General features: G+C 41.7%; 3 protein-coding genes across 4 annotated transcripts; 2 read left to right on the forward strand and 1 right to left on the reverse strand.

The window, feature by feature from the left end:
• The first annotated feature begins 32,048 nt into the window (after window positions 1-32,048).
• On the forward strand, window positions 32,049-156,125 carry LOC117483634 (caskin-2-like). The gene is made up of 23 exons (XM_034132011.1): window positions 32,049-32,131; window positions 37,225-37,685; window positions 113,935-113,986; window positions 115,228-115,325; window positions 120,976-121,121; window positions 121,925-122,020; window positions 126,206-126,339; window positions 128,279-128,387; window positions 128,906-129,014; window positions 136,812-136,906; window positions 138,281-138,398; window positions 139,666-139,788; window positions 142,633-142,713; window positions 143,437-143,564; window positions 143,719-143,800; window positions 146,494-146,570; window positions 146,776-146,886; window positions 148,813-148,914; window positions 149,018-149,156; window positions 150,200-151,868; window positions 152,156-152,503; window positions 153,885-154,031; window positions 154,680-156,125. Exons 2-23 carry the CDS (start codon window positions 37,592-37,594, stop codon window positions 154,780-154,782), a joined length of 4,161 nt encoding a protein of 1,386 aa, XP_033987902.1. The 5' UTR covers window positions 32,049-32,131; window positions 37,225-37,591; the 3' UTR covers window positions 154,783-156,125.
• LOC117483620 (Na(+)/H(+) exchange regulatory cofactor NHE-RF1-like) lies at window positions 155,753-182,650 on the reverse strand. Of its 2 annotated transcripts, none has more exons than XM_034131997.1 (6): window positions 181,962-182,650; window positions 162,907-163,074; window positions 158,457-158,610; window positions 158,271-158,314; window positions 157,345-157,452; window positions 155,753-156,446 (listed from the first exon to the last, which is right to left on the reverse strand). In XM_034131997.1, the coding sequence occupies exons 1-6, from the start codon at window positions 182,430-182,432 to the stop codon at window positions 156,303-156,305; spliced, it is 1,089 nt and encodes a 362-aa protein (XP_033987888.1). In that variant the 5' UTR covers window positions 182,433-182,650; the 3' UTR covers window positions 155,753-156,302. The 2 variants fall into 2 exon arrangements, with proteins under 2 accessions (XP_033987888.1, XP_033987889.1); XM_034131998.1 differs by having other exon boundaries at window positions 157,345-157,449; window positions 181,962-182,649.
• Window positions 182,651-281,003: 98,353 nt separating this feature from the next.
• On the forward strand, window positions 281,004-284,036 carry LOC117483635 (protein FAM133-like). The gene is made up of 3 exons (XM_034132012.1): window positions 281,004-281,127; window positions 282,281-282,430; window positions 283,756-284,036. Exons 2-3 carry the CDS (start codon window positions 282,301-282,303, stop codon window positions 284,034-284,036), a joined length of 411 nt encoding a protein of 136 aa, XP_033987903.1. The 5' UTR covers window positions 281,004-281,127; window positions 282,281-282,300.
• Window positions 284,037-288,358: the final 4,322 nt, after the last annotated feature.

The raw sequence follows: 288,358 nt of genomic DNA on the forward strand, positions 1-288,358 counted from the left end.
TGAACTCCGTCTGTAGCCACACTCGCAGCTGAATGAGGCTCCCTCCTGTCAGATGGAGGGAGTAAATACAGCAGCAAGCTTTGGGACAAACTCCCCTCTCTCCGGCAGAAACAGGAAATGACGCAACTGTATGTAACAACGGTTTCAAATCAGCATCTCTTAGACAAAAAATGTAAATTAATAACTCAAATAAAACTCCAAACATCTTTCATTGTGTTACTTTTTTGTAAAGCTCTTTTAGTTTTAAACCTGATGTTTATAAGCTTCTTAGTTTTTGCAACAGTCTGTAAATATACACAACTTTATAATAAAATGCACACATTTACCTTTTTCTAGACTAAACACAGGTATGATCCTAAGTTAAAAAAATATGAGGTTATCATGAGGTTGTTAACATCGCAATTTATCAGTGGATGTTTGCTGGAACTACTTGTAAACAGCGTGTTTCCTGACGGACACACACAGCGTGACTCCGGTCAGGTAGAGACCGGTCTCCAGTCAGCACCGATGCAGACTCGCTGTTTGAGGGTTTGATAGCTGAAGTAAAAAGATATGATTCTACACTGTATTTTAGTGAACATGTATTGTTTGAACTGTTTTAGGTAATCACAAACGGGTTTTGATAAGTCACTTAGAATAGGAATGTTATTCTTACTTTCAAACTCACTGATCCAGAGATTCTGTGTTCCAACACACCAACATCGCTTCTTATCATCCCTAAAAGCCAGATGCTGTTTTTGAGTCGTTAAAGACATCGTTAAATAGGTGGAGAGAAGTTTAAATGTCTGAAAAGGGATACTTTATGGGGGAAACCCCGTGGGAAGGGAATGTGAGGTAGATAAGGTGGAGATGAACGTTGACTTTTGACCTGGTGAAATTTAGGATTTCACTCTCTGTTCAGACCTCTGATTGAACCCGGCCAGAAGCGAATCCAGCCAGTCAGGACACTTGGGGGAGGTGGTCAGCTTAAACAGCTCCTCCCCAGGGGTTCTCTAATTCGCTTGGGAGAAAAATGGGAAGGAAGAGTCGACAAATCTCCGCCCCAAAGATAGATATGAATACTGATGTTTTTGAGTGTGAAGTCGCTTTTTTGGTTTGGTGAGTGGCAGGTCCTGATAACTGTGTCCGCATCGCATCACAAACTTGAAGTCACTTTCATCTCGTTTGATGAGTTGGCGGGTCCCGACGCATTTATCTGCATCGCATCACAAACCTGAAAGTCCGGAGTGCTCGAGTACTCTGTATAACTTGTATATGTGTTTGGTTTCCTACCAGTAAACTCAGATAATTGTTATAACTTTTGATTCCGGTGTTTTCAATTCCTTTCTTAATTTAATAGAGATCCAGCCTCATCCAACGAACGGCGCGGAGAAGGGGGCTATTCAGCCACCAGAAAAGTGTTCTACTCCAACAAGTGGTGACCCCGACGTGATGTGCTGATCTCTAGAAGGGAACACCGATAGCCAGGGGACAGAATCCAGTCCAGGGGGAGGACACAGAGATACTGGTGACAACTAAACAAATGGCCATATACAAAAGGTGAGCAGACGCCTGTTTTGACTATCGAAAATCTGTGATTGATTATACTAAAAATTTAGAGTTGTCAGCAGCGTTCTCAGTGTTCTTAGTCACGGTGGGAAATACAATACATATTACAAGTTGGGGATATTGGGGAAGTGCTTAGAGAAGGGTATTCAGTCCTGGACCTAGAGCAAAAATAGTGTTTGAGAGAGGCGGGTAGGTCAGTCCCAGCCCTTCACTCACTAAATATGAAGACTGTAAGGCTGTAAAAGAAGTATAGGTTAAATTCCCCGTAAGTCAAAATAACATTGATTAATACGGTTGCTTTACAGTGCTTTAATTAAAGACTACGGAGGTGTAAAAAACAGAAGGGTTAAATTCCCCGCAGATCATGATAAGATTGATTAATGCGGTTACCTTTCGTGGTGCTTTAAATGTATAACATTTCTGTAATTGTTATATGGTGGGTGATAGAGGAGGAGAGAGACGCGACCTCCAACTAATTATTTGGAACGACCGAATCTCATCACAAAACTGTTGTGGGGATAATCAGGCTCATTAAACGTGACGATAAAGAGATTTTGTTGACTGAGTTTTAACTCTTGACCTGAAGCCGCAATCACCGTGAGGGGATTGTAGAAGTTTGCTTCTGGAAGTCACGCTATCTGTTGAAATAAACATCGCACAATAAAAATTTGCCTGACTGTGATATGATAAGGTATGAAAAGCTCTGTGTGATTTTTTTTTAAGTCAAATCTGTGTAATACTTGAGAGAAAAATCCAGTAAAAAGAACTGTGGGTAAAGCATTGCAGAAGACATAGAGACAGAGAGCAACAAGAAGGTGGTATAATGTCTGAGACCCTACCTCCACCCTACGGAGATAATAGCTCACAAATGCCACTTATGAGTATCCCATCTAATACTCCTAAAAGAAAACACATTGTTAGACCTGATATTCAGGGAAAAGGAATGTTGGAAATAATAATGGCAGATATTGAAAATCTTAAACTGGATCAACCAACCATGTTAGTGAACCCTACTAATATGGAGCTAAAACATGTAGAAAGAGAATTAGGTCCTAGCATGCAAGCACAGAGCGATAATATGATAAGGACTATTAAACTGACCCCTTTTTGGAAATGGGATTTTCCGTTACACAACAGAAGACTCAATTCAGGCCTTAAAGAACGCTTTACAAACAAGTCAGGGAGAGTTTAATGTGTTGCTATGTTGCTCATGTGGGAGCTTACACTTTTGGGAAGAGATCTCCCCCTTTCTCTGCTCCTGAGGTGCTGCAGACTCAAGGCAGCATACAGGGTCAAAGACAGGCATGACCTCTGGAGAGGAAGAAAATCTAGATCTGAACAGACCACAGAGCCCATTAAAAGGTTTTATGGCCTCAACACGGAGAGGAAGATCTGGAGATTGTAAGGAACTCTCCCTAACTACCCACCCCCACCCGATCACGAGGGCAAGAGTGTGCCTCTCACCAATAAACAAATCATCTCTTAACCAAGTTAGATTTCAGATAGCCATAGCTCCAGTTGTTAAGAAAAGAGGGAGATTCAAGAAGTTATCTATAAATTGCCCAGTATATTAAATAAATACAAACGAACACGTATCAATATAAGTCAGATAATGTAGACGAGGTCAATCATGGAAGAAGGCTGACATTTAATGCCTGATATATAAGTAATAGTAATAATAAATATATAGCTGATATTAAATAGCTGATGTATAAGGCTCGATGTTTCTGAAAATAAGAACACCGTTAACGGCGTTCTATTTCAGAAAAAGGGGGAAAAGGATAGGATACACATCAGACAATATGTATGTGAGATTATTACGTCTTTAGGAGACATTTATCAATTTAAAATACTAGTTTTGGTATTTTTTGTTTTGTTTTGTTTGTTGCGTTTAAGAGAAATTGATACATTTAAAATAATCTAGCTTTGGTTATTTTTGTTTTATTTTTATTTTTTATTTTTTATTTTTTATTCTTATTTTTTGTTTATTATTTTCTGCATAGTCTCTTGTCCACACTCCAGTCTAGTTGGTGCCGCCAATAAACACTAAAGAAGTAGAAAAGATGATTTCAAAACCATATTTCCAGCAACTTAAGGGCTTGGTATGAGACTTCTCCACACAGGCTGCTGACGTCAAAAGGGGGACCCGAGAAACACAAGGCCAACACAGCAGATTACGTCTGGTTGGAGGGGACCTCCCATGCCGTCCGCCTAGATTGAAAGGGAGACAACTGGTACCACTGGAGCCAGTGTGCGGTCGGGAAAAACACCTGCGAGGACCCTAGACGACATCAGAACAGATCTGGCTCTCGTCAAGGCAGTCGACCCAGGAGGCGCCATCAGCGGGCCGGAGGAGGATCGGGAGGACATCTCTCCAACAGTCGACCCGGAAGCCGCCATCAGCGGGCCGGAGGAGGAGGATCGGGACATCTCTCCAGCATCGACCCGGAGGCCGCCATCAGCGGGCCGGGGGAGAACAATCAGGCCACATCTCTCTAGCAGGCACCCCAGAAGCCGCCGTCAGCGGGCTGGGGGGACGAAGACATGGCAAACCAAGACGGCACAGGGAACTCCATTTCCCGCTGAAACAGGTTGATATAGCCGGTGTGGAACTTTGTCTGAACAATCCATTTTTTGGAGGAACTTTCAACTTTATTTTTATATCCCATAAAAAGGGATTTGTATTTTTTATTCTACAGAACTATGTGTTACCAAAAGAGGGAAAAGTTTGATAATGTCTTTTCTAATTTCTGTGGCTACTTTTATTGCCATTTTAGTGACATGTGGTTGTTGTTGTTGTGTGCCTTGTATCTGCTCATTGTATGTTAGACTCATCAGTTCCACCATTGAGGGAAGAGTAAAGATGACTCAGCTGACAAGGACTTTGCTTTTTAGACATATTTTATTCTCCCTCCACTGTCATAATAAGTTGTTGTTGTGGACTGTTCCTGAAGGTTTAAAGTGCTCTATATCCCAACTTCTGATGGGTTTATATAAATGTTGGGACAGACACAGTAAGAAGAAAATTGACAGTGGTAATGTTTCAAATGCTATATGTTGATCTCGTGAGGTGAGATCAAAAGAGGGATTGAAGTAAAAAGATATGATTCTACACTGTATTTTAGTGAACATGTATTGTTTGAACTGTTTTAGGTAATCACAAACGGGTTTTGATAAGTCACTTAGAATAGGAATGTTATTCTTACTTTCAAACTCACTGATCCAGAGATTCTGTGTTCCAACACACCAACATCGCTTCTTATCATCTCTAAAAGCCAGATGCTGTTTTTGAGTCGTTAAAGACATCGTTAAATAGGTGGAGAGAAGTTTAAATGTCTGAAAAGGGATACTTTATGGGGGAAACCCCGTGGGAAGGGAATGTGAGGTAGATAAGGTGGAGATGAACGTTGACTTTTGACCTGGTGAAATTTAGGATTTCACTCTCTGTTCAGACCTCTGATTGAACCCGGCCAGAAGCGAATCCAGTCAGTCAGGACACTTGGGGGAGGTGGTCAGCTTAACCTGTTCCACTCTGAGCCTGTTTTTCAGGTCTCAGGCTCGAAAATGACATTCCCAGAACAAATGACCATATCTTCCCTTCTAAAAGGGTTAAATTAATAATCTTTTTTCTCAAAGTAATGATAAACCTGTGAGTTGGATGTAGAAGTGTCAGAATCAATATAAATGTTTTTTATTTTAAAGAAAATTCAGATTTTACATAGTAAAAAACTGTAAATTATAGCGTCCGTCCAAAAATTATTTTTTACAGATAGTGAAAACTACCCTTGGATGATGGGTTAGTAGACTAAAAGCTTTAGGAATCCAAAGTACAACATATAATAAGTACCCTGTATCAAGATTGATGCAAAACAAGTGAAATTTGACCTTTTTAGAGAGATTTAGCCAAAAACTGGGCCATCTGGGGTCATTTGGGTGGATTTGACCTATCTCTGGCCCCCCTTGCTCGATCTGGTTGGTTGACATACCCTTGTGACCGTTAGAGCCAATAGAATCGAAGGAGGAGGCTCCCACCCAGACAGGTTGTAAAGAAAAAATGTGGCCGCTTCGCGTGTGGAAAGCGAAACTAAACTGGAGGAATGTCTCCTTCTGGAGTTTGGAAACTAAAACGCAGTTGTATTGCTTATGGATTATCAGAAATAATTTCAAAGAAGGCACAGACACATAGGATGAACCTATGGATTAACTGCAGCATCGTTTTTTTTATCGTTTTAATGCCATTGAAGACCACTTTTGACCAAGGTAAGCCATATTTACATGTTTAGCTTCTTAGCTCCACATGTGATGATGTACGCTTTCGTTGATAGCGTCGCGAATGTTTATCACTGAGTGTTGAGGTGGGCACCGGTAGATTCAGTGTCTCCAGGACACCAAAAAAGAGTGTTTGGTTGTGCATCTAGGATAAGTAATAAGGGAGTTATGAGTGAGTTTAAGTGCCTTTGTCGGTCCCGTTTTTTCGATCGAGGCTAATTCAGAGGCTGAGTGCTAGCATTGTGGGTTTTTTTTGAAAAAAAAAATTAAAAAGATCAGTTAGCTGAGTTTCTTCCCGTTACATGGATATAACACATTCATAGTTTTATTCAATATTAAGATTCCTTAGACGTTGTTTCCTGCAAATGACGCGTTTATCCGCCCGGTACCGGGGGGAAGGTGTGAAACAGGTTAAACAGCTCCTCCCCAGGGGTTCTCTAATTCGCTTGGGAGAAAAATGGGAAGGAAGAGTCGACAAATCTCCGCCCCAAAGATAGATATGAATACTGATGTTTTTGAGTGTGAAGTCGCTTTTTTGGTTTGGTGAGTGGCAGGTCCTGATAACTGTGTCCGCATCGCATCACAAACTTGAAGTCACTTTCATCTCGTTTGATGAGTTGGCGGGTCCCGACGCATTTATCCGCATCGCATCACAAACCTGAAAGTCCGGAGTGCTCGAGTACTCTGTATAACTTGTATATGTGTTTGGTTTCCTACCAGTAAACTCAGATAATTGTTATCACTTTTGATTCCGGTGTTTTCAATTCCTTTCTTAATTTAATAGAGATCCAGCCTCATCCAACGAACGGCGCGGAGAGGGGGGCTATTCAGCCACCAGAAAAGTGTTCTACTCCAACATAGCCCACTCCCCCTCCACCCGCTCCACACTCGTTGGTTTGGAACAGCACTTAAAGGCCCCTACACACCAGGCCGATATCGGCCGTCTTGCGTTGTTGGGCGAAAACGGGTTCCTTGTCGCCCAAAGTCAATTTGGTGTGTCCCGAACCCTCGGCCGTGACACGCCTTATTTGGCCTTTCACGATCGACACCCGGCCGATTCAACATGTTGAATCGGCCGGGTGTCTGACACAAGCTATCGGGCCAAGAAACCACTCTGATCAGCTGTTCAGCTAGCAAATGCAGAAGCGAAACGGAAGTGAGGGACGTAAACAAACGATTTAAAGCACAGGACAGCAGCTAAACACCAGCAGGTGATACTTAAAGACATCAAACATAGCCCTTAAATGTCCTCTCTTACCTCCCACACATAGCAGGGACATCTCTGATATCGGCGGGAGCGTCCCCGGCTGTCCTCTGCTGAGACCTCCGTGATTTGTTTGGTCAAGTCCGGTTTTTCATCTCATCGTAAATTTAGCAAGAAGTGGCCATTACTACATTGCTGACTCAATAAACTACACACCCGCCAGAACACTGCGATCATCAGATGCAGGTCTATTAACTGTGATTTTATAGTATGTCTGCACTTTATGTGCTCATTTCATCATGCATGTATTTTTATATTCTAAAACATGTTTCGAACGGCACCCGCTATTTGTTTGTATATCAGTCTGTTCTTCTTCTCTGTCTTCCGGTTGTTGCCTATTTTGAATGACGAATACACACTACCGCCGCCTGCTGGTAAGGAGAGTTATTGCCACTCACGCATGCGCAGTTCGTACGTGCTCGGCTGTAGTAAAGCGGTGTATTTCAGTGCGACACACGGCCAATACGCAGGAGAACTCGCCGATGGATCTGTCGGTGTCGGATGTCGGCGAGTTCTCTGGTGACTGCCTGGTGTGTCAGGGCCTTAATGTGGCGGACCCTCCGCGCGAACGCGCAAACGGAGGGGTAGTGTGTAGGGGTAGGGTGTAGGAGGCGGTTTGGGATTGGGCCGAATAGTCCATGGTTGCGGTCGAATAATCCAAAAATCAGCTCCTAAATTCTAACCCTATCGTCTATTCCTTGACCTCTGAGTGAAACGTCATGGGGTTAAGGGATAGTGGATAGGATAATTCAAAAGGACGGTACTTTAGAGAATCCGACTGCACTTTCACTATCCGACGTGTTTATGATGCGCCAGCGGAGGTCATAAATGTGCTTCTGCTGCTGTGGGGAAACTATGGAAACTACAGTTTTCTATACAGCGGACTACAACATGGATGTTTAATAAGAACGAGGGACTACTGTAAACTCATCTAGAGACTCTGCACCGTGCTCTGATGCTGTTGTTTTATGCTTTATGAACGGGGACAACAGAGAAACATATTCTTCATGACCAAAGTTGGAATTGAAATAAAAAAGGAAAGTGAAACTTATGCTCGTCACCCTCTCCCTCCGGTCCACATTAATACAAATGATCCCAATACGTATGATTGTATGAAAAGATCTTAAAATCAATACAAATGTATTTATTATAAACGTTAGTCCTTAACATCTATCACTGTGTATATCACCATTCAAACATATTTTAAAAGTTGAACAAACCCCACACAGCTCAGTAAAGACTGTGAAATGTTGACTTTATTTGATCATTTCAGTAAAAACTAACGTTCATATTTCTCTTTTTGATTATAATACTGATGAACGTTCAAAACAAAGCACTTTGGCAACTTACCACATACGTTTAAAATGCTTAAAGGTGGGGTAGGTAAGTTTGAGAAACCGGCTCGAGATCGCTAGAATTTGAAAATACACAACCGGAGAAAATCTGCCACTTCCTTATAGAGCCCCTCCTCCAACACACACGAATGCGCACATGACCAATGAGGGCACGAGATAAGTTTGTGCACAGATGGAAGGCTGACAGGCAGGTAGGCCATCCAGTTATTTTAGCCGGGCCGGCTAAAATGATTGGTCGTACTTTTTACAGTATTACGGCTTCCACAGATGACTTTTTTTTTTTTTAATGGATTTGTTGTCAAAGCACTTGAGATATTCATTGCTATCGGGATGTTAAAGGAGAGGTGTCATGCTTTTCCGGTTATTACCCGTCCCCTTGTGTGTTATGAAGGTTTTTATGTAAACGGTGTGCAGAGTCAAAACCCTCAAAGTACACCCTGTAGCGAGTAAAACTCTAACACAGAAAATACCTCCCCAAAACGCCTCGTTGGAGATACTGTACGTCACTGTCCATTTGATTCTTCCGGGTACGGCATGATGTCATGCGGTACCCGGAACAAAATGGACCAATCCGGAAGAGCTATGGCCACACCCAGCGGCGCTGGCCGCACCCTCTGCTGGTTCAGTTCACAATCGATCCAGTCATGCCAATGCCAAGGACCTGTTTCCTGAAATGTGAGGAGAAATCTGAGCTGTTTGTCCTACCGACGGAAGAACTGAAATTTCTTTTTAACACTGTTCCTTCAGAGGTTCAAAGGAACAGTGTGCGCGGCATTTCACAGACGAAAGCTTCCAAAACATTGCCCAGTTTGAGGCCGGATATGCACAGCATTTGAAACTGAAGGACGATGCTATTCCTAGTTTGTTTGGACCGTTTTGAGCAGGGGAAAATTCGGGTACACAACCTGTAAGTTTGCATTGTTATTTGTGTATTTATCATACAAGACTGTTTAAATGTGTAAACGTGTGTCGGACTGCTAAGCCATTGACACAGTGCTAACTGCTAACTAAGTTGCTAGCGTTTCCATATATCAACTCTAATATCAGCAGATGGCCTTACATACATGTATCTCATAGCAGGAGAATGTCTGCATTCACACACAAAATACTCATAGACAGTATACTCCGGGTGATTTACCGTACGGTCAGTACATTATAGTTGCCGTTCCTCCGAGCTACCGTTCATATCGTGTTTGCTACCAAGGTAAACAACAAAGCTAGGTTAGCATATTAGCTGGCAAGCTTACTGTGTTGATTAGATAGATGGATTAGATAGATCCACACTCCTACCACAACTACTACTAACGAATCTAAAACAACTAAGTTTCTCTAATATTTTGTGATTTGCATTTGATTTCGTCCAGCCAGATCCTGGCGGAAAATACATCACGGGGACGGGACTACCACACTGAGGCCTCGTCCTAAAAAGCCCCGGCTGCGTTAGGCAAGATGCCGACAACGGGGAGGAATGGATGATATACTGTGTATATATGTATATTTATGTTTATTTTGTACATTTCTAAAAATAAAGTTTAATGGAAATACTTAGTAGGCCTATCCTTTCTTCCCTGAATTATTTGCTCCTATAACATATCATTCATATATAGCAAACCATGATTTGATTTCTCATCAAACAGTACTAGTTTATTACAGGTAAAAATAACTTACTCTTCTATAACAACAGTTGTAGGTTAGCAGTTCGGTTAGTTAGCGTATAAAATATACGGCTGTACCGACGCCATTATAAGACTGATGTTCCGCTCAGATCGAGCCGAAAAAAGCACTGTTAGACATGGGCGGAGCCTCTCTGGTGGTTGACTAATCAGAACAGAGTGGCCGAGCTGACCAATCGGAGCACACTAGGCTCACAGGGAGGGGGGGGGCAAGAGCTCCAACGAGCCGTTTAGTGGAGAGAGTGAATACTGCTGAATACACATACTTTACAGAGATGCTGTATGCGAAACCAATGTGAGTTTGGAAAATTGCACAGTATAAATCTATTTTAGTATACCTCAACAATGTAATTATGATCAGTGGAAATAGCCATGACAGAGAGCATTCCTTCCTTCCTTTAAGAGCATTCCATGGAATATAACAAAAAGTGTATCTCGAGCCGGTTTCTCAAACTTACCTACCCCACCTTTAATAAGCACCGTAACTTTCATGATATCAAATTGTCGTTCATAATCGGTTGTTTCCGTGAACGGCCGACTTGTGTGGTGGCAAATGCCGCGGCCGCAAGGCATTGTGGGGCAGCATTTTCTCCTCTCCTTTCGGTTAGGGAGGTCCAGTGGTTCCTAAGCTAAATGAGGTTATAAAGGAAGTTCGAAACCTCCTTTCCTTTCATTTAGAGAATTCGAACGGCACTTATCATGGCTGCCACTGAGGGACTTCCGGGTCATTTCACTCCATTAGGAAGGTTCCTAAGCTAAATGGACTATTCGACCGCAACCCATGGTTGCAGTTGAATAGCTTGACAGCTGGTCGATTTCAACAGAGGAAAACCGACAACTGGAAGATGAGTGGAAAAGCATCACATAAATGTGCTCACAGCTCTGTGGGAATTATTATGTGCAATTCATTTCTTAAGGTTATACTAACAATTTAAGTCATGTTTAATAATCTTGAACGTCACTAAAACATAGCTATTAAGAAAGCTATTTCATAAATGGCTAGATCTTGATAAATAACAATTATTTGTATTGTTTTGTGTTAAGATATTCAGGAGTTAAATTATTTAAAATTCAGTCCTGAATGTGGGTTTGTGGTAAATGTGGGGATCTACAGGACACACATTTTCAGAGTAAAGGCTTTCACATTACTATAATTATATTTTTATTTAAACATTTAACACAAAAGCAGGACCAACCATCATACATTGAATTCCTTGACTAACAAGAGAAAGATTCATTCATTTAAATAACTATTTAACAACAAATGGGCCGGTTCTAAAGGGTTATTCAGTTAAGCCCGATGAGAGGGGATACAGCTGTGCACATGTCATCATTAACAGACGTCGTTTAAAAGTGACGTTTGAGTGAACGAGGACATCCCAATTAATACCTGAGGACTCCTCTGTCCTCGCGTCTCCTCCTCGTGTCTCTCGCTCGCATCTTACGGAGGCGGAGCTAAGACGCAAGGAAGGGACGCGAGTGAGGGAAAGGAGGAGTCGAGGAGGGGTATTGAGATGAGGCTACTGTGTTTTTCCTCCCTGTCGTTAGTTTCCCTGGTGTGTCTGATTGTCTGATTGTGTTCACCTGTTGCCCTTGTGTTTCTCCTTCCCTGCCCGGCTGTTTCTCGTCTTGTGATTACCCCTCCCTGTATTTAGTCTTGTCTTTTCCTGTGTTTTCTCGTTGGTTCATTGTTTGTTTTTCCTGTCTTCCTCCATGTCAGTCACAGTCAGTTTTTCGGGTATGTTTCTTCCTTGTGCTACCGTTATGTTCATGTCATGTTTTTTGTTATCGGCTTTTGAATAAAGCTCGCTTTTTGTTTATAGACCTTTTAACTTTTTTTGTAGTCTGCATTTGGGTCCTACCTTTTTCCGCGATCTAAACAGTGATCTTAACAGAATGAACCGACCAAATATGGACCCAGCGGATATTGAAGATTTTGAGTTCGATCTGTTCGATCTAGACTTTTCCCTTCAATGTTATTTTGCCGAGTGGAGTGGAACCTCGTCAAGAAGGGACAAAGAGGCTATCCTCAAAAAGACACAAATGGAGGTGTCTAATGGCTCGTTTCCACTACACGGCCTCGCTCGGCCTCGCTTGGCCGCGCTTGGCCTCGTTAGGACCAGCTCACTTTATGGCGCGTTTCCATTACAGTTTAGGAACTGGGGTAGTATCTATAGTAACGCAGTGTAGGCGGAGCGACGCTGCTTAAAACTGACGTGACGTCATCTTCAATGCGACACAACACACAACAATGGAGGATGTGGAGATGTGGAAGTGATCGTTTGCTTGTTTCTTGCTGTGTGGTTTATTATCACAAGAAATAGGCAAGAGTTGTTTCGAAAGAGGCGACTTGTAGCAAGACGAGGTATAGAAGAAGCTGACGCGAGAGTTCGGGCAGTCCTACGCCGCAGAGACTACAGGACGACTCGAATCACTACTACTAACTACAATGCTACTTGGTAAGCTAACGTTTGCTAACTAGCAATGTGTTTAGGCTCACGCTCCCTATACGACCAAAGTATTTCAAGTATTTAATTCATTTTAGCTACCACTTTTACGTATTAAAATATGTATGCTTTTGTTTGTGTATTTCAGAAGTTACGTCGCCGCCTTAGACCATGTGTTTGGATGCTCGACCGAGCTACCGAGTGGTGGAATGTGATTGTTCCATCTTTCACACACACTCAGTGGGTGGAGAACTTCAGGATGTCTGAGGAAACCTACGTCTACCAGGGGTAGCAGTGGCACAAGGTGCAGAGGAGGGCAGGGACATACGAGAGGGTCTGATGCGCTACCTGAATAGCTAGAATGTATAAAGTAATACCTAAATATTCATTGTATTGTATTGAACATAAATAAATCTTTTTTTTTTTCACATACATGTGTTTGTCAAATTATTTAAACCAAAAAAATGTTATCAGAATTGACTATTTAGTAAATATTTGAATTTCAAGCACCAGTACTTACTGCCCCATAATAATAATAACAATCTAATAAATTAAGCAAATATCAAAGCAAACTATAAACATAAATACAAAAGTGTAAAACACAGCAGAACTATATTCATAAATGCAAGTGTAAAAAATTGTTAACATGGATGGAGGCTAAAGTATCCACAGCATAAAATAATATGATTATGATGGTTTGTCTGAAAGACACAGACAAATGCCCAAAACAAATGACTACAACTTAACTTCTAAAAGGGTTATATGAATAATTTCTTTTATCAAAGCAAGGTTACATATGTGAGTTGGATGTAGAAGTGTCAGAATCAATATAAATGTTTTTTATTTTAAAGAAAATTCAGATTTTACATAGTAAAAAACTGTAAATTATAGTGTCTGTCCAAAAATTATTTTTTACAGATAGTGAAAACTACCTTTGGATGATGGGTTAGTAGACTAAAAGCTTTAGGAATCCAAAGTACAACATATAAGTACCCTGTATCAAGATTGATGCAAAACAAGTGACATTTGATCTTTTTAGAGAGGTTTAGCCAAAACCACCCCACCTCTGAGGTGATTTGGGTGAAAATGGTTTTCTTTCTATATCTCTGGCCCCCCTTGCTCGATTTTGATGGTTGACACCAAGCGGCAAACTCTAGGGAAGAGCCGGGACGCCAATACGGAAGTGCCACAAACTGCAGTTCATATATTGTCCGATAGGCGATGACTGCAGAAAGGAGCAATTTCCATAGACCCCAATGTTAAAATGCCCAATTTCACAGCAGAAAAAAAACGTTTCTAGCCCTGGCTCCAATACATTTTATTATGTATATAGTTAGATTCCACCTTCGTGATTATGAATCTGTGAGTGAATTGTTTTCTAACGCGACCCTTTTATTTATATTAGGTCTTAAAGTTTTTGCATAAATTAGGGCGTGGTCACTTTGATGGACAGGTACGTGCCTCACTGTCAGCTAACAGCAATTTGTCCACTCTGCTAGGCTACAACGTTAGTTAGTTGTAGTTGCTGTACTTGACCCTTTAGCCGTGTTCGTGGTGATTGTGCCTTTTAGGGAATATTGTTACAAATACCAGACAATTAAAATGTCGTGCTGTGCGCTTGAATGTACTAACAGACCTTCCAAGAAGTCTACTCTCAGCTTTTTTCGGTGAGTAAAATGATAATATTATACATGTTAATCCCGTTAGCAGGTGTTTGTGTGCTTGTTAGCTTAGCTTGTTATGTAGCTTATTATGTAGCTTATTAGCCAGCTAAGGACGTAACCCTTTATACATGTGTATATATATATACAGTTTAGTTTATGATTCAGCCTTTTATAGTATATGGCTGTGACGCCCATAATGCTAAACGGGAGCAAATGTTAAAAGGGGACCCAATTATCCCAGTGGTGGCCGCCGGAGTCCACGCCGGCCGAAGCTAACGGAGCCGCAGGGGGCTAGCTCGCTAGCGCGTCCCGGCTGCTCCGTTAGCTTCGGCCGGCGGCGGAGTCCGGCATTATAACTGGAGATCAAGGAATGCAGCGAAACGCAGACTTGGTTCGCCTGCAGCCCGCTGTAGTATTAGCTAAATAAATTATGTTGAACAAGGCTTATTAAGCTGAACATCGCCACAATTGTTCTGCTATGTATCGGTACTTATTTTATTTTATTAACGTGTGAATGACAAGCATTAAAAATAACAACAAATAGCTCATTATCTTGCAGATTGTCTCGTTTGATTATGAATGTAACGTTTATATAGTGGAACTACACTGTTTTATCAAAACCAAAGTGCCACGCAGTAACTTGGTATGCATGTATTTCAGCAGGAAATGTGCAACCTAGATGACATTTACCAACACAGACTATATAGAAATATTTGTAAAAGTTGTTCATGTGTTATTAAGTGAATATGGCATTAACCCTCCTGTTGTCTTCGGGTCAAATCTGACCGATTGACTACTTTCATCAATCATAACTTTTTTGTTTTACATTCGATTGCATTAAGGATTTATGATATCCTTCACAGTAGACATTTGAACATATAAAATTGCTGATCACCACTTTCATTAAATTTTGGATGATTTAGTCAACTTTGTAACACCTCCCTCCCTGTCCTCCATCTTAGTTTAGCTGTTTAGCTGTCTGTCTCTCACACACACACACACACACACACACACACACACACACACACACACACACACACACACACACACACACACACACACACACACACACACACACACACACAAGATGTGTTCCCCCCCATTATGTGCCCATCCCCCCCTGACCTACACCTTGTCGTGGTGAGTGGGCTTTAAACTAAGACGGGTCATACTGAATAGTCTGTGCACACATTTTTAACATGTGATCTTTCTTTCATGTAGGACGCTTGAGGGAAGTTGCAACGCCTCGGCCAATGTGATGTCTTCCCCACGTGAAAGAGATTGAAGGCATAATTTATAACTTGAGACAATTTTCCAAAAATTATGACTTTTATTGGCTTAGGTAGTAATGGATTACATCCAACACGAATCAAGATCGTATAGAAAAAAAGGAAAGTGTAATCCTTAGTTACATAGGAAAAGAGGTAATCGGATTAGTTTGACTTTTTTTAATAATAGGGAAACTCAGGATTACAATCTTATTCAAAACCTGAAAAGAGCATATAGTGTTTGTTGTAAAATGATCAGATGTTCTCTCTTCTCTGGAAGCGGTACTGTTCTGTAGGCTAATACTTTAATTGTGAATCTATACACCTACTGCCTGAATCAGCTTTATGTATATTATACATTTAAGTAAAAAAATCATATTAATATTTCTTCTCTCCTGTGTTTATTTGCATTGCATTTGATATTGAGGTAATCCAAAAGAAAAATAAAGTTATCAGGTTACAGTACATTACTTTTATATCTTGATACTCACATTAAGTTACTGGTTGCGTTTTTGGCAAGTAGCCCTCCCAACCCTGTACATAAGTTATATCATTTTAATTACTGATACAGTTGTTGCACATCTTTAATTTATTTTCTAGTGTACTTAAGTCGTACATTTTCAATGTGAAATAGATCGGATTAAATATAGAGTAAAAGCACAATCTTAAATTATACATTTATAATTTTCCTATGCTTATTGTTAATGTAGTGGTGTTATAAACAAAATGTTGTCGTAAAGGAAATTAAGATGTTTTTTATTTGTTGACAACAGATTTAAAGTTGATGCTCACAACATGTGGGAACATTTATTGAGAAAAATGTTTCTATTGTAAAACAAATAATTATCTGCATACTGAACAATTTAGAAACTCTCTAAAAGGTATTATTTTCTGTGATGTTACGACCCTGTAGGGATTGTGGGTATTGCATTTCATAATTACATTCTATGGTATGCTTATGACATATTTGATGCCAAAATACATGGGATTAGGGGAGACCTTCTTGGTGTTTGCATTGTCACTGATAAATGACAAGGTAGTATTCATTGTCAAGATTTTGTGTTTTTTAAACTTGGGACTCTTTTCAGACTGCTACGGCTTGGGAAAAGATTTGAGCCTTAATGTGTAATGTTTTCTGTATTGTATGGTTAGCTTATCCTTTCATTTGATAGTCAGATTTGGATGTGATAGCTAACATTTTCAGTAAGCAGTAGACAAAAGAAGTGAAAATATGAATGTGATTTATTTTAAATATTTACAGAATTATTTTAACAAATAAAATAACAAAAAACATAATAACAAATTAAAAAAAAGTTTGACAGACAGCCATGCCCAGCATGGGCCTGGAGAGCTACAGAGTCCATTGGGGGGGAAGAGGGGGGGGTGGGATGTGGGGAAGAGGAAGAGCAGCCATGTTAACAGTGTTATGGCTACAGATGTAATATCTAACTCAACATTAGCCATGACAGTCTGGGCTTAGCAAGGGCCTTAGAAAACATACTCTAAAGGCCAAATCCAAAAACAGTGATACTGACATTTTAGCAGTTCACAGTCTTTGGAGATGGTCTTTCAGGCAATTGGCTAGTGACTTTAAAAAAATATCATTTCCCCTAGGGGTGAAATGAACTCTATCTCGCAAAAAAAGCCCAGGACTGTCATGTCTAATGTTGGAGTGGTCAACAATGGCACCATTTAGGCTATGAACAAAAGTAGCCATAACACTGTTAACAAACTTCCGGGCCTTGTCAATTTTGACAGGATTTGCACCAGCCCTCCATCGGCACCTCTGGTTGATCTGGGAGAGCATGATCTTCATGCCAGGGTGCCGATGGTGAAGCTGGTGCAGGTCCTCCTTCATCTGATTCACCAAGTGAACACTGGGCACATCCCCCAAGTCGTTGCCGCCACAGTGGATGAGGAGGACATCCGGGGCTGCTCTTCCTCGCAGGGAGTTGGAAAAGAAGGGGAGGAGACCTCTCCAGCGCAGTCCACCCAACCGAACCAGCAGGCGCGAAGGTCGAGGCCAAGGTTGCTGCCGATGGTCTCTGTAGCTCTCTGGGCTCCACGCCGGACATAGCTGTCTCCGATTATCCATACAGTCACTATGGGAGGAAAATAAATGAGAGTAACAAATGCTTCAGATAATGAGGAATATCAAATTAAGTATAAAGGGTTGCTCATGTTGTTCCTTTGACAATAACATACAACATAACATATGAAATCACACCTGACGTATATATATATATATATATATATATATATATATGCATATGCCTGATTATGCCTGTGCTGTATGTCATTCATTCTCAACATAGATAAAAGTACAATAAGCATTCTTCAGGTGTAGGTAGATTCTCTATTCGGACATTATAGCCTATATGTGCGACTGTCGGTCCGATGTTGTAAAATAAAAAAAAAAAAAAAAAATCTCAAAATATTTTTAAATTTTTTATTCTCAAAATTACGGGCCAAATATTATTGCTGGCGGGCCAACAATGGCCCGCGGGCCGCCTGTTGCCGACCCATGGGCCCTAGATGATGCCATCTTTCTGTGTGATCGCTGTTGGGTGCAATTATTTATCAACAAGCAATAAGATAAGTCAAAGAAGTACTTTATTTAACACAATTTGGGAAGTGTTTTCTTGCAGCAGCATAAAAAAGGCATGGCATTGCACCAATCTGTGCTGTTGATGTGGAGGATGTCGATGCAGAGGACGTTGTTCGGAACTGTTCCTCCTCGCTAGTCCCAATGTAATCATCTAGAACAGAAACATGACTTGTAAATTCCACAAACTACTGCAGCACAATACTATAAATATCAACAACAACTATAGAAAAGACAAACTGAACGTAAACAATGGCACATATGGTGTTAGCAAACAATAGCTCTAGCTAATGCTATCTGCCTTAGCTAGCTAGCTAGCCTTCGGGGCTCCATAAACAACCCAGTCTCACGGCATTTTGTGTTATTAGTCACGAAATTAATTTAATCTATTGATTCGTGTTCACCAACACAATTTTCACCTTTTTTTCGTGTCACACAGAACGATTTTAAATGCAATGTATTTCTATTGGTAGTATGTTTCGTGCCTGCAACACGTCTTTTTGTCCGGTCGGGTCTTGGAAGACCAGAAGCTGTGTGGTTCATAAAAACATGTTCTTACTCAATATCTTACCCTAAGCCTAACCCTATCCCTTTTATTTTAAATTGTATAATGTCTGAGTTTTTTTGCCGTCAGTGAGGAAAAGAAATGGCTCAGAGCCTCAGAATACTGAAATCTGTATTTTATGTCATCTTTTTTTCCTTCTAATTTGTTATTATTTGGTGCAGGCACGAAACATACTACCAATATAAATACATTGCTTCTAAAATCGTTCTGTGTCAGAATACTTAAATCTGTATTTTTTTAAATGTCTTTTTCCTTCTAATTTGTTATTATTTACATTGCTTTTAAAATCGTTCTGTGTGACACGAAAAAAATGGCGAAATCGTGTTGGTGAACACGAATCAATAGATTAATTTCGTGACTATAACACGAAATGCCGTGAGACTGTGTTGCCATAAAAGCATGGGTTGTCGAACATAAATGTAAGGATAAAATAGACTTATTTGTTAGAAGTGAGCTTTAGAACAGATAGGGACACAAAGCTTTTGTTAGAAATTAAAATCAATGTTTTATGGCATGATTTAGTCTAAAACATACCGTCAGTTTAAAAGCAGTCAGATGAAGAACTCATTACTTTTAGTATTGTGTTCACACCTTAAAAGGTGTGAAACGAGGGATTGTTAGAAATTAAAATCAATGTTAAACAGCATAATTCAGTCTAAAATATATCGTCAGTTTAAAGCTGTTTTATTGTGGAAAAACCCGGAAGTTCTCAGGAAATCAATGCCAAGCTTTTATTCTGAAGGTCCTTTGTCCGGTTAGCAAGTGACTAAATGTTGCGTTTTCTGAATGTAAAGTGAAAGTGACTTGGAGTGTTATATACCAAAAACGAACGGACTTTAACACTACATCGATAGACGTTAAGATATTACTACTGCTGAATATTAAATGAAGGTACAGTTGATCATGGAGTGTTTACACATTACGTGAGTAGCTATGACGTCAGAGGGAGCTACCGTAAATGAGAACGGTGTCGTAAAAGTGTTTCTAGGACTTCTAAACTAACGATTACAGCTGTTTATAAGGTATTAAATAGAAAGTCATGACAGAGATAAGGAGGAGAGAATGCTTAAGGAAATAGGCAGAGAATACCAATGTCGAAATCATCTGTGCTCTCGCGATATCGAACCCACAAGATGAGAAGGGCGGTCCCGCTATCTTCACAGCGGGGGACAACGAGACGTGGATAAAAACAGCGGACAGAGGACCGCTCGGCCCTTTCCTTCGCTGCAGCCTCCCTCAAGACAACACCGGCTTTGTCTCTCCATTACCCATGCTTGTTCTATAACCACGTTACTTAATTAAACTACCCATTTGAACCTTTTCAGAGACTCCATTAGTCTCGTTATTTTAAACTCCTCTCCTGGGCGCGAGAACATCGAATACTTCAATACTTTCAAGCAAATAACAGAGCGTTAGCAAAAACTTACCATGCAGACTCCAGTAACGCCGTTGCAGAGTCCAGTGTGTGTAGAGACCTCCTGAAAGACTTTGATATTGCGAGTTGTCCCGTCGAGCTCCCGCTGGATCTAATCATGTGCAATATAATGCATACCTGCCAACCCTACCGATTTGGGCGGTAGTCTACCGCTTTTGACATGTTTCTACCGCCTACCGATTTAGCTGACTCTCCCTACCGATTTTCAATCTTCCCAAACTACAAATAAAAATGACACTACATAGACACTGGACTCGACTTTTGGCGGACACCGTTTGCAGCGTGTCTGTGATCCCATCATACAAACAGTCCTCTGTGTTTCAGTCGATCGCGAGATGTGTCTAAAAATAGAACAACAATATTCTGTTTTATCGTTAATGTCCTATAACATAATCTTCCTGTGCCAGAATAATGCACTTGAACGCATCAAAGCTTTGTGATTGGCGTGACCCCATGTATCGGGGCGTGGCTGGTAGTCAGTGGGCACTAGTTTTGCTGTGCAGTCCGCACACACAAGACCACAATTATGGCAGAAGCAAAAGAGCCCCAAATATATAATTTTCACTCCGAGTGGGAGGATGATTATTTTTGTATCTATTCCAATTCAAAGTCCATCTGTCTCTCATCTGCAATGCGAGCGTGGCTTTATCGAAGAAGGGTAATTTAGGAGCGGCATTTCAAAACAGTGCACAAACGCTACGAGACGGAATTCCCTCCTAATTCTGTCCTACGCTCCCAAAAGGTGAGGGACCTGAAAGGACAGCTAAATGCACAGCAGTCCATTTTCACCAGGCCCAACAACAAGAGCAAGGCTGCTACCATAGCATCTTATCGTGTCAGTCACGTTCTTACGAAACACATGAAGTCTTTCAAAGACGGCGAAGTTGTGAAAGAAGCATTCCTGGAGGCTGCCGACGCGCTTTTTGGGGACAGTACAAATAACAGTAGCATTTCAACAGGTTTTTGATATAATAAAAACTCAAGTTAGATACCGTTATTAATCAGCTGTAAGTTTTAGTTTGTTTGAACTTATTCATTATAATTATTGTACAAAATGGTATAAGAATGCAAACTTTAAGATCTGTTCTGTTTAAATTGATTATAGTCTATTATCAATTCAGGTTAAGAAACTAGTGTTGCTTGCATCCTATTTTAAAGGCATTTCTTTTTATACTCTACTAAAATGCAACAAAAAAAGGGTTTGATTCTATTAATTTTGTCTTTTTTATTGCACTTTGGCAGCAGATTCCTGTGTAGCTTCAGATCTGAGTTGTCTTATTAGTAAAACTAATTTATACTTTTGTAGCAACACTATTTTTATATAATGGCAAAGAAAGGGTTCAGAGTCTTTTCTTTTTTTCCTGTGTCATATGTGGCAGCACTGTTCAATGTTTCTTGAAAACATGACCCACTGTAGTATGTGACGTGTGTATAAACTCCAACTCTGTATCAACAACACTGTTGTGTAACTTCAGTTAAATACTTTTATGTGTGTAGATTAGAAAGAGGTAAGATAAAGGATCTGCAGTATTTTATGAAGTATTAATCGTACAAAGGTCAGTTTTATACAAGTAGAAGTGTGTATTTACCTGGTAGTAGGCTGTCAGTAATGGCTACGCCTCTCTATTTGGACTGGTAGATCTCGGCAGACTGGCAACTTTAAAAGTAGCTCTCGGTTCAAAAAAGGTTGGGCACCCCTGATCTACACTGTCAAGGTTCAAGGTTCTTTATTGTCAAACTAACATAGCTACAGAGTAATTATGTTGTTGAAAATCTTATGTCACAGGCTTCTCCAACAATGCAACTGAAAGAGGACCAGAAACACATTAAAAATATAATAAAATGTGGAGACTTTGGGATATTTATCTCCCATTCTTTTACTTTTCGGGCATTTTACAGACCAAACATGTCGTTGATGTCACTGTTTACCAAACTACCACTTTTTCTGAAAAATACATAAAATGATGCAATATATGTTAAATACATGGTTTATACATGTAATTACTGGGGTTCCATTTCTTCTGATTACCTAATTTGGGCGTGCACATTTGCCGCACGCAAACCTACCTCTTTTGGATTTGGAAAGGTTGGCATGTATGTATAATGGAGGAACGTCGTCACTTCCTCGACCGACCATGGTGTGCTTTTCTTTGCCATTGTTGTAGCTCCTCTGTTAACAAAAATGCTGTTTGTAAAATGCTTGCAAGCATCGCTATATATATGCGACGCTAGGGATTATCTCGCGCGCCGATTGTGACGATTCTCTCCGACCAATCAGCAGCCGAGAGTGTTGACGTCACACACTCAGCCCGGTTGTCTCTGGCCCTAGAACCACGATTTTATGAGGCCAGAAAAACTGTGAATTAGGACCCGCCGGCCGGTACTAGGCCAAGTGGAAACGCAACCAAAAACGGGCCGCTGACGTCACAGCCCTCTTAAACCGTGCTCCGCGCTGTAGTGGAGACGCGCCATAACATGCCATGGTTGAGAAGCTCGTTGCCTGAATCGAGTTTTCTCACGCAGCCCTGAGTGACAGTCTCCATTTTCTGACCCTTTTTTGGGATCCCGCCTGGCGTTTAGAGGTCCACGGAGCCTCCAAAAGACCTCTAAAAAACGTAAGGTCAGGAAGCCAGCTCGTACTCAGGTACCGGTCCCAGCAGCCATGGTTAGTGCCGGCCCCAGCAGCCATGGTCCCTGCTCCAGAACCGGACCTTACAGCCATGTTTCCGTGCTCCAGTGCCGGCCCCACACAGTCATGGTACCGTGCTCCAGTACCATCCCACATAGCCATGGTTCCGTGTTCCGGTTCCGTGCCTAGCAGCATGGTCCCTGCTCCAGAACCGGCCCACACAGCCATGTTTCCTGCTCCAGAACCGGCCCACGCAGCCATGTTTCGGCTCCAGAAGCGACCAATACAGCCATGGTCCCTGCTTCAGAACCAGACTTTACAGCCATGTTTCCGGCTCCAGAACCGGTCCACACAGCCATGATCCAGGCTTCAGTTCCGGTCCCCACAGCCATGGTTCCTGCTCCAGAACCGGCCCATACAGCCATAGTCCCTGCTCCAGAACTGGCCCATACAGCCATGTTTCCGGCTCCATAACCGGGCCACACAGCCATGATCCAGGTTTCAGTTCCGGTCCCCACAGCCATGGTTCCAGCTCCAGAACCGGCCCATACAGCCATGGTTCCGGCTCCAGAACCGGCCCATACAGTCATGGTCCAGGCCTCTGTTCCGGTCCCAGCAGCCATGATCCCAGCTCCAGTTCCAGCCATGGTTCCGGCTCAAGTACCGGACCCAGCAGCCATGGTCCCGACTCCGGCTCCTCGTCACCTGTTGGCTCTCCGGCCGACGCCAGCTCCTCGTGTCCTGTCGACGCCAGCTTCCCGTGTCCTGTCGGTGTACGGACCGACTCAAGTCCTCTCTCAAGTCACCTCTCGAGTCTCCTCTCGAGTCTCCTCTCGAGTTCATTCTCAAGTGTCCTCTCGAGTTCCCTCTCAAGTCACCTCTCAAGTCTCCTCTCGAGTCCCCTTTCAAGTCACCTCTCGAGTTCCCTCTCAAGTCCCTACCCAATGTCCTGGTCCGTTGGAGGTTCCGCTGGGGGTCCTGCCAACTCCATGTCCTGTCCCGTTGGGGGTCCCGCCGACTACTCTTCTGCCGGGGGTCCTGCCAACCCTATGTCCTGTGCCGTTGGAGGCCCCGCCGACTACTCTTCTGCCGGGGGTCCTGCCAACCCGATGTCCTGTGCCGTTGGAGGCCCCGCCGACTACTGTTCTGCCGGGGGTCCTGCCAACCCTATGTCCTGTGCCGTTGGAAGTCCAGCCGACTCCTGTTTCGCCGGGGGTCCTGCCAACTCCATGTCCTGTGTCGTTGGGGGTTCCGCTGAGGGTCCTGCCAACTCCATGTCCTGTTTCGTTGGGGGTTCTGCCGGATTTCCTGCCAACACCTGACCCTGTCCTGTTGGGGGTCCCGCCGACACCTGCTCCGCCGGGTTTCCTGCCAACACCATATCCTGTCCTGTTGGGAGTTCCGCCGACACCTGCTCCGCCGGATTTCCTGCCAACACCGTGTCCTGTCATGTTGGAGGTCCCGTCGACACCAGCTCTTGCTCCGTCCGGGGTCCCACTGACACCAGCCCATGTTCCGTCCAGAGTTCCGTCTACGCCTGTCCCGCCAGGGGTCCCACCAGCTCCTGCTTTCGATCCCAGTGCTCCGGCGATCCAGCTGACACTGGAGGGGTCCCATTGCGGCGTACGTCGGCCTCCGGAGCTATCCCGTCGCCGCCTTCTTGACCGACTTTGTGCCCGGCCTCCTGAGTTCCCCAGCGGCCTTCACCCTCGAGCCTGGCCTCCTGAGTTCTCCAGCCGTGGTCTTCGCCCTCGAGCTCGGCCCCCTGACCTTTCCAGCCGCTGCCTTTGCCCTCATGCCCGGCCCCCTGAGTTTGCCCGCTGTGGCCTTCGCCCCACCATGAACTCTGCCTTGCCCCCGGGCCGTCCGCCCGAGACCACCTCATGTTCCTCTGCCTTGCCTCTGGGCTGTCTACCCAGACCCGTCCTCCACCCACCCTTTTCGAAGTTTGGACTTTGTTATTTGGACGTCTAGAATTCGTCCCTTGAGGGGGGGGTTCTGTCACGATCTTGGTGTTATGTCACAGTTTTAGTTTTGTGTGTCTGGTAATGGGTTTTGTTTTGCTGTTCTTTTCTCCCTGTTTCATGTTTTCCTCCTTGTTTCTTGTCTGGTCCTTCTCCCTGTGTTTTTCCTCCCTGTCGTTAGTTTCCCTGGTGTGTCTGATTGTGTTCACCTGTTGCCCTTGTGTTTCTCCTTCCCTGCCCGGCTGTGTCTCGTCTCGTGATTACCCCTCCCTGTATTTAGTCTTGTCTTTTCCTGTGAGTTCTTGACGGTTCATTGTTTGTTTTTCCTGTCTTCCTCCATGTCATGCACGGTCAGTTTTTCGGGTATGTTTCTTCATGTTTTTTGTTATCGGCTTTTGAATAAAGCTCGCTTTTTGTTTATAGACCTTTTTACCTTTTTTTGTAGTCTGCATTTGGGTCCTGCCTTTTTCCGCGATCTAAACAGTGATCTTAACACCGGATTCTCTAAGCACCGCAGTCTCTTTTCCTAAATCCCTCAGAATTCTCCTATCCACTATTCCTTAACCTTGTGACGTTTCACACAGAGGTCAAGGAATAGTGGATAGGAAAAGACGATAGGAGCTGATTTTTGGACAATTCGACTGCAACCCCAGTGTTTCCTAAACTAAAGGATGTTATAAAGGAAGTTTCAAACCTCCTTTCCTATCATCTAGAGCAGGGGTGTCAAACTAAAATACACAGTGGGCCAACATTTTAAAATCGGTACTAGTCGAGGGCCGGACTGGTTCAATGTTTATTGCAAAAGTTATTGAAATGAACTTATTACACATATTAAACCTGGAACTAACAAAGCTTAAATTATTGCCTATAAAAACAACATTAAATAATCAGTTTCATTCATTTCTTATAGCTCTATCTGCAACTTTTCCGGATTCGTTGCAAATTGTAGGCCCATCTCCCAGCTACCTTTTTTATCTAAAGCCCTGGAGCGAGTAGTCTACGCCCAGCTGCAGTCTTTCTTAACCACGCATGGAATCCATGAAAAATGTCAGTCTGGCTTCAAACCTATGCACAGTACTGAAACAGCCCTTTTAAGAGTTTTTAATGATCTGCTCCTAGCCGCTGACTCAGGTAGCCCAGCTGTCTTGGTGCTGTTAGACCTGACAGCTGCCTTTGACACTGTGGACCATAGCATCCTGTTGTCACAGCTTGGACAGTCCGCACGCATCACAGGCTCTGCCCTTGCATGGTTCAGGTCCTACCTGACAGACCGTAGCTTCTCAGTGCAGCTAGGTGCCTTCTCCTCTGCCAAAGCCCCTCTTACCTGTGGGGTTCCCCAAGGCTCTATCCTGGGCCCCATCCTCTTTTTACTGTACATACTGCCCCTAGCTTCAATTCTCACTAAACACAATATTCCCTTCCACTGCTGTGGACCGACGATGTACAGATCTATCTGCCTCTCAAAGCAAATGTCAAACACTCACTACAGCAGTGGATGGACTGCTTGATAGAGATCAAATCCTGGCTGAGCCAACATTTCTTTAACCTCAACGAGAGCAAGACTGAGGTCATCTTTTTTGGACCCCAACCTCCAGCCTCTCCGGTTGATATTCTGGGCTCTTTCAATGAAAACATCCTCCCCTCTGTCATGAACCTTGGAGTGACCTTCACTAGCACTTTTAAATTCGACTGTATATAATGGCTATTTTGCACATCCCTTTCAAGATTTCAAGATTTTCGAAGGTTTATTGACATATCATATACACAACTATGGTGTAGTTATCATGGATGTATAATAAGAACTGGATACAGCGTGGGAGGCGGGGCCTCATTCATTAGAGTTGCTCATTGGCGCATGAAGATAAAATGGCCCAACTTTTGAAAGAGCGAAACGTCACAGATTACCCGTCATGCCTGAGAAGTACCCGTATGTGCGCTCATAGAGCATGCGCAACTTTAACCATGCCCCCCAAAAGGCTCGTTCACATCATGGATGTATAATAAGAACTGGATATAGCGTGGGAGGCGTGGCCTCATTAATTCCTATGAGAGCTGCTCATTGGCGCATGAAGATAAAATGGCCCAACTTTTGAAAGAGCGAAACGTCACAGATTACCCGTCATGCCTTACGGGCCGTCTCCACGGCAGCGTTAAAAAATCTTGAAACGCTTCTGCCCATTCACTTTGAATGGGGTGACGTCACTTTTTTTCGCTTTCGCCGAAATGCATTGTGGGCAGGCGAGCGGAGATTCTCAGGATTTTCAAGATCCAAAGTTGAACAATGTTCAACTTTTGAAGCTGAGGAGGAAGCGTCAGCCAATCAAATCCTGTGTACGCAAATCTGACAGTTCAAGCTCTAGCCAATCAAACGGCGTGTATGCTGGGAGAGACAGACCGCAGGTCATTTCCTCATATTCCAAAACATGGAGGAGAAATTAGCAGTAGCGAATCAATCACCCGGTGCTTTATGACCAGACCTACCGGCAGTGGCGGCCGGTCCATAGGGGCGCTAGGGGCGCCGCCCCACCTCTTCCCATATTGAAAAAAATAAAAATAAATAATAATTAAAATTAAAATAAAAAAAAAAAAATATGTTTAAAAACATATATATGTTTTTATTTTTATTTTTAATGAACAAGGTAAATATTATATAATTGGTATCAGTAAAATGTATAATCTACAATAAAATCTCGTTTAAAATTGTGTTACGATGTCTAAAGTTACTGATAAATCACATGTTTCCTGCCTGGCCTTGCCCATGCACCTTCTCTCGTCTGGGCGCTAAGAGAGGAGCCTTCAACCAGTGCAGCAGCAGCCACCAGCAGCTGACTGTTGCTATCTGTAACGTGTAAACTATGCCGCGAAAATATAATTTCAGCCAATCAGCGTCGTCAAAGATGACGGTCACCGGGCGCCAATGTCAGCGCCCAGTGCAGTCTGTGAGTAGTTTGGACAGTGACTCGTATCCGGTTGACGCAGTAGTTGATGAGGATGGCTTCGTGTGCAGGTGGAGTCTCCGGACCTCGGTCCGCGCCTAATTCTGTTCAAGAGCTAATCTCCAATCCTTTCGAAAGGAGAAGTTTGGCAGATAAATTGTTGCTTAAAGACCTTGCACCGGACCAACCCGATTTGAATATATCGCAGCAATCTCGTGAAAAAGACAACATTTATACACGAGGCTTCACAAGTAGCTGGTACACAAGAAAGGCTTGGCTAGCTGGATGCAAACAGGTAAATGCTGTCTTTTGTTTCCCATGCTTGGATATCACTTTATATGTAGAGAGGAGGTTTCCCATGGTTGTTAGAAGTTTATTAATAAGTGGGCATTTATCACAGAAGTGATTGTTCTGTCTCCACGTTTGTTGCATTGTCTGTGATGTATTTTCCAACGGTTATAGCTCCTGTTCTGTCCCAGCAACACTACACGGTTTGCAGCTCCACCACATTTTTGGTTTATCTTCGGTGTCGCTTAAAATCTGCTTCCCATCGGACTAAAACCTCCACGTAATCTGAAGACAGATACTTGAAGTTATTTAAACCTTTTGCAAACTTTATGTTCTTTCTTGCTCTAGCCTTGCCAGTTACATTGTACATAACACATATATTATCATTATGCTAACTGGTTGTTCGTGTTAGACGATGTAGCTTTTTCATTTCTGAGTTATTGCTATATGTAAATAAGCCTGTTTGTAAATAATCCTCAGAGAAACAAAGAAAAAACACAATTTATGACATTTTGTGCTGTGGTTATTTTTTTTAAATTGCATTTATTCACAGTTCAGTTTGAAATGCTGTAGTGACTTGTATTGAACCACTTAAATATTTATAATTAATGCTACTGAAAAGATGCTATTAATTTTATATCTCACATGCAGTTCACTGTAAAGCTACTTGGTGAAGGTGTTTTAAGAAAGAAAAAAACAGACCAGTTCTGAGAACACAAATTCCTGGTAAAGTAGTAGATGTTCAGGTTGATAAATAATATTTTCCACACTGAAGATTATGGAGGTATTGATCAGTCTTCTCATATTTTTAAGCCTCGATTTCTCCTTTCCCCCCCCCTCTAACATCACCAGAAGTCATCATTTAAGGGGTCATTTCTCGGACCCCCCGGGTAGGTCACTTACGGTACGTCAAGAGCCCCACCAAAAAAAAAGACCACCGGCCGCCACTGCCTACCGGGATATAAACCGGAGGAGCCAGGCATGGAGGGAGGTGGCAGAGACAGTGGTATGTTTTCGCCTGTTTTGGGGAGTTTATATCCAGTTTACTTCGGGCTTTTTGGCTTCATATGTCGCGGGCGGGAGATTCATGTGATTGGTTGATCGCAAAAAAATCCCCAAGCCTCAGATACGCCCACCTCCAAGATTTTTTTAACGCTGCCGTGGAGACGGCCCGTTAGAAGTACCCGTATGTGCGCTCATAGAGCATGCGCAACTTTAAACACGCCCCCCAAAAGGTTAGTTCACATCAAGCACGTCACACGTGTACACGTAACATTTCATCATTCATGTATTTTTATATTCTAAAACATGTTTTCGATGGACGAGAGTGAAAATGGAACGCACACGCTATTTGCTGTTTGTTTATATCACAGTCTGTTCTTCTTCTCTTTCTTCCGGTTGTTGCCTAGTTTTAATGACGAATACACACTACCACCGCCTGCTGGTAAGGAGAGTTATTGCCACTCACGCATGCGCAGTTCGTATGTGCTCGGCTGAAGTCTTTGCGGTGTGTTCCAGTGCGACACATGGCCAAGACGCAGGAGAACTCGTCGATGGAACTGTCGGTGTCGGTGTCGGTGAGTTCTCTGGTGACTGCCTGGTGTGTCAGGGCCTTAACACTCACCGAAACATTGTACAGCCGGTCCCGCACGCTGGCTCTTACGGAACCGACTAACTCCCCTTTTGTGTAATAGCAGCTCTCAACATGCGTGTAAGGATTTCCACCTCATTTAATACTTTTCACCTCATTCTGGTGTTGGTGACGTGTATTGAGATGTAGTTCATTGAGCGGTTTCACACACAAATAAGTGTTACTTCACAGTTTTACGACAAATTGTGACTTTTTTGACGTGGAAATTATTTTTTAAGATGGACAAACATCATATGTGTAATTCATGGCACAATTCAAACGGGATCGAAAGATAACGTTTCTCTCGCCATTGACTTCAATACATAATTTTTCCGAAATAAGGTCCCATGGAGTTCCACCGGAAAGGGAGGGACTTCGGCTCTCTCTAGGCCAATTTCCAATCACAGTCATAGCGCCCCCTTGTGACCGCAGGAAGTTGCTGTTGCTAGACTTTGGCTTACAGCTCTCAGCAGGTTAATCAGATCACCTTCATATTTGTCCAGCTGAATATCGAGATATTCACCTCGCCAGACGCTGAGGCTTGTGCGGTGTCGTAGAACGCTGTTGCCATGGCTACGCATTGTTCGCTATCAACAGGAAGTACTTATTTTGGGCTAAGCGATGCATGTACATGCACGAAACTTGGCAAACACATTAACAGGGATGATCTTAGTTAACTGATATGGTTGTTGTGTTTTGGTGTGGCAGGTGGCGCTATAGCGCCCCCTAAAATCGTGTGTTTGGTCTGGAAAATCTGATTCCCATGTAGGGAAATGTAATGAGGAAATCAGATCGACAATGCCGCAAAACGACCTTTGACAGAACAAGAAGAAACACCACCAGACGCAAATGGGTTAAGTGGAGGTTTTCAACAAAGAACTGAGAGTGGAGTCTACGCTGCAGGCTCAGGTGATGTTAGGATGGAGGGGGGCAAACCAATGAGGAGAGAGAGAACAAAGGTTTGGAGTCAGTCTAAGTTAACAGTGGAGACGCAGTAGATACTATCAGAATTATTCTAATCCCTGAGAAAAGTTTTGAAAAACTGCAGTGATGTCATTGTCTTGGAATTAGATGACTAATGTCACTCACAAGAAGAAATAGACTCCAAACCAAAATGTGCACATTTGTATTCAGAATGACAGCAATATGGTCCCACTATTAAAAATATTAGAAATAAGATGGCCAAAAAAAAACGAGTTTGGGGGGAAATTATCTTTTGTTTTTATTTTATTATTATTTCTATATCTTACTTTTTTGTACTTTATTTGTATTATTTGTGTTGTTTTTGTTTCTATGTGTACCTGTGTACTCCTGATGTCAACGTGTTGTGTTTGTATAATGTATAATGTTCATATATTTTATATTATTTAATCAATCTAATAAATAAAAAGTAGATGTCTAGTGTCATCACCAGCAGGGGTCGCCAGCACACAGCCCAGGGTCTCCGCTGGGTCTCAGGTAACTGGATGATGCAGGGGAACCACATTTTTCTCAAAACGAAATCATTTATTGACTTACTTTAAACAATAACTTTTTAGTCAATAATATTGTTATTCTATGAACATTTTAAATTCATAAATCCAAATGTATAAAGAAAACCCCACATTGTATGTATTTCACAAAAACATATATTTTTAAAATAAATGATGAGGCACAAGCCACAGTTTAATTTCACCTGTTGAATTGGCTCTTAGTGCTGTCATTAGAAATTATGTACGAAACAGTTACACGTCAGTCACTGTTATTATCACCAAGACAGATACATTCAGAATCAGATACATTTACTTTTAGCCTTCATTTGAGTCCCTTCAGGAAAACTATAATAATGTCCCAGTGTGGGTTGGTTGGAGTAATAAGAAGAACTTCTGGTGTTCACCAGACTGTTTGTATCTTTTTCCTGTTTTTGGGATTCCTAAATTAGAATATTCTGCATGTGTGATCCATGGATATGCAGCCTAGATTCGACAGGCACATAATAATAATAATAATAATAAAGCTTTATTTATATAGCACTTTTCAAAATGACAAGTCCTTTACAAAATGACACATCACAAGTTAAAAACAAACAAGACATTCCCCTCAGATTATTTGTTAAGAACTTTAAAAAGTACATGCAGCAAAATATAAAATGTGATCAGATAGACACAAGGAGGTAAAATGTATGATAATGAAAATAAAATAAAAATAAATAATGGTTTCTCTCTGACAGATAAGACACAAGACAACTGAGTATAGATGTTTGTTTTGCTTTCAAAATAAAAACATGTCTTGCTGAAGTAGTTTCGGAAATAAACAGGTACTTTTTGTAGGTTGTAACACTTGCAAATACTCAGTGGCAAAATTATATTCAAACCAGTAAATAGACAGATGATTCAAGTTTCATTTATTATTATTATTATGTTAAATGAGAGCTTTACTTTGAAAGTGACTACCGGAAGCTGTAAACATTGAGTGTTTTGACTTGACACGCGGGCTCCGTCTCGTGCTTTCAGCGCTTTGCCTTCAGTGAGTCTGTGGTGTGTGTGTGTGTGTGTGTGTATGTGCGTGTGTGTGTGTGTGTCGTCTGCTGCCACCTGCACTGTCCACAACAGGTGAGAACACTGCTTCCTTTCCTTTATAAACGTCTTTGTTTGGAAGAAACGGAAACTACCTCGGTTAAACAAACTGTTATAGTTAAGAAATATAAAATACTGTGTGTGTCGGGGGAGAGAACAGCCTGACAGTGAGACTGACAAGTCAGCGAACGAGGAGAGGTTCGATGTACGGAGGATTTATACTGAGTACCATTAGCAGCGGACACAGGATAATGAACGAGTCCGACCACAGAGGCTGAGCGTCGGGTTTAAGCGCTCTCTGCAGCCGGAAATGCTGCCCGATTCTCCCGCTGATCCACCCGCGGATCCACCGGTTTACGGTACTCCCAACACTTCAGCGCCAAAATGTATGATACCAATAGGTGGGAGATGTACTCAGATATTTTAACTAAGCAAAAGTACCAGAGTGTAGTAATACTTTTTTACAAGTCAAAGTCCTGCATTCAAAATATAACTCAAGTAAAAGTAGAAAAGTGTTAGCATCAAAATATAGCCTAGTTAAAGTAGCAAAAGTACAAGTAGGCTAGTCATTGTGCAGATTGGTCTATTTCAGAATAATATATATGATATGTTTTATAATTATTGATCATTAAAGTGTTCTCAAAGCTGGTAAAGGTGCAGCTAGTTTGAATGACTTTGTATACTGCAGGGTAGCTTGCGAATTTACTCCAGGTGGAACTAAAGTCTGATTTAACACTTGATTATATTTCACATTAGGCATACATTGCACCCCCAGTTGAATGTTATGCCCTCCACACCCTCTATTAAAAAAAAAGAAGGGAGCAAAAAATACAAATAACAAATTGTGTCAGGTGCGCGTGACCTGCTCCGCTGCGCGTGCGTCATTTCGAAAGTGCTTCCACAGCAGTGACACACATCTGTGGATAATCATGTACGAAAATGGTTAAAACAACCATCACTAAACGCCAGCACCATTGCATCTACTGCAGACAATAGCAACAGGTCAGATGGGGATGTTAAGGCCGCAACACACCCACCTGAGACCAAAGAACGCGTACCGAAGGCGTCCCGACTTTTACGTCAGCTACGTCGCCTGCGTCGGCTACGCCGCCCACCTACCAACACACCGCAAATACTTCAGTCGACGAGTGGCAATAACTGTCCTTACCAGCAGGCAGCGGTAGTGTGAACAGCCAATGAGAGTGATTGCTTGGGCCGACTTTCTCTGACCTCCCGCGGCCGTTGAATCGGCCGCGGGAGGTCGCGGGAGGTGTGAAAAGGTGCCGTAAAGAGACGACGGTGTGGGACACACCAACCTGAGTAGGGCGCCGCGAATGCCGACTGCCTCTGACGGCCTCTGACCATGGATGTATAATAAGAACTGGATACAGCGTGGGAGGCGGGGCCTCATTAATTCCTATGAGAGTTGCTCATTCGCGCATGATGATAAAATGGCCCAACTTTTGAGAGAGCGAAACGTCACAGATTACCCGGCATGCCTGAGAAGTACCCGTATGTGCGCTCATAGCGCATGCGCAACTTTAACCATGCCCCCCAAAATGCTCGTTCACATCAAGCACGTCAATTTGCGTACACGTAACAGCACCGCACGTTCATGACAGCATGGTAATGGTTTGTTATTATGATAGATTTGATATTAACGAGGCGGCAGTTAGCAGCTAGCGGTTAGCTAGTAATTATGCTAATTTACACATCAATCGTTATGTACTTTTATATTACGCTGTAACAGGATCTAGTGATATCCAAGCAACAGAGCTTCATTTAGCATGAAATAATTACTGCACTGTATATATATATATATATATGTGTATATATATACAGTGCAATAAGCTTTTTAGTGCAATAAGAAGCTACAGGGACGTTAATCTACGTCGGTAATATTAACTTTATTTAATACAACATTTACGGTACAAGATTTAATCATACAGCCCATGTAGTATAATATTTTACAAATGATGAATTACAGCAAACATGTGCAATATATCCATTATTACAGCTCCGTGGGCTGGCAGTAAGGCGATATGGGTCCGTTCTTATTGTGCATCCATGGGTAAAGATAAACGCATGTACTAGTGCTGAACATGAACGTGCCGGGCGGCGCGGTCCCGTGGGTTAGATGCGCGTTCATAATGCAGAGGGAAATAACTCTCAGAATAACGTTATTAGCACATTTTTACAACTTGAGGAACGAATGTTTTTAATAAGGGCTATACAAGTGTTCATACTGGGTAGTTTATTTAGTTTAAAAAAAATTATCCAACGATTTACAGACCACTCTTTCCCCATGTAAGTCAATGGGAAAAAGTGTTTCCGGGCCTGGCAACCAAAAGGAAGTGTAGTACCGCCGTTTGGCCAGCACGAATATTTTCATCTGAGTCCGGCGCACTTCCTGGGGGCTTGCCTCTGACTCCCAAAATCGGGTTGGTGTGTAGCCAGCTTTACGTTACCTGCCGTCGTGGACACTAGCTTACTCCCGCCCGACTCGCCGCCCCCGGAGCAGCAGTCTTCGGCCCAATCCCAAACCACGCCCTACACCCTACCCCTACGCACTCCCCCTCCGTGACGGAGTGAAGTCCGTGGAGTGACACATGAGGCTCCCTCCTGTCAGATGGAGGGAGTAAATACAGCGGCAAGCTTTGGGACAAACTCCCCTCTCTCCGGCAGAAACAGGAAATGCCGTAACTGTATGTAACAACGGTTTCAAATCAACTTCTCTTTGACAAAACATTAAAATTAATAACTAAAATAAAACTCCAAACATCTTTAATTGTGTTTCTTTTTTGTAAAGCTCTTTTAGTTTTAAACCTGATGTTTATAAGCTTCTTAGTTTTTGCAACAGTCTGTAAATATACACAACTTTATAATAAAATGCACACAAATTTACCTTTTTTCTAGACTAAACACAGGTATGATCCTAAGTTAAAACATATGAGGTTATCATGAGGTTGTTAACATCGCAGTTTATCAGTGGATGTTTGCTGGAACTACTTGTAAACAGCGTGTTTCCTGACGGACACACACAGCGTTGAGACCGGTCAGGTAGAGACCGGTCTCCAGTCAGCACCGATGCAGACGCGCTGTTTGATGGCTTGATAGCCCACTCCCCCTCCACACCGCTCCACAGTCGTTGGTTTGGAACAGCACTTAATGTGGCGGTTTTGGGATTGGGCCTTAGTCGCCCCAAACAACGCTGGCCCTCTGCGGCCCGCAGGTGCCAAGGAGACCTCGGCAAAACAGAGCCTGCCCAGGTATATCTAAACAAGTACCCAACTCGCCTGTACAGTGGGGTAAGGTGTCATTTTGCAGCTAAATAGACAATGGCTAGAATATTCATGTAAAAATAGTGCCATATTCTGCCATGCCTGTAGAAATGTTGGGTCAAATAATGCATACAATAGCACAGATGCCTTCACCACGAATGGCTACAAAAATATTTCATATCCCAAGCTTATCAACAAGCTACAGTAATGTTGCAGCTGATATGTTCTCACAAAGTCAACCTCACATGATGATGTGATACCAGTTTTCAAGCACAGTAAATATTCTCTTCCCAGAGCATGGGACCAAGGTGATGATGTACATGGTTTTAATAATACTTTTGCCTTTCAATGTTTGCCATTTCAAACCATAAGCTGGTTCAAATAATATTTACCTTGATTTACAATATGTTCTCATTTGTTTTATCAGTACAGCTTTGAAGCTTTTGTGCTTTTCTTTGCCATAGTCCACTTTGGACTATATTAAATATTTCAGGATTGCACTTTTAACCCACTTGAAATGTTCTCACTTGCTTGGTTTCAAAACATAACAAATGCCATAATCTGTTCATTGGGGACCATAACATCAATGCTATTTTTCATTGCTGTTGCTGGCCGCTATTGCTCACGTAAACATACTACTGCTGCACCCCCTGTAATCTCAGATGCACCCCAAGTCATTTTGTCCTGATGTAGGCCTACCTAAAAAGTGTATTGAAGTACAGTAACTGAGTGAATGTACTTAGTTACTTAAAGGTGGGGTAGGTAAGTTTGAGAAACCGGCTCGAGATACACTTTTTGTTATATTTCATGGAATGCTCTTAACATCCCGATAGCAATGAATATCTTAAGTGCTTTGACAAAAAATCCATAAAAAAATATCATCTGTGGAAGCCGTAGTACTGTAAAAAGCACGACCAATCATTTTAGCCGGCCCGGCTAAAATAACTGGATGGCCAACCTGCCTGTCAGCCTTCCATTTGTTCACACATTTATCTCGTGCCCTCATTGGTCATGTGCGCGTTCGTGTGTGTTGGAGGAGGGGCTCTGTAAGGAAGCGGCAGATTTTTTCCGGCTGTGTATTTTCAAATTCTAGCGATCTCGAGCCGGTTTCTCCAAAATTACCTACCCCACCTTTAACACCACTGATAATACTTTATCCGAGCGCAACTTTTATGAAGCACATTCAGAACATATGAAATGTAAAACATGTCAGACATGGGATTGACCTCCTCCTCTGTTCATTCACAGCCTTTGGGACTCCCTGTTTACATTCTGGCTGCTGTCAGTGCAGGGACCTGTGCTTTACTGCCAACGTGCCGTTTAGATCATGTGTCAGTGCAAAGCCATGCATTGACATTCACTTCTCGGCTACACTTTTGATCACATAGTCAATAGGAGCAACATAACTATCTGTCTAACAGCTTACAAAGGCTGGTAGAAAAGGTAGTCTACTCAGGATTTTGATCTGCTGAGAGTACCCTTGGCATAACAATGTTTTGATAGCATTCATCTATCACTTCAGGTATTTTCCATGAATTGTTTGTAATTTCCTGTGTGCAGCCATACAAAAACATTGCCTTATTGAAAAAGTCTGACATTTACAAAGTTATAATTTAAATCTCTTGTTTTTGATCAAATAACAAGAAAAGTACACATTTGAAGCAAAAATGTAGTGCCGCCAGGGTGGCCAATAACAAAGTATTAAGGTGTGATAAACCAGTCCTCAGCCGTATGGTGAAAAAACAGCAGGGTCATAGAAATGGTAGGGATACAAAGAGGCTATAATTTTCATGAAAAATATGTTTTAAATGGTCGTAGACTCAAAGGGATTCTTGTCTGTCTTTCTAGGATTCTCTCTGCAGTGTCATGGCATGTTGGGCTGCTGATGCCTTCAGGTTAACAGGGACAGACTTTGAGCACACACTCAGTCCTGCAGGCGAGTAAACTTCTACAAGTCCTCCTGTAACTCCAGATCTAAGTTCACCACCATCAGAGAGAATGGAGCCAGACCCGGACCACGCTAGGAAAGTGATCTCCTGGAATAGTCCACCTTCCTCTCTCTAGATGCTGCTAAGCCCTCTATGGATTCAGCAGCTACCTGTTCGCTCACTTACAAATGTTTGCTGAGATAGTTCTATTGAAGGAACATTGAAGACAAAAAGCCACCTGGGCTGAGGACTGTGAGCACTCTGTGTCTGTGGTCAGGGCTTCAGTCATGGGGAAGGAACAGGACCTGCTGCTGGCTGTGAAGACTGGAGATCTTTTGCTGGCACACAAACTTCTCTCCAAAGTCAAGTGCAGCAAAACAAGTAAGTACACAGCTTACTGTATGTATACAATAGCCGCGTTCACACCGGAGTACTTTTCCCCGTACTTTTCACGTTTAGTTCCGTTAGTACCCCTTATGTCGCGTTCACACCAAAAAGAGTACTTCAAGCCGGGAACTTTTACCCCCATTTTTAGTGCCTGCTGAGAGATGGTACTTTCCTGGGGGAAAAAAGTGCCCCAGTTCTGATTGGCTGGGCGAATTGCAAACCACACCCCATAAAAAATTGAAATCATTTTATTATCCTCGCATTAGCATTAGCATTCGCCCAGCACACAAACGCAGAGAGACTAACGTATGGCAACACAAAATAAAGCATGGGAGCGGTGGAGATGAGGAGGTGTCGGCGTTCTGGCGATTTACTCGGAAGGCTTCAGTCGAAGCTGCTGGGAGTCCCAGCAGCTTCTACTGAAGCCAGTCCCCAACTCCGGGGACTTCCGGCCGGTGACTCCGGGTGGCAGTATACGCCGTGAAGTGGTTTGCGGCCTGCCAGTAAACCCAAAGCAGAAGAAGACGAAGTGACGTCAGCGGCTCATTTGCGTAATCTTCCCTCAGGGAACTTATTCCGGTGTGAACGCGATCTGTACTAAGTGCCGGCACTAAGTACAGCAAAGTACTTGGTGTGAACGCGGCTAATAGCTTTTGTATTAGTTTATTTATATTTTGTATTAGCTCATAATCTGAATATGTAAAGTAATGAGTAACTAATTGTTTAATTAATGTAGTGGAGTCAAAAGTACAATATTGGTTTCCAAAATGTAGTGGAGTAGAAGTAGCATAACATCTAAATACCCCAAAATCATACTTAAGTACAGTACTTGAGTAAATGTACTTCACTACATTAACCTCGGGTCGTTTCCAATATGAAATAGAACTAAGTAAGAAGAGGCACAGGAGTGGGGGATGTCACTTCTTAACCAAGTGCAGATTGTTTGCGAACCATAAGTTCAGGTTCAGCTGTGGACAAGTGGAGTTAAACTGCGGCACAGCACTGGATATTCTCCTGAACACAGACCCCCGCAGCTCCTCGCTCCCTGGGATGTGGTGGGCTTTCTTCTGCTTTCAGATGTTCTTATCTGCATAGATTCCAAGTCAAGCAACAAGCAAGCTCTTTACAGAAACATTGTTGCACATGACGCGTCCTCCCTTATCCAGCCTGGGGGAAGTTAAGGCCATCATGCTGTGAAGTTGAAGTCTTTCTTTGTGGCGTTATCTGCTCTGAGCTTTCATCAGTATGGCTGCCTGCTCAGTGACAAACTCTGGGAACAAAGCTGTGCTGTCAGGAAAAAGCCTGCAACACACACACACACACACACACACACACATACACATACACATACACATACACATACACATACACATACACACACACACACAGAGCCACTGCTGCTTGGCAGAGAATATTAAAACAAATATTGTACGCTTTTGTACTGCTCTGTGCTACTGTTCATGAACAAACAATGGCTGCCAAGAGATGTTCTAGTGCGGTACTAAATGGAATAAATAAATGTAGAGAAAAATGTTTAAATATTTATACAAATAAATACAGGTTAGATTGTTCAATCCACAAATGGGAGAACAAATTCAGAAATATAATGGGAATTTGTTTGTATCTGTACAATCAAGCGGTGTGTTTATCAAAAAGACCACAGTTCACCTGCTTAGTTAGCTTTATTGAGCTAAATAAAGTTGGACCCTCATCCGGCAAACACGGCAGCTGACAGGACAGTCGTTGTAACACAAAATCAAAAGAATATTAAATGTACTGGACACAATTTGAAGCAAATCCTCTGCAGGTCAGGTGCTTTTTAAGCTGTGTTGGTGTCAAGCTGACATGCTAGACATTCCCAAACCTCCAGCCTAAGCCTTGGGCCGGGGTGCAGATGGAGGAAGGAGAACCTGAACATGGATTGAACTCTTTAACTGGAGGGAGTGGCAGGGGGACTTGGGGGTCATGTGGTGGACACCAGAGGTGGGACCAAGTCATTGTTTTGCAAGTCACAAGTAAGTCTCAAGTCTTTGCACTCAAGTCACAAGTAAGTCTCAAGTCTTTGCACTCAAGTCACAAGTAAGTCTCAAGTCTTTGCGCTCAAGTCACAAGTAAGTCTCAAGTCTTTGCACTCAAGTCACAAGTAAGTCTCAAGTCTTTGCGCTCAAGTCCGCGTCAAGTCTCAAGTCAGGATGGGCAAGTTCAAGTCCTAAACTTTTAAAAAACAAGTCTTAAACAAGTCATTATGTGCTTTTCACCAAATGTAATGACATTCATCAACAGAATAATACTTACTAATCAAACTGCTCTTTGTTAGTCACATTAATAATGTAATAATCAATTTTCTCTCTGCTGGTAAAGTAACGTGTTTTTTAAAAATATTTTAAGAGGGATATGTAAGGTAAGGCTACCGTGACGGTTTGATTCAGAAAGAGTTTAATTTATAAAATCCCTGATGTTAAGGTGACCAGAATGTTTATTTCCACTGTGTACAACATCTTAGGCACCGTTTACACGAGGAGAAAACTGCTTGTATCTGCATAGTTTCGCGTGCGTATAGCCCTATTATTTACACGAGGCCGATAGAAACTGACCCCACAAACGATAACGGGTCCCAAGGTGGATAGATTTGCAAACGAAACGCTCTGGGGGGTCAACCGAGTCCGTGTAATCACCTCTATACAAATATTTCCTGAAAAAATAGCGAAAAAAAAAAAAAAATAGCACCTCTCCTGCTCACTGCTGTAGCAACCATCAAAAATAGCTGTGTTAATTAAACGCACAAGGGGTTCTTGAATGAAATAATATTATAAAAGGCAAACCAGAATTGTTAACGCCCAATATACTCCTTAAACAAAATAAACAGAGTCAGATTTCATGCATTGATCCATTATATTGACAAAGGTGCATCTCACCCGGTGTTTGTAGAGAATATCTCTCTTTCTGAGCCGTCCTCTCGATGCAATATCCACAGAGACGTGCTTCTTGGTTTCTTTCAGTTAACTTCCCCGTTGCATTTATCCATATGCTGAGGAAATTACTATATCCCGCTGAATACCAGCAATCACCACACACACTGACTTCCTCCTGTCAGTAGCTACTGCTAGTGCTACTGCTACTGACCATGCTACAGATATTAGTGCAAAAATATACAGCTCCTCTACCACAACCATCAGCAACAACAGATTCGGTTTCTTTCAGTTTCTTTCAGTTTCAGTTTCAGTTTCAGGGCTTAAACAGAAGGGTAGCCATGGCAACATTGCTGCGGGGCTGCTCCAGGCTGCTCTTCTTCGCGGCTTTTGGTGTATTTTGGCGGAAGTTACAGCGCCACTTACAGTCCCAGCATATGTACTACAGCGTTTCCAGCGGCATCGTTTAAACAGACACGTTAAATGAAACAAATGCATGTGAACGGAAGACTTTTTTGAATACGCATACTGTGCATAAACGCAAACGGTCCCGTGTGAGCGGGGCCTTATAAGGGACCCACAATCTATCTTTATGCAAGGGATAATGTGCAGTGATTAACATTTTGAATGCAGGACTTTTTATTGTAACCGAGTATTCCTACACTCTGGTACTTTTACTCAAGTACAAGATCTGCACTTCTCCCACCTCTGGCAATAAATCCTGAGTGGTTACCAACAAAAAAAAGAAGGTTATTTTCATTTTACAAATCCTGCACTCAGCTTTGCTTTCTCCAATATCATTGAAATGCAGCCAGAAGCTGCTTCTGTTTTCTGTTTTCGCTCATTTCTTGACTTTTTCCGACGCGCTTGCATTTAAATCCGGCTCCCCGTCGCTCTGTGTATCTGGCCTGTACCACTACACCTGCTGTCTTTGGAGCGTCTGCCCCCCACCCTTCTTTCACATAATGGTATGATCCTAGTGTGTCCTTGCATATGATTGACCGCATGGTGGCTCAGCAAAATAAAGTCCCGCTCCTCCCTGCATGGTTGGATTCCCCCGCAAGAGTAGGAGCGGCTGAAGATTAGGCTCCCCCCGACGGGAGTCTGCTCTTCTAGCGGTAGCTCGCGATCGACGTGTTGGAGACCCCTGAATTAAAGTATCAAGTCACCTCAAGTCAGAAGGCTCAAGTCCAAGTCAAGTCCCGAGTCATTGGTGTTCAAGTCCAAGTCGAGTCGCAAGTGTTTTGCGATTTTGTCAAGTCGAGTCCAAAGTCATCAAATTGGTGACTCGAGTCTGACTCGAGTCCAAGTCATGTGACTCGAGTCCACACCTCTGGTGGACACACATAAGAACTGAGTATTGGTAGATTCTGGTGTGTGTGTGTGTGTGTGTGTGTGTGTGTGTGTGTGTGTGTGTGTGTGTGTGTGTGTGTGTGTGTGTGTGTGTGTGTGTGTGTGTGTGTGTGTGTGTGTGTGTGTGTGTGTGTGTGTGTGTGTGTGTGTGTGTGTGTGTGTGTGTGTGTGTGTGTGTGTGTGTGTGTGTGTGTGTGTGTGTGTGTGTGTGTGTGTGTGTGTGTGTGTGTGTGTGTGTGTGTGTGTGTGTGTGTTTTGTACTACAACACTGACACACTGAATGTTGGGTTACATAACTCACTTATTTTACGACTTACTGTAAGAATGTATTCTGCCCCAGGAAAGACAATGTTTTTCTAGTTTGTAACAGTGAGGAGGATACATATATTCCTTCGGTTTTTGTCCAATAACTCAGATTCATGGCAGTAAGCACATACAGATGCTGTAATGTCCCTTGGGCTAAAATATATATAAAATATATCTTTCTGTATCAAACTGTTTAATTTGTCAGATCAGAAAGACTTGTTTAGCCTTAGCAGATTTTCTCAGATTTATATTGTGGTAAATGAATTATTGGATTTTAGACAGTGGAGACATTTTTTATCTGAGATGTTATCTTGTCATACAATGTTTTGCTTTTAAATCCATTATCAGCAAATTACCTCTTTGTACCTCTTCAAATGTTTCTTCACTGAAAAAACTGAAACGTTGACTTTAACTAAATATATTATGTCAACAAATTTCACATGACTGTATTAGGTTAGTTGAAAGCAATAATATTAAATTGAACCTAAACATTTTCCTTTTTTGAGTCTAGCACTAATTGGTGAGAAAAAGTGTATTTCTTTAATTCAGGGTTAACTGACTAGTGTATGGGCCCCATCAGACAAAATAGAGACAACTGTGCCCCCCTGGCAGGGAGCCTCCTGAGGGGATTAGAAGGGCTCTAAGGCTGACGGACAGGGAGCTGAGAGAGGAGGTTACTTCTCTGATCAGCCATCTGCTGACATCAGGGTGGTGCTCAGTCAGTTGGAGGTCTTACCACAGCCTCCTCTTTCTGCTTAGCTGTTGCAAGCTGACACATCAGAGGCTCCCAGACAGAGCTGTCACACACCTGAAGTGGGTGTTGCCCTGCCTGGATGGGGATCATGAGAGACTAGAGGTTCTTCAAAGGCCTTCATGATTACAATGTGTTTGTTGCAGCACATGCTTGCTTACATGTTGCATCCTCTGTCAGGTAGTTACAGGCCTGCAGGTTAGGTTGTCACGGACAGATGGATGAGGATGAATATATTACAACAGTAAAAATATGTACAGTAGTGCAAATGACTGCCCATAGCAGCGTAGTAGAAAGGGGTGTGTGTGTGTGTGTGTGTGTGTGTGTGTGTGTGTGTGTGTGTGTGTGTGTGTGTGTGTGTGTGTGTGTGTGTGTGTGTGTGTGTGTGTGTGTGTGTGTGTGTGTGTGTGTGTGTGTGTGTGTGTGTGTGTGTGTGTGTGTGTGTGTGTGTGTGTGTGTGTGTGTGTGTGTGTGTGTGTGTGTGTGTGTGTCCGTCCATCGGTTAACTCTTAAGAATCTTCTCTCCCTGTGTTATGACCCTCCCATCAACCTATTTGAACAGGAGTTACATTATATTAAGGAAGTGCATATGATCAATTATAATATCATATGATAATTGTGTCTTTATTTATTTTGTATGTCAGATGTAAAAAGATAGTCTTTTATATTTGTCTTACCAAATTTGACATACAACGTAAATATATATATATATATATATATATATTGTAGTAATAATGATATCATCTATTTATAATTGTAAATGTATATTGTATGTAGACATACATTTAGATGTATATTTTGTTAATTTAGTTTTTGGGAGAAGGGGTGGGGTTAAATAAGTGTAAACTCCTTCCCACGCCTTTTCGGATGTGTAATTAGGTAAATCATTTGTTTATATATAATTTGTAAGTCAATCATATTTAGTTTATCAATTTGATACTGCTTACGTTTCTACAGTATCATAATTCTCATGTTTAATTTCATTATTATTATAATTGTATTGTATTACACGTTCGAAATAAATCAAAACAAATCAAATGTGTCTTTGAAGAGCTGCTTGATTACTCAAAAACAAAAACAACTCTTAGTGTGTTTATGCACCTGGCTGCCAAAGATAAACATGCAGTTTGACCGAGAGGCATTTCAGTGCAGAATCAATTTGTATTTATTTAGAAGACGGGCACAATTTCCTTAACACGGACACGGAATGACCTCTGGAGTCGAGCATGTCTTTGAGTTCCTCTCACCCTTCCTCTGAAAGTGGAGAGGACACTGAAGATTCTTCACTGGGGTGAAGCGGAGTCTGTCGTTCCCTCAGCCACCAGAAAACAGCTCCAGCTGCAGTACCCCGGGAAGCCCTATTCGGAGTAAAAACCCTCCAAGATTCCTCGCCGTCCACTTCCCCGGTAGCCTGTGCCAGCTGTCATAAGCTAACAGATGATTGTTTGTATTGCCTTAAGACTATCATAGTTAACATTAGCTAATCCCACTTCATTTCAAGACACCGGAATTGTTTTTAATGTTAAACAAATAAAACTTTAAAAGCACTTCACATTACTCACACTCTGATTGTCGTTCATATTCATGTCTCCTGCTCACTAGGTGGCAGTGTCACGAAAAGCTAGGGTCCTAGGAATGCGGTCCCAGGATTGTGGTCCTGAAACTGCAGTCTCCGGGGCTGCAGCTACATGCTACTCCCTCTGAGAAGTGCAGCACCAGCGCGCAAAGAGCTGTGCCTTTTACGCAACGCCTTCACTGTGTTTACTTTCATTAGAACAGCTAAAGAGCACCGCAGGCTGCTACGCATTAACCACACACACCTCTACACACATCGAACTGCCCGATTAATCCCCCTATTACTCGTTTTATGAAGGAGATGTCCGGTCACTAAGGCACATGATGTGTGTGTGTTTGTGCTCTGCTCAGCTCAGCTCTGTGTGTGTGTTCGGTGTGTTTGTGTGTGTCCGACAACGGCATTTGTTTTCAAATGAACATGAACAGTAATTTACACACATCTGGCCAACTCCATATGTATATGTGGGTTTTCCCAAATGAAATAAATTAGTTTAATCTTCATGTCGTACTGTCAGCACACACACACACACACACACACACACACACACACACACACACACACACACACACACACACACACACACACACACACACACACACATCATGCGCCCTGGTACATACACTATTCCGTTGTATCGGCTTTGATACAATATTTCTTTGTGCACAGACACAGTTAGGAAAACAATGAGACACTAGGCTTGTTTGAGACAAGCGAGACCTGCGCAGACCTGCGCAATTGCGATCAACGTCTTGCTAGTGCGTTGCATGATGGTTAGTCATTTTGTCCGACTTGCTCAGGAGGCTCGCCTACATGAGACGTTGAAATCTCGCGGGACAAAGACGCCCGCAGACTTGAGAGCGAGGCGCGGCGAGGCGGCGCAGTTTCTCTCCACAGGCTGCGGAAGCGAAATGCTTGATGGGAAACGACTTGCTGGTATCTCGAGCTGAGCGCTCATTGGTGGGTTTTACCCCGTGCTGGGGATGAAACTCTCCATTGGCTCGGCAAAAGTGTGTTGTTTTGTGTCAGTTTTACGTCGCCACTTCCATTCACATTTTTCATCATTGTTCCACAATGTTTATCATCATTAAATTAATATCTATATATTTGTATACTATACTTGCACTGCTTACCGTTGTCATACTTTATATATCTTAGCATATTCATACACACTGTTCATACTAGGCTAGGCTACTGTGTATATAGTGTATTCATACCCCTCACTGTTTATTCATCATTCAATTTATTCTATATTTTATTCTGTAGATTGTGTACATTACTTTTCACTTTACTGCTTTATGCACTCCTGGTTAGAAGCTAAACTGCATTTCGTTGTCTCAGTACCTGTAATCTGTGCAATAACAATACAGTTGAATCTAATCTTGAGCAGGAACAAATATATTTACTTAGTACATATCTGACATTAACGATTAAACACATTTGTCCATTCTTTATCAATCAATCAATCAATGTTTATTTATATAGCCCAATATCACAAATGTTACATTTGTCTCAGTGGACTTCACAGTTTGTACAGAATATCAGTATGACAATACGACATCCTCTGTCCTTACGTTTCACATCATACAAGGAAAAACTTCCAGAGAAAAACCCACAGTTTAAAGGGGAAATGGGAGAAACCTCAGGGAGAGCAACAGAGGAGGGATCCCTCTCCCAGGACGGACAGACGTGCAATAGATGCCGTGTGCATTTATAAATGCAAACTGAGTCAAGCCGACTCCGGAGGTGGCGGTATGCACCTTAAAGTTGTTTGCAATCCGCCAAAAAAACCGAGAGAAGAAGAAGAAGAAGCCGACTCCGAGCTGTCCGACTTCAGGCGAGCTTTTTGGGACCTCCCCCGGCTGCGATCGGCTATTCTCGTCTACTTTCGAGGCGAGCCGCAGCTCGTCTCAAACAAGCCTAGTGTCACATGGGAGCACCTTAGACAGACCATGGAGAAATGCTGTGACCCTGCTGAAGGGGAGCCAGGGCAGGAGGCTTAACATGTTGATGTACTCCTGTTATCCCTTTAGAGCCTTTTTAGAACTTATAGGGTTATCATTTCAGCACCCCACTCTCCATTGCTGTTTATGTTGAAAATAAAACAAAACTTTTCATAACCACAATATTTTAACTGATTTAAATGCGGAAACTGGGGTTATTCATCAGAATTTCGTATGACTTGACTTGTGACTTGCTTGACCTGAGCAATGACTTGACTTGACTTGCTTGACTTTCACCACAGTGACTTGGGACTTGCTTGAGACTTGTAGGTTAAGACTTGAGACTTGCTCATGACTTGCACATGTATGACTTACTCCCAGCTCTGGTTTTTTACTTTGTTATAACATGATTTCTAAATTAGCATGTTGCTCCCCAATAAACAACAAACTGTAATTTTGCTTTATGAATATATTTAACACAAGATAAATGTGTTAATTATTGTGCTTTAGGTGTGTGTTTCGTGTGTCATGGCCTGGCTCTTAGCCATAACAAAAAGCGTGGAAAGGACAAGAATATGTAAAAAAGGTATTTATTTAGCAAAACTTAATGTGTCCGAAGACAAACAAAAAGGCAAAGCAAAAATACATAGGCGACGTGGCTGCTCTCCGAGGTCCGGTCCTCTGCGGGGAGAGAGAGATCAAGACTCTGGCCCAGGCCTCTTAATCCTCCGCCAGCCCTCAGGTGTCCTCAATCAGGGCGTCAGGTGTCCCCAATCAGGGCGTCTCAAGCAGAGGAGAAACATTAAAGGGCCATGCACACCACAGGAGACAACAAGGCAGGGGTCGTCACACCCCCCCCCCCCCCCTTAAAGTCGGTGTCCCCAGGACCACCGGCACACCAATCTCAACCCTGACAAAACAAAAAACACCAGTAATGAACAAAAAAAACACAAGACATAATGCACCCCACCTCCAACAAAACCACCAATTGCAACATACAACCCTCACACTGCCAAACGCTCCTCCAACACCCAGCCACATCTTTAGCAACTCAGGTAAACTACCTGAGAAGCACACTTTAAAAGGATGGGCAGAGCGAGAACGATTTATCGAACAGTATGACAGACAATACATTACCGTCACGGCCCATGTTTCCTCAGTTGTAGCAGTTAGTTTCACTGGGTTTACTGCACTGCACCGCAACGTGGCCAATGTCGCCACACCTGTAACATTTCACCCTACTGCACCGTCTCTGGATGTGACCAAGCCCACCGCAGGAATAACACTTCCGGTCGTTGGCATACCCACAGTCACGAGCCATGTGTCCTTGGTCTCCACACCGATAGCAGGACATTTCCTTGCCTCTTCCTCGACCCCTGCTGCCGCCGCCACGACCACCATAAACGCTGCCGCCACCACGACCACCATCAACGCCACCGCCGCCACGACCACTTTGACTAGTGGGACAATGCTTGATCTTCTGGTTTCCAAACATATTTTTGTCCATAGCATGAGTGGTCACACAAGAGGACGTGACGTCTGCCAACACTGTAGAGCTCTCCTCAGACCCTGACTCAATCGGGCCGCCAGTGACTAAAAACGCAGGGGGAACATCAGTCCAGACTCTGCTACCTGCCAAACCGTTGCCCAAGATGAAGTGTATCCCCTCGATTGGCAAAGCTGGACGTACACCAACAGCTACTTCACCTTTAACAAGGTCACAGTCAATATACATCCTATGAACAGGAATAGGAAGAACTTTCAATCCCATTCCCCAACTCAGAACGGTGTCACCAGTGTCACTTTCATAAGACAAAGGCAAAACAGAGTCAACAATATAGGAATCAAAAGCCCCTGTGTCTCGCAAGATTTTGATTGGAACTCTGACATTACTACCTACCAATGACACCAAGCCGTCTCGTATAAATGGAGCATAAGATGCCAAAACCTCAGATCCACATAAGTGGGATGTAAGCACATCGGCAACACAGCAGCTTTTCACAGGAGCAGCTAACGCAACAGGCCCAACAAAATATCTTCCTCCCTCAGATTTTGCTCTAAGCGCAGGACATTCTGCCTTCCAATGGCCTTTTTCACGACAGTAGTGGCAAATATCATTATCCACCTCAGATTTGACCAAACCCAATTTCCTTGGCTCCATCCCAAATGAACCAACATCAACAGCCTTTCTACTTCCTTCAAAAACAGCTAGGGCCCCAGAGCGCCCTCCGAACCTGCTCTTATGAAGCAACACAAACTCATCAGCTGCCACAGCAGCTTCAGCCGCAGAAGTGACCCTGTGTTCTGTTATGTAAGTAGCAATCTTGTCAGGAAGAATATTTTTGAACTGTTCCAAAGTCATGAGCTCACACAAATCGTCAAAAGTAGTGACGTCAAGAGCAGTTAACCAACGCTTAAAATGAACAGACAAATCCCTCGCCATCTCCACATATGTTTGATCTTGTTTTTGCTCAAAGGACCTAAAACGCTGTCGATAGGCCTCTGGCACCAGTTCATATGCTCTAAGCACCGCTGATTTTATTTTACTATAGCTAGAGCTATCTTCCAGACATAAAGAGGAATATGCAGACTGTGCTCTTCCTGTGAGAACACACTGAAGCATCAGAGCGCAGTCTGCATCAGGCCAATCTCTAGCCCTAGCTACACGTTCAAACAACAAAAAAAACGTGTCGGGATCACCTTCATTAAAGTGAGGCAGCAAGCGCAGGTTATTAACATCAAAGCGATGAGGAGACCTGGTCACCTGTTCACCCAGCCCCTCACCGGACAACGCGCCATCTCTGAGAATAGCCAGACGATGTCCCTCCAACTCTATCTTGGCTTTCTCAGATTCTTGTCGCATCCGCTCCACTGTGATTTCCTTTTCAATTCCCAACACATACTTCCTTTTGTCATGTTCCTGGTCACGTTCATATTTTACTCTGTCATGTTCCTGGTCACGTTCATATTTTACTCTGTCATGTTCCCGGTCATGTTCCCACTTTATTTTTTCGTGTTCCTGCTGCAACAACAACATTTCCCTCTGCTGCTCAAAAGAAAGTGCACTTGCCTGAAAACGAGGTTTTAACAAAACCCCCTCTTCCTTTGCAGCAAAAACTCCCGTCTCCCTTAATGTCGACACTATAGAGTATTTTATGTTATCTTTCACCCTTATATCCCCGACAATAGGCACAGAGAAATGCTCAGCAATTAAGAGCAGCTGCTCTTTTGAAAAAGTGCTAAGCAACTCCTGAGACGGAGCTTCAACAAATGCCTCTACGTCAGCCATATTAACTTCCAACGACCCCTCACAACACAACACCGGACCTTTAAACCGAGAGATGAGAAAAAGAAAAAAAACATAAAAACAAACCGGACAGATACCACAACGCTTATTATGCGTGATGCGTCCAAAGTGGAACAACACTAATGTTCTGATTGGAGTTTCCCCACTAACTCACCATCCCACTGACTAATCTCCTCCCTAGTCTTCATGCAGTTACTTGTGGTGGGTATTTATGCACCGGAGACCGCTGGCCCAGCAAAGCGACTAGCAAGCTAGCAACACTACTGTGACCACGGCCATGCTCCCAAGCCGAAGCTTCAACCACTTTCTCCGCAACACTACACACCCCGCTCAACAATCCCAAGGGAACCGCCGCTTAACCTGCCAGGGAAAACTCCGCACCGCTCCGCACCAACAAACCCCCACGAGAGAAAAAGGAGAAAAACAAAACAAACAGCTGACCACGGCTAAGAACAACTAGCAACCACTCTCCCGAAATATAATACCAAACAAATCAAAGTTTCACAAAGTACTCAAATCAGTCCCCAAACAACGATCTGAAATCTAATGTCCTTCCCACAACGAGCCGAAACAAAGAAACCGGCCGCACTGCAAACGCGCTCCCAACAAACGTTATACACGCGCATCAACTCCCAACACAAATCTTACCTATCCGTTGCTGCATCACAGATAAAAAGAAGTGGACGAGCCCCCATCTGTCATGGCCTGGCTCTTAGCCATAACAAAAAGCGTGGAAAGGACAAGAATATGTAAAAAAGGTATTTATTTAGCAAAACTTAATGTGTCCGAAGACAAACAAAAAGGCAAAGCAAAAATACATAGGCGACGTGGCTGCTCTCCGAGGTCCGGTCCTCTGCGGGGAGAGAGAGATCAAGACTCTGGCCCAGGCCTCTTAATCCTCCGCCAGCCCTCAGGTGTCCTCAATCAGGGCGTCAGGTGTCCCCAATCAGGGCGTCTCAAGCAGAGGAGAAACATTAAAGGGCCATGCACACCACAGGAGACAACAAGGCAGGGGTCGTCACACGTGTCAGACAGTTAGGTAAGCTGTTTGCTCTGCTTCCCTTTCAATGCTAAGCTAGGCTAACCACGTCCTGGTTCAGTATTTTCCAGATTGTTGAACTATTTACTTTAATATATAACTTTGCATTCTTTTTGCAGATCAACAAGTGCCTTTTCTTTAAAGGGGACCTATCATGCAAAATGCACTTTTGTACGTCTTTTATACATGAATATGTGTCCCCAGTGAGTCAGGGAACTCACCAAGTGTCAGAAAACACAACCCTCTCTCTTTTCGTCCATACCCAAATCTCTAAAAACGGGGCTGCAACGGAGCTGATACAGATTTGAAATTGTTCTGACGTCAGAAACGGGGAGCTCCGCCTATATGGGCAACTCCACCTATCAGGGGAATGGGCCATGGCCATGGCCATTGCCGCTCGAAAGCGCTGGAGACGCTGTAGTACATATGCCAGGCCTGTAAGTAGCGCTGTAGTCTGCCACAAAAGCAGCGAAGAAGACTTCTCACAGAATCAGCCCTTGCAAAAACAGGGTTGGAAAAGAGCAAATAGAGCAAAATGAGGCATGGCTAAAATGCATGATCTGTTTGGTATTTTGAAAAAAAAAAACTTCACAGACATGTTTTATATAGGTATGGCCCTACAATATATTATTAAAATATAGCATGATAGGTCCACTTTAAAATACTTGAAGTTAGCTTCATCCCTTTACCTTGAATTAGGGATAACCCCTCTGGACTAGTGTCAGATTAGAGGTCTGTTATATTTAAGAGTTTTAAGAAGGGCTGTGTTTGATGAATGTGTGGCATGCATATAACCGAACACATGAATCACTGTTTTACTTTCAACACTTTTTGTGTCATCTCACCTGTAGTGGTCTGACTCTGTAGCAGCAGCAGGTTGTAGTTAGCCCATGAGCTAACAAGCTAATTGGACTAATCACGCTTCTACTTAAATAGCCAGACTGTTGGGTAGCAGCCAGATAGTGTGTTCACTGTGAACTGCTTTCAAGTTCAACTATCACACACACACACACATACACACACACACACACACACACACACACACACACACACACACACACACACACACACACACACACACACACACACACACACACACACAGTAATCCTGAGCCCTCTCCTCCCCTGACAGATGGGGTAGTTTGTCTAGGATTGCTGAGGAATTTACCAAAGGAATTAAGTAGTGCGTGTGTGGTTACAACAGACAGTGTCATTTATTCTAGCATAACTAGTCTATTATTACAAGCTCCAGGCTGCACATTGTTGAGTCTGGCACTCATCCTCAATGTCCTCTCCTCTTACTACAGAACAAGCTGTGATTGGTGCAGGATGTAGCCTTCAGAGTGCATGGTGTCACCGCTCTGCCTCTACTGTACTCATGTCTTTGCATTTGAATCTGGGAAAAGAAGAAAAATTGTTTTTATGATTGTCTGACATGGGCGTCTCATTGTGTGTGTTTTTTACATAGATGTGTGTGTTTCAGTGTCCGGTAGCAGTATTGAGAATAAGCAGGAGCGGTTGCTGGGGGGGCTATGCATTGTTTGAATCTTTGCCTCTCTTACCCCTGATTGTAAGCAAACAGAATCTCTGTGGCAGCTTGGTAGTTGTTTGATTGAAATGAGTGTCTGGATTCTTCTGATTCTTTCGTGTAACGTCAGAGGTCCAACTCGGTGTCGTCCTAAGTTGAAGAGGCTGGCTTCCGAGGGTGGTCTATATAAAGGGCAGGTGGTTATTATATGTTCGGCAGTCTGTTCAGGGTCACTGCACTTGCATGCAGCACTGTCTGCCAGGCCCCACTTCTTCATTGATGTTTTGAAGCGACCGACCCCAGTTCGTAGACGGTTTAGTGTGGTCCATTGCCGGTGTGGTAGGTCGTCTCCTCCTATGGCGCCATCTCCTGGGTCCCAGATGTAGCGATGGATGCGGAAGGGCCCGGCTAGCTCCCACTCCTGCCTCCAAGCAGCCGCCAACCATGCATCTCTGGAGAGGTCCTCAGAGGTGGAGTTGAGAATCTCTTGTGCTGCCTTGTTGTAGGGGAGGCGGGACTTGAGCCTACTTAGAGGCGCTGCTGTCGTTGTCGTGTTATGCAGGATGTGCCAGTCATGCTTTTGGGCTTTCCTGGCCAGGGCAAGGGTGGCAGCCTCCCGTCGGAGGCCGGCCGGAGCTATTCCCGTGAGGACTGGCAAGAGGGACACAGAGGTAGGCTTCAAGCATCCAGTTATAATCCTGAGGGCATGTTGATGACCACTCAACCTTACATGCGTGAGGGCTTCTGCTCCAGGCTGGGGCGCAGTATTCCGCTGCAGAGAAGACCAGGGCTTGGGTCGATAATCGCAGCGTCTTAGCGCAGGCTCCCCAGGTTGTTCCAGTGAGGTGGCGGATCAGCGCGACCCTTGATGTTACCTTGGCCTTGACTTCTTCAAGGTGATGTTTGAAGGACAGTGTACGATCCAGACGCACGCCGAGGTACTTCGGGGCTTGCTGGACCTCCAGACGTTTATTGTTGACACGCACCTCAAGTTCCCTCCTAGCTTCTCTGGTGTTAAGATGGTATGCCGCTGCTACTGTCTTTCCGATGTTGAGCTGTAGACGCCACCTTTGAAAGTATGCTACCAGGGTGCCCATGTCGTCGTTAAGGCCATCTTCCATTGCCTTCCATGTTGGTCGTCTCAGCATGATGGCTAGATCGTCTGCATAGCCGTACTTTCTGGATGTTGTGTCTGGTAGCTCATGTACATAAATGTTGAACAGCATCGGCGAGAGAACCGACCCCTGCGGAACACCGTTCCTCAGTCTTCTGAGCCTGCTGCATTGGCCATTGCTGGTCTGGAGGACAAAGCTGCGGTTGGTAAGCGTCTCCATGATGAACTTAACCATATGCCGGTCTGGTATTGTCCTCAACAGCTTCAGGTGGAGTCCACGGTGCCAGACGGTGTCATATGCGGCAGTCAGGTCCAGGTACACTACCCCAGCTCTCTCATTGTCCTGGAAGCTGTCTTCGATGTCCTGAGAGGGTAGCGTTACCTGGTCTACTGTTGACCTTCCACGTTGAAAACCAGCTTGTTCCCGTGGAAGCTGTGAGTCCACCACTGGCTCGATGCGGCTATGGATCATCCTCTCCAAAATCTTGAATGGGACACAGAGCAGCGAGATGGGTCTGTATGACTTGGGGTCTTCCGCAGGTTTATTTGGCTTCGACAGAGCTATGACGGAGGCGTGGCGCCAGGTCTTTGGGAGCTTTGACCTCTGGTAGCACGACGAGGAGAATGCACAGAGCCAGCCAGATGTTGTTGTGCTCTGGTGGGTGACGAACTCCGATTGGATGTTGTCGCGGGCCAGAGATTTGCCCGGCTTGAGCTTACTTATGGCCTCACTGAGTTCATCTGCTGTAAAGTCTCCCGAGAGGTTGGAATCGACACTGTCCGTTCCCAAGATGGAAGACACCTCGCGCGATGTCAGTCGGGCGAAGTCTTTGTCTGCGTCTCTGCGATTTTTTTGTAATTAATAGTAAATCATTGCATTTGTAAGACAAATCATTAACGCATTGTAATTTGCAATTTATTCACAACAAAACACTAGCGTGTGTTAGGCAACACAGGATTACGGTGTGCTCACCCAGCTTAATCACAGCTACCTGCACAGATGACATCATTTAAATAGTTGCGCCATCGTGTGGTCAAATAATAACATAACAAATAATAGTTGGATTGGCTGATTCTCTTGTCCATCTTGTCTTATTTTACCCATTTCTTGACCAGTGCTTTGTTCTGATAGTTCGACAGCATACATGCTACTGCAAACAGTTGGTTGACGTTGTAGGCATGGGACAGGAGGATGACACGATCAATAAGTTTGTTCTCTTTTATCCTCCTAATGACACGCTCCACATGAACCCTCAGTCTGGCAATGGCCTGTGTCTCCCTCACCTGATAGGCTGGCATTTGCTTCTGCTTTGACAGAAACGGTGGGCAGTACACCTTGCATTTGCAGCAATCGCTGATCAGGAAGCCCTTATCACTGCTATGTTTTCAGTCAACTTTGCAGCTATTCCAGATTGTTTGAATATCTCCTTGTCGCTGACAGAACCACAACAATGTCACTGCGCCATGTGGGGCTATGCCAACCAGGGCTTTCATGGTGCAGTGAGATTTGTATGCAGAATTCATTTCACTTTGGAGGAGGAGTGAGGATGGTGTTTGACACCTCAGCTCTGTGCAATCCAGGATCACCTGTGTGTCTGGGAAATCTTTGAATGCCTCTGGGAGGTGGGCTTGAACTTCTGCAGGTGTAAGCCAGATGCACTGTGATCCCAGTAAAGTTGTAAGAAAACTTGTCCATGTTGCAATGATGCGGCTCACAGTGGACTGGTGTACATTGAAGCGGTTTCCAAGGTCCCTCTCTTTCAAACCCACCGACAGGAAGCAGAGAAAAAGGAAGAACTCATCAATTGGCTGAAGCACCTGTCTCTGGAAGATAAAAACAAAAAAAGGTTACTATATTAATGTCATGAATGTAGCACACCATGGGAAAAACATTAAGTTGTTTTAGTTCTCTGATGTATTCAAAAAGGATTGAGTACTTTAGCCTTTTAGCCTACACAAAAGCAATGAAATGTCGGAGAAACATTTTCCCTTCAGTTTGTGTTTAGATTGTGTGTTTAAAAAACCGTAGCCTACCGTTGATGGATGTGCGTGTGTAACCACTTCTTCATTCCTCTTGGCAGCTGATATCGCTCTTGTAACACGAACCATTTTATAAATTGAAGGCTCAATGAAAAAGCAGAAGGCCATCAGGTGGTTATAGCTCGGGAATCTGTACACAAAAGACACATGTCAGTCATTAATTGACACAGTAAATACAATCGTGTTAACTGTAACACATGGGCTAATGTTTTCCTCTTGTTTGCTATAATACATTACAATTCAATTGGTGCAGGCAGGGTCGGCGTCATGGGGGGTCATTCGCGGGCCATGCCCCCCCAAATGAGTCACTGTCACCTTTGTTTTGTTATCATTACGTGGCTGTGTGTTTAGATGAAAGCCCAGTGGCGATCTGTTCATCTGTTATACTGACAGAGATGGGGTCGTTACTCAAAAAAAGTAATATATTACTTTACTTTGTTACTCTCTACATAAACGCGTTACTCTACGCGCAAATGCGGTGCACCTACAGTGTAAGCGCGCCACAGTTTTCGCCGCTGCGACGCTCCACTAGCACCCCCGTCCCCGTCCCCGTCGACGCTCGCGACACAGAGGGCCTCATCATATAACTTTGCGTGTTTGCTGTTTACTCGTTACTTTACTCGACATCCTCACTCTGGATTCGGAGGTCCTCCTTAACTATTAGCTTCACGTTAGCATGTTGTCTTTGCAGGTGCTTGTTGAGGTTTGACGTTGTGTTTGCAGCAGTGGATAAAAGCTTCTGGCCTGGACACAGTTTGTACCTCACCATCACATTCCTGTCCTTTCTTCGGACGAACTCAAAATAATGGGCATACCTCCACCCCTCTAAAGTTATCGCTGTTGACTCAGCCATGTTTATGCACTGCATGTGGACGCGCAAGTTGCACAAATGTTACGTAAATATAAACCTGCGGCGGAAATCCCTCTTGTCTGTCAAAGGGAGAATCTAGTAATTCTTTATGTTAGTAGGCTAACTGTGTTGTGATTACTGATTTTATAAAAGTAACGAAGTAACGCGTGTCGGGCAATGTTAGTAACTGTAGTGTGATTACTGAATTATAAAAGTAACGCGTTACATTACTCCGTTACCGACAAAAGTAATATTACAGTAACGCAGTTACTTTGTAACACGTTACACCCAACTCTGTATACTGATTATACAGTAAAGCCATCGAAAATAATATGATATACAGTACAGTACAAGTACTTCTGGGTCTTTGTGTTTCATTCAAGCTCGGCTCTGTGTGTGTGTGGCGCGAGCGCATTTTGTGAGTGTGCGAGCGGTAACGTGGAATGTTGTTGTTAGCATCTGGTTAGCTAGCTATGCTAACGGATATAAAGAGCTGTTTCTACACCAAGGTGGAGGAGAGTCCTCTCCTGTCAGACTGAGAGGATCTTATAACGTCAGCTCAGTGAGGTAAAGGACTCTCTCAGTGTTTAGATATTTAACTTTAGTCTAAGTTATCTCAGTGGGTCTCAAACGGTTTGGTCACCATTTATGTCAACAAGTATTTGCGAGGAACACCTTTATATGATCATTATAGTTATTAAAAAAAATAAGAGAATAAATGAAAAACAGGTATGAAATACTATAGGACAGTAACACAAGAATACAGTTTAAAAGGGGAGTGATTTGTAAAATATCCATGAAGAAAAAGTAAATCTGTTTACAGTTCTGTTTCATATGGATGCTGAGAGATGTAGGCTATCCATAGATCTCTTAATTTTGCTTTCAAAGTGCACCAGATTGATGCATTTAACTTCAATATTTAAAAACAAATCTTCCCGGGGGAGCATGCCCCCAGACCCTCCTAGAGGAGGTTAGGTCCACCCCCCACCTAAAACATGTTCACATGGATAGGATACTAAATACATTTGCACACTTTTTATATGGTGGCCTATGTGCATATGTTTCTGTTTTGGTGGTCGTGCCACAACCGTGCATGTCTGCACAAGTCATAGGTGCGCTATAAAATAGCACTACACCCCTGCAATGTGTGTGAAAGACAATAGACTTTACAGCATGTTTTTTTAAGTTGCGTTGGTGTTTGTGTGTTGGTTGTTGACGGCAGTGTGTGCCCCCCCCGTGGTAAATGATTGCCCCCCCATTCGATTTGTTCTAGAGCCGACCCTGGGTGCAGGTATAGTAATCTACAGCAGTAAAATGCAACAACTACATTAAAGCAGCAGTAATAATAATCTAAAACATACAGGGAACATTTGACACACAATGACTACTTTTACTCTTCATTCTTAAAGGTGGGGTAGGTAAGTTTGAGAAACCGGCTCGAGATCGCTAGAATTTGAAAATACACAACCGGAGAAAATCTGCTACTTCCTTATAGAGCCCCTCCTCCAACACACACGCACGCGCACATGACCAATTTGTGCCCCGATGGAAGGCTGACAGGCAGGTAGGCCATCCAGTTATTTTAGCCGGGCCGGCTAAAATGATTGGTCGTACTTTTTACAGTATTACGGCTTCCACAGATGACATTTTTTTATGGATTTTTTTTCAAAGCACTTAGAATATTCATTGCTATCAGGATATTAAGAGCATTCCATGGAATATAACAAAAAGTATATCTCGAGCCGGTTTCTCAAACTTACCTACCCCACCTTTAAGTGTGCAACTGGGGGAAACGCAAAGGATATTGACATACTTCTACTTTGGTAAGGTTTTGAAGATTTCCACTTGTAGTAAATATTATCAGTATGTTGTTAGTATTAGTATGTTTTATTCCACCACATTTAGTTAACCTTCATAGTTTCTAGTTACTTTTTATATATGAAAACACATGATTTATGATTCTACATTTTCAGTTCAGGAGTATTTTAAAACCATAGTATTTGTACTTTTACTTCAGTTAAGATTCTGAGTACTTATTCCAACACTGCATGCATATAGTCAGCGGTCAAACGGCAGGTAAACAGGATTCTTTATAAGCTAACCCATCTCAAAAACTTGGATAGAATTGAGACAAAACATTACCTGGTATAGAATCGGATGTTGTCGTCGGAGCCAGCAAACCGCTGTAAGCCAAACTCTCGCTGGACTCTTAACTCCTGCAGTTGCTTCTTCAGATCCTCCACTTTTTTGGAGTTGTCTTCTGTAGCTTGAGAGGACATGTCCAGTGAAGCTGGTTCAGGGGTTGAGCAGTAATCATGGTCACGGACATCGATGTGCTCTTCCTGCTCCTCCGGAGAGACTGGTTCAGTGGGCCGCTCCCTTCTCTCCCAAACACTAGCCCACGGTGTTTGAGCAGTAAATTGATTCCACTCAAACAGAGTTGGTACAGCACCTTCCACAAGCCTCCTACGGCCATCAAGGGTTTTTGGCTCTATTAGTTGATCCGTGGCGAAGTGACGACTGCAGACCTTTGAGTGAGAGGAGATTGTGAAGTTATCGCGCCGTATTTTTACCAGCTTCGCAGCTCGAGTTCGGTCGGAAAGCCATGAAAACTTAGGACGCCGTTGAATTTAGCTGACGCCGCACAAAGTGGGACACAGCAGTGCTCGGAGTAGTTCTTCACTTGTCTTTGCAAATGTTCCGTTTTGAAAATCTTCCGTCGCAAACTCATATTTAAACCATAGATTTAAACAGACTAAAACTTTTGTGGACGTTCTTCCGCTCAGCTACGCAGACCGGAAGCAGCCTAGCCGTATTACTTAGAAGCCGGAAGTACGTCTCAGACCCTAGTGCATGTAGCCTATCGGCAGAGGTGGGGACTCGATTGTATTTACTGAGTCGCATATTTTTGGACTTGAGACTTGCTTGACTAACATTGATAAAAGACTTGACTTGATTTTGACTTGGTATTCATGACTTGAGACTTGACTTAAGCTTGAGACAGATGACTTGAAAGGACTTGACGTTTTAAAATTAAATATTTGCGTTTGTTTTTGTATTGAGATATTACAGTACGTTTCGTTTTTTCGAAACATGATTGGGTGATTATAGCGCAATGCGCGCAAACCTGGCAACCCACTAGACGGCAGGAGCGTCAGTTAACATGGCAGCAGCTAGCGTTACTCCAAAAATAGTCAAGTTTGGATTCAAGGATTATGTTGTCGATGACGCTAATAAGAAGAGAACAGCGGTATGCAGGGTCTGCAGCATAAAGATCAGTGACACGACCACCACAACATCCAACTTCCTTCGTCACTACAAAAAAACCCACAGAGAAAGGTACGTAAATGTGTTGTGTTAGCTAGAAAGCTAACGTTAAGTTTAAGCTACGTTAGACTTGGTTTCAAATCGATTAAGCATTACAAAGAGAAGACCAAACGGTAAATGAACACTAGAACCTCCAAGGGATTCATTTGTACTAACCCTGATACTGACGGGCTGTCAGGAGAGGGAGAGAGAGAGAGGAAAAGAGATGCCTCGTTTATTTCCCCTGTGTTATCAGAAGTTACTGTAAACTTTTGAATAATGTAGTTCATCTACTTTTAGTAGTTTGTTTAAATGTTTTAATTATGTTGTTTTTGTTTGTAGAAATTCCTTGATTTATTGTAAAAATGAATCTGAACTTTTTGATCTGTTATGATGATAAACTGAAGCAATTTCTAAATGAACCCAATTAAGTGAGTTTTAAATCGTCCTACTTAGTTTATAAGGAAATTATGAAGAGGAACACATTAAATGATTTGAAAATGATATCTATGTAGGTGCTGATGCTGTTGGCGGTTCTAGTGTTAACAGACATTTAAATTAAATATGTGTAATGGCAAATGCCATATATGATTTTCTTACCTGGAATTCTGCCTTTTTGAACAGACTTTTTGATTGAGTCCTAGCTATATTGTCTGCAGTTCTAGGGTTAATATTAATCTAATATGATTGTCATCGGTCTAAATTAGATTTCAAATGATTAACTGTGTATGTAATGAAGATCATAGTGTGGGTTAAATCCATTTTCATAGCCACTGTCTTTTAACTGATTTAAATGCGGAAACTGGGCTTATTTATCAGAATTTCGTATGACTTGACTTGACTTGCTTGCCCTGAGCAATGAATTGACTTGACTTGCTTGACTCTCACCACAGTGACTTGGGACTTGCTTGATACTTGTAGGTCAAGGCTTGAGACTTGCTCATGACTTGCACATGTAGGACTTACTCCCACCTCTGCCTATCGGGGACAGGACACCACTAAATGTTCCAATGTTTCTGCCATAAAACAGAACGGACAGCCCCCCTTTGTGCCTGGGTCAAAATGAGCTCTGTATTTATTAGTGGCTATTGCTCCATGTATGATTCTCCATTGGATATCAGCCATCCGTTTCTCAACCGGAGCTTTATACAGGATCCGCCAGCTGCCCTGAGGGGAAAAGCCCTAACCAAACACATCTGTCCACCTCGACTCTCTGACGCCTGCGAGAGAACTGAGGTTTAGCACCTTTATGCAGCTAAGATATAGCTGCTTTCCATTGCAGGAGCTGAACTTTCCAGGTGTTAGAGTCCCCAGTGATAGCAGGAGACCATCCTCTTCTCTCCATTCCCCCACTGCAGGACCCACACTCAAGGCAGGAAAGGCATACTCATGTCCCTTTCTCCACTGGTCAACCAGATCTGCATTGAGAGCAAAAGTCTGGTGGGATGGCGACAGCGACTGTCACACCTCATCTACCAAGTTCTCCAGAACTCGGGTTGATCGAATGCCCGTCACCTTAGCCAGTGTTTCTGTGGAGATCCCTGTCAAATGGCCAAGTTTTACCACTCCCGCTTCAATGAATGCGCTTTTTAGGATGGCCGAAGAGAAAAGGGTTCCAGAAAGAAAAACAGTGTCAAACAGTGGCTCCTCAAACAGCCACATTCCAAGGCCGGGGGTCAGGTGGTCTGGTAAAACTCAGAATCTTCCAGGCATTGATGACTGAGCAGTAAAAAGGTGCAAGTCCAGTTATCTTGTATGCAGGGGCCTTCAGCAGAAACAGGTGTTTATCAAAACCAAAGCCTCCTGCCCTCCAAAGCAACAGCCGGGCCATAGCCAGCCAGCAGGGAGAGGCACCATACAGCAGCCGCTGAGCTGCCTGCAGTCTAAAAGCAGCAGTCCTTGCAGTAATGTCCACAAGGCCCTGCCCCCCCTCCGCCACAGGTAGGAACAGGACCGATGCTGGCACCCAGTGATGACCCGTCCAGAAGAAATCCAAGAGGAGCCGCTGCAGTTGTTTCATGAGGCCCGGCGGTGGGGTTAATACCTGGAGGCAACCAGATTATTTGCTATAAGAACTCTTCCCCTGTAGGACAGCTGGGGTAGCAGCCATCTCCATTTAGCTAATTTAGCTTGCACCTTTCCCAGCAAACCCTCCCAGTTCACCCTCCCAGTTCTGTGCCACCATGTCCTCAGACCCCAACCAAACTCCCAGGACCTTTAAACCCTTGTTTCCCCAGCTGAGGTTACCAGGAAGACTGGGCCTATTTCCTACACTCCACTGACCTACCAAAACTGCCTCACTCTTCTCCCAGTTAACTTTGGCTGAAGCAGCCTTCCTATACAACACTAGACTGTCCTGTAGCTCCTGGATATCTCGCTGACCCTGGACAAAGACACTGACATCATCCGCATAAACTGATACAACCACCGGGGGGGCCTGAGCTGACTCTGGCAGACACAGGCCCCCCTAGCCGGTTTCTAAGTCTGCACAGAAGGGGCTCAATAGCAATACTGTATAACAGGCCTGAGATAGGGCAGCCCTGCCTGATCCCCCTTTTAACTGGTACTGGTCTGCTCAGCCCTCCCCCACCTTCACAACTGTTACGACCCGCCCCCTACTCAAGTTGTAATCAAATCAAATCAAGTTTTATTTATATAGCACATTTATAAACGATTTTTGGTCGAGCCAAAGTGCTGTACATATAATAAAAATACCCTACAGTAAAGACACTTTACAGCAAATACAACAGCACAGTTTGTTCAGAATATCAGTATGAGAAAAACGACACCCTCTGTCCTTAGACCCTCACATCATACAAGGAAAAACTTCCAGAGAAAAACCCACATTTCAAAGGGAAAAATGGGAGAAACCTCAGGGAGAACAACAGAGGAGGGATCCCTCTCCCAGGACGGACAGACGTGCAATAGATGCCGTGTGTAAATCGAAGAGATAATACGTTTTACAGCGTTGGTAGACCGAATGTTTGGAAATGCATGTGTCTATAATAAGAAGATGAATCCACGAAGATGTCAACAACAATCCTGTGGGAGCCATCAGGGAAGCAGCATGACGAGAGCCAGGCAGGACCGCAGAGACAGGCCCAGCCACGACCCGAAGTCCACGACTTAATCCAGAACTCAGGATAGAGGATCCAGGGCACAGGACCACAGCAAGAGGATCAGCCTCGACTCCGGATCCCGGCGTAGATATAAACACAAAACAAGAACAATTTGGCTGGGTTAATCGGAACATGAGAGTACACAGACACAGACAGACAGAAGGAAGAACAAGCACTCCCTTAGGATAGGTTAAGGGAAAAGGGTAGCAAGTAAGAGAGTAAGAAACAGAGGTGGAGAGGCACACGCAGGGAACAAAGGCCCCACTGGAGCCTTAGTTGGAATTTAGCAGAGGTAGGGAGGAAGCTGTGGATACGGTCATAACACTCCCCTGCCTGGATAAGCTTCTCTGCAAACCTATTTCCCTCTAATAAAACCTCGAAAGGTCAGAGAGGGAAAAGGTTTTTGGATAAAGAGAGGATAGAAAGAATCGATTACAGGAGTAGAGAATATGAGAAGTAGAGAGAGAAAAGATTTAGAAGAATGAGTAGTAGTAATAACCTTATTTTTCAATATAAGATCCACATTTTTAGGATTTAAGTGAAGGCCAGAGAGAAGAAGTGAGTTTTAAGTGTTGATTTAAAAACCCCTAGGGTCTGGGCCGACCTCACATGGAGGGGCAAAGTGTTCCAGAGCCTGGGGCCCGCTGCTGCGAATGCTCGGTGCCCTCAGGTTTTAAGCCTAGTCTTGGGCACTATCAGCAGCAGCTGGTCAGCCGACCTTAAGGCTCTGGCTGGGATGTAGCGATGGAGGAGTTCGGCTATATAGGCCGGAGCCAGCCCATTTAGGACTTTGAAAACAAATAAAAGGAGTTTCAAATCTATTCTGAACCGAACTGGAAGCCAAAATTGGGGTGATGTGGTCACGCTTTTTATGGCCAGTGAGAAGACGTGCAGCTGCGTTTTGGACTAGCTGCAGGCGTCTAATTGAGGCCTGGTCCATACCCACATACAGAGCGTTGCAGTAATCCAGTCTTGAGGTAACAAAGGTGTTAATAACCCTTTCTAGGTCTTTAAAAGATAAATACGACTTGGTTTTAGCCAATAGTCGTATTTAAAAAAAGCAGGATTTGACTATGGTGCTGACCTGCTTATCAAATTTAAAAGCGCTATTAAAGGTCACTCCAAGGTTCATGACAGAGGGGAGGATGTTTTTATTGAGGGAGCCCAGAATGTCAACCGAAAAGGCTGGAGGTTGGGGTCCAAAAAAGATGACCTCGGTCTTGCTCTCATTGAGGGTGAGGAAGTTTTGGCTCAGCCAGGATTTAATCTCTGTTAAGCAGTCCATCAGCTGCTGTAGTGAGTTGGCATTTTGATTGAGAGGCAGATAGATCTGTACATCATCAGCGTAACAATGGAAGGGGATATTGTGTTTTGTGAGAATTGAACCTAGGGGCAGTATGTACAGTAGAAAAAGAATGGGGCCCAGGATCGAGCCTTGGGGAACCCCACAGGTAAGAGGGGCTTTAGCAGAGGAGAAAATACCCAACTGCACTGACAAGCTACGGTCAGTCAGGTAAGACCTAAACCATGCAAGGGCAGAGCCTGTAATGCCTGCGGACTGTTCAAGCCATGACAACAGGATACTGTGGTCCACAGTGTCGAAGGCAGCTGTCAGGTCTAACAGCACCAAGACAGCTGGGCTACCTGAGTCGGCGGCTAGGAGCAGATCATTAAAAACTCTTAAAAGGGCTGTTTCAGTGCTGTGCATAGGTTTAAAGCCAGACTGAAACTTTTCGTGGATGCCATGCGTGGTTAAAAACGACTGCAGCTGGGCGTAGACTACTCGCTCCAGGGCTTTAGATAAAAAAGGTAGCTGGGAGATGGGCCTAAAATCTGCGAGAATGGAGGGATCAAGATTTTTCTTTTTAAGTAGTGGCTGCACCACGGCATGTTTGAAGGCAGCTGGGACACATCCTGAGGTAAGAGAGGTGTTTACAAGCAATAAAACACTTGCTCCAACTGAATCAAAAACATCTCTGAGAAAGCGAGAGGGAATGCTGTCTAAGGTGCAGTTTGTCGGCCGCAGGTGCTTGACTATATCCGAGAGAAAAGAGAGGGATATAGGCTCAAAATGGTCGAGGACAGAAAAGGAGCAGGATCTGGGGTAGCACTAGTGTGGGCTAGCCTAAGCGCAGATACTTTTTCAATAAAAAATGTAAGAAACTTATCACAGAGAGTAGTCGATGGCACAATTGGAGAAGCATCGCAGGGATTAATGATCGAGTTGAGGACATTAAAAAGAACTTGAGGTTTATGGCTGTTTTTGGAGATTAACAGAGAAATATATATTTTTTTAATAAAATATTTGTATTTTATTTAATGTTACAAAACAAAAATGACCATGTTCACGTCTTAAAGTCATCCTGAGGCCTTAGTTTTGGTTTAAAATTACACAACATCATGTATGTGTTGCTTCTTTTGGGCTTGTTTTCATAGACCTGGTTGCTTATTTCTCTCAAATCTGGCAACAGAGTGGGCAGGGCGCAGTGTCTAATAGTAGCAGTAAGCTAACAAGAGGCTACGTTCAGCTGGTGACTCGGGAGTCGGGACAGAGAAAATGTCAGGAGTTTGGAAGTATTATAAAATTGAAAGCGAAGGCAGTGTAACAGCCAGATGCAATGTTTGCAAGGCGGAGGTTCCGCGTGGTGGAAAGAACAGAGCTACGTTCAACACGACCAATCTAATACGCCACCTGAGAAACAAACACCAACAACAACACAACGAGTACACAGCGGCCACTCAGGTAATGGCACTGAAACAACCAACACTTTCAGAGACTTTTAAAAGAAAAGAGAAACTGCCCCAGAACAGTGAAAAGGCCAAAAAAATAACAGCCAAGATAGCTGAATTCATCGCGTTGGATGACCAGCAGTTATCTGTGGTGGAGAACGTGGGGTTTAAGGGACAACTTGAATGCTTTTCTCCTTTTTTTTCTCTTAACCTGTTACGCAAGACCCGCCCTACTGTGCCTCTGATTCGCAGACTGTTGGTGGGGGGGGAAACGCTGACGGGATGCTGAATGTGATTGGACCAAAGCGTTGACAGACACACACAGACAGTGGAACAGTCGGACATGCAGAGCGCTGTTTGCAGTGGACATAGCGGAGAATTTTGACTCGTTGCGTTGCAGATCATACAGATAATACATATGAAAAATATAATTTGCCCAGAGTCCAGAGACCGTTGTGGTTCGGACCAGAGTCCGGACTTTGAGGATGCCTGTATTATATTAATAACAAACAAATGAGTTGTCTCCAAGGTCAATATTTAGAAGTAGTAAATTAGTGTGAGCCAGAGTATGGAAATGAAGAGGAGCTCTGCAGTGAGTTGGGTTTCTACAGTAAACAGATGATTTGAATAGAACGTAAAGTTTGTCGTCACTCAGCTGCATGGTGAGATGTGTTGTGTAATATGAAACCTGCAGGAGTTCTAGTCTGATATTTAGAAATATAGATGTAGCAATGCTTGTTGATGGCTTACATACACAATGCAACACAACAACACAACACCACCGATAATCTGTCACAGTGTCTTGTGTCCACACCGGCTCATAGTCAGCTCATATTTGATGTGTCTGATCTAGTTGCCAGAAGGACATAACTTTTTTAACAATGGGGAAAACGTATTGGATATACGGGCCAGATTGTCAGGGTTAGGAGCAGAGCAGCATGGACCCAAATGCAGAAAGACCAAAGTTTCAACAGAAAAATACCTTTATTCAGACACAACACTTTTCAAAATAATACGGGAAACGAGTGTGACAGATCGTGACACAGAGCTGTGTTCATGTTGATGGCTTTTCTCAGGACTCCAGCATGTTCTTATAGTGAAGATACTGGGATAAGATTGATGAAGAATGTATTAAGCTTAAGTCTTTCACTTTACAAACTTGGTGTCTGTGTATGGCCTTGGGTATGTGGGGTGAACTGTTTGAAGTCCTTTCACAGCATAGCATCGGCCAGCCTGACCAGAGGCCTGTACTACGAAGCCGGATTTTCGCTTAGCGAGGTAACTTCAGGGTAAACTCTGGGTTTCCGGTCCTACGACGCTGGTTCTCTTCTTACCGGGGTAGATCTCCATGGTAACTTATGCTGAACGGCAAAGGATAAGGATTCCAGGATAAGAGATCAACTCCGTGAAAGCACCGCCAGCTGACCAATCAGAGCTCAGTGTGCGGAGTTTAAAGCTATCAAGTCATATTACAGGATAAAGGAAATTCAGAAAAACTGTGTGTGAACGTGAAAATGAATAGAATATCACCTCCCATCTTCAGAGCAATCTGTCTAATATAACATTAGCGTGAAGAATGCTTACTTAAATATCTGCAACAACATAAGTAACCGGATCAAAGTAACATACGTACAGTCTGCGGCACTGTGAGTGCAGACTTCGATGTGTCCCATTATCATTCATATCACATCATATCACATCATAATGTATCATATATTTCCTTATTTGAGTCAGCTTCTTGAGCCGTATCTGGCCGTGCAACACTCACAGTGTCACATACTGTATGCAGAAGTATTATTTTAAGCAACACATTAAGTTGACGAAACACTCAAGTCAAATGTAATTAAAGTCAGATCCACTCGTGTCTTAGCAGTGATATCATAAAGCTGTTAATGTACGCATTCAAACACTTTTTTTTTTACCAGCTGTTCTGTATTCACCTTGCAGGTGCAGCTATGTGGCTTTGATCCTGGATAAAGTGTTTAAGTCATGGATGTTCAGTGTTTCCCCTAGGATGGAGTCATAGCAGCGGTGCTAAGGCACGTGTGCCCAGCATAATGTGAGTGCGGAGCACGTGGATTTTTTTAGTGCGTGCGAAGTGCGCCCTGCCAATTTGTTTCTATGTGTCAGCCAGCACAAGAAAGGCTCTTGAGGCCTAGTACCAGGGCCGGTTCTAGCCAATTTGCTGCCCTAGGCGAGATTTTATATATAAAGAATAAATGAAAAATCTCTACAAAAGACAAATACACTACAAAAACAGTCAAAATGGCTTCAAATGTATTCAGTATTGTATGAACATGTTTTAATTGGGGGGTGGACGTCACATCTTCTAGGGGGTCCGGGGGTATACCCCCCGGGAATTTTCTTTTGAACATTTTAAACTAAAATGCTTCAATCTGGTGCACTTTGAGCACACAATTACTAGAGACCTGATCTAGGGGGTACAACTCTAAAACACCCATATGAAAAAGATCGGTTTACATTTTAATAATCAAATAAGTATATGAACATAACCAATAACCTACCATAGCCAATAACAAATAAATGTAACTTATTTTATTTTTGTTGTTCATTTATATCTTATTTTACCTAGTTAACATTTATTTATTTATGCATATTTTTGTATCTCTCCAACTTGAAGCGATATTTTTGGTTTACTGTCCTATTGTATACATTGGAATGATTTCAAACCTGTTTTTATTTATCCTAATAATTATAAAGGAGTGCCTTGGAAATATGTGTTTACATAATTTGTAAACACATATTTGTTTGAGATAACTTAGACCAGTGATTCTCAAACTTTTTCTGTCAGGCCCCCCCTTTGGAGAAAAAAAAAAGTCAGGCCCCCCCAACACAAGTCAGGCTCAGTGGCGGCGCCAGAGATTTCTTTTGGGGGTGCTGTGGGGTAGCTTGACGTTTCATAGAGGGTGCTCAAACATTTAGGGTTTCCCATTAATGTACCGGGCGCTACAGTGGAATTTTCTACTGCAACACTCCCCACGCAAATACACAGTGTACCTGCGACTGTTACAATGAAGGCTCGATAATCAGCTCACGGCATATAGGTGTAAGCAGGGGTAAAGTGCTATTTTTATAGGTGGTGTGTGGACCTCCTCTAGGGGGGTCCGGGGGCATGCTCCCCCAGGAAGATTTATTTTTAAATATTGAAGTTAAAAGCATCAATCTGGTGCACTTTGAGAGCAAAATGAAGAGATCTATGGATGCCTCTCTCAACACCCATATGAAACAGAACTGTTAACAGATTTACTTTTTCTTTATGGATATTTTACAAATCACCCTTTTAAACTTTATTCTTTTTTTACTGTCATATAGTATTTCATACCTGTTTTTCATTTATTCTCTGATGATCATATAAACGTGTGCCTCGGAAATAATTGTTTACATTAATGGTGACCAAAACGTTTGAGACCCACTGAGATAACACTGAGAGAGTCCTTTAGCTCACTGAGTCTCAAGCCTCATCTCAATACCCCTCCTCGACTCCTCCTTTCCCTCACTCGCGTCCCTTCCTTGCGTCTTAGCTCCGCCTCCGTAAGATGCGAGCGAGAGACACGAGGAGGAGACGCGAGGACAGAGGAGTCCTCAGGTATTAATTGGGACGTCCTCGTTCACTCAAACGTCACTCTTAAACGACGATGGTTGGTCCTGCTTTTGTGTTCCGTTTTGGTGTAAAATGTAGCCTACATTTAAATACAAATATAATTATAGTAATGTGAAAGCCTTTACTCTGAAAATGTGTGTCCTGTAGTCGATCCCCACATTCACCACAAACCCACATTCAGGACTGAATTTTAAATAATTTAACTCCTGAATATCTTAACACAAAACAATACAAATAATTGTTATTTATCAAGATCTAGCCATTCATGAAATAGCTTTCTTAATAGCTATGTTTTAGTGACGTTCAAGATCATTAAACATGACTTAAATTGTTAGTATAACCGTAAGAAATGAATTGCACATAATAATTCCCACGGAGCTGTGAGCACTTATACATTTATGTGACGCTTTTCAACTCATTCTTCCAGTTCTTCGTTTTCCTGTGTTGAAATCGACCAGCTGTGAAGGTGGGGGCGGGGCTTTTATACGCGAGTAGTGAAAACACTTCCGCGTAGTCTGCTCTCCTGTATCCTCCCTTTCGTCTCCTCCCGCACCCCGCACCCCTCCTCGACTCCTCCGTGTGCATTTCAGCTATTGGGACGTCCTTCAAAATGGCGTGTCTTGATCGATTTCCGGGTCAAGTCCCGGAGGAGGGGAAGAGAGGAGTCGAGGAGGGGTATTGGGATGAGGCTACAGTCTGACAGGAGAGGACTCTCCTCCACTTTGTTGTTGAAAAAACTCCTTATATCCGTTAGCGTAGCTCGCTAGCACCAGAAGCTAACAGCAACGATCTCCGGTACTGGTGCGCTCTCTCGCTCGCGCACGCACACAAAATGGCTCGTTCCACACACACACAGAGCCGAGCTTTAATGAAACACCGAGACCCAGACGTAATAGTACTGTACTGTATCATATTATTTTCGAATCAATCATTTTTCAAATTATGATTTTTTTTTTTTTATCTTTTTTTTTTTTTTTTTAATAACCATTTTTCCCCCCCAGGGGGGGCGCGCCCCCCACTTTGGGAACCACTGACTTAGACTAACATTAACTATCTAAACACTCAGAGAGTCCTTTACCTCAGGGGTTCCCAACCTTTATTGTGCCAAGGACCGGTAGATACATTAAAAAGCGGACCGGTTGTCAATTTTAACTGATTTTAATATTTACTCACCACCAGCAGGTAGCAACAGAGGCTAATTGTATGTAACAGCCTGAACAAATACTAGAACAATATGCATCCAAAACATATTAACAAAGTTTAAAAAATAACCGGTGTTGTTTTTTGGTTTTTCGGAAAACCAAAAAACCGACGTTATTCAGTTTTTAAACCAAAACGGGAAAACAGATAAATCAACGTTTTGGTTTTGTTTGTATGATTTACGGATAATCCAGTGAATGCTGGGAAAATTTTGTTCGTTCCGGTGCACTCCCGACAGCATTTAGTGTTACGGTTTTGTATTTATGTTTTCATTTTCCACCTTTTGTTTTGAAATGTTTCCTCCTTGTGTCTTCTCTGTTCCTTCTTCCTGTGTTTGCCTTCCTGTCGTTAGTTTCCCTGGTGTGTCTGATTGTGTTCACCTGTTGCCCTTGTGTTTCTGCCTCCCTTACCCCAGCTGTGTCTTGTCTTGTCTTGTGATTACCCCTCCCTGTATTTAGTCTTGTCTCTTCCTGTGTTCCCCTGTCGGTTCATTGTTGGTTTTTCCTGTCTCCCTTCATGTCAGTCACGGTTGTCTCTCCTGTCTCCCTCCATGTTGGTCACGGTCAGTTTTTGTACAACCTATTTGTTTCTTGCCATGTTTTTGTTCAGCTTTTAAAATAAAGCTCGCTTTTTGTTTCGAGACCTTTTACCTTTTTTGATAGTCTGCATTTGGGTCCTACCCTTCCACGCATTCCTAACATAATGAACCGACCTTCTGTTAGGCTTGCCAACCCTATGTCCTGTGCCGTTGGGGGTTCCGCTGAGGGTCCTGCCAACTCCTCGTCCAGTATCGTTGGGGGTCCTGCCGACACCTGTTCAGCTGTGGGTCCTGCCAACCCCATGTCCTGTCCCGTTGGGGGTCCCGCGACTACTGCTCCGCCGGGTTTCCTGCCAACACCAGATCCTGTCCTGTTGGGGGTCCCGCCGACACCTGCTCCACCAGATTTCCTCCCTACACCATATTCTGTCCTGTTGGGGGTCCCGCCGACACCTGTCCCGCCGGGGGTCCTGCAAGCTCCATGTTCTGTTCTGTTGGGGGTCCCGCCGACACCTGTCCCGCCGGGGGTCCTGCCAACTCTGTGTCCTGTCCCGTTGGAGGTCCCGCCGACACCTGTTCCACCGGGGGTCCTGCCAACTCTGTGTCCTGTTCCGTTGGAGGTCCAGTCGACACCAGCCCTTGCTCCATCCGGGGTCCCATTGACACCAGTCCATGTCATGTCCAGGATCCCGTCTACGCCTGTTCCGTCGGCTCCGGTTCCTGTCTGGCCGACAACGGGTCCTGCCCGGCCTCCGGAGCTGTCCCGTCAGCGCCTTCCTGCCCGTCCTCCGGAGCTGTCCCGTCATGGCCTTCCTGCCCGTCCTCCGGAGTTGTCCCGTCAGCACCTTCCTGCCCGGCCTCCGAAGCTGTCCCGTCAGCGCCTTCCTGCTCCTCCTCCTCCGGAGCTGTCCCGTCGACGCCTTCTTGTTCGCCCTCGAGCCCGGCCCCCTGAGTGCCGCGGTCTTCGCCCTCGAGCCCGGCCTCCTGAGTTCCCCAGCCGTGGTCTTCGCCCTCGAGCCCGGCCCCCTGACTCTTCCAGCCGCTGCCTTCGCCCTCGAGCCCGGCCCCTTGAGTTCCCCAGCCGTGGTCTTCGCCCTCGAGCCCGGCCTCCTGACTCTTTCAGCCACTGCCTTCGCTCTCATGCCCGGGCCCCTGAGTTCGCCCGCTGTGGCCTTCGCCCCTTTTTGGACTCTGCCTTGCCCACGGGCCGTCCGCCCGGGACCCCTTCCGGGCCCGTCCTCCGGACCCCCTCCACCCACCCTTTTGGTCCTGGTTGTGCGTCCCTCCTCCGGGCCCCCTCCGCCCACCCTTCTAGAGGTTTTGGACTTTTGGGGGTTTTCTTGGGACGTCTGGAATCCGTCCCTTGAGGGGGGGGTTCTGTTACGGTTTTGTATTTATGTTTTCATTTTCCACCTTTTGTTTTGAAATGTTTCCTCCTTGTGTCTTCTCTGTTCCTTCTTCCTGTGTTTGCCTTCCTGTCGTTAGTTTCCCTGGTGTGTCTGATTGTGTTCACCTGTTGCCCTTGTGTTTCTGCCTCCCTTACCCCAGCTGTGTCTTGTCTTGTCTTGTGATTACCCCTCCCTGTATTTAGTCTTGTCTCTTCCTGTGTTCCCCTGTCGGTTCATTGTTGGTTTTTCCTGTCTCCCTTCATGTCAGTCACGGTTGTCTCTCCTGTCTCCCTCCATGTTGGTCACGGTCAGTTTTTGTACAACCTATTTGTTTCTTGCCATGTTTTTGTTCAGCTTTTAAAATAAAGCTCGCTTTTTGTTTCGAGACCTTTTACCTTTTTTGATAGTCTGCATTTGGGTCCTACCCTTCCACGCATTCCTAACATTTAGCACTACATCGAGATTAAGATTAAACTAATTTATTTTGGGAACAGCCGCATATATGCCGGTGTCGGACGGACACAAACACACCGAACACACAGAGCTGAGCTGAGCAGAGCACATACACACACACATCATGCGCCTTGGTGACTGACTGGACATCTCCTTCATAAAACTAATAAAAGGGGGAGTAATCGGGCAGTTCGATGTGTGTAGATGTGTGTGTGGTTAACACGTAGCAGCCTGCAGTCACTCTTAAACTGTTCTGATTAAGTTAAACACAGCGAAGGCGGTGCGTAAAAAGGCACAGCTCTTTACCGAGTATACGTCCCGCTGCCTCCTGATGCTGCAGCCATTTCATGAAGGAGGGTTTCCTTCTATAAAACAGCTGCGGGCAGCAGATCGTGAGAGTCCCGGACATTAATTCATAGATCAAGGCAGACTGGTTTACTCTCCTGTTTTGCCAATCCGGTGCTTAAACAAATAGCTCTACACCCCTGGCCGACATGTCCTTAAAATGAAGTCCGAGTTTGAAATATATCTCAAATAATGTATGCACCACCATTTCCCCACATAAACATAACAGTCTGCAATCAAACGGTTGTCTCCTGTGCGCTCCTCTTCCTACTTGGCGCACCGGTAACATGCTCGTGCGCACAAGAGGCTGAGACCTTAGGCTGAGCCGCCGAATCCCTCGGAACATCATAAAAGCAATTTTCAACGGTTTTCTGGTGAAAGATTAACTAGCTACTGGATGAAATAATATGACTGGTGGCATAGGTGCGAAAATTAAATACTTTTTGAAAAAAATATTATGATAAAATATTTTTATATATTTATAATTCTGCAAATATTACGATAAACTCACAGCTATTTCGCGGCCCAGCAGTAACACCTCCGGTCCGCGGACCGGGTGTTGGGAACCCCTGCTTTACCTCACTGAGCCTCTCAGTCTGACAGGAGAGCTCTCCTCCACCCTGGTTGTAGAAACATCTACTTCTTATATCCGTTAGCGCAGCTAGCACCAGATTTTAATAACAACAGCGCCGGTACCGGTGCACCCTCTCTCTCTCTCCCTCGCTCACTCTCTCGCTCCCACGCTCGCACTTTGGCTGTGAGCTGCGGGTGCCTGATAAGCCAACATCCCCCACTTTCATCACTTACAGCGCCCATCGTACAGGGCAAATGAAAAGTGTAACCGGGGTGAAAAGGGTGTTACATTAACTTAATTATGAATGTTGTTACATCAAGGCCAAAAATTAGGATGAGCGCCAACGGTCAAAAATGTTTTTTCCCCTCCCAGAGCTACCAGCGCAGCGCCCCCCAGATCTGGCGCCCCTAGGCGACCGCCTATGCCAAAAATCGGCCCTGCCAGTACATACAGTGGCAATGTCTCAAGATTTAGCAAAAATACACCTTTATTGAACATACAGTAACACAAATACTACAAATCCACATAACAAACAATCAAAAATGAAAAAGGGTCACCACTTATTATTATTTTAATACCTTGCTGGCGCCCCCTAGCAGCGGCGCCGCCGCTATTTGTATATACTGTAGGGGAAACACTGATGTTTAAAGTTTAACTTCTTCATATTTGTCTAATATTATAGTTTTTCTTTTCATTCAGGGAATATGACGCTGCGCTCTCAGTACGCTTGTCCATGTTTGTGGTCAAATGTTGCTAACACCGCCCCTTTCATGTGAACGCGCACTCAGCCGGACAGAGAAACCCTGGCTTGAGTTACCGAGTTGATAACCAGCGTCGTAGGACCGCTTAGTGAGATCGCGTTTGTTAGGGTTGGTGAAGCCAGATAACTCAAACATATCCAGGGTATGTTGAACTGGATTCGTAGTACAGGCCTCTGGTTCACTTCTACACGGCTCTGCTCCATAGACTCATGCTATATTTTCAGATTTATTCAGTATCAGGTTTGTGAATTTTGAGCTTTATGGTTAAACGTTGTGTAATAGTGATACTAGTTACCCAGAGAGGTTTATAAGGAGTTGTACGTTTCTAAAACTTCCTACATTAAAACCTGTGGAGCTTACATTAGTAGAGTATGTTCGCACATGATTATGCTAAGCTAGCTATTAAAAGTATACTAAATCAATGCACATGCTAGGGATGGGAACGATTAATTGAATATTCAAAATTATTCAGGGATTCGAATATGAGAATATGAGTTATAGTTTTTTTTTTGGGAGGGATGCCTAAGTTGATTACATATTATCAAATGGAATAATGCAATGCATACAACAGTGCCATAGCTAAGTGTGTTAGGTCTAAAGGTGTGTTTTGCTCCGCTCACCGGTCCCTCACAGCGGGCAGAGCTGCAGGTGCTGATCTCTCTCTCGCGTCCGGTTATACTTCACTCGCGTTTATGTCCAAATCCATCAGATCTAGCTTGTTCTAGCTAATGACATGCTGCTGCCCCTCCCTACACGCAGATCACGCAGACTCAAACCTCATCTTATGCCCAAATTCCAGCTGAGAGGGTCTTCTTTACAGCTGGCCTGATTGTGAATCGCCTCCGCACCCGCCTCTCCCCTGAGCATGTAGACATACTCATATTCTTAAACAAGAATGAGTATTGAATAGCTGCATTCTGTGCATAGGCCCTGTTATAGGTTGTTGATCTCTGTTGTAATAGGGTTACGTTACCCTAACCCGTTATGTTGTTCGTGTATGATCCCTCTTTAATTTAAAAACCAAGTTATGTTTTAAGCATGAAAGCTGTAGGCCTATAGCTGTCAACTGTTCAAACTGTGATCACCAGTTCAATACATTTGACAAATTCGACTTGGTTTCTATACTTATTTGAACATGTATTTATTTATTTTTCAAAATTAAAAAAGAATGTCCCACATTCTTTTTATAGGATATGTACATTTCGGTTAATCGGTTAACCGTTTTTTTGCGGGTCGAATATTCGAATATACATTTGCTTTCAAATTCCCATCCCTAGCACATGCTGCATTTTCTTTTTAATGAATGTAAGAGTGAATGAATATTTACCCTGCCCTAAATACATTGCTGGTTCACTTTTATTATACACTGGGATTGATAAGCATTAACATTAGCTTCTAGCTTGATCTGTTTACCTTGTTTTAGCTGCTGAGTCAGTTTGATACCATACTAACCACAACTAATCCAGCCAAAATGGCTAAAGCAGGAAAGTCAGTCACTCACAGTCTGCACTGATCTGTAAATGATGGTGGGTGACTCACAGTATCTGCTGCCTTCAGCTGTTTTGAAGTATGAAAAGCTAGTGAAAACCCTTCATGAAATCACTGCAGCATCAGAAGCAGGGACTGGTATGAAGATAAATGGACAGCCTCGGAGAAGTGCCACGCAGCTGTTCACTTGGTTTATCTTCAATTCAACTGTTCTACAGTATAACTCTACACAGCCTGCTCACACTTTAATGTCAGGCCCTCAAGGCTTTACAAATGTATATGAACTTCTTCTGTATCATGCAAACTGTTTCCTCACTCAAATGTCCCTCAAAGTGCAACACTTATGAGTATAAAAATTGGAGCAAATGTTTCTGGTTACTTTTTGCTCCGACAGAAGTCAAATGGAAAATTGAAACTAAATTTGTAATAAATATATTACAGTGTTGACTAGGGATGGGTATCGAGAACCGGTACTAAGTCAGTACCGGTACCTGATTGGACGGTATTGGTATACCGTTAAGCCGCTTGACAAATGGTGCTGCTATCGGTATATGAATTACGCTACTTCCTTAGTTTAAACAATTCTGGTTGGTTGGGAACCCTCATCCCGTGTGACGTATCCGGTTTGAGTACCACTCTGATTGGCCACTGTGAATGCCACTCGTCATCTCTCCTAACAGCGCTCTTATCATTGTGAGACTCCCGGGGGCAGACCATAGGGGCAGACGCAACATCTTGCTAAAAACAGCGTCTCAAGGCTTCTTAACATTTAACAACCTATTAATGATGCATACTCACTTAACGGGAAATACTCAGCTAACAGACAATATTAACCATTTTACCTACACAGAACAGAAGTCCAACACCAAGAGTCTAAATCAACACTTAGCAAAACAGGCTAACGGGGCTAACGGCTACTTTAGCACATAACTGGCCAAAGTTAAAAACCGTTTCCATTGGACTTACAGCGACATCGTGCTTCATGGCGAGTGGTCTGTCGCCATGGCAACGGCATTTGATGACACCCCATAATATGCTTAGATGCGTTGATGGCTGCATCGTTACCAAACCTGTGAAGTTTTGGGCCGTTTGAAGCATTTTCACTGAAGTTATGAGAAAACCGTGTTTCATGGCGAGCATTGTGTTGCCATGGCAACGGCATTTGAAGAAATCTCAAAACTGTCTCGTAGATGTCTTCACGGCTGGACTGTTAGCACACGTGTATTTTTAGCACTTTTTGAACATTTTCATAGGAGTTAAAGGGACATCGTGTTTTATGGCGAGGGATGCGTTTCCATGGAAATGGCATATGGTGAGATTTCAGATTTGGCGTAGAGCTGTTGAGGCATGGGCCGGTGATATACAAGTGAAGATTGGGGGACGATTGGACCGTGTCCATTGGACTTACAGCGACATCGTGTTTCATGGCGAGTGGTCTGTCGCCATGGCAACAGAGAGAGAGAGAGAGAGAGAGATGAACAGTTAGAACTGACTGCTGTCAGTTGGAGTGATGACATCATCGCGTTCCATTACACAGGTGTTTATAGTTGAGCTAACGAGCTCTGTAGAGATCAAAGGTTTGCATTGTTCTGAATGAGAGATAAACCTCTTACATGTGAACGTTTTGTGGAAGAACCATAACAGATATCTGTGAAATTTCAAAACGTCAAGGAAGTTGAGTATCTGAAGTGTAATTTTTGTGTACTTTCGGGTTAATAATGTGGCCTTTTTGGCAGTTTAACTAAAGGTGTGCGGCTGCTGCTGTGAGGAAATATCAGAAATATCAGCCTGCAATTACAATGGGTTTTAATGGAGACATGTTGAACGTTTTTGTCACTTCATGCCCTCAAGAAGCATTTTGTTTAATTATTTTGCTTAATTATTTGTAATTTTTCAAGCTACGAGATGTTTTCCTACGTTTGTCATGAAAAATTATGTCTCAGGAATGTAGGGTTTGGGAATTATGGCAGTTTAAAAAAACAATTTGAAGGCAAATTTCACTAACCATTCATCAGCTGGGAGATATGACCTTAAATTACCCCTGTTTCCCCCCCCCCCCCCCCCCCCCCCCCCCCCCCTGTATTTTGGTATGGCCAACCGTGCACACAGAGAATTCAGTGTTGACGCTTTCATCAACAACTTCTATTCCCAAGATGACATGTGAGAGCATGAAGTGGCAATAATATGCTGTAAGAAAAAAAGGTTATTAGATTTAACATCAGTAAAGCATTTTGTACTAAGCAACATTTTAGATGAGGCGTATCATTTGGAATAATCTCTTATGTCAGTAAAATCCCAAAGTGTTTCTCCAGTATTGAAAATAACCCGCCCTTATTAACAGCAACAATTTGACTAACCAACATGACATCTTTAATGTTGCTCTTTAAATAAATAACAGGACAAATGGCACTGTCCACTACCTGCTCAGCAGCAGACAGACAGACAGAGAGGAGCTGGTGAACAAGTGCAGAATCAAGAAAATTAAGAGACATATTCCTCTCCAGACTCATGCTGCTGTTACCCTGTGTCTGTGAAATGTGTCACCAGGTAATAGTTTGCCAACACATTAGCCTTTGACCAGAGGTCGGAGTAAAAGTAGAAGTACCAGAGTGTAGGAATACTCTGTTACAAGTAAAAGTCCTGCAATCAAAATATTACTCAAGTAAAAGTCGAAAAGTATTTGCATCAGAATTCAAGTATATTTATTATACCTTTTCAGAATATATGATATGTTTTATAATTATTGATTATCAAAGCTGGTAAAGGTGCAGCTAGTTTGAATGACTTTGTATACTGCAGGGTAGCTTGTGGATTTACTCCAGGTGGAACTAAAGTCTGATTTAACACTTGGTTATATTTCACATCATTAATCCAAATCTGTAAAGTAACTAAAGGTATTAAATAACTGTAGTAGAGTAAAAGTACACCAGTTACCTCTGAACTGTAGTGGGGTCGAAGTACAAGGTTAGCAACAAAAATTACAGTACTCGAGTAAATGTTTTTAGTTATTTTACACCACTGCCTTTGACCCACTTTTGTCAGACCATATTTGGACTGATGTTGTGTGTATGTGTTTTCCTTTCAGTTTCTTTTACATGCATGGACCCTGATCAAAGACATGGAAATGAGTTTTGAAGCCGTGTCAAACCAGAGCATCAGCTCCGCCAGCTGCAGTCTTGTTGAAGTCTCATTTGAAGTGAATTTTTTTTTAGGATGACTATCAACATCTGTCCAGGGACTACAGATGAAAAATAGCCTGTTGGCTAACTCTGGCGCATTTACAGTAATGTCAATCAATGTGCACTGTCCCTGTCAAATAAATAAATAACTAAATAAAAAATAAATAAGGAAACACAAACAAGCTGATGTTTTCTTTTCTTTTTTATATACATTTTCCAGCTCATATGTTCTTACTGCAGAGACTTTGAGCTATTGCCTTATGATAGTCTGATCTTCCAGTGTATTTTAAACAGTACTTGCATGTTCTCTTGTTTACTCACAACTGACACACATAAAAAGCAAATTTCATCATTCGTTGGCACTTTTAACTGAAGATGTTGTCAGAAGGAGGCCCCTCCACTCTTTGAATGCAGAGGGAAGGGAGGGGAAATAAATCAGAAGGGAGAGAAGGGAGTTGACAGTTTTTTAGACACAAAGTCAGACAGACAGTGAGTGAGTAGGAAAGCATGGTGGGTGTGCTATGTGAGGAATGCCCGCTCATGTTGTAACTAGAACTCCTGAAAGGGCCTGTTCTTTCCATATAGGCCCACGCCCAACCCCTCTATCCGTGTCATTATCAATGTGCTTTCTGTGCCTTTCTTTAGGCTCTGTGTTTTTTAAATGGGAGTCTTCAGCAGCAACTGCTCCACAATACACCTGCATTTAAACTGAATACATCAAATATAAAGCATGCACTTACCTTGTTGGAGCACATTCATGTTACCTTTTGGGAGAGCATTTCTTTCCAACCCTCTGCAGTGATGAGTGCATCTCTTATAGTGGGATAAGATCTCCTTACCATGGAAGAGAAAGTGCCTTCTTTATCCCCTCACAGGAAACGGTAGACATTCTGTATCAAGTTTTTTGAATACAATAAGTTTGTATATTTCTAATATATTTTTGCTGCCCTAGGCAAGATTTTAGCTGGCAAAAACCAACATGGAGGGTGACAGGAAAGACGACGATTCGACATGGAGCACAGGGGAAGACAAGACTAAATATCACAAGACACAGCTGGGCAGGGGAGGCAGAAACACAAGGGCAACAGGTGAAGACAATGAGGCACAATCATGCAGCTTTCACACCAGCGCTTTTCCCGTTCTAGCTCCGAGCTAGAGCTTTTCTGGTTCAGCTCCGGTTTCCCTTTTCTGCTCCCGTTTTGTTCACACCGCCCAGAGCCCGACTGGTGCTGCCGCTGCTGCGTCATGACGTCACCGTTTACATTGCTGATTTGCTCCCCAACGGCGTTACTTACGGCGCTCACTACAACAACAACAACAACAACAACAACAACAACAACAACAACAACAACGGGGGACTGCTTCGGGTCGATGATCGTGTTACTTTTAATCATACGAAGCCAGATTAAATTAAATAACGACTTCTCCAACCTAATACTTTTCTCCAGAGTGCCGTGGTTCATTGATTATTAATGTGTTTCAGCGGCATTTACCGACCGCTGCAGTGCTGGCTGCTCTTCCACGGGAGTTTATTCTCCCGTTAGCTCCGGGTTAGCTAATACTTTAGAGCGGCCACTCTAAAGTATTCACTGTCTGACTGTCACACAAGCAGCTGATACATATCCCCAGTTCCCCTTAAGTGAATGTGTGTCAGTCTGAATTGACGCTGTTTGGCATCACAACGCTGTTATGAAGGTTTCTCTGGTATAAAATGGGTGATGTTAGCATAGCAACCGAAGCTAAACTGACTACTTGCTATCTCTGGTATAAAATGGGTGATGTTAGCATAGCAACCGAAGCTAAACTGACTATCTTGACTGCTATTCTATTGTGGCATAAGCCGTTTTCTACAGGCACATTTTACCGGCGTATTTTTCATTATGATTATACTTGTGATAGTCGGACATGACAACCTGTGCAGCCCATGTATTGATTCCATCTGATAGCTGCTATAATAACAAACAAAACGTCTGCCTGCTCTCCACAATGATCAATAACAGCGGACGGATGGTCAAAGTAAGGTACAAATAAACAGAATCACACGAAACCTGGTTAGTGTTGCCTGACTTTATAAAGTGTGTTTTTTTTTTTATAAGTGTGTGGTTGCCTTCTAGTCACTTTGCTCAGCGCTACTGCTTGTAGGCAGGCATGACGAGACTCGTCAGTCGACCCATGTTCAGGGGAGGTGGGTTTAGTTTCCTGCACGCCTCGACGTAAGAGAGACGTAAGCAGCGCCGCCTCTTAGCTCAGGAATCTTGCTGCTTGACCGACAATATGTTGGAGCTGGAAACGAACCGGAATCCGGAGCTAAGAGGCTGCGGTGTGAAGAGGAAAAACCCGGTACTTTTCAGGCTCTAGCTCCGAGCCGGCGCTGAAAACGCGTTAGTGTGAAAGGGGCATCAGACACAGGAGGGCAAACACAGGAAGGAAGACCAGAGGCCTGTACTACGAAGCCGGATTTTCGCTTAGCGAGCTAACTTCAGGGAAAACTCTGGGTTTCCGGTCCTACGACGCTGTTTCACTTCTTACCGGGGTATCTCCATGGTAACTGATGCTGAACGGTTCCAGGATAAGAGATCAACTCAGTGAAAGCACCGCCTGCTGACCAATCAGAGCTCCGTGTGCGGAGTTTAAAGCGATCAAGTCATATTTCAGGATAAAGGAAATACAGAAAAACTGCCGTTGCAGGAAAGACGGCCGGCAAAAATCAACTGACTGTGTGAACGTGAAAATGAATATAATATCACCTCCCATCTTCAGAGCAATCTGACTATTTTAACATTAGCGTTAAGAAAGCTTACTTAAATATCTGCCACAACATAAGTAACCGGATCAGAGTAACATTACGTACAGTCCGCGGCACTGTGAGTGCAGACGTCGATGTGTCCCATTATCATTCACATCATATCACATCATAATGTATCATATATTTCCTTATCTGAGTCAGGTTCTTGAGCCGTATCTGGCAGTGCAACAATCACAGTGTCACATACTGTATGCAGAAGTATTATTTTAAGCAACACATTAAGTTGACGAAACACTCGAGTCAAATGTAATTAAAGTCAGATCCACTCGTGTCTTAGCAGTGATATCATAAACCTGTTAATGTAGGCAACACTTTTTCTTTTACCAGCTGTTCTGTATTCACCTTGCACCTAAGTTGCTTTTATCCTGGATAAAGTGTTTAAGTCATGGATGTTTAAAGTTTAACTTCTTCATATTTGTCTAATATTATAGTTTTCTTTTCATTCAGGAAGTATGATGCTGCGCTGTCAGTACGCTTGTCCATGTTTGTGATTGGTCAAATGTTGCTAACACTGCCCCTTTCACGTGAACGCGCTCTCAGCCGGACAGAGAAACCCTGGCTTGAGTTACCGAGTTGATAACCAGCGTCATAGGACCGCTTAGCGAGATCGCGTTTGTTAGGGTTAGTTAAGCCAGTTAACTCAAACATATCCAGGGTATGTTGAACTGGATTCGTAGTACAGGCCTCAGACACAGGCTCAATTCCAATCCCCAGAGTGGTTCGCGCGGAGGGTCCGCCACATTAATTGTGAGTGTGGAGGGGGAGTGGGTTATCAAGCCCTCAAACAGAGAGTCTGCATCGGTGCTGACTTCACCTGCTGCCCTACCTGACCGGACTCAACGCTGGGTGTGTCCGTCATGAAACAAGCTGTTTACAAACAGTTCCAGCAAACATCCACTGATAAACTGCGATGTTAACAACCTCATGATAACCTCATATTTGTTTAACTTAGGATCATACCTGTGTTTAGTCTAGAAAAAGGTCAAATGTGTGCATTTTATTATAAAGTTGTGTATATTTACAGACTGTTGCAAAAACTAAGAAGCTTATAAACATCAGGTTTAAAACTAAAAGAGCTTTACAAAAAAGTAACACAATTAAAGATGTTTGGAGTTTTATTTTAGTTATTAATTTTTATTTTTTGTCTAAGAGATGCTGATTTGAAACCTAATTTAGGACAGTTTGCGAGGGCCGTGGTCGGCACGGGGTCTGCCCTCGATCAAGGGACAACCTCCAGCTTGACTTGAGACCACCCCCGTGATAAATAAATGTAATTATAATGAAGCCAGCTGCAATGGATCATTGATCCACCAGGGGGTGCAGTGGGGTTCCACACTGGAGCTCATGTGAAATCAACTTCGATACAGTACGCTGGATGTACAGTATGTCTGGTACTACTGTATAGCGGATCTTTGTTAAGATCCATATGTCACGGATAGGATCATAGTCTGTGCTAAATAAGAGACGTGTAATCATTTAAAAAACATCACCATGTTGTTATTTAACCTCTTAAGCACGGCGGTCTCCCCATTGGACCCCTCCCACCTTTTTGTTTTCGAGATAATGTCTCAGGGCTTCTTAACATTTATGAAACTATTAATTTGTAGCACCAGATTAACGGGAAGAATCTCAGCTAACTGAAGATATGAACCATTTTTACCAAAACAAAACACAAGTCTCATAAGAAGGGTCTAAATGACCCCTGAGCGAAAAAATTCTAACGCACTGCGGCACACAATTCAAGATAAAGATACCCTTATTACTTATCGTAGCTGCACATACAATATAGCCTATTAAAGCTGAGACTCCACTGATTATTTAGGTATAGTATCATCACTGAGCGATCCGAACTTGCGACAGGGGAAGCAAACACAGACATCACAACACGTACCTTTACGGAGCTTTTACGGCAGATCGTCTCACCGTAGCTGTCAATTAGGTCAAAAGACGTGTTCAATGGCATTAAAACGAAAAAAAAAATGTCTACAACTGTTGATCCATAGGTTGATAATGTACCTGTGCCTTTGAAGAAATTATTTATAGGGCTGTCAAGGGCTGTCAAGTTAACGCGTTAATAACGCGTTAACGCAAAAAAAAATTAACGCCACTAATTATTTTAACGCGATTAACGCATGTGTATTTTTTGTCCTCGCCGCCCCGTAGTTTCAGAGCGCATCGAGTTTTAAAACACCATCTACAAGCTGATGCTGACAGCCCCGCTCCTGCTGCCCGCTTGTGGCAGACCACACTTCCACGCTCACCGGCAGGCCCGGACTGGCCATCGGGAGGACCGGGAGGGAGTGTGTATGTGTGGCGCGACTCGCGCAAGCGAGGCACACCTTACGTGTTGTTGTTGTTAGCATCTGGTGCTAGCTAGCTGCGCTAATGGATATAAGGAGCTGTTTCAAGGACATTTCGCCGACAACTGCGCCGAGCACTTGACTTTATGCAGGTAGCCAGACAGTGGGACATTGTACGAAAAGTCAGCTCACTCAGCACGGATAGTACGCGCTACATGATTGCAGCGTCCAGGCAGCACACGTTCGAGCTCCAACGATCCATCACAGTGTCTCCACATTCACACACACACACACACACACACACACACACACACACACACACACACACACACACACACACACACACACACACACACACACACACACACACACACACACACACACACACACACAGTATTTTTGTATGAGAGAGGTTCCAGGTTGAATTGAGGCGAATATTTGTAATGTTCAGAGGTTGTTGTGTTTAATATTCATGAGAATATTTGTCATTGTTCAAATGATAATAAACAAACATATAAAGCATATTTGTCCACTCATATGTTGATAAGAGTATTAAAAACTTGAAAAATATCCCTCTAAGGTACATTTAGAACAGATAAAAAATGTGCGATTAATTTGCGATTAATCGCGATTAACTATGGACAATCATGCGATTAATCGCGATTAAATATTTTAATCGACTGACAGCCCTATTTATAATCCATAATTCCATTTTTTATGTAAAAATCGAACGGAAAAGTTAGCTGCTAATGGTAGCCACCAGAGTGTATGCAGCTTCCGGTTTTGGTAACGCGTCACTCTCACTCCTTATTTGTTAACGTTTTGGTGTGTATATAACTTTCCCTCGATTCCATTGGCTCTAGCGGTTATAAAGAGCTTTCATTCATCAAAATCGACCAAGGGGGGCCAGAGATAGGTCAAATCCACCCAAATGACCCCAGAAGTGGGGGTTTTTGGCTAAATCTCTCTAAAAAGGTCACATTTCACTTGTTTTGCATCAATCTTGATACAGGGTACTTATTATATGTTGTACTTTGGATTCCTAAAGCTTTTAGTCTACTAACCCATCATCCAAGGGTAGTTTTCACTATAAGTAAAAAAATATTTTTGGACAGACACTATAATTTACAGTTTTTTACTATGTAAAATCTGAATTTTCTTTAAAATAAAAAACATCTATATTGATTCTGACTTTTCTACATCCAACTCACAGGTTTATCATTACTTTGAGAATAAAGATTATTAATTTAACCCTTTTAGAAGGGAAGATATGGTCATTTGTTCTGGGAATGTCATTTTTGAGCCTGAGACCTGAAAAACAGGCTCAGGGCTTAAGAGGTTAACAAAATAATGTTGTTTAGTCGAAAAAAACGAACGAGAGGAAATGCAGCCGGCTCTCGATTTTTAATCCTAATTTAATCATCATCTTCACCACGATCATTTATGTTTATGTTGGCCGAATTGACATGAAATCACTGACAAATATGAATATACTGTATTCAACTTCATTAAAACGTTATTAACATGCCTAAACTCAGTAATTCACTAAAAATATTTATATTTTAATGGAGCCTTGTCAGGCAGATCAGGATCCCGACGCGTAGCGGAGGGATCTTGATCCCTGGGTGTTATTTTTCCCCATAATGACCAAGTCGCTGCAAATTATCCCGCTTATTACATGGCCACATTCTCAACAAAGTAACGACATGACTCCCAATATTAATTGAAATGCTTTTATGGATTTAGAAAATGTTTTTATTGATTTAAAAAATAGTTGTATTGATTTAAATTGACATGCATCCGCTAAGAAAAATAGTCACTAGACACTTGACACAGTGGCTTTTGGCAAAGCAGAAAAAGAACACTCAAACCGAGAGATGAGTTATTGTTATTACAACGTGACTTCACTATTATTTAACAACTCTTTTTATTGGGTTCTTTTATTTGGGGTTAAGTAGGGTGAATTGCCCTAATGTGGGCCATTTTTTGCATTTCAGACTTCTGGAATATATTGCGATATGAAGCCAATAGCAACAATCAACACCCAGTACCGTTCTGAAATCCCCAGGATGTGTCCTAATCAAACCAAAAGAGAAAATGTAGATATTACACTCATAAAAGAAATGGTAGACATATCAGTACTCTTAGTGCCAAGTTGTCTCAGACAATCTGCTTTTCCTAATGTGGGACAGTTCTGTGCAAAATGTGGGACACTGAAATTGTGAAAAGCCTCAGTCACCTTAATTCATGTAATAAAAACATCTCAGGTCAGTAACACTCAAAGCTAAATGTGCAATACCATGTTCAGCTATTTTACTATTTATAATGTTATTGTTGTTACAACATTTAGGCTTATAGGTGTGGATGTTACATGGAGAATCAAACATCATCAAACAATAGATTCTAATAGTTTTCAAAAATCATTGAAATGTATTTCACAGGGAACACATACAACTGCAGGTGTATTTGAAGGCAACATATCAAACATTGAGGCAACACATAAAACCTAAACCTGCGTAAAAATGTGCTTACTGTATAACATGCTGCTGTTAATTACAAAGTTAAAATGTTATTCAAATCTAAAATCATTTAAATATAATTCATAGGGAACACATACAATTGCTGGTGTATTTGAAGGCAACATATCAAACATTGAGGCAACACATAAAACCTAAACCTGCATAAAACAATTGCTTATAACATGCTGCTGTTAATTACAAAGTTAAAATGTTATTAAAATCTAAAATCATTACAATTTATTTCACAGGGAACACATACACCTTTAACATGTATATTTGAAGGCAACACAACACACACAAACATGAACCTGCCTAAAACAATTGCTTACAACATTACATGTCTGGAAACAAGCAGTCCTTGCATGTCAAGGAGCCATCATCGTCCAAAACCCCATTATCCTCTGCACAGCTTTCATGGAACCACTGGAAAACTACACCCATTTGAGCTTAGGTGTCCCACATTAGGGCATGTCCCACATTAGGGCAACTCACCCTACATTGTCAGAATAAGTGAGAAATGGATTTAACTTCTGTTAGACAGCTATTATAGGCCTACATACTGAAGAAATATTGACTGTGAATGTATGCAATATGTATGGCATTCATAATTGATATCTAATTACATGAACTGTGAATATCCTTCATTTTATTTAAAATAAAATAACAAAAGATTTTTGTATGGATATTTGAGACGTTTATGCTTCCCGGACTGCAAGCCAGCAACATGTTCTTCTGATGCTCAATAAAGTTACCTTTTGCACCTTCGATGCACCGCCTCCGACTCCTATCTCTCGGCACTACAATACTATTGTTAATAGTTCATTCTTATCTAAAAACAGCGGGACGATAGCTCATATATGACATTTCAAAGGTCTTTTATCTTGACATGTTACATCAGAATGTCCTGATATTCGCTGACTGACTTTCTCAGTCTGAAGTGGAATGACTCTTTGATTATGGACATTTCCCATTAAACAATAATCAAAATATAGATGGACAATAGATCTAATTTGAGATTTTAAACAGCATACATTTTAAATTGTGCTTCAGAAAGTCATGTTATTTTTGGAGTGTTGTGAGATGGTGTCAACATCAATTGAAATTAGTCACCCAGTGGAAATGGATATTTTAATAATGTATTTAACGGTCAGATATGTCTTCATAACTGTATCCTTAAGTTTTACATTCACTCAGTTATAATGTGGTAGTTATACGTAGTTTGTTTAAAATCATTATTGATCACATTATAGGCTACATATTTCTTAATTTAAGCTCCAGTAGCCTATATATGAATATGTTTGGTAGGCTATGTTTTTTAGGTATATTTGTTATTTACCGAGTAAGCGCTCATTTTTAATCACACACGTCTCCCCGTCCCGAAAATAGTAAAACAAATAAAAAGAGGAAACAATTTGATATGTCTACCATTTATTTTACGAGTGTAATATTGTTAAGATCCATATGTCACGGATAGGATCATACATTTACAAAACATCACCATGTTTTTATTTAACAAAATAATGTACAAAAAATCAGAATCTTATATTATGGTCCTATATTTAACAAACTATGCCTATCTGCGGCCTATCTACAGTATGCCTATCTGCGGCCTATCTACAGTATGCCTATCTGCGGCGGAAACCAGGGCGAGGTGTTTCTGGATCCGTTTTTCGTGGGCTCCTCAGTCTCTCGTTTACCCGGTTCCTAATTTTATGCCACTGGTCCGTGGTCAGGCCTGGGAACTGACGGGAGACACTGGACTCAAGTGTCTGCCTCACATTGAGGGGAAGAGGCATTTTCCCTTTGCTCCCACTCCAGTTTGTTATTTTGACCATGTTCTCATATGTTTCAAATGGCAACCTGGCCATGAACATATCACCCGCACATTTCTCAGGGCGACGCTGTCCCTTTTGATAGCAGTCCTCGAAGAACAAGTCCTCGCGATCCGAAGAAACTGCCCTGATGGCGGTGGGCGCATCAGGTGTGTCCGACGGTCGTGGTGTTGCTGCCGACCCCGGAGTGACCGCTGGATTGGCCGCTGGCACTGCCAGTATGGGAGCGGCCGGAATTGGCACATCTGGCTGCAGAGGCTGTGGGTCTGCGTCTCCCACATGGAACCCAAACAGTCTTCGCCTGGGTTGCTAGGCGCTCGTGTCCAGCTGTGTGTCCAGGTGCTGCTGCAGTTCCAACCTCATGGCAGCCCGCTCCGACTCTGCAGTCTTCTGTGCCAACCTCAAGGCAGCCCGCTCCGACTCTGCAGTCTGCTGTGCCAACGTCATGGCAGCCCGCTCCGACTCTGCAGTCTGCTGTGTAAACCTCATGGCAGCCCGCTCTTGAGTCAGGTCGGACACTTGTGCCTCCGTGGCGGTCAACCGGATTTTAAGTGCCCGGATCTCTGTTTATTTTTACTGTCGGCCGGGTCACTCATTACTGGATCAGCTGCTGCATGAGACAGACACTGACGCTGTCAGAAGAGAGGGAGGAAAAAGAGAGGCCAGGCTCCGTGTATTTTATTATTATATAGTCGTTATTCATTTGTTTTAAAGCTCAATAAATAACAAAGAAGACCTTTGACCGGCACTTTTATAATTTTGTCCGGAAGATTTCAACTTTTACACACGTTGACCAGCGAAAAACTCTGCCCGGTTCCCTCGGCCCCGACCACGGTGAATAAACAGAAGGGCAACCATGACAACCATGCTTCTTCGCTGCTTTTGTGGAGGAAGTTACAGCGCTACGTACAGGCTCGGCATATGTACTGCAGCTTTTTCCAGCGGTATCCATACATCTCTTAATTTTGCCCTCAAAGTGCACCAGATTGATGCATTTAACTTCAATTCTTCTGTTGTAACAACAATAACATTATAAATAGTAACATAGCTGAACATGGTATTGCACATTTAGCTTTGAGTGTTACTGACCTGAGATGTTTTTATTACATGAATTAAGGTGACTGAGGCTTTTTAACATGGACTTTTCAGTGTCCCACATTTTGCACAGAACTGTCCCACATTAGGAAATGCAGATTGTCTGAGACAACTTGGCACTAAGAGTACTGATATGTCTTCCATTTCTTTTATGAGTGTAATATCTGCATTTTCTCTTTTGGTTTGATTAGGACACATCCTGGGGATTGTGTTTACAAACATTGACCATACCGTTCACCATCCCCCACCCCCCTATGTTGACTATACTGTATGTTGATTTTTGACTTTGTTTAGAGCAGTGAATTGTCTTCCTCTCTGCAGCAGAGAGCTAAGCGCTGTCAGACCGGACCTAACCCTAACCCTGAAAAGTATTATCATCTGAAATTAATCATTATGTTATTAGTATTAAATACATATAAGTATTTTTACAACTTGTATTTAGAAATACTCTGTTGTAATTATTGATGCATACATGTGTTCATCCATTCAATGTGGCATCTGCTATAATGGGGTTAATGTATGATATTACTTAATAATACAATACACTATATAATATATGATATGATAATTACATTTTAATTTGATTCATTTCTTATTTCATAGTTTCTCATCATTATTATAACAGTTCTGTTTCATATGAGTGTTGAGAGCTGTATCCATAAATCTCTTAATCTTACCCTCAAAGTGCACCAGATTGATTCATTTAACTTCAATATAAAGAAAAACATCTTCTGTTGTAACAACAATAACATTATAAATAGTAACATAGCTGAACATGGTATTGCACATTTAGCTTTGAGTGTTACTGACCTGAGATGTTTTCATTACATGAATTAAGGTGACTGAGGCTTTTTAACATAGACTTTTCAGTGTCCCACATTTTGCACAGAACTGTCCCACATTAGGAAATGCAGATTGTCTGAGACAACTTGGCACTAAGAGTACTGATATGTCTACCATTTCTTTTATGAGTGTAATATCTGCATTTTCTCTTTTGAAAAACTAAGTCTAAAGGCCCAGACACACCAGGCCGAAATCGTCTGACGACGAAGCGTGCCCTGTCGCCCAAAGTCAATTTGGTGTGTCCCGAACCCTCGGCCGTGACATGCCTTATTTGGCCTTTCACGGTCGACACACGGCCGATTCAACATGTTGAATCGGCCGTGTGTCGGACACAAGCTATCGGGCCAAGAAACCACTCTGATTTAAGTACAGTGTCTAATGGCGCATTTCCACTACAGCGCGAAGCACGGTTTAAGAGGGCTGTGACGTCAGCGGCCCGTCTTTGGTTGCGTTTCCACTTGGCCTAGTACCGGCCGGCGGGTCCTAATTCACAGTTTTTCTGGCCTCATGAAATCGCGGGTCTAGGGCCAGAGACAACGAGGCTGAGTCGGGCTGAGTATGCTAAACTAGAGAGAGCATCGCTGGCAAGGGGGCTACAACTACAACAAGATGGACATATTTGACCGTGATTTAATTGTAATACACGTTTCAAAATGATGCCGAAGTAACAACATACTGATACCGGTTAGTAAAAACCATGAATTAATGCTTTGTCAAGTCTGCAGACAGACGGCAGGCGAAAAACCTTTTAAAATGCGTGTTTTCTAAATGGAGATTGGCTAAGCTAACGCAGTATATGCTCCGACCGTCCACACTCACAACAACGGCCTATACAGACATAAATAAAGCAGCGACTGTATTCACCATGACACAGGCAGTCTGTGGTTTGTACTTGTTTAACTTTTGTCTAGTTTCTGAACATATATGAGGAGCTGTGACCTCTGAGTGCTAACAGCTAACGGCTGTGTTGTTTTTCTGGGGTTCTCATTGAAGATCACGTCACGGCTCCGCCTACACTGCGTTACTATAGATACTACCCCAGTTCCTAAACTGTAATGGAAATGCGCCATAAAGTGAGCCAGTCCTAACGAGGCCCAGCCATACCGAGCGGGGCCGAGCGAGGCCGTGTAGTGGAAACGTGCCATAAGTACATGAGATACTGTCTACCGCTGTTCATTTACCTATTGTGAGTCGCCTCGGATAAAAGCATCACATGGAAATGTAAATTTAGCAAGAAGTGGCCATTATGACATTACATACATTACTACATTGCTGACTCTAATAAACTACACACCCTCCAGAACACTGCGATCATCAGATGCAGGTCTTTTAACTGTGATTTTATAGTATGTCTGCACTTTATGTGCTCACATGCTAGGGCAGCAACTGACAGTTATGTAGGCACATTGTTATTGTTTCTTATCGCTGTGTGATTAAAAGAATAAACACAAATAGCAGGATAGGCAATGCAAAACTTTATTTCGTACCTTCATACACACATAACACAACATTAGAATGAGCTTTTATCAATGCCTACATGATGATAACCTGTCAACATGACAGGAAAATCCACATGACATTAATACAGAGCGGGCAGAACCCAAATCTGCATTCAAAGAATACACTTTACCAAAGCTTGAGGAAAATATCACAACGCCCCATGACCTTCTCGCTCGCTGTAGTATCCATGATTTCACCCATTTAGTGCGGTTTCTCCTAATTCTTCGCTTCTGCCTCTTGAGAGACTGTTTCTTGAGAATGTCTTCCACAAGCAACACTCCAATGGCTGATAGCTCCGCACGAAACATGTTTTCGATGGACGAGAGTGAAAATGGAACGCACACGCTATTTGTTGTTTGTTTATATCACAGTCTGTTCTTCTTCTCTGTCTTCCGGTTGTTGCCTATTTTGAATGACGAATACACACTACCGCCGCCTGCTGGTAAGGAGAGTTATTGCCACTCACGCATGCACAGTTCGTACGTGCTCGGCTGAAGTCTTTGCGGTGTGTTCCAGTGCGACACATGGCCAAGACGCAGGAGAACACGGCGACGCAACAGTCGGTGTCGGCGAGTTCTCTGGTGACTGCCTGGTGTGTCTGGGCCTTTAGTTTGGCCACTCATTTTTAATCACACACGTCTCCCCATCCCATTCAAATTCAGATTCTTGACTGGAAGAGCGGTGTAGCCTACATGTAAATGGGTGACATAGCCTATATGCATTTGAAAAGAAATAGTACCCCCCTCTGAGTGACTATCTGTTGACTTCACATCTTGTCACAAACCAGGGGACTTTACTTCCTGATTTTTGGAAGACAAGACTGACCCAAGATAGCTGTAGTCGACTAATTACAGGCCTCAATAAAGTTCTGCCATTGGTTGTGCAAAATAAAGGTGGACATAGTGGAAAGTGAAATTGACATTGTCAAATTTAATAAAAATACAAAATAATGTATCTGCGCACGTGTTTTACTGTACTGTGATCTGCATGCACTTATCAAACATTTAATTAAAGAATGGTGATATACACAGTATATGCTGTGATGCAGCGGGTGTGGAGGAAACTTCTGTGTAGTAATGCATGGAGTCACCGACTCAGGAAGGAGACACGGTGAGAGTTGGAGCTTTGATGTCAAACACTGATGGGTTTATTCAGAGTATTCGGCCGGAGGATTCACATCACAAATCAAAGAGTCAGAGGTTCTGACTACACGGTAGAGTAGCACAATCAATAAGCACAATAATGAACACACATAAAACACAGATACATAATAGCAAAATATTTGTTTTAAACTAATATCTTTTATCATTTAAACCATTAGTTAATGTCATTTATCAAACTATAAATCAAAACCAGCTTGCAGCTTAAAGATTTGCTTTAAGGCAACACTAGTCAAAAGCATTTAAAACTTAGGATCATAAGAGATCCAGCTAAGGCATAACATTCACAGTGGTGATTTGATCAATCTGTAATCTGCAAAGTTGCAGTGTCCTCAATTTTAGGATTACTTTACGTTTACTTCATTACGCTTTAGCCAAGAGTAAGGCACTTAGTCTTAGTAAAATCAGTACATTCATTTTAGTCAAGTACATTGTTCAAAATCTGAAAAGGAAAAGTTAGGCAAATATTCAAAGACTTTTGTAAAAACCTGGAAAGGAAAGATTAAACATTCTTAAAACTTGAATTAATACATTTGTAAATGCTACCACTGATCTGTACCAAATTAAGTCTATCACTTATTCTTATTAGCCATACTTACCTGATCATCTACTTATGGTACTTGGAAAGGGTTCTTCTGTGTTTATCTAATGTTGAATATAGAATATCAATTTCTTTAAATTATACTTCTCTAATTTGAGGATCAAATATGCTACATAATTGTTATATGAATTATTATAAATATTTGTTTTGGGCCAAAACTGAAATTAATCCAGTACTTGAAACGTCATTTTAGGTCTGTCTGTTCATGGACAATACATTAAAGAGTTGTGTTGTTAAGCCTGATTGCTGGATGATTAAGGATATTAACATTATCTGTTATAATATTAGAAATACCTTATTATTCAATACCTTATAATCTGAAAATATTTATTTATTAATTTTGTTTAGTGTGAAAGTGTAATCTGATCTGACAAAATATATTTATCACCACTATTTAACACATGTCTGATCATTGGAAATATAAAAAAACAATCATTAATTGTACATCTTTAAACATCTGGTCATTCAATTCAAAGTTCATCTTTGTACGAGAGCTGGAAGAACATGTCCGTCAGTCTTCCTGACTCGTTCTCCTCCTCCCTTTATGACACTGAGTGTCTGGTGTGTAAAGGCATCCTGATACTGTAGATTAGCACTGAGGTGCTGATTGGCTCAAACTCTTCTTCATCAGAGCGCCATATTTCAACCCCCCCCAATTGCTCTGCTTTTGTGTGGCTCATTCAGTGAGCTCTGTAGCTGATCCCCCAGTGAGGCGGAGGCTCATCTGCCGGTATTCCTTCTGCTATCTGCTTGAGTACAACTGCGTATTCCTGATGCATCCAGGTGTCCCCCCCATGATGGGAGAGGTTAGGAAGACATCAAACTCCTCCAAGAAACATGGAACCTTGTATTATAGAAGCCTCTGAAACCCTCGCTCGTCCTGCAGGGTTGTCTGCTAGAGCCCACCGAGCAGAAAGATGAAGAGAAGAACCCCCTCTTATCAGAAAGGTGAAGAGAAGCATCCTCTCATCTCGAACGACCTCGTGCTTCCTTGCACGTGGCTGGGGGTGCTCTCTGCACCCGGAGAGTGTGACCCTCTCTCTCTGACCCTTGGCCTTGAGAGCTGTCCTAGTTATTGGGTTACCACCTGATAGGGATGTTTTCTGAGTGAAGACAACTCAAAGTAATGGATTAGCACATTATCATTTAATTACAAAAATAGGCCCCTCAGAATTATTTGGGAGCCTTCCTGACACATGCACATGCATAAATTGAAGGTTTGTGTTAGTCATTTAACATGCAAGAATCATATACTCATCAGTCCATAGCAGAGACATTTTATTGTAAGTTAAAGGTGAGCTAGTCCCTGTGGATATAACCCCTTCTCAATGATTCTAAATGCATATTAATTCACCATTTACCTTTTGATAAAATATTAGTTTATCAGAAATATTTTGTCTCTTCCATAAAACATAGGTTTGAGAAATAAATTACCCAATATAAAATAATTTACTCAATATAATTGACTCTTCCCTCCCTTTTCTTACATATGGTACATATGAAATAATAACTTAGGAGTCTATTTAAGCATGGTATAGTTTATAATCTATTAATCGAGAAGACTCAGTATCACCTGTGTGCAGCTTACAAAAACCATTGTGATAAACATATATTATGCAGGAAATGGAAACATTTGTTGAAAAACACAGCATATCTGATTTGGGAGGAAAAGTTTCATCCCTTTAACATCTGAGTTATTACTGAAGGCAGCATGAATGATATTGGGTGTCTGAGGGTGTCATTACTGAGAAATGTCAAACAAAATCAAAACCTTAAATTTGAAAACAGGTTTGCATTCCTCCACTGAAGGTGACGTTATCATTGGAAACAATAAAAGCTAATTGTTTTGATGTAGAATCTATATATTGAATCGTTAGAGCAGAACAGAATGGTTGTATTGTAGCCTGAGTTTCGTGCAGCCTTTAGTTTTACTAGGTGGAAACATTGTCTATATCAGGGGTACTCAAACCTTTTTATTAAAGGTCCAGTTGTGAACTTTATACAAGGTCACTGGTCCGGATCAATGCCAGTAAAGTCCCCCCCCCCCGAGCGGAGAAACGAAACTGAAATTAAGAAGCAGTTTCTTGGCGCTCTATGCATGGGTGTTTCATGTTGTCGTTGCTGTGGACCTTCTTAATCTACCTTCTTTGGGGGACCCCTTCTGGTCCAAGCACTTGCCTGCCTTGCCTGCCTTGCCTGTCGGTAAACGGCGCCCCTGTATACACACACACATTCAATGAATACATACATACAGTATGGTGGCTTGAACTAGTGGGAGAAATGGCACTGTTTGTCTGTAGTCAATGCTCTGAACCTCTGCAAAAAAGGCATTGGAAGCATTAGAAAGTCAAGGTAAACTTGCGGTTAACTTGCGGTCTGCTATGCGTGTCACGCTCGCACACACAAGTAAATATATATGCACGTTCATTCTCACAACGTGTTAGACACAAGACGCGCGTACATGATGATGTACATTAATTTATCAGAATCAGATTTTCTTTTTTTTTAATAATGTTTTTTTTTTTTTTAATAATGGAACACAGGGTTCGGTCCGGATTGATTTGCAGTTCGGTCCGGATCCGGACCTTGGTCCGGAGTTTGAGAAGCCCTGGTCTATATAATGTGAATACATGTAGAACTAGACATTAAGAGACCCCTGACATTAGGCCTATTTGAACAATAGTAGGGTCTTTTACCAGCTCGCTAACTTACAGGCATCCTCTGCATAGCAGTATGAATAGCCTTAAAAACAACCCACTCTGTGGTAACGAGAGTCATGTATCTGAACCAAATGCCCTAAGTGAAGCCGTTAGTCTCATCTGACTGACCCAAGGGTTGGTGCTGGTGTGACAGGGAGGCTTCCAAGTGTTCATAGCAGATGTCATGCTTTCAGTTCATAGCTCAGTGGGGGGTTAGCAGACCCATGTGAGACAGTATCAACGGCTGTAATGTTCAGTTTGAGGAGTGTCATTCTCTCTGGGAGCAGGAAATGGTGTCCATTCAGACCAGACCATTAATGTCATGTAGAGCAGCCATAGCATCTCTGTGACTGCACTCAGCCGGACTGCAGCAGGGCAGAACTGGGTGACTTTTAGTGAAGCCGTCCAAGGCCATAGACAAAATGGAACCACGTACTAACAAAAGGGACACAAGGTCATCAATGTCTCTCTTTACCTTTAGCCTAATTGAAAAACAAATTAGTGGAAGAAATGTGGAACCCTAATCCATCATCATGTGAAATTTAGAGTTAATTTAAATAATTACTTATGGGTTGAAGTCAAATTAACATTAACATTAGAACTAAATACAGTCAAAATTGGACGTGCACGGATCAGAAACTAATCAATACACCATTTCCCCAGCTCTGTAATGAAAAGGATATCAAGATTAGGTACATTACAGGAGTGTTAAAACATCCACACATGCACACTTATCTTATTCTAGTAGAGATTAGAGGACAGGTCTAATGTTGTGAACAAAATGATCAAGTCAAGTTATTTTATTTATTTTATCTTATGTACCACATTTAATTTAATAATTAATCTTAAATTACTAATAACTTTAAAGAAGGCAACAATTTACAATGTGGATAAGGTGAATACTTATCCAAAGTGTGTGTGTGTGTGTGTGTGTGTGTGTGTGTGTGTGTGTGTGTGTGTGTGTGTGTGTGTGTGTGTGTGTGTGTGTGGGTGTGGGTGTGGGTGTGGGTGTGGGTGTGTGTGGGTGTGTGAACAGCTTGTCTGCCCAAGGTTAAAACATTTGGGACAGCAGTCAGAATGTTATGAGAAACAATTTGTTGCTTAGACTGAACTCGAAAGAAGCTAGACTGGAACATTTTAACATAAATCAAAACACTTGTACATTAATTAAATACATTTGACATTTAGCTTGAGCTGGGTTAAATACTTTCTTTATGGTATTTAAATTGGGCTCAAGTAGAACCTTTACATGGATTTGGCTTGCAACACAAAGTGATACCGATCTCTGTCTGTTATGATTTGAAAGTCTCATGATTTAAAGTGTACTGTAGGGCTGTGAAGGAGAGGCCCTTGGAAAACATCTACTTTTTTTTAACTGTAATTACTTATTGTAAAGAGATTTCAACATTATACTTTTAAAAGAATTGCTCAATTTATTTAACACATTTATTATGCACACTGTAATGAAAACGTCAACAAATATATTGATCCTGGCTTAACCAGCGACTTACTCTTTTGTTCATAAGCTCGGTTTCAGAAAACTTTCAGTAGTTTAACAACTATTAGAATTGTAGTAATGTCTATGGAGACCAATTGGTTGATACGAGAAATCATTTGAAGCAGTTTAATAAAGAATGTTAAACTATATTTAAAACTGTAATTAAACTTCAACTTATATTAATTATCTGATTCCAGTGGCCAGTTGGAACAGATAATCAACAAAGTTTCCATTTTGCAGCAATAGCGCAAAATGTTTCAACAATAATTTGTATTATGTTTGAGTCTAGTTCTGTCTTATCAGCTTTGTTTCGGAATGTGTTCAATACATTACGTTTTTTTTCATTATTACCATACAATACATAGATTTAAGAATAAATGAAACAAATAATACAACATTGACCTAAAACAGCAGACAGATTTTGCCACCCTGACCTCCTCAGGCAGGTCTTTACGACCAGCAGTGATGCCTCTGAGGGTCTCAGGGTGCAGGACGGGGCATAGGGTTTATAAAAGGTCACAAACATATCTTAACATACCAGCAATACAATTTAAAATGTATTCTTAAAATAATATAATCTTATTTTCTTCTTACACCTACAGCGCACACCCTGAACAGTGTGCTTCTTGTTTACATTTCCTCTGCACACTCAGATGCCGGACATAAAAACACTCTTTTGCTATTTATTTTCATTTTGCAGCACATTTATACTACCATAATTTTGCAAAACACTATATATTATTTATTTTTCTCAAGTCATTTACTTTTGGTGAGTTAACTAAAGCTTAGTTTATTTTACCCTGGCTATGGACTGAGTCATTATTAGTTGTTACAAAACATGCACAAGACGGCGGTTAGTACAAACCAATATAGACCCCCCGATACAAACAATCAGACAAACAAACATGAACTCGTAATAAACACCAGTGCGTCAGCAAAGCTCATCCAGCTCAATTTAGTCCGGATTAAAGAGGTTTCAGAGGGGGTAGGGAATGATCTCTCCCTCAATGGGGAACCCAGTGGGGCACCTTGACTCGCGCACCCACCCTTGTATACAAGTCCTAGATCGGTGCCTGAAGACCGTCCAAGAGCAATAACTAGCTTATCCTCTTGCGACCCCACTATCCCTGTTCTAGTGGTGCTATGCCCCCCCGATCATGAGCACATAGACTTTTTTCTCCTCTACCCTTTCTATCCGAAACTACACAGTTAACTGTAGTCCTACTCGACCAGCCTATACACACGCCATCATGTTCATCACAACGATGAAACACAGTTTTGTTCTACACTTGCATGCCACTGCCCACCCATGATCAATTAGCCTATAATTTTATGTATGCACCCCGGACCGGCACCAGCTCCTCCAGCAATGTAGGGAGCCTGTCGCATCAGGTAATGCACGCACCTCGCACTTGCCAGCACGTCGTAAACGGCCACAAGCCACGAGAGTGCTTTCAAACCGTCTCGTTTTTACTAGAGACGGCGGTGGTGTGAGTTAAAGCTATAGACAAAAGCTGTGATTTTCTCCCTCTGAGTTCACTTCACCAGCTCATGCAGATACGGGGAGGTATGTTACACACATTCCCCGGAGCCGCAGCTGGAGCCGTGTTTTTTTATAGAGGCGCTGGGGGTAATATCTCTGGCTGCTTGAGTTAACTGCTAGTGTTGGCCGCTGAAACCCCCGGAATCTCGGCGATTTGTTCATTACAAATCTCTATTTTGATTTCACACAGAAGTTCCACTTTACTGCTGCCCTCATTAAGGTCTTTTTAAACATCTCCGTGTATGCCTGCACGGCACATACGTCCCGAGCAGCACACACAGAGGGAACCAGCCAAGACAGAGTCCCTGGATGATCCCCTGGGGTTACTAGCCCCAAATGTTCATTAACCAAAACGAAACGCAGCCGCTTAGCTTCACAGATAATTTTAGGATACCGTCAATCACAGATTCTGGTAAGGCAATGTCCAAATGTAGGGTTTGAAATCACACTTACCAGTTTCTGAAGATCTGTTGGTATCCTGCCGACAACGCCAATTTGTGGAGGAAACTTCTGTGTAGTAATGCATGGAGTCACCGACTCAGGAAGGAGACACGGTGAGAGTTGGAGCTTTGATGTCAAACACTGATGGGTTTATTCAGAGTATTCGGCCGGAGGATTCACATCACAAATCAAAGAGTCAGAGGTTCTGACCACACGGTAGAGTTGCCACGTCAATTCTGAAGACCTTCTCTCTCTATGTTAGACCTTTTAACTGGTTCACAGAGAGAAATCAACATCTCTGAAGGAGTAGACTAAACAGCTGGGAACACTGAGCCACCTGCGTCCGACACTCATGGCCTCAAGGATTTCACATCCTAGAGTCCACAAACACCGATAAAGAAGTGCCTCAGTGTTCTCACAACAATTACCCTTCGTGCCAGACAAGTTGACCGGTCACAAACTGGTGACAACAACACATATGGCACCAAGGCCTTTCCTTAAAGGAGATAACAGACGTCAGAGTAGATCATAAAACGTCACAGAGCAAAAGGTTAGATATCTAGAAGAATTATTCCTTAACAGCGGGAGGAGCAAAACACACACTTCAAGTCAGATCATCACCCTTAGCTATTTTAATTACCTCTCAAACTACCTAAACTAGTTATAAATGTTTATTTTTACTGTCGGCTGGGTCACTCATTACTGGATCAGCTGCTGCATGAGACAGACACTGACGCTGTCAGAAGAGAGGGAGGAAAAAGAGAGGCCAGGCTCCGTGTATTTTATTATTATATAGTCGTTATTCATTTGTTTTAAAGCTCAATAAATAACCGGCACTTTTATAATTTTGTCCGGAAGATTTAATTAAAGAATGGTGATATACACAGTGATAGATGTTAAGGACTAACGTTTATAATAAATAGCCTAGTATTTATCCATATTCATAATAATATTTATATATTCAACAACCATTTTTAATGTAAAAGGTTCATAAAATAAAAACACAACACTGTCATTGCAAGTGACACTCAGTTAGTTGACTTTTATGTTCAACTGCTAAATTCGTTACTGATAAAAAAGGGCTTCTACCTAATTACCTTAAATAAACTCACTAATTAATGAAACCAGTTCAATACGCATTATTCTTATTCTTATCATTCTTTATGAGCGCAGAAATAGTCTTAAAATCAGACCTGTTTTTTAAATTAAATCTGACGGCAGGCAGGCAGCTCTGATCACCTAATGATAAATACGCCACACCTAATCGCCGGCCATTCAGCCACAGCTCTATACAAATCAAACTGTAGACGGTGTGAAAGCACCTATTGTTTTTAAATAATGGTCGGAATGTGACCTGTGAGCCTTCTGAATTACCGTGGGATAGCACATTCTAAACTAAAATGTTCAATCAATAATATCTTCATATTAATAATAATAATAAATCATACAGTATGTGTCCGAAAGGGAGCAGGAGGAAGAAAACACAAAAATATACAAAAAATATACTGCATATTAAAGCAAACGATTGTAAAGGTAAAAGTATGAGCATCAAATCAAATCAAGTTTTATTTATATAGCACATTTTTAAACGATTTTTGGTCTAGCCAAAGTGCTGTACATATAATAAAAATACCCTACAGTAAAGACACTTTACAGCAAATACAACAGCACAGTTTGTTCAGAATATCAGTATGAGAAAACGACACCCTCTGTCCTTAGACCCTCACATCGTACAAGGAAAAACTTCCAGAGGAAAAACCCACATTTCAAAGGGAAAAATGGGAGAAACCTCGGGGAGAGCAACAGAGGAGGGATCCCTCTCCCAGGATGGACAGAAGTGCAATAGATGCCGTGTGTAAATCGAAGAGATAATACATTTTACAGCATAGGTAGACCGCATGACAAATAAAGAAGTGTAATGTAAACATTTACATTATTATTATGATTATTTAATATATAAAGACTATATATTATTGAATTACAAGATTAGATATACTTTATTTGATCTAAAATATTGATGTGTTCAAATGCTCTTCTAAACACAACTGAAAGTCCATCAAAAGTTGTCTTTCTGTATTTGTGAATGAAGCGCCATCTCCTGGTTAAATCCTGAAATGGAAAATCTGGCAACGCCCTCTTGGAAAATAGTGGGAGGGCTTAACATTCCCAGATGCTGGTCTTAGGCAGGTCTTAGGCAGGAAGCTGTAAGCTGGAGTCCTATCTGGAGTGCTACATCTGTACATACAGTTACAGCATTTTCTGTCCCAAAGCTTGCCGCTGTATTTACACCCTCCATCTGACAGGAGGGAGCCTCATTTAGCTGCGAGTGTCACTCAGCCACGGAGGGGGAGTGGGTAGGGTGTGGTTTGGAATTGGGCCACAGGGAGAACAGAACTTCAACATAAAACCATGACTAAAGACACAAAACTAAAATCATGACAGAGGGTGTCTGCAGGTGGCCCAAAATAATTCAAAAGTGCATCTGAAGAGAGAAGAGAAGTATATGTGACCATCAAAAGATGCATTATATTTGCTAGACCTAAGACATATTATAGAAATCAGATTACAGGTGATTAGAATCTCATGGAATATATTGCCTCCATACCATGTAGAATTTATGCAAAAGGAGCCCCGACCAAGTATTGTGTAAATAAATGAACAAACTTTTCAGAAAGTCGAAATATCTGTATTATAAATCCTGTTTTGATTGGTCTTATCTAATATTATACTATTTTGAGATACAGGATTAGTGATTTTCATGATCTGTAAACTGTAATCATCACAATTAAAACAAAAAAGGCTTGAAATATTTCACTTTATGTATAATGAATCTGTTTGTTTGTTTTGTTTGTAGCCTTTATTTAACCAGGTTAAAAATCCCATTGAGATCAACGATCTCTTTTTCAAGGGAGACCTGCAGTATCTAGAATTATATGTTTCATTTTTTGAAATAAAGTACTGAAAAATTGTTCTATGATATAGTAATCTTTTGAGAAGCACCTGTAGAATCAGCTTTAGCATCTAACCAGATGGCAAAGTAGCAGTTAAGTGCAGTGTAATATAGCATATTAAAGATAAAGATGCAGTATTTACAGTAATGACGAGGATTTTAACACTGATGTAAACTTTACACTATTGAACATACTTTAGACAGCATAAAGTAAGGCAATAAAATAAAGGCCTACAACTGTAAATAATGAAGGGGATGTTCATTCCTGTGCTAAAAGCAGGGTGCGTACGGGTGCTGGAAATCCTTGAAAATGCTTGAAATTGTATGAGGTGTTTTCAAGGTTTGAAAAGTGCTTGAATTTTGGGAATGGTGCTTGAATTTGGGATAAAGTGCTTGAAATTGTAAATGCTTTACTTCGCTTTTTAGATTAAAAGAAAATAAAGAAGTCGGAGCGCGCTTAATTGCTTCGCTTTTACATAAAACAGCTCCGCTCCGGCCTTCCCGCGCTATGCGCGTGACCGGCAAGTGTTTTTGTTACGTGTGTGACCTGGGCATTCTGATGAGAGTGATAGATGACAGTATGCCAGGAGGTTGCCGTTTCAACGAGTGTTGGCTAGCAGAAGACAAATACAAGCCATGGCTAAGACGAGGGTCAAGCGAAGCCCAAGAGGAGCCTCCTGCAAAGTGTGCAACAATAACGATGCGAGAGTCTGCGCTGACGAGCCACACACCACACGAAAGGTACACCATAGTAGAGCATTTTAGATTAGGCTATCGTTGCATGTAAAATACATGACACTTTTCTCTGTGCGCGGCAAAACAAGCTCGCCAAAATGGCTTCACTAGTCTGGCAGTATTTTAAGTGTCCGAAAATGACAATAAAATAGCGGTATGCAACGTGTGTGTGAAGCAGAAATCCTGCAGCTCCACCCGCTGTGACGGACCGGTGAGCGGAGCAGAACACACATTAAGAGTTAGACCTAACACACTTAGCTATTTTATCTACCTCTGGAACAAGCTAAACTAGTTATAAATATATTTATTCTTCACTGTCGGGTCGCTCATTACTGGATCAGTGAGCTGCAGGAGATACTGACGGGCTGTCAGGAGAGAGAGGGGGAGAGAGAGGAAAAGAGAGCGATATCGGTATCGGCCGATACTGATTCCGGCGATCGGCCCCAAAATTGGCGATCGGAGCATCCCTAATAATTGTATATGATATGTTTTATAATGATTGATCATGAAAGTGTTATCAAAGCTGGTAAAGTTGCAGCTAGTTTGAATGATTTTGTATACTACAGAGTAGCTTGTGAATTTACTCCAGGTGGAACTAAAGTCTGATTTAACACTTGATTATATTTCACATCATTCATCCACATCTGTAAAGTAACTAAAGGTATTAAATACATGTAGTGGAGTCAAAGTACACCATTTACCTCTGACTTGTGTTTACTGCCAACCTAAAAGTACCTCAAAAATAGTAATCAATAATATATTGAAAAGTTATTTGGCTGATTGTTTTATATTGGCTCAGCCAGGTTATATGGGATGCCCAGTCTACGTACAGATGGGTCACACATTTTGAAATATTAAACTTAGTTTTCTTTTCTAACATTTTTAATTTTTCATCCTCATGTAGAATGCTATTATGAAACACACATTTGGTTGTTTATAGCATAAAGAACATCTGATTTAATGTGTGGTAGGAAAATAATCATTTGAGTATAAGTATGTGTATATAAATATGTAATTTACAACAGCTGTAAGATGCTTGAAAAGCTTGAAAATGCACCTTGAAAATGCTTGAAAGGTGCTTGAATTTGACTTTGGAAAAGGTGTAAGAACCCTGTAAAAGGAATAGCATTTCAATGACTAGGCTATTACTACAAGCAGGGCAAACATTGGCTCCCCTCAACAGATATAGATGAAAATATAACAGGTGATGTAACATCTGAATAATCTTTCCAAATGTCCCTGAATTTAAGGTGGGAGTAATGGTAATTGACGTTAACTTTAAATATAACTATTGATTAGCAAACAAACGACCTTGCTATCGTGTAAAAGTAAGCCAGCAAGGTAACACTCTGTTCCATCAACGGTAACTATTCAATTGACTTTTGATTAATGATCACATTAATTTAACGTTAATGTGCCTTTGTCCCGTTTCTCAGCAAAGCCCAAAGTTTGGAAGCTTAAATCCAGACGAAGTGAAAAATCATTATACAAGTGAAAGCGAGCAAGCGTTGACCAAATCAATTAAATTCAGCTGCCTCATTTTAATATTGGTACACTGAGACTCACTATGGCTTTTTGGATATATTGCCTTGGACTTTATTGCAGAAATGTTCAGAGAGCTCAGCATTTGCATAAGTGAGTACGTGTTCAAAACTAATACATTTGGATGTTAAATGTGGAATAATCCTTTTCTATGTTTCATGTACCGCAAATGTTGCTAGTGTCCCTTATATTTGCTCTACAAGTATTCATTTGCTCCACATTCAATATATGTAGTATTGTATCGTGTATTTTGATTCTGTCACTAACTCTGCTTCTGTGAACACCTCAATCCGTGAATCTGAACAATGTGATCTGGAAAACCCCTTCAGTTTTACTCCTTTTACTGTAAATGTTGTTCATGAAGCATTGTCTAAGTTAGATCCTAAGAAGCCGGCCGGCCCGGACAACGTAGAACCTTTCTTTTTAAAGATAGCTGCAGATTTTATTGCTCCACCTCTCACTTCTCTTTTTAACCTCTCCCTCAGCACAAATGCAATTCCAAAAGTATGGAAGTCAGCGTATGTCTTGCCTTTACTAAAAGGAGGGGAAGCAACTATTTTAAATAACTATAGGCCAATCTCTAAATTGTCAGTTCTGGCGAAGGTGCTCGAACGCCTAGTGAGTGAACAAGTAAAGGAGTTTTTATGTAAAAATAATATCCTGTCTAAACATCAGTCAGGCTTCAGAAAGCAACATAGCACCATCACTGCGACGATGAAAGTGGTGAATGATATTACGAGTATTTTAGATAAAAAGCAGAGTTGTGCAGCTCTATTTATTGACCTTTCCAAAGCGTTTGACACCGTCGATCATCGCATCTTAAAGCAGAGGCTACTCAGTATTGGCATATCCAGCCATGCAGTGGGGTGGTTTGTGAACTACCTCTCTGAAAGGTCCCAATGTGTTCACTTTGATGGGCTCACTTCTGAGTGGTTAAACATTACAAATGGTGTACCACAAGGTTCTGTTTTAGGTCCACTTTTATTCTCCATCTACATCAATAGTTTAGGTGAAAATGTGGATGAAGCTACTTTACATTTTTATGCGGATGATACCGTGATGTACTGTGCAGGTCCCTCCATTAAGGAGGCTGTTGTTAAATTACAGGCTGTTTTTAACATTATTCAGACTCAGCTCTCTGAACTTAAGCTTCTTTTAAATGTTGAGAAAACCAAGGTAATGCTCTTTTCTAAAGCTAAAAAGACTCCAGAGACTGCTTTGGATATTGTGACTATGCAAGGACAAGTACTAGAAGTGGTTACCTGTTATAAATACCTTGGTATCTGGTTTGATGATTGTCTTACTTTTAAACTTCATGTCAATAATCTGCTTAAAAAGCTGAGGGTTAGACTAGGTTTCTTTTTCAGAAACAAGTCCTGTTTCTCTTTTGAAGCCAGGAAAAGGCTAGTCACTGTGACCTTTTTACCTGTGCTGGACTATGGTGATTTGATCTATATGAATGCACCTGCCCATTGCCTGGAAAGGTTAGATGCCGCCTATCACAGTGCTCTGAGATTTGTTACTAACTGTAAAGCACTTACTCATCACTGTACCCTGTATGCCAAGGCAGGTCTGCCTTCACTTACTGTACGGAGGCTCAGTCATTGGTACATATTCATATATAAAGCCATGCTGGGTAAACTACCGACTTATATATGCTCTTTGATCTCACAGAGAGTGGCAAGTAGCTATTGCCTGAGATCCCAGGATGTGTTCTTATTACATGTGCCAAGTGCTAGGACTGTTTTAGGTACTAAAGCTTTTATGTGCGCTGCTCCTCTAGCTTGGAACACTATGCAAAAAAAATTGAAACTGAGCATTTTGATTCCCTTGCATCATTTTAAAGCACGGCTGGATGAAATGTTATTAGATACCTGTCATTGTGAATAGGTTGCTAATTTATACCCCTGTAATTATGTTGTGATGTCCTTTTTGTTTTCTGTTGTTATTATGTGTAACCAATGTGCTGCAGGTCTCCCTTGAAAAAGAGATCGTTGATCTCAATGGGATTTTCACCTGGTTAAATAAAGGCTACAAACAAACAAACATAACATGTACAATATGGAGAGGCAGAGACAATTTGAACATTTCATGGCCAACATCACAATCGAATATATTATCCAGATGTTGAGTACTGAATGCATGTAGCCAAACAGGATGACGGTTGTTTGCCAGAATAAGAGCCCCAAAGAGTCACTCATAATTACAAGAGATAAACCCACTTTAAAGGTCTCCTATCATGCAAAATGCACTTTTTGATGTCTTTTATACATACATATGTGTCCCCGGTGTGTCAGGGAACTCACAAAGTGTAAGAAATTAAAACCCACTGTTGTGTCTCGTCAAATTTGTTAGTTATGTTTATGTATTTTGTCTGTCATTCCAAGTCTAGTCAGGTATTTATGTCAAGTCAGGTTTTCATGTTATTTCACGTCACGTCATGTCTGTCTATTTATGTCATGTCTCGTTTTCTATTTCCTGTTTTATTTTGTACGTACCTCTTGTCTCTCATTCCAGGCCCTGTTACTTCCTCCCTTTGTGTGTTTACCCGCCATCGCCATCATCAGTGTCTGCCCCGCCCCTGATTGTTTCCACCTGTTCCCACTCACCTCATGTTTAAATAGTCCTGTCTTCCCCTGTCCTGTGTCAGTTCGTCTTGTTTGTTTGCCACGAATGGTCATGCCAGGCCTCAGCAAATAGAGGATTGAGTCCAGTCAAGTCAGGTTGTGTTATTTTGCTATTTTTGTAGACTTAAGTTCATCTTAAGTTCCTTTTTTTGTTACGTTTTTTTTTTTTCTCCTTGTGAGCACTTTTTGTTATTCTAATACCTACTCTGTTACCTACTCTGTTAAGAGGGATTTTTGTTCTTTGAAATTAAAAATAAATGTTTGTTACATTCAAGACTTTGTCTCTGGGTCGTGCATTTGGGTTCTCCAGTCTGTGTCGAGGTTGTGACATCCTCTCTTCTTTCCTCCTTACCCAAATCTCTATAAACGGGGGTACAACGGAGCTGATCCAGATTTGCTGCCCATATTATGTAATATCAGAAATGTGGGCTGGCTTTACACCCACGGCCCTATCAGAAACGTCGCTATCAGAAACAATGCGCGACGTGTTTTGGAAGTAATATGGTCTTTGTTTACATTAGCAGTTAACCTGTCCTGGAGAGAGTATGTGTGAAGAAGCAGGAAATAAAAAGCAACTCACCTTGTAGTTGATTGCACAACTCTTTTAAACATCACTGTTGCCGGAAATACCTCCGCGGAGGACACATCAGTGTATCCTCGGTTATAGCTCCTCCAGAGAGCCTCCTCGATACTCGATCCTCGATGCTCGATGTGCATTTAGAGAAATGAGATGTCCTTCAACACGGCGCGCTGAAATCGATTTCTGGGTCACTACCGGAGGACCGAGGAGGCGGAAATTAGATAAATGCGAAAGGTCCACAGTGTGCCTGGTGCTCAAAAGGGGGCGGGGCCAGCAAAGAATCTGCACTTTTTATATATTTGTATACATCTGAGACCCATAATATATGCCTAAAAATAGCATGATAGGAGAAAAATACAAGAACTTGTAGTTCAGCTATTGTCAGGGCTTAGTTCTCAGCTCAACTCCTTCTCATTAACGCCATTTGCTTTTAAAACTCCCATTTAAAATATTTTATTGCTTACTTCATATTTTGCATCCTTAAACCCGTTAACACTTTTTTAAATATTCAAACTGCTTCAGCTTGAATTTGTAATCCTTCAATTACAAATAAAAAGGTAGATGACATCTGAAACATCACAACCCCTCCCCCCCCCCCCACACACACACACACACACACACACACACACACACACACACACACGTATGTTATTTTCCTCACCCAATTGTGAGGGAACGGTGGGACTGAGTGGATGGTTCTGTGTTCATTCTGATAGACAGAAGAAATCTATTCAGCCGTCATCAGAGGAGGGAGATGGATGAATGCTATTGGAAGTGTAAAAGTCTAGTAGTCATGTTGAAGATGTCGTTGTTGTCATAAAAGTTCAAAATGTCAACCTTAGATACAAAAATGTATATAACTATGCTTCGACACCTTTGTAGCCATCTCTTGAGGTTACTAAGGGAAATAGTTCATCATGTACTTGCTGGGCCAAAGCTGTCAAACAGTTTAAGGAAATAGTTTTAAACTAGACATTGTGAATAATAGGAAATATTATCTCCATTGTAAGTTATTCGGAAGCAGGTCTTATGAAAGTGACTTTATTATAAACTACAGTATTGTCTCATAGATTGCTGTATGAATGAGTAAGATTGGGAAAGCAGCAGTGTGTCTGGAAAACAAACGTGTTCAGTCATGCCCACAGACTATTTCTGAGTGCTGCTGTGGAAGAGTACATGTTTTATCCTGGAAGGCTTGTGTTCTATGGTTGTCACTCTCAATTTCAGAGAGCTGTGATAAGGAAGCAGTGTAAATGAGGTGGAATGGTACATTTCTTCCAGGCAGAATCATCTGTTTATGAATGATTTACCTGCCATGAGGGTGTGATCCAGAGAGGCAGGGTGAGGCAGCAGAAGGTGAGGAAAGCTTCTCATCCTGTTGGCCGGCCAGGTTGTTTGAAGTAAGGGGTGATGATGGGGTAGGAAAAATAACTATTCAAGTAAGGCCCCGTCCACACGGAGACGATATCAGTTGAATCCGCTAACGTTCTCTATCGTATAGACCAGTGGTTCTCAAACTTTTTTCAATAATGTACCCCCTTTGAAAAAAATATTCAGCCAAGTACACCCTGATCAGCGCAGAAACAATTTGTTAGGGAAGAAATTACTATATAAAGAGGTACAGCGCTGCACCATCAGTGTCTTATTTATTAAAACAACAACCTTGTAACTGAGAAACACTTAAATGCTGCATTTCAAATGTTTACAATCCATCACCAAATTCATATAAAACCCACACTGCTCAAACTTCGTTACTTTTCCTAAAATTGGTATATTTATTTATTTTGGGGTGTGGGGAATGAAGAGAAAAAAATATATGAGCATTTTATGAGCATGGGATTTTGACCCCTCATATAAACATATGCATAATGCTGCCCTATACTTTGCGGCCACACGCCGTTGCCAAGCAACGCTTATTGTTTAGGTCCTTTGATAAGCAGGCAGTCATATCATTAGCTAGAACTAGCTAGATCTGATAGATTTGGATATAAACGCGAGTGAAGTCTAACCGGACGCGAGAGAGAGATCAGAGAGCAGATCAGCTGCTGCTGACGGAGAACACGCAGCTCTTCCGGATCACAGCTCCCCCGCTGTGACGGACCGTTGAGCGGAGTAAAATACTAATAGAGTTAGACCTAACACACTTAGCTAGTTTATCTACTCTGGAACTAGCTAAACTAGTTATAAATATATTTATTCTTTACTGTTGGGTCACTTATTACAGGTTCAGCAAGCTGCACGAGACTGACCGGCTGTCAGGAGACGAGGGAGAGGAAAAGAGAGCACCCCGTTTATTTTTCCCATTTTATTATCCAGAATTACTGTAAACTTTTGAATAAAGTAGTTCATCTACTATTAGTAGTTTGTTTAAATGCATTACTTATAGGGCTGTGCAATTAATCATATTTTAATCGCAATTACGATTTTGGCCTGCCACAATTACGAAAAACAACATAATCGAAAAAAACGATTATTTTGCTTTGCTAGGTTGTGCACTGCAACATATTTGATCAAATGTATTTGTATTTATCATATTTATATATGTTTAGTAGCTTGTTGAAGTGCGCTCCAAAATATTTGTTGATGTTGTTTATTGGTATTTATTATTTTTGATATTATTTATTTAAATGTAGATATAAATGTATCATTTATTTAATTAATTTTTGTATTGGTTTTTCAGTTGAATTATACGCTCAGGGAAATCAACAGTTAAAAAGATACTGTTCAAATTATAAAATTATTTGTATTTAAAAAGTGTTTTCAAAGTCAATGAATAATCGTATTTAATAATCGTGATATCAATTATTGACCAAAATAATCGTGATTATGATTTTTGCCATAATCGCACAGCCCTAATTACTTATGTTGTTTTTTTTCATTAACATAAAATAAATCTCACGTACCCCCTGCAGTACTCCAACGTACCCCTAGGCGTCCGCGTACCCCCATTTGAGAACCACTGGTATAGACGGTTCGTCCACACGAGGCCGAAACGGAAACGCGGATTCGTTACCCTTTGATAACGACTCCCAAAGTGGGTAGGTCTGAGGACGAAACGCTTGCGGCTCCGTGTGTACGCCCTATACGATCATTTCCTGAAAACGATGACGCCATAGCCCCGCCTCTACCCACCTCTCCTGCTCACCCCCGCGTCACCGTCATTGCTGATGCGTTTCGCCAACAACAACAACAATCACAGGGTTGCGTTCGTGCTCCAGACGCTACTGACCATGATACAGATTTTAGTGCAAAATCTACAGCTCCTCTACCACAACCATCAGTAACAACAATAATATAATATAATAATGATAATAATTAAAACTGCGGTCGCAGAAGTGCGCGCAGTGATGAGCGGGCCCTCGCGTCCGTATGCCTGTCGGGGAGGGAGGCTGGTCGTCCCGGCGTCAAGCAGGCGCGTGCGAGTCCTCCGAAATGAGCCGTTTGTCATTTCTATAATTGTCGCGTCCCAGACTCCCAGGTCCTCCGGCAGCGACCCGGAAACGGATTCTGGCGCGACGTGTCGAAGGAAAACTAATTTCTGTAAAGGCTCGTCGAGGATCGATTATCGAGGAGGCTGTCTGGAGGAGCCGTAACCGAGGATACACTGATTTAGAGGAGAGAGGAGTGTCTTTGGAGGAGCTATAACCGAGGGTACACTGATGTAGAGGAGAGAGGAGAGAGGAGTGTCTCTGGAGGAGCTATAACCGAAGGGTACACTGATGTATTCTCCGGAGTCGATTTCAGCCAACAGTGATGTTTAAAAGAGGCGTGACGCATGGCTGGACTTATGTCAACGAAGCACAGCTCTGCAAACTGTTCCCGTTGTGATTATAAGTTATTTAAGATGATCAAATGTGCATCAGACTTTCTGCCCTTTACCGTTTGTTCACTCACTAATCACATCTCCCCTGGATGTTAGGCTATTTATTATACAACTGCTTTCATTGTGACGCGATGTTTACAGTGAGAACAGCTGCTGAGGTCAGTGCAGAAAGCAGAACAGTGTGTATAATATATATCGCTCAATAATATATGTAACAGGCCTACATTTCACACTTTATTTGTAGGCTTTAGGAGATATCTACAAAATAAACAGTAGGGTTAGTGTTATGGAGTGTTTCGGTGTCTGTTGTAATGAATATGCCGCCAGCAAAGGGCGTTGTTGGACAAACAGTAGGTGAGTGTGTGTGTGTGTGTGTGTGTGTGTGTGTGTGTGTGTGTGTGTGTGTGTGTGTGTGTGTGTGTGTGTGTTTGTGTGTCTGTTTGTGTGTGTGTGTGTGAGAGTTGATGTGCCGGGCAGACAGGCGGGTCTCAGTAGCTTAAGGTAGTATCTGACATATAAATGGTGAGCAGTTCTTTTGAAAAATTACGTTTTTTTTTACATTCTCGAAAAGGTTGTGGGCTCTGACGTGTGTCCCAAGTTTTGCGTCCGAAGCTCATTTTATGCTATCGCAATTTAAAAAAAAATTATAGGCCACGCCCACATTCTGAATTTGTTGCCACACTTTAAATCTGAGTTCGTAGTCACCCCCAGAGTATGTGTAAAAAAAGATAATAATAATTCGTCCATCCGTTCTTGAGTTATAAATTGGTGGTGTTTTTGGTGCCCCCTATAGTCCAAAATGAAAATGCTTTGGTGTGCCTATTCCCCAAGACAGACTGAACCTATCCACCAAAATCTGTGATATATGGATACATTGTTGATGAGTTATGAGCATTTCTTTCTAAGCCCCGCCTTTTTGCGAGTACGTTTTGATTGACATTGGCAATATTTATCGTCCTAACATGCTCATTTTCTACGGTAATGTGTCTGACCCTCCATGCTGTGTACGAAGTTTGGTGTTGAAAAACAGAAAATTGAAATTTAAGTGAATATTTAACTGTTTTGAACATTATGCTAATTTAAATTAGAAATAATGTAGGCGGAGCTTAGGGTTCCAAGAGGATTATTTGTAGAGCAGGTCCACCCGGATATGTGTGCAATTTCAGGTCATTCAGAGTTACGCTGCGACTTTGTAAATGTATTCCGAAATGGGATTTTGATAGGTGGCGCTAGTGAGCAGGTTGGAATATTTAACCCATTGACTCCAGAATATTGTAGTTTTCACCAGTCCTGGCGTCCGTGCAAAATGATACAACTTTGTAAAAGGCCTCAAAAACAGGAAACGCCAGCAGAAAAATAATAGGAATACGTAGGAAAACAATAGGTTCCTCGCACTTCGTGCTAGGACGCCGTTGGGTCCTAGCGCTCCGTGCTCGGGCCCTAATAATCGTTATCTGTCTTATTCGCTGCTTTTGGTGTATTTTGTGGCGGAAGTACAGCGCCACTTACAGGCCCAGCATATGTACTACAGCGTCTCCAGCGTTTGTGAGCGTTTTCGTGTGGACGGACACGTTTCTTGAGCCGTTTCCGTGTGGACGGAAGACTTTTTTGAAAATGACTAAGGTTCGTTTTCGTCTCCGTGTGGACGCGGCCTAAGACCTTTAGGGATAGAGGGAGTTTGGATGAAAATACTAATTATGTTAGTATTTTACTTACTTTCTGTCTGTCTCCAGAGCTGCTGGGCTCCACCAAGAGACTCAACATCAACTACCAAGACTCAGACGGGTAAGTGGAGTGTGTTTGTCAAGTCTGAAGAATGCAGTGGAGTCAATGGGTGTTTCTCAATCGCGAGTAAAGCTGCTTCAGAGCCACTATTTCAAGCATACTACGTCATCGAGTGCCGCCGATGTACTGTTCCAATCTCCAGCATACTTGGAAATCTACCGAGCCCGGCGTACTCCGTTTGGAGAAATATCGAGGCTGCACATGAGTAGACTTCGCGGTCTTAAAATCCCCACAATGCTTTGCGCAAGGACCAATTTCCCCAAATCTGTGGCGGAAGATGTTAGGCGGGGCCTCTCATGACGCACACTTGCTAGCCTGTTCCACACTTCGTTTTCCGAATGCCAGGAAGTATTCTTGACTCGCTTCTGAAGCAAGATGCTCGGCAGACATGTGCTACCAAGCAAGCGTACTCGCGATTGAGAAACACCCAATGTGTGTGATTGACAGGACATGGTTAGTTAGCTTAGCTTAAACACTGGGAATACGGGTAAAAGCTAGCTTTGCTCTGTCCAAAGCCGCTACTCTGGAACCGTGTGTGTGTGTGTGTGTGTGTGTGTGTGTGTGTGTGTGTGTGTGTGTGTGTGTGTGTGTGTGTGTGTGTGTGTGTGTGTGTGTGTGTGTGTGACTGTTTATGCCTTTCATTTCTCCCTCTGTGGAATATACTGTGACCTGACAGACACCCAGAGACTGACACACACACACACACACACACACACACACACACACACACACACACACACACACACACACACACACACACACACACACACACACACACTCTCTTCTTGGCCTTTATATAAATATATTCAACACATGAAATAACTACATAACAATCCAAATATCTAAAAAAGGAACAAAAAAATGATAATAGCTTATAAGGTTGGATGATGGATACAACCTTAACACTCATACCAACATTAATCGTCACATCTTACCACCTGGTAAATTCGAAAACTTACCAATTTTTCCCATCTATCATCAAAGATATGAACTTGTTTTCTATTTCCATGGTTATTTTTTATATTCCATACATTTAATTCGATAGATTCTTCCATTGGGAGATTATTAAGTTATTATATTTTAACCAATTCCTTTTAATTTGTTTAATAATTGCGATTGTTATTACGAGAAATAAGTATAGGCCAAAAAATTCATACAAAAGTATGAATTTTTTGGCCTATAGTTTTGATGAAAGCACACATGAGTTTGATTTATACCCCCTCAAATGTCATTACCCCCAGCTTCTCGGCGCTGCACCATGCGGCTCTGACAGGCCCCACAGAGCTGCTGTCTCTGCTGCTGGAGGCCCAGGCCACGCTGGAGGTCAAGGACATCAACGGTAAGAGCAGCTCCTGTGAACCTCACGCCCCAGACAGACCTACGGCTCAAGAAAGAGATGTTTGGGAGGTCAGTTTGAGGTCAATGTTAAACTTTCTGCTTCTGGTACTCTCAGCTGAGAATACGTTTGAGCCATATGATTGACTTGCTACTGTAACCGGTCTGGTTTGACGGCACATCTATCTCTGCGTTGTGTTGTGTGATCGAATGAAAACGACTTCCTTCTTGCCAACCAGGATTTATTATCTGTGCAAAACAGAATATAATCACAGCAGGAAATGGCTTCACCAGCTTTCTACATCAATACCTCTCCTCAGCGAGGCCTGAAGCTTAGCTAACTGAGGAAAGTAGCGCGAGTCTGCCGAAATGTGCCGGTGCCAAGAGTACCAAAATAAATAATTGGGTGGTCGTGCTCTTAACCTTATGTTATGCCTCTGAGGTCAACTATAGATTTCTGAAGGGCTGTTTCAAAGGTTCCATTTGCGTCTTGGCACTTCCTGCCCCCTTGTCAGCATCCGAATCCAGGGTCTCAAGCAGGCTCAGTGGAACGCACGCCGCATCATACAGCGCCACACTGTGCAGAGAGAGGAGCTGGTCCAGGTACAGCAGAGATACAACTGCATATCCCACTGTATCATTGCTCTTTAGCCTGAAAAACGTTATCTGTAAAATGATAGCACAACTGCACACAAAGATATAAAAATGTAAATGACCTCGACTCTAACAATCATTAGCATAAGCTGCTATCATCCCATCAAAATGCATATTATTAAACCTTTACTAAACATTTGATCTTTGCTGTTGTAAAACTGAAGTTTGATGAAGAGACAATCAAGTTAAAATAATGTGGAACCTACACTGCGTTTAACAGCAGAAGAAATTCAGATTTCTTTTTTTTATTAAAGCATTAATCTTAAAGAGCAGAGGTTAGAGCACAGTTAAAGGCAACTGTATCTCTAACCACTTGTTCAGGGAATAACTGTCAAGACCTGTCATTATCATGGATACTGCTTACCCTATTTGAATTCAATCCCACAGGCATGCTGTTTAATTTTTTCTGCACTAATCAATACTTATTTATATACGCAGTGTTCGAGTGTGTCATGGGTCAGTGTCTCTCTCCTTTAGCTCATCAGTCCCGGATAGGGTGAGATATTCTGACTTTCTGAGCTTGTAATATGGCTTCAAAAAAACATTGATCCCACATTTCCCATAATGCAGCTTGATCAATTATTCAGTTGGACCCTTCCTGTTTGTTTAACACTGACAGGCTAATATACACTTACAAAATATATCTATCTTCGGATAGAGTTGATCAGGTGGTTGGTTGTGGCCTCTTCAATGGCTGTTCGAAGTTGCTGGTGTAAAAAACTGTTCTTTAGTCGAGTAGTGCTCGACCCCCAGGAATTTGGTGCAGCTCACCTGCTCCACAGCAGTACCACCAATGGTCAGTGGGTGGGGGTGTTGGGTATCGTTTCTCCTGAAGTCGACAACAATCTCCTTTGTTTTCTCCACATTGAGAAAGAGATTGTTATCTATGCACCACGTGGCCAGCTGGTTCACCTCCCTCCTGTAGTGGGTCTCGTCGTTGTTGCTGATGAGACCCACCACGGTTGTGTCATCCTCAAACTTGATGAAGTGGTTGGAGCTGTGGGTGGGTGTGCAGTTGTGGGTCAGCAGGATGAAGAGCAGGGGGCTGAGCACACATCCTTGGGGGGAACCTGTACTCAGTGTGATGGTGCCTGATGTGTTGTTGCCGACCCGTACAGATTGGGATCTGGCAGTGAGGAAGTCCAGCAGCCAGTTGCAGAGAAAGGGGCTGAGACCCAGGTTTGTTCGTTTACAAACCAGTGGCTGGGGGATGATGGTGTTGAACGCTGAGCTAAAGTCTATGAACAGCATCCTAACATAGGAGTTTTTTGTGTCCAGGTGGGTGAGGGCTGGGTTGAGAGCAGAGGAGATTGCATCCTCAGTGGATCGCTTCGCTCGGGAGGTCAGATTTGATTTGCTTCATGACTAGCCTCTCAAAGCACTTCATGATGGTGGAAGTCAGCCCTACGGGGCGGTAGTCATTGAAGCAGGAAGGTGATGACTTCTTCTGCACAGGTATGATGGTGGTTACCTTGAAGCACGAGGGAACAACAGCCTGGCTCAGGAAGATGTTGAAGATGTCTGTGAGGACATCTGTGAGCTCAGCGGCACAGTCCTTTAGCACACGACCAGGAATGTTGTCAGGCCCAGAAGCTTTCAGGGTGTTAATCCTTAACAGTGTGCTCCTCACACTACCTGGGGACAGACAGATAGCCTGGTCGTTGGGTGGAGGCGTTGTTTTCTGCGCAGGTGTTGAGGTTGTTCAGCAGAGAGGTGTCACTGTCACAGGTCTGTGGTGGTGGTTTGTAGTCCGTGATGGTCCTAATACCCTGCCATAGGCTCTGTGTGTCTCTGCTGTCACTGAAGTGAGCTGTAATCTTCCGGGTGTACTGTCGTTTGGCTTTCCGGATGCCACGGGATAGGTCGGCCCTGGCTGCTCTGAGACCAGCTGGATTGTCCTCTCTGAAGGCGATGTTGTGGGCCCTCAGCAGCCTGTGGACCTCTCCTGTCGGCCATGGCTTCTGGTTGGCCCTGATGGTGATGGATCTGGTGTAAGTCACATCCTCAATGCATTTAGTGATGTAGCCTGTAACGATGGGTTACGTATTGTAACCCTACTTATATAAGCACAGGCGGAGCCCTCTACTGGACTCTATGGGTACTACCCCTTGACCTTACTATGCGAGCGTTCACTTACTGAGATATCTTTAAACGTAGCCGCCCCCTCGGGGCGGGCCTACCTGAGTGCGCGCGTAAGCCCACCGTATATAAGGCGGCCTCGCCTCCTGACTGTCATCTTACACCCTCTTCAGCGAACAGCATAGGACAGACAGGGCCCCTAGTAGAGGGCTCCGCCTGTGCTTATATAACTAGGGTTACAATACGTAACCCATCGTTATATCTTACACAGGCTCCGCCCTCTACTGGACTCTATGGGTACAGTGGGTGGAGCCCTGATGGATACACGCCCTGTCGTCCAACAACCCATCACACTGCCCCTGGTTTTTGGTTAACAGCTACTGCACCACAACCTCTCCTCCCTCGGCTGTCACCGTGGAGGAGTCGGGGCCGCAGTTTACTTGGCTGATAGAGCACACTCAGACACGCTTACCTCGTGAAGAGTGTGCATGGAAAATAGCGAGGAAGGCTCCCCAAGAGATAAAACCTTATGAAGGGGCCTGGCGTGGACCAAGACGCCGCCGTGCATATGTCCTCCACACTCACGCCGTTAAAGAAGGCTGTTGACACAGCCATACCCCGTGTAGAGTGCGCACGGACCCCCGTGGGGAAGGCTCTCCCCGCCTGACCGTAGGCATGTGCAATGCACTCGCAGAGCCATCCTGCCAGGCGTTTCTTGGACAGAGCTTTACCGGCCACACACCCCCCCCCCCCCCCCCCCTCCCAAAGCACACAAACAGCTGTTCAGTGCGCCTAATGGCAGCCGTGAGCTCCACATAACATGCTAGCGCACGCACCGGGCAGAGGAGGTGCAGTTTAGCCTCCCTGTCCCCAATATGGGGTGGAAGACTAAAGCCGCCCAGCTGTATAGCCCTTGACCTGAACAAACTCCTTAGGCTAGGGTTCGGTCTGAGTGTCGCCCAACTCAGGTGTACCAACAGCATCCAAATAATCCAGCATTTCCCGGTCACGAGGCAGCGCGGGCAGAGGCTTTTTCCCCTCCGCCCATCCAGCAGATGGGCCGCCAGGCTCTCATCAAGGGGGGGCACGCCGGGACACGCTGTGTCCGACCGGCCCTGCACCCTCAGGATACCTGCCATACCTGCCACTGGAGCCCTCGTCCTCAGTGGCTGTCGCCACGTCGCCTCCACACACTGCCAGATATCTGGCAACGGGGGCAAAACGAAGGCCGGCTGTGCTGGGGAAGCCGGGCCGTAAAACCCCTGACGGAGGCTTCGGCGGTAGTGGTGGGGGGAGCGGTAGCCCTACACAATTTGCTGCGATGGCCGAATGGCACCTCCCCAGCCGCATCCTGTTCCTCCATCTCCACCACCTCGAGGTCCACGTGGTCCTCCGTTTCCTCCGGCGACACGTAGTAGGCCTGAAAATGCTCCAGGCGATGCCGGTGGCTAAGTTGTGGTAGCATCCGGCAGGCATTACAGGAAGAAGACTGGGTCAAGCCGTCCCCGGCGTGTTCAGGCCCCAGACACTCGAAACAGAGGCGGTGGGGATCGGCACCTGCGATTAGGCCGGTGCACGTAGGACAGGGTCGGTGCTCGAGGATTGGTGAGTCCATTCTACTTTCTCAATTTTCTTCCTTCTCTTCCGTCTCTCAATTGTTTATCCTGCTCGCTGAAGAGAAAAGGATGACAGTCAGGAGGCGAGGCCGCCTTATATACGGTGGGCTTGCGCGCGCACTCAGGTAGGCCCGCTCCGAGGGGCCGGCTACGTTTAAAGATATCTCAGTAGGTGAACGCTCGCATAGTCATTTCATATCGCATAAACACCATATCCCAACATGCATTGCGGCTAAAACATCCAATCACCGAGCTTCAACCATAGCTGAGGATCTTGGGTAATCAGCTCAGTGGGTGTGTATGTACAGCCTACGTCTGTTTCCGGTGACTTTATTTTGAAATGAATAGCAAAAAAGCCAGAGATTATAGAATTAAACAAATAAATAAAAACAAGGATAATTGTGTGTTATTGTTGATTAAATAACAGTGTGTTATTTAGAAAAGAATAACAAATTAGAAGGAAAAAAAGATAAAAAAAATTACAGATTTCAGTATTCTGAGGCTCTGAGCGACGTGGTGCAGGCACGAAACATACTACCAATAGAAATACATTGCTTTTAAAATCGTTCTGTGTGACACGAAAAAAAGGGGAAAATCGTGTTGGTGAACACGAATCAATAGATTAAATGTTGTGACTATAACACGAAATGCCGTGAGACTGGGTTGGAATAGCGGGCCTGTGTGGATGCCTCCATGCTTACCCCTGTTCTGCTTCCTCTCACACCGCTTGCAGCGTCTCCTATTCAGCATGTAGGTAACAGGCGAGGTTGAGTATATTCCAAGGCCGCTGAGTCTATTTTTTGTTTTGTTGTTATTTCCTTGTCCAGCAGGAACTCACGACTGTACTGTATACTCCTGACTGTACTATCGGTTCGGGATGTTTGAAGTGAACTAGACGAACAAGACGAACAAACGTTAAAAACACTCTAAAACGCTAAAGACTCGGGAGAGCTAGGGGCCGCTGCTGCTGTCTGCGCTGCCATCTTGCAGGTCAACGCTCAATGGGTGACAAGTCCGGTGCAACATGGGTCCGTGCCTTATCCTGCTGCAACATGAGGTGATGGTGGATGAACGGCACCACAACGGGCTTCAGGATCTCGTCACGGTATCTCTGTGCATTCAAAATGCCATCATTAAAATGCACAAGTCGGTTACGGCGATGAACTGCAGTCAAGGACGACGAGCATGCAGAAAGGTCTAAGATCTTTGAATTCAGCTCATGTAAAATGGGATCAAAAACAAAAGTGTTGCGTTTATAATGTTGTTATATACTGTATACTAAGTGTGCTGCTGTGTGTCCTGCAGGCATGCGGCCCCTGCACTACGCAGCGTGGCAGGGGAAAGCTGACTCTGTCCTGCTGCTGCTGAGAGCCGGAGCTTCAGTCAACTCCCCCTCCCATGATGGACAGATGCCGTTACACCTCTCTGCTCAGTATGGTCACTACGAGGTGGTGAGTACGCACACACACACACACACACACACACACACACACACACACACACACACACACACACACACACACACACACACACACACACACACACACACACACACACACACACACACACAGGCACCTTATGTCCGTAGTCCTCCCCCTGAAATCTACTCCCTTTGTGTCCAAGCCTGGATTGTCCACCAACAATAGCAATGACACCTTTAAAGCCATGCTGCAGGTTATCGTGCGTCATCCTTTGCTCCTGGAATTTCTTAATGGACACACACATATCATGGACCTTTCATATAACCAGGGGTGCACATAACTGGTACGCAGGTACGCATGCGCGGCAACAATCTGAAATGCGTACTGTCACTTGTGTCACAAAGCGCATTTGCGTACCGACGTACTTGTGAAGCTTTTCCAGAAGGCGGTTAGATGGCTGTAGTTCACGTCGGTCTGTACAGCAGCCCTGCGCTAAAACAGCTGATCACAACGTTCACACGCTCCACGGGCACGAAGCTCTGTACTCCACTACCACCCCCCCCCCCCCCCCCCCCCCCCCCCCCCCCCCCCCGTTGACCATCGCCACCAGTTGGAGTACCAAACACTGACTCACTGAGAAAGTTGTGTGCACCCCTGCATATAACCTATATAGAGACCTGGCCTCTTTAGTACAACATCATCAAACACAGTAGAGAATAATAAACAGAGTGAAGCTATCATATGTTCTGCGTTCTGCTCAAAGACAAACACTGACACACACTGAATGTGTTGCATGGCCCATGAGGTAACATCGCTCTCTTCTCCTCTCTCAGTCTGAGATGTTGCTGCAGCACCAGGCTAACCCCTGCCTGCTGGACAAGGCTCAGAAGTCTCCGCTGGATCTGGCCTGCGAGTTTGGGAGACTGAAGGTAAGAGTGAGTGAGTGCGTGCGTGCGTGCGTGCGTGTGTGTATTGGTCAAATAGAAACTGATGAAACAGAAAAGTTGGTACCATTTTACAATAAGACTACCCTTATAAAGGATTCATAAAGGGTTTATAATTAGGTTATTAATTAGGTTGTTAACACTTTATTAATTATTAAGAACCATTTATAAACCAGTTCATACATCATTACAGGCTCACTATTTGGCAAGATGAATAAGCCTTATATTTGCTACCAAGCTTACTTCGTCTTCTTCATCAGCCAACATCCTTGGTATCTGTTGTTCACTGAGTTGATTCCCCTCCTTCCATCTTGATGTTTCTTGGCATCTCTTATGACCATTTATTTATGAGTTACTACCATTTCTAATTGGTAAAAGGGAGCCTTATTATAAAGTGTTAAACAAATCACCATTTATTAATGAGTTACTACCATTTATAATTTGTTTAAGTTATATTAAGCCTTAAAGTTATGCATACATTAGGGCGTGGTCACATTGAGTGACAGCTCTGTCCAGTGACTGCTGCTGTTAGCTTCCTGTCTCTCTGCTAGCAGCTCCGTGATGCTACAGGGACTCAGCCTGCTCAGCTCATCCGGGGAACATAACTTGAACTCTGCCGTGTTTGTTGTGCTGGTGCCTTGTGGACTATTCTTCATGCTTATATCGGACTATTGTGACTCGCTCTGTGGTTAAAACAGAAGGTGCATGAATGTGGTTTTGCGGTAAGTGAAATTTGAGTACTTTATTTATGTGTTGCTTATGTTTTTAGTCAGCTAATGTTAATGAATGTTAAGGCTAGCTACCACTCGCTTAGCATGTAAGCGAGTGGTAGCTACATCTGTGCTAACGAGGCTAATCGTAGCCTCCAAGTTAAAACGTAATAGAGAAGTGTTAAAGGTAGGGTAGGTAAGAATGGAGAAACCGGCTCGAGTGCGCTAGAATTTGAAACTACGCAGCCGAAAAAAATCTGCCCCTTCCTTCAGACTTCCTTACAGAGCCCCTCCTCCAACACACACGAACGCGCACATGACCAATGAGGGCACGAGATAAGTTTGTGCACAGATGGAAGGCTGACAGGCAGGTAGGCCATCCAGTTATTTTAGCCGGGCCGGCTAAAATGATTGGTCGTGCTTTTTACAGTACTACGGCTTCCACAGATGACATTTTTTTTATGTATTTATTGTCAAAGCACTTAAGATATTCATTGCTATCGGGATGTTAAGAGCATTCCATGGAATATAACAAAAAGTGAATGACCTACCCCACCTTTAAGCATTAAGTGGGATAATACTGTAGAATAAACGGCTTCTATTTGAGGTTGGTAAAATAAGGTCATCCTTGTAAGTTAGAGAGATATTTTATTAGGTAGGTAACTTTATGCATTACTAAGGTTTATTTAAATTCGCTAGGCTTAAGACTTTTCTTTTTGCCGCTGCTTTTAAATGAACTATTCATATCTTAAACTGAACTGTAACTTTTATCCATGTATTTTTTCTTTTAATGTTTATTTTATTATCTTTGCTTTTTAATAACTTCTATTATCTTTGCTTTTTAAAATGCCATTTTCTTAATGTCTTTCATTGTTGTAAAGCACTTTGAATTGCCTTGTGTTGAAAGGTGCTATATAAATTAACTTGCCTTACCTTGCCTTGCTATGATCGATTATGTAGACAAGCTAATGTCAAAGTAGTGTTGAAGAGCGGCGTAGTGTATGTGAAATTAACCTCACAATAAGATGTGTGTATATTACAAATAATAATGTCATATTTCAAGATGATTACTATATTACAATATGGTTGGTTGAGCTGGACTTCATTATTGAGCTTACACGTTAACGTGACAGTCATATCTGAAGAACGAACCCAAACCGTGTTCTTTATATTAATTGTATTACCAAATTGGTATCAAATAAATAGTCAGCATTGGTTATACCAATGCTGATAAAGTAAACTATTTTATTTGTGTCTGGGAGAAGGTACTGTACCCAGTTCCTATGTTCGGCAGTTATAGACTGGGCTTTCTTGTAAGAGAATACAAAAAAATCAATATGGACCATTACTGTATAATTATCCTTAAATGATGTTATACAATGCACACAATAAACAAGTATGGCATTTTGAAACATGATGTTGTTAACTAAGATGATGTTATGATTTATTTTTTGATAGTATGCACGTGGACGCTTTGGACATACTTGGAGAAGGAAGAAACGGGTCTTCGGAATGATGGGAGTTAAAGACAAAAGGCGGAGACTAGTGTTGAAACTAGTGGAGAAACGATCAAGATGCCACCTTGTCCCTCTGATTGGACGGCATGTTAAGTCAGGAAGTAGCATTATTAGTGATGAGTGGAGGGCATACAGGAGAGTGCTGAGTAACATGGGGTACAACCACTACACCATAAACCACAGCAGGTGGTATGTGAACCCCCAGACTGCAGTCATACCCAACATATAAAAGAGCTAGGTCGACCGTCAAAGGACATGTCCGTAGACTGAGAGGAAACCGTACAGAGTTTGTTGGAGGAACACCTCAAGGTTCTTGAATGGTCATCTTGGCTTGGCTCTGCTCACCCTGATGGACTGCTTGTTCAAGAATATACACAAAGCCTTTCCAGTGTGAGTACCATTATGTCTTACCAAGTCTTTTATTTATGTCTGAGAAAAGCTTTTATGTTTAAATATGTGTATCAGTCATACTAAACAGTCATTATTTTGAGTCCTGATTTTCTTCATGTGCGAATAAAATGCTTTGCTTGGTTCTGTTGCATCTTACTTTGCATTTCATGTGAACAATGTGTATTAGGTAAGCGTGAATGTTATAACTCATTCATAAATGGACATGTGTATTAAACTTAAAAACAACGCACCCTTTCAGTAGTTATAAATATTAGTGACTCATCAATAGATCGTGATGTGTTTCACACTTTACAATAAGGCTCCATTTTACCAATTATAAATGTTAGTAACTCATTAATAAATGGTCATAAGAGATGCCAAGAAACATCAAGATGGATGGAGGGGAATCAACTCAGTGAACAACAGATACCAAGGATAATGGCTGATGAAGAAGACGAAGTCAGCTAGCTAGCCAATCTAAGGCTTAGCAGTACAGATACATGTGGGCTCACTATTTGGCAAGCAACCGGTCACAGTTGCCCTGTTTATCTCATGTCTTATAAAAGCGTATTAATGATTTATAAAGTGTTCACAACTTAATGAATTACAAACTATTCGTAAACCCTTTATAAGGGTAGTCTTATTGTAAAGTGGTACCGAAAAGTTTAAGGATTACCAAAGACAAACAGCAAATCATCCTGGTAGCTGTTGAGAGTTTGGAAAGTGGGGGTATTTTGGTGCTGTAATTCCTTTATTCTTGTTCTGCACCGTACACCGATACAGATCTGTATAACTGTCATAACTTGAAATGTCCTTCCTTGAAGTTGTTACGGACATACATCTTTTTTTGTGGGAATTAGAGACAAAATCTTGAAGAAAAATACAATTATTTGCAACACCCATTTTTCCCTTTTTGAATGTGGATGGCCTATGTCAATATATTGAGTGACCCAGCTTTAGGAAGTTTGTCTGTGTGAAAGGAAAGTCAGCTTTAGTGGATACACACACTGTGTAACGTTAAAGGGATTGCACATGACAGTGTGTTTTACTGTTGCACTGTCGCATTGGCAGATAAGCCTTGCTTTGAGATGTAATCAGTCACACACACATACACACACACATACACACACACACACACACACACACACACACACACACACACACACACACACAAATACACCGTGATTCTTCTGCCTGTTAAATGTTCTCTCGTCTGGTCTGAGTTAGCTGTTTAGATGGAAAAGAATAGAAAACTTTGGGCTGTTTTTGTCAGCACTCACACTTTGTGAGTGTGTGTGTGTGAGAGGAGCTGAGGTATCTTTAGACAGGTGCTGAGTAGTGGATAATCGCCTCTAGCTACAGCCTATACTGTATATACTGTAAGTCACCAGATATATTATTTCAATCCATACCTTTTTACCACAGCACCTAGCATGGCTTTGCTTATTTAATCAAACATTACTAAAGCTGTAATTCTTGCCCTATTTCTGACACTTCTCTTTCTTCACTGCTCACACTTCATCTTCACCTCGGTGTCTTTGATTTATGCTCAGGTGGCTCAGTTGCTGCTGAGCAGTAACATGGTTTCAGCGCTGTTAGAAGGGGGGGCAGGGCAGGAGAGTCTGGACTCTCCCCACACCACCCCCCTCCACCTGGCAGCCAGGAATGGACACAAAGACATCATCAGGTGAGCTCACAGCCAGGAGATGTCGCTGATAGAATTCCATCACTGTCTCTTTCTCCTTGCTGCCACACATGCTTGTTTTAACCCTGTTACTTTTAGTAACGCTATCACTGTTTCTAAGGTTAGTGCCTTTACAACTATTACTCAAGTTTCACTACTAGTACTCCAACTGCAGCTATTGTTTTACTGCCACCACTATCAACTTTCTAGAGCAGTCAGTGATAATATTATCAGTGCTACAGCCTCTGCTGCTGCTAATGCTAGAGGCTCCACTATTACTACTGCTGTAACTATATTCTATATTGGTGCAACTAAAATAACTACTACAACTATTTGTACTACTACTTCTACTACTACTACCACCTTGACTCTCAGAGAGGATCCGATTTCCTGTTCCTCTCTGTCCTCTCGCCTGCTGCTGTACTGCAGAGTTGAATAAATATGGAGGAGAAAAGGCAACTCTTCCACATGAACAGAAATGTAGAAAATCCCTATATTAGCCAACAAGTTTACTCAGCAGAATATGGCTTTGATATCCCACCAAGGGATTTACGTCTATTCAAGACATACTAATGCAGGAGACTTAAGGCTGCAGAAGCTGTCAGTGTTAGCTGAAGGTAACATTTAGTCCCAGGCAAGATGTGAAGGCTTTGTTGTTCATTTAGTACAAAACAAAAACAAGGTCTCTGTTTTTAATCATTTATATAATCAAATGTATCATTGAAAACTATATGTTGTACTTCATGTGCAGCAATTGCAGTTTACGTAAATCTCTGCTGAGGGGGCAGGACAGAGACAGGGTCTCAGCTCAGAGACAGACTCAGTGCTGGGGAGGAAAGGAAGACAGGCTTCACTCAGTTCATTTACGGCTTTTTGTCCATTTGTCCTCCTAACCCTAACCTCTACAAGAATTAAACCATACTCTTAGAATGCCAGGACTTTTTCTTCATAGGATTGCACATTTCTTCTTGTGATGATGAATTATCAGTTTTACAAAAAAAAGTTAGTTTTTAATTTACTTTCAAGTTACTAATTGACCAAAATATTTGTAATATTTCAGTTCAAAAAGTTGTTTTTAAATGTACATTTATTTTTATTTTAAAAAGAAAAATATTTATGAGCATAGTGCAAACATTTTGTATTATGATTATGAGTTTGACAGTAACCTTACTTGATAAACTAGTAATGATGAAATGATGAACTCGTCATATTTTTGAATACATGGATATGCATAGTTGAAAACATAAGAACTATGAATTATTCCTAAAGTATCATTTTGTTATATCATAACTTTATTCTCTACATTTTAGTTTTGTGGTTTTAAAACTGTGTCCTAAAGTCTTATTAAATGGAAAACTGTCTACAAGTTTAAGGAATTTATTTTAATGAAGTCCCATGCTACTTGTTGTTCAGCATGTAATTGTTGATGAGCATTTCGTTTTTTATTTGTCAAACCCTAACTTGTTTGACAGTTTGTAGTTTACAGTTATATTGACAGTTATGGAAACTTACAGCAGGAAAAAAGAGAGTTATTGCAGAAGGGTAGCATCCAGCAGACATAACATTGCATTGAGATGACACTTTTATTCAAAGCGACTCACAGTGAGTGCACTCAATCACCAAGATACAAACTCAGAACAACAAGAAACCTGCAGGTACATTCACTTAAAATAAGCCAAACCATAGAAAGTACTGGTGCATTAGTTTCAAATGAGCCTCATCTTTGAGCATGTGTAACACCACACCGCTCATATCCTCCAGCAGTGCTTCAGACTCACTGCTCACACAGCGCAGACGAGCTCCTCTGCACTCTGAGACCAGCAGAGACATTTCTCATAGCTTATGTGTGTGGGCGGATGAGTGGGGGGTTCATGTCTTAATGAGTTCTTGCAGATGTGTGTAACAGCTGCACAGTAGAAGACATTAGTGTTGCACTCCGCAGGTTGCTGCTCAGAGCGGGGATCGACATCAACAGAGCCACCAAAGCCGGGACGTCTCTGCACGAAGCCGCTCTCTACGGCAAGACGGAGGTGGTGCGGCTGCTGCTGGATGTAAGCAAACACCAAAAATATCATTCCATCTCATACGTGATTGTGTAGACTGATATTTTGATGATAATACTTTTTTTACTTTTACTTGAGTAACATTTTGAATGGAAGCCTTTTACTTGTAACACAGTATTCCTACACTCTGGTACTTCTACTTTTACTACAGTACAAGATCTGAGTACTTCTTCCATCTCTGTCTTTAATAAAGAAGGAGGGTTTGCTATTAAACTCACCCACATAAATTACATGTTACTTATTAGACGCTTTTATCCAAAGCGACTTACATACTCAATACTGTGGACAATCCCCACAGGAGCAATTTGGGGTGAAGTGTCTTGCCCAGGGACACAATGACATGCTGACTGCAGTGGGGTTTGAACCTGTGACCCCCTGATCCCAACACCAAGGCTCTATCCACTGTGCCACACGCCTCCATAATTCATAAATCTAACATGGATATGTGTATGTGTGCATTTTTGTGTTTGTGTGTCTGTGGTGTGTGATCGTGTTTGGGTTTCTAGGCGGGCATCAATGTGAACATGCGCAACACGTACAACCAGACAGCCTTGGACATCGTCAACCAGTTCACCACCTCCTCTGCCGGCAGGGAGATCAAACAGCTGCTCAGAGGTTTGTAGCTCTAGTCTAAAGTTTAAAGATTTTATGAAATAATACTGATATTTTGTTCAGACAGAGGTAGGGAAACAGTGGGGGAGAGATTGCAGACAGGTCAGAATCCTATGAAGGTAGATATGGTGCAAAATGCGAGAGCGTGTAAAACCTGATGTGAGCACTTGCAGAAACAAAATCTGAGCTTGTGTGCATACATTTACACTTGTATAACATATCCGTATCTGTGAACCACATTTGAAGTCACAGAAGAAAGTTTTGTAGCTTGTAGAAAAAAAATGAACTTAGTGATGAAATGTTCACTTGCAGAAAAATATATATTTTTTAAATATATTTTCCATTACAACTGCAACTTGTTTATTACAACCTCTCAAATCAGTCATTACAACTTCCTGAATCTGCTCTGTGGCAGTATAAATCGACGAATCTGCGGCTTTGACTTTTGCTACACTTCTTGCGATGAATGTGTCGCAAAAGTAATTTTCACCTGTAGATGTGGGGGAGGGAGGGGGGTTGGAGCGAAGGGGCGGAGCTATCACAACGACGAGGCTCGGGTCAGTCACACAGTCACAGCCATAGTCAGGTCGAACCAGATGACTGCGGGGCTAATGGTCCGTGTCGCTACCAGTCCGCTGACATGGCGCGTCAATCAACGGTAAGTTTTGGCCATTACTTCCCCAGTATTACTTTGAATATTATTATTGTGATTGAGGATTAAATCCGCTATGAAGACCACCATTTTATATCGTGCAGTTTAACGGCAAAATAACGTCAGTTAGCCAGCTAACGCTAGCTTTGTTGAGTTTATGCTAGCTAAACAAGTAGTGGTTGTAGTCTATACAGCAGTAATTCATATATTATAGCCTACTGCTTTGGCACTAACGGTTGATAACCGTTTATGAAAATAAAACCAATTGAACTGTACTGAAATAATGACAAGTTTTATAATTGTCTTGGGCTCCTGCTGTGTTTTTAAAGCCTTTGTAAATTATCCATGCTATTTTCTATTTAGAACGTAGACTTCAGAATCTTAAAATCCCTTGACGTTTGTATGCAATTGTGCTAAATTCAACACTGGAATCAAGCAAATATGAATATGTTTGCATGACATTAGTTATTTATATTTTGCCATCACTTAATTATACGTTTAATACATTTAAGTCAAGCTAAGGTACATGTGATGGTAGCTAGTTAGTGCTCTTACCTGTGAGGCCTCCTCCAAACAGCATTATAACCAGACTGTACCATTAAAACTACAAGTACCAGTTCTAGATCCTTAACTTTAGACAAACAATTCAAAAGACAACATTTATTTAAAGACCAATCTTTATTTGAAGGTGCCTCTTAACCTGAGATATTAGTTATACAGTAATAGTATTGACAATCTAAAAAAACTGAGCAACTCAACGGTTCACTTTTATATTTCTTATTGTCTAAAGCATTTATTATTTTCATTTTTCCCCTCTCATATTCAGTGTGGAGTGTGGACGGATTGAGACAGCGTGGTGTCCAGAGAGCTGCAGAGACTTCAGGGAGAAACCTCCGTGTGATGGACGTCCTGTCTGTTGGTTTGGCCGGAGAGTTAACCTCTTAAGGACGACGGTCCCCCCAGTGGACCCCCCCCCCCCACCGTTTTTTTTCGAGACTGTGTCTCAGGGCTTCTTAACATTTATGAAACTATTGATGTGTAGCACCAGATTAACGGGAAGAATCTCAGCTAACTGAAGATATGAACCATTTTTACCAAAGCAAAACACAAGGGTAATACCAAGCCTCTGAATTAGCACTAAGCGAAAAAATGCTAACGCACTTTAGCACAGAACTCAAGATAAAGATACCCTTATTACTTATCGTACCTGCACATACAATATAGCCGATTAAAGCTGAGACTCCACAGATTATATAGGTATAGTATCATCACTGAGCGATCCGAACTCGCGACAGGGGAAGCAAACACAGACATCACAACATGTACCTTTACGGAGCTTTTACGGGAGATCGTCTCACCGTAGCTGTCAATCTGATCAAAAGACGTGTTCAATGGCATTAAAACGAGAAAAAACGCGGCTGAATCGGTTGATCCATAGGTTAATAATGTATCTGTGGCTTTGAAAAAATTATTTATAATCCATAATTCCATTTTTATGTAACAAAAAAGTTAGCTGCCAACAGAGTGTATGCAGCTTCCGGTTTTGGCCACGCGTCACTCTCACTCCTTATTTGGTAACGTGTTTGTGTGTGTAGAACTTCCCCTCTATTCCATTGGCTCTAGCGGTTATAAAGAGATTTCATTCATCAAAATCAACCAAGGGGGGCCAGAGATAGGTCAAATCCACCCAAATGACCCCAGAAGTGGTTTCTTTTTGTTAAATCTCTCTAAAAAAGTCAAATGTCACTTGTTTTGCATCAATCTTGATACAGGGTACTTATTATATGTTGTACTTTGGATTCCTAAAGCTTTTAGTCTACTAACCCAGGGGTTCCCAACCTTTATTGTGCCAAGGACCGGCAGATAGATTAAAAAAAAATCGCGGACCGGTTGTCAATTTTAACTGATTTTAATATTTACTCACCACCAGCAGGTAGCAACAGAGGCTAATTGTATGTAACAGCCTGAACAAATACTAGAACAATATGCATCCAAAACATATTAACAAAGTTTAAAAAAGAACCGGTGTTGTTTTTTGGTTTTTCGGAAAACCAAAAAAACGACGTTATTCAGTTTTTAAACCAAAACGGGAAAACAGATAAATCAACGTTTTGGTTTTGTTTGTATGATTTACGGATAATCCAGTGAATGCTGGGAAAACGAGGAGAAGGCGCATTATGAAGGAGATGTCCGGTCGCCAGTGTGTGTGTGTGTGTGTGTGTGTGTGTGTGTGTGTGTGTGTGTGTGTGTGTGTGTGTGTGTGTGTGTGTGTGTGTGTGTGTGTGTGTGTGTGTGTGTGACACTGGCATTTGTTTTCAGAAGATATTATAATAGTGTTGTTCGTTCCGGTGCACTCCGACAGCATTTAGCACTACATCGAGATTAAGATTAAACTAATTTATTTTGGGAACAGCTGCATATATGGAGTTAGCCATATGTGTGTAAATTACTGTTCATAAACATTTGAAAACAAATGCCGGTGTCGGACAGACACAAACACACCGAACACACAGAGCTGAGCTGAGCAGAGCACATACACACACACATCATGCGCCTTGGTGACTGACTGGACCTCTCCTTCATAAAACTAATAAAAGGGGGAGTAATCGGGCAGTTCGATGTGTGTAGAGATGTGTGTAGAGGTGTGTGTGGTTAACACCTAGCAGCCTGCAGTCACTCTTAAGCTGTTCTGATGAAGTTAAACACAGTGAAGGCGGTGCGTAAAAAGGCACAGCCTCCAGAGGCGGAGTATACGTCCCGCTGCCTCCTGATGTTGCAGCCATTTCATGAAGTGAAGGAGGTTTTCCTTCTATAAAACAGCTGCGGGCAGCAGATACCGTGAGAGTCCCGGACATGAATTCATAGATCAAGGCAGACTGGTTTACTCTCCTGTTTTGCCAATCCGGTGCTTAAACAAATAGCTCTACACCCCTGGCCGACATGTCCTTAAAATGAAGTCCGAGTTTGAAATATATCTCAAATAATGTATGCACCACCATTTCCCCACATAAACATAACAGTCTGCAATCAAACGGTTGTCTCCTGTGCGCTCCTCTTCCTACTTGGCGCACCGGTAACATTCTCGTGCGCACAAGAGGCTGAGCCGCCGAATCCCTCGGAACATCATAAAAGCCATTTTCAACGGTTTTCTGGTGAAAGATTAACTAGCTACTGGATGAAATAATATGACTGGTGGCATAGGTGCAAAAATTAAACATTAAAGAGCCTGATTTAGCTCTGGTTCTTCCTGTTTCCACCGCAGTGCAGCCGGCTCTCAGTACCGAAACCCGGTTCTTGGCCCCACTCGGCTGCCTGGCAAGAACCAATACGCTTACGTCGGAGGGGGGCGAGATTAACCTGAGCAATAACAGTTAATGGCGAGTACGGCATTACAAGTTGTAACAAGCAGTAGCGCTGAGCAAAGTGACTAGAACATGACCACACACTTGTAAAAACAGAGAAGAACCAGTTAAGCACCAGAAAAGCACAAGAACGGATCTTGAACCCTTGGTGGTTCTAGAAATATGTAATATAACATTTTATTTTCTATTTAATTTATTGTACTATGATTATTTTTGTAATCATGCATGGTATTTTTTTAATTAACCTTTTTTTTTTTTTTTTTATCTCACGTACCCCCTGCAGTACCCCAACGTACCCCCAGGGGTCCGCGTACCCCCATTTGAGAATCACTGGTTTAAAGTGTCCAGGTGATGCAGACAGGATGGACCAGAGAGTGAGAGACAGAACTGGACTCCTCACAGCAGTGAACTTCAGCACAGGTACAAATACTCTTTTTTCATACTGTACAAAGAATCAAGAAAGATATTGGTTTAAATAAATGAAGTATTGACTTTAATACACTGATATGCATTCCATTAAACAATACTAAATACTAGATCACCTACACATCAGTTAAGTTGAGGGTTTTTTCCATGCAAAGGGTTACATTTAGATGTTAACAAGCAATATGACTGTCAGCTTTCTAATTTAATGTATTGAAGGCAAAGATATTTAACACATAGTGAGAACTGCTACTATTTATCTCTCAATATTGTCTGTAAAAAACGTGGTAAAAGTTATTCTTTCAGTGAGGCAAGAATTGCACTACGTTGCACTACGTTTTGATAACAGTTAAATATTATTTTGATTATAAAATATATTTCAATGTTGATGAATTTCATACTGTTCATTCATAATCTGATTGTCTTTGTAGCTCACTGTTGAAATAAAAAAAAACATTACAATTACAAAATAATTATATCTACAGCCCCTAAACACAAACACACCTCTTTCATAAATAACACACTTGTTCTGCAATAATATGCTTTATGTTTCCTGTAATTTTTGTTAGGAAAGGACATGCCTGAAAGACATGACTCAACATTTTCTCCTTCTCTGAGGGTCAAGAAGAACATCCAAGAGGAAAATTAAAAGCTGATGTTATGAGATGTTAAGACCAGTACAGGACATTCACTAAGAAACTACTTTTATTGTGAAAACAAAAGCTGATCGAATGCACCTATTTCCACATCTACACTCCATCAGCTGATTATTTCTATTTGCCTCACTTTATGAGCTTCACATCACCTGTACCTTGTACCGCAGAGTTTGCAACGCCACAAATAAATGGGGCCAATCTTCAGTCAGATACAGTGTTTCCCCTACCATTGTCTTGGCGGGGTGCTGCGCCTGAAATTCAAGGTGTTTTTTTTGTTTTTTTTAATTAAAAAAATATATATATATAGCCCCAAATCGCAACTGAAGTAATCTATCTACGGTCACTTTTCACATTGAACATGTGCTCTTTTATTAAATAAACTAAACGCCTATGTTATTTATCCAATGTATGTGCATGTTTCAGTGTCCACTGCTATGCGTATTCACATTCTCCCTCCGCTGTTTCTGAAGGGCACACGCACACACACACACACACACACACACACACACACACACACACACACACACACACACACACAAACACACACACACACACACACACACACACACACACACACACACACACACACACACACACACGAATGCACACACTCACAATCAGAGACAAGAGCGGAGGAAAGGAGGAGAACAACAAAGTGTAAAAAAGTCAAACAAATTTGCATTATTGCCCCGAGCTCTGCTGTCTGCCCGTTTGTGTCCCCCCCCCAGTTTCAAATTCGTTTATTATTATTTTTTAACCTCAAGCCGTTATCGATAAAAAAAAGAAATTCAAATGTTTTGAGTTGGGGGGGTACCCGAGCAGCACCCTGCCAAGGCAGTAAACCTAGGGGAAACACTGAGATGTGAATGTGTAATCTAACATTTTCAGTAAGAATAATGGACAAAAGGAGTGCAAATACAAATTAAATTGATTGAAATGTGAACCAAAAGTTAATCAAAAATGTTTTAAATAAAAAGCACATATGGACAGAAGGTGTAAACCTATTAAATGTATAAGTAAACACATTTAGTCCAATAAAGTGACAGACTAGGCCTGATCAGGTGGTATCAGCTATGCCCAGCATGGGCTCCTCCATCAGGCCTGGTCCTCCTCGCTGAGGAAAGACCCTCAGTCCTCTCCGGCCAAACCAACAGACAGGACGTCCATCACACGGAGGTTTCTCCCTGAAGTCTCTGCAGCTCTCTGGACACCACGCTGTCTCAATCCGTCCACACTCCACACTGAATATGAGAGGGGAAAAATGAAAATAATAAATGCTTTATACAATAAGAAATATAAAAGTGAACCGTTGAGTTGCTCAGTTTTTTTAGATTGTCAATACTATTACTGTATAACTAATATCTCAGGTTAAGAGGCACCTTCAAATAAAGATTGGTCTTTAAATAAATGTTGTCTTTCGAATTGTTTGTCTAAAGTTAAGGATCTAGAACTGGTACTTGTAGTTTTAATGGTACAGTCGGGTTATTATGCTGTTTGGAGGAGGCCTCACAGGTAAGAGTACTAACTAGCTACCATCACATGTACCTTAGTTTGACTTAAATGTATTAAACGTATAATTAAGTGATGGCAAAATATAAATAACTAATGTCATGCAAACATATTCATATTTGCTTGATTCCAGTGTTGAATTTAGCACAATTGCATACAAACGTCAAGGGATTTTAAGATTCTGAAGTCTTCGTTCTAAATAGAAAATAGCATGGATAATTTACAAAGGCTTTAAAAACACAGCAGGAGCCCAAGACAATTATAAAACTTGTCATTATTTCAGTACAGTTCAATTGGTTTTATTTTCATAAACGGTTATCAACCGTTAGTGCCAAAGCAGTAGGCTATAATATATGAATTACTGCTGTATAGACTACAACCACTACTTGTTTAGCTAGCATAAACTCAACAAAGCTAGCGTTAGCTGGCTAACTGACGTTATTTTGCCGCTAAACTGCACCATATCAAACGGTGGTCTTCAAAGCGGATTTAATCCTCAATCACAATAATAATATTCAAAGTAATACTGGGGAAGTAATGGGCAAAATTTACCGTTGATTGACGCGCCATGTCAGCGGACTGGTAGCGACACGGACCATTAGCCCCGCAGTCATCCGGTTCGACCTGACTATGGCTGTGACTGTGTGACTGACCCGAGCCTCGTCGTTGTGATAGCTCCGCCCCTTCGCTTCCCCGCTCCCTCCCCCACATCTACAGGTGAAAATTACTTTTGCGACACATTCATCGCAAGAAGTGTAGCAAATGTCAAGGCCGCAGATTCGCCGATTTATACTGCCACAGAGCAGATTCAGGAAGTTGTAATGACTGATTTGAGAGGTTGTAATAACCAAGTTGCAGTTGTAATGGAAAATATATTTAAAAAATATATATTTTTCTGCAAGTGAACATTTCATCACTAAGTTCATTTTTTTTCTACAAGCTACAAAACTTCTTTTTTTTCTTCTGTGACTTCAAATGTGGTTCACAGATACGTGGATATGTTATACAAGTGCAAATGTATGCACACAAGCTAACCCTAACCCTTTGCACCATATCTACCTTCATAGAATCCCATCCTGATGATGAGTGTGTGTGTGTGTGTGTGTGTGTGTGTGTGTGTGTGTGTGTGTGTGTGTGTGTGTGTGTGTGTGTGTGTGTGTGTGTGTGTGTGTGTGTGTGTGTGTGTGTGTGTGTGCAGAGGCATCGAGCTCCCTGCAGGTCCGAGCATTGAAGGACTACTGGAACCTCCAGGACCCCACGGCTCTGAACCTCCGCGCGGGGGATCTGGTTATGGTACTTGTGTTTGTCTGTTTAGGGCAGTCAGTCTGCTACAGTAAGTCACAGCTTCACTTCCTGTGGAGTTGTTGAGCCCCAGCCGACTCATGTTCCTCCTGCCATTCACAGCCTTCATATCAAATTTACATTTCAATCTTGAACAATGAACAGACAGTTCACAGTAACAAAGTCGTAAAACTGTTGAAATATAAGACTAGGAAAAATACGCAACTAGAAAGACTACAAAGTACATTTACTTAAGTGTTGTACTGCTCCATTCCCATTCAGGTACTTTATACTGCGCTACATTTATTTGATAACTTTAGTAACTTTGAAGATTCAGAATACTACAAAATATAACCAAGAAATAGTTTATCAAGTATTATTATAGGTTAAGATAAAATGTTATTGATCCCATGGTGAATTTCACAAGCTACCCAGCAGTATATAATGTAAATTAAAAAGAATAGCCGTCTGTGTGCCTAATCGTTTGTTTGCGTACCTCACTTCCGTTTAGCTTGCATGTGCGTGCGTGCGTGCGTGCGTGTGTGTCAGGCACAAACTTGCAACAACACACACATTCACACACACTGTTTTGCTTTAAGTCATGTGTATGCACATTTTGGTTTTAGTGCTGTGTTTTTTTTATATCTTCATAAGAGTTCATTCATTGTGACATCCCACACACCTGTATGAACTTGTGTGTTGTTGTCAGAAGGCCGTGTTGGTGTTTGTCCTCTCCAAGCGTTTTGTTAACACTCACAATGATTAAACTTCCAGCTCATTGGCTCTCTCATTTAGTCTTAAAGCATGCCTGGAGGGGTCAAACATGTGACGTGTAACCCTTAAATGGTTTCTGTATCCACATTTATTTGACAGGCATGTGTAAAATGGTAGATATACCAGTGTAATTACAGTGTAATTACAGTGTAACATGGGTGTAACATGGGTATAATATGGGTGTAATTATGGTGTAACATGGGGTGAAATATTGCTGTAATGTAATAACTGTGTTATAGGGGTGTGTTAATGTATAGTATGGGTGTATTAACAGTGTAATATGGGTGTTATGTAGAAAATAGCAATCAATTAATTGTCCAAAATTGCCCATGTAAGGGTTAAGTGATGATGTGCAGTTTTCAAGAGAAAATAACTTGGAAGGATTACCCCACTAAGTCTAAAGTTCTTTCATTTATTAAGCGCTTTGAGCACCAGGAAAAGCGCAATATAAATAACATGTATTATTATTATTATTATTATAATTTCATCCCCCCATTGTTAACATCATCAAATGATTTCTCTGGCTGGTTGTTTCTGATCCTGGTTATTGTCACTGTGCTTATTGTGAGGCTAATGCACACACACTGTTGAGCTGATCTGTGCTGCTGTCAGGTGGTGGAGCAGCACTCAGACGGACGCTGGAAAGGTCACATCCATGACACCCAGCAGGGTGCCGACCGGATGGGCTTCTTCCCCCCCTCAGTGGTGGAGGTGCTCAGCAGACGAGCAGGTAGACACAACAACACAAACTCAAACACACTCAGTGGTGACAAGTTAGTAAGTACACATTTGTACAAGTACACCCAATATATTTTTTTATGTTGTATGTTTTTTTTCGAGGTATATAAAGTTAGAATCTGGCCAACCTCAACTCAGAACCTCAGAACATCGTGTATAAACAATAATTGTATTAAATCATCTTAATGTTTCTATAGCTCTTTGTTTTCAACATTACTCTTCATAGAGTGTATTGTCAACCAGACCCCGGGGGTCCAAAGGTCTCGGGTTCAATAACAGAGTGGGCTGTACGTCGAAACCCAACAGCATGGCCTCATACTTTAGCTATAGCAGCCCTACATTACACACTATATGTTTATGCATTTGGATAATACACTATTTCAAATGGTAGTTTATTTCTTTAATGGAAGCACTGAGAGTCTCTGATGTCACAGTTCCTGACAGAACAGCACGCTGACAGAGTTCTGTAAAAAGGCTGAGTTAACCCAGAGCAATGCTTATATCTGGACTAAGAATATATCTCTACATTCAGTATATCATCAGATTGAATCTGATAAAGAGGAATATGATCCCTGCTTGTTTAGCAGCTATAAATCCTCAGACATTCAAACAGCGGGATGAGCACAGTGATTGGTCCAATAACAGCTACACGCACGCACGCACGCACGCACGCACGCACACACACACACACACACACACACACACACACACACACACACACACACACACACACACACACACACACACACACACACACACACACACACACCACACATTAATAGGATTACTATGACCAGATTGCAAAGTGTCAGCTCAGTGTTAAAGCCCTCACAGTGTATTTATTTGTGTGTGTGTGTGTGTGTGTGTGTGTGTGTGTGTGTGTGTGTGCGTGCGTGCGTGCGTGCGTGCGTGCGTGCGTGCGTGCGTGCGTGCGTGCGTGCGTGCGTGCGTGTGCTCAGTGTCAGCATCAGTGGACCATCAAGACACAAAGAAAAAGTAATCCCTCTCAGAGTCACTGGAGATCTAACACTCTATTTCAGCAGCCTCTTATGTAACACCGGAGAGGATTTGCAGAGACTTTTTCCTTTTTTAGCAGTTGTTCCAGATACTTTGTGAACAGGAATACATGATGAACTTCATTATGGCTGGCAGGACTCCTAACTGCCTGTTTCCGAAAGCTGAGGAACAGACCTGCATCACCAACACTTCTTTCCCTCATCTATGCCAGCTTTGAACCTAACCTGTGTCCTTGTCCCTAGGTGTTACTCTCTCCCGCCAAGCCTCAACGCCCAGCCAGCAACAACACTCCAGAGCTCCGCCCTCCAACCACGGCCCCGCCCCTCAGACTGATGACTCGTACACACTCGGATATGATCCTGCAGGTACATTACACACACACACACACACACACACACACACACACGCCAACTTCTTGCTATTGGTTTGGTTTCTGTTCACCACCTTTGACACATTCTCGTCAGTATTTGTACAGACCTACTTCAATTCGAATTGACTGAACACAAATTGCAAAAGATGCAAACAACTACAGAGTAGACAGGAAGTGTGATCCCCCTGCAGGTGGAGTCAGCTGAGCTGGGATAGTGATGGTGTTAAAGGTGGAGCTGAAGTCCACAAACAGGATCCTGGTGTAGGGGGGGGGGGGTGCAAGGACACAGGTTAGGTTCAAGGATGGGATAGATGAGGGAAAGAAGTGTTGGTGATGCAGGTCTGTAGGAGAACTGCAGGGGGTCGCTGAGGGTTCGGAGGTGGGACAGGACCAGATGCTTCATCACCACAGAGGGGAGGGCAGGGGTCTGTATATGCTCAGTGTTGTTGTTTACAGCTTTAGCAATCACCTCTGGTTAGCCATTGTTGGCAATACCGGTTGATAACTGCTTTATTACTGTGAGTATTTTGTAAATACAAACATCATAGCAACATATCCACAAATAGCAGAATGAGCAGTACTGTTGATTTAATGTGAAACCAATAATACAGAAGAGCTAAAAATGTTATATTATCAAAGTGTTCTCTTAATGTTCAAATGCGGAGATTACATTTTGAATTACAATAGGTCTTCGCACACTTCGTGCTCAGGCCCTAATGATGATCTTGGGTATGGTGAGGTATCTCCAGGTTTCCAAGTAGGTCCTCAGGGGGCATTCCAGTGACATTTCTGACTGGGAACTCATAAACTCCTACTTCCCAGTACAACTGGAACACACCATGATTATTCCTGGTGTATGATGGTACGCTGCTGTCCTCGCAGAAGCTGATGTCGGTGTAACCGCTTTTGTATACTCATCCAGACTGTTGGTTGCTACCAACAGTCTGGATGATCAGTCCAGAAACATGTGTCACTAATTGTAGTGACCTGCCTGCTTCTCCTATTTTTCCTCCATGGCCGCTCGGGCATTCTAACAAGTGGTCCCAATAGCTACATTGGTCCACTTCTTAGATATCCTCAGAGTGAGTGAAGGAGACAGTGTTGTGAAATGATGGGCTGCTTTGTTTTAATGATTATCTTAAAAACGAGTTGTATATCCAATGAAGTCTTAGATCTTCAGTTTCCCTTTTGGAACGATGAGTGCATGTTAGTGCCGCCTGCTGGAGTTATTTCCTGTCACGCACGCCCAGATCATCGTCACAAATGGACGGTGTGTTTATTTGCAACTTTTGGCTCAGACACAGAAATCATGAGGACTTGGTCTACCAAGTCCTATTCAGGCTGAAGAAATGTGAAGACCATCCTCTCGGATGGTCTTCACATTTCTTCAGCCTGAATAAGACCAAGGCCCATGACCCTGGTTTTCTTATGGCGCATTTCCACCATGGTGCGGAGCGCGGTTTAAGCGTGCCGTGTCGTGCCGGACCCGTTTTTGGTTGCGTTTCCACTATGCCTAGTTCCGGCCCGGGGCTACTTTTTCACCTTTTTTCTGGCCCGACAAAATCGTGGTTCTTTCCGGGCCAACAAACAGGGCTGAGTCGGGCTGAGTATGCTAAACTAGAGAGAGAATCGCTGGCAAGGGGGCTACAACTACAACAAGATGAACATATTTGACCGTGATTTAATTGTAATACACGTTTCAAAATGATGCCGAAGTAACAACATACTGATACCGGTTAGTAAAAACCATGAATTAATGCTTTGACAAGTCTGCAGACAGACGGCAGGCGAAAAACCTTTTAAAATGCTTGTTTTCTAAATGGAGATTGGCTAAGCTAACGCAGTATATGCTCCGACCGTCCACACTCACAACAACGGCCTATACAGACATAAATAAAGCAGCGACTGTATTCACCATGACACAGGCAGTCTGTGGTGTGTACTTGTTTAACTTTTGTCTAGTTTCTGAACATATATGAGGAGCTGTGAGCTCTGAGTGCTAACAGCTAACGGCTGATGTTGTTTTTCTGGGGTGCTCATTGAAGATGACATCACGGCTCCACCTACACTGCGTTACTATAGTTACTGCCCCAGCTACTAAGCTGTAATGGAAGCGCAGCATTAAAGTGAGCTGGGCCTAACAAGGCCTAACAAAACCGTACTAAGTCGAGCGAGGCCTGCGGTGGAAATGCGCCATTAGTGTCCTTCTGGGGGTCTAATTCCCAGTAGTAGTGGTGGTGTGGATTTTACGGTTCTATGCCTAGTGAAAGGTGTCTGTATCTGTCCATGTTCCCAGGTTTCACCTTCCCCTCCCCATACAGCACCCTGAGCCTCTGTTGATGCAGTAGGTGGATCCCAGCTCCTGTACATGTATGTGGGCTATACAGTGAGTGTGTCTAAAGCTGGCTACACACCAACCCGATTTTGGGAGTCAGAGGCCGTCAGAGGCAGTCGGGCATTTGCGGCGCCCTACTCAGGTTTGTGTGTCCCGCACCGTCGTCTCTTTACGGCACCTTTTCACACCTCCCGCGGCCGATTCAACATGTTGAATCGGCCGCGGGAGGTCAGAGAAAGTCGGCTCAAGCAATCACTCTCATTGGCTGTTCACACTACCGCTGCCTGCTGGTAAGGACAGTTATTGCCACTCGTCGACTGAAGTATTTGCGGTGTGTTCGTAGGCGGGAGGCGTAGCGGGCGACGTAGCCCACGCAGGCGACGTAGCTGACGTAAAAGTCGGGACGCCTTCGGTACGCGAACTTTGGTCTCAGGTGGGTGTGTAGCGGCCTTAAAGTGTGTGTGTGTGTGTGTGTGGGTGTGTGTGTGTGTGTGTGTTTGTTAGGATCTCCATGTGACAGTCAGCTCCCAGCTAGTCCTGCTAGCCCCTCTCAGGACATTTGGGTCCTCAGGAGCTCTCTCACTGGTAAGGGTGTGTGCTCCTAAACCCCCCCCCCAAAGCCACCCTTATAGATCCCTTCATATCTCAAATCCTTACCATACAATGCCACCATGCCCCCCCCACACCCCAGTAACCCACTAACCATGGTTGTATCGCAGCAGGATGTGGTGGTGTGTGAGCAGCTCTCCTGTGCTGCAGAAATATAAAAAAACATGTTTCCTAACATGTCATTTCATTTAGAGTAGAGATCTGTTTTTCAAAGGCAAAGAAATTATTTCATCTTTAATTCCAGATAAGTTCTGCAATTGGCAACATTTTAAAGTAAAATGGTGATATTTGAGTAAATACACTTAGTTGTATTTTTCGACGTAAAGTTTGGTGAGAGAATTGATAGACAGGATATGAAGTGCGTACATCTGTAATACATGTGGTTTGTTTAATTCTTTCAAGAACAGAAATGTAAACATGAAGCTGTTATTCTGGGGGCAGTGGCATGCTGTACTGTTCCTGCTACCTGCTGATTTCAGTGCGGATTTACACTGTGTGTGTGTGTGTGTGTGTGTGTGTGTGTGTGTGTGTGTGTGTGTGTGTGTGTGTGTGTGTGTGTGTGTGTGTGTGTGTGTGTGTGTGTGTGTGTGTGTCTGTGTCTGTGTCTGTGTCTGTGTCTGTGTCTGTGTGTGTGTGTGTCTGTGTGTCTGTGTGTGTGTGTGTGTGTGTGTGTGTGTGTGTGTGTGTGTGTTCTCTCAGGGGACAGGATCAGTGTGGGCAGTGGGCGCAGTGTGGGCAGCAGCCGCAGCGCTGGCAGCGGTCAGAGCTCAGAGAGCAGACACAAACAGAACGGGGTTCAAACCCGGCACAATGCGGACAGTGGAAAGGTTAGATCTGCTTCCCTCTACTACTAGTGACACCGTACACTGTGTACGGTGTACTGGTTAAACATTTGAATTAACTTTTGACATGCCTTTGGATATTATCCTCAGTAACCTCAGTCATTTCAGAGATTCACTGGTGGCTTGATTTTCTGTGCAGCTGACCCCCTCTGCTGGTGAGTCAGGAGAACACCTCCACCCTGCAGCAGCAGAGCACAGCAAGCAGGCAGGCAAATCATCAGGTTGGTGTTCTTCTATCTATTCTTATGGTTATGTTTCTTTCAGTCTCAGCTCCAGTATACCAACAAAATCTGAGATTTGAAAGAAAATATTTAATTTCAGAAAATAAGTTATGATATGATCAGCGTGGAGGGAGGCGTGTGGCGCAGTGGATAGAGCCTTGGTGTTGGGACAAGGGACAATGTCGTTGTGTCCCTGAGACACTTCACCCCAAATTGCTCCTGTGGGGATTGCCCACAGTATTGAGTATGTAAGTCGCTTTGGATAAAAGCGTCTAACAAGTAACATGTAATCAGCAGGTTGCTCCAAGAGCAAATAATGTTGTGTACACTATGTCAATTACAATCTCCTCCTCCTCAGATTGGTTCCTGGGTTCCAATCCAACCCTGTCTCCCCATTTCCTGTTTCTCTACACCTGAGTAAAGGGAAAATCTCCAAAAAGTAGTTGTATTATAGGCTTTGAATACTTATTCAAAGCCTATAATACAACAACTTTTTCTTCAAATATTTTACTTTTATCATAAATGTTTGAATAGTTGTATTACAGGTTTTTTTCTTAAACATTATGCCTTTTTTATTTCTAGTAAACGTTGTGACTTTATTATCGAAACCTCCGAGTATTTTCCTATTAATCTGTGTTATGAGGGTTAAATATTTGTCAGTCCAACCAAACAAAATGAAAATATATACCTAACTTACATGACTTTGTTTGCTGAGGCCATATCAAGCTATACTCAGGGTTATTGTACCTTGTTCACATCACTGAACCCACCTGAGGAATGTGAGTACAGACAAATGCAGCAGCTGAGCTTTTGTTGTTCAGATGGAGCTGGTATTACAGTCAGTCTGAAAGGAAATGAGATGGGAGGAGAGAGACGTACCTCACCTCACCACTGAAACCAATCAAACCAAAAGCTTTATCTGAACAACAAAACCCATAACAGCACGGTCACCTCTCTGAGGAAACACACAGCAGAGTGTGTGTTTGGGTGCAGGCTCAAATGCTGCAGCTGTGCTCTGGACTGAGTTGGGGCTTTGAAAATGTTTTCTAGACCTGCTGGATGAAGCAGGGGATCTCTGTTGACCTCGGGCTGAATAGGAAGGAGGGTATAAGTAAGGAGAGGAGACATGAGGAGTGGGAGGGAGGTTCAGAGGGAGGAGACGGGAACAGGAGCAGAAAGAATCAAACACATCTGTTAAATAAAGGAGAAAGAACAGATCAGATGGCTGAAGTGAGGGAAATGTCTACATGAAGGAAGGATGAAGTGTGGAACAACAACAGGCCTGCCGCTCTCCTCCCTGCTGAAGGGTAAGAAGGCTGAGCATGTGTTCTCCTGACATTTTCTCCGTAGCTACATTCACTTGTTTGTGTTACTAATCTAACCAGACGAGTCAACTCACTCACTGTTCATTTACTGAGATATTATGGAGGCATTGTAGATGAAACCAGAAAGACATGTTAGGACAAAGCTCCTACACAGGTCTATTTTTTTGCAGTTTTTATTTCCCACTCTTTGGACTGTCAGGTGAAGAGTAACTGGCCCTGAAGCCAAATACCTCTCCATGAGCTGCTGTCTTTCACCTTCTTTAGAGACCCGGGCCCCTCATCTCAACAAAGATGAGAAACATATAAGTCAAAAACAGAACAGACAAAAAAAATACGGAAAGATTAGCAACACAGACAAGGGTGTGGTGTTAGGGCTTAACTGAAATAACCTGGAATCTTTAGCCTCTGAGCATCCAACATTTAAACGTTGATTTAAAGGTAGATGGACCCTTTCAGGAGAAGAGCACAGAAAGAAAATGGAGAAAACGCTCTCTCGGTAACAGAAGACGAGACGAGCGAGGAAAGGTGCATTCCTCAGAGATCTGTGCTCATGTGAATGACTTAAAGAGACATGAGTCATGAGTGTTCACATCAGGTACATAACACACCTTCACGCTCCTGGAGAGACACAACACCCAGCTGCTTGAGTCAACAAGACTCAACCTGTTAGACCTGACTGATGTTCCTGCAAATGATATGACCGGATGATCACATGTGGAATAGGGCTGAACGATTAATCGATTTTAAAACGAAATCGCGATTTGAAATGATGCGATTATCAAATTATTACAAAAAAAATTATCCACACCAATCAGAAGTGCTGTGCTCCACATGTACCAGCCATTGTTAACCAATCAGAAGTGGCCCATGATAGAAGGTGATTGACAGATTGATCCAATCACCTGCAAAGTGTTTTTGAAAGTGCCTGCCCTTTTCCAAATGGCTTCCAATGGAGCTTTCCTGATGGTTTCTGAGTCAGGTTAGTAATGCTCCATCACATGTTTCTATTACAAGGTGAATCTTAAACTGAAGCTTGACTTTAAAGCAACCCAACGGAAGTTTCATGTAAGTTTAGTTCTTTCACTCGTAGCTCGGGCTGCGGGGGTGCTAGAGACGCGAGCACGTTGATACGACCTTCCTAGCCGGAGATATGGCCGCATTTTACAATAAACTTCCGTTGGGTCGCTTAAAAACAAATATCGCAAATCGAATCCCAATCGCAATATCTGTCAGAAAAATCGCAATTAGATTATTTCCCCAAATCGTGCAGCCCTAATGTGGAACATGTGTGGCTGTTGTTTGCTTGCTGCTTTTTCCTGTTTCTGTTAGTGTGTGGAGGAGTTCATCCATCATGTGTTTGTTTTCTAGGAAGCTCCCAACGGCAGGTCAACGGCAGCACTCCTCAGAGAGGCTTTGTGAGGCCAGCAGAGCTTCTGGAGGGAAAGGTGAGCTGTGTGTGTGTGTGTGTGTGTGTGTGTGTGTGTGTGTGTGTGTGTGTGTGTGTGTGTGTGTGTGTGTGTGTGTGTGTGTGTGTGTGTGTGTGTGTGTGTGTGTGTGTGTGTGTGTGTGTGTGTGTGTGTGTGTGTGTGTGTGTGTGTGTGTGTGTGTGTGTGTGTGTGCTTCATTAACACCCCACCTCTCCACTGTCAGGACTCTGAGGCCATCTACCAGTGGCTGTGTGAGTTTCAGTTGGAGCAGTACACATCCAACTTCATCCTCGCAGGATACGATGTCCCCACCATCAGCAGGATGACCCCTGAGGTGATACCATTTTGATATGCTGATAATGATACATCTTTACAATAAGATCCAGTGTTGTTATTGTTGCATGTGTTTCTTGACACAGGCCCTGTTGTACAACATTTGTGTCTGCTCAGCATCACGCTCCTCACTGAAGCCCCTTTCTCACTTCTTGTCTCCACACTCTATTACTACATATAGAAGAAGTACTCAGATCCTTTACTTAAGTAAAAATACAAATACTTTGGTCTTTAAATACTCCACTACAAGTAAAAGTCCTGATTTGAATATGTCACTTGAGTTAAAGTACAAAAGTATTCACATTAAAATTGACTTACATTTTAAAAAAGTGATAGTACTCACTCTGCACAATGTCCCAATTCAGAATAAGTAGATACAAGTACATTTGTAAAGTTTCAAAATTAAAAGTACTCTGACTACTCATGAGCATAGTATTGTATTGTAAATGTGGACCAAATTTAGATACTTGAAATACTGTGTAGATTAGTACTACAGTACTGTATTTTACAAAGTAACAAGTAACTGTGAGTGTTAAAATAAATGTGAAGGAGTAAATAAAAGTACACTATTCACCTGACTAGAGTAAAAGTATAGAGTGAAAGCTGGCACGACTTGCTGCCGCTGCTCTCTGCCGCTGCTCTCTGCCGCTGCTCTCTGCCGCCGCTCTCTGCCGCCGCCGCTGCTCTCTGCCGCCGCTCTCTGCCGCCGCTCTCTGCCGCCGCCGCTGCTCTCTGCCGCCGCTCTCTGCCGCCGCTCTCTGCCGCCGCTCTCTGCTGCCGCCGCTGCTCTCTGCCGCCGCTCTCTGCCGCCGCTCTCTGCCGCCGCCGCCGCTCTCTGCCGCCGCTCTCTGCCGCCGCTCTCTGCCACCGCTCTCTGCCGCCGCTCTCTGCCGCCGCTCTCTGCCACCGCTCTCTGCCGCCGCTCTCTGCCGCCGCCGCTGCTCTCTGCCACCGCTCTCTGCCGCCGCTCTCTGCCGCCGCTGCTCTCTGCCGCCGCTCTCTGCTGCCGCTCTCTGCCGCCGCTCTCTGGAACTACTGAATCAAACTTACGACCTTCCAGTTCTAAATGAACTTTCTGCTTTTTTTACTTCCCTATCTTCTCTCTCTAGTGCTGGGTGATTTTAATATTCACATGGACAATGTCAACAATAATCTCACAAAGGACTGTCCAGGCATGATGTAAACATCATCTCTGAACTCCTTCACACTTCCATATATCTCTGAACTCCTTCACACCTCCATATATCTCTGAACTCCTTCACACCTCCATATATCTCTGAACTCCTTCACACCTCCATATATCTCTGAACTCCTTCACACCTACACTCCCTCTCGTGCTCTCCGATCCTCCTCTGCCACTGTACCTTCTGCCCGCCTGACCACCATGGGGTCAAGAGCCTTCAGCCACTCTGCCCCCCGTCTCTGGAACTCTCTCCCACAAGACATCCGCAATATGGACTCACTCTTAACCTTCAAATCCTGCCTGAAAACCCACATTTTTAAACTGGCGTATTCTATTTAATAATTCCTCTAAACTGATTGTTGTTTGTAAGTCTTTGTTTTTGAAGTCTCGAATTACTGTTTGACCTTCTTTGTTGCTTGTTTTTAATTATGCTCTGTAAGGTGTCCTTGAGCTTTGAAAGGCGCCCATAAATAAAATGCATTATTATTATTATTATAAAGTAGCAATACATGAAAATATTTCATTTGAAAGTACATTTCAAATATGTAAAAAAAGGTACTCAAGTACAACACTTGAGTAAATGTACTTTGTTACCTTCCACCACTGCATATGATGGTGGATAGGCATGCATAGTGTCATAATGTGTTACTGTTTATCAACAGCCTACAAAATGTGGCTTTTATATGAATTAACCAGCATCATTGTGTGATGAAACTTGTGTATTCATTTGATTTTGTTCTCCAGGACCTGACAGCCATCGGAGTGACCAAACCTGGCCACAGGAAGAAGATCTCCCTGGAGATCGGCCGGCTGAGCCTCCCTGAGTGGCTGCCTGACTACACTCCTGTGAGGAAACATCATGGTCACACCGCAAAATCTTAGAATCAGTAAAGCACCACGTCCAGGATGGTTCTGACTTCTGTCTCTGTTTCGTGTCTGGTGCTCACAGTCGGAGCTGGGGGAGTGGCTGAGTGTGATCGGACTGCCTCAGTACCAGAGGAGGCTGTGTGAAAACGGCTATGACTCCATCTCTATCGTCAAAGACATCACGTGGGAGGACCTGCATGAGATAGGCATCACCAAACTGGGTGAGTTTTCTGAAATGTGCTCTGTCTCAGTGGATTCACCTCTCCTCAAATCTGGGTGTGTCCATTAATGCTAGCAGGAGGCTAATCTGTGCCTCCACACAGACTTGACACATTATGGTGGGCTTCAGACTTCAACAATCACTTGATACATTTCCACTCTACTTTGAATATGTAACATAAACATTCATATATTTTGTAGCAAATGTTAGCAGTGAATAAAGACTGCTTGAAATCATCGCCTGCATAACCTCCACACAAGTGGGATGTTAAATCAAAGCATTCAATTAACAGGCTATTTTATCTAATGTAAACTTATACATGGTGGTGATTCATTGAAGACCACTTTTATGGGGTGGCAGCACTAGCAGTTGGATACATTTACATGGATCAACTCACACTGTGAAAACTCAGCGTAGTGGGGGTGCCAGGCATTAGTGGTGGGGGTCCAGCAGCCATGATATGCCTGTGCGAGGAGTCAATGTAAGGTCTCGCTTTAGGGCCAATCCTGTGACCAACATAGAAAACAATAGTTCAAACGTTAAAACACAAATACATACCAACATCATCTCTGAGAACTTAGTCTGAGTAAGCCCGAACGATGAGAAGGACCGTGTGTGTGTACCTACAGTATGTGTGTGAGTTTTTGTGTGTTAGTGTGTGTCGGATACCGGCACTTGATAACATGAGAGCAGAGGATAACCATAGAGCCATAGTTATGGAATGAAGGACAGAAATGTGCCAGGTTTTATTGGTTGTTTCTTGTTCTTGGGTTCTTAAAGTGTGCTATGAAAAACAGCCGCTGCTAGATGCTCTGGTGCTTCGCTGCTTACACCTTCAATCACTCTGAGACACAGACTGGCCATGTGTCCTATGAAGGTCAATACAGCTCCTCTCTGTGTGTGTGTGTGTGTGTGTGTGTGTGTGTGTGTGTGTGTGTGTGTGTGTGTGTGTGTGTGTGTGTGTGTGTGTGTGTGTGTGTGTGTGTGTGTGTGTGTGTGTGTGTGTGTGTGTGTGTATTCAGTAGATCTCTCTCTCTGTTTCAGGCCACCAGAAGAAGCTGATGTTAGCGGTGAAGAGACTATGTGACCTGCAGCGTTCTCGTAACCATGCTGACAGAGCTGGAGGCGGGACCCTCCAGCGCAAGCCCCCCGCAGCCCTGGAGCTGGTGGCCATCGAAAACACACCAACACACACTCTGCACACTCACACTCCTTCTGACGACTGCTGCCCCTCCCCTCGCTCTCCCAGGACCCTGCTCTCCTTCCAGGACAGCGAGCTGAGCGCCGAGCTGCAAAGCGCCATGATGGGCAGGGCGCTGGGGGGGTCTGCAGAGGCGTTCAGCATCAGGGTGGGCTCTGCAGCAGCCATGTATGTCAGTCAGGAGAGCATCAGCACGTGGTCCCGAGGCTCCGGGAACTCAAACTCAGGATGTTCTCGAAACCCATGGAATGCAGGGACTGCCATGCACTCAGAGGAGAGTGGGGGGGGGGAGGAGGGGCGTGGGGGGAGCAGTCCTGGAGTCAGGAGCAGATACAGACCCTCAGAGATGTTGGACCGCTGTCGCTCTGCCACCCCCAACAGTGTCCCCTTCGCCCCCCTTATCCCTCCCATTACTCCCAGCAAGATGCCCTGCGTTGCCTACCCGCCCCCACCCCCCAAGACCAAACACCAGCCCTCCTCCCCCACTTCTCCTTCCCCGCAGCCTGCCCCCACGCAGACGGCCTTCAGTTACCTCCACGCCCAGGCGGGGGGGGTCAGCGGGGCCCCCTGGCTGCTCTCCATGCCTCTGCCTGGAGCCGTCCCTCTGCTGGCCCCACGGCCTGCCCGGGACCCGGCTCGCGAAGGTCCGAAGGGGGGCCCTCACAAGAAACGCGCCCAGAGCCTGACCCGCTACGCTCTGTCTGACGGAGAGCCAGACGAAGAGGACGACGCGCCCCGCCCCTGCTCCTCAGCCCCCCCCTCAGCCATGCCCTCCTACGCCACGCTGTCCCGCAGGCCGGGCCGCGGGCACACCAGCGCCACAGGGGGGGCCCAACGCCACATCAACCGCAGCCAATCATTCGCAGTGCGCTCCAGACGCGAAGGCCCGCCCCCAGTCCCCCCCAAGAGGATGAGCTCTGTCAGCGGTGGCCCGACATGCAGTACCGAAGACGGGAAAGAGTCAGAAATTAAAACCGGGTTGGGGGCGGAGGGCCCCGGAATCGTGAAGAGCATTGCAGCTCGACTGGAGGGGGGGTGCAGCAGTCCATCCAGGAGGATAGACATGCCCCCCCCTCAGACCCCTCTGTCACCTGTCTTCCTTCCTGTGTCCTCCCCCATTCCTCACATCCTCCTTCAGCACAAAGCGGCCAATGCTCTGGACCTGGAGGGCCTGAAGAGGACAAATGTAGAGCCTGACAGACAGAGAGGGGGGGGCACAGAGGAGACACCTGGAGAGAGAGCTAGGAAGAGTGAGAGAGTGTCTCGGGGCGCTGCGTCTCCAAACCACAGTGGGGGGCATCTCCCATTCGCTGAAGAAGGAAACCTCACCATCAAGCAGCGGCCCCGGGGAGCTGTGGCCCCCCCCGCTGATGCTGAAGTCAAGACTCCGACCCCCCACACCCTGGAGCTCCCAGAGTTCAACCTGAAAGAGTCCGACACGGTGAAGAGACGACACCGACCCAGAGACAAAGACTCACTGACCCCCGAGGAGGCGCCCCCCCCCCAACAGAGGCGACAGCGATGTCAGGGTGCCCCCCCCCAACAGAGGCTACAGCGATGTCAGAGTGCCCCCCCACAACAGAGGCTACAGCGATGTCAGGGTGCCCCCCCACAACAGAGGCTACAGCGATGTCAGGGTGCCCCCCCCCAACAGAGGCTATAGCGATGTCAGGGTGCCCCCCCCCAACAGAGGCTACAGCGATGTCAGGGTGCCCCCCCCCAACAGAGGCTACAGCAATGTCAGGGTGCCCCCCCCCAACAGAGGCTACAGCGATGTCAGGGTGCCCCCCCCCCAACAGAGGCTACAGCGATGTCAGGGTGCTGAGCAAGGATCCAGCTCAGGGGCCGGGGGATATGTTCCAGAGAGAGGGCTCTATTGGAAAAGGCCCCAAGCCTCCAGTGTCCTCTAAACCTTCCAAACCTCTTAACCCCCCCCCAAACAGCAGACCAGCACCCCCCCAGAAAACATTCTCCACAGGACGAGCTGGTGCACCAACAGCCATTCCTAAACTGACCAGCGTTCAGGTCCACACCGTCTCCCCGAAGCTACACACACACACATTTGCACATTGCCCCAGACCTGGGAGTCCCCAGAGAGCTGCAGCCAGGCCCCCGCAGCCCGGCGCGGCCCCCCCCAGCACTGGCAGGTAACGAGACTCAACCTGCCTTTTCAAGAAAAATATTTTGGCCAAAAATGCTTCATTAAGTAAGGGATAATGTGCAGCCTGTCGGGTGTTCATTATGGGTAAAAGAACACCCGACAGGCTGATCAGGAGCCCGACGCGAAGCGGAGGGATCTTGATCAGAATGTGGCTTATTACAAGGCCACATTCTCAACAAAGTAACGACATGACTCCCAATATTAATTGAAATGCTTTTATAGATTTTGAAAATGTTTTTATTGATTTAAAAAATAGTATTATTGATTTAAAAAATTGTTTTATTGATTAAAAATTACATGCATCCGCTAAGAAAAATAGTCCGTTGTTACCGTTTGAACTACGTAGCAACGGCAGGAACTGCTTCGATAGCGTTTTGATTACAGATTTGAAATCATCGTTGCTTGTTAACATAGCACAATTCATTATGTCAGACCTTGGAAAGTATCTATATATCCCTGCCCTAATGCCAAAGTATCTAGATACCCCTGCCCTAATGCCAAAGTATCTATATATCCCTGCCCTGATGCCAAAGTATCTATATATCCCTGCCCTAATGCCAAAGTATCTAGATACCCCTGCCCTAATGCCAAAGTATCTATATATCCCTGCCCTAATGCCAAAGTATCTATATATCCCTGCCCTAATGCCAAAGTAAATATATATCCCTGCCCTAATGCCAAAGTATCTATATATCCCTGCCCTAATGCCAAAGTATCTATATATCCCTGCCCTAATGCCAAAGTATCTATATATCCCTGCCCTAATGCCAAAGTATCTATATATCCCTGCCCAAATGCCAAAGTATCTATATATCCCTGCCCTAATGCCAAAGTAACTATATATCCCTGCCCTAATGCCAAAGTAACTGGCAACTGAATATGTTTTGCCGTTTGATGTCTATGTCTGGACCGTTGCGTAAAAAGGACCGCAGCTCCGTGTTGAGGGTTTCTGCCCCGTTACTTCTCCGCTGTTTTCTTGTCCCTCTTGTCTTTTTCTTTTCTTCACTGGCCATCAGCCACTAACCATTCATCCAAATGACTCTGCTCACCAAATATATTAAAATGAATATTAAAATCCTCCATGTTGCTCTCAGACGGTAGACAACGGAAAACTAAACACAAGCAAACAGTTTGACCATGTTTCGACCAAACTGTATACAGTTAAATCAACCGGACTTCTTTCTGCAGATGTGAGTGTCCTTAACAACGGTCAATAAATCCTAGACAGCGGTCTGTACTACTGGATTAACAACGTGTGACGTGTTCTGAATTGACCAATCAGAATCGAGTATTCAACTAAACCATGGAATAATGTTAGATAACGGATTACTGCTTGTCTCTCAGGACTGAACCTCACCAGGGCCCAGAGCGCTGCGTCCAGCCCCCCCTCAGCCCCAGGGGGGGGGGGCGGCGGCAGGTCTGGAGGTTCTGGCTCAGCAGAGGCTGGAGCAGACCAGCACGTCCCTGGAGGAAGCTTTCAAGGTGGTGGAGAACAAGGGGGGCGATGTGGACAGGTAATTGATACTAATCAGGGTTACACAATCTCCTGGGAAACTGCAAGGTGGAAACCTTCTATGAGAAATAACAGAAGTTTATGAAAATGAACAGGAAGTAATTGTAAAATAAAAATATTTGCGTTATATGCTATATATTTTACATTTGATACTTAAGACAACAAAATGCAGTTAGCATCTAAACAAGCAGAAAGTGCAGTTATTCAGGCATAAAAAAATAAGTAGGTATACACATTATAAACAGCAGTATAGAAATGTAATACACTAAAGATCAGGTATACAAATATAGAGTATATACAGACACCATCCACCGAATAAATATGAATATAATGTAGACCGTTAATGACAATATGAATAAATATGAGTATGCTAAAGAAAAATGGAGTCATTTGAACAGTTAAGGCATCAAATTCAGATAGGAACTTACCTTTTCAGCCTACCATAATCAGACATAATTTGTCCATCTATTTCAAAATGTGTCAAATACCGTGTGGTTATTAAGCTAGCTAGCAAGTGAACTGCTGGAGAAAGGTATTTGGAAAAAACACGTATCCTTTTATCATTGTATCATCATAAGGAACATTCATTTTAGAAATGAGCGTATGGGGGTCATCATCACATGACTTGTTTCCAGCAGCTCTGTAACAGTCCTGTGTCCCACAGCTCAGTGAAGGCAGCAGGAAACATTCTGGACGACATCAGCAACATGTTCGATGACCTGGCTGACCAGCTGGACGCCATGTTAGAGTGACCCCCCAAACTCTGCCCCCCAGTTTCCCAGAGAGCAACAGATATCAGACAGATGATCCTTTGATTCAATAACATAGATACTTTTATAGAAGTGCACATTTTGAGGATTTCCTGCACAACTGTTCCTCATTATTGCCCAGTTTTTCAACGGGAGCCCTTTGCCTCAGGACTCAGCTGATGATGCAACACTCCGGAGCAGCAGGGTGTCCTCACTCTAGGGAATGAGAGTCCATTGAGTTGGCCTGTAAATGTATCACTGTGTCAGATATCGAGTATATTTATATGTCTTTATTTTTGTATTAACAAATACAGTTCGTATAATTTCACTGTTTCAATCGTTCTCATATATATTAGCACAACTGTGTTGTAAATATGTTATTGTTTATAACATATGGCAAATATAGTTATGTGGTATTTATAGCAGCGTATTCCTGATTTGATTTACAGCTCTTCTCTCTCACACAATGGAGATGCTTTTAAACATTTCAGAGGCAGTGACGTGTGTCGGAATATTTTGTTCGTTTCAAAGTGACTGAACACCAACACAGAATTATTCAAGACTTTTATGTTAAAATATAATAAATTAATAAATTGATCTATTTTAGTAAATGTATAATTTAAAAAGCATTTAAACTATGCATTACAAAAATGAAAGTTGTTCAAGTCTGTTGTATTTTTTCATTTTAATTAATATTTCCAATTAATTGGGCAAAATCATTTAAAGGACAATTTGCTTCACAACACACACCACCCCCCCCCCGCTTACTCATCATGGGTGATGACAGTTGTTTATTAAAAAAAATATTGATTCATGATCAATTTACTGTTTCAAAGGTGAATAGTGCAAAACAAAGCAGACTTTGTGTCATTTGATCCAAATGTTACATTTATCACTGTAACGAGCAGCAGAACAACAGAGCTCCACTGCAGAACAATCACACAAACCACTGAGGAGCTTCATTTCTCTCAAGTCAGTCAAATAAAATGTTTATTTATGTATGTACAATCATCTATCAAGAGCCAAATGAAAAATAAAATGTGATTACCTTGAATAATACAGGATTTCAGACGCAGTCCCTCACATACATCATGTTGGCAGTAAGGAGTTATTCATATGAGGCAGAGATATTCTTTCATTCTAGTTGCTGATTGCATTCATCAAAATCTGACATTTAAAATTCAACAGTCTTTCCCCTATGTCCTATTAATCCTTTTGTTGTCCTTTTCAAGTGCAAACTACATTATTTGTCTCTTTAAAACATTTTTCTTAAAGTATTATCATTCTTTCCTGTGTGTGAACATTATTAAAACAAAGTGGAAAAGCTCAATTAAAAAAAAAAAAAAGTCATCAAATAATACTGTTTTCATGAGTCCACAGGAATCTGGTGTGTCTCAAAAGTGAAAACCAAATCCACATGGCAGACAGGACCGTTCCTGTGAGGGGGGGGTGAGGTTGAGGGGGAGCAGGGTAAGGGTAGAGGGTGAAGATGGAAAATGGGGGGGAGGGGGGGTGGTGGTGGTTTATAAGTTGCCGAACAGCTCGTTCCTCTTGCTCCAGTCCATGGTCGGAGCTTTTTTGGCCGATCGTTTCTGACGAGCTCTCTCTTTAACCTGAGCCAGAGACAAGCTGAGACCCAGACTGTCAGCCGGGGCGGGGGGCTCCACCTACACACACACACACACACACACACACACACACACACACACACACACACACACACACACACACACACACACACACACACACACACACACACACACACACACACACACACACACACACACACACACACACACACACACACACACACACACACACACACACACACACACACACACACACACACACACACACACACACACACACACACACACACACACACCACACACACACACACACACACACACACACACACACACACACACACACACACACACACACACACACACACACACACACACACACACACACATTGAAATTAGAGAAACGATTAATACTTGAATAGAAATATGATAAACATTGAATGGTTCCAGATTACCAATAATAGTTACCAATAATTGTAGTTATATTCTTTTTTTCATTTGAATATCAGTAAAGCACAATATCTGATGACATCACATTCTTTACTTTATTTTTCCATCAATATCAACATTATGGCCAGGTACAGCTCTTACTAACATCCAGGACCACTAAGTATTACTGTACTGTTGTAAAATATCAAAACTCAAATGATGTCTTCAACTCAAATATTACAGTTTTATTTTTGTGACATATCTCCAAAAAGATCTTTACGTCATTTCCTTGAAATGTTTCCGCTTTATTTACTAAGTCCGAAACTTTTTGGAACCTTGAAACTTCATGACTTACAGCGTATCCATTATTACTGCTATCAATCATTTTAAGGGTATTCAAATGATTGGCTGTATTTCTGCAGTGACATCTCATTAAATTCATTTATTCTATCTTTATTGATTTTATATTTTGTATTGCTTATTTATTTGTATTGACTTATTATGCAGCAGTATAAAGCTGACAGGAGGGGGGTGAGGAGCTGTTCTGTACCTGGGGAGGGGGCTCGCTGCTTCCCGGCCCCTGCAGGGAGGCGTTGGAGGACGCGCTGGAGGCTGAAGAGCTCACGGAGACTTTGGGCTTCACCTCTGCTGCCACCTGCTGACAGAGGAGCATTCACACTGACTGAAAGGGCCAATATGAACTGATCAATGCATCAGTTGTGGTGACATGGTTATATGTGTGAGGCTGACAAACAAATGGCATCATTCTGTTGCACAGCTGTGTAACGCTGATGAAAAAAATGGTTTGTATTGTCCAGCAGGGGGCGACGTGCTGCAGTCACATTGTAAGCAGTCAACTTGAGCTGAGAGCTCTCTGAAACATCCCGCTTCGGCACATGAACAGATTAAACCAGAACAACTGCATTGTTCTGAACCAGAAACAGAAAACTAGCTCTGTTCAGAATATATTATAACAAACTTAAATGACTATAAATATACTACTATACTTTTTTGTGTGCATATATCCCCTTGGGAGTGGAGTGCAGGACTGTGTACAAACATAGGAGTGACAGCAGACGTTGTTAGAATGCACACTCACACACACGTTATGTAAGGGCTGCTGAATGAGGGATTGTTGTTGCTCGCTATTCTTCTCATTAGCATAATCCCCAACGAGTTAAAGCCACTTCAATCCCATGATCCTCCAGGACTCTGAGACCGAGAGGAAATACACTGCACAGCTCCTGTTGCCATGGTGAAGGGTCAGACACAATGTCACCAGAGGGGCCAAGCTGTGTGTGTGTGTGTACATTTTAGTTCATACTGACTGCTTAATAAAGGACCATTCTGCTTGTTAACTCAGGGTTATTTTTCCAGACGATGATGATGATTATGGGAAGTGTAGGGTTTGTGTGTGTTTGTGTGTGTGTGTGTGTGTGTGTGTGTGTGTGTGTGCGTGTGTGTGGTGCTCCTCACCTCCTCCTCCTCCTCTGCTGCTCTTTTTGGCTCAGGCAGAGCCCCTGCAGGGGAGGAAGACGTAGTTATTAGACACTCATCATTTTGCTTTCATGGTTTAACATGGTGACAGTCATCATGGAATGGCAGTGATTTAGTTCCTGACAGTGGCAGCTCTTAAAAGCTCAGAGCAAATGTGTGTGGTACCGCTGAGGTGCTCCTCAGTGGGCAGCACGTCACACATCTTGAAGAACTCTTCAGTCTCTGCGTCCACCACCAGCAGGGACGTCTCCTCGCCTCCTGCTTTGATCGCTGCAACCACCTCCGAGTGCTGCATGTCCTTCACTGACACGCCGTTCACCTGAGGAGACAGGAGACGGGGACAAAGTTATTGGTTATAGATCCTCTAACCAGAACACAGTCTTATTCAATGTTTTTCCATAAAATAGTGATCTTATCTTTTTGTAGCTTACAGCTACATTTAAAATCCTCTCAGAAGCTGAAACCATCGTTTTTTTTTAAAACTACAATTCACTAACTAAAAAATGTCGCAGATTAGTTGTCAGTTGTTTGGGTAATAACTAAATCATCTCATCACTCGGGCAGTAGAGGGTTTAGCATGAGTGATGGATAATCATTGTGATGCCAAGCAACTCCTCCAGCTTTGGAGAAAATAAAGAACACTCATCTATCACAAATCTCCAAAGTATACGAGTCAACACTTATTTTTTTTATTTTTTTCTTATTTTTTCAGTGTTTATTTACTTTTGCCGTGTGCGAGCCGACCGCACCAACTCTGCTATACAATATAGCAGAGAGGAACTTCTACACATCAGAAACTTTGTGGACAACAGCCCACCGTCAGACAATGGAGACCCGCCACGGCTGCCTGCCTACTTGAGAGACGCAGGAGGAACGGGTCCCGTGAGACTGAGGAAACGCGAAAACCGACCCCCTCTTCAGAGTATTCTTCTGGCTAATGTTCAGTCAATGGAAAATAAGCTAGATGAACTCAGTAGTCGGATTGCTTTTCAACGGGACATTAAGAACTGTACCGTGTTCATTTTCACAAAGACTTGGCTCAACCGCGCTATCCCGGACTCCGCCATTGTTCCTGACGGATTCACTATATTTCGCCAGGATCGGACTGCTAATTCCGACATGGATACAAGGCTCTCCCTCGCCCTCCCTTCGGCAAATCAGACCACATCTCACTGCTGCTGCTGCCTGCTTACAAGCAGAAACTCAAACGGGACAGACCGGTAACAAAGACAGTACAACGATGGAGTGAGGAGTCAGATTCAGCTCTGCAGGATTGCTTTGCATCTACGGATTGGAGTGTGTTTGAGGACAACAACATCAACACACACACGGACACGGTCATCTGCTACATTGGGAAATGCATCGATGACGTGGTACCGAAGGTTTCTGTACAGACATTCCCAAATCAAAAGCCCTGGATAAACTGCGAGGTGCGCGGCAAGCTGAAAGCGCGCACTATCGCGCACACAGCGGGAGATTTGGAGGAGTACAGGAGATCTAGGTATGAACTCCGGAGAGCTATCAAAGAGACAGTACAAAGACAAGGTGGAATCTGACTTCAAAGGCTGTAACACCAGGAACATGTGGGCGGGACTAAGAACAATGACAGACTACAAAGGAGCAGCGGGGGGTGCTGCGGGAGTGTCTGCGTGCGCATCTCTCCCAGATGAGCTGAACAGCTTTTTTGCTCGCTTCGAGAGCAGCCAGGCTGTGGAGGTACAGAGGGACCAGGAGCTACACTGCCCTTTTGTTTTAAACAGGGCAGATGTGTGTAAATCCTTTAAAAGGGTTAACCCACACAAGGCTCCTGGACCTGATGGCATCCCTGGCCGTGTTCTCAGGGTGTGTGCAGTTCAGCTGGCAGAGGTGTTCACAGACATCTTCAACAGGTCCCTGCTGCAGTCTGTAGTCCCCACATGTTTTAAACACTCCACCATCGTTCCTGTCCCCAAAAAGACAAAAATCACCTGCCTCAACGACTACCGCCCAGTAGCACTCACCTCCATCATAATGAAGTGCTTTGAGCGGTTAGTCAAATCATTCATCACCTCCTCCCTCCCTAACTCTCTGGACCCCCTGCAGTTTGCCTACAGAGCAAACAGGTCCACAGACGACGCCATAGCCCTCACCATCCACACTGCCCTCTCACACCTGGACCTGAAGAACACATATGTGAGAATGCTGTTCATTGACTACAGTTCAGCCTTCAATACCATTGTGCCCTCCAAGCTGGTCATCAAGCTCAGAGACCTCGGGCTCAACAGCGCCCTCTGTGATTGGATCCTGAACTTCCTGACGGGCAGACCCCAGGCAGTGCGGGTGGGAAACATCACATCCTCCACCCTGATCCTCAACACCGGAGCTGTGTGCTCAGCCCTCTACTCCCTGTTCACACACGACTGCGTGGCCACACACAGCTCCAACACCATCGTGAAGTTTGCTGATGATGCGACCGTCATCGGCCAGATCACCGACGGCGACCAGACGCCGTACAGAGAGGAGGTCAAAAACCTGACATCTTAGTGCCAGGATAACAACCTCCATCTCAACGTCAGCAAAACAAGGGAGCTGATTGTGGATTACAGGAAGCAGCAGAGAGAGGGACACGACCAGGACGGAGCTGCCATCCATGGAGGATCTTTACTCCCAGCGGCTCATGAAGAAAGCCCACAGGATTATCAAAGACCCCCATCAGCCCAGCCACAAACTGTCTGGCAGGCGGTACCGCAGCATCAGGACTAAAACCACCAGACTCAGGGACAGCTTCATCCCACAGGCCATAAGACGACTGTTAAACACCTGAACTTTTGAAACAACATCCATAACATTCGTCTGACTGCAACTTACAAATTATTGATCTAATATATCATATTCCAATCACTTGTATATAGACTCTTATTGCACTATTTCACTATTTTACTATTTTATTTTTTGTATTTACTTGCACTATTTTTTCAGTTTTTCAGTTTTGTTGTGTTGCACTGTTGGAGGAGCCTGTGACCTAAGATTTTCATCGTCATAACTACACTGTAGCTATGTACGTATGACTAATAAAAGCCTTGAACCTATACTTTATTGCTGTAAAAATCTACTTCATAAAATGGATCAATGCAAGTTTCTTACCAAAAACTACATTTTACATTTGAACACATCATGAAAACATTATGATGTAACCTTTGCAAAATACTATTTTGTTATTAAAAGATCTTGAGCGCATTATAATATTTCTCAATAAGGAATTATAGTTTTCTCCATGAAGCCCCTGTTAGCGTTAGCAGTTAGCTCACTGCAGGACTGGCTGCTATCAGCTAATATTAGCTAGCTCTCTTGCAGACTCAACACAGATTTGTTGTTCACATTGAAGCAACATCAGAGAAAATCAGGTGCTTCCTGACAGATTCCTGAGTATATTGATATGATTATATATTTCATTATGTCTGCAAGTGCCATATAAAGTATTGTAATAACCAGAAATGTGAATGCTTTTCTGTGTGCACATCGGGAATTGCTGTGGTAACGGCTTGAGATCAGATAAACAGATGTGGAGTCACTGTTGCAGATCTGTAACCAAGGCAACAGCCAGCAGCAGGTAGCATACGGCAGGCTAACAGAGGAGCTCACACAGATCAATGAGCTCCCACAATGCCTCAGTTATTAAATATTGAACACTTTGGGCCTCCATATTAAAGGTGGAACATGTTATCACTTTAAACTTTTATGGGTCATATATTCTTATTCAATTCAAGATATCATAAAAGGCATCATTAAAAATGACTGATGATAAAATATCTAAAAACGATTCTTTCTACTTCACCTGAACTACGGATCCGACATGACAGCTGTTTAAAATGAAAATACTCCGGTGTTTTAAGTCTGTGAATGATGATTTTCGTATGGTAAGGGAAGATGCCAATGTTGTTGATGTAGTGAGGAGTGATGATGGATAGAAGAGTGGAGTGTTACTACAGGGCACCAGCACACTCCCACAGCCCAAATTAATCACGCTCCTGGGAGATAAGGAACTGAAGAATTCTGGGGGAGGAAGGTCCAAGGTGGGAATATCGTCAGGAATCTCTAGGTGTACTCCCACAGGCTGTGGACATCGACAGCTGGTACGGAACATTCTACTTCATTCCTCTTCGGTGACCCTCACAGAAAGAGCTTTCATCTCACTGAGTCTGTACAGTTCTGGTTTTATTTCATTAATACTATCTCTGCCCCCCCCTGCAGGGTGGGATTAGTAAATGGATTAACGCAGACCCTGTTCAACACGGCTTCAGACCTGCTGTTTACAGTGACACAGTGGGAGGAAGCAGGCAGGATGTGTGTAGGATGCAGTGTTTTTGGATCTCTTATGAGCGTGTATGAAATAAATGCTACAATAGCCCTTTAAAAAGCAGTGGACAGTATTCATTAGTATTCCTGAAGTATTCATTATTCAAAGCACACAGGGACATTCCCTGCTGTGATTAAAAAGTATTCTGTCTGCTGACTCACTGTTTCTTTAATAGCTGTCAGAAACCTGATCTGCGTGCAGAGTCTTTCTGTTCTCGTCCTTCAACTCTGCTCTACCATTTCACTCCATCCATATCCATTCAGTGTGTGTGTGTGGTACCTGGAGGATCTTGTCCTGTGGTTTGAGTCCGGCCCGCTGTGCAGGAGAACCGTCGTCAACGGCCCTGATGAACTGCCCCGGCCTGGACTTCTCACTGTGCAGGTTGAAGCCGTAACCGCTGCTGCCTTTCTGGATGTGGCAGAGACGAGGCCGCAGACCCCCCCTCTCCTACACACACACACACACACACACACACACACACACACACACACACAATTTTGGGTGAAAAGTTTGATTTATTAGGACATTGACTTTAGAAATCCACAATTCTTCACAATCTCTGAAAGGTATGGATGTAACGATGCATCGTGAACCGGTTAAAAATCGGTACAGCTGCGTTAAGATTAAAATCGGTTGAGCTAAAAAACTAATCGTGATGCAATTGTTTTAAATGGCCCAGGGTGTGAACTAATTTGTATTTGATTTGATTAGCTGGAACAGCAGTCTGGACATGATTGAATGCCATCTAGAACAACAACTTGCCGTGGCAGCTGCTCTCCTCAGTGCAGACGTCCGACAAAATCGACACACTGGATAACTCGGACATCCGTGATGCCGAGGAGAATGGGCGTAATTTCCAAAGCTATGAGAACTACGCACATTGTCGTTAAGAGAACTACAGATGTTAATATAATTGCTGTTCGCAGCAGAGTGTCCATCTCTAATACTCCTGTCTTTATGGTCATCAGCAGGAAGAAATCAATAACCAACCATGTGACCAGTAGAGATTAAATTAAGGTGACATATGATACATATTTAATTGTATGTTGTATGCTATTCATCTCAGATGTCTCCAATACAGTCCTACAGATTCCACGGCCACACAACCATCACATGTCAGGGAGGCACTTCATATAACTTCCCTATACATACTGTTTGTATGATGCGTATTTGCAGTGGTGTAATGTAACTACGTACATTTACACAAATACTGTACTTAAGTACAAAATCAAAGTACTTTTACTATACTTGAGTATTTTCACATTTAGCCACTTTATAATTTTACTCCACTCCATTTTGTAAGCTAATGTTTAAGTTTTTGCTCCACTACCTTTATTTTACATATTTAGTTTATTTGCCGTTATATTTAAATCGACACATATTGTAATATATTATCATAGGTCAAGCTACCCAGAAGTATGTAAGGTAATTCAAATAAACCCCACTTTTACCAAATGCAACATTAAAGTGATGAACACATTAATGAACCAATTTGGGATCAATAAAGTACATCTTATTTTATTTTATCTTATCTTAAAATAGCCATTTTGCATAACGTGTACTTTTAATTTTGTTAAGAGTCTTTTTTTTTTAGCTAATACTGTTTACTTTTACTTATGTACAATTTTGAACGCAGGACTTTTACTTTAGCACAGTATTTGTACACTGTTTATTGCTACTTTAACTTAAGTAAACCATCTGAGTACAGACATTGTGGGTTGCAGACATGTATGGGAGCCAATCTCTGAAAGGAAAATAAAAACATTGCCCTTTCTTTGTCGTTTCATCATTCATTTAGTAACACATACTCCACACACATCTCTAGCAAACATGTGCTTGTGCCCTGATAAGAAGCTCCACCTGTTGCTCTTATTAATCTGATAAACGCTCAGCTATCTACACTATCAGTGTGTCTGTAAATGATTCCCTGACAAGCGAGCATTAAATATCAACCACTGCACGCTCAGCATTCAAGACTCGGGACAGACACCCCCCCCTCAGCCTCTCACCCACACATATGGATTACACATTGAGTTTAAATGGCAGGGGGGTTGATGATTGCTGAAACATTCAGTGAGTCAGTGTGATGCTGGGTGGACCTTTGGATAGCACTGCACATTTATTACCCAGCAGACATAATCTGTGGCTGTTAATAAAGATGATCAGGATGATATAACAGGTGAGGTGCAAAGTACACAACCGGAGGGCTGAACACTACAATTATCTCACTCTAAATATCTATCTACTGTGTATATATATATATTTTTTTTAAGTTCCACACCAATATGGCACATAGTGACACATACTGTAGGAGAACATTTGAGTACTACTTTCTCTTTTCAGTGATTATTCATGTCTGCGTGCACAGGAAACAGCAGGTTGAGCAGAGCGGGTGCTGCATGATGACAGCCTCTCCCCAACATGCTATCACTGACATCATTTACAATGTGTGCTGCTAACACATGCTGTTGGGAAGAGTTCTCTGGTGGAAAATACCATATCTGTATGTCAGACCTCAGAAACACAACAGAGATGTGCCACCTACAGCAGCAGTGAGAATGCAGGATCAGTTGAAGTGCGATGGTACGAGAGGCAGCATTGTAAACATTCCCCAAGCTGGTTATTATGTGAGGTTAATGGTTTTACAGCTGTAGTTAAACATCAGATCCTGTGTTTCCAACAGGGTGCCACAATAAGAGCTGGTGGGAGGACCTTGAACTGAGGCTGAAACATTAACTGTGTGAGGAGAAACATTTACATAGAGAGAAAAAGCTACATCTCAAACATTCTGATCTTTTCCACAAAGTAGGGGTAACACCTTACAGAGTGCTCCACCTCAGTCCACCTCCATGCCTCGGTGCGATGGAATTTCAGAATCAGAAATCCTTTATTAGTCCCACAGCGGGAACATTTACAGCAAAAAGTGGCATAGTAGGTAAAAAATAAAAGGCATGCAATAATAAGAATAAGCTAACTTATTAAATAAAGAAATGAAAAGCACACATTACTTATACTAGAAAAAATGAAATCACTGAATTTAACAGTACATAGCATTACATATACTATTCCTCTGAACACATTGTTTGTGATTCTAATAAGAAACGAAATATTGATAGATTTAGACAAAGATCTTGGACAGCATTTATAATTGACAACATTGGCCAATTTTGCTGAATAAAGAACTGTGGAAAAATGTGTTTCAATTCAAAGTAAGCTATTACTTTTAGTGAAGAGTAAGCACAAACAGAATGCAAAGTATGAAAGGGGATGACATGAGGGCCACAGGTGGGATCGGGTCCTTAGCCTAGTCGGTACACTGTTACAGCTGAGACCCAAAATGTTCTTTTAATAATCATTGATATGTTAGCTTGGGTCTTTGATAATGATTAGCTGAGCCACGTATACTGTAAACCTATAAAATCCTCAGTAAACAACATTCTCAGCTCTTCCAAATCTGACTACTACCTAGGGATGGGAACTATTAATCGAATATTCGAAATTATTCAGGTATTCGAATAATTATTCAGGTATTCGAATATGAGTTATGAATATTTTTATTAATTTTTTTTTGGGAGGGATGCCTAAGTTGATTACATATTTAATAATTCTCTCTCTCTCTCCTCTCTAGAGCTATCGAGATAGAGAGAGAGAGAGAGAGAGAGAGAGAGAGAGAGAGAGAGAGAGAGAGAGAGAGAGAGAGAGAGAGAGAGAGAGAGAGAGAGAAGAGAGAGAGAGAGAGAGAGAGAGAGAGCGAGGGAGAGAAGGAAGAGAGAGAGGAGAGAGAGAGAGAGAGAGAGAGAGAGAGAGAGAGAGAGAGAGAGAGAGAGAGATAGAGAAGAGAGAGAGAGTACGAGAGAGAGAAAGAGAGAGAAGAAGAGAGAGAGAGAGCGCGAGAGGAGAGAGAGAAGCGAGAGAGAGAGAGAGAGAGAGAGAGAAGAGAGAGAGAGGCGAGAGAGAGGAGAGAAAGAGAGTATGAGCGAGCTAGAAGAGATAGCGCTAGACGTAGAGCGAGCTATAGTAGATATAGAGGCTCTCTATAGATCTCGCTTTCTCTCTCTATCGTCTCTCTCTCTCTTCTCTCTCTCTCTCTCTCTCTCTCTCTCTCTCTCTCTCTCTCTCTCTCTCTCATCAGATCTAGCTAACGATATGCCTGCTGCCCCTGCCTACACGCAAATCACGCAGACTCAAACCTCATCTTATGCCCAAATGCGGCGCAAATGCGCTCCGCAGCCGTTGGGAGGTTCCTGCGCTAACAGTTCATGAGCGTGCTCCCCCGCCCCCTGTCAACACTCGCGACACTTGAGTGGCCAGCCTAAACAATGGTTCATGCTTCATGGTTTTCATGGCCGAGCAGCTGCATCGAGCCTTACATCACCAAGCACAATGCCAAGCGTCGGATGGAGGGGTGTAAAGCACGCCGCCACTGGACTCTGGAGCAGTGGAAACGTGTTCTGTGGAGTGACCAATCACGCTTCTCTATCTGGCAGTCTGATGGACGAGTCTGAGTTTGGCAAATGCCAGGAGAATGTTACCTGCCTGACTGAATTGTGCCAACTGTAACGTTTGGTGGAGGAGAGATAATGCTATGGGTGTTTTTCTGGGGTTGGCCTGGGCCCCTTAGTTCCAGTGAAGGTATTCTTAATGCTTCATCTTACAAAGTCATTTTGGACAATTCTACGCTTCCAATTTTGTGGAAACATTTTGGAGAAGGCCCTTTTCTGTTGCAGCATGACTGAGCCCCACAAAGCAAGGTCCATAAAGGCATGGTTGGATGAGTTTGGTGTGGAAGAACTTGACTGGCCCACACAGAGCCCTGACCCCCACCCCGTTGAACACCTTTGGTTTGAACTAGAACGGAGAGCCAGCCTCTCGTCCAACATCAGTGTCTGACCTGGTTGCTCTTCTGTGAGGCAGAGCCTCACCTGCCATACTCCAATGTAACGGAAAAACAACTAAAGAAAAACTAAATAGTAATAATAATAAAATGTCTCCACTGATCTGTGTTGTAAATGTGATTTATGTATGATTCCAATCGCTTTTTATAGTCAAAATCAGCAAATGTGCCGAGCTCCGCTACGGGAGCGATGAGAAATGAGGCAGGGACGTGCTCTGCCTCTCGTAAGCCCACAGTAACTTGCTGGAGCGCGGGCACTAATTTAGCGCGGCCACTTATTTTGTGAGCGCGCTCAAGCCAGTTACTGTGAGGTGAGGTGAGGCACAGATGAGCTCTGCCTCACCTCAGAATGCGTCACCCCACAGAAACTGTCTGGAAAGCGGGCCTGAAGCTTGTTCCCATCTCACTGTAGGTCACCAATGTAATGTTTGTAGATCCCTTTATTACATTTATCCTCACCATCCATAGTCTCTAAATAACTTATTTCACGTATATATGATATTTAGGCCCGCTGGTCTCATCGTACAACGGCAATGAAAAAAGCACCAGGGGAGGCAGCCATAACCTCTGCCGCACTGAAGGGGGCGCACGTGAGCCCACAGGTTCTTGTTGCTACTGTTATTCTACACAGAGACGGTAGACGCAAACAACAAACTAGACTTTTGAAACTACAGGAAGATAAGGAGGACTTTTACAAAAAAGTAATAGAGATTGTTGTCCAGAAGGATAGCATCAGTGTTAATTTCGTCAACGAAAACTATGACGAAAAATGTTCGTCAACGACCTTTTTTACATGACTAAGACGAGACGATAACGAGCTAAAAATAGATTCTTGATAACGAAAATTTGACGAAATGTATATTTAGTTTTCGTTGACGAGACGAGACGGGACTAAGGTGTTAATGGTGGACTAGCGGACATTCAAAATGCAGCATATTTCCCCCCAATTGCCCGTCTTGTCTGTCAAAATGCATCTTACGTTTCTAACTTGCAATATCATTATTTCCGCTCTCTTCACTCCAGAAGAGCGATCTCCCTGTGTCTCTCTGTGTGCGGGGGTCGGGGCCTAACTCTCTCTCTGTGTGCGGGGGGCGGGGCCTAACAGACACGCTGCAGCGGCACACAGAGATCTGCCGGGGACGGAGTGTTCAGAAGTATAGAGACACTACAAGGCTCGATGTGGACAAAGCTCGTTTGCCATGTTTTCGCGTTAGCGCGTTGACACGAGTAGAGTAGTCTGTCCAAACAGCCGGCCAAAAGGCGGCATATTCAGTCGGAGAAATGCACAATTTTCGACTTCCTTAACTCGTAGCTCTGTTGCCCCAATTACGAGTAACGTTATCACATCAGGTGTGCAGAGGTGGGAGAAGTACTCAGATCTTGTCGCTAAGTAAAAAAATACCATAGTGTAGGAAGAGTTCCTCAAGTCAAAGTATGATCATCAAAATATATTTAAAGTAGCGACAGTACAAGTAGTGATTGTGCAGATTGTTCCATTTCAGAATAATATATATGATATGTTTTATAATGATTGATCATTAAAGTGTTCTCAAAGCTGGTAAAGGTGCAGCTAGTTTGAATGATATATTATATATCTGTATACTGCAGGGTAGCTTGTGAATTTACTAAAGTCTGAGTTAACACTTGATTATATTTCACATCATTCATCCACATCTGTAAAGTAACTAAAGGTATTAAATACATGTAGTGGAGTAGAAGTACACCATTTAACTATGAACTGTAGTGGAGTAGAAGTACACAGTAGCAAAACATTTAAATACTCCAGTAAAGTACAAGTACCTCAACATTTTACTCAAGTACAGTACAATATTTTAACATAATTATATATATTTAATTTATTTCACATTTTAAATAAAGCAATTAATTCGGTTAACAATTTGTTAGTTTTTTCCTTTAAAAAATAACAAAAGTAAATACAAGAATACCGTTAAAGTACCGGATCGATAAGCAGTATTGATAAGACTAGTAGTACCGTAGAAAACCTTAATGATACCCATCCCTAGATATTACACAAGTAAAGTGTTAAGAGAGTGAAATGTTGCTTTACGAATTTCAACACTTGATGCTGTCACCTTGATTACAATGTCAGAAACCTGTATTTGCCTAACTGAATTGGTTTTAAAGAGAGAAAACATTTTGACTAAAAGTTGACTAAAATGTAATTTTTCATCGACTAAAAGTAGACTAAAACGTTTTGAGTTTTCGTCGACTAAAACTAGACTAAAACTATGAAGGTTAGAAATGACTAAAATGTGACTAAAACTAATTACCATTTTCGTCTAAAGACTAAGACTAAGACTACATCAAAAACAGCTGCCAAAATTAACACTGGATAGCATGGACTTATATTCATCTTCAAGTCAAGGTAAGACCACATTTGTAATGAAAATGGGATCTTACTAAGAAAGAACAATCCAATATTTAGATTTTGGGTATCCTTTTGTTGAACGGTCTGTTTAAAATGAATCGAAGCATCAGACAAAAAAAGCTTTTGAAAATAACCGAATATTTCGATTAAGGTCAAAATATAATATTTGTAAATCTGACTCAGTGAGTCAGTGCCTCACCAGCCATGAACCTCACCGCACGTCACTGGTGTAATGTGTAGGTGGCCCAATACTTTTGTCTATATAGTGAATGTCTACATCTTCTTCTTGTAATGGCACATAAACCATGGTGTCATTTTTGGACTGGTTTCAAATGTATTAAGGGTTAAGGTATGTATTATGAATTTGCTCTGAAAAAAGGTCAGCACAGACTGCTGACACAGTGTTCTCCTAATCATCACCTGGATAACTAGAGAACCCTGTGTCCACAGTGTGCGCGCGTGCGTGCGTGCGTGCGTGTGTGTGTTGCAGTAAATACATCAGAGTGAGTGAAGCAGTCAGTGTATTTAGGAGTGTGACGTCCATCTGTCCAAACTGTTTAGACTCACACTGACTGAGCTCACCTCATCCCCATGGAACATTTTGCTTTCTGTTTACTGCTGGAGCAAATTATTACCCTACATTATCAACACAAACTACACCAATCTGTCATTTCATGTAACATTATGGTTCTCAATAACAGGCCTACGCTTCAGCACTATAGCAACAAGAAGTGGTTTCTTCATGTGTTCCACCCAACAGTTAACAACTTGTCTGCTGACAGAGGGACCTCTACCATACAATCTGCAAAAATAAGTAGAAGATATAGCCCTCAGAAACTCTGGATTCAGATCAAGAAGAATAGTGCTACAGGGCTGTGATAGACAGAATCAAAACGAGCAGCACTGAACCACATATATTATCTTTCACAGATAATGTATTGCCACATTGAGCTCAGTGCAGTGTAGCAAGGAGAAAACCACACACAGAGGTCTGGTAGCAACACACATTGGAGATGTGAAGCATTAAAACAAAAAGAATACACATTTCACATAAAAAAACATGCATCAGAACTACAAGCATTACACAGAAATGAGCAGCATTCACTAACAAAAGCGATTAGTGGTGAGATGGTCTTTAATCCTGTTATTTTAATCTTGTTTAAATAAAAGGGAATCTAGTTTATGGTGTCTCTGTAGCTCACACTAAGGCGCCGTTTACACGAGGAGAAAACTGCTTGTATCTGCATAGTTTCGCGTGCGTATAGCCCTATTATTTACACGAGGCCGATAGAAACTGACCCCACAAACGATAACGGGTCCCAAGGTGGATAGATTTGCAAACGAAACGCTCTGGGGGGTCAACCGAGTCCGTGTAATCACCTCTATACGAATATTTCCTGAAAAAATAGCGATAGCCCCCCACCTCTCCCCACCTCTCCTGCTCACTGCTGTAGCAACTATCAAAAATAGCTGTGTTAATTAAACGCACAAGGGGTTCTTGAATGAAATAATATTATAAAAGGCAAACCAGAATTGTTAACGCCCAATATACTCCTTAAACAAAATAAACAGAGTCAGATTTCATGCATTGATCCATTATATTGACAAAGGAGGATCTCACCCGGTGTTTGTAGAGAATATCTCTCTTTCTGAGCCGTCCTCTCCACAGAGACGTGGTTCTTGGTCGGTCGATGCAATATCCACAGATTCGGTTTCTTTCAGTTAACTTCCCCGTTGCATTTATCCATATGCTGAGGAAATGACTATATCCCGCTGAATACCAGCAATCGCCACACACACTTCCTCCTGTCAGTAGCTACTGCTAGTGCTACTGCTACTGACCATGCTACAGATATTAGTGCAAAATCTACAGCTCCTCTACCACAACCATCAGCAACAAGTGGACATGGAGAATTACATGAACTACATGTTGCTAAATACACCGTGGGGCGTAAACAGAAGGGTAGCCATGGCAACATTGCTGCGGGGCTGCTCGGGCTGCTCTTCTTCGTTGCTTTTGGTGTATTTTGGCGGAAGTTACAGCGCCACTTACAGTCCCGGCATATGTACTACAGCGTTTCCAGCGGCCTCGTTTGAACAGACACGTTAAATGAAACGAATGCATGTGAACGGAATACTTTTTTGAATACGCATACTGTGCATAAACGCAAACGTTCCCGTGTGAGTGGGGCCTTTGATGAGTGTAAATCTTCCACACATCTCTTCAAACACAGTTGGGATGGCGTGCAGAATGTGTCTGTGTGGACGTAGATAAGAGTCAGTAGAAAACATTATTAGAACATTGACAGACAGAGTAAGGACCAGAGACCAGGAGGAAGTGTCTTCCTCTTAAAGGAGTCAGCTGAGGTGAAGGGGCATCCGATTAGCACGCTTTGGGAATGCCAGGGGAGGAGGGGGGAACTCGAAACGGACCCATAACGTTCTTGAAAGATGAGGATGCCGTCAGAAGAGCTGCTAGGAGGGACAAGTTTGCTTTGCTTAGACTCACTACAACATGGGCCTGGAAAACAGCCGGGAACTGATGTTTGATTATTTTATTTTTATTTAGCTCTAGAGAGCTTATTTTCCCCCGATATGCACACAATCATATAGTCACGTCATGCTGAATTCTCAATTTAGAAAGTACTGACTATCTGTAACACACTATGAATGCAGTCAGTTTGAGAGGAGTAGGGGCTCCTCCTCATAGATAGACACTCCCCGGATTGCTTGAACGAATGTGATTATAAATCTCTGTCATCCAGTCAGAGCGGGGGAGGGACCTGACCACAGCAGTGCCAGCTCAAATGTATCTCTAGTGGAAAATACTGAAAAATTAATAAATACGCTGCGTGTGTGTGTGTGTGTGTGTGTGTGTGTGTGTGTGTGTGTGTGTCAGCTGACGCACACAGCTCTTTATGGAGTGTGTTTTGGAGGCCAGCCCATATGAGGGTCAAACAAATACCACATACTCTCTAAAGATGTTTCTGGGAATAATTTGCATTCTGTCAGCAGGAAAAATCATTTAACACATGTGCTCCAGCAAATCATTGGTATCATCTAATGTGAGGACATCCGTCTGTATGTTTTTGTGCACCATTATCAAACTCTAGGCTCCATGAAGATGCCCTCTGACCTCCAGGCTGCCAGTCAAACTGAAAATGCTGGGTTGGCACTAGAAATAGTTTTTTTGTAAATCATACATAGATTTTTACCAAAGAACTTAGGTATGAAAGAAAACAACAGGCTGTAATTTTAATGATCAATTCATCTATCTTTTTTTTCAGTTTCAAAAAACAGCGTGGACAGGCTGGCCCTAAAGTGCTGGGACATCATCATGTGATCCAAAAGATCCAGAGCAGCTCCTGAATGAGAGGAGACTGTACCTGTCACTATTTCAATTATTTTAGTTTAATCAACTAATCGCTTTGTCTGTAAAATGTAAAAAATAATAAACAACCACATCAAAATGATAAGTATGTCATTGCACATATACAGTGATGGGAAGTAAAAAAGTAAATGTTCTCAAGTACTGTACTTACAATTTTGAAATACTAACTTGACATCTACTCCACAACAATTAAAGGGAAATAAAGTAATTTTACTTCCCTACATATATTAATTCATGTTTTATTTATTAAGCTTTAGTTACTTTTTGGATTAAGATGTTGCATTAAAAAACATGTAATACACGTTTAACATAATGCATCTCTGAGAATGTAACTGGTGGACTAACTGTTTAAGGTACGAAAAAGCAACATTATACAATATGTTACAAAAACATCAATAATTTGTCTTGCCAAACAACATACATAGGCCATATTTCTTCAGAATTCATATTTTTAAGTACATTTTCTCTTGATACTTCTGTAATTTTACTTAACCAGTTAAGCCCCATTACTTATAGTGAAAACCACCCTTGAAGGATGGGATAGTAGACTAAAAGCTTTAGGAATCCAAACTATAACATATAAGTACCCTGTATCAAGATTGATGCAAAACAAGTGAAATTTGACCTTTCTAGAGAGGTTTAGAAAAGAAAAAAAACACTTCTGGGGTCATTTGGATGCATTTTCCATATATCTGGAACCCATCGGTCGATTTTGATGATTGACATCTCTTTTTAACCGATAGAGCCAATAGTATCGAGAGGGAAGTTCCTAAATCCATCTAAACATTACCATTGGTGAATGAGTGATGCATAGCCAGAATGCCCAAAACCGGAAGCTCTCATACACTCTCGTACTGTAGCTCTCATAGTAACTATATATGAAAACTCAGTTTTTGCCATAAATATGACGATGGATTATCAGTAATAATTTCAAAGTGACACAGAGACATTGGATTAACCTTCAGCAGCGTTGTTATGCGTTTTAATGCCATTGAACAAACTTTTGATCAGAAAACAGCAAAGGTAAGACGTATTTGCTGTTTTGGCCCCGTAAAGCTAAGTTGTGTGTTGTCTGGTTTCACCTTCGCTGCCCTGAGTTTTGATATATTGTTTGTGCAGAACCGATGAAGTATAACATATTTCTACCGTGAGTTCTGTGCTAAGTGCGTTAGCATTTTTTCGCTTAGTGCTAATTCAGAGCCTTTGTTATTACCCTTGTGTTTTGTTGAGCTAAAAATTGTTAATATTGTCTGATAGCTGAGTTTCTTTCCGTTAAGAATACTTACTTTTATTTAAAGGTCCCATGTCATGGCCATTTCTACTGATCATAATTCCATTGTTGAGGTCTACTAAAATAGATTTATATTGTGCAATTTTCCAAACTCACATTGGTTTCTCATACAGCATCTCTGTAAAGTATGTGTATTCACTCTCTGTCCTAAATGGCTTGTTGGAGCACCTGCCCCCCCTTCCCTGTGAGCCCAGTGTGCTCCAATTGGTCAGCTCGGCCACTCTGTTCTGATTAGTCAACCACCAGAGAGGCTCCGCCCATGTCTAACAGTGCTTTTTTCGGCTCCGAGCGGAACATCAGTTTTACAATGGCGTCCGTACAGCCGTATATGTTTGAACCGGAGTCCGATCCTGAAAGTGAGACAGACCAACGTGATAGACCTGATCCACCGGAATACAGGAAACAGACCCTCGTTGGCATGACTGAATAGGCGTTTTGGGGCAGCATAGACAGGTATTTTCTGTGTTAGAGTTTTACTCGCTACAGGGTGTACTTTGAATAGTTCTTCCACCACTGATAATAATACAGTAATTCAATATATATGACTCTGAAGTGGGCCTTTAGGCATAACAAGTACTTGGTACTTTCAGTATAATTTGATGTTGATACTTTTGAACTTTAACTTAAAGTGGACCTATCATGCTATATTTAAATGATATATTGTAGGGCCATACCTATATAAGGTATATTTATACGTTTCCGTTTTCAAAATACCAAACAGATCATGCATTTTAGCCATGCCTCATTTCGCTCTATGTGCTGTTTGCTGTCTACGGGGCTGATCTCTGTGAGCTGCAGCTGACCACGCCCCCCTGCAGGACAGGGGAGCCGTGCTCTGATGAAGTCAAGAGGGGGAGAGAAAAAGATCTCCGTCCTCCGTGTTTTATTATATAGAGTCGTTATTCATTTGTTTTAAAGCTCAACAAATAACAAAGAAGACCTTTGACCGGCACTTTTCTAATTTTGTCCGGAAGATTTAAACTTTAACGGACATCTTGACCGGCGAAAGAAACTGAAACTCTGCCGCACGGTCCCCTCGTTCCTTGGAAGAGGCGGAGAGGTGGGTGTTTGTCATCTGCTGGTGGACTAACCGGAGAGAATTACAGTGCTTGCCTCAACGGGGAGGGATTGCATTGAATTAAAGCAGCGGGAGCAAACGCTTGCCTCGGAGAGGGAGACAAAAAGCCACAGCGGAGAATAAACAGAAGGGTAACCATGGTAACTATGGGCGGGAAGTAGGGCTTATAGATACTGTCTTTTTACGTTAGTGAGCCGGATCATTTGGCTCGGCTCTCTTAAAGCGCCGGCTGTTTCGGCTCCCAAACGGCTCTTCATGTTACCACAGTTTACCACGGAGCCTCAGTTTCGCCGCTGCGAGGCTCTGGTGCTCGCAGCTCACGCGCGTGCTCCACTCGCACCGCTCATCGCGTCCAAATCGCGCACGTTCTGTGTTGTCCTGTAGCAGGCACCGCCGATGTCGGAGAAACGATCCTCAATACTCCGAAAATAATCCCACCAGACTCCTTTGCCCCTCCAACAGAGGGATGTCCTTGTCCTTTTTCCTTTTCGTCATTTCAAGCAATAAAAACTCTCGATCTTCTCTCAAATTATTAATATTTTTGGACGCCCTTGGCTCGCGTTCAGGGCGTCCCGAGCTGAATAAGGGCGTCAAATGACGGCAAGACGCACCCCTGGCGGAAATGCTGATCACGAGTTCAACCCAAACTGTAGCCGATGTGCACTCTTTCAACCGGTGCACTCGCATTTTGCACGTTTATGCCGGTGCACTGATGCGAATCGGTGAATCTTAACATCCCTAATCTCTAGAGGTCTAAAAGTTCCAATACCACAGACAGGCCTCATGAGCAGGTTAGAGGAAAGTATGTTGCCCCTATAGGGGCACATTATGACTACAGCCAATCTGCTGCTACATTGAGTAACACAACAGTAATCTTGATTTATAACACTCACTACTCTTGAATCAATACAGCGGCAGATTAATTGTTCTTTCCCAGGCTTATATGAGCTGAGAGATAAGAGACATTGTGAAACACTGAAGAAGAATGATGCGTTGGAAAAAAGATGAGGACAGCCTCAAGGACTCATTCTGAGAGTGAGGTTCAAAGTCTTAGGATATGTGCACCTGCAAAAGGGAGTGGAAGTACAGAGCACACAGACCTGTTACACATTGTGAGTCTGTAACATTTCCACATGTTGAACTTGAAATGGATACACTGTTAGGCATCAACTTTTTACTTTTGGTCAAAAACCTCAATATATTAAACCTGGCCCTAGCCCCCATCATTTATTATTCCAGATGTTTGGAAAACTGCAAATGTTCTCCCCTTATTGAAAGGTGGTGATCCCATGGTGATGAATAATTACAGACCAATTTCCAAGCTCTCTATTTTAGCTAAAGTACTTGAAAGGCTGGTGAATGATCAAATCAAAGAATATTTAAGCTTGAACAACATTCTATCTCCTCACCAGTCAGGCTTTAGGAAGCAGCACAGTACAATAACGGCTGCTTTGAAAGTAGTGAATGACATTGTCGAAAGCTTGGACGCAAAGAGCTACTGTGCTGCCCTTTTTATAGACTTATCCAAGGCATTTGATACTGTGGACCATGGCATTCTATGCCAGAAGTTATCTCATATAGGCCTGTCTGACCAAGCCGTTGGTTGGTTTGCAAACTATCTTTCGAATCGCAAGCAATGTGTAAAATTCAGCGGTCTCTCCTCAAGCTTTCTTAATGTGCCCAGAGGTGTTCCTCAAGGTTCGGTCTTGGGACCGACCCTTTTTACTATTTATATAAATGATGTGGGTAAAAGCATTGATGCCTCTGTACATCTATATGCAGATGATACTGTTGTGTACTGTTGTGCTAGCACTGTTGCCCTTGCATTTGAACGTCTGCAGTCTGCTTTTGACACTTTTCAGTCACATCTGTTCCACCTTAGGTTGGTGTTAAACTCAGATAAGACAAAAGTCATGTTGTTTTCCAATAAGAAAAGGTTACCAACTGTTCTTCCCTGCATCATGTCTGCACAGCATAACCCCATTGAAGCTGTTAACACCTACAGATACTTAGGCATCACTATAGATGAAAATCTCTGTTTCAAACCACATATTGACAATCTCTTAAGGAAATTGAAATTAAAACTGGGATTCTTTTTTAGAAATAAGGCCTGCTTCTCCACAAGTGCGAGGAAACGGCTTGTAGCTGCCACATTTTTGCCGCTCTTGGACTACGGGGATGTTGTGTATATGAACGCCTCAGCTCACTCACTTCATCTGCTGGATGCTGTCTACCATAGGGCTCTGAGGTTCATAACCAACTGTAAACCCCTCACACACCATTGCACGCTGTACTCTTTAGTCAACTGGACATCATTATCAATGCGCAGATCACTGCACTGGTACAAATTCATCTATACCGCTATGCTTGGACTGCTGCCCCTCTACATATCCACTTACATATCACACAAACAGTACAGCTATAGCCTACGATCTCAACATTACATCACTCTGTCCGTCCCCTCAGTTCGCACGGTGCTTGGAAAAAAAGCCATATCATACTCTGCCCCCTCGACCTGGAACACACTTCAGCAGGAACTTAAGCTGACCAGTTTGATACCCATCACGGATTTTAAACTAATTTTAAAAAAGCTGGAGAAATCATCTGTGGGTGTTTGCACCTGCTATATCTGAATACTTTATATGGATTTCAATGGCTACTTTTTTTACGATGTTGTATTTTATTGTTGCCTCTGTGTTTAGTGTCCTGTCTGTCTGTAACTTTGTGTGGTAGTGTTACCACTGACAGGTCTCTCTTGGAAATGAGACCTTGTGTCTCAATGAGATTTTACACCTGTATAAATAAAGGCTAAATAAAAAAAAATAAAAAAATTATACTAAAATGTAATCTTTTTGTCTATGTTCACATATACAAAGCCTGAACAAACTGCTGTTTAATCCCCTCACTGTATTGCAGCCCTCCTGGCAGTGTTCAGTGAGGCAGTAGGTATTTCAGGGTCAGCATGGCCTCCTTGTTGAGGTGAGAGTCCCTTCTCCTTTCCTCCCAGGCCCACAGGCTTTTCTCCCCATGCAAACACTGTGGACAAAGCCTCTTTCTGCTGCTGGAGGTCTCTATGGAGACCAACAGAAGGCCCCCGCTCAGTGGGGTGGAGGCCAGGATAAAGTGTGAAACAGTTTGACGACTAAGTCCTGGACAAACCAGACACAATCAGGCTAAAATAACTATTGTTTGAAGCAGTTAGCCGCCCCCCCCCGACAGGTTGCTGTCAGAGCTTTCACACTCTGCTATGTGTCCCATCAGGGAGGAATGCAACTGGAGGTGTGCAGCGCTTGAAGCTTTTTGAGACCAACTTTTTGTTGTTTTCTACTCGCTCTCACAGAGGGACATATATACATATATACATATGATAGAGATAGATACAATAGACAGATAGATAGAGAGAACATATATACAGAGATAATAGAGATACATAAGACATATAGACAGATATAATAGAGATATAGAAGATATAATATATAATAATATACACACACAGATAACAGAGATATATATACATATAGATATATAAGACAGAATAAACATATATATAATCATATAACGATATATATAACAACAGATAACAGACAGATATATAACATATATAGATACAGAATACATATATATATACACAGATATATAATAATAATATACAGATAACATATAGATATATACATATAAAACTAGAAAATAATATATATAGACAAATACATAATATATATATATATATATAGACTATATACATAATATAGGATATATATACATATATACATAGTAGATAACATATAGATATACATATAAGACAGATAAAGATATAACATATATATATACATATACATATAATAAAATACATATGTAGATATATATACACATAAATATAATAAATATATATAATATATATACATATATACATATATATAACATATATACATATATACAATATACAGATATATATATACCTATATACAATAAATATATCAACACTATAACATATATAGATATATATATACATAACATACATATATAAGTACATATATACATAATATATATATATACATATACAATATAACACACGATATACAGACATATATACATATATACATATATATATACATATATACATATATACATATATACATATATATATATATAATACATATATACATATATACACATATATATATATATACATATATACATATATACATATATATATATATATATATATATATATATATATATATATATATATATATATATACATATATACATATATACACTGTATATAACCATCCAACCAGAGACACTCTGAATGGTTGATCTAGCCTCCTGTTGGGAGACATAGAAAGATGATAAAATAATTTACAAGGACAATAACTATTAAGTCCAGCTACAACAAAATAGATATTCAAGTATGAGGACATCAATGCAGGTCTGACGCCAAGTTCCCTCAAGGACCTTTGATGTTTTGTAACAGTATGTATTTATCCTGTTAGCTCCAAATAAACAAACACTTCCGTCATCCGTCCCTGAAGTATAGATGCTCTGCCTGTGCAAGAAGAGCCCTATTCTATCAGCTAATATAAAGGGCATCTTGTCCGACAAGACAAACCTGACGGGGAAAGACGGGAAGCAGAGACTGACAGGCGGTTTGATGACGGGGACAGTGTTGAACAGGAACATTTCACTGAGCTGTGTCACCGTTCTGCCTCAGCCAGTAGCCTTCCACTGGCACAGGAAGTAGCTACTTAATAGGAGATCTATTTTCACATAACCTTTGCAGCTCAGAGGCAGGGCCAGCCTCAGATCAGTTAAGAAGATAAAAGACAGCCATATTAATAACACTGGGTTATTAGGGCTGGTATATGAATGAAATCAATGATCAACAAGTATTTATGGCAGAGAGATAGTTGGAGACCAGGTAGTCTGCAATTTTACCCAAGAAATATAGTTTAAAGTTCTCCTAGTATGCTATTTTTAGGCATATATTATGGGTCTCAGATATATACAAATACATAAAAAACATGTATATGATGCGTTTTGCTCAAAATACCGATAAGTTCATGCATTTTAGACATCCCTCATATCCCTCTGTTTTAGCCCTGTTAGAGGGCTAAAATTGATTCGACTCACCAAGACAGCTGCCCTGTTCTCCACTGATTCTCCTCACACCACAGCTCCATTTCTCTCCGATGGCCGTTATTTCTTCTAATCCTTGGCTGCTCCTGGTCTCTTGGACGCCTAGCAGGCTCATAATTATAAGGTTGTGGTCTGTCATATGCATACGAATATACATTTTCAACCTCTTCTGTGTCAAAACTAGCATTGTGAACCATGTTTATTCATACGTTAGACCGGCCGCTCTCCCTGATGTGACGTCACACGCGTGTGGTCTTTATTTATGCGGAAGTAAAAATGTCTTACAAAAACGACGCCAGATGTCACTGTAGTGTATATTTCTGTATATTTTTTTGAAAATCTAGTGTATACATAATTTTCCTACACATTTATTCACTGGGGTCTCTAACCTGCCAGTTGCTCTTTAAATGCCATCATGTTCCATATATTACGTCCAAAACAGTCGGGCATTGTTTCTGATAGCAACTTTTTGATAGTGCCGTGGGTCTGCATTGCCGATATTACGTCATATCGGACGCAAATCTGGATCAGCTCCGTTGTACCTCCGTTTTTTTAGATTTGGGTTCGGAGGAAAAGAGAGAGGGTTTTATTTTCTGACGCTGTGTGAGTTCCCTGACACACCGGGGACACATATTTATGTATAAAATACATCAAAAAGTGCATTTTGCATGATAGGTCCCCTTTAAGATTATTAAAAGAATGCAGCATATGCAGCACCCCTGTCATGTCATATGCACAACTACTGTCTAGTTATGCAATGAATGAAAAACTTAGCCTGGATAGTTTGCAACGAAACTTACAGTTGATAAAAATGAAGACTTTTAAAACAGTCAAGAATGTTTTGTAACACAAACTGATTCAAAAGGCCAAGAATACATGTCCATGGTCAAGTTTCTAACTTTTTTTGACTTCATTATTATAGTGTCCTTATATAAAATGACATGATAGAAGATGTATTCACAAGGATCGCTTATTCACAGGTCGGGAGGTTAGGGGCTGACCTTCTGACCGAAGGGTCTACCTTGTTAGTGTGACTCATCAGAGCCTAAAGTAGAGACAAGGCTTGTGTCTCCCGTTGCTGTTCCATAATGTAATATACACAGTATAATTATGAATTATGTACATAATAAGTTTAGTCCAGACTAAGTAAGGTACCTTAGTGCTGGAGCTGACACTCAGCCTCTCCGACCTCTCCGAGGCAGCATCCCCATTCTCCGGCGGGGCAGGGGTGCATTCCCTCGGGGTGCCGTTGCTCTGTGTGTCCCCGTGCTCAGAGTCGCTGTCCCCGCCAGACAGGGGAATCCCCTCGGTGACGAACTCTTTCCGGCACTGGAGGTTTTGTTTCTTCAACAGCTCGGCCGTTTCGGAGTCCACCACGATAAGCTCCAGAGCCTCGGCGGTGGCCCGGATCCTCGCGACAACCTGCTGGTGGCTCTCGCCCTCCACGCTCTCTCCGTTCACGAAGGCCAGAAGGTCGCCCGCGAGAAGCCCGGCTGCGGAGGCGGGAGTGTCTGGCTCCACGAGCCGGATAAACTGTCCGGTCTTGCCCTTCTCTCCGTGCAGGTGGAACCCGTAGCCACTGGACCCTTTCTCCAGCACACACTGTCTGGGGCGGAGCTTTGACATGTTGGTACTTTTCTACCAAATTAAAACTTTTGTTTTACTATACTAAAACTTCTGAGCTTACAAAGAGGAGTCACTCAAAACACCTGTTGCGCACCGACTTTACTCGAGCTCCACTTCCGCTGAACTGAGTGACAGGAGAGTTTCCGCTGCTGTGTTTCTGCTTCATTCCTCCCCCCCCGTCAACTCTCTGCTGTGTTGCAATCTTCTTCCACCTCACTGCCTCCACCCTCTGCCTCCCCCGACATCGGCCCGCTTAGCCTCAAACAAACTAATACAATAAGATCAACTCGTGCCATCAGTTTTTCAAAGTAAAAGATACTGTTCCATTTCTTCTTCCGTCTTCTAATACTGTGTTACAGAGATAGTTTTAAAAAACAACATAATTTAGGCTCTAACTCTAAACTTAAAAGGAGAGGTGTCATGGCCATTTCCACTGATCATAATTCCATTGTTGAGGTATACTAAAATAGATTTATACTGTCCAAACTCACATTGGTTTCGCATACAGCATCTCTGTAAAGTGTGTGTATTCAGCAGTATTCACTCTCTCCACTAAACGGCTTGTTGTTGGCTCCAGCCCCCACCCTCCCTGTGAGCCCAGTGTGCTCTGATTGGTCGGGACGTTGTGAATCGCGCTGAGCTCAAGCCCCCAGGAAGTGCGCCGGACTCTGATGAAAATATTCGTGCTGGCCAAACGGCGGTACTACACTTCCTTTTGGTTGCCAGGCCCGGAAACACTTTTTCCCATTGACTTACATGGGGAAAGAGTGGTCTGTAAATCGTTGGATAATTTTTTTTAAACTAAATAAACTACCCAGTATGAACACTTGTATAGCCCTTATTAAAAACATTCGTTCCTCAAGTTGTAAAATGTGCTAATAACGTTATTCTGAGAGTTATTTCCCTCTGCATTATGAACGCGCATCTAACCCACGGGACCGCGCCGCCCGGCACGTTCATGTTACGTGTTCAGCACTACATGCGTTTATCTTTACCCATGGATGCACAATAAGAACGGACCCATATCGCCTTACTGCCAGCCCACGGAGCTGTAATAATGGATATATTGCACATGTTTGCTGTAATTCATCATTTGTAAAATATTATACTACATGGGCTGTATGATTAAATCTTGTATATATATATATATTAGGGCTGTCAAGTTAACGCGTTAATAACGCGTTAACGCAAAAAAAAATTAACGCCACTAATTATTTTAACGCGATTAACGCATGTGTATTTTTTGTCCTCGGCCGCCGTAGTTTGAGAGCGCATCGAGTGTAAAATACCATCTACAAGCTGATGCTGACAGCCCCGCTCCTGCCGCCGGCTTGTGGCAGACCACACTTCCACGCTCACTGGCAGGCCCGGACAGGCCATATTAGGGCTGTCAGTCGATTAAAATATTTAATCGCGATTAATCGCATGATTGTCCATAGTTAATCGCGATTAATCGCAAATTAATCGCACATTTTTTATCTGTTCTAAATGTACCTTAGAGGGATATTTTTCAAGTTTTTAATACTCTTATCAACATATGAGTGGACAAATATGCTGTATATGTTTGTTTATTATCATTTGAACAATGACAAATATTCTCATGAATATTAAACACAACAACCTCTGAACATTACAAATATTCGCCTCAATTCAACCTGGAACCTCTCTCATACAATAATACAGTGTGTGTGTGTGTGTGTGTGTGTGTGTGTGTGTGTGTGTGTGTGTGTGTGTGTGTGTGTGTGTGTGTGTGTGTGTGTGTGTGTGTGTGTGTGTGTGTGTGTGTGTGTGTGTGTGTGTGTGTGTGTGTGTGAATGAATGAATGTGGAGACACTGTGATGGATCGTTGGAGCTATGTGCAGCTCAAGGCATCTATGCTCGAACGGGAGCTGCCTGGACGCTGCAGTCATGTTGCGCGCACTATCCGTGCTGAGTGTGCTGACTTCCCATCAGGAAGTGTCCCACTGTCTGGCTACCTGCATAAAGTCAAGTGCTCGGCGCAGTTGTCGGCGAAATGTCATTGAAACAGCTCCTTATATCCGTTAGCGCAGCTAGCTAGCACCAGATGCTAACAACAACAACAACAACACGTAAGGTGTGCCTCGCTCGAGTCGCGCCACACATACACACACCCTCCCGGTCCTCCCGATGGCCAGTCCGGGCCTGCCGGTGAGCGTGGAAGTGTGGTCTGCCACAAGCGGGCGGCAGGAGCGGGGCTGTCAACATCAGCTTGTAGATGGTATTTTAAACTCGATGCGCTCTGAAACTACGGGGCGGCCGAGGACAAAAAATACACATGCGTTAATCGCGTTAAAATAATTAGTGGCGTTAATTTTAACTTGACAGCCCTATTTAATATGTATTTGAGTGCACAATAGAAAGAAAATTATTGAGAGAAGAGAAAGCATAACAGAAATATTGTGGGTTAAATAAATGTGAACATTATCAACCGTCACGGTATTGTTGTAGGCATAAAAATAACATGAAGTAACGGCACAACACTTGTGTTGGCTGAGACAAATGCTCACTGCTTGTAGCACTTCGGGATTTGAAATCAAATATGAAGTGCTTTATAAATGGAACCCATTATTATTATTATTATTATTAAATCACGTAATTCATGTCTCAGCTGTGACTGAATGGAAAAGACAATAAATAAAAATGTAAAACAAATAAAGCTGTTCCTGCTGACAGACATTACATCTCTTTCTCTTTTAATTGTATTGTGTTCATAATAAAAATGAATTGGAGATCATGAAAATTGTTTCCAATAAATTAATAAAATGATTTTGGTCCACTTTGTTGTTCAGATATATCACATATTTTTAACTAGATGATACATTAATTGAAACAACACTGTATAAACTGAGGAGTGACTCCCGTGAGTTTAATGTGTTATCTTCACTCCGCTGTTAAATAATAATAATAATAATAAATTCAATTTATATAGCACTTCTCATCTGCCAAGACAAATCCCGAAGCGCTTCACAACAAAATACACTGATAACATTTAAGAGATAAAAAGTGAAAAAAAAAAAATCAATAAAAATAAAAATCAATAAAAAAATTAAAAGTCAGAGATAGCGATAAAAATGGCAGTACTCCAGGTGTACCATGATAACAGTTTATTGGAAGAGGGGTCTTATTGGAAGAGGGTCTTACCCCATAGCCCCCGCCGGCGGGGGTCTTCCAATAAGTTCCTCTTCCTCTTTTAGGAACTTCCCCTCGATTCTATTGGCTCTAACGGTTCAAAAGAGGTGTCAATCATCAAAATCGACAGAGGGGGGCCAGAGATATCCACCCAAAGAGCAAATCCACCCAAATGACCCCAGAAGTGGTTTTTGATTTGCTAAACCTCTCTAAAAAGGTCAAATGTCACTTGTTTTGCATCAATGCAAAGTTCTGGAGAGGCAGCTGGGGGGCCTGTGTTGGTGGGGTTGAGAAGGCGGTTGATGGTGGAGAATAAGGTTCTGGGATTGCTTTTGCCATTGTCTATTATTGACGAGTAGTAGGAAGAGCGGGCGTTTTTTAGAGCAGTAGCCAGGGTTGGGTTGTAACGGAATACATGTAACGGCGTTACGTAATCAGAATACAAAAATCAAGTAACTGTATTCAGCTCGCGTTACATTTGAAAAACGAGTAATCTGATTACAGTTACTTTAGTAAACCTGAAGTGAATACATTTTGGATTACTTATTGGTATTATTGGTGGAAAGCTTTCCTCACAACATTTAATATTCATTACTAAAGGTACAGTCGAATCATCACAGTGCACAAAACCTATTACCGCCGCAGATGGACCAAAAAAGGGAGCGTTTGAAAAAATATTTGCGGGTCCGCTCAGTGAAACAATAACAACGAAACATGGAGGAACAAAAGTCTGCGTTTAAATCGTGGCGCGATATCGACACCACAGGAAAACCTCCTTCACTTCATGAAATCTCTGTAGCACCAGGAGGCAGCGGGAGGGTTAACTCAGCCTCAGCCTCGCCAACCTTGCTAACGCTGAGGACTTCTGGCAGGACAGAAGGTGACACGCCCGTTCTAAGCCGTGTCCCTCACTCTTCACATCCCAAGCTGCATCCCCAAAAAGTTTATTATGTTGTTACATCGTTTCAGATGTTATGTTTCAGTTGTGCTCTTGATAAGCCATTAAAACAGAAAAAGAAAGTAATCCACAAGTAATCTAAAAGTAATCTGAAAACGTTACTTTTTTAAGACACGTAACTGTAACTGTATTCGGATTACTTTCAGAGCCATGTATTCAGTAATCAGTAACTCATTACATTTACAAAGTAACCCTCCCAACCCTGGCAGTAGCATAGGCACTTTGATGTTCTCTAAAGGTCAGTAGGTGGACGGCGAGAGCCTGCTTCCTCCAGTCTCTCCAGCTGTCGACCGCATGTTTTCATGCGGCGGAGGTCGTCCGTGAACCAGGGGGAGGACCGTTGGAAAGTGGCTTTCCTCCTTTTTTCCGGGGCCAGGATGTTGAGCGTGGTGGTCATGGTGTCATTGTAGAGCTCAATCATGTTGTCGGGGGAAAACGAACGGAGATCAGTTGAAAGGTTTGGTATTATGGAATTGAGAAAAAGTGGAGTGTCCAGATTATGGGGGTTTCGGTACTTCATGACTCTCTCAGTGGGGGGTGGCTGGTTGGAGGATGGGATTGTCAGCATTAGGGAGATAGCCTTATGGTCAGACACTCCAAGATCAGAGATGTTTAGGTCTGATGCAGGTATGTTTCCGGTGATGATGAGGTCAAGTGTGTGATTGTGGATGGACCCATGTACATGTTGTGTCAGATTTAGTGAGTCGAGGTAGGACACGAAGTCGGCAGCCATGGAGCATTTAGGGGAGTCCAAGGGTATATTAAAATCGCCGAGTATCACAATGTTGGAGAGAGTGGGACGTACTGAAGTGATGAAGTTGAAGAATTCTGGGATGAAGGATGAGTTGGATTTTGGAGGACGGTAGACTAGTACAACTGTCAGTGATTTGGGTGGAAAAAATTTAAAAGCAAGGCACTCAATGGACTGAGTATGGGGAATAATCAGTGGTTGGAGAATAATAGATTTTTTGTGCAGAACAGCAATGCCGCCACCGTTGCCATGAGCACATTTCTCTTCTGAATGGAGATCGGATCCATCAGGCTAAACTAACGTTGTAGCTGCTCCGTCCAAACTCACAACAACGTCCTAAAGACAGAATTAAAGCAGCGACTGTATTCGCCATGACACAGACAGTCTGTGGTTTGTACATGTTTAACTTTTGGCTAGTTTCTGAACAGATATGAGGAGCTGTGAGGAGTTGATTAAAGAGACTCTCGCACACACACACACACACACACACACACACACACACACACACACACACACACACACACTTTTGCATTTCAAAGTATTGCTTGTTCATACAGTTGAATGTTGGAGCTTCACTGTGCACTGCTGAATGATGTATGTGCAGAGTTGGACCCTTGAAGGCTGTTTCTTCTGCTTTGAAATGGAAAATATTTGTTACATATTAATAGAATTTTTGATTTTTTGATTTGATTTCGGATTTGTGAATGGGAGAAATAGGAGATGGAAAACATACCAAACACTAATTATTCAAAGTAAAGTATTTCATTTTATATACGGTAATACTAAGGAGGCATAGGCCTATATGATGATATAATGTTTGACATTATTGATATTAAAAAAGTGATTTGTTTTCCATGTCATTCGTGTGTTTTTCTTATCAGAAAGTGAAGTTATGACTTCCGGTGAGCAAGGCGAGTGAGATGGCTGCTTAATTTTTAGCTCTCGATAGCGATTGGAAATCAACCCCCTTAACTCGCCAAGTAATATACAAATCGATGTAATTTTATTGGAATGAGAGGGGGAAAGAGAACTAGAAGTCAAAAGAAAGGTGACAAACTAGAAAGACAGAATTCACCGGAGATGGAAGATGCTCAAAGCTCCGTTAGCTCCATTAGCTCACAACAGGACTCGGCAGACACCATGCGCTCAGTGCTCCAGGAAATACGCGATTTCAGGGCTGAGCATAAAGTGGACTTAAACAAACTTAAAGAAGAAATCAAGGGAGACATGAAATCTGAACTCAAAGATATGAAGCAGGAAATTTACCAAAAACGTTCTGGTAACCCAGGCCCACGAAACCAGGCTGAAAGAAGCGGAGGAACGAATCGATGAGGCGGCGACAGTAAACATGGCTATGTCAGATGCGTTGATTAAATCAATGAAAGAACAGAGAGCCATGCAGGGGAAACTGGTGGATTTGGAAGGTCGATCCAGGAGAAATAATATGCGCATTTATGGAGTACCCGAAGAGAAGGAAGGTAACTCCATGTCTGACTTTGTGGATCAACTTTTGAAAACTGAACTCGCTCTACCGGACACCAACCTACAGATACAACGCGCCCATAGAGCTGTGGCTCGCAAACCGGAAAGGAATGCACCGCCAAGGTCCATAGTGGTGAACTTTCTGGAGTTTAACACCAAAGAAAGTGTACTGAAAAAGGCCTGGGAAAAAAAGATACTGATGGAAGGGCGACGTCTATCGTTCGATCACGACTATGCAACGGAGGTCGTCCTGAAGCGCAAGGCGTGGGAATAAAGAGGGTCCTTAAAGAGAAAAATATACGTTTCCAGACACCTCTCGACAGGATGCGCATTCACTGGAACTCGGGAACACGCACATACGACAGTGCGCAAGATGCAGTGCAGGAGCTGAGGAGGAGAGGTTTCTCCGTGGAGATACCAGACCGCAACGCTTCGGAGCTGTACCCGGAGATGGAGCGTCTCCACCAGACCAAGACATGGCAGCACGTCGGAGAGAGTAGTGCAGGTGGGGACGAGACCGCGAGCAGAGTAAGGAAGAGGCTACAAGAGTATGAGCGGATCTCTCCCGGGACTATCTGATTCATATTATATATTCACTGTATATATTTGTCACGACTTCATTTGGATTATATAAATGCTATCGGATGCAGTTGGACTACTAGGATGCGTGAGATTGCGTGTTTCACCTCTAGTGAGGGGCCCTCCAGGAGGAGGCTCTCCCCTCTTCCTGCCAACGGGGACTGAGGCGCCGTTTACACGAGGACAAAACTGCTTGTATCTGCATAGTTTCGCGTGCGTATAGCCCTATTATTTACACAAGGCCGATAGAAACGGACCCCACAAACGATAACGGGTCCCAAGGTGGATAGATTTGCAAACGAAACGCTCTGGGGGGTCAACCGAGTCCGTGTAATCACCTCTATACGAATATTTCCTGAAAAGATAACGATAGCCCCACCTCTCCCCACCTCTGCTGCTCACTGCTGTAGCATTAAACAAAATAAACAGAGTCAGATTTCATGCATTGATCCATTATATTGACAATTTTCCAGCCAAACAACACAAACAAAATTAAACAGTCCGCTCTGCGATACACCAAACTTGTCTTTACTGCCTAATCCAGGCCATTATTGTTCATTGCTCCTGCGCCCGTCGGCGGCAAAAAGAGAAATGTTTGTAGGCAGAGGACCGGCGTGTCCCAGAGGAGCGATCTCACCCGGTGTTTGTAGAGAATATCTCTCTTTCTGAGCGCGTCCTCTCCACGGAGACGTGCTTCTTGGTCGGTCGATGCAATATCCACAGATTCGGTTTCTTTCAGTTAACTTCCCCTTTGCATTTATCCATATGCTGAGGAAATTACTATATCCCGCTGAATACCAGCAATCGCCACACACACTTCCTCCTGTCAGTAGCTACTGCTAGTGCTACTGCTACTGACCATGCTACAGATATTAGTGCAAAATCTACAGCTCCTCTACCACAACCATCAGCAACAAGTGGACATGGAGAATTACATGAACTACATGTTGCTAAATCCACCGCGGGGCATAAACAGAAGGGTAGCCATGGCAACATTGCTGCGGGGCTGCTCCAGGGTCTTCTTCGCTGCTTTTGGTGTATTTTGTGGCGGAAGTTACAGCGCCACTTACAGTCCCGGCATATTTACTACAGCGTTTCCAGCAGCCTCGTTTGAACAGACACGTTAAATGAAACGAATGCATGTAAACGGAAGACTTTTTTGAATACGCATAGCCTACTGTGCATAAACGCAAACGTTCCCATGTGCACAACGCCTTAGGGTGGCGAGGAATCACCCTACCTTGGAAGTCTACGTTTTTCTTTTTACGTTCTACGTTCACTACATGTGGGCCAGATGTTCAGGTCTGTGTAGTTTTCAGTTGTCTGGAGTTTTGTGAATGCAAAGGATTGGGTAATTTAACCTCTTAAGCATGGCGGTCCCCCCATTGGACCCCTCCCACCGTTTTTTTTTTCGAGATAATGTCTTAGGGCTTCTTGACATTTATGAAACTATTAATGTGTAGCACCAGATTAACGGGAAGAATCTCAGCTAACTGAAGATATGAACCATTTTTACCAAAACAAAACACAAGTCTCATAAGAAGCGTCTAAATGACCCCTGAGCGAAAAGATTCTAACGCACTGCAGCACACAATTCAAGATAAAGATACCCTTATTACTTATCGTAGCTGCACATACAATATAGCCGATTAAAGCTGAGACTCCACAGATTATTTAGGTATAGTATCATCACTGAGCGATCCGAATTTGCGACAGGGGAAGCAAACACAGACATCACAACACGTACCTTTACAACACACTCTCACTCCCTAAGCGTTCAGGAGCGACGCTTGGTCAGGGTCCCGTGGCGTCCAGTTGTGACGCGCCGAGGCTCCTTCAGCTTCATAAACGGACGCAAAGAGCTTTCAACTGATTGCAATGTATTCCCATCGGCGTCGGTATTTGACGCTTAGGGAAGCACGGCATTCGTTTGTGTCGGAGGCTGTTAAAGGCAATGTGAGCGTCCATTCCCATTGGATAACGGAGAATTGTACACCCGGAAGTAAGTATTCCCCTTACTGTCGATTGATTTGACAGTGATATCTCCACTACTCATCAACTCAAAAACACCAGATTATCCTTGTTAATTAAACGACATTGATAGGTTTTAGTGTGTGTACAATGCTTTTGTCACGTTTTCCACTTCAATTCTGAGAAACATGTCGTTTTCTATGAGTTTTGGATGGCCGAAGACATGACATTACCCACAATCCTCTGTAGCAACCATAGACTGTATAAAAAAATTAAATAATACATTATTCCGAGTGTGCTTACTTTTCTCTTTGAAAGTCATCACATAACGGCATTGTAATACACGTTTCGGCTGCATTAAATATGACATATCTGCCGTAGTTAACTCTATTTATACAGAGCCCTGATGACAAGACTTCTAGACAAACAGGAACTGCCGCCAAAACTGAAAACTTGACGTGGATCTTAAATATATAAGCAATTAAACAACATCTTACATTTCTTTTCACACAATACGTCTCCTTGCAGTATCAACACTAATTCGGCTGACTTTTATATTTGATCCAATTGGTAGATAGGCTGTATTTACACTATAACGGTGCACAGCTGATAGAAAGGGACACCTACTGGTTAAAGCACGTTATTGCATTTTATAATTGTATTATTAGATATTAATAGGATCCCTATAAAGTATATTATTTACTCGTCGTTATTCTCTACTAATAGTTAATTAAAGACTGTATATAATGACTATTTTGCACATCCCATTCAAGATTTCAAGATTTTCTAAGGTTTATTGACATATCATATACACAACTACGGTGTAGTTATGCAATGAATGAAAAACTTGGGTCGCAGGTTCCTCAACAGTGCATTACAAGACATCTATCAATATGTGTGTACCTCCACCATTACATTGTCATATTCTGCACATTTCTTATACTATCTACATACATCTTATAAGAGTATAATACATATGTATAATATCAGTTAAAATAAGTGCTTAAACATAGTTAACATTGCAGGAAAGCAATATATTAGACGTTAAGTACTTTGTCAGGCTTAATATTTATCTGTAGATACAAATTTCACTGTCTGTGCTGTCTGCTCTGCATGTGTGACCATCAAAGAGGGTTTCATCCCTCCATATTGAAGTAAAAAGATATGATTCTACACTGTATTGAAGTAAACATGTATTGTTTGAACTGTTTTAGGTAATCACAAACGGGTTTGGATAAGTCACTTAGAATAGGAATGTTATTCTTACTTTCAAACTCACTGATCCAGAGATTCTGTGTTTCAACACACCAACATCCTTCTTATCATCCATAAAAGCCAGATGCGGTCATTAAGTCGTTAAAAGACATCGTTAAATAGGTGGAGAAGAGTTTAAATGTCTGAAGGAGGATAGTTTAGGTGAAAATATCCCCTGGGAAAGGAATGTAGAGTAAGATAAGGTAAAGATAAACATTGACTTTTGACCTGGGGTGGCTTGGGATCTCACTCTCTGGTCAGACCTCTGATTGAACCCGGCCAGAAGCGAATCCAGCCAGTCAGGGCACTTGGGGGAGGTGGTCAGTTTAAACAGCTCCTCCCCAGGGGCTCTCTAATTCGCTTGGGAGAAAAATGGGAAGGAAGACTCGACAAATCTCCGCCCCAAAGACAGATATGAATACTGATGTTTTGGAGTGTAAAAATGCTTTTGGGTTTGGTGAGTGGCAGGTCCTGATAACTGTATCCGCATCGCATCACAAACCTGAAGTCCAATTTCTTTTTGGTTTGATGAGTGGTTTGATCCTGACGCATTTATCCGCATCGCATCACAAATCTGAAAGTCCGGAGTACCCGGAGTACTCTGTATAACTTGTATATGTGTTTGGTTTCCTACTAGAAGTAAACTCAGATAATTTGTTATAACTTTGATTCCGGTGTTTTCAATTCCTTTCTTAATTTAATAGAGATCCAGCCTCATCCAACGAACGGCGCGTAGCAGAGGTGTTCTGCTCCAACAAGTGGTGACCTGCCGACGTGGGAGCTGATCTCTAGAAAGGGACACCGATAGCCAGGGGACAGAATCCAGTCCAGGGGGAGGACACAGAGATACTGTTGACAACTACACCAAGGCGCCATATACAAAAGGTGAGCAGACACCTGTTTTGATTATCAAAAATCTGTGATTGATTATACTAAAAAATTTAGAGTTGTCAGCAGCGTTCTCAGTGTTTTTAGTCACGGTGGGAAATACAATACATATTACAGGTTGGGGATATTGGGGAAGTGCTTAGAGAAGGGTATTCAGTCCTGGACCTAGAGCAAAAATAGTGTTTGAGTGTGGCGGGTAGATAAGTCCCAGCCCTTCACTCACTAAATACGAAGACTGTAAGGCTGTAAAAGAAGTATAGGTTAAATTCCCCGTAAGTCAAAATAACATTGATTAATACGGTTGCTTTACAGTGCTTTAATTAAAGGCTGCAAAAGGTGTAAAAAACAGATGGGTTAAATTCCCCGCAGATCATGATAAGATTGATTAATGCGGTTACCTTTCGTGGTGCTTTAAATGTATAAAATGTCTGTAATTGTTATATGGTGGGTGATAGAGGAGGAGAGAGACGCGACCTCCAACTAATTATTTGGAACGACCGTATCTCATCACAAAACTGTTGTGGGGATAATCAGGCTCATTAAACGTGACAATAAAGAGATTTTGTTGACTGAGTTTTTAACTCTTGACCTGAAGTCGCAATCACCGTGAGGAGATTGTAGAAGCCTACTTCTGGAAGTCACGCTATCTGTTGAAATAAACATCGCACAATAAAAATTTGCCTGACTGTGATATGATAAGGTATGAAAAGCTCTGTGTGATTTTTTACCTCCACCCTACGGAGATGATAGCTCACAAATGCCACTTATGAGTATCCCATCTAATACTCCTAAAAGAAAACACATTGTTAGACCTGATATTCAGGGAAAAGGAATGTTGGAAATAGTAATGGAAGATATTGAAAATCTTAAACTGGATCAACCAACCATGTTAGTGAACCCCTGCTAATATGGAGCTAATACATGTAGAAAGAATAGCAGCAGCTCTGGCAAAGACAATAGGTCCTAGCATGCAAGCACAGAGCGATAATATGATAAGGGCTATTAAACTGACCCTTTTTGGAAATGGGATTTTCCGTTACACAACAGAAGACTCAATTCAGGCCTTAAAGAACGCTTTACAAACAAGTCAGGGAGTTTAATGTGTTGCTATGTTGCTCATGTGGGAGCTTACACTTTTGGGAAGAGATCTCCCCCTTTCTCTGTCCTGAGGTGCTGCAGAATCACAGCAGCACACAGGGTCAAAGACAGGCATGACCTCTGGAGAGGAAGAAAATCTAAATCCGAACAGACCACAGAGCCCATTAAAAGGTTTTATGACCTCTAGAGAGGAAGATCTGGAGATTGTAAGGAACTCTCCCTAACTATCCACCCCCACCCAATCACGAGGGCAAGAGTGTGCCTCTCACCAATAAACGAATCATCTCTTAACCAAGTCAGATTTCAAAATAGCCATACCTCAAGTTGTTAAGAAAAGAGGGAGATTCAAAAAGTTATCAATAATTGCCCAGTATATTAAATAAATACAAACAGACACGTATCAATATAAGTCAGATAATATAGACGAGGTCAATCATGGAAGAAGGCTGACATGTAATGCCTGATATATAAGTAATAGTAATAATAAATATATAGCTGATATTAAATAACTGATGTATAAGGCTCGATATTTCTGAAAATAGGAACACCGTTAACGGCGTTCTATTTCAGTAAAAGGGGGAAAAGGATAGGATATACATCAGACAATATGTATGTGAGATTATTACGTTTTTAGGAGAAATTTATCAATTTAAAAATACTAGTTATGGTATTTTTTGTTTTGTTTTATTTGTTGCTTTTAAGAGAAATTGATACATTTAAAATAATCTAGCTTTGGTTATTTTTTGTTTTGTTAGTTTGTTCCTTTTTTGTTTTATTTTTATTTTTGTTCTATTTTTTAATTTAATTTTTAATTTTTAATTTTTAATTTTTAATTTTTAATTTTTAATTTTTAATTTTAATTTTTAATTTTTGTTTATTATTTTCTGCATAGTCTCTTGTCCACACTCCAGTCTAGTTGGTGCCGCCAATAAACACTAAAGAAGTAGTAAAGATGATTTCAAAACCATATTTCCAGCAACTTAAGGGCTTGGTATGAGACTTCTCCACACAGGCTGCTGACGTCAAAAGGGGGACCCGAGAAACACAAGGCCAACACAGCAGATTACGTCTGGTTGGAGGGGACCTCCCATGCCGTCCGCCTAGATGGAAAGGGAGACAACTGGTACCACTGGAGCCAGTGTGCGGTCGGGAAAAACACCTGCGAGGACCCTAGACGACATCAGGAAAGAGTTGGCCCTCGTCGCAAGGACCCTAGACGACATCAGAACAGATCTGGCTCTCGTCAAGGCAGTCGACCCAGGAGGCGCCATCAGCAGACCGGAGGAGGAGGATCAGGACATCTCTCCAGCAGTCGACCCAGGAGGCGCCATCAGCAGTCCGGAGGAGGAGGATCGGGAGGACATCTCTCCAACAGTCGACCCGGAAGCCGCCATCAGCGGGCCGGGGGAGGACAATCAGGCCACATCTCTCTAGCAGGCACCCCAGAAGCCGCCGTCAGCGGGCTGGGGGGACGAAGACATGGCAAACCAAGACGGCACAGGGAACTCCATTTCCCGCTGAAACAGGTTGATATAGCCGGTGTGGAACTTTGTCTGAACAATCCATTTTTTTTTGAGGAACTTTCAACTTTATTTTTATATCCCACAATTTAAGGGATTGGTATTTTTTATTCTACAGAACTATGTGTTACCAAAAGAGGGAAAAGTATGATAATGTCTTTTCTGATTTCTGTGGCTACTTTTATTGCCATTTTAGTGACATGTGGTTGTTGTTGTGTGCCTTGTATCTGCTCATTGTGTGTTAAGACTCATCAGTTCCACCATTGAGGGTAGAGTAAAGATGACTCAGCTGACAAGGACTTTGCTTTTTAGACATATTTTATTCTCCCTCCACTGTCATAATAAGTTGTTGTTGTGGACTGTTCCTAAAGGTTTAAAGTGCTCTATATCCCAACTTCTGATGGGTTTATATAAATGTTGGGACAGACACAGTAAGAAGAAAATTGACGGTGGTAATGTTTCAAATGCTATATGTTGATCTCGTGAGGTGAGATCAAAAGAGGGATTGAAGTAAAAAGATATGATTCTACACTGTATTGAAGTAAACATGTATTGTTTGAACTGTTTTAGGGAATCACAAACGGGTTTGGATAAGTCACTTAGAATAGGAATGTTATTCTTACTTTCAAACTCACTGATCCAGAGATTCTGTGTTTCAACACACCAACATCCTTCTTATCATCCATAAAAGCCAGATGCGGTCATTAAGTCGTTAAAAGACATCGTTAAATAGGTGGAGAAGAGTTTAAATGTCTGAAGGAGGATAGTTTAGGTGAAAATATCCCCTGGGAAAGGAATGTAGAGTAAGATAAGGTAAAGATAAACATTGACTTTTGACCTGGGGTGGCTTGGGATCTCACTCTCTGGTCAGACCTCTGATTGAACCCGGCCAGAAGCGAATCCAGCCAGTCAGGGCACTTGGGGGAGGTGGTCAGTTTAAACAGCTCCTCCCCAGGGGCTCTCTAATTCGCTTGGGAGAAAAATGGGAAGGAAGACTCGACAAATCTCCGCCCCAAAGACAGATATGAATACTGATGTTTTGGAGTGTAAAAATGCTTTTGGGTTTGGTGAGTGGCAGGTCCTGATAACTGTATCCGCATCGCATCACAAACCTGAAGTCCAATTTCTTTTTGGTTTGATGAGTGGTTTGATCCTGACGCATTTATCCGCATCGCATCACAAATCTGAAAGTCCGGAGTACCCGGAGTACTCTGTATAACTTGTATATGTGTTTGGTTTCCTACTAGAAGTAAACTCAGATAATTTGTTATAACTTTGATTCCGGTGTTTTCAATTCCTTTCTTAATTTAATAGAGATCCAGCCTCATCCAACGAACGGCGCGTAGCAGAGGTGTTCTGCTCCAACAATATTCATCTTCTATACCCCCAAAGCTTTTTTCTTATTCAAAAGAAGACCTTAACCTAAAGTATTCTTTAATATTTAAATAAAGCCTTATTAGTTTGTCTGTTTTGTACATCCTCCTATTAATATCTAATAATACAATTATAAAATGCAATAACGTGCTTTAACCAGTAGGTGTCCCTTTCTATCAGCTGTGCACCGTTATGGCGTAAATACAGCCTATCTACCAATTGGATCAAATATAAAAGTCAGCCGAATTAGTGTTGATACTGCAAGGAGACGTATTGTGTGAAAAGAAATGTAAGATGTTGTTTAATTGCTTATATATTTAAGATCCACGTCAAGTTTTCAGTTTTGGCGGCAGTTCCTGTTTGTCTAGAAGTCTTGTCATACATAGAGTTAACTACGGCAGATATGTCATATTTAATGCAGCCGAAACGTGTATTACAATGCCGTTATGTGATGACTTTCAATGAGAAAAGCAAGCACACTCGGAATAATGTATTATTTAATTTTTTTATACAGTCTATGGTTGCTACAGAGGATTGTGGGTAATGTAATGTCTTCGGCCATCCAAAACTCATAGAAAACGACTTGTTTCTCAGAATTGAAGGGGAAAACGTGACAAAAGCATTGTACACACACTAAAACCGTCGTTTAATTAACAAGGATACAGTAATCTGGTGTTTTTGAGTTGATGAGTAGTGGAGATATCACTGTCAAATCAATCGACAGTAAGGGGAATACTTACTTCCGGGTGTACAATTCTCCGTTATCCAATGGGAATGGACGCTCACATTGCCTTTAACAGCCTCCGACACAAACGAATGCCGTGCTTCCCTAAGCGTCAAATACCGACGCCGATGGGAATACATTTCAATCAGTTGAAAGCTCTTTGCGTCCGTTTATGAAGCTGAAGGAGCCTCGGTGCGTCACAACTGGACGCTACGGGACCCTGACCAAGCGTCGCTCCTGGACGCTTAGGGAGTGAGAGTGTGTTGACCTTTACGGAGCATTTACGGCAGATCGTCTCACCGTAGCTGTCAATTAGGTCAAAAGACGTGTTCAATGGCATTAAAACGAAAGAAAAAAAATGCTACAACTGTTGATCCATAGGTTGATAATGTACCTGTGCCTTTTAAAAAATTATTTATAATCGATAATTCCATTTTTTATGTAAAAATCGGAGCGGAAAAGTTAGCTGCTAATGGTAGCCACCAGAGTGTATGCAGCTTCCGGTTTTGGTAACGCGTCACTCTCACTCCTTATTTGTTAACGTTTTGGTGTGTATATAACTTTCCCTCGATTCCATTGGCTCTAGCGGTTATAAAGAGATTTCATTCATCAAAATCGAGCAAGGGGGGCCAGAGATAGGTCAAATCCACCCAAATGAACCCAGAAGTGTGGTTTTTTGGCTAAATCTCTCTAAAAAGGTCAAATTTCACTTGTTTTGCATCAATCTTGATACAGGGTACTTATTATATGTCGTACTTTGGATCCCTAAAGCTTTTAGTCTACTAACCCATCATCCAAGGGTAGTTTTCACTATAAGTAAAAAATAATTTTTGGACGGACACTATAATTTACAGTTTTTTACTATGTAAAATCTGAATTTTCTTTAAAATAAAAAACATCTATATTGATTCTGACTTTTCTACATCCAACTCACAGGTTTATCATTACTTTGAGAATAAAGATTATTAATTTAACCCTTTTACAAGGTTCTTACACCTTTTCCAAAGTCAAATTCAAGCACTTTTCAAGCATTTTCAAGGTGCATTTTCAAGCTTTTCAAGCATCTTACAGCTGTTGTAAATTACATATTTATTTACACATACTTATACTCAAATGATTATTTCCCTACCTCACATTACATCAGATGTTCTTTATGCTATAAACAACCAAATGTGTGTTTCATAATAGCATTCTACATGAGGATGAAAAATTAAAATGTTTAGAAAAGAAAACTAAGTTTAATATTTCAAAATGAGTGACCCATCTGTACGTAGACTGGGCATTCCATATAACTTGGCTGAGCCAATATAAAACAATCAGCCAAATAACTTTTCAATACATTATTGATTACTATTTTTGAGGTACTTTTAGGTTGGCAGTAAACATAAGTCAGAGGTAAATGGTGTACTACATGTATTTAATACCTTTAGTTACTTTACAGATGTGGATGAATGATGTGAAATATAATCAAGTGTTAAATCAGACTTTAGTTCCACCTGGAGTAAATTCACAAGCTACCCTGCAGTATACAAAGTCATTCAAACTAGCTGCACCTTTACCAGCTTTGAGAACACTTTCATGATCAATCATTATAAAACATATCATATACAATTATTAGGGATGCTCCGATCGCCAATTTTGGGGCCGATCGCCGGAATCAGTATCAGCCGATACCGATCGCCGATCCGATCAAGTGGGCGGGGCCTATGGGGATCTTCCATTTAAAGTGGACCTATCATGCTATATTTGAATAATATAGTGTAGGACCATACCTATATAAGGCATATTTATACTTTTTTTTCCTTCAAAATACCAAACAGATCATGCATTTTAGCCATGCCTCATTTTGCTCAATTTGACATTTTTTTGCTCTGTTTTTGCAAGGGCAGATTCTGTGAGAACAGCACCATCTACAGGCCTGGCATATGTACTACAGCGTCTCCAGCGCTTTCGAACGGCAATGGCCGTGGCTGTCTCCTCCTGATTGGTGGAGTTGGCCCAATAGCCGTAGCGCCACTGTCCTGACGTCAGGACAGTGTTCAAATCTGGATCAGTTTTTATCAGATCCGTTGCAGCCCCTTTTTTAGAGATTTGGGTATGGAGGAAAATAGAGAGGGTTGTGTTTTCTGACACTTGGTGAGTTCCCTGGAACACCGGAGACACATATTCATGTATAAAAGACGTACAAAAGTGCATTTTGCATGATAGGTCCCCTTTAAAGTGATGTTTAAAACTCAGTTAATGGGGCTCATTCACTGACGCTTCCACAAACCAACCAACCAACATGATTATTACATTCAAATGAAGTACATTATTCAAGTTTACATTAACTTGGTATAATAACACGGGAGAAATTAGCGGAAGCGCTCTCTTTTCCTCTCTCCCTCTCTCTCTCTCCTGACAGCCCGTCAGTATCTCCTGCAGCTCACTGATCCAGTAATGAGTGACCCGACAGTGAAGAATAAATATATTTATAACTAGTTTAGCTTGTTCTAAGTGTGTTAGGTCTAACTCTTAATGTGTGTTCTGCTCCGCTCACCGGTCCGTCACAGCGGGTGGAGCTGCAGGATTTCTGCTTCACACACACGTTGCATACCGCTATTTTATTGTCATTTTCGGACACTTAAAATACTGCCAGACTAGTGAAGCCATTTTGGCGAGCTTGTTTTGCCGCGCACAGAGAAAAGTGTCATGTATTTTACATGCAACGATAGCCTAATCTAAAATGCTCTACTACGGCGTACCTTTCGTGTGGTGTGTGGCTCGTCAGCGCAGACTCTCGCATCGTTATTGTTGCACACTTTGCAGGAGGCTCCTCTTGGGCTTCGCTTGACCCTCGTCTTAGCCATGGCTTGTATTTGTCTTCTGCTAGCCAACGCTCATTGAAACGGCAACCTCCTGGCATACTGTCATCTATCACTCTCATCAGAATGCCCAGGTCACACACGTAACAAAAACACTTGCCGGTCACGCGCATTGCGCGGGAAGGCCGGAGCGGAGCTGTTTTATGTAAAAGCGAAGCAATTAAGCGCGCTCCGACTTCTTTATTTTCTTTTCATCTAAAAAGCGAAGTAAAGCATTTACAATTTCAAGCACTTTATCCCAAATTCAAGCACCATTCCCAAAATTCAAGCACTTTTCAAACCTTGAAAACACCTCGTACAATTTCAAGCATTTTCAAGGATTTCCAGCACCCGTACGCACCCTGCTTTTAGAAGGGAAGATATGGTCATTTGTTCTGGGAATGTCATTTTCAAGCCTGAGACCTGAAAAACAGGCTCAGGGCTTATGAGGTTAAATGCCGTACAATAATATAAAAGTGGTGTCACTTAATGTAAATGGGATGAATAATCCAGTTAAAAGGAGCAAGGTCCTGGCTAAATTGAAAAAAGAAAAGGCCCATGTACTATTTTTACAAGAAACTCATCTGCCTCAACAGGAGCATGAAAAATTAAAACGCTTTGGTTTTAAAAATACATTCTATAGTTCTTACAAACCTAGCCAGAAGAGGGGAGTGGCTATCCTTATTTCAAATGCAGTTCAATTTGAACTCCATAAAGAAGTTAGGGACAAAGAGGGACGATATGTATTAGTGAAAGGAAAGCTTGAAAATGCAGTGGTGACATTGGTCAATGTATATGCAACAAACAAATCTATTTTTAAAAATCTGTTTGACGTCATTGCATTAGAGACTGAGGGTATTTTGATCAACCCGGTATCACGGCAAGACGTGAACATGTGACGATCTACCATGCTGGGAGACGTGAATATGTCACGGTTTCGTCCCTTCAAACGTGACAGTTACACGGTATTGTTAACATGGCCCAACCAGTGGAGAAATACCCGGAAGTGCCAAGCAAATGGTCTACCGCGCCTATTGGTCGGTTTTTATTGTCAAAATGAGATGTTTTTAATTTATTTTTTAATCGTCACACTTGATTTCGCCGATTTTCTTGTTGCCCTAGCTGGTCGACACCTCTTTTAGCAGAAACAAAGGCTACATTAATGTATTAAATCGATGTTAATCCATGTGTGTGGATCATAGACTGGTGTGGATGTGGAATTAACGGACGTGACGTTGTGTGATTGCGTTGCCAGGCAACGCAATCACACTCTTCAACTACAACCCTAATTATATTTTAAAACATTTTAGAAGGCCTCACGAAATATTTAATGTAAATTAAAATGTAAATGTGAAGGGATGTGTGTAATGTGATGATTGACATTATTCACCCACGGATCTATGGGTTGGGGGTATTGTTCCCCACGGACATTTTAGTTAACCGGACTTACTGTTGATGTGAAATCCGAAAAAAAAATTAAAAATACAATAATACTTTATTCCGAGTTTGCTTGCTTTTCTCTTTGGAGGTTCTTACATAACAGCATTGTAATACACGGTTCGGCTGCATTAAATATGACATATCTGCCGTAGTTCTGTATTTATAGAGCCCTGATGAGAAGACTTCTGGACAAACAGGAAGCACTGCCGCCAAAACTGAAAACGTGACGTGGATCATAAATATATCAGCAATTAAACAACATCTTACATTTCTTTTCACACAATACGTCTCCTTGCAGTATCAATACTAATTCGGCTGACTTTTATATTTGATCCAATTGGTAGATAGGCTGTATTTACACCATAACGGTGCACAGCTGATAGAAAGGCACATCTAGTGGTTAAAGCACGTTATTGAATTTGATTATTTGATTATTTTTCACAAAAATTAAACCATCAATAGCAGAAACAGAATTAACTGTCATTAGTAAACCACCCAAAAAAAAAAAGATCATAAGTGGTTTTGTTTTATATATATTTTAAGGATAATAATAGCAATGTAACACTATCTATGACACTTACTGTATAACACTGATTTGAAAAACATACAGAAAAAACGAATTCACTGCCCTTAAAGTATTTAAATATACATTTCAGGTGTGCTGTTTTGTTTAGATCATTGACATCTGGAGCTCTTTTAATGTCCTTTTTGATTATTGTTACACCAGGTCTTTTACCTTTATTCCATATTCAATAGCCATTACTAAACAAAACAGCAATTCTACTCCACTACAATTCAGAGGTTAACCTGGTATTTTTACTCCACTACATTTATTTTAGTTACTTTGCAGATTCTGATTAATGATGTGAAATATAAACAACCCTTAAATCAGGCTTTAGTTACACCTGAGTAAAATTCAGGGAAAGGTGATTGTCAAGTGCCAACAATCAGGAGAGATATTTGATAGTTGCTGCTTGAGAAGACTAAACATTTATCTGCAGATCTCTATAAAGTATATTCATTACTCGTTATTCTCTACTAATAGTTAATTAAAGACTGTATATAATGGCTATTTTGCACATCCCTTTCAAGATTTTCTAAGGTTCATTGACATATCATATACACAACTAATTCAATAACGTGCTTTAACCACTAGGCGGTGCACACAAGGTACACACAGCCATAATAACTTTGTATTATTAGTGTAGGACACTTGTGTATGTATAACATCTGAAGATGTGTAGTTTTATTCATGTTTTCACATAATTGTACAGGATATTGCTATATTATTTCACATGTTTTACTTCTAACATCTGATTTGTAAAACATCACAGACAGAAAGGTATATCCGTCATTTAACAGTAAGCTATTGAAATTCTGAATCCATAGATGTGTCTCCCATCACCCAAATCCCCTGACTATTCTCTCAACTCAGTATTTACATTCTTATATTCAAAGAAAATCAGTAATATCTTTAAAAACGACAAGTCCTTTTATATCAGCTGTGCACCGTTATGGTGTATAACGTATTTATTTTCGGATTTCACATCAACAGTAAGTCCGGTTAACTAAAATGTCCGTGCGGAGTGGGTGAATAATGTCAATCATCACATTACACACATCCCTTCACATTTACATTTTAATTTACATTAAAGTATTTCGTGAGGCCTTCTAAAATGTTTTAAAATATAATTAGGGTTGTAGTTGAAGAGTTTGTAAATTGCGTTGCCTGGCAACGCAATCACACAACGTCACGTCCGTTAATTCCACATCCACACCAGTCTATGATCCACACACATGGATTAACATCGATTTAATACATTAATGTAGCCTTTGTTTCTGCTAAAAGAGGTGTCGACCAGCTAGGGCAACAAGAAAATCGGCGAAATCAAGTGTGACGATTAAAAAATAAATTAAAAACATCTCATTTTGACAATAAAAACCGACCAATAGGCGCGGTAGACCATTTGCTTGGCACTTCCGGGTATTTCTCCACTGGTTGGGCCATGTTAACAATACCGTGTAACTGTCACGTTTGAAGGGACGAAACCGTGACATATTCACGTCTCCCAGCATGGTAGATCGTCACATGTTCACGTCTTGCCGTGATACCGGGTTGATTTTGATATGTGGAGGGGATTTTAATGTGGTCCTGAATCATACCATAGACCAGTGGTTCCCAAACTTTTTGGGCCCAAGGCACACCAAAGGACAAAAAAAAATCTCAAGGCACACCTATTTTGCAAAATAGCCCGTATAACACGTGTTATCACTCATATCATGTAAAATATCTGTAAATGTGCATAATTATTTACTAATGCCAAATAAAATGTGACAAAGACAACTATATTACTAGATTTTTTTAATCCTTGGTGGCACTGAGGAGAGGGCCACTCGCAAGTCCTGTTCAACAGAGAGCCGTGACCTCCTGTTGTTCTTCATGTAAACCAGAGTAGAGAACGCCAACTCACACAGGTAGGTCGTGGGAAAAAGAAGAAGTTGCTCAATCGCGTGGTGGGAGATGCTTGGGTACTCCGATGCAGAAGCCAACCAAAACTGATCCAGTAGGAGCTCACTAAATTTGAGTTTCAGTGTGCGGTCCACACGGAGCTCTGCGCACTCCTCTCTCTCTTTCATAATGAGCTTTTCTGATGAGAGTTCCGGGTGGAATGGGTCTCGGATCCAGTCATAGTCCTCGATGTCAGCCACATGTGGAAAATAGCGGTCAAACCTCTCTTTTAAGGTCTGAAGGTGTTCGGCATATACAGCGCGCTCCCTTGCTGCCTGCGGCGCAGCTGATGCCAGCGGGAACATGTCCATGGAGCCCTGTTCCAAAGCCTCGCGCCACAGGATAAGTTTGCCCATAAACCCCCGAATCTTGTCTCTGGATGTTAAAATGTTTTCATTCCTGCCCTGAAGCTTGGCGTTTAACTCGTTGAGATGCCCAAATATGTCAGCGAGGTAAGCCAGCCTGGCGCACCACCTCTCATCCGCGAGCTTGTCTTTATGTGGGACAGCGTGTTCACGTGAAAAATCCAAAAGCTCTTCCCGAAGCTCATAAAGACGGGATAGGACTTTCCCCCGTGACAGCCAACGTACCTCTGTGTGGAGGATCAGGCTTTGGTGGTCGGCTCCCATCTCGGCGCACAGCTGGGAGAAGAGGCGAGATTTCAGGGGCCTTGATTTTATGTAATTCACCATCTGCACAGCCTGATTCAGCACCTCAGTCAACTCCAGGGGCATGGTTTTGGCAACTAATGCCTCTCTATGCAAAATGCAGTGGTTTGTGACGATATGTGGGTTTTGTGCTCTCACCTTAGCAATAAATCCTTTCACTCTCCCCGTCATGCTTGCTGCACCATCTGTGCAAAGACTGACGCACATATTCCAGGTCAGACTGTTCTCTTTTAAATAGTTATGAGTTACCCTGAATATTTCTTCTCCCGTAGTATGGCTTTCCATTTCTTTGCAGAAGAAAAACGTCTCTTTGATCGAGTCAGCATCAACATATCTGACGTTTGCCAGAAGTTGGGCAGCCCCACTTATGTCTGTCGATTCGTCTATTTGTAGGGAAAATCTGCCGCTCGCCTGCAGTTTCTCTGTCTGCTCAATGTCTTCTGACATGTCGTCGATTCTTCTTTTGATGGTATTATCAGACGACGGCACTTTGGATAGCTCATTTGCGGCATCTGGACCCAGCATGATACCTACAATTTTTTTGCAAGCGGGGAGGATGAGTGTCTCCGCTATTGTGTGAGGTTTCTTCTGCTTTGCAATGCATGTAACTAGCCTCCATTGCCTTTTCAGACACTTTCACACAATCCAACAAACGGTCTTGCTGCCTCTGGTTCAGATCCCGCGCTCTTATGAAGTAGGCCAAGTTTCTCTGAACATGGAAGGGATGTTTGGTTTCCAAGTGCCTCTTCAGCTTGCTTGGAACCATGTTCGCATTAGCTAACTTCTCCCGACAGACGACGCACTCGGGTTGAGGATTGTTGCCATCCCCGGTCCAACTGAAGCCATAAGACAGGTAACTGTCATGATACTGTCTGCTGACAGTTTTTTTCCTCTTTTCTTTCGGTGGTGGGTTTTCGGCAATCTCTGCACTGGTGGTTGGTGGTTTGCTCCGCACAAGAAAGCGCTCCATTTTCCCTCTTGCGTGTTTCTTTGTTATAATGTTGTCCTTCAGCCTTCGGTGTGTCACGGTCGTATAATTCCCACCTGCAACTGCGTTACCTGCGAAATATGGGGTTCCGTGAGGATTTTTATTAAAATAATTGTTTTTAGGTATAGAGTTTGCCTCTGTATTATGAAATGAGTGCATACAAAGTACTGATATAGTAAATTAAAAAATAATTATTTTTGTGTAGTTGTATATTGCAATAATAACGTATGGTTGTCACAAAATCCCACGGCACACCCGGACTTGCCTCATGGCACACCAGTGTGCCGCGGCACACAGTTTGGGAACCACTGCCATAGACACTACAAGCCACAAAAATAGCAAGAAGCACCTGACCAAGTTTGTTAATGCGTCAGTGCAGGAAATGGGACTAATTGATATTTGGAGGGAACTTCACCCCCTAGAACGGGATTATACACACTATTCAGTACCCCATTCTGTGTACTCCAGAATTGACTACTTTTTAATAAATACGGGTGAAAGTCACAGAGAGTAAAATCGGGGTGGCAGATGTTTCTGATCATAATATGATTAGCTTGTCAATAAATCTGAATAGTAGACAAAATAATACAGTGTGGAGGCTCAATGTGGGTGTTTTGAATGATAAGGCGACCGTGGAACAGTTAAGGGAAGAGATAAAAATATAGAGGAGAATGTTAATGGGGATGTGGACCCTGGGATACTGTGGGATGCTTTGAAGGCTGTTCTCCGTGGAAAGCTGATCGTCCTAACAGCATCACAAAAAAAGGCCTGGCTAGCCGCATACAAATACAAAATAGAAAAATTGAGAGAAATGTATGGAGCTAATTTCCTGCCATAACTCCACAAACAAACTAAACAGGTTTTACAAATGCCTCATGATTCACTAACAAACACAATGTGGTTTGCAAATACAAAACACCATCTACAAACTAATGCATTTAGTTTTGCAAAGAAAAAACGTATCTATCAAATAAACACATACCATTATTCTAATAAATCATGTTTCAGAGACAAATTCAGCATAGGTTTTACAAGTACACCATTTTTTTTTACAACTACAACACTTATTTTTACAAGTACAAAACTTGTTTTTACAACTACAACACATTTTTTTACAACTACAAAACTTTTTCTTCTCACGGCGGAATATTACTGCCAAAAGTCACGTGAGTGAGTCACGTGACTTTTGGCAGTAATACTCCGCCGTGGTTGTGCTCATACACACTCACACATGCTCCACGGCAGCAGGGGGCACTACTGAGTCCATTGGGAAGGCGGGAGGTTGAGCAGAGCATGGAACAGCCCTTGCCAGCCTGATGACAGCGGTGTTTCTAGCGATCCAGCGATCTGAATTTAGCGAACAGCCAAGACACATATTGAGCCCAGGAAATGAATGTTATTAGGGCTGTAAATATAATAAGCCTTTGTCTAAAATGGACAACATTGTAACTAAGGAGATTTAAACTATACAGCGATTCTGCACTCGGTCAATCAGCTGCTCTTCATTTTCTTTCCTGCTATATTCAATGAGTGATACAAATATTTTTTACCATACATTCTGAATAAAACTGATACTGTTGGACTCGGTACTAGTTGACTGCTACCAGAAATAAAAGGAAGTAGCCTACTTTACTGTGTACTTTGTGAGTAATCTTCTGTCAGAGTCCCCTCCATAGTACATAATGCATGTTTTTTGCTATCTTTGATGAATGATAAAAATAAAATGTTACCATTAGTTCTTAATGAAATTGATACGGTTTGACTTTGTATTAGTAAGCCTACTACTAACAATACATTGAAGTACTTTTACTGTGTATTTTTTGAGAAATACTCTGTCCAACAATATCAGTCTCAGGAAGAAATGTTTTTTAACGCTTATTAAAAGAAAAACATGCATTCTTGTACTCAGGAGGGGACATTGACAGAGGATTACTGGAAAAGTACACAATAAGTACTTCATAGTACTTGTGGGGGTAGTTTCAGTACACTGTAAAAAAAAAAAGTTTTTTTACAGTTTTTCCCCAAAGAAAATTACAGTTTTTTATTGTATTTCATAATTACAGAAAATGATATTCAATTTACAAGAATAAACGGTTTATTGAAATATGTCATGTATTTTACCAAAAAAAAACTGTAGAAATGGAATACATTATTTATCTGTTTTTTAGCAGTTTTTAAATGCGAATTTAACTAAACTAACCGTAAAAATAAATGATTTTCCGTTGGCAAAATTAGCTGCATTTTCTGTAATTTTACTAAAAAATACTTTTGTTATGGCTATATATAACTGTCAAATACATAACAAATACTGTTAATATTCATTTAAAAAATGTATAATTGCAAGAAAATATATGAGTAAAGAAAGAAATATTTAGTAATTTTGCTTAATTTAACCACTACTTTACATTGATAAACTGAAAAAACACTGGTATTGACTATCCTATTATAGTAAAAAAAAAACTACATTTTAACACATTTTGACTTTCACTTTATTGCTACATTTGTATTAATTTGAAGATTTAATTGTTAAATATGTGAATTTCATGTTATAAAAATTGTGTAAAACCATAGAGTTAAAAAAAAACTTGACTGTTAGCATGTTGGGTGCGAATTCCTACCAGAGCACAATTCAGATATAAAATGATACTATAACCCACCAGTAACAGCCTGTGGGTTATATAGGAGACATTTGGCTATGCCATGATACATCTATAAACTAGCTCATAGCTGTCAGCATTCACTGCAGGCAAACCTAATGTGACCATTCACTAATGATTTCTAAGTAGAAGAAGAAGAAGAAGATATCATGTATTCATCACTCAGAGGGGAATGTCTTCACCCTCTCTGTCGTGTTTAAACTAGGGCTGTCAGTCGATTAAAATATTTAATCGCGATTAATCGCATGATTGTCCATAGTTAATCGCGATTAATCGCAAATTAATCGCACATTTTTTATCTGTTCTAAATGTACCTTAGAGGGATATTTTTCAAGTTTTTAATACTCTTATCAACATATGAGTGGACAACTATGCTTTATATGTTTGTTTATTATCATTTGAACAATGACAAATATTCTCATGAATATTAAACACAACAACCTCTGAACATTACAAATATTCGCCTCAATTCAACCTAGAACCTCTCATACAATAATACAATACTGTGTGTGTGTGTGTGTGTGTGTGTGTGTGTGTGTGTGTGTGTGTGTGTGTGTGTGTGTGTGTGTGTGTGTGTGTGTGTGTGTGTGTGTGTGTGTGTGTGTGTGTGAATGTGGAGACACTGTGATGGATTGTTGGAGCTATGTGCAGCTCAAGGCATATATGCCTGTGTGTATGAGCTGTGTTGCGCGCACTATCCGTGCTGAGTGTGCTGTCTGGCTACCTGCATAAAGTCAAGTGCTCGGCGCAGTTGTCGGCGAAATGTCGCTCCTCTGTTTTCATTGAAACAGCTCCTTATATCCGTTAGCTCAGCTAGCTAGCACCAGATGCTAACAACAACACGTAAGGTGTGCTTCGCTCGCGCCACACATACACACACCCTCCCGGTCCTCCCGATGGCCAGTCCGGGCCTGCCGGTGAGCGTGGAAGTGTGGTCTGCCACAAGCGGGCAGCAGGAGCGGGGCTGTCAGCATCAGCTTGTAGATGGTATTTTAAACTCGATGCGCTCTGAAACTACGGCGGCCGAGGACAAAAAATACACATGCGTTAATCGCGTTAAAATAATTAGTGGCGTTAATTTTTTTTTGCGTTAACGCGTTATTAACGCGTTAACTTGACAGCCCTAGTTTAAACACATTACACACACAGGGAGGATATACTGTACATGCACAAACACACAGAGCATATACATGCACAAACACAACCACATGCGGATAGGAGAGGGGATCGCAGAGAGGCTGCCAGATAGCCGGCGCCAGGGAGCAGTTTTGGTGTTCGGTGCGTTCACAGCCCAAGTAACATTGACCTGCTGATCTCTTTCAACACAAGAAAAAGCTGTGCCAATTTCTGACATCATTTAGCTTTTCAGATGATCAGAGACGCGAAGCTACCGCAAAGTCACTTGTGCAGCTAACGGTGATTGGCAGACAGTATGCAAAAAACATATTGAGTTTCACTGTAAGCGAAAAATGAAAGGATCTAGAAGTTAAATAACATTAGCATCTTCCCCTAGGCCTTATCACACTAGCATAAGCCCATAACATTGAACATGCTAGCAAGCACTTACAGCCAGCCTACTCTGAATATCAAAACCTTGTTAGCAGTTAGTGCTACCACTATGCTAAATTGGTATTAGCATTGCGATTACAGTAAAGCAACTCTACTAACAAACAACCAACTGTTGTGCGTTCACAACCCAAGTAACATTGACCTGCTGATCTGTTTCAACACAAGAAAAAGCTGTGTACATTTCTGACATCATTTAGCTTTTCAGATCATCAGAGACGTGAAGCTACCGCAAAGTGCCTTGTGCAGCTAACACAGAGTGCATTCTCGTAGCGATTGCTACAACTGCACCATGTTTGTTAGGAAAGTAGCTTTTAGAAATGTATCAATGTTCTAAAATGTGTGACTCAATATTTATGCACAGTATGCAAAAAACATATTGAGTTTCACTCTAAGTAAAAAATGAAAGGATCTAGAAGTTAAATAACATTAGCATCTTCCCCTATAGGCCTTATCACACTAGCATGTACAATTTAGCCCATAACATTGAACATGCACTAACAGCCAGACTCTGAATATCAAAACCGTGTTAGCAGTTAGTGCTACCACTATGCTAAATTGGTATTAGCATTGCAATTACAGTAAAACGAACAATGTTGTCCTTTTAGACGTCTAATAATATCCAACTATTCAATGCATCACATTGAAAGAATAGGCCTTCACCAAAGCATGTTGACAAAGCTAGTAGCTACAGCGAAATACCTTTACAATCCAAGTCAATTAACTTAAATATGTATTGTGATAATGTCCCACACAGCTAGTTGGTTACAACAATCTACAGTGATGTCACAGGGATTTCAGGCAGCAGGTAGTTGAAGGTTAAGTACATAAATTCACTTGTTAATCCATTTGCTATGGCTACAACTGCCTCGTGGAACAACAAAGATTTATTTTCTGTTTGTTTAATATAGGAATGCATCTTTGTCTATCACACTTTGCTTCTGTAGATCTCCCATCTGACTTTATTGTGAGCTTGTGTTTTCAAAAAGTAAATTGAGCATGTTTTATGAGACTGAACAGTCTCATGGGGTATTGGACTCTCTTAAAACCCAGGTAGGTGCAGAATAGGTTTCTCAAAAATAAAGCAAACAGGAAGGCAGTACTATGCATGACTAAAAATGATATGTACGTTGATTAATACCTACTTAACTTGTACTTGGGACAGGACTGCAAAGTACAGATGGGATATTCCTGTGCACCAACATTAGTTATCAGTGTTCTCTATTCTCAATTTAAAAGAATAAACTGACAATAAAGAAGTCTTATAACATATTTTGCTTGTGTCTTTGGAAGGCCTTCAGTGTTTGTTTTATTATTTATCAACTAGTTACATTGTCATTTTGTAAATTAAGAAAATAAAATCCAAAGAATTAAACAATTATAATTGCAATGTAAATAGTTTGCACCCCATTTTTTTACTTTTAAATTAATCTTTATGGAGTGGCGTTACCAATTCTTAAAATAATACAAGGATTGGATGTTCATCAAAGGATTTTCAGGGCAATCGATTTGCAGCCAATCAGAGACGAGACTTCTGCTGCACTTACCCATCATGCTTTGAGGCACTGATACTACAGAGACCACTCAGTTAGCACGCAGGAGTTGAAGACTACACGTGGCGCGCCCAGAGGAGAGGAATCAGCACTTTCAGAGGTAACGGTAAAAACTATTTATCAACGGATTCAAAACACTCAAGACTTAAAACATTGCAAACGTCAAAGTCCTAGCTATGGTATACATTTTGTTTAACGACCGAAAACAAAGTAATGTTAGCTAACGTTACCATAGCTAGGTAGCAGCTAGCTAGCTACCATGCTTTGAAATTGAGCTGTTCTATGCCGTCATTATGCAGGGTGTTAATTTTTAATTTTTTAATGGTGCTCGAGTGGCTGAGCTGATGTGCAGTGAATGTTTCAGAGTTACTTTTTCGCAATATTATTTAATAAATAGTTTAGCTAGCTAACTAGCATACATTGTCACTAACTCCTAATGTTAGCTCAATCCTTAGTTTTACAATCGATTTTTTTGTGGGCATAATGTTACACACAATGCACATTATTCATATCTTTTAAATCCTATGTTAAGAGGTGGGAGAAGTTCTCTGATCTTGTACTTGAATAAGAGTTGAAGTACTCCGGTTAGAATATTTTTTTGCCGGTCAACATGTCCGTTAAAGTTTAAATCTTCCGGACAAAATGAGAAAAGTGCCGGTCAAAGGTCTTATTTATTGAGCTTTTAAACAAATTGATATGATTCGATATTAAACAAACTAATTCTAGTAGATTAACTACATTATTCAAAGTGTACAGTAATTTATAACAAGGGAATAATAAACGGAGCTCTCTCTCCCTCTCCTGACAACCCGTCAGTATCATGCAGCTCGCGGATCCAGTAATGAGCAACCCAGTAAAACTAAACATATCTATAACTAGTTTAGGTAGTTTGAGAGGTAATTAAAATAGCTACGTGATATTCTAACCTGAAGTCTGTGTTTTGCTCTGCTCACCGCTGCAGGGGATCATGCAGAGCTGCGTGTCGACTCGTCAGCAGCAGCTGATCTCTCTCTCCCGTCAGATTAGACTTCACTCGCGTTTATGTCCATATCGATCAGATCTAGCTAGTTCTAGCTAATGATATGACTACCTGCTTATTAAAAGACACCTAAACAATAAGCGTCGCTATGCAACCGGGTGAGGCCGCAAAGTATAGCGCAGCATTATGCATTTGTTTACATGCCCACCGGAACCCTGAGGCATTGCCAACAGATCAACGCACAATCAACCCATACAGGACACTCTTTCTCCACATTAAATGTTAGACATTAGAATTGACTATTCTTGTCTGTCACATAAGTGGCGCAACTGATGCGGTATTGTGCTAAAGGGAAATTATTTTGACCGGAGAGATTTCGATTTGCCGGTCTTCAGCATATTTTACCGGTCATAACGGGAGCTCTGAGTGGTATTACTGTACTTAAAGCTGCTGCTGTGTTATTTAAGTTATTTTTGCTTAAGCATGTGCAAACTTGTGTCTCTTTTTTCCCCTCAGCTGTTACTGTAGCTGCAGTACCAGTAATTGCAACCTACCAAGAATAAACAGCAGCCAGAGATCCTCAAGTAAGATTTCTTGCCATATTACAAGTGTTATAAATTCTCAATGTCCTATATGGTATTGCTATGCAAACAGTGAAAGGATATGGAAATCATCAAGAGGTGGCTAAAATATGTTTTTCTGCTGACCCTGTCCAGAGCAGTACATTGCTTTGCTTCCAGGTGGTTGCTGCTGTCTGCATCTCCAAGCTCGGGGCATCCCGGCCATCAGTGGCGGACTGGCCATCGGGACGTTCGGGACGAATCCCGATGGGCCGGTCGGGCCACTCGGCCCACTTCGGTACCGGCAGGGGCGGACTGACCATCTGTAGAATCACCGAACGGCCCGGTCGGTTTGCTGTTTTTAAACGGCATCATTGAAGTTAAGCTGACAGGCGACAGAGGTCCACCGTTTCCCAGTCCGCCCCTGCCGGCCATCATCTACTCTAGGTAATACACTGACTATGGATAAGTACCTTTATAAAACCCCACTTTAAACACCCAAACTATCCCTTTATGATGTGACATTTTCTACACTGTTAACATTAGGAAACACTTAAGAAAGAAAAGAAGGCTGCAGGAGCTGATCATTCCTAAAATACAATTGGCCATGTGATCACCAGTAAAAAAACTAAATATCTGCACTAAATATTTTTTGGATTTATAAATGTTTTGTGACTTTTTCCTGTTGTGTACCTTAAGGGAGTTCTCCCCTGACAGCTGGACACTACATGATAGCAGAGGACCAGACCATCGTCAGTGGCAGTGTCCTGAATGTTGTCGACGCCCTGATGCTGATGTTTGCAGCATATTACTGCCTCAACATCAGTTATCGCTCAGAACTGGAAGCTACCCTGGAGTTCTTGCAGAGGTAAGACTTGAATTGTAATTATTAAGTAATTCCATCTTAAACCACAGAGTAGAGGATTGTGCACATTTCTGACACACGATAAGTGCTCCTGACAATACAAGATAATCGAGATAAAAAGATTATTGTGCTGCATTCTGTTTCGCATTATGCTCTCGTTTTGTCTTGGGTTGTAAATTCAGCGTACCCCTTTCCTTTGCAGTGGTGTGCTTTGGCTCCTCCCTAAAAGCTCAAACTCACTCTTAGCCAATCGGTGGTATGTTTACTTCAGCTCAATGAAAATGACGGAAAGAGGGCCCTTTGTCGACAACAAAAGAAAACCTGTTTTTTTTTGCAGTGAACAAACACATTAGAACTTCTTTCGGTTAACTACGATGCTTTTACACCGCTCACTCTGCTACTGACACGCACCTCATCTGCCCCAGTTACACACAAACCTCTCAAGATGGGACTCGTAGCTACCCAAATCTTCAAGTGACCGCTTGCTCCTGTTTACAGACCTGCTGCGATACTGTCCAGTGTGATAGTGATGCCAAGTGACGACTTTATATAACAAAATCTATTCAAACCAATGCTTTAAATGCACAGATATGATCATTGCAGTTAATGAAAAGTACATTTAAGAGTAGCATTGCCCTTTGACTTCAAGCTGTATAACTGTAAAGACAATTAATCCACAGAATGTGTAATTAAACACTAAATGTAAGTGTACTTCTGTCTTAACAGGTGCCTATTCAAGATCAATCCGGACAATGGGACTAGAATGGAGAGGAAGGAATACAAACAAAAACAGCACTCGATAAAGGTGCATTCATTAATTACAAATGTCGCTGACTTTGAATGGAGAGAGTTGAAACACACACATAGTCATGTACACACGCACGCACATAACTGGTAGATTTCTTTAGTGTTTATAATTGTTATCTTTTGAACAAAATGTTGGCTATTGTTAAATGTTGAAATGTTTCATTGCCGGTCTATTCTGCTTTATTATTACTTAAAATATATTTTATTTATTTTTATTTTTGTGATGTATATTATTTTCAATAATATATTGTATACATTTGTGATTTTTTTTCTACAAAACATCGGACAGTTAATGTAAACTTGGGCTTTTGCAAAGTAAAATGACATGTTTACTTTGTGTTTTACATGTAAATGGTCTTAGATTTCATGAAGTTTGCTGACGACCGTCATCGGCCTGATCACCGACGGCGACGAGACGGCGTACAGAGAGAGGAGGTCGAAAACCTGACATCTTGGTGCCAGGATAACAACCTCCATCTCAACGTCAGCAAAACCAAGGAGCTGATTGTGGATTACAGGAAGCAGCAGAGAGAGGGACACGCCCCCATCGCCATCAATGGGACTACGGTGGAGAGAGTCAAAAGCTTCAGGTTCCTCGGGGTCCACATCACTGAGGACCTGACATGGACTCATCACTGAAGACCTGACTCATCACTAAGGACCTGACATGGACTCATCACACTAACACCATCACCAAAACAGCGGCTCTTTAAAAACAAAATTGTATTAGTCAATTTATTGAACATGTTAGAAACAAAACAAACAATAATATTTATCGTATTTTAGCTTAAAAACTTTTCTGGTCCTACCCCCCCCCCAGCGTACATTGTTCATGAAAATACAAGTTTGGGTCATCGTCATCAGCATCTGTGATATTGGATTCATTCTTTTGTACAAAACAGCCAAAAAGAAATAACTTTTACAACGACAAGAAATAGCAAGCATCACTTCACAGGTCCTGCTCGGAACCATTCAGGATTTGGTTTCTAAATAAGAGTTTTAGTTTAGATAAAGTTGCACAGTATTTCAGCTCATCATTACAGTTATTCCACAGATGAACACCTTCTGTTGTGATGCAATGAAGTTTGGAATTTGTTCGAATGGGTGGTTTTAAAAAAATGCAGTTTCCTCTCAACATGTGTATGTTTTCTCTCCGTGTGAAAAGTCCCTGGACATTATGATGTAATTGTTCTGCAGGCTGAGGAAGTTCAACATGGACTCCAGGATACTCTGCATCTTCTACAGGTGCACCATAGAGAGTATCCTGACTGGCTGCATCACGGCCTGGTACGGCAGTGCAATCATATTCCGTTTACTTGCATATAGACTCTTCTTGCACTATTTCTATTTTATTTGTCCTATGTTCTATATATATATGTTGCACTGTTGGAGGAGCCTGTGACTTCAGTTGTTCATTGCCATGTCTACACTGAAGCTAATGTACAAATGACAATAAAGCCTTGAATCTTGAATTTACGTTATTTTTTCAAATGACCACAGTAATGTTCTTTCTTTCAGCTTTTTTTGATCATTTAAAAAGATATTTATTCAGTTTTTCTAGAGGTGTATAACTCTATTCTAACAATTAATATATGTTAAAAGAAAAAGATTTCCTGTAAAATTACAGATTTTTTTTGGGCAAAAAATGTGATAGTTAATGTAAACTAAGGCTTTTGCAAAGTAAAATTACATTATTTTCTTTGTGTTTTAATGGTAAATGGTCTTAGATACACGGTACTTTTTTGTAATAATAAAAGTAATTTTATGTATTTTAGCTTTTTTTTATCATTTTTTTAAAGATAATTATTCCGTTTTCTAGAGGTTTATGACTCTATTCTAACATATATGTTAAAATAAAAAGATTTCATGTAAAATTACAGTAATAGAGGCTACTTGTGGTAAGGTAAATAACTTTTTTTTTTACATGTTATCTCCGTATTTTATTTTACAGTTTTTTTTCCTTTTTTTAACGGACATTTTCTGGCGCCCCCGTCGCCAGAAAATTTCCGTTTTTTTACAATTTTTTTTTTTACAGTAGTACTGAGTCCAACAGGATCAATCTCACGAAGAACTAATGGCAACAAAAAAGAATTCCCTCATCAAACTTAGCAGAAGTGGCTTGATTCTGTTCTCAGCAGGGGACTTTGACAGAGTATTTCTCAAAAAATACACAGTAAAAGTACTTCAATGTATTGTTAGTAGTAGGCTTACTAATACAAAGTCAAACCGTATCAATTTCATTAAGAACTAATGGTAACATTTTATTTTTATCATTCATCAAAGATAGCAAAAAACATGCATTATGTACTATGGAGGGGACTCTGACAGAGGATTACTCACAAAGTACACAGTAAAGTACTTCCTTTTATTTCTGGTAGCAGTCAACTAGTACCGAGTCCAACAGTATCAGTTTTATTCAGAATGTATGGTAAAAAATATTTGTATCACTCATTGAATATAGCAGGAAAGAAAATGAAGAGCAGCTGATTGACCGAGTGCAGAATCGCTGTATAGTTTAAATCTCCTTAGTTACAATGTTGTCCATTTTAGACAAAGGCTTATTATATTTACAGCCCTAATAACATTCATTTTCTGGGCTCAATATGTGTCTTGGCTGTTTTCATTGTGATCGCTAAATTCAGATCGCTGGATCGCTAGAAACACCGCTGTCATCAGGCTGGCAAGGGCTGTTCCATGCTCTGCTCAACCTCCCGCCTTCCCAATGGACTCAGTAGTGCCCCCTGCTGCCGTCAGTGCCGTGGAGCATGTGTGAGTGAGCATGTGTGAGTGTGTATGAGCATAGATATATATAAACACTGTGTGCATAGTGTTTATATATATCTATGTGTATGAGCACAACCACGGCGGAATATTACTGCCAAAAGTCACGTGACTCACTCACGTGACTTTTGGCAGTAATATTCCGCCGTGAGAAGAAAAAGTTTTGTAGTTGTAAAAAAAAGTGTTGTAGTTGTAAAAACAAGTTTTGTACTTGTAAAAATAAGTGTTGTAGTTGTAAAAAAAATGTGTGTACTGCTGAATTTGTCTCTGAAACATGATTTATTAGAATAATGGTATGTGTTTATTTGATAGATACGTTTTTTCTTTGCAAAACTAAATGCATTAGTTTGGAGATGGTGTTTTGTATTTGCAAACCACATTGTGTTTGTTAGTGAATCATGAGGCATTTGTAAAACCTGTTTAGTTTGTTTGTGGAGTTATGGCAGGAAATTAGCTCCATAGAAATGGAGACAAAACATAAGAGTACAGGGGATCAATCGGCATTACAACAAATTAAGGAAACAAGGGAGAGAAATAGAAAAAAAGGCAAGGTTTTTAAAGCAGTCTTATTATGAATCGGGCTCAAAAGCAGCTAGTGTCACAATCTTATGAAGGACCCAAATGCAGCACTCGAGAAACCAAGGAGTATTGGTAATGTACTTTATTGGTAATACTACCAGAGCAGAGGAATACCAGCAGAACAGTATCAGCCGGATGATGTGCAGGCCGACGAACCAGAGGACAGCGGGCAGAAGGTGAGTCAGGGCCGGGCAGAGGGTCAGGGAGCAGGCGAGGCGGTCAACGTAGGTACAGGCAGGGTCAGACAGCAGGCAAGGCAGGATAGTCCAAGGACAGGCAGGATCAGGGAACAGGCAGAGCAGGCAGGTCAGGGACAGGCAGGGTCGGAACCGGGTAGGCAATCTGGTAACAAACGCGTGAAAGACTAGCATGAAGGCAAAGTACGATCTGGCAATGGGTGTGTCTGGTGAGGGTTTAAATACTGGCAGTAAAACTAATGGGTGCAGAAGAGAAAGAGAGTGAGCAAAAACGTGGGTGTGGTTAACAGGTGAGACAGGTGAATGGAAAACTACTGGTGAATGATGGAGCAGACTGTGACAGCTAGACTCCTGGCTAGACGCCTGCGCAAACAGCAAGCCTCTAAAACAATTCATAGAACAAGGGACCCCCAAACTAATCAACTACTGTATGAGCCAGATGAGATAGAAAGAATATTTGAAGAGTACTATAAGACACTCTACTCTAATCCACCATTAGCTGATGAAGGCACAATAAGAAACTTTCTTAACTCGCTTGATCTGCCATCTATAGGTGAGATACAGAATGACACCATTACGTTGCAATTTACAGTTGAAGAGCTGGAAGCTGCAATCAGTAGGCTAAAGACCAGTAAATCACCGGGCAGCGATGGGTTCCCACCAGAGTTCTATAAAACTTTCACGAAGGAGCTAACACCTCTGCTTCTGTCTTGTTTTAATTGGACTCTTAAAGAAGGCAGGGCTCCCCCAACTTGGAGGGAAGCAATTATTTCCATTTTGCCTAAGGAAGGCAAAGACAAAGACCACTGCAAAAATTATAGGCCAATTTCTCTTTTAAATGTGGACTACAAGCTGTTTACCTCAATTATCTGTAAAAGATTTGAGACTTTTATGCCAGATCTTATTCATGAAGATCAAACTGGATTCATTAGAGGGCGCCAAACACAAGACAATATCAGAAGGACTCTCCATATCGTAGACAATGCGCATAAAAAGGGCACGAGTATGGTTCTGGTTAGTCTGGACCATAGACTGTATATATAAATGGACGTAGGGTCCGTGGCGTCACCCATAGGATTCTGCAGAGTTGCCGAGAAGCCCTTATGCTGCGTTCACACCGGACGCGATGCGAATATTCGCTTCGCTCCAATCGCTCAAGTTTCACCGCGGCTTGCAGTTTGTTTTATCGCGTCATTCAAAACAGACATACCGTTGACGCACCGCGCCGTTGACGGACAGTTGAGGTTGTTTATACTTCCATGCAAGATTGCATTTGATTATTTCTGTCGTTGACTATGGAGGATATAACAACTATTGCTGCTTTGTACCTTCTGTGGAAGTCCTACAAACGTAGCAACAAACGCCGCTCTGTCTGGGTCCACAATATAATCAAGCGTCGCACACAGTTTGGTGAATATCATTGTTTGATCAAGGAACTGCGCCTGGATGACTGCCGTTTCCAGCGGTATTTTAGGATGACCTGTGTCCAGTTTGATGATCTTCTAGCTCGGGTTGGTGTCAGGATTTCCTGGATGGACACAAACTACAGGCGTTCCCTCTCAGCTGCGGAGCGCCTGTCAATATGTCTCCGGTAAATTGCTTTGTTTTGTTTTTTATTAGCGTGTTAATATGAATACAACATATTTAATGAATCTTGCACGTCATGGTGAATCAATGCCACAGCACTATGGATCAAAATGAACTGTTTGTTGTTATTATTTAATTATAATAAACGTTTAAAAAGGGATGCTTAAATAACTCCCATCATGATAGTTTTAATTACTTTGTATACTGCAGGGTAGCTTGTGAATTTACTCCAGTTGGAACTAATTGTCTAATCTGATTTAACACTTGATTATATTTCACATTATGTCAAATCTGGAAAGTAACTAAAGGTATTAAATACATACCATTTAATGTAGCCTACTTAGTTACTTTACACCACTTTTTCAGGTTATGTCTTCATACAACTTTGTTTGATTTATTTTATATATGTTTCTTTTCTTTTGTGCTGCAGGTACCTCGCTACAGGAGATTCATTCAGGACAATTGCCAACAGCTTCCGTGTTGGTGTCTCAACCATCTCTACCATCATCCCTGATGTGGCCACTGCTATCTGGGACTGCCTTGTGGAGGAGTTCATGGCTGTGCCCTCTACAGAGGAGTGGAGGTCAATAGCAGAGAAGTTTGAGGAGCGGTGGAACTTTCCTCTCTGCTGTGGAGCATTGGATGGGAAACATGTTGTCCTCAAAGCCCCAGAAAACACAGGATCCCAGTTCTTCAATTACAAAGGAACATTCTCACTTGTTCTTTTGGCAGTTGTGGATGCAGAGTGTTGCTTTCGTGTCATTGATGTTGGGGGCTATGGAAGAACAAGTGATGGTGGCATTCTGGCCAACTCTGCTTTTGGTCAAGCCCTGAAATCTGGCTCCCTCCAACTGCCTGCTGGCCTGCCACTCTCAGGAGGTGACCACCTGGGACCCCTGCCACATGTATTTGTTGCAGATGAGGCCTTTCCTCTCAGGAAAAACCTCATGAGGCCATTCCCTGGGCGCAACCTTCCCAGAGAGCGCAGAATATTGAATTATCGTCTGTCTCGAGCTCGGCTTGTTGTAGAGAATGCCTTTGGGATTCTCTCATCCCAGTGGAGGATGTACAGGCGTGTAATTGAGGTCCAGCCAGAAGTTGCAGAGAAGTTTGTGAAGGCTACCTGTAGGCGGAGTCGGCCACTAACGGCTCGACAGTGGCGTCAGAGTTCCACTCCCGCCTGCTCCAGCCTGCTCCAAATAAGGGCAAAGAGGCGGAGGCGGGACCTGCTGCCTCCGGGCTGGAAGTTCCAGAGCTAGCTCAAGCTACCAAGCTAAGCTAACATGCTCACTATCTGCACACTGCCGTCGCATTTTACGTTTCTAAGGTAGTCATGAGACTATTCAGCAAAACTAGTTTTTAGCATAATACTTCAGAATCTTAAAATCCCTTAACGTTTGTATGCAATTGTGCTAAATTAAACACTGGAATCAAGCAAATATTAATATGTTTGCATGACATTAGTTATTTATATTTTGCCATCACTTAATTATACGTTTAATACATTTAAGTTAAGCTAAGGTACATGTGATGATAGCCAGAGATGGAGTACTCGAGTCCTGGACTCGGACTCGAGTGCCGATTTTCGGGACTCGTGACTCGACTCGGACTCGCGCACTGCTTGACGCGACTCGGACTTGGACTCGTGAATTATCGCGTACGCTGACTTGGACTCGGACTCGGACTCGTGCATTTTTCCCCCCATGATGACTCGGACTCGACTTGTACATTGACGCTCCGACTTGGACTCGGACTCGGACTTGGACTCGGACTCGGACTCGAGCAAGTTTTCTATGGAGTCTGATGTCCTCTATCCTGGCGTGTTCACCGGCTGCGAGGCGAGTTCACGTACTGGGCCCCGCTATTCCAGTCTAAAGATGTCTAGAGACACACCCCGCATCGTGCTGTATGCTTTCACACATTCTGCTTCCACATTGGAAAAGAGCAGCGCAAAATGCTCTATGTGGAAACAATATTGAAGAGAAGGCTCCGTAACACATTACTCTAAACATCGAGTTCAGACATATAGGCTGTCTTGAACACTATCATCAGAGTAACGTGATCTAATCAATAAATAAAGATTCAGCCGATAACACGAAAGCATATGACTACTTAACATGCAGAATGACGTCATTTTGCATGCTAAGTAGCCATGTGCTTTCTGGGGCTAAATCTTCATCAGTAAACCAATTTAACCGGTAAAAGTTCCTTCAAAATAAGAGTCCCGATCTTATTACTATCAAAATAAAAGTGCAAAACGAAAACGTTACCATAGGAAAATATTGGCATACAAATATAATCACTTCTCTAAAAGGTAACTCATTTTAAACATATTTTATTTATATATAATAATAATAATATTAATATTAGTAATAAGCTTTATATTTGTATAGCACCTATTACAAGAATTGTAGCCAAACTGGCTTCACAGCAGTTCAATAGACAGATTAGTATAACATGACAGGATAAAAGCAATGTAGAGGAGCAGCTACATTTCAACACATATATCCACGAAGATTAATACATGAAGACTTGTGACTCAGACTTGACTTGGACTCTTCTTGGGTGACTCGGACTTGGACTCGGACTCGAACACAGGTAATGATGACTCGGACTCGGACTCGACTCGGACACTCCTTGGGTGACTCGGACTTGGACTCGGACTCGAACACAGGTAATGATGACTCGGACTCGGACTCGACTCGGACATTCCTTGGGTGACTCGGACTTGGACTCGGACTCGACTAGGACTCTCCCTTGGTGACTCGGACTAGGACTCGGACTCGAAGAGTGGTGACTCGAGAGTGACTTGGACTCGTGAATTGGTGACTTGACTACAACACTGATGATAGCTAGTTAGTGCTCTTACCTGTGAGGCCTCCTCCAAACAGCATTATAACCAGACTGTATCATTAAAACTACAAGTACCAGTTCTAAGTCCTTGACTTTAGACAAACAATTCAAAAGACAAAATGTATTTAAAGACCAATCTTTATTTGAAGGTGCCTCTTAACCTGAGATATTAGTTATACAGTAATAGTATTGACAATCTAAAAAAACTGAGCAACTCAACAGTCAACTTTATATTTCTTATAGTCTAAAGCAGTGTTGTAGTCAAGTCACCAATTCACGAGTCCAAGTCACTCTCGAGTCACCACTCTTCGAGTCCGAGTCCAAGTCCGAGTCACCAAGGGAGAGTCGTAGTCGAGTCCGAGTCCAAGTCCGAGTCACCCAAGGAATGTCCGAGTCGAGTCCGAGTCCGAGTCATCATTACCTGTGTTCGAGTCCGAGTCCAAGTCCGAGTCACCCAAGGAGTGTCCGAGTCAAGTCCGAGTCCGAGTCATCATTACCTGTGTTCGAGTCCGAGTCCAAGTCCGAGTCACCTAAGAAGAGTCCAAGTCAAGTCCGAGTCACAAGTCTTCATGTATTAATCTTCATGGATATATGTGTTGAAATGTAGCTGCTCCTCTACATTGCTTTTATCCTGTCATGTTATACTAATCTGTCTATTGAACTGCTGTGAAGCCAGTTTGGCTACAATTCTTGTAATAGGTGCTATACAAATATAAAGCTTATTACTAATATTAATATTATTATTATTATTATTATATATAAACTATGTTTAAAATGAGTTACCTTTTAGAGAAGTGATTATATTTGTATGCCAATATTTTCCTATGGTAAAGTTTTCGTTTTGCACTTTTATTTTGATAGTAATAAGATCGGGACTCTTATTTTGAAGGAACTTTTACCGGTTAAATCGGTTTACTGATAAAGATTTAGCCCCAGAAAGCACATGGCTACTTAGCATGCAAAATGACGTCATTCTGCATGTTAAGTAGCCATATGCTTTCGTGTTATCGGCTGAATCTTTATGTATTGATTAGATCACGTTACTCTGATGATAGTGTTCAAGACAGCCTATATGTCTGAACTCGATGTTTAGAGTAATGTGTTACGGAGCCTTCTCTTCAATATTGTTTCCACATAGAGCATTTTGCGCTGCTCTTTTCCAATGTGGAAGCAGAATGTGTGAAAGCATACAGCACGATGCGGGGTGTATCTCTAGACATCTTTAGACTGGAATAGCGGGGCCCAGTACGTGAACTCGCCTCGCAGCCGGTGCACACGCCAGGATAGAGGACATCAGACTCCATAGAAAACTTGCTCGAGTCCGAGTCCGAGTCCAAGTCGGAGCGTCAATGTACAAGTCGAGTCCGAGTCATCATCGGGGGAAAAATTCACGAGTCCGAGTCCGAGTCCAAGTCAGCGTACGCGATAATTCACGAGTCCAAGTCCGAGTCGCGTCAAGCAGTGCGCGAGTCCGAGTCGAGTCACGAGTCCCGAAAATCGGCACTCGAGTCCGAGTCCAGGACTCGAGTACTCCATCTCTGGCTATCATCACATGTACCTTAGCTTAACTTAAATGTATTAAACGTATAATTAAGTGATGGCAAAATATAAATAACTAATGTCATGCAAACATATTAATATTTGCTTGATTCCAGTGTTTAATTTAGCACAATTGCATACAAACGTTAAGGGATTTTAAGATTCTGAAGTATTATGCTAAAAACTAGTTTTGCTGAATAGTCTCATGACTACCTTAGAAACGTAAAATGCGACGGCAGTGTGCAGATAATTCACGAGTCCGAGTCCGAGTCCAAGTCATCGTGCGCGAGAATTCACGAGTCCAAGTCCGAGTCGCGTCAATCAGTGCGGGAGTCCGAGTCGAGTCACGAGTCCCGAAAATCGGCACTCGAGTCCGACTCGAGTCCGAGTCCAGGACTCGAGTACTCCATCTCTGGTCTAAAGCATTTATTATTTTCATTTTTCCCCTCTCATATTCAGTGTGGATGGATTGAGACAGCGTGGTGTCCAGAGAGCTGCAGAGACTTCAGAGAGAAACCTCCGTGTGATGGACGTCCTGTCTGTTGGTTTGGCCGGAGAGGACTGAGGGTCTTTCCTCTGTGAGGAGGACCAGGCCTGATGGAGGAGCTCATGCATAGCTGATACCACCTGATCAGGCCTAGTCTGTCACTTTATTTGACTAAATGTGTTTACTTATACATTTAATAGGTTTACACCTTCTGTCCATATGTGCTTTTTATTTAAAACATGTTTGATTAACTTTTGGTTCACATTTCAATAAATTGAATTTGTATTTGCACTCCTTTTGTCCATTATTCTTACTGAAAATGTTAGATTACACATTCACATCTGACTGAAGATTGGCCTCATTTATTTGCGTTGCAAACTCTGCGGTACAAGGTACATGTTGTGAAGCTCATGAAGTGAGGCAAATAGAAATAATCAGCTGATGGAGTGTAGATGTGGAAATAGGTGCATTCGATCAGCTGACTGTGTTTTCACAATAAAAATAGTTTCTTAGTGAATGTCTTGTACTGCTCTTAACATCTCATAACATCAGCTTTTAATTTTCCTCTTGGATGTTCTTCTTGACCCTCAGAGAAAGAGGAGATGCTGAGTCGTGTCTTTCAGGCATGTCCTTTCCTAACAAAAATTACAGGAAACATAAAACATATTATTGCAGAACAAGTGTGTTATTTATGAAAGAGGTGTGTTTGTGTTTAGGGGCTGTAGATATAATTATTTTGTAATTGTAATGTTTTTTTTTATTTCAACAGTGAGCTACAAAGACAATCAGATTATGAATGAACAGTATGAAATTCATCAACATTGAAATATATTTTATTATCAAAATAATATTTAACTGTTATTAAAACAAGCTTGCTCTGTTGTCTCACTGAAAGAATAACTTTTACCACGTTTTTACAGACAATATTGAGAGATAAATAGCAGTTGTCACTATGCGTTAAATATCTTTGCCTTCAATACATTAAATTAGAAAGCTGACAGTCATATTGCTTGTTAACATCTAAATGTAACCCTTTGCATGGAAAAAACCCTCAACTTCACTGATGTGTAGGTGATCTAGTATTTAGTATTGTTTAATGGAATGTATAGCAGTGTATTAAAGTCAATACTTCATTTATTTAAACCAATATCTTTCTTGATTCTTCGTACAGTATGAAAAAAGAGTATTTGTACCTGTGCTGAAGTTCACTGCTGTGAGGAGTCCAGTTCTGTCTCTCACTCTCTGGTCCAGCCTGTCTGCATAACCTGGGCACTTTAAACAAACAGATATATATGTAAAGAACCATGTGTACAAACAATATAACTTATTATCTTCTGTTGAACATGTTGGATTGTGTATTACCCGAGTCAGGGTCCTTTTTATTTTACTGTAACTTTGGAAGTTGTGTTACCAATGCTTACTATTTATTTGATACCAATTTGGTAATGCAATTAATAAAAACAACAAGGTTTGGGTTCGTTCTTCAGATGACTGTGATGTTAACGTGTAAGCTCAATAATGAACTCCAGCTCAACCAACCATATTGTAATATCTAAGTAATCATCTTGAAATATGACATTAATAATTGTAATATACACACATCTTATTGTGAGGTTGATTTCACATACACTACTTCGACGTTAGCTTGTCTACATACTTGAGCATAGCCAATTTAAATTAACCTTAGCGATGCATACAGTTCCTACCTACATAATAAAATATCTCTCTAAGTTACAAGGATGACCTTATTTTATCAACCTCAAACAGAAGCCGTTTGTTCTACAGTATTATCCCACTTAACGCTTAACACTTGTCTATTTCGTTTTAACCTTTATATATACAGTCTATGGTTTTAAGTTAACTTGGAGGCTAAGATTAGCATCGTTAGCACCGATGTAGCTACCACTCGCTTACACGCTAACCCAAGCCTTAACATTCATTACGTAGCTGATTGAAATCATAAACACATAAATAAAGTACTCGAATTTCACTTACCGCAAAACGGCATTCTGTTTTAACAGAGCGAGTCACAATAGTCCGATATATAAGCATGAAGAACAAACAAACACGGCCGGGGTCAAGTTGTGTTCCCTGGATGAACTGAACATGGAGAGTCCCTGTAGCTTCACGGAGACGGAGCAGCTAGCAGAGAGACAAGAAGCTAACAGCAGCAGTCACTTGACAGAGCTGTCACTCAATGCGACCACGCCCTAATTTATGCAAAAACTTTAAGACCTAATATAAATAAAAGGGTCATGTTAGAAAACAATTCACTCACAGATTCATAATCATGAAGGTGGAATCTAACTATATACATAATAATATTTATTGCATCCAGGGCTAGAAACTTTCTTTTTCTGCTGTGAAATTGGGCATTTTAACATGGGGGTCTATGGAAATTGGTCCTTTCTGCAGTCATCGCCTATCGGCCAATATATGAACTGCAGTTTGTGGCACTTCCGTATTGGCGTCCCGGCTCTTCCCCAGAGTTTGCCGCTTGGTCTGGACGCAGAAAAAGCGTTTGACAGTGTCAGTTGGTCTTTTTTATATGAAGTACTAAGGAGGTTTGGTTTAAATGAAAATGCAATTCGGTGTATTAAGACTATTTATCATGAACCTACGGCTAGGATCAAAGTAAATGGGAGTTTGTCCAATAGGATTCAGCTGGAGAGAGGCTCTAGACAGGGTTGCTGTCTCTCTCCTACTCTCTTTGCTTTATTTGTTGAACCATTGGCGCAAGCAATAAGGCAGAGTGAGGATCTGCAGGGTGTCAATATAGGGGGGCTTTTTGCGGATGATGTTATAGTTTTTCTTGAGCAACCAGATGTATGTTTCCCAAACCTGATGAACCTACTCGACACATATGGTTACTATTCAGGGTATAAAGTGAACGTAACAAAAACTCAAATTCTCTCATTCAATTATTCCCCATCCCAACAAATTAGACATGCATATAACCTAAACTGGAATTCCAAAACAATGACTTATCTTGGTGTAACTATAACCAAAACATTTTCCAACCTGTTTGAAGCCAATTATAACAAAATTGATGACAATATCCGAAAGGATGTAGAAAGGTGGTCCACCCTCCCTTTAGACTTCAGTGCCAGAAGACAAACGGTTAAAATGAATATCCTACCTCGGCTGCTGTATTTTTTTCAGTCTCTTCCAATTGATGTTCCCCAAAAGAAATTCATAACCTTGGACTGGATGATTTCTAGATTTGTTTGGAATAGTAAAAAACCAACAATACGATTTACGACACTTCAGTTGCCTAAAAGTAAGGGGGGAATGGCTTTACCAAATCTTAGGGAATACTTCTATGCAGCCCAACTCAGACCTTTGGCCTACTGGTGTAGACCAGATTATGAGTCTGGATGGAAAGCCATGGAACGGGAGGTACAGGGTCACCACATTCAGGCCTTGGTAGGAGATAGGAATTTGGTGAAGGCTCTGAGAGGTGAAATTAATACGATAGTTGCGTTTACACTAGAGGTCTGGAATGTTGTAGTAGCAAAATACAAATTAAAGAGAAGGATACACACGCTGAGGTGGTTTGCATACGATTCCAATTTTAAACCAGGGGTGTACGATCCAGCATTCAAAGAATGGGTGCAAAAGGGCATAACAGCAATGTGTACGGTTTCAGAAAAGAGTTAATTGATGGGTTTTCAGGAATTACAGGCAAAATATGGTATTACAGACAGGGATTATTTTAGATACATGCAGTTAAGACACTATTTTGTAAAAGAGATAAGGCTGAATGCAGATGAATCTTTAGATACTGTAACTGGGGTGATTGTGGATGCGTATCAGCAGAAGGGGTCTCGGATCATTTCTGCTTTCTACCAAACTTTGGGGGGAAACAGGGGGGAATCGACTATCTACATAAAAGCTAAATGGGAAGTAGAGTTACAAATTAAAATTTCAGAGGAAGAATAGTTTCAAATGTTCGAGACGCAATTTACATCCACAAACTCATTAGTATGGAGGGAATTCTGCTGGAAGAACCTGACTCGCTTTTTCATAACACCCAAAATAAAGAGCAGGCAACTTGGTGTACAGCAACAGTGTTGGAGGTTGTGTGGGAACCTGGAGGCTGACCACTCACACATTTTCTGGAACTGTACAAAGATAAGGTTATATTGGGAGAAGGTTAATGCAGTTGTCAAAATTATTTTTGGTTATGGAATCCCAAATACCTGCCCGGTGATGTACAGATGGAGCGTCTTATTTAGGACAGTTTGAAACGCGAGGGTCGTGGTTGGCTCGTGCACGGTCCGTGATCGGCCCGTGAAAGATTAGTGATGAAGAGCCTGCCCCCAGTCTGACTTGATACCACCCCCGTGATAAATAAATGTAATTATTGTGAAGCCAGCTGCAATGGATCATTGATCCACCAGGGGGTGCAGTGGGGTTCCACACTGGAGCTCATGTGAAATCAACTTCGATACAGTAAGCTGGATGTACAGTATGTCTGGTACTAATGTATAGCGGATCTTTGTTAAGATCCATATGTCACGGATAGGATCATAGTCTGTGCTAAATAAGACATGTAATCATTTACAAAACATCACCATGTTGTTATTTAACAAAATCATGTTGTTTAGTCGAAAAAAACGAACGAGAGGAAATGCAGCCGGCTCTCCCGATTTTTAATCCTAATTTAATCATCATCTTCACCACGATCATTTATGTTTATGTTCGCCGAATTGACATGAAATCACTGACAAATATGAATATTCTGTATTCAACTTCATTGAAACGATCAGGATCCCTGGGTGTTATTTTTCCCCACAATGACCAAGTCGCTGCAAATTATCCCGCTTATTACATGGCCACATTCTCAACAAAGTAACAACATGACTTAATTGAAATGCTTTTATGGATTTAGAAAATGTTTTTATTGATTTAAAAAATAGTTGTATGTATTGATTTAAATTGACATGCATCCGCTAAGAGGAATAGTCACTAGACACTTGACACAGTGGCTTTTGGCAAAGCAGAAAAAGAACACTCAAACCGAGAGATGAGTTATTGTTATTACAACGTGACTTCACTATTATTTAACAACTGTTTTTATTTTGTTCTTTTATTTGGGGTTAAGTATAGGTGAATTGCACTAATGTGGGAAGATCGTGATGTCTCCTCCGATCTGCTTTGCTCTTCTTTCTCCCGCTGTGTAGATTGGGGGACCGCCGTCCTCTGTCTTCAATGTTCGACATCGCGTGAAACAGAGGATTTCGACATTTTGTATTCATTGCTTACTTCCTTAAACCTTTTCTCCTCCTTATCTCTTTCATGACTTTTTATTTAATGCTTTATAACAGCTGTAATAGTTCGTTTAGAAATCCTAGAAACACTTTTACGGCAGTTCTCATTTACGGTAACTCCTTCTGACGTCATAGCTACCCACGTATAATATATAAACAAAGTCTTGGCTTTCAGAATATGAAACTTTTATTTCCAAAAGCTTGTAAAGGGAAGATGACAGGCACCTCACTCGCAATCTGCTCCTCCGCAGCGCCGCCCCCCTCCCTCCGGCTGAAATTATGAATGTACAGTAAGGCATATAGTAATCATAGATAACACGGCAGGGTCCGTTACAGTTTGTTTTCATCTGATTTCAAATAAACAAAGTCTTGGCTTTCAGAATATTAAACTTGTTTCGGCAAATTTAGATGATAAATACAACTATGAAGCTTGTAACGGCATAATTACAAGCGGAGAACGGAGTAATTTAACGTTACAGCAGGCATAACAACAGCCGGTGTTTATTTTATTATTATATAGAGTCGTTATTCATTTGTTTTAAAGCTCAATAAGGAAGATTTAAACTTTCACACACGTTGACCGGCGAAAAACTCTGCCCGGTTCCTTCGGCCCCCACCACGTTGAATAAACAGAAGGCTGCTTTTGTGTAGGAAGTTACAGCGCTACGTACAGGCTCGGCATATGTACTGCAGCTTTTTCCAGCGGTATCCATAAATCTCTTAATTTTGACCTCAAAGTGCACCAGATTGATGCATTTAACTTCAATATAAAGAAAAACATCTTCTGTTGTAACAACAATAACATTATAAATAGTAACATAGCTGAACATGGTATTGCACATTTAGCTTTCAGTGTTACTGACCTGAGATGTTTTTATTACATGAATTAAGGTGACTGAGGCTTTTTAACATAGACTTTTCAGATGTCTGAGTGTAATATCTGCATTTTCTATTTTGGTTTGATAAGGACACATCCTGGAGATTATGTTTACAAACATTGACCATACCGTTCACCATCCCCCACCCCCCTACTGTAGGTGGATTTTTGACTTTGTTTGCCTACATGTAAATGGGTGGCATTTAGTACCTACCCCCCTCTGAGTGAATACCTGCTTAGCTACTTGGCACTAAGTACAGATATGTCTACCCTTTCTTCTTAGAGTTAGCCAAGAGGCTATTTTTCATCTGTAGTTAGTTATATTTTAAAAGTCAATCTAAAACACATTTCATTTTAAACAAGTAAATACAATACATTTAAAACATGCAACATACACTGTAAACAACATCTGTAATCTAGGCAGTAAATTGCTGTATTACCCACAGTCATTTACTTTGAATTTGTAATACAGTGTGATACTGTACATTATGCTGCACTGTGGGAATATTATCCTTAAGCGGGAAATGTATGTAAGCTGGAGTCTGAAATAAGCTGCTCCATCTGTATGTGCAGCAGTGTCAAGTCACCAATTCACGAGTCCAAGTCACTCTCGAGTCACCGCTCTTCGAGTCCGAGTCCAAGTCCGAGTCACCAAGGGAGAGTCGTAGTCGAGTCCAAGTCCGAGTCACCCAAGGAGTGTCCGAGTCGAGTCCGAGTCATCATTACCTGTGTTCGAGTCCGAGTCCAAGTCTGAGTCACCTAAGAAGAGTCCGAGTCAAGTCTGAGTCACAAGTCTTCATGTATTAATCTTCGTGGATATATGTGTTGAAATGTAGCTGGTCCTCTACATTGCTTTTATCCTGTCATGTTATACTAATCTGTCTATTGAACTGCTGTGAAGCCAGTTTGGCTACAATTCTTGTAATAGGTGCTATACAAATATAAAGCTTATTACTAATATTCATATTATTATTATTATATATAAATAAACTATGTTTAAAATGAGTTACCTTTTAGAGAAGTGATTATATTTGTATGCCAATATTTTCCTATGGTAAAGTTTTCGTTTTGCACTTTGCACAAGATCGGGACTCTTATTTTGAAGGAACTTTTACCGGTTAAATCGGTTTACTGATAAAGATTAAGCCCCAGAAAGCACATGGCTACTTAACATGCAAAATGACGTCATTCTGTAGCCATGTGCTTTCGTGTTATCGGCTGAATCTTTATGTATTGATTAGATCACGTTACTCTGATGATAGTGTTCAAGACAGCCTATATGTCTGAACTCGATCCTTAGAGTAATGTGTTACGGAGCCTTCTCTTCAATATTGTTTCTGTTAAGGAATAATTCTTCTAGATATCTAAACCTTTTACTCTGACATGTGTTATCTCCTTTAAGGAAAGGCCTTGGTGCCATATGTGTTGTTGTCACCAGTGTGTGACCGGTCAACTTGACTGGCACGAAGGGTAATTGTTGTGGGAACACTGAGGCACTTCTTTATCGGTGTTTGTGGGCTCTAGGATGTGAAATCCTTGAGGCCATGAGCGTCGGACGCAGGTGATTCAGTTTTTAGTCTACTCCTTCAGAGATGTTGATTTCTCTCTGTGAACCTGTTAAAAGGTCTAGCATAGAGAGAGGTTCTTCAGAATTGACGTGGCAACTCTACCGTGTGGTCAGAACCTCTGACTCTTTGATTTGTGATGTGAATCCTCCGGCCGAATACTCTGAATAAACCCATCAGTGTTTGACATCAAAGCTCCAACTCTCACCGTGTCTCCTTCCTGAGTCGGTGACTCCATGCATTACTACACAGAAGTTTCCTCCACAGTTTCCACATAGAGCATTTTGCGCTGCTCTTTTCCAATGTGGAAGCAGAATGTGTGAAAGCATACAGCACGATGCAGGGTGTGTCTCTAGACATCTTTAGACTGGAATAGCGGGGCCCAGTACGTGAACTCGCCTCGCAGCCGGTGCACACGCCAGGATAGAGGACATCAGACTCCATAGAAAACTTGCTCGAGTCCGAGTCCGAGTCCAAGTCGGAGCGTCAATGTACAAGTCGAGTCCGAGTCATCGTGGGGGGAAAAATTCACGAGTCCAAGTCAGCGTACGCGATAATTCACGAGTCAGAGTCCGAGTCCAAGTCATCGTGCGCGAGAATTCACGAGTCCAAGTCCGAGTCGCGTCAATCAGTGCGCGAGTCGAGTCACGAGTCCCGAAAATCGGCACTCGAGTCCGAGTCCAGGACTCGAGTACTCCATCTCTGATGTGCAGTATCTTTTTATTTTTTATTTAACCTTTATTTAACCACCTGGGTGTAAAGGACGTGTACAAGGAGGTTGGACCCGCCCTTCTCTGTCGCTACTCTCTGCAGTGAGGAGAAATGTGAGGAGAAATCTGAGCTGTTTGTCCTACCGACGGAAGAACCACGACGAAGTCAGTGGTTGAAATTTATTTTTAACACTGTTCCTCCAGAGGTTCGAAGAACCGGCATTTCACAGACGAAAGCTTCCAAAACATTGCCCAGTTTGAGGCCGGATATGCACAGCTTGTTTGGACCGTTTGGAGCAGGGGAAGATTCGGGTACACAACCTGTAAGTTTGCATTGTTATTTGTGTATTTATCAAACAAGGTATCTACCACGACTGTTTAAATGTGTAAACATGTTTCGAACTGCTAAGCCAGTGCTAACTGTGCTAACTAAGTTGCTAGCGTTTCCATATATCAACTCCAATATTAGCAGATCGCCTTACATACATGTTCCTCATAGCTGGATAATGTCAGCATTCACACACGAAATAGTCATAGACCGTATACTCCTGGTGATTTACCGTACGGTCAGTCGCGAAACGTAATTACATTATAGCTGGCGTAGCGTGTATGCTACCGATCTAACCGACGGAGCTAGACCTTAGTTTGGTCGGAAAAACATTTTTGTTATGCTACTGTCACGATCTGCCTGTGTTGTGTTTTATCTTGTCCTTTTCTGTCTCTGGTTTCCTGTTTTGTTTTGAAATGTTTTCCTCCTTGTGTCTTGTCTGATCCTACTCCGTGTGTTTGCCTTCCCCTCGTTCCCTGGTGTGTCTGATTGTGCCTCATTGTGTTCACCTGTTGCCCTTGTGTTTCTGCCTACCCTGTCCAGCTGTGTCTTGTCCTGTGATTACCCTTCTGTGTATTTAGTCTTGTCTTCCCCTGTGCTCCATGTCTGTTCGTCGTCATTTCATGTCCCTGCTACCTGTCGTCTATGCTTGTCCATGTCTCCTGCCTGTTCCCGTCTGTAAGTTTGTTCCTGTCCGTCGTGTTCCCCGGTTTTGTTTCTGTTTATTAGTTTCTTGTTTTTTATGCCTTCAGCTTTTGATAATAAAGCCACTTTTTGTTAACAACCTTTTTGTATTTTTGAACTGCACTTGGGTCCTATTTCCCCAAACCTGACAGCTACGTTGCTAGCGTTTAAATATATCAACTACAATGTCAGCAGATGGCCTTACATGTTTGTCATGGCAGGAGAATGTCTGCAGTCACACACACGGAATACTCATACAGTATACTCCGGGTGATTTACCGTACATTGTGACAGTACATGTACATACTGCATGTATAAGTTACAATGTATGACCGAACGTAGCAGAATACCCGTATAATATTGCAATTATAAACACGTTATTGCTAGCCTAATATGAACCACTAGCTTTTGTTCATTGTAGTTTTATTACACTCCATTATAGTTGCCGTTCCTCCAAGCTAACTTTCATATCGTGTTAGCTACCAAGGTAAACAAAGCTAGGTTAGCTCTCTTTGCCCGCTCACAGACCCCCAAAGGACGGCCTAGAGACCTCCAAGAGGTGTCCCTGAAATGGGGACTCTGTTTATTTCACACTTCCAGCAGAGACAACGGGGAAATCCCCTCTCTTTGCCCGCTCACAGACCCCCAAAGTATAATACCAACAAAAGTATCAGACCTTGAGGCACGTGCAAGTCCAGAGGGATTTGTTTTATTTTTTTATTTATTTATTTTTATTTAACCTTTATTTAACCAGATAAAAACATTGAGATAAAATCTCATTTTCAATGCTGACCTGGCCAAGAAGGCAGCAACGTTACACATAACACATAACACAAACATATAAAATACAGAGAACATAACTAAGAAAACAAAAGACGAAAAAGCAGTCACTACATTGTGCACATTAGGACAGTAAGAAAAGTACACTACCTGTTACTGCAAGAGCAGCTGGTGGTGAGGACTTCAGACAACTTCAATTTAAAACATGATATAGAGACAAGTGCCATCAGTTTTAGGCGTGATTGAAGGTCATTCCAAGACCAAGGACCATAATAAGAAAGACTCCTTTTTCCAGCCTCAGTCCGCACAGCAGGTACCTGGAACCGTATCCAGGCACTGGATCTGAGGTTGTAAGAGTCGCAAACTGGGGCAAATCTGACACATATGTAGAGTGGAAGCTTACCTAAAATGGCTTTATACATTAATGAAAACCAGTGCTGCATCCTACGCATAGTAAGTGAGGACCATCCAGTTAGGCTATACAGTGTGCAATGATGAGTCCTATAGGGTGCATTTGATATATAACGCAGTGCAGCATGGTAAAGTGGGTCAAGTTTGGCCAAAACAGTGGGACAGGCAAATCTATAGATTGTATCACCGTAGTCCAGCTGGGACGTTAGGTGGGAGCAGAATTTCTGTATTTCTACTCACATTGTCTGAATAAATATATTGAACAACTAAGGGTTAATTTGCAGGATTGATTGCTTACTTAGCCCTATATCAGTATATAGCATGAATAATAATCACACATCACTCATATTTGTTATGAATAATCATTTATCATTTATTAAATAGTAAGTCGCTTTGGATAAAAGCGTCAGCTAAATGCAATTTATGAAAGCCTCACTCAGGATTTTTTTACCAAGTGTTTTTATTGCTCTTGGGGCATTAAAAACAAGATTTTAACTTTAGTTTTTTATATAATATCTGCATTTTCTCTTTTGAAAAACTAAGTCTTAGTTTGGCCATAGTTTGGACACTCATTTTTAATCACACACGTCTCCCCATCCCATTCAAATTCTTGACTGAGCCTATATGCATTTGAAAATAAATAGTAGCTACAGTACCCCCCTCTGAGTGAATACCTGTTGACTTCACATCTTGTACACATTTAATTAGGAGCAAAAACACACACTTCAAGTCAGATCATCACCCTTAGCTATTTTAATTACCTCTCAAACAACCTAAACTAGTTATAAATGTTTATTTTTCTCCAAGCTGGTGATCAAGCTCAGAGACCTCGGGCTCAACAGCGCCCTCTGTGACTGGATCCTGAACTTCCTGACGGGCAGACCCCAGGCAGTGCGGGTGGGAAACATCACATCCTCCACCCTGATCCTCAACACCGGAGCCCCTCAAGGCTGCGTGCTCAGCCCTCTCCTCTACTCCCTGTTCACAAATGACTGCGTGACCACACACAGCTCCAACACCATTGTGAAGTTTGCTGACGACACGACCGTCATCGGCCAGATCACCGACGGCGACGAGACGGCGTACAGAGAGGAGGTCGAAAACCTGACATCTTGGTGCCAGGATAACAACCTCCATCTCAACGTCAGCAAAACCAAGGAGCTGATTGTGGATTGCAGGAAGCAGCAGAGGGACACACCCCCATCGCCATCAATGGGACTACGGTAGAGAGAGTCAGCAGCTTCAGGTTCCTCGGTGTCCACATCACTGAAGACCTGACATGGACTCTTCACACCACCACCATCACCAAAAAAGCTAGACAGCGGCTCTTCTTCCTTCGCAGGTTGAGGAGGTTCAACATGGACTCCGGGAGTAGAGTGCATCAGCTGGGCATAAGCTGGGCGTAACTCTACGTCCGACGTAGAACCGAAGGTTAAGACCAAACTAAAGTTATGACTAGTGCACCACTTAGACTTAAGCCCTGTATGCGTTGCGCCAGGGTGTAACTTTTACACCTAGTATGGAGCAGGTGTTACTGGCCTCAGGCCTAGGGGTACCTGAGCCAGCAGCAGACTCTACCTCTGTATATGAAAAACACACGAGGCAGAAATGTTAGCTTGTTTGTAGCTCAACTGCATGATTTAATCTCATTTGGAAACAATCCACAACAAAAGCATTTATCTATGCTCATTTCTATTAGGCAACAACATTAGAGAATAAAGAGGCAACAGCATTTACATTATACACCATGTGTCACATGTACTACACGTGTCTACGTAGTACTGTTTCACCTTAGCGTTAGCTCCGCTAGCCGCTAGCGTCACATTGCACATAAATACATAACTGCCTAAAACAACGATTAGACATATCACACTCAATCACAACACACTCACAACACTTATACCCCTTATACTGGGACACTATGGTGTCATTTGAAGGACTTAGAACCCACCTGTATATGAAAAACACACGAGGCAGAAATGTTAGCTTGTTTGTAGCTCAACTGCAGGATTTAATCTGCAGGTTTCTGCCCTTGCAGGGTTCTAGATCCTCCCGAGTGGTATCGCCCTCTAGTGATCAGTCCGCCACACAGTTGCAATGTAATACAGTTTAATGACTTCTAAAGAGACATCAACAATAACAAATATGGGGGTGACACTTTTTTAACTTAACTTATTTTTTTAACAATGAACTGGTTTAACCCTTTACACAGGCGTAAGTCGGAAAGACAGACTAGTATCCATAGTAACATAAAACAGGCAAGAAGGATATTAACGATGGCAGGGCGTCTTGTTTACAGGTTTAACAATGAAAGGGCATTAAGAAGAGAAAGAGTCGTCCGTGATCGAACAAACCCACTGGACATCTATTCGGACAGTGAGCTGATAGAGAGGTTTCGTTTCGGGAGACAAGCCCTTTTTGAATTAATCGAGGAGATTTCCCCTCAACTCCAGCACGGATCAGACCGAAACGCTGCGCTCTCCCCAACCTTGCAGGTGCTGATTGCGCTCAGATTCTACGCTAACGGGGCCTTTCAAAATACTGTGGAAGACATGATTAATGTTCATCGCACAACTGCATGTCGGGCTATTCGAAAAGTTTCCTTGGCTCTCCAGCTCCGCCTTAGGAACTATATTCACCTTCCAACCCAAGAAGAAGCAGCGAAATCCAGGCAAGATTTTTTGTTAAAATCAGGTATACCTGGTATTCTCGGATGCATCGATGGTACTCATGTTCGCATTCAGGCCCCCTCTGAACATGAGTATTTGTATGTTAACAGAAAGGGTTACCACTCAATAAATGTCCAAATTGTTTGCAACTCGGACATGGGCATTGTCGACCTCGTTGCAAGATGGCCTGGGTCGACCCATGATGCTCGCATCCTGAGAGAGAGCGCCCTTCAATGGGAATTTGAGGCAGGGAGAGTGAATGGTCTTCTTCTTGGAGACAGTGGATACCCTCTGAAGCGCTGGCTAATGACACCTGTCATCGCAGAGAGAACTGCACAAGAGCGCCGCTATAATGAGAAGCATACACAAACGAGGAACATTGTAGAGCGCTGCATTGGAGTGTAGGTTAGTATGTAATTTTTATAATATATAACAGGCCAGCCTTTTAATGTAGATAGGCTAAATTGTGTTTTGCTTTTTTGTGTAGGTTTCACTGCCTCTGTAGCACCCATAAGGTTGAGGTTGTCTACCTGCACATGCATGTTTATACCACAAGGGGGCAGATCACCTGATGGTTCATCATTGTTTTATGCTGGAGATGAACAGAAGAAGTGTGTCTGTGTGTTCGTTTGAGATGCTGACATCTTGCACATGTGCCTTGTGGAAGTTAATAAATGAACGTTTTCTACACCTATAATACCCTTGCGGTCTGAGTGGTGTAACAATTTGGAGGTTCTACCGAGATTATTAACTTCACGGCGAAAGGTTCCCGGAAAAGCACGGTAAAGACGGATACTGGAGAGCGACGGGTAACGTGGTTCGTAGCTAGGCTAAGCTAACAGTTCAAGTGTAGTGTAGCTAGTACGGCTCTGCCTTGTTTGTTGTTTTTCCCGTGAAAAAGTCTAGAAGATTTTCTAAATGAGATAGAAAAAAAACTGTTAGGACTGACTGTAAAGGAATTGCAGCAGTGTTGTGAGCGTAGCAACCTCACTGGAAAAGGATATGTGGACATTCAAAATAAAGGCAGACGTGCCCTGGTTAAGCACGTTATACAGTTTTGTAAGGAACTGTTGGAGATGGAGGATGAAGGAATGTCCGTGCTTTTGGAACTAAACGATCTACTGGACATTCTTCAAGAGAGCCTGCCGGAGACCGTCGTCGATGGAGCAGCGCCGCATGCAGCTCACGAGAGAGAGGAGCAGATGGATCAGCCCGTGCAACCCACGAGGGAAGCTCAACAGGGAGGTCACACGCAGCCTTTGTCGTCTCAGGAGCAGCGCGCGGGCATGGTGGCCCCGGAAAACGAAACTCAGCGCAGAGGCAGGGACTCCATCAGCAACAACAGCTGCTGTGCTGCTGTATCCAATGGATTCAGAAAGGACTTCAGGATTAACGGTGAGGTTGGTGAGTCAACCTCAAGAGATACACTGAGCTTTAGTAGCCTTGAGCACCAGATTGACAGTGGGTTAAGGAAAAGTTATCCTGAAATAGAAATTATGGAAGCACTTATTCGTGCTGTGAGGCCAAGATTGAAGCTAAGGAGTTACTTAGAGGGAAAAACTGATCTCACCCTATCCACTCTAAGACAAATAGTGAGAGCCCACTATGCAGAAAAGGATGCAACTGTGCTTTACCAGCAACTAACAATAGCTGTGCAGGGACTCAGTGAAACATCACTTGATTTTCTCATCCGAGTGTTGGATCTGCGCCAAAAAGTCCTGTTTGCATCTGAACGTGCCCAGTCTGGCCTGAGATATAACAAAGAGCTAGTCCAAAGTCAGTGTTTTCAGTCTATTATGACAGGCCTGTCAAATGACAACATAATAGCAGAGATGAGAATGTATCTGCAAGACGAGAACAGTACAGATGAGTTACTGCTGCAGAAAATGCAAAATGCTCAATATAATGAAAATGAGCGGGCTCAAAAGATGAAAGCTACAACCAAAGCCAGTCATAGAGCAGGTTTGAACTCAGTAGAGCAGTGTGAGGATGAGAGCATCCCCTTAACAATTCCCAAATCTGCTAAGACTAGCAAACCAACAAAAGATAACTCCCTATTTACAAAAATAGAAGAGAGCAATACAGCAATCAGAGATCTTACAGGACAAGTAGCTTCACTCTTGCAAACTGTTGAGCATCAGAGGAAAAATTATGATTTTCAATATAAAACCCCTGCAAATGCTGTTAAGAGACCGAGAAGAAGATGCATAGCATGTCAGCAAGACAACAAAGACTGCAACCATTGTTTCCGGTGTGGCAGTGAAACACATTGGGCAAAAGGCTGCAGAGTTGGAGAAAAACAGAAGCCGCAGGGAAACTGGCAGAGGCTGTGACTGAGGGACATGTCATGACCTTAGAATCCAAGTCCCACAATGATCCACGTCCTAATCATACCTCACCAGTTAAGCCTAAAAGCTCACAAAGAAGGCAGGAGGACAAAAACATTTAACTCACCAGCCACACTTCAGTACTCTTGAAACCGAATATGAAACATGGTGACCAACCAGCTCACTCACACAACCTTCGCATGAAACGCAAGAGAGTTGCACAGCTGATAGGCAGAAAATGTCTTGCTTGGTTTAAAAATAAATAACATCAAGGCTCAAGCCCTGTGGGACACAGGTGCACAGGTATCTATCGAGAGTGAAGAATGGAAGTCCCAGAACTTACCTGATTTGACAATCCATCGTGAAAATGAACTGCTGGACTTGAGAGCGGCCAATGGCTCTGAAATCCTTTTTCAGGGTTGGGTTGAGGTTAGTCTTAGCCTATGTGATCCAAAAGCTAAAACAGCATGTTCTGATGAGATTCTAGTTCCAATACTAGTGAGCAGGGACATTGCACAGAGACCCATAATAGGTTTTAATGCTATTGAGGAGATTTTGAAAGGGGGAGAGGAGGACCAGAGTAAACTTGGTGAATGAATAGCTCTGCTCAGAAACTCACTAAGGCTGGGGACAACAAAGGCATAAGCACTACTCAACCTCATTCAGGGAGCTACACATGAGGATGTTACCCACCCAGTCAGGACAGGGCATACATCTGTGGTAGTTCCAGGGAGGCAAATGCAGTGCATTACCTGCTCTGTCGAAACCAACCTTAAAGTTAAAACCGAAATGCTGTTTGAACCTGACGAGAACCTCTCGCTAGAGGAGGGACTCAAAATAACCTGTCAGTTGATAAATGTATCTTGCTCTGCTCACAAAGTGAACATCTACGTGAGCAACACCACTCATCATGACATCACAGTGCCAGGTAAAAGTGTGAAAGGGAGCATACAAAGAATAACAGACTTCTACCCTGTTTACTCAGAGGAACATCAGGTTAGCTCGGTGGTAGTTGAAAATTGTCAAACTCCACCCAACCCAACCACAGAAAAGTGTCAGAGTGATGGCCAAGGTAAACTGTGGGATCCACCTGTTAATGTGAACCACCTGACAAGTGAACAACAAACATTCATTAAACAAATGCTCAGGGAGGAGTCAGGTGCGTTTGCTACACACAAAGATGAGGTAGGCTACATAAAGAACCTAAATATGGACATTAAGTTATCTGATTATCTTCCAGTAGCGAAAACGTATAACGCCATACCCCGACCATTGTATGAGGAAGTAAAGAACCACATTCAGGACTTTCTGCAAAAAGGCTTCATTCGTAAATCCGCCTCACCATATGCTTCCTCTGTGGTTTGTGTGAGAAAAAAGGATGGAAGTCTAAGACTGTGTATTGATTACAGGGGGCTGAATAAAAAGACAACGCCAGATAGGCACCCCATACCGCGCATACAGGAGATACTTGATGGACTCGGTGGAAATGAGTGGTTCAGCGTACTGGACCAAGGCAAAGCTTACCACCAAGGTAGCATCAGTGAAGACTCAAATAAGTACACTGCTTTTACAACTCCATGGGGACTGTATGAATGGAATAGAATTCCATCTGGCCTCACAAATGCACCTGCAGCCTTCCAGCGCAGTATGGAAGAGAGCCTAGAAGGTCTCAGAGACAAAATATGCATTCCATATTTAGACGATGTCTTAGTCTACAGCAAAACATTTGAACAGCATGTGGAGGACTTGCGCTCTGTTCTCAGGCGACAGCAAGCCTGGGGAATTAAGCTTAGACCAGACAAATGTGAACTGTTCAAAAATGAGGTGCGTTATGTTGGAAAAGTGATCTCTGCTGCTGGTTACAAAATGGACGAAAGGGAAGTTCAGTTAGAGCACTAAAGGCTAAACCCCCCACTGACATTAAAGAACTGCGTAAACTTCTTGGTTTCCTAGGCTATTATAGAGGCTATGTGCAAGACTTCTCTCGCCATGCAAAGTGTCTGTATGACTTACTCTCAGCCAATATAACTCCAATTCCCAATTCAAAGTGTAAGTCTCGATCAGCTAGACAGGATCAGGCTTCCCCAAATCAGAAAATAGTTTGGTGTGACACCCACCAGAAAGCCTTAGACTATCTAGTTGATGTTTTAACTAACCCACCGGCAGGGTTGGGAGGGTTACTTTGTAAATGTAATCAGTTACTGATTACTGATTACATGGCTCTGAAAGTAATCCGAATACAGTTACAGTTACGTGTCTTCAAAAAGTAACGTAATCAGATTACTTTTAGATTACTTTTGGATTACTTTCTTTTTCCATCACAGATGGGTATGTTTTGGTGAACAGGAGACACAAAAAGCAAAAGGAAACTGAACGTGTTTTTACTGTTTTAATGGCTTATCAAGAGCACAACTGAAACATAACATCTGAAACGATGAAACAACATAATACACTTTTTGGGATGCAGCTTGGGATGTGAGGAGTGAGGGACACGGCTTAGAACGGGCGTGTCGCCTTCTGTCCTGCCAGTGTTGGCAGGACATGAATTAAACAACCTGGTCTCACCAGAATGCGTGACTCCACCACGACTCCTTAACACCGCAGTCTGCTTCATTTACGTGTCTGCACCACGCAAACAACCCCAATGTAAAGTGAATGAGGCTCCTTTGTCGCAGTGAGCTTTTATTCTATAAAACGTTTTTAAAATCTACTTTATAGCTTGTAGTAACTCACAAGAGGCTTCTTTTATTTTATTTGTATTCATAATCATTTTTATTTTTCGTCAGAATGTATTATGGTGCTGTTGTGGAGAGATCCAGCATAACACAACAGGAAAGAATGAAACAGAGAGGAATCAATAAAACACAAACACAGATATAGCTGATAAGTAATTATTATTTAGTTGTTGCAACAAACAAACAATAATGGGAAGTACATCACCTGCTGCCACAGCAGCCAATCGTGGAAATGCCCCCCCAGAACAGAAGAAATACAGGGCTAGATATACTTTTCTAAATGACACACGAACATGTTCCACAAACATGTTTAACACACACACATTTTATCATGCAGCCAACCACACAAATGTCACATGCTTTTCTCTCTGAAAGCTATACCTGTATATGTTTAAACGTCATCATCTCATGACATCCTTAGGATTAGTTAACTAACAAAGGTTAACTGTTTTTATAACCCGAGGCCTTCTCTGAACTTCCTATACCCTCGGTGTCAGCTCACTTAAAATGAATACATCTATTGATAATTCAGAACGACCATTGTCTCTCTAACTGTGTGTGACCCAACTCAGTAACACACATCATATGGAATACCATGTGATCATTAATGAATATCAGAAATACGCTGTATTAAACATTCTGCCATAACAGTGCATTATTTACCAATTTTTGTTCTCAAAAAACAGTGCATTGTGTGTAATACAACTGTGATTTTTATTAAATTAGTTAGTTTTTAAGGAAGGCCAGAGCTTCAGCTGTGTCAAATAGATTGTTCCCTTTAGTTAACGTTATTTAAAAGATAATTATATTCCGATTTGATCAAGTCCCTTTTATTGTATTACGGACCCAAAGAGCAATGTGAGCGTCCATTCCCATTGGATAACGGAGGATTTTACACCCGGAAGTAAGTATTCTCCTTACTGTCGATTGATTTTACAGTGATATCTGCACTACTCATCAACTCAAAAACACCAGATTATCCTTGTTAATTACACAACATTGATTGGTTTAAATTGTGTACAATGCTTTTGTATTTTCCCCTTTCGATTCGGAGAAACAAATATTTTTTCGGAGTCTTTGGATGGCAGAAGACACTACACTACCCAGAATCCTCAGCTATGGGACTACACCATGTGCTTAGAACGTGTCCTACCCCCCCCTCTTAGGTCACAGGCTCCTCCAACAGTGCAACACAATAAAACAGATACACAGAACAAATAGTGCAGTAAATACAAAAAGAAAAATAGTAAAAAGTGAAATAGTGCAATAAGAGTCTATATACAAGTGATTGGAATATGATATATTAGATAAATAATAGCCAGTAGCAGCCAGATGAATGTTATGGATGTTGTTTCAAAGTTCAGGTGTTTAATAGTCTTCTGGCCTGTGGGATGAAGCTGTCTGGTGGTTTTAGTCCGGATGCTGCGGTACCGCCTGCCAGACGGCAGCAGACAGAACAGTTTGTGGCTGGGGTGATGGGGGTCTTTTATAATCCTGAGGGCTTTCTTTAAGGTTAACCTGGTATTTTTACTCCACTACATTTATTTTAGTTACTTTACATATTTGAATTAATGATGTGAAATATAAACAACCCTTAAATCAGACTTTAGTTACACCTGAGTAAAATTCAGTGAAGGTGATTGTCAAGTGCCAACAATCAGGCGAGATATTTGGTAGTGGGTGCTTGAGAAGACTAAATATTTATCTGCAGATCCCTATAAAGTATATTCATTACTCGTTATTCTCTACTAATAGTTCATTAAAAACTGTATATAATGGCTATTTTGCACATTCCTTTCAAGATTTCAAGATTTTCTAAGGTTTATTGACATATCATATACACAACTACGGTGTAGTTATGCAATGAATGAAAAACTTGGGTCACAGGTTCCTCAACTATCGATATCTGTGTACCTCCACCATTAAACATATTCTGCACATTTCTTATACTATCTACATCAGGGCTCTCCAACACGTCGATCGCGAGCTACCGGTAGCTCGCGGGCAGCTTTTCAGTAGCTCGCCGCTCGATTATCGATTATAGCGTACTGTAGTAAGGTTGCTTATTGATTTTTCGGCCGCGGCTGGACAATAACGTTTTTTTATTTTAGAATTTTTTCTGTCACACGAATATCAAATGGTCGGTGACGCAGAGATCAAGGAACAGACGTGACAGCAGCACAGCGACAACACACACGGAGCAGTCTGCTTTCTCCACCAGCACCAGTCCAGAACTAACAGCAGAATGACCCGCTCTGAATCAGGCCCTGTCGCTGCGGCTCAGAGACACACAGGGAGGGATGTGTGTTTTTTGAAAAACACTCGTTATCGTCATGTCAGGTTTTTGGTGGATTTAATCAAGTCTTGGATTGCAGAGTATGAATGTCCTCTTGCTATTTTCAGTTGATAAATACTTGTGTAAAGTTTGTGAAGGCAGGAGGAAAGCTTCCGCGATCACCGTCTCCTCTGTTCCTCCAAACCCCGCCCCCTCCCTGAAAATAATGAGTGACAGGCTGATAGTGACCCGATAGAAACTTTATTATTCACTTAATCACTGATTGAGATATGATGAAGCTAACTTAATCTCATACATTCATGGGATTTATGTAACAGTAAGACAGAGAATGTAAGTGTGCACCCACATGCACTATTTTTGTTTTTATAATGATGTTGTAAATACTCCTGTTGTCTGCTGTGTTCAGACTTAAGTCATGTTTGTGATGCCACATTCAGGACATTCAGTGTCTTTTTTTTAACAGAAGACCGTAGCTAGAAGCTGCAGCTAGACTGCAGAAGTATTAGTTTTTTGTTTTTGAGGATGGAACCATTTTCACACACAGATATAGGGAGGCTAGACCTATACACTTGATTTATTATGGTTTATAATTTAATGTCAAGACGAAGAAGAAGAAAAAAAAGATGGCTGAACAACTGTTCAGTGTCAATCCTGTGGAGATCTCCAAAATAATGTTCAGCTTAAGTCTCAGCAAAACTCACAACATTTCTGGAGCCTTGTAGACCCCGAAAACTATAGAACATTCACCAAGCAGCACTGAAAATGTCTGCTTTATTTGGTTCTGTTCTACATACCTTTGTGAAGCTGCTTTTTCTGACATGAATGAAATCTAAATACAGAACAAGACTGACTGATGGACATTTAAATGACTCTATTAGAGTGAACCTAAGTGGGTACACTCCAGCAGACACCTGTATGGTGGACTGCATGCAGTGCCATTCATCTCACTAACAAAAGAGTGAAATGCTTGTAAGGTGGTGATTAAGGACACTTATGTGAATGTTCAGTGATGTACTTATTATGTGGGCCATAATAATATGTGAGAGATCTTCGTTTTCTTGGACCTTGATGTGAAGTTAAGATTTTTGATAAGCTTTAGGTATTGCAATTTCACACGTGTACAAAAGTATAGCTTAATTCAACTGATGAGGGCTATGTGAATAAATGTAAGCGATGTGATGCAAGTAGCTCTTGGCCACTTTCATTTTTTCAAAGTAGCTCTCAGATGAAGAAAGGTTGGAGACCCCTGATCTACATACATCTTATAAGAGTATAATTAATATGTATAATATCAGTTAAAATAAGTGCTTCAACATAGTTAACATTGCAGGAAAGTTGATTGTCAAGTCCCAAAACAAACCATGCAATATATTAGACGTTAAGCACTTTGTCAGGCTTAATATCTGTAGATACCCCCAAAGCTTTTTTCTTATTTAAAAGAAGACCTTAGCCTAAAGTATTCTTTAATGTTTAAATAAAGCCTTATTAGTTTGTCTGTTTTGCACATCCTCCTATCAGGCACTAAACTGTTTTATTGTAGAGATCACTTACAGTATCTTCTTGATATTTTCTATTCTATATTATTTATATCATTGACCTTCCACTTTCCCACTATATTAAGAGTATGTACTCTTAATGTTTAAATGTTTTCATCAAATATAACACATTCAAAAGTGCTTTACAAAAATGAAAGACATTAAGAAAAAGGCATTTTAAAACAGTCATTAAAAAGCAACACAATCTACCTGCATTGCAATTACTCTAAACGTGTAATAACGTGCTTTAACCAGTAGGAGGTGCTGGTTAAAAGGCTGTCAAGTTTACAGTGTTAACAAAATAAAATATACTGCTGTTTCTGGTTTAGTTTACGACGGATATATTCTGTTATTGTTTTGATATTTGTAACACAAAAGCGATGTAAAAAACCCACAGCAACACAGAAAAGATGGTCTTAACATGACCCAGCGGTCTAGTAGTTAATAAAAAACAATAATATCAAAACAAATTATTACAGAACGGTAAAATAATAGTTTCCGGTCTATTCTGAGGCCCGATCTCTGTAGATAAATAAAGAACTACGACAGATGTGTAATGTTTAATGCAGCCAAACCATTCATTACAATGCATTCATGCGATGACTTTCAAAGAGTAAAGCAAGCACTGCTGAATAAAGTATGATTTTATCTTTTACGAAACGTTTTTTTCATATGGAATGCAGTTGGAGGTCAACCAATCACAGAGCTTGAGGCAAAGCGGAACAATAGCTGAGGATTCTGGGTAGTGTAGTGTCTTCGGAACAAAACTCTGAACAAATATGTGTTTCTCCGAATCGAAGGGGAAAATTACAAAAGCATTGTACACAATTTAAACCAATCAATGTTGTGTAATTAACAAGGATAATCTGGTGTTTTTGAGTCGATGAGTAGTGCAGATATCACTGTAAAATCAATCGACAGTAAGGAGAATACTTACTTCCGGGTGTAAAATCCTCCGGTATCCAATGGGAATGGACGCTCACATTGCTCTCTGGGTCCGTAATACAATAAAAGGGACTTGATCAAATCGGAATATAATTATCTTTTAAATAACGTTAACTAAAGGGAACAATCTATTTGACTCAGCTGAAGCTCTGGCCTTCCTTAAAAACTAACTAATTTAATAAACACACAATGCACTGTTTTTTGAGAACAAAAATTGGTAAATAATGCACCATAATACATTCTGACGAAAAATAAAAATGATTATGAATACAAATAAAATAAAAGAAGCCTCCCGTGAGTTACTACAAGCTATAAAGTAGATTTTAAAAACGTTTTATAGAATAAAAGCTCACTGCGGGACGTTGTAGAAATGCGTATGTGCACCACGACAAAGGAGCCTCATTCAATTTACATTGGGGTTGTTTGCGTGGTGCAGACACGTAAATGTAGCAAAGTTCGTGACTCCACCACGCACTGCGGTGTTAAGGCCCTGACACACCAGGCAGTCACCAGAGAACTCGCCGACACCGACATCGACTGTTGCATCGGCGAGTTCTCCTGCGTCTTGGCCATGTGTCGCACTGGAACACACCACAAAGACTTCAGCCGAGCACGTACGAACTGCGCATGCGTGAGTGGCAATAACTCTCCTTACCAGCAGGCGGCGGTAGTGTGTATTCATCATTCAAAATAGGCAACAACCGGAAGACAGAGAAGAAGAACAGACCGATATAAACAAACAACAAATAGCGTGTGCGTTCCATTTTCACTCTCGTCCATCGAAAACATGTTTTAGAATATAAAAATACATGAATGATGAAATGAGCACATAAAGTGCAGACATACTATAACATCACAGTTAATAGACCTGCATCTGATGATCGCAGTGTTCTGGCGGGTGTGTAGTTTATTGAGTCAGCAATGTAGTAATGTATGTAATGTAATAATGGCCACTTCTTGCTAAATGTACATTTCCATGTGATGCTTTTATCCGAGGCGACTCACAATAGGTAAATGAACAGCAGTAGACACTATCTCATTTACTTAGACACTGTACTTAAGGACAATGTTGAGGTACTTGAGACTAATCCTGCAACTTTATACTGACAAATAAACCGATGAGATGAAAAACCGGACTTAACCAAACAAATCACGGAGCTCTCAGCAGAGGACAGCCGGGGACGCTCCCGCCGATATCAGAGATGTCCCTGCTATGTGTGGGAGGTAAGAGAGGACATTTAAGGGCTATGTTTGATGTCTTTAAGTATCACCTGCTGGGGTTTAGCTGCTGTCCTGTGCCTTCTTAAATCGTTTGTTTACGTCCCTCACTTCCGTTTCGCTTCTCATTTGCTAGCTGAACAGCTGATCAGAGTGGTTTCTTGGCCCGATAGCTTGTGTCCGACAAATGTGTCGACCGTGAAAGGCCAAATAAGGCGTGTCACGGCCGAGGGTTCGGAACACACCAAATTGACTTTGGGCGACAGGGCACGCTTTGTCGCCAGACAACCGAAGACGGCCGATATCGGCCTGGTGTGTCTGGGCCTTTAAGGAGTCGTGGTGGAGTCACGCATTCTGGTGAGACCAGTTTGGAATTAAAATGTCGAACTCGGACTTCATTTTAAGGACATTTCGAGCTATATTTGTTTAAGCACCGGATTGGCAAAACAGGAGAGTGTGTGGCTGTGCACCAGTCTGCCTTGATCTATGAATTCATGTCCGTGACACTCACAGTATCTGCTGCCCACAGCTGTTTTATAGAAGGAAAACCTCCTTCACTTCATGAAATCTCTGCAGCACCAGGAGGCAGCGGGAGGGTTAACTCAGCCTCTGAGAAGAGGAGCGTGCAGTGCCTTTCACGCACCGCCTTCACTGCGCTTACCTTCAAAAAGAAACATTAGAAAGGCTAAAGAGCGGCCGCAAGCTGATGTGTTTTAACCACACACACCTCTACACACACACACACACACACACACACACACACGATTTAAACGCAGACTTTTGTTCCTCCATGTTTCGTTGTTATTGTTTCACTGAGCGGACCCGCACATTTTTTTCAAACGCTCCCTTTTTTGGTCTATCTGCGGCGGTAATAGGTTTTGTGCACTGTGATGATTCGACCGTACCTTTAGTAATGAATGTTAAGGAATAATTCTTCTAGATATCTAACCTTTTGCTCTGTGACGTTTTATGATCTACTCTGACGTCTGTTATCTCCTTTAAGGAAAGGCCTTGGTGCCATATGTGTTGTTGTCACCAGTTTGTGACCGGTCAACTTGTCTGGCACGAATGGTAATTGTTGTGAGAACGCTGAGGCACTTCTTTATCGGTGTTTGTGGACTCTAAGATGGGAAATCTTTGAGGCCATGAGTGTCAGACGCAGGTGGTTCAGTGTTCCCAGCTGTTTAGTCTACTCCTTCAGAGATGTTGATTACTCTCTGTGAACCAGGTCTAGCATAGAGAGAGGCTCTTCAGAATTGACATGGCAACTCTACCGTGAAGTCAGAACCTCTGACTCTTTGACTTGTGATGTGAATCCTCCGGCCGATACTCTGAATAAACCCATCAGTGTTTGACATCAAAAGCTCCAACTCTCACCGTGTCTCCTTCCTGAGTCGGGGACTCCCAATGCATTGCTACACAGAAGTTTCTCCCACAATGAATATTAAATGTTGTGAGGAAATCTTTCCACCAATAATTCCAATAAGTAATCCAAAATGTATTCACTTCAGGTTTACGAAAGTAACTGTAATCAGATTACTCGTTTTTCAAATGTAACGCGAGCTGAATACAGTTACTTGATTTTTGTATTCTGATTACGTAACGCCGTTACATGTATTCCGTTACAACCCAACCCTGCCCACCGGTAATAGCTTACCCCAGGTTTGAGGATCCATTTATCTTGCATGTAGATGCTTCGGAAGAGGGGCTTGGAGGAGTTCTATATCAGAGACAGGAAGGCAAACTAAGAGTTATAGGCTATGGCTCACGAACATTGACACCAGCAGAAAAAAACTATCGATTGCATTCAGGGAAACTGGAGTTTTTAGCACTGAAGTGGGCTGTAACAGACAGATTTAGAGATTATTTGTTTTATGCTCCTTCTGTTACAGTGATAACAATCCTGTCACTTATGTCCTGAGCACAGCTGAACTGAACGCAACTGGACATCGCTGGGTGTCTGAGCTGGCTGACTTCAACATACAGATGGAGCCTCTTATTTTGGACCCCAGCATACAGCTTCCTGCCGACTGCCAGCCAGTTGCCTGCCAAAGACCAGTATTCAGGAATGTTAGGCCCTCCCACTATTCTCCAATTTCAGGGTTTAACCAGGAGATGGCGCTATATATTAAATAACTAAGACTTAGTTTTTCACAATAGAAAATGCAGATATTATATAAAAAACTAAAGTTAAAATCTTGTTTTTAATGCCCCAAGAGCAATAACATCTTGTCACAAGCTTTTTGGAAGAAAAAGACTGACTCAAGAGACCTGTAGTTGACTAATTACAGGCCTCAATAAAGTTCTGCCATTGGTTGTGAAAAACAACGGTGGACATAGTGGAAAGTGAAATTGAGTGAGTGATATCTCTTTGTATCACTCCATAAATCAGAAAATACTGTCAACAGCCCTAAAATATCAATTTTCACCATGTTTTTAGGTATAAAATGTTATATAATTCAGGCTATGAATTATATATGACCAAACCCTTCTGTAAAAGCCTTCATAATATTGATAGGAATATAACTGGAAGGTTTGGTGTATGTAACTGCTGAGTGATTCTACAATTTAGGGTACATTCCATGTCCATTGATGTCCATTGATGATAATTATAATTATTCTAACTATTTTCTTCAAAAATATCATATTTTGCCTATTATTGGAAAGCATGTTATAATATCACACAAACATTATGTGCATCCTATGCTTTATTTAGCTTGAAATGTGTCATGATGTTCTTAAATTGTCAGTTTTTGCTATGTCCGTTTTTCAGTTGAGGGTGTCTTGGATTCAAAATAATGAATAAAAACCATTAAAGTAAATTTAAAAAATGATTCATTTATTTCAAAAGTCTAAATACTAAAGAATAATAACATATTTTTAATTGATTTCCCCCTTTAAATAATTTAAATATCTTAATATATGAATGTCCGCAAAAGTTCTGTCAACTATGTTACTAACAGAACTTCCCCCTTTAACTCAAAAATTGTTTGTCCCAATACCATGTCACCAGCATCACATGATGCCATGTTCCTCTTTGGCAGACATTTTGAACACACTGTGGTGATTGTCCTCTACATTTTTACAATATTTTATGTATAATAGCACATGGTCAATTAATATACTCATTGACAATCAACAATGTTACGTACATTGTTATGGTTTACAATTGTTTAATGATTTTAATTCAATTATATGTGCAAATGTGATGTTAACCTGTTCAAGAAAATGACATGTGGTCATCCAGGCAAGGCCTACCATTGAAATGATGGGTCAAAATAGGGAAATTGTCAACTAGGTTACCTGTCAACTGAGTTACCCAGTACTGTAATAACTGTAGTAACTTAGTTACTTAGTACACTGAGGAATATACTAACTTGAACCACTGATTGTTCTATCTATACATTTTATTTGGCATTAGTAAATAATTATGCACATTTACAGATATTTTACATGATATGAGTGATAACACGTGTTATAAGGGCTATTTCGCACAATAGGTGTGCCTTGAGATTTTTACTTGTCCTTTGGTGTGCCTTGGGCACAAAAAGTTTGGGAACCACTGCTGTAGAGAAATGTAAACGTTCACCATCCCCCACCCGCCTACTGTATGTTGCTTTTTGACATGTAAATGGGTAACTACCCCCCTCTGAGTGAATACCTGTTGTACCTGTCCGGGGCTAAGCCCATAGGACGATGCTCTGATGTCATCACCCTCGCACATTGGTCATATGTTTACAAAAAACGATGTTAACACTTTCTCGTTCTTAATATATGCTATATTTAGGGTCGATATGTGTTGAATTTACTTTAAAATAGCAGATCACTGTGATTCACTTCTCCGCGGCTCCTCCGTGCAGAGAGGACCCCCCCCCGTTGACAATTCACGAGCGTCTAACTCTCTCCCCCCTGTGAAGAGATATCACAGGGGGGGGTTGGGACACACACATTCCGATGGCCAATTTGTTTTAAACAAAGAGTGGGGTGGGGGCTGGTGAACGGTATGGTCAATGTTTGTAAACACTGTGACATTTTGACTTTATTTGATCATTTCAGTTAAAAACTAACGTTCATATTTCATATTACTGTTTTGTCTGGCTGGACCTGTAATTTACAGGAAAGGAGTGCACGCTACTAAAGAGACACGCTACCATGGAAACCAAACAATGGTGTTGCTGTATTGAAGTCCGAGTGGAAACAGTCATATTTGGAGCGTTATGTTAGAATGAAACAGCGAGGTCGTGACTCACAAAAAAAAAGTGTTACTTCACTAACTGTAAGCTTGTCACTCAGAGTAACCTACAGTTAACTTAACTGTTGGAAAAGAAAGATCAGAGTTAGGAGTGTGAACACACAGCTGAGAGCTGCCGTTTCATTCTGACTGTTTAAAAAACGGTAACAACGGACTATTTTTCTTAGCGGATGCATGTAAATTTAAATCAATACATAGAACTATGTTTTAAATCAATAAAAATATTTTCTAAATCCATAAAAGCATTTTAATTAATATTGGGAGTCATGTCGTTACTTTGTTGAGAATGTGGCCATGTAATAAGCGGGATAATTTGCAGCGACTTGGTCATTATGGGGAAAAATAACACCCAGGGATCAGTAATTTTTAGTGAATTACTGAGTTTAGGCACGTTAATAACATTTTAATGAAGTTGAATACAGTATATTCATATTTGTCAGTGATTTCATGTCAATTCGGCGAACATAAACGATTAAATTAGGATTAAAAATCGAGAGCCGGCTGCTGTTCGTTACGGTAACCCAACTAGGACACTTGACACAGTGGCTTTTGGCAAAGCACACAAAGAAAACAAAAAAAACCGAGAGAGATGAGTTATTGTTATTACAACGTGACTTCACTATTATTTAACAACTATTTTTATTGGGTTCTTTTATTTGGGGTTAAGTACATTGTCAGAATAAGTGAGAAATGGATTTAACTTCTGTTAGACAGCTATCATACTGAATAAATATTTATGCAAAAATGTATGGCATTAATAATGTATATCTAATTACATTTAAAAATGTATGGCATTAATAATGTATATCTAATTACATTAACTGTGAATGTCTTTCATTTTATTTAAAATGAAATAAAATTACATAAAACATTTTCCATAAAAAAGTTGATTCAAGAACAAATCAGTACTTTTCTTATATGACTATTATTGCTAAATTTGAAAGGTCTTTACCAGCTTTGGAATTATATATATATATATATATATATATATATATATAGCACCTTCTGCCATCCCATCTCTACTGACATATGGATCTTAACAAAGATCCGCTATACATTAGTACCAGATATACTGTACACGGACATTTTAGTCAACCAGACCAGCTGTTTCCGCCGGGTCTTCGCTTCCCGGGCATCACGTTGTTTACAAGTGTGTTCAGATGCTAAATAAAAGTTTAGCTTGTACTTTTGATACCCCGCCTCTCGGCACCACAACATCCAGTTTACTGTATTTCACATGAGCGATGTCGAACATTGAAAAGTCCTTATAAAATCTCTGTTATTAGATCAGTACTTTTCTTATATGACTATTATTGACTTGAACACTGAGAATGTATTTATTAACTTCAGACATTTGAAATATTTGAAATCAGATGAAAACAAACTGTAACGGAGCCTGCCGTGTTATCTATGATTACTATGCCTTACTGTACATTCATAATTTCAGCCGGAGGTAGGTGGTAGGCGTTGCGGAGGAGCAGATTGCGAGTGAGGTGCCTGTTCTAAACGAACTATTCCAGCTGTTATAAAGCATTAAATAAAAAGTAAGCAAGGAATACAGAATGTTTCGTTACGTAACTTTGTTGAGAATGTGGCCATGTACATGTACATAATACATGGGATCATTTGCAGCGACTTGGTCATTGTGGGGAAAAATAACACCCATCCTGATCGTTTCAATGAAGTTGAATACAGAATATTCATATTTGTCAGTGATTTCATGTCAATTCGGCGAACATAAACATCAATGATGATGATTAAATTAGGATTAAAAATCGGGAGAGCCGGCTCGTTCGTTTTTTCCGACTAAACAACATTATTAACAACAGAGAAGTTGATTTCACATGACTCCAGTGTGGAACCCCACTGCACCCCCTGGTGGATCAATGATCCATTGCAGCTGGCTTCACAATAATTAAATGTATTTATCATGGGGGCGGTATCAAGTCTGACTGGGGGCCGGCCGGCCATCACGGAACGTGCACAAACCGATCACGACCCTCGCATTTTAAACTGTCCAAAATAAGACGCTTCATCTGTAACTCTGAAATACCGCCCAGGAAAAAGCAACACAGACGCAGACTTCTTGTCCCGCATACCTGCGAGTATGGACTTCTACATGAGGGAGTGCACAGAGCAATGCTCTCCTGAAGTGTTATGCGCAATAATTCACGCAGCTGAGACACAAAAACAGTGTGAGGTGGACTGGATCTCACATATTCAGGAGGTAACTGCAGATAATCAGCCTGACATTAAAATATCGCAGCAGGAGTTACTGCAGGCCCAGTCTCAAGATCCTGCCATATCCCGTGTACTCAACCTGAAGAAGTTGGGAGACAGACCAGACAGGAAGTTCATGAACATGGAAACAGCACAAGTTAAGCAACTGTTACATGAATGGAAAATACTATTTGTTTCAGAAGAGGGTGTGTTGAAACGCAAAACTGCAACATGTACGCAAATCGTGCTTCCAGAGCAGTACAGAGGACTGGTGTACAGGTACCTTCACTGTGAAATGGGTCATTTGGGGGTGGAACGAGTTTTACACCTCGCACGAGACAGGTTTTATTGGCCTGGGATGCAGAAAGACATTGAGTTTTTCATCACTCAGGTGTGAAAATGTAACATCCAAAAAAAACCTACAGTGCATGTCAGAGCCCCTATGTGTCATGTACCTGCAACAGCACCATTTGAAATGGTATCCATAGATTACCTTCACCTTGAAAAAAGCAGGGGAGGGTATGAATATATTTGAGTGATAATTGATAACTTCACTAAATTTGGCCAGGCGTATCCAACCCGAAACAAATCAGGTAAAACTGCAGCTGAGAAAATCTTTAATGATTTTGCATTGAAATTTGGTTTTCCTGCTAAAATACATCATGATCAGGGTAGAGAATTTGAGAACCAGCTTTTCAGACAACTGCAGAAGTACTCAGGAATCGAAAATTCAAAAACAACTCCCTACCACCCACAGGGGAACCCCGCAGAAAGATTTAACCGAACTTTGCTTTCAATGCTGCGGACTTTGGATGAAGAGAAAAAGGGAAACTGGAGTGACTATGTAACTAAAGTGGTACATGCTTACAACTGTACAACCAGTGAAGTGTTAGTTATTCTTGAACCCCGAGAGCAGGAGAGACTGAAAAGAGTCAAGGCAAGCTTATAAAAGTTAACAGCATTTAATTACACAAAAGATGCGGTGGTGTACAAATGAAATGTGCGCGTTGGTGCCCCCTGCCAGCTGTTTGGTCCTGTCCGCGCTGGGTCAGCTGGGGGCAAGGAAAGAGACAGATCCTTCTTGTGGCTCCCGGGTAACAACTGTAGTCTTCTCCTATTGGCCGGCGTCGACGGGGGCGTGTCCAATGCAAATCCTGTCGGTTTCTGCAGCTGAATTACATCACTCAGATGTCTGTGGTTATTTAAACATTCCCTAATAAACCGCATTCCAGCGTCAATAAATGAGTGTTAAACCCAGGGTGTTTAGTGTACAACATCACGTTATTTCACCTTCAATTCACGGTTTGAAAACGTAGCATTTCGCCACATGCTAATGCTAACCGGAAATGACGAAATTCACCAGCGGAAAACCGGAAGTCACGTGTGAATCTCCGGTTTTTAGAATAAAACAGATTTAAATTAAATACAGTGTATTTCATTCAAATTACGCCACATCAACATTGATTTTAATTTCTAACAATCCCTCCTTTCATACCCTTTAAAGGTGGGGTAGGTAAGTTTGAGAAACCGGCTCGAGATACACTTTTTGTTATATTCCATGGAATGCTCTTAACATCCCGATAGCAATGAATATCTGAAGTGCTTTGACAAAAAATCCATAAAAAAATATCATCTGTGGAAGCCGTAGTACTGTAAAAAGCACGACCAATCATTTTAGCCGGCCCGGCTAAAATAACTGGATGGCCTACCTGCCTGTCAGCCTTCCATCTGTGCACAAACTTATCTCGTGCCCTCATTGGTCATGTGCACGTTCGTGTGTGTTGGAGGAGGGGCTCTGTAAGGAAGTGGGAGATTTTTTCCGGCTGTGTATTTTCAAATTCTAGCACACTCGAGCTGGTTTCTCCAAAATTACCTACCCCACCTTTAAGGTATGAAAATAATACTGAAATCAATGAGTTCTTCATCTGAACTTTGCATAGTACATAACTCATAAAGGGTAGAACAATACATATTCATCATAAATGCGAAGTTTTTCATTTGTGCATAACTTCTAGCTTAAACCTTTAATGTCACTTCGTAAAATAGCAGCAATTAGCTTGGTATGGAAAACGTTTAACTCCCTCATAAATCATCTTCATACTGTATCTGGTGTAAAGGCACTTGTTCTTTCACAAAATATAAGAAGGATAAAACTATCTGAAAATAGCTAAATATTACTCTTTATTTAAACAATCCTATCCTCTTCAGTGTTGCATACACTCCCTTTTTCAACTAATGTCTAGCGCTATTCTATTGGTCTGTTTTTATCTGACTGTTTGTGTCATCCTTTTACTGTGTCTCTGGTGTAATTTATGAATCTCTGCTGGTTATATCAGATATAGTTCTCCCCATCCACATTCTTGTTGGTTGTGGGACAGAGGAATCATAATTCAGAACCTGCTGATATCTGAATCTTAATACTCGGCATATGTTACAAACAAAATAAAACATCTTCATGGTGAACTAAATAACATATTTCAATAGCTCGAAATGTCTGATGAGCATCTGTGTTATTCCTAAATAAAATCCTTGTAATCTTTTTCAAATCTAAATATAACAATGAACTATTCCTGTTTGTGGTAAAGGCACACACTAACGTTATGTAATATAATTTCATTATGGATTCAAAACAACTAAAGTCATGGTACTGTCAGTGAATGATTTCCTGGGTGTAACTGTCCTGTAAGGTACGCCATTCTCTGCTTGGCTCGTGTGCAGAAATCCCATCAATTGCACCTGGCAATACTGCTTCTACCTGTCTATTATCAAGCTGAAATTGAATACAGAATTCCAACATACTGTCATCAAATGTCTTTCTATTATGAATTTAAATTGCCCTTGTGTTCATTTATATCCCCATAATGACTTAAACAATAAAGTCTATGGCTTTTACTTCTAATTCTTTACCAGACAAGATGTTGTCTAAATTAAATTCTGTCTCATTACATTACTATGTTTTAGAATAACTTAACTGTAATATGTTCTTTCTACATTTCAAACCTCAGTTACTCTAATATCTGTTAAAATATTACAAAATTGTTTCATTATCACAGGTCAACTTATTTGGTATTCCATTCTGGAATTACATCTCTCACAGTAGCCCCTTGGCCACTGCTTCTGCATCTGTGTTACCTGTTCAAAATGCAATCAATATTTAGAAACATGTCAACATTCATCAAACAGTATCTTATCCCCAGATATGGAGCAGGTTAATTCTAAAACTATCATTCAATGCTCAGTTTGAACATCTGGGTTGGGGCGGAAGGTTTCTTTCAATCCCTAAAAGAAAAATTTAAATTGTGAATTTTACAGCCATGTTGACATTATACATTATACACACTCCCCCCTTTTTACACATGAACTCATGTGTAATAAAATCCTGAAATGGGGAGGGGAGGAAAGAAAACTTTCAGTTACATTTTGGTTAGGGACATAGCGAACATTATTTACAATTTTACATCCATTATTATTATCTTTCCACAGTAAACACTCCAGTGAAAATAAGTGTTTCTCTCCATCTTTCAGTCCTAAAAGAAACAGAATCTTCAGATTATAGTTTGAGTTTTTTATTTGCAAAACGCCAACTCCTGTGGGAGTAAAATATCATCAAGTAGATTAGAAACGGGTCCCATGTGCGGTTTCCCATTTTTGTGGAATTATAGGAAACCTCTCGTTTCCCTTGGAGCTCCAAAATAATATGTTAGTCCAAAACCATGCTTGGTTAGTTATTGTTTTAGAATCATGCAGTTACACTGATCACATGCCGGCATTCATTCACACTCATACCGTCTGGTTGTCAAGTCAGGTTCGGTCAGGTACACCCCAGAGTCAGTCATTGACAGTGCTTTTGTCACACTGTCAGTCAGGGTCAAAGGTCATTTGGTCTCGGTCTTTTGGCCATGTCGTGCTCTGCAGAGTCTTCACAGAGGTAATTCAGCATAGGCGGGTACCCTTTATCTACAAAAATATGTCATATGCGGAGCGCCATTCCTTATTCATTCACGATTTGAACTATGATTTTCAAGATGGTTCTAACTTTTCATTGGGACTTCTGCCTCCCACCTTTCTTGAAACTTGGTACACAACTCACTTCCTTGTAGTACTACTACTGCAATTCATTTACACCTAATTAGTATTAAAATGTCTAATAGATCTATTTCAGAAACTTGTGTACATAACTATTATCTTGAGTCAAACCATTACTAGGATCCGTGTAGCTCTGCTATGTATTTCATAGCTCATTATACTCATTTATCTACAATTCTGGTCTACTTAAAAAACAACGTTAACCTCTTTAGCAGTGTGTGGAACCTTGGGTGTCCGAACATGCAACAATTACTCCCTCCTTTATCAAGGATTTCAAAACAGAAGTCATTTCATGTTTCCATCTTAAAGCCCTTCTATGGTCATAACTATGCCACAATGGTGAAACCAATACTTTAGATTGGAATACTATATTTGGCTTGGTCCTAGCTCTCCCTTTAACATTATCCATACAAATAAAGATTTGTCTGAACTTATACAGTGGTTCCTAAAACTATCCCTTTAATCTGTAGATCAATATTGTAACAAATTAAATCACCACTTTATTCACACATGAATAAGAATCTCTTAACGAACAATTTGTTAACATGATGAAAAGATTGAAGAATATAGTTCTACTCTGTACTCCAAAACACCCACTGCTTAAAGTGTAGTGAATGTTTCCATCATGTCTCCCCCTTTATCCCTCAGTGTGTTTTAGGATGATTCTCATTTTACTTTAATAGTTTCCTCTTTACTGCTATTTTAATTTACCAATTGATTAATTCATGGTTAATAAATCTTTTTGTCTTTACGTATTTATTAAGTCAATTCAAGTTCTTTAAATGTGGTCTCTTTTATGTGCGTTTTGTGAATAAGTGTGTTTATGTGTAAACTCACTCATTCCCGTTTTCCTTTTCTCCTCCCCTGGTTTTCTCAAGCCGTGACCCCGGCATCCTCACTTCCAATCGACCATGCCAACTCCTCTGATTCTGTCTTCTCTTCAGTCCATCAGCTCTTGAATCTGTAATTCTTTTAGGCAGCCTTTGGCCCGGTTACATGTGCAGCCCACATCATGCCACTGTTCTTGTACTGCTTTGCATTTCATTTCCTCCTTTACAGTCTCTTCGCTGTTTTGATGGAGGGCGGATTCTGCTCTCATGTCCCACACTCTGCTCTTGTGCCAAATCTCGTGGCTCAGCTTGGAACTTCATGCCCTGTCTGAGGGACTGATGAGTATCTCTCTGTATGTCAGCATGCCGTTTGGTTCTGGATGCCACAGGTGGAGTTAGTTCTGGCTGCAGTCTTGTTGTTGTTGTTGGTTCAGCTCTGGTTCTCTGTCTGTTCGATGGAGAAGGAGGAGTCTCCTGTTGGGTTAGGTATTTTGTCAGCTTGGAGGGTCGGGGTCGTAGCCTTTCTGACTCAGAGGGGGAGTCCAGGTCTCGGGACGCATTACCTATAGGAAGTCTAGCACACTGAGGTTAAATAAATCCAACCCTTTCCACTCTGTCTTTTTCTAATCATACTATCTGTCTTAGTTGTTAAATGCCATCTAAACAACACAATTAATGTCTACTAATGTTATTACAAAAACTCCTTCTAAAAATTACTTCAACCATTGTTACATATTTACCCAACATAACTCTTTCAAGAAACCATTTTCTCCTATAAATTGAAATACTTACATGTTTCAAGCATCACATATTCCACACACTACGAAAGAACATCTCCATATTTTCTCCAATATTTTAAATCCCACTGTTTCTTACAATAGTAAAAAACCTGCAGAGGACACTAATCAGACCACAGTAATGTAAATTGACTCAAGAGTAGGCCCATGTCTACTTTCCATTATACTTATTACTTTTGGTGAACATTTGTTTATATTATCTAAATTCCTTGTCTATGACATGCAAATAGTTTGAGTGTAAAAATGTGTTTTTTCTCTATGTATTTACACTCTACGGATTCTTGAGTTTACTAATCTCCTGGTGCTGTCGTTCCTAAAAATGTTCAATTCCTTATTGTTTTGTACCAGTTTTTCAAAATCAGTTCTAACTGCCGTGCCGTTTCAGGAAATGTGGCGGTACGGCTACACAATGTGTAAGAGGGTGCCAACATGTTCCTTTGTTAACTCTGATCCGGAGTGCATCTGCAGTGCGTTCTACAACTTCCCATGGTCCACTCCATACAGGTTGCAACGACTTAATCTTGTGGATTTTTACATTCACCCAATCACCTGATCCAACAGAAATATTCATCATGGACCTGGCATATGCTTCCGCCTCAATTTTCCTAATATCTAACACTGGTTCTCCTCTGTATTGTGAGGGGCTACATTGTGGTGGATATTGCTGAGTGGGGCAATCTCTGGCCAAATGTCTACAATCACCACATATGAAGCAGCCATCATCCCTTCTTCCTCTTGATCGTTGCTTTCCTCTCCATTGTCCCTTTTGTTGTATGGGAGGGTATACCTGTGCTTGCGGCTGTACTTGGGTAAGAGGATATGCAGGTGTTTGCTGTTGAAGATACTGTGGTGCTTGTGGCTGTACTTGGGTAGGATGATACGCAGGTATTTGCTGTTGAAGATACTGTGGTGCTTGTGGCTGTACTTGGGTAGGAAGATATACAGGTGTTTGCTGTTGAAGATACTGTGGTGCTTGTGGCTGTACTTGGGTAGGAAGATACACAGGTGTTTGCTGTTGCTGGAATTGTGTGGGACATTCATTGGACCAATGTGACGTCTGACCACATGTGTAGCAGCCACCATTCTGGAAACCTCTTCCTCTGAAACTTCCTCCGCCGTTTTGTTGGTTCTGCATTTGATTAGCTTCGGCATCTTTCTCAGCTACTTGTATCTTCAAAAGTCTTAGTGTTAGTGTTTTCATCTCTTCGTCATTTTCCCTCTGTGTTGCCTGGTATTTCATGTCGTGGTGAATGAGCTGTAGTCTCCATTCTTCTGGGAGTTTAGCTTCTAATCCCACCTCGGCTTCCAGGCATGCCTGCACTGATCGGGGAAGGGCTTTAATGACCGCTTTCTTCCACAACATTACGACAGCCGGAGAAACGTCATGTCGTTCTCCAGTGCAGTCCCCCCACACTCCTTCACATCTCTTCAGGAAGGTATGCATGTCCTCCCCCGGTTCTTTTCTCAGGCTGTTGAGGGCATGTAAACTGCGTGTTGTCGGGTAGATGTGACGAATAGCAGCCCAATAGCTCGGCCTGATATTGTTGAATGAAGTGTCATCTGGAGAGTTGGTGCATTTGGCCATGAAATCTACTTCTCTTGCCTCTAGTCTGCCTTCTATCCGTCTAAGCAGTGCCCTCATGTCTCCCAAGCACAGGTGGTCTTGGACAGTGTACTTCTCCAGACCTTTCACCCACTTCTGACCTCCTTGGGTGAGTGGAGGTAGCTTTGCCACTAATGATTCCATGTCCCTGTGAGTCCATGGTTGGCAGTCAAATCCTCCTCTCTCAGCCGCTATCAATGGCATGGAGGTATGTGCACTGGTCTTGTTTCTTCCAGCTTTGGGGCATTTCCCAGGGTATTGTTGCTCGTTTTCGTCCCTAATATTGTTCTGAGGGAGATGCAAAACTGCGTCGTTGCTGTGACTGTTCTTGGTATGGGGAGTGTCTACTGGTTACAAACTGTGTACTGCCGTCGTCATCTTCATCTCCCTGTCCTTTGGAATAGTCTTTGTCAGGAGAGTAATTTGTTCGGCGAGTTGTTTGAGATTCTCCCCATTTTTTTGTTCTTTGTTGTTTTCTTTCTTCCTTTTCTCTGTCTTGACTGTGTTTGTTTTGTCTTTCTGCCATCATTTCATGGAATCTTTCATCTTCTTGTCGTCTTTGCACCTGGCGTTCTTGGAAATCATCTTCTGTCCTTTTTCTTTCTGCGGAATGTGTTGTTTCAGGAGAGCAACCAGTTCGGTAATTTTTCTCTTCTTGCTCTTTTTCCCATCTTTTCCTTTCTTCTTGTTCTTGTCTTTGTCTTTCTTCTTCTCTTCTTTTGAGTTCTTCCATTCCTCTGCCGAGTTCTGCTTCCAGTCTTCTGCCAAGTTCTTCCATTCTGCTGATGAGCTCCTCTTCCAGCTGGAATGACATGGGTGTTTGTAACCCATGTGATCTGTCTTGCTGAACTTGGTTGTTCTCTGATATGTCGGGAGGAGACACTTCGGTCAGGCTTGGATACTGCTTTGGAGTTTGGATAACTGGAGCCTCTTCTGTTATTTCTGCTGTGTCTTCATTTACTGGCAGATCTTCTGCTTCTACCATATGTAAGCTGTTTGTCAATCCTTGGCTGGCATTTTCCAGATAGAGTACCAGTCTTGTAACTCCATCTTTTCTTTTTTCAGCTCTGTTCATAGCGATTTTTTTCAGGTCCATACCAAGAGGGTCGTCCGGCTTTGATCCATGCTTCTTGCTGTTGTAGGTATTCAGCATTCTCATATTCAACTACAGCTTTTCTATGGGCTTCCGTTGGCCAGGTTGATCATCTGCTGGAATCAATCCTCTCGTTTGCCACTGCTTGAACAGTTCCTCTATTTGGTTCTGTGTCTTCTGTCTTTTACTGGGAACTGTCCCAACATCTGACCAGATGTTTACCCTTTCCTTGATATCTGCAGTTGAGCCTGGCACTGCGAGTGCTCTTAACTTGGTGTCTTTTGGCGACATGTTTCTTAAGTACTTGGATAATATTATGAAGTTTATCAAAGAAGAATTACTAATCCACTGAATAGTACCTTTGTATTCTTTATAAAAGTATCCTATGTCATCTGAACTCAACTTTAGAATCTGGTAAAACATTGTTTTTTTAAGTTTTTAAAGTTTTTAATAAAAAATTAATAAAGTAAATTAGAAATTATGCACATTTTAAAATCAGAAATTTAAAAAATAAAAAGTGTCCAGTGTATGGTTTTGACCTTTAAAATATGAAAATAGGAATATGGTGAAAATCCAAATAAACTGTGTACAGTGTATTCTGAAGTTTATGAAATTATGCAAATGTCATAACTACAATACTTCAATTCAGAGAAACCACATGTAATCTTTATCTGTGTGTGGTGAAGAATGTATTAACTGTAATATTTATTATGTCCGCTAGGGGAGCTGTTTTATTTGTAAGTACTAGTACTTCCGGTTCATAAACCTACTTCCGGTTTATTTTCCCAAATAATAAAGTTCAAATTACTTTCTTTGAAAAGCATGAAAAACAAAAACAACTTAATCTACTCTCAATGTTCATCTACACCATCCCTGTGTATTTAATCAGTAGTTACCGGTTGGATCTTTACTCAAACTATTTCACCACCTAGTAATGCCAACTGGCTAGCTAACTAGCTTAGCAGTATAGCATTAACCTCATGTGACTGGGGGAAGGGGAGGGGAACAATGGGAACACTCAACATGCGCAGATAAAAAAAACACACTGCTTGAAGAACTAACTTAAATACAAAACAACACAATCTTCATTTATCTTAGCTCTAAATTCTATAGATGCTGACCTTAAAAGCTGATCTTATACCAATCTTGTACACAATCTTTCCGGCTTAGAACATCACACAAAAATATACTTTTCGGCTTAAGAACTCCACACAATATACTTTATTAAACCAGACTACGCCGGTTTAACACATCAAACATGAATGGACCCAGTCCAGTGCAAAACAGATCATGGCTCGTACCTCCCCAGAGATCTTAACACTATTTGGAGCCAGTCCAATGTAAACCAGATAACCTCTAGTGCCTTCCCAAATGTCTTTAATACTACAGATGGAGCATCTTATTTCAGACAGTTTGAAACGCGAGGGTCGTGATTGGTCCGTGATTGGTCCGTGATCGGCCCGTGATCGGCCCGTGATGAAGAGCCGGCCCCCAGTCTGACTTGATACCGCCCCCGTGATAAATAAATGTAATTATTGTGGGTAACACTTTATTTTGATAGTCCATAGTTAACACTCTATAAGTCATCAGTTGACATTTAGTAGCATGTCAACAGTGCATCAGTTGACAAGTGTCAGTTGACATTCAACAGCACCGTTCAAACGTTCAAAGTGCTCTATATCCCAACTTCTGATGGGTTTATATAAATGTTTGGGACAGACACAGTAAGAAGAAAATTGACAGTGGTAATGTTTCAAATGCTATATGTTGATCTCGTGAGGTGAAATCAAAAGAGGGATTGAAGGAAAAAGATATGATTCTACACTGTATTGAAGTAAACATGTATTGTTTGAACGGGTTTTGATAATCACTTAGAAAAAGAATGTTATTCTCACTTTTAAACTCACTGGCTCAGAGATTCTGTGTTTCACACACCAACATTGATCCTTATCACCACTAAGAGCCAGATGCTGTTTCTAAGTCGTTAAAGACATCGTAAAATAGGAAAAGATCCCCTGGGAAAGGAATGTAGAGTAAGATAAGGTAAAGATAAACATTGACTTTTGACCTGGGGTGGCTTGGGATCTCACATGCTGGGCAGACCTCTGATTGAACCCGGCCAGAAGCGAATCCAGCCAATCAGGACACTTGGGGGAGGTTAGCAGTTTAAACAGCTCCTCCCCAGGGGTTCTCTAATTCGCTTGGGAGAAAAGTGGGAAGGAAGAATCGACAAATCTCCGCTCCAAAGACAGATAGAAATACTGACGTTTGTGTGTGTAAAATTGCTTTTGGGTTTGGTGAGTTTGTTGGTCCTGATATCTGTGTCCGCATCGAATCACAAACTTGAAGTCCAATTTCTTCTCGTTTGATGAGTTTGTCTGGTCCTGACGCTTTTATCCGCATCGCATCACAAATCTAAAAGTCCGGAGTACTCGAGTACTCTGTATAACTTGTATATGTGTTTGGTTTCCTACTAGAAGTAAACTCAGATAATTTGTTATAACTTTGATTCCGGTGTTTTCAATTCCTTTCTTAATTTAATAGAGATCCAGCCTCATCCAACGAACGGCGCGGAGCAGAGGTATTCTACTCCAACAAGATACACATTAGAAAACATGTAGATACACATTACAAAACATGTAGATATTAGATACACTCTGCAAAGACTGTAGAAAACCCTAGACCTGTATTGATCTCAAGGAGATGAGGCCTTTTTTAGAAAATGAATAATTTCAGAAAAGAGACAGACAGACTGAGACTGGATGGTGCCATTTTGGATCACACCCCGAAGTCTGTGCATTCTTAAGTGTTTTTTGCAGCTAACCTCTGTGGTGAGCAGCCCCTATGGAGCCGTCCCAGAATGAATAGCAGAACATTTAAAAAAAATCTTCTCTTTTCTCCATACCTGCAGCTATTTCTAATCTCATATAACTTCATATAGGGATTATTTTATTAATGGAGTGATGTAATTAAACATAAAAAAAAAAAAAAAAATACCAGGGGGTCATTAAGATCTTTAATTTATTATTAACCTCAGGATTATTTTATTAATGGGGTGATGTAATTAAACATCAGAAGACAAGAATAGTCAATTATAATGTCTACACATAATGTGTAGAAAGAGATGTCCTGTATGGGTTGATTGTTGGTAAATGCCTCGGGGTTCCGGTGGGCATGTAAACAAAATGCATAATGCTGTGCTATACTTTATGGCCTCACCCCGTTGCATAGTGACGCTTTTTGTTTAGGTGTCTTTTAATAAGCAGGTAGTCATATCATTAGCTAGAACTAGCTAGATCTGATCGATATGGACATAAACGCTAGTAAAGTCTAATCTGACGGGAGAGACCAGCTGCTGCGGACTATTCGACATGCATCTCTGCATGCGGTGAGCGGAACAAAACACACACTTCAGGTTATAATATCACACGTAGCTATTTTAATTACCTCTCAAACTACCTAAACTATTTATAGATATGTTTAGTTTTACTGTCGGGTCACTCATTATTGGATCCGCGAGCTGCATGATACTGGCGTGTTGTCAGGAGAGGGGGAGAGCGCTCCGTTTATTATTCCCGTGTTATTGTAAATTACTGTACACGTTTGAATAGTTAATTGTCTTCTATAATTAGTTGGTTTAATATCGAATCATATCAATTTGTTTCAAAGCTCAATAAATAACATAGAAGACCTTTGACCGGCACTTTTCTAATTTTGTCCGGAAGATTTAAACTGTAACGGACATGCTGACCGGACAGGAGGGGGGAGGAGGAGGGGGGTGGGTTGAGAAGGGTGGGGGGTGAGAGGGGTGGGGGCTGATAGGGGTGGGGGCTACAGGGAGGATGTGACACCTGTATGCGAGGGGGAGGGGGTGGGCTGAGAGGGGTGGGGGCTACCGGGAGGATGTGACACCTGCACGCGATAACACCTCGAACAAAGGGGCTCATTAGCATAATTAGGGGGCGGGACTTAGCAGGTGTGACCTGTCACTTTTTTATGCATACTAATGAGACGAGATGAGCATGTGTTATACTACTTGTTTGTTAGTGATTTACTAGATTGCAATGGTAAACTGCTAGATTTTTTGGCCTTTTCAACGAAATACAATATAACGTGTACTGCTAAAGATTATAACAAAATCTGTAAAGCAATTCCTGTACCACTTATTGGAATGATTCATAATACTTTACTGTACTCAAATGTTGTATCAGTTTTACCTAATTTGGAAATGATTGGCGATACTCTTAAGAATAACAAATCTATTAATGCTTCCCTGAAATCCCACATTTTCACAATTTTAACAGAGGCTTATTTCCTCAAGTGACCGATTTAGACACTTTATCTGTAATGGAAAAAGCTCTATCTTATTTTATAAAATGGCCTATTTCCCCTAAAGCAAAAGAAACTCATTTTAAAATTGTTCATAAAATCTACCCGGTTTCTACTTTTTTAAATTCAAGATTTAAATTTGAAGTGGAACCATGTTCCTTTTGTAATTTATCTGATGAATCGTTGGAACATTTATTTTTCTCTTGCCCTTTTCTGAATTGTTTTGGTCGAATGTGAGAGATTGGTTGTTACTTAAATTAACAAATATTCCGGCCTTCAAAATATATCACATTTTATATTATATTGATAATTTGGACTCTCCCATTTCTGATTTGGTAAATATAATTATTATTTTGGGTAAATACCATTTACATTGTAGTAAATGGAGAGGAGGCAAGCCCTCCTTTCCCTGTTTCATAAATGAGTTCAAGTCCTTTTTTCTGTCCCTTAGAAAAATACAATCTTGTAACCTGTCTATAAAGATTTGCAATGACATTTCCAAATGGTTATTATTTTAAGTAAGCTTAATGCCTCTTAAATGTTTTTGTGCCTTTATGCTTTTTTCTTTCCCCCTGGCTCTTATTGGATGTATTATTTATGTTTTGTTGTCTTATTGTGAATGAATGTCTTGAACTTATGAGTTGATGATATCCTCACCGAGCTTTTGTATGTTTAAAAAAATGTTCAATAAAAAAATAAAAAAAACCCTACCCGATCCGTTCACCTGCCTGCCCGATCGGTACTGCGCATGTGCGAGATGGTCCGCCATATTGCACAACTCCGTACGGCAACCCAACTAGGACATTTGACACAGTGGCTTTTGGCAAAGCACACAAAGAAAATTTAAAAAACCGAGAGAGATGAGTTATTGTTATTACAACGTGACTTCACTATTATTTAACAACTATTTTAATTGGGTTCTTTTATTTGGAGTTAAGTACATTGTCAGAATAAGTGAGAAATGGATTTAACTTCTGTTAGACAGCTATCATACTGAATAAATATGTATGCAAAAATGTATGGCATTAATAATGTATATATAATTACATTAACTGTGAATGTCTGTCATTTGATTTAAAATGAAATAAAATTACATAAAACATTTTCCATAAAAAAGTTGATTCGAGAACAAATCTCTGTTATTAGATCAGTACTTTTCTTATATGACTGTTATTGCTAAATTTGAAAGGTCTTTACCAGCTTTGGAATTATATATATATATATATAGCACCTTCTGCCATCCCATCTCTACTGACAATCATTAACACTTTTATGATATCGTAAGCATCGTCAGTGATTGACTTGAACACTGAGAATGTATTTATTAACTTCAGACATTTTCATATACAAATGTGATCATACACCAACACACTTTTTAGAGATATACATTTTTCACACACAACGCACAACCATTTACTAAATTAAACCATATCCTAATAAGACTCACCTAATTAACTAACAACTAATAATTAACTCACCTAACTCACCTAATAAGATCATAAGACTCGCGCATGCGCAATGCATATTCGCATATTGGCCAGCCGTCTAGACGGTCTAGACGGTCTAGACGTCAAGTGTCCTAGTTGGGTTGCCGTACGGAGTTGTGCAATATGGCGGACCATCTCGCACATGCGCAGTACCGATCGGGCAGGTGGACGGATCGGGTAGTGACAACAGCTGTTATAAAGCATTAAATAAAAAGTCATGAAAGAGATAAGGAGGAGAAAAGGTTTAACCTGTTAAGCCCTGAGCCTGTTTTTCAGCTTTCAGGCTTGAAAATGCCACTTCCACAACAAAGACTATATCTTCACTTCTAAAAGGGGGAAATGAATAATCTTTTTTCTCAAAGCAAGGTTACATCTGTGAGTTGGATGAAGAAGTGTCAGAAATCAATATAGATGTTTTTATTTTAAAATAAATTCATATGGAACATAGTAAAAACATGTAAATTCTATCTCCGCCTAAAAAAAACCCATTACAGATAGTGAAAACCACCCTTGGATGATGGGTTAGTAGACTAAAAGCTTTAGGAATCCAAAGTACAAAATATAATAAGTACCCTGTATCAAGATTGATGCAAAACAAGATAAATTTGACCTTTTTTAGAGAGATTTAGAAAAATAAAGTCCAGGCGGACTCACCTCTGGGTAATTTGGGAACCATCAGTTCCATTTGACCTTTTTCACTGTAAAAATCATTTTATTACTTTGAATTATCACTATAGGTATTCATTCCATCCAAATACAACTGTTGTAAAAAAAAAATAAAAAAATAAAAAAAATATACAAAATGAAGTTTGACTCCAACTGGAGCAGATTTATTTAAAACTTTACAATTTAGCATGCCATTCCTCGTAACAATTTTTTTTGGAAGTGAAGCACAGAGGGACCTCACCTGCAGTACACAGCTGTCTTCACCTTCTTTTTGCCAGCATCATGGCAGTTCCTGCAGTTCTTCCTGATCCGGACATCTTTCCCATAAAACTTGGGCCCGCATGTGAGTGGTGGTGGGAGTGGTGGTGGTGGTGGTGGTGGTGGGGGGGGGTGGAGGTGTTCCAAATTCCAACATTTCTGCAGCAAGCTGCTCCCTGAAAGTCTTCTGTGTGTGTGGCTTTGTCCTGCTGGGGTCACTCGTCATCTTGTGCAGCTCCTTGTGGAATCACCTGGGAAATTGAAGTTATATGGCCATTTCTTCCTCCAGTAGTCCGATCGGTTGGGAACGGTGACGAGGCCTGAGAAAATTATAATGGACAGGAAAACATAGAAATCCCTCACAGTCAGCATTTTCCAAACATGCTTCTTTCCAGCCTGCAGTCTTTTCAGGGCGTTGGCGTTCGTGTTGGAAATGATTGTATGAACCACTGAAGCGCTAAAAAAAAGTCTGAAAATGGAGAGGGGAGACCATGCTACAGTGGGGTCGAGCGCTGGGCCTGGGACCCTGGCTGGTGTGAAATTCAGTGGCTCTGGTGTTTGGTCATTCTCCTCTCTGTTGTGCCACCCGAGTTCTTCTTCTGTCATTCTGGAAGAGGAAGAACCTTGGCCACGCTTCCTGCGTTTTACACATTTATCTGATGCTTTTCCTTTTCCTGGCTGAGGAGCGGGAGCCCCACCTCGGCCACGCTTCCTTTGGTTTACAGATGCATCTGACGCTGCAGAAAGCTGGTAGAAACCAGACGATGGTAAGTGAGTGCTTTTTGGATGCAGGCTGAGTGGCCAATACTGGTGCAGATCTCTTTCTGGAGGAATGTGATGGTGAGGCAGGTGTGGCAGGTGTGGTCTGGGTGAAAGTAGGCAGTGGTGAAGCCATTGCATCCTCATCTCCATCACTATGAAAAGAAATGTGGAAAAACAAAGAGATTAGATTAATTCCTGTAATTCCTGTTTCCTTGGCAGTAAACATGACATTTTGAGTGTGTGAATGAAACCCATTTAGTGACTATAGAGCCATTTCATCCCCATCACTTTGAAAAGAAACACTTTTTTTTTTTTAGATAATGTCTCAGGGCTTCTTAAATTTATGAAACTATTAATGTGTAGCACCAGATTAACGGTAATAATCTCAGCTAACTGAAGATATGAACCATTTTTAGCTAAAAGAAACACAAGAGTAATACCAAGCCTTAGATTTAGCATTTTGCGAAAAAATGCTAACTAATGCTAACGGAGTTTTGCACAGCACTCACTCTCAAAATGCCCTTATTACTTATCGTAACTGCACAAACAAGATATCCGATTAAAGCTGAGACTCCACATATTCCATACATGTAGTGTCATCACTGTACGACCCCGAATTTGCGGAGCTTTCAGCCAGAAAAGAGAAAGTAAACAACATCCGGTTTCAAAAATATTACAATAATTACATCTTACCTTTTTTGATTTGTGATCAAAAGTTGTGTTCAACGGAATAAAAACGCTGCTCAAGGTTAATCCAATGTGTCTGTGTCACGTAGAATTGTTTACTGATAATACATCATCATATTTATGGCAATAAACTGGGTATAAAGTTTTGCAGTCAAGGCTTGTACTTTCAGATGTGCTTCGTTTGTTTCTCTATTACCTCTTAATTATTTATTAACTATATGAATAATCGTACACCAAATAACTAAGTAATAGATAAAAACAGAGAGATTACATACCTTTCCCGTGGTGGAATTTCATCATCAGAGTCACAACGCTCCGGGTTCCGTTCTGGCTGCAAGAGGTCCTCGTCGTCTGACTCAACAGGTAACATGTCTGCATCGCTGTCAGCATTAGTCACCATTTCCATTGCCTGTAAAGTCGTAAGCATCTCTTTCCTGCAAGCCATTATTACAAGTATAGCAAGTATAGCAAAAGTCCTAAACGCCAATCTTGTAGTCTGCTCCGTTATCTGCTGTCCGCTCTGCGCTCTGGGTGCTGCTGCAATTCCTCTTGTTTACATACTAAACACTGCGTAGAGTGTGGTGCGTAGTGTGTGTGCCGCTGGCATTCACAATTTATACTTTACGCAGGACCATATCTATGGAACCCATTGGTCGATTTGAGTGATTTACACCTTTTTCTTAACCATTAGATCCAATAGAATCCGATGGGCAGTTCCAAAATCTACGTAAACATTACCATTGCGGAGGTAATAGAGAAACAAAGGAAGCACATCTGAAAGTACAAGCCTTGACTGCAAAACTTTATACCCAGTTTATTGCCATAAATATGATGATGTATTATCAGTAAAAAATTCTACGTGACACAGACACATTGGATTAACTTTGAGCGGCGTTTTTATTCCGTTGAACACAACTTTTGATCACAAATCAAAAAAGGTAAGATGTAATTATTGTAATATTTTTGAAACCGGATGTTGTTTACTTTCTCTTTTCTGGCTGAAAGCTCCGCAAATTCGGGGTCGTACAGTGATGACACTACATGTATGGAATATGTGGAGTCTCAGCTTTAATCGGATATCTTGTTTGTACAGTTACGATAAGTAATAAGGGCATTTTGAGAGTGAGTGCTGTGCAAAACTCCGTTAGCATTAGTTAGCATTTTTTCGCAAAATGCTAATTCTAAGGCTTGGTATTACTGTTGTGTTTCTTTTAGCTAAAAATGGTTCATATCTTCAGTTAGCTGAGATTATTATTATTATGAGAGTGCTACACATTAATAGTTTCATAAATTTAAGAAGCCCTGAGACATTATCTAAAAAAAAAAAGTGGGAGGGGTCCAATGGGGGGATCGCCGGGCTTAAGAGGTTAAGGAAGTAAGCAAGGAATACAGAATGTCGAAATCCTCTGTTTCACGCGATGTCGAACATTGAAGACAGAGGACGGCGGTCCCCCAATCTACACAGCGGGAGAACGAAGATCATAAAGCTGATCGGAGGAGACATCACGATCTTTCCCACATTAGTGCAATTCACCTACTGTATACTTAACCCCAAATAAAAGAACCCAATAAAAACAGTTGTTAAATAATAGTGAAGTCACGTTGTAATAATAACTCATCTCTCGGTTTGAGTGTTCTTTTTCTGCTTTTCTGACTATTTCTCATTGTGGGGAAAAATAACACCCAGGGGTCCTGATCGTTTTAATGAAGTTGAATACAGAATATTCATATTTGTCAGTGATTTCATGTAAATTCCACGAACATAAACATAAATGATCGTGGTGAAGATGATGATTAAATTAGGATTAAAAATCGGGAGAGCCGGCTGCATTTCCTCTCGTTCGTTTTTTTCGACTAAACAACATTATTTTGTGAAATAACAACATGGTGATGTTTTGTAAATGATTACATGTCTTATTTAGCACAGACTATGATCCTATCCGTGACATATGGATCTTAACAAAGATCCGCTATACATTAGTACCAGACATACTGTACATCCAGCTTACTGTGTCGAAGTTGATTTCACATGACTCCAGTGTGGAACCCCACTGCACCCCCTGGTGGATCAATGATCCATTGCAGCTGGCTTCACAATAAGGTAACACTTTATTTTGATAGTCCATAGTTAACACTCTATAAGTCATCAGTTGATATTCAACAGACATTCAACAACACTGTTTCAACAGACAAGTAACATGCATTCAACTAACTGCCAGTAGAATATAAGGTACATCTCAAGGTTGATTTATAGATTGTACAAAAAGTGTCTGTTGACTGTCAACATGTTTTTTGCAACAGGTTATTAACCGATATTCAACGTTACTATCTGTAGATTCTGTCAACATCTTCAAAATTGACAATCAACTACTCAAAATCTATCTGTCAGTTGAAAGTCAACAGGGTCATGTCGACTATCTGTTGATAATCTGTTGAGAGTCAAGATGTCAACTAAAGATTACATTAACCATTAGTTGATGATCAACAGATAAGTAACTTTAGAGTTTAGTTGACTATTACATTAACCATTAGTTGATGATCAACAGATAAGTAACTTCAGAGTTTAGTTGACTATTACATTAAGCATTAATTGATGATCAACAGATAAGTAACTTTAGAGTTTAGTTGACTATTACATTAAGCATTAGTTGATGATCAACAGATAAGTAACTTCAGAGTTTAGTTGACTATTACATTAAGCATTAGTTGATGATCAACAGATAAGTAACTTTAGAGTTTAGTTGACTATCTGTTGATTGTCAACTAATCTAGAGTTGACTATCAGTATACTTTTAGTAGGTTCTCCACTAAGCGTTTGTAGGCATGTGTTAGGACTATCCAATTAAAGTGAAAAACAGTTGAGAACAGTAGAAAGTCTATAACCTATCAACAGAACACATACAGTCATCCACTAATTATATGCAACAGACATGGGAATAAAGCTAAATCTTTTGCACAACTGATCACAAACACTGGATAACTGAAGTCAATACCAGGCTATAAAGCACAGTAGAACAAACATTATACACAGCATATCAGAGAAAGAAAGCTATTTTATTTTAATAATACACTACAAGTAAAAACACTGAACAGTTTTGAACCACATTCAATCCTACTAAAATCCTACATCTAAACGTAATTATTAACAGGTCGCAAAAATAGAATGCAAAAATAGAATACAAAAAGGCTTAACAGTTTGCCTAAAACTGCAGGGCATGGTAGTTTTTCTCACTTTGGGATTGACCATACACAGCATATCAGAGAAAGAAAGCTTTTTTGTTTTAAGTATATACTACAAGTAAAAAAAACTGAACAGTTGTGAAATGGTGAAAAATAAAGTTTGAAACACATTATCTACCAGCTGGTAGTCATACCAGGCAAACGAAAAAAAATCACTGCACTGCAGATTTGTACAGTTTAATAACTATAAATACAATTTTATTTTGCTGTGTTCAGGACGTTTATGGGCGTCAGCAAAGAGCCTTTGGGCCCAATGTGTGGGTCTAACCCCCAGCCAATTACCAGGGTGTAAAGCTCGATCAGTTAACAACACTAATTAGGCTACAGAAAGGTCCTAAACTTATCTGTGGTTACCATTCCCTATGTCCTTGATAAGTCTTCCAAGTACACCATGTTTATAGGTTCTTGCTAACCAGTAGGTCCACTCTATGAAGGAGAGCTGTTTTTTCAAGGTTTTCTCAGAACGATTCCCCCGCATACGCCAAACTTCCCTCTTGTATGTCTGCCATGCTCTCTCAATATTTTGTGTATGTAGTCCTGTTTGTGGATCAACATAATTCTGGCTGTGGTTGACCCTGACATGCCTGTAGCCCTCCTGGGAAAGACTGGCATATGCTCTCCACTCATCACTCACAACAAGACTTTGAGGCTTGACATGCTTCTTGATGATGGGAACAAGGGTCTCCTTGTTTCTTCTCTTTACAAGGCGAAGAATGGGACGTCTGCTTGCAGCTTTGAGCTCGAGTATACCAAACACCCACGATCTCTTTCTTCTCCAGGTGTTACCAAAGCGTCCTCTTCCATACTACCAAAAAACAGTATAAAAAAGTTTTTAAAAAAACAGTGTGAATATTATTACAAAATAATCTCTTGACTTTATGTTTAATCAATCTATTGTTAGTCAGGTGTAATTACCTTTTGAAGTAAGAAGATATGATTCTACACTGTATTGAAGTAAACATGTATTGTTTGAACTGTTTTAGGTAATCACAAACGGGTTTTGATAAGTCACTTAGAATAGGAATGTTATTCTTACTTCCAAACTCACTGATCCAGAGATTCTGTGTTTCATACACCAACCTTGCCTGGGTTTCACCCCTAAAAGCAGATGTCGTCATTAAGGTCGTTAAAGACAAACATTACATCCTTCTTATCATTCTCTAAGAGCCAGATGCTGTTTCTAAGTCGTTAAAGACATCGTAAAATAGGTGAAGAAGAGCATGGGAAGAGAATGTGGTGGAGATAGGGTGAAGATAAACGTTGACTTTTGACCTGGGGTAACTTAGGATCTCACATGCTGGGCAGACCTCTGATTGAACCCGGCCAGAAGCGAATCCAGCCAATCAGGACACTTGGGGGAGGTTAGCAGTTTAAACAGCTCCTCCCCAGGGGTTCTCTGATTCGCTTGGGAGAAAAGTGGGAAGGAAGAATCGACAAATCTCCGCCCCAAAGACAGATAGAAATACTGATGATTTTGAGTGTAAAATGCTTCTGGTCTGTTGAAAGCTGGTGCTAGAAGACGGTAAACCGCATCACAAACCTGGAGTCCATACTTCTCGTTTTCTGAAAGCTGGTCTGTCTACCTGTAAAACCGCATCATCAGGCCTGAAGCCCGGAGTACTCGAGTACTCTGTATAACTTGTATATGTGTTTGGTTTCCTACTAGAAGTAAACTCAGATAATTTGTTATAACTTTGATTCCGGTGTTTTCAATTCCTTTCTTAATTTAATAGAGATCCAGCCTCATCCAACGAACGGCGCGTAGCAGAGGTATTCTACCCCAACACTTTTCATCTAAATCTGTTTTAAATTCCTTATAACACAGTAAACATGCTTACAAAATGATTTGCTGGAAATGGATAATCTTCTCAAGGTCTAACCCTAAGGTTATCTTTTTTCTCCTCGACAGTTCATGAATTTGTGCTTTTATTTGTGTCACTATGACCACATTAGGAACCAGAAAATCTTGACTGAAATTGATTGAAAACAATTACCAAATCTTGTGACACTGCAATGCAATTCAATTTAGTCTTGACTCTGGCTTTGTGTGAATATTTAATTATTTATTCATTATGTATGTAATGTTTGAGTTAGGAACACCTGTTCCTGTTTTATTTGACTAATATATAAGATAGATACAGAAGCCTAATGCATTCACTTGAGGAAAAAAAGGTTATTCACGAGAACCTTTCCTGAAACAGAAAACGTTTATTTCTCACGTGTATGCATTACGCTTCCGTAAATAAACCCTCTTTAGGTTAAACAAATACAATAAAATGAGTATATCACATTTCACATAATCACATTTTTCATCAACGTTTTTTATTAACTGATTGACAGCTTTGGGGAGAGTGATATTCATTTCTGCCATTTCTTTTGTATATCCTATCTATGACTCTCCCCTCCCACCCACTCTCTATATCTATCCTAAATTATGATTCACATAATGATGTAAGCTCTTTCAGGTTATAGAAAATGTAACACATTTAGTCAGGTGTATTGCACATTTAAATTATATTACCTTGCGTTTGTGGCAGAATTTGCTCTCATCAATGTGGACAAGGACATTAACTCCACCGACTTTCTGCTTCTTTTTCTTTTCGTGCTTTCCCAGGCTTTTTACACAGATTCTTCTGAGTTTCTTTGACATCATGGAAAGTGTTGCTGAGCTCTTTGCAATGCCATCTTGAAGCATGTCAACTTGCCGTAGATGCAAACCCTGGGCAAATCTATCAAGGATTAACACAAATAATGAAATAAGGACAGTGCATTTCCCAAAGAAGAAAACATTTCTTTGATCAAGATATAAGTCACGAAGCATAATTTATACCGAGTATATTGTATTTGGGCCATTAGTTTTTTAACTAGCATCAATAACAAGCCATCCTGTCAATCAACCATCCTGTACAGGGCTGACTAAAACTGATGCTCATTGCAACACAGTGTCACATCTGGTTGTATAGATATAATCACCACCATACTCTTCTGTCAGAAGCCCACACTTATGATTTATAAGAAATCCTAATGCTTGAAAGCAGAACAAATTAATACTTAAGAGCAGAAAAACAAAATATGGTCAACTTACAACATGATGAAATTAGCAAGAGCCAAAAGTCAAGTCAGAGAGTTTTTTTGTTACTGTAACATATCTGGCCAATCAAGGCAGGTTATATGACAGGATATGCTTTTGTAATATTCTTTCAGATTGACCATACATCCATGCCACCATAAATTATGATAACAGCATGTGCTGTAGTGCAAATGTACTCCATATACTCAAATGCACTCTACACATAGGCTACTGTAATCTATCAAATACTGTAATAAGATAATACCTTTGCATTGCTTACCTATGGATGTACTTCATCCATGCGAATAAACTGCAGTGTGATTGTGAGAAAAGTGACTTTGTCCTAACACTTCTCCTCAAACGTCCACATCTTTTACGTCGGCATTCCCTGTAAATTGCAGGACATCAAATTGTATGATAAACTGAACATTTTCTATGTGTGTGTTACGCACACATACACACTAAGTTGGATATATAAGTAATTCAAATAACAGCAGCTTATGTAAAAACCATGCTGTTTATGCAAGTAAGCCTAGTTCATGTCAGTGTCATTATCTATACTATACGCTGAAATAAATATCTTGTAACATTAGTTAGCTGGCTACTTGTCTAAATTGTATCTTGCCTCCATGGGTAGCTGAGGGAGAGAGAACAAAAATGTACATCCTAGAGGCCTCCTCACACTTGATATCTTAATTTTGTCCATATACAATCCCCACATGTTAATATTTGGTATTACAGCACTTGAAGTTAATTGACAAGGGCATTGACATTTGTGCATATTTCTTGTAGGTGTGTTCCAAAATAACAAAAATCTGCCAAGAATTTAATGTACCGCCATAGACATTAATTTGTGAATTGCTTATCCGGGCCTTCTGGTTCCTTCCTATAGCAATCCATGGTTCTGTGTGAACATGCCCTCTAGGTAAGCTAACTTAATATTAGAAAACAATGTAGCAGAAGAATGCCCTATTCCTACCTACAGCCGATTGCATAACAAAATATGGGGCCCTTTAGTTTGCAAGCATTTTATTCTTACCAGATGTGATGGTCCTTGGTCTGGGAGACCATCTTCATTTTGTGGCGGCAGTTTTTGCATTTCAATTTGCGTTTCAACAAGCCAATCGTTTGCAACCATTTTATTAATTTTAAAGTTGATTTTTTAGTTTCTTTAACATAAACTGTTCTCAAAAGTTTTCTCTCCAGTGAAGCCATATAGCATTAGCCAGCCGTCGGACCGAGCTAGTAACTGACTGTTGGTCAATTTATCTACCAAGACATCCCAAAAATTGAAAACTGGCGCACTTTCATTTCATTGGCTGGAGAACTTATGGGATACGCTTGATTTAGATATAAACACCTCCCGGGACCAGCGTTATATGTACAGTCTATGGTGTTGGCAGAGTTGACACGTGACTAAATGATATTCACCAAGCACTTCTACTGCTTGATTGGTCTACTGCACAAGTGCGCCCTTGGATTTCAGATGTTTTGGTCGTCGAGATGGTAAGTGTCAACTTCCTTAGGTAACATTGTCTTTTTTTAGAAAGCAGTCCTTATTACTTGCATGTGAACCAATATTGGTATCTCACTTTTATTTTCAGCATCGAAATGGCATTTTTTCTCAGGTGCATTCAGTAACCCGCCCCTCATCTGGCAACGGGAGCAGTGCCGTGGGTCCCGTGCATTGTACCCGGGCAAAGTCACGGAGAGCGATTAATGAGGCAGTAGGAGGCGATTCCATACAAGAAAGTGGTAAGTTGGGTTTATAAATGTCAAAGTAGTTGACGTTAGTGTGCTAACTTCACACTCTAGATAGCCTATGTGAACTATCCTGACAAACTACCACTAACTTTATTAGCTAAGTGATATGCATGTTAAATAACCGATATGCATGTTAAGTTAACATGCATATCGGTAAGGTTAACATTGTTAACCCTACCTACCAGCAAAGCTAACGACTTATAGCCATAGACACGGTCTTAGGAAAAAGCTAATATAACAACTGAAGTTATCCTTACTGGAGCAGCAGGGCTAATGGTTCATATAGAAGGTTCCTTGGTAGCTCAAACAGAATGCTAGCTAACATGCTTAGTTTGAATCTTCTCCTTAATGAGACCCGCAGGATCGCGGCCGACTTTACTGTCTTTAAGCGGCTGTACCGGGCTCGGTTTTGAAGCTGGTAATGATGATATCATATGAAAGTAGATGACCTAATGGCATCCAATGGTACCAACCACGTGATGCTAGCTTGTCGGCAATGGGGCTAAAAAACATTCTACATTTTGGAGGGAAAAACTGACATGGCAATTTCCACAGGGGTTTCCTTGACCTCTCACTTCAAGATATCTGTTTGAAAATGGGTTCTATGGGTACCCACAAGTCTCCCCTTTACAGACATAGGCCTACCCACTTTATGATAATCACATGCAGTTTTGGGCAAAAACCGTTTTTTACATGCAGTATAATGTGTTAATTACGCCTTTTCATAATGGTGTATTTGAATATTTCTGCATATTGGGGTCCCTATACAATCTTGGAATTGCATTAATTGGGTTAGACTGTAAAGCTGAGACTCTTGTGGATCCAATGAGCTCAGTTGTATTAATGTGTGATGATGTTAGTCCCCATAGTAGTCATTTCATAGTGAGACCATGTTTTGAAACTTGACATCAATGTATAAAATTAGATGTTGTGACATCTAGGATAATCACAGCCTCATGAAACTGTTCAACCACAAACTAGAGACATTTAGAGAATGTGTAGCTTTCCTAGGTATATTGACAATAAGGGGGTTTCTGAGCAGTTCCAGAACAGAAGTACTGAAACATGTGAAACGTTTTTTATACCAAATCATCGCCTTAGCCTTCTGACCAGTATTCCTAATTTGTCATGTCCTATTTTGCAGCTGGTAACGTGGAAAGTAGTATGCTTGTCAAGCAGCATATTGTATGGAGAAAGAAGGCTGAGATGCTCCAGTCTCGGGTGGATGAGCTAGAGGAGGAAAATGGCAGACTCAAGCAGCAGCTTGAGGCCAAGAACTCTATACAAGAGCAAGGTTTGTACAGGTGGAGCAAAGTTTTACATTAGGGCTCTCCAGAACCTGTGTGGCTTCAAAATAATTATGGCGCAGTATACCACAACAGTATTTCAGCTATTATTGAATATTATTGCCAGCCTTTCAATATTATTTTTTCTCAAGTAACTATTTTTGATTTGGCGTTATATTTTTACATTTAGTGCATGTAGATATTTAGCTGGACAATGTGTAGGATCACTAATGGCGTGTGTCCATATAGCGTTTTTCACTGAAAGAAAACTGCTGGCAGGGCGCTTGGGAGCACTTCATCAAAGTGCTACCACTGCACATGGGTTTGTTTTTATGACAGTATCTTGACAGCATATCATCGCCCCTTTGCTTTTACCTATTTGGGCTACTATCAATTGCATTTAAAACTGTATAGCCTCCTATTGGCTGCTGCTTTATGTGCATCTTTTGAATTGCAAACAAAAATGGCTGCCTCGCCATCTATTTTTTTATTTATTCATTTATCAGGGACAGTGCACATTGATAAACATTACTGTAAATGTGCCAGAGTTAGCCAAGAGGCTATTTTTCATCCGTAGTCCCATGACATGTACTTTCTACATTTATAGGTCTCTGCTCAGTGTTATACAAAGGGGTTTGTAGTTTGTTATTGATATTCAGGCAGAGCACTGCAAATGTATTTTTGCATTATAAATCAAACTCTTGAAATGTTCACCAAAAATATTAAAAACAATTTAACAGAGAAAATACAATTTCCCAGGGAATTCAAGTCTCTTATTTGGGCTATAATATTTACAATATTTCAGCTATTGTTGTCATTTTTCAGGAATTCCTTTAGGAATTTAATTAACTTCACTTGTGTATAGGCTGTTGACTGCTGCCTTGTCATAGCATATTGGCTCTCCATTTAAAGATGAATTGGCTTAGACCACATGAGCACTAATTGGTTGGAATTAATGGAAATACACTAATAGTGATAGAAACGTTCTACACAAAGCAGTTTGAAAGTAGCAGACTAATGCATTTTCTCATACACAACTCCCTTTTGTATATATAAAACATAAGACATCCCATCTAAAGTTTTGTGAACATTATTTGTACTTCTGCAATGTCTCTTTATACCCAATCTAACCTCCACCGCATCAATTAGTATGCACTTCATGTACAACCTCAAACCACCTTAGGTTATCAGTTGCTCAAGCTCAGTCACACCAATGTCATTCTGTAATGTTGTATATTGTGATAAAAGCAGACTCCTCTGGCCTTTAGGCGAATCCTTTGTGGGGACTAAACTTAAAGTTTATTTCTGTTTGTCATTTATCATTCATCAACAGATGGGAACTTGGAAGTAATGGCCACTGGAGATAAGGAGCCGCAGGCCATGAGGTTGGACTCCAGCACGGATTCCAGCAACGATTCCAGCACTGACTCAAGCTCTGACTCAAGCTCTGACTCAAGCTCTACCTCTACCTCTGACTCTTCTGATGAGGGAAAGAAGAAAAAGAAGAAAAAGAAGCAGAAGAAGAATGGCAAGAAGAGAAGCAAAAAAGGGAAGAAGGAAAACAAAAAGGCGAAGAGGTCAAAAGGAAAAGGAGAGCGAGGTATAATAAACTAACACACCTGCTGAATGTATTTAGGTATTATGTATTTAGGTTATTATTGTGAGCTTAGTGCTTTATACTGGGTTTGGGGCATACAATCCCATTGACCAATCATCATCACTCTTATCACCAATGTACTCTTCATCGTGCCGGAGTGGTTGGGGTGTAGGTTGAATGAACTAAAATAGAGACACACCACATGCTTACTAGAGGTGTGAATCTTCACTGGCCTCACGATTCGATTTGAATACGGTTCACCTGTCAACGATTCAAATTCCCAACGATCCTCGATGCATCTCAATGTATTGCATCCTCAATTTTCTATATTACTGCACATAGCAAAAAATGTTATCTATTAATACAAGCAGTCAGATAAATCTGAACTCCCTTTTTTATTTAGAAAGTGCTTTCAAAGATCTGACTGTACAGACTTTAATATAAAAGCTTCTTTTCAATACCAGTATCTGTGTGAGCCACCTCACATAAACTTAATAAAAACAAAACTTAAATAATTCTGCAGTGTGCTGTAATCTACAAAAATAAGGTTTTCACATAGCAGCTCAGTGTTTCCCTAGGTTGACTGCTTTGGGGGGGGTGAATGGGCAGGGAGATAACTTTTCACACTATCATGTGAATGCAGCACAAAGCCGATGGCATTTACACTGCCTAGCAGCTACGGACCTTCCCTTACTCATAGTTCTTCTACTATGCGATATCTATGAGCGCACAGCGGACGTTTGATTCTGCGGGGAAGTGCAACCAAACAAAAAGTTGGGGATATTTAAACTTTTAGTGGCGAAGCGCAGCCAGAGAGTACCCGCAGCCAATCAGTAAACAGAGTCCTGACACGTTGACCTATGTTATAAAGAATTTCTTCTCGTCTGAAACACATGAACACGCCTCAGAAAAATGTCATCATTGTGGCGATCTGCACTTCGCTGCTGCCTGATGTGAATTTGGCATAACAGAGCAGCTGTTATTGGTAGTGAGAGCAACAAGTTAGTGGACTGCAGATCGTTTGAATGCCGCCTCTCACCTCCGCACACACGGGGTGTGTGTAAAGCTCTGCCCTCGGGGAAACAGAGATCAGAGGAGAGGAGAGAAACTAGCGCAACATAAAATGACAGAACGCAGTAAGACTCTCACTAAGCTGATATGAAACCAAACTCCCGATTTATGTTCTGTCACTGCATCGATGCAGAATCGTACATCGCGATGCATCTTATAAATCGAGAAATGTCCACACCTCTAATGCTCATCTACTATGGCTGTTTGAGCTGAACCTGTAATGAATAATGAAATATAAATAATGTTCTCACCAGTTTTTACCACCAATATGTTTTTTACCAATAAATAGCAAATTATCTAACTAGATTTGCACACTGCGCATACAGGCACACTACCTAGTACCTACTATAAAATACAACACATGTTCTAAAACAAACGGGAAGTCACACACATTCATCCAAGTTGTAGTCCCTTTTCAAGAGAAAATATGTGAGAAACACTATGGCTCACCCTGCAACTAAGACACTGCACACAATACACACCACAACAATTATTGGGGGGCCATAACATTTATTGACATTAATGTATTCTTTATTTTTCAGTGTCTTCCATCTCAGATGTGGTGAGGAGATATCGGCGTGTCCTTAAACTGGTGCAGAGAGGCTTCAGGATGACCAAAGCTTTTAAGAAAGCTCATGTTTCCAGGAATGCTGTGAAAGACACTGCAGCAATTGCTGAAGTATTCCTGGTAGATAAAAGTGTCCTAGACCAGTTTAAGGGTAAAAACACACTTTTAAAATTAGCCCAACTCTGTCAGAAGAAAATAGTCGGTGAACTGGCAGAAAAGATAGATGAAATGAAAAGGAACAAACAGCTCATCCCCTTTTCTGTCAGGTAATTCTGAATGTGGGTTGAGCGTTGTTGTTGTTGTGGGGGGGAAGCTACTTTTGGGAAGTTTTCCTTCTCTAACTCACAGCGGGTATTTTATTAGCTGATGTGTATTCTTAATTTTAAGTTTGTACGCCTACAAAAAAAATATATAAGGGATTGACTGTTTCCACCAGAGGTTTATTCCTGGTATTGTAGAGAAAACTTTAAAATGTAATGTTAATACACAGTTGTGAAATATAGTCTATTGAAACGCTTTAAACAGTTGAATAATGTATTTTCTTTTTTATATATATATATATATATTTTTTTTTTTGATATATAGCAGTAAAAAAAAAAAACTTTTAAGTATCTTAGTATATGCTGTGTATGGTCAATCCCATGCCCTGCAGTTTTAGGCAAACTGTTAAGCCTTTTTGTATTCTATTTTTGCATTCTATTTTTGCATTCTATTTTTGCGACCTGTTAATAATTACGTTTAGATGTAGGATTTTAGTAGGATTGAATGTGGTTCACAACTGTTCAGTGTTTTTACTTGTAGTGTATTATTAAAATAAAATAGCTTTCTTTCTCTGATATGCTGTGTATAATGTTTGTTCTACTGTGCTTTATAGCCTGGTATTGACTTCAGTTATCCAGTGTTTGTGATCAGTTGTGCAAAAGATTTCGCTTTATTCCCATGTCTGTTGCATATAATTAGTGGATGACTGTATGTGTTCTGTTGATAGGTTATAGACTTTCTACTGTTCTCAACTGTTTTTCACTTTAATTGGATAGTCCTAACACATGCCTACAAACGCTTAGTGGAGAACCTACTAAAAGTATACTGATAGTCAACTCTAGATTAGTTGACAATCAACAGATAGTCAACTAAACTCTAAAGTTACTTATCTGTTGATCATCAACTAATGCTTAATGTAATAGTCAACTAAACTCTAAAGTTGCTTATCTGTTGATCATCAACTAATGCTTAATGTAATAGTCAACTAAACTCTGAAGTTACTTATCTGTTGATCATCAACTAATGCTTAATGTAATAGTCAACTAAACTCTGAAGTTACTTATCTGTTGATCATCAATTAATGGTTAATGTAATAGTCAACTAAACTCTGAAGTTACTTATCTGTTGATCATCAACTAATGCTTAATGTAATAGTCAACTGAACTTTAGTTGCTTATCTGTTGATCGTCAACTAATGGTTAATGTAATAGTCAACTAAACTCTAAAGTTGCTTATCTGTTGATCATCAATTAATGGTTAATGTAATAGTCAACTAAACTCTGAAGTTACTTATCTGTTGATCATCAACTAATGCTTAATGTAATAGTCAACTGAACTTTAGTTGCTTATCTGTTGATCGTCAACTAATGCTTAATGTAATAGTCAACTGAACTTTAGTTGCTTATCTGTTGATCGTCAACTAATGGTTAGTTACTTGTCAGTTTGAACGGTGCTGTTGAATGTCAACTGACACTTGTCAACTGATGCACTGTTGACATGCTACTAAATGTCAACTGATGACTTATAGAGTGTTAACTATGGACTATCAAAATAAAGTGTTACCCACAATAATTACATTTATTTATCACGGGGGCGGTATCAAGTCAGACTGGGGGCCGGCTCTTCATCACGGGCCGATCACGGGCCGATCACGGACCAATCACGGACCAATCACGACCCTCGCGTTTCAAACTGTCTGAAATAAGATGCTCCATCTGTAGTGTTAAAGACATTTGGGAAGGCACTAGAGGTTATCTGGTTTACATTGGAGTGGCTCCAAATAGTGTTAAGATCTCTGGGGAGGTACGAGCAATGTTTAATTACATCACCCCATTAATAAAATAATCCTGAGGTTAATAATAAATTAAAGATCTTAATGACCCCCTGGTATTTTTTTTTTTTTTTTTATGTTTAATTACATCACTCCATTAATAAAATAATCCCTATATGAAGTTATATGAGATTAGAAATAGCTGCAGGTATGGAGAAAAGAGAAGATTTTTTTTAAATGTTCTGCTATTCATTCTGGGACGGCTCCATAGGGGCTGCTCACCACAGAGGTTAGCTGCAAAAAACACTTAAGAATGCACAGACTTCGGGGTGTGATCCAAAATGGCTCCATCCAGTCTCAGTCTGTCTGTCTCTTTTCTGAAATTATTCATTTTCTAAAAAAGGCCTCATCTCCTTGAGATCAATACAGGTCTAGGGTTTTCTACAGTCTTTGCAGAGTGTATCTAATATCTACATGTTTTGTAATGTGTATCTACATGTTTTCTAATGTGTATCTTGTTGGAGTAGAATACCTCTGCTCCGCGCCGTTCGTTGGATGAGGCTGGATCTCTATTAAATTAAGAAAGGAATTGAAAACACCGGAATCAAAGTTATAACAAATTATCTGAGTTTACTTCTAGTAGGAAACCAAACACATATACAAGTTAT

Source organism: Trematomus bernacchii, unplaced genomic scaffold (genome assembly GCF_902827165.1).
Source record: "Trematomus bernacchii unplaced genomic scaffold, fTreBer1.1, whole genome shotgun sequence".
Taxonomy (NCBI): Eukaryota; Metazoa; Chordata; class Actinopteri; order Perciformes; family Nototheniidae; genus Trematomus; species Trematomus bernacchii.

Excerpts from the sequence above, each read along its gene's own strand:
- LOC117483620 (XM_034131997.1), bottom strand. The coding sequence starts at position 182,432 with ATGTCAAAGCTCCGCCCCAGACAGTGTGTGCTGGAGAAAGGGTCCAGT. Across the intron at positions 163,075-181,961 it reads GTGTCAGCTCCAGCACTAAG|GAGAGGGGGGGTCTGCGGCC; the intron begins GTACCTTACTTA and ends GTGTGTGTGTAG. Across the intron at positions 156,447-157,344 it reads GCAGCGAGCCCCCTCCCCAG|GTGGAGCCCCCCGCCCCGGC; the intron begins GTACAGAACAGC and ends GTGTGTGTGTAG.
- LOC117483635 (XM_034132012.1), top strand. The coding sequence starts at position 282,301 with ATGCTTGTCAAGCAGCATATTGTATGGAGAAAGAAGGCTGAGATGCTC. Across the intron at positions 282,431-283,755 it reads GAACTCTATACAAGAGCAAG|ATGGGAACTTGGAAGTAATG; the intron begins GTTTGTACAGGT and ends ATTCATCAACAG.
- LOC117483634 (XM_034132011.1), top strand. The coding sequence starts at position 37,592 with ATGGGGAAGGAACAGGACCTGCTGCTGGCTGTGAAGACTGGAGATCTT. Across the intron at positions 113,987-115,227 it reads AACTACCAAGACTCAGACGG|CTTCTCGGCGCTGCACCATG; the intron begins GTAAGTGGAGTG and ends CATTACCCCCAG. Across the intron at positions 122,021-126,205 it reads GCGAGTTTGGGAGACTGAAG|GTGGCTCAGTTGCTGCTGAG; the intron begins GTAAGAGTGAGT and ends ATTTATGCTCAG.